Source organism: Notamacropus eugenii, chromosome 1, assembly GCF_028372415.1.
Source record: "Notamacropus eugenii isolate mMacEug1 chromosome 1, mMacEug1.pri_v2, whole genome shotgun sequence".
Lineage (NCBI taxonomy): Eukaryota > Metazoa > Chordata > Mammalia > Diprotodontia > Macropodidae > Notamacropus > Notamacropus eugenii.
In genome coordinates this window covers 744,513,565-744,768,486 of record NC_092872.1, presented here as the reverse complement: position 1 = coordinate 744,768,486, position 254,922 = coordinate 744,513,565, and the positions used below count along the sequence as shown (strand labels likewise).

General features: G+C 40.4%; 1 protein-coding gene, 1 long non-coding RNA gene and 1 pseudogene across 9 annotated transcripts; 2 read left to right on the top strand and 1 right to left on the bottom strand.

Annotated features, from left to right (window-relative positions):
* Nucleotides 1-39,304: 39,304 nt before the first annotated feature.
* On the top strand, nt 39,305-40,600 carry LOC140524112 (adenosylhomocysteinase pseudogene; annotated as a pseudogene).
* Nucleotides 40,601-104,287: 63,687 nt separating this feature from the next.
* Nucleotides 104,288-228,305, top strand: ADRA1A (adrenoceptor alpha 1A). 8 transcript variants are annotated; one of them, XM_072638423.1, is made up of 4 exons: nt 104,288-104,556; nt 104,963-105,186; nt 107,323-109,064; nt 214,134-228,305. In XM_072638423.1, the coding sequence occupies exons 3-4, from the start codon at nt 108,182-108,184 to the stop codon at nt 214,646-214,648; spliced, it is 1,398 nt and encodes a 465-aa protein (XP_072494524.1). In that variant the 5' UTR covers nt 104,288-104,556; nt 104,963-105,186; nt 107,323-108,181; the 3' UTR covers nt 214,649-228,305. The 8 variants fall into 8 exon arrangements, 5 of the variants coding, with proteins under 5 accessions (XP_072494524.1, XP_072494487.1, XP_072494574.1 ...); XR_011973451.1 differs by lacking the exon at nt 104,288-104,556 and having other exon boundaries at nt 104,627-105,186; nt 214,134-220,360; nt 220,797-228,305; XR_011973474.1 differs by lacking the exon at nt 104,288-104,556 and having other exon boundaries at nt 104,627-105,186; nt 214,134-220,984; nt 227,331-228,305.
* Nucleotides 122,736-185,493, bottom strand: LOC140524039 (uncharacterized). Its single transcript, XR_011973558.1, has 3 exons — nt 185,323-185,493; nt 142,359-142,452; nt 122,736-131,342 (listed from the first exon to the last, which is right to left on the bottom strand). It is a non-coding gene; the product is annotated as an uncharacterized lncRNA (long non-coding RNA).
* Nucleotides 228,306-254,922: the final 26,617 nt, after the last annotated feature.

Here is a 254,922-nt window from a genome sequence, read left to right as displayed (position 1 = left end):
TTTGAGCCTCAATTCCATTTTCTATAAAACGGGAATAATAATGCTTATAAGGGTTGCCATATGGGTTCAGCCCAGTCCAATTCAAATTAACAATAACCTGGAGACACAAGTACTTTAAGAATAGTGTTTAGACACATGTTGGGGATACACTCAGGAGAGATGGATTACTAATGAAATAATCATACTGCTCTGGTCTCTTTGCTAGGTGCTGGGAACGTAAGGCAAAAATGGAAGTTTCTGCCCTCAAAGGGCTTATATTCTACTACAAGGAAACAATATATGCATAGAAAAGTTTCCACAAAATATATAAAGGTAAATATAAAGTACATTTCAGTATATTTTCTAATATATAATGCATATTTAAGTGTAGTTTATATGAGGTAAATTAAAGTATAAGTAGGACAGGAAGCACTAAAATTCAGAGAATGGGGAAAGCCTCCTGTAAGAAGCAATATCTGTACTGTGCCACTAAGTGGGAGAGTAAGAGGCCCAGATCATCAACTCCATTTAGTTCTGACACTCTTATTAGATGAGAACACATCTATTCCATTGAATTAGTCGGAGTTGTGAACTGGGTGCAAACAAGCCTAGAAATCAATCCATCAAAACTCCATGTGACAGGAAGTATGTTTGGATTAACTGAGAGACAATCACATCAAGTGGGTCTTCTATAAAACAGTTGACCAGTTGACTCAAGATATTGGAACATCTAGAAGAGTAATACTTACCTTATGGGTTAAGAAGTCATGACAAGGTGTGGACCTTTGATAAATTTCACATAGTCCATGAACTCAAGTGGGAAAAAAATCACTTTTTCATTCCAATATAATTAGTTTCCCATGCAATCTTTTTTAAAAACATTCTGAGAAGGGATCCATGGGCTTCATCAGATTGCCAAAGGTAAAGGTTAAGAATCCTAGAGTTAAAAACTAAGTGGAGAGAAACCTCTGGCCAAGTCCCTGAAAATGAATCAATGGGGAGGAGGGAAGGAGAAGTAACCAGACTTCCATCTCTTCAATCCCACCCCACACTCAGAGGAGGACCTCAGAAATTCCCACCCCACCCTCAACCATCAGGAAATAAGGAAAGCCTTGATCAGTTGTGTTCTTCCCACCCATTTAGCCAGACAAGATATAAAAAGAAGGCAACAGAGAAAATCAGGTGTTCACTCTTCCTGACTTGGAAGTGCCTTGATTTTACCTTTTAAAAGGGTGTCTCTTTCAGATATTGATTGGTTAATTTCAATGAAGTACAAAGAAATGTTTATACTTCTTTCTTCAGGATATAGGAAGAATTTCCTCAGACAACTTAATGAAATTACAGGTCATTATCTGGCTAAAGGATCAGCCATGTTCTTCAGGGCCTTAAAAAAAGGAAAATGGATGTATCTCTGAAAGCAGAGGATAACGGCAGTTATGGGGGATGATTCAGCTCGTTGCTGAATTACTGAAGGATGGGAAGGGCATTTCTCTCTGCTCCTCACCTCATGTTGTGTGATGTCTGGGAGGGGAATGACTAACCCAGTAGGAATGACACACTAAGTAGAGAGATGATGTACAGAGTACAGCTGGGGAAGCAATTGTTTCAAGTGACTGACTATTAAAGGTTTCTACACCAAGGGGGGATTGTGATCCATAGTTTCAGAAGTATGTCCCAAAGAGTAACTTGTCCCTGAGGTAATTACACTCTAGGAAATCAAACCAGAAGTATAAGATGATAATGGGGTTGCTCTCAGGATATTGCATTTGTATCTTTTGTGATAGATAGATAGACACAGACAGACAGACAGACAGACAGACAGACAGACAGATAGATAGATAGATAGATAGACAGATGACAGAAAGGAAGAAAGAAAGAAAGAAAGAAAAAAATGAAAGAAAGAAAGAGAAGAAATGTAGTTGATGGATAGATGAAATGTTATATATAAAAATGTTTTATATATAGATAGTTACATATATATGAAATGTTATACACACGTGCGCATGTGTGCGCATTTTATCCTCTATGAGAATGTAAGATTCTGGGAGAGAGAGATGATTTCAATTTTGACTTTACCAATGCTTGTCATATAGCAGGTACTTAATAAATGCTTATTGATCAATTAAACGGGGAAAACATTGGTGATAAAGGTCTATCACCCATCCATGCCTCCTTATCCTATGCCACCCCTGCCTATGACTTTTTATGGATAGCACAGGGAAGAGCTATTTCATGTGCTAGATGTTTTCTCCATTTCTTTTGGTATTTCCCAGATTCCAGTTCACAATCTGACCATTTCTTACCCTTTGCTCTCCCTACTTAACCAAGTCAACTTTGGCTCTGATCACATATGGCCTTGATGATGTCTCTGATACTTCTTCTAGTTAAATAATCATTGTCAATGGGCATCAGCCAACTGATAAAGGAGATAATCTCCTGATAAAAGAGATATCTTTTCACTGACCTTTAGGCTACTGGCCTTGTGAATCCTCTTGAGGTTCAGGAGGGGCAGGATTGCTTCTATGATTCACAGCAGTGTCAGTCATGAAGAGAACATTATAATTTTAAAAATAGGCTTTACAGTAGTGTAGAGTACTGATGAGACCTTTTGATATCACCTACTGGTGTGGAGGACTCTGATGTCTTCAAAAGTCAGCCAGGAGAGCATAAGCTCTGTCAATATGTACTAGGTTAAATTAGTTCCTTAATTGGGCTTAAAACTGAAAGCCCAGTTGTCTCCTTCAAACTTGCCCAAGATTGCTATTGCCTTCTTTTGATTGGACTCCTCCTTTGCCATGCAGTCATGTCTGATACAAAGCCCCACAGGGAGAATGGGAGGGGTGGTGGGTAGGATTTGAGGATCCAACAGACATTACCAGAAAAGAGTGTCAGAAAAATGTCATCTAGCATCAAGATTAGCAGGGCACATCATGCCACACCTCAGAACAAAGCTAAAGGTGAAGGGGGAGAATTAAATAAACGATCTAGAAATGTTGAAGTCATGAAATTCAATCCAACTTGGCAAACATATATTAAGCATCTGCTGTGCTCAAGGCATTTCATTAAGCATTGGAGAAAGAGAGAAAAAGGAAGCAGTCTGTGGTCTCAGAGATTCTTCTTTCCTACTGGAGAGAAACAGCACAACCCCTGGGTACACGTTAGTAAATATGAAGTCAAATACAGTCATTTTAAGATAATTCCTAGAGATGGGAGGAAGAGTCTAGTGGCAGGGAAGGAAACTGTAGTCTGAACTGAACTCTAGAGGTAGTTGGGGATTGTGACCCACAGACACAAATGCCTTTCCCTCTGACTATTTTCCATATCTACTGTATATTTCTTGCCTACATAGTTAATGACATGTTCTCTCACCCCTTAGAATGTGAGATCCTTGAGTGATAAAGCTACTTTTTTCCCTTTATACAGTATACCCAAAATTTAGTATTCTATAGTGTGGTGCCTAGAAACTACTTTTAAAAAATGCTTGTTGACTCACTGACTGACAAGGATTAAGTCAGTAAGCAATAGATGGCAGACATGAGGCAGCATCTGTGCATTGGTTTGAAGGATGTCTCTAAAATGCCACATACCTGAAAAGGAGAAGAAGGAATAAACTTTTACTCCAAAATTGAAATATAATTCCAAAATTGAAAGTAAATATGCTTTACTGAAGTCCCTGTTATAGAGTGGAAGCCAATTCAAATTGGCACGCATTTATTAAGCACCTACTTTATGATAAATGCTGGAACTATGAAGAAAGGCAAGACCAGCCAGCTCCTAACCACAAGGAGCTCAAAATCCAAAGGTGGAGAAGTGGGACAATGTTTCAGTGACCCCAAGTCTTTGGAGGTTTGGGTAGCACTGACTCCTACCAAGCTGGAAAATCTCTAACCCAAGCCTGGGGATGGACTCTACACCGGTCATCCAAAGACCAACACAGCTCAGTGCAAAAGGATTCCTCACCAGGTTGGTTGCAAGGAGATAGAGGTTTATAGCCATTTCAGTTACCACAGGTTTTCTTGAAAGTGATAAAGCCTTATGATCCAGCAAGCGAAGGGAGTATGTATACACAATGAAGAAACTTACACAGTGATGAAGCCACAGACTCGATATCTCCAAGAAAGAATTTAAATATATGCAATTTAAAGCCCTCTTTGCAAATCTAACAATCACTTTGCTAGAGTGATAATAATAGCTAACATTTATACAGTGTTTTCTTCACAAAGTTCTATTTGCTTAAAAAAACATGTAGGAGGATGGAAGACAAGTATTCTCTAGCAGCAAAGCAAAGAGCTTTGGAAGGGGAAAGGAGTATGCTCTAAGTTTGGTGTGAGACCCAAACAAAGCCACATCAGCAGAAGAGAACTGATTGATGCAGCTGGAAAGTGAACAACAAATAAATGGACAAGGGAACATATCTGCCAGAGTTATTTCAACTCTCTGTTCCTCATTTTCCTTATCTATAAATTAAGATGTTCAACTACATAACCTCTGAAATCTAAAAAATTGAAATCACTTAACCAAAGTCGCACAACTTAGAAGTGGCTTTGAATCCAATGTTTTTCAATGATGTTCTAATTATCAATATAAATCAAGGCATAGCAAGGGTTGTAGAAGAGAGAAGGGAGAACAAACGTTTGGGGAGCACCTACTATGTGCTGAGCACTTTACAAATATCCCTTCATTTGATTCTCACAACAACCCTAGAAAGTAGGTACTACTATTCTCACACCTTGAAGAAATGCAGGCAGAAAGAGGTTAAGTGACTTGCTCAGGACCACACAGCTAGTAAGTGCCTCAGGCTAGATTGGCACTCATATCTTCCTGACTCCAGGCAGCTAGGTGACTGAGTGGATCTCTAAAGTCAGATGAACGACAACTTCTTGACTCCAGGACTCTATCCACCACACTACCTGGCTGCCTTCAAAGGATAGGCAGCAAATGTAATCATTGCTGTCATGGAAACATGAGCAAACTATGGTGTACAGTTGGATAGGGTTTATCCATTTGAACAGATCTTTCAGAGAGGCCCTAGAAGCAGACAGCCAAGCTGAACCAAATGGATTGTCTGGGGTGAGGAAGGCAGGCAAAACTGCACTCAAGCATTTGCATACCTCTCGCAATCATTCCAAGGTGCTATCCGGCTGACCAAAACCTGTCTTTTTAACACCAAGTTTCTTCTAGTGGTACTCTATGGCTATATATCATGGATCGCCAAAATCAACTTGTGGGTGACCTCAGGTCCTTAGAAGGTACCTGTTGGACTGCCAACATACCAACAATAATACTACTGGACAATCGCATAGGTTATTTAGGGTTTCCAAAGAACCTACCAAAATTATCTCAGCTAATCCATATGAGTACTATGTGAAGCTTGTACTATAGGCCATGGGAATTTACACATGAGGAAACTGAGACCCAGAGAGATTATGTGACTTGCTGAGGACCACAGAGTTCATAAATGTTAATGACAGGATTTAAAACCATGTCTACACTGACCATCTAAAGTTCTATCTACTTCATTATGCTGACATTCAAACACAACCCCAGTGTCTACTACTTTCCACCTGCAGCTTTGCTGAACTGTGATGCCCTACTCAGGGTGAACTGATAACCTAATATCTCATCATTCTCTTAACTCAACTCTGAATACTCAGTACCTTCCCAAATCCCTCAGTCTTCTCTCTTCCCTGACTGGAGGGCTGGAGGTGAAGTACCAAACATTTCCCAAAGCCTTTCTTTATAGAGGGCTAGAATCTGGACATCAGCAACTCTGTTTCTTTGTCTCTTTCTATCTCTGTGTTTCTCTGTGTATCTCTCTGTCTCTGTCTCTCTGCCTGTGTCTGTCTGTCTGTCTGTCTCTGTCTCTAACCCTCTCTCTCTCTGTCTGTCTGTCTGTCTGTCTGTCTCTCTCTCTCTCTCTCACACACACACACACACACACATCATTCTCACCTCCAAGTTTAATATCCTTTATTTATTTGGTGTGAATTTCATGGAAGCCTGACGGCACCTCCTGGAAGACCTTCTCTTTCCAGCTCTTCTTGTGTCTTGCCTTCCCTGATCAGACTGTAGGCTTTTTGTGGACAGGAAAAGTTTTTATTTCTCTTATTTGTATTTCCAAGGCTTAGCACAGTGCCTGACATGTAGTAGACAATTAATAAATGTTTATTGTATGATCTAAGGTAAGATATGGTGTGAAAAATGTCCTTCAGGAAATACACAGTCCAAAAAAGTAGATTGGATGGCCATAGAAGAAGATTAGTAAAGAACAAGTGGGCAGCTCAAATGTTGAACTAAAGCCCACAGACCTAAAGCAAGGAAAGGAACAAGTAGTTATTAAGCACTTACTATGTGCCAGGTAGGGACAGTTGGGTGATCTGGTGGCTTGTAGGATCTGAATTCCAGACTGGCCTCAGACACTTCCTACCTATATGACTCTGGACAAGTCACTTTGTTGTGATTTAGGGGTGCAGGGAACCATGAAATGCAAAGGTAAAAGGGTGTGGGTCTGCCTCGAAAAAATTCTACCACTCAAGCCTTCTTTCAGTCAGACAAGGTTTATTGCATCACCAATAGAAACAGGCGGGATCTTAAGAAGAATCTGAACAATTTAATAGGGGAAAGATAGACATTTTTTTTTATCCAGAAAGACTGTGGGAATATCAGGATGGGATTGAGGAGTGGTGAATAGCCTGAGGTGGGGCCAGGTGCAGACATGGAGGGCCACAGTGAAAGCACAATGGAGAGGATTATTGACTGGGATGGGCAGTGCCTCCAGTGAACCCTTGGTTCAGGGGCTTTGGGATCCACTTCCCAAAGACATGGTCTTGCCTTTTAAGGGTCCAACATAAATCCCATCCCCATCAACTTAACCCTGTTTGCCTCAGTTTTATTCCATGTAAAACAGGCTGGAAAAGGAAGTGGCAAACCACTCCAGGAATTTTGCGAAGAAAACCCCAAATGGGATCATACAGAGTCAGACACCACTGAAGCAACTCAACAATAAAATGTGCCAGGCACAGTGCTAAGTGCTTCACAGATACGTAAAGCCTCCAAAGCATGGGTTGACTTTCTATTCATAATTTTGGGGACAACATGGATGAGAATCACATAAGATGGGCAAGTCTGGAGGGATAGGTTTAGGTACAATTGGAAGACTTGCTTACATCAGTGAAATCATTGATCCACTGACAGTCAAAAGTGGGTGGCATCATCCCAGCTTTACAGATGGGAAAACTGAGGCTCCAAGAATTTCAGTGTCTTACTTAGTGAGACATATAGGAAAGAATGACTGAACCAGGATTGGAACTCAAGCTCCAAATTCCAGCTCCTGACTGTAAGCCCAGTGTATGTTCCACCATAGCACTTCATTTTTTTTGTATCTTTATTCCTAATGATTGATTGATTGATTGATTGATTAAATAAAAGGAGTGTACATAGCAATGATCCAATAATACCAGTTATGGTTCAACACAAGAAAAAAATTCTATTAATTAACAGTGTAAGAGAAGGGAAACATGGAATAGACTTCCTCTTAAGATAATGAGTTCCCAGTCCATGGAGTTCTTCAAGCAAAGCGATGAATCATGTTTCACAGAAAGGACTGGACCAGCTCATGAACAAATTGGAAAGGAAATAGACTGGGAAATAGAAGAACTGTGTTCTAATGCTGATCCTGACACTAATTTGTTGGATAACTTTGGCCAAATAACATCAGCTCTTTTCCTCAGTTTCCTAATCTGTTGGACTAGAAGATCTCTAACATTCCATGATATCTACGAGTCCCTTCCAACTCGGATTTCTATGGACCTAGGCATGCCTTCAAACAAGTTCATATACCCCAGCCTTGTTTTCCAGTCTTTCAAACTTCCTTTTGATCTTGGTCCCTTTTGTTTCATGAACTCCCCACTCCCTCCCTGTCCCAAACTGTGCATGGCTCTGAACTGTGAGCTTTCTATTCAGGAATGCTGAACAAGGAGTAATCCACAGTTTCCAGGACCATCTAAAGTCACAGGCTGCATCAAGCTTGGCAGCTGGGAAAAAAAATATGATGACTGCTCCTGTGAAAATGCATCATTTATAAGACTGTCTGTGTGCTTTGTAAAGCATTTAATCTGCCTGATTCGCTGGCACACACCCGAGAATAACAGCTCCTCCTCCTCCATTTCTTGCTGCCAGTACAGGCCTTGCAGCCAAAGGCATTTATTAAGCAGTTACGTCTGAAAGACGTGCAAAGAAATACTAATGGCTCCTATTTGCACCCAGCTAACGTTTGCAAGGAGTTCTGGATGCATTATTTCATATTAAGCTCCCAACAGCCCCAGAGATAGCTAGTATGGGGATTATCCTCCAGATTTCAGAAATGTTGGAAGTAAGGGTCAGAGACCGTAAGTAACTGCAGCTGGTCACACAGTTAATAAGCAACAGTGTTGGTTTTGGACAACACTGGTCATAAACAGCCATTAGCAAACAAGATCTCTGGCTCCCAATCCAGGGTTCTTTTTCACTGTGTCATGCTGCGTGTTATAGTAACTCATGTAACCTTCAAACAGCTCTGTGGGTACTGTAAGTATTTTAATGCCCATTTTTCAAATGAGTCAGCTGAGGTTCAGAGGTGTTACATTATTTGTCCAGGAATCCTCAGCTAATAGAGGTTAGAGGCAGGATTTAAACCCCAATCTTCCCTACTAGTCAGGCACGCAGAAGTCTATGCCATATCTTTCATTAAATGTATTTAATGTTCTTCTAATGATGTTGTCACTCTATACTAAATGGGAAATTGAAACTTGATGAGAGGCAAATGAAGCTAGTGTTATACTGAGATGAGTTGACCCTAAACTCATTTAAGCTAAAAAATAGAAGACGAATAGCTTGGGTCAGAAGTGTGGAGTTGGAAGGGACCTTAGAAGAAAGGTATGATAGTGAAAAGAAAGACTGTCCAATGCAAAGACTTTGGAGGCAGAAAACTAGGGTTGGAATCCTACCTATACCCCTTGACTAGCTATGTTGGACAGGTCACAATATCTCTGTGTCATTATCTTGAAATTGAAGGGATTGGTTTAAATGTCCTCAGAGTCCCAGTCCAGAGTAAGGGACTGTGATCTGCAAGTCATTTTTAAATTCAATCTCCTCCTTTGCAAATGTGGAAATAGAGAGACCCAACAAAGTTAGATCACTTTCCCAGGGTCACACAGGTATTAATCATGAGAAATATGTGTATCTACTTTAAAAATCACTCATGTTAGTTTATAAATATAATAAAGGAGGCTGATGGCAGCTGCACTGGGTAGTGGATAGAGCACTGGGTCTGGAATAAAGACTTTAGTTTATATCTGGCCTCAGAGATGCACTAGCTGTGTGACCCTGGGCAAGTCACTTCATCCATGGCTGTCTTGGTTTCCCCAACTGTAAAATGGGGATAATAAGAGTACCTACCTTAAAAGGTTGTTGTGAGGATGAAGTACAAATAATATCTGGGAACGGAAGGGAAGCCCTTCCCTTCCCTTTCCTTCCCTTAGCACAATGTCTGGTACATGGTAGGCACAATATAAATGTTTATTCCCTTTCCCCCTTCCCAGGAAAGGTTGTCACTTTCCAGCACACCCATTCAAGAGTTAAATGGTAAAGCATTAGACTGACTTAGACAGCTTATTTTATATGCTAAAACTCTGGACAAAGGGACTCAGAGTTTGTGCCAAGGTTAAGAACAAAGTTCAGAGACCTATTTAACAAGCTGGCAAATGGAATCATACCAAGTTTTTTTTTTGTATTATGTGCAAGAAGATATTCTCTTGGTGAAAGTATGCTGAGTTTGGAGTGAGAAGACAGGTTCAAATTTCAGCTCTGCCACTTCTACCTGAGTCACCTTGGGCAAGTCATTTGACATCTCTTTACCTCAGTTTCCTCCTCCATAGAAGGAAGTGCTGGGACTAGCTGACCTCTAAGGTCCCTTCTGCTCCTAATTCTGTGATTCTATAACATAGGGGAAATGATGTTTCCTCTGAAACTTGGCACAATCCTCAGAAAGGCATCCCCCATTCATTTTGCTGTAGCCCCATCCTTTCAGTTAAGGTAGCCCCAAACCACAGGATCTGAGAGATTCTGGAAAGAAATAATCAGGAATAAAGGAAAACGAGGGAGTTAAACTGTGAGTGGATTCATGTCTCCAGAAAGTGGTGACTCAGCAGGAGGGAAGACTCAATCTTCCTGAGGTTCTCAGCTTCCCTGAGGCCCAGCATGCCAGGGCCTACCTCATCAGGGTGATAAATTGTGCCAGCAAATTCATTAGGCTTGCAATTAATCACCAGTAGTAAAAGAGCTTATTAAAAGTCCTTGAGAGCCCCTTCATAAACCCAAGGCTCATTAAGGCCTAGATTCTTCTCCAGCTCAGGATTTCCACTGAAAAGAATTCAAGCTGTCTCTCAGGAGGCATCCATCATAGAATTTTGAAGTTGGCAGCAACCTCAGAGGCCAACTAGGAAAACCCCCACGGGGACCAGAATCCCTGTAACAAGGTAGCTAGCAAGCTTTTATCCAGCCTTTGTCTAAAGGCCTCCATGAAGGAGAATCTCACCATCTCCCAAATCAACTCACCTAGCGGGGTGGGGAGGTATCACCTCTCATTCCTGGGAAGTTTTTTCCTGATCTCATGCCTAATTAACTTTTTTTGCAATTTCCTCCATTGCTGCTGGTTCTGACACATGAGGCCCTGCAGGATAAGTCTTATCACCCTCTGAATCTATCGCACCTTGGGGACTTCTATAAGGTACCCCCTGAATTTTCTCTTCTCCAATCTAAACACTCAGAGTTGCTTCTGTTGATTCTCATTTTACATAAATTCTACATTCTCCACCATGCTTATAGCACTCCTCTGGGTTCTCTCCAGCATATTAATGGACTTTCAAAACTGTGAGCCCAGAACCAGAAAGAGATTCCAAACATGCTTCCAGAGACAGTTAACTGAATTGATATACAGAAAGCATTTCTGAAACCTTAAAGTTCAGTATAAAAGCTAGCTATTATTGTGTATTATTATCAATATTACCTTCGTATTCCTGGATTTCTCGTTGCTATCTCTGGGAATTTGTGGCTAAGTGAGATAAGTCTCAAAGGGGATATGAAGTTCATAGTATAAACTGGGAAGGGAATTAGTCCGATCTTCACTTTATAAAAACAGAAACTGATCTCTGAGGGAAAGTAAGTGACTTGAACAAGGTTACATCGTTAGAGGAAGAGCTGGTATTAAAGCTCATTTTGGTTGGGCTCGTTGATTTGATGCTCCGTCTAGAGGCACTTTCACTGTGTCATGACTTTCTAATATCTTTCAGAGTCTAATTTTCTTTGGGCTTTTTTCCACATGAAGCAGAATCTCAGCAGCTGTCTTCTATAACAATTACTGACCTTTACAGAGAGCTTTAAAGTTCTCAAGGTGCTTTTCATACACCTGAGCCTCACAAGGACTTTGTGAAGCAAAGCCAACCTCTTCAACTTACAGTTACTACAGCTCTTAGTTTGTATTGTCATTTTTCAAATGAGGAAAATGGAACTCAGAGATCTTAGAACATATGGAGCCAATGGTGAGAGGTGGACTTCTAACACCAATCTTCCTAAAGTTGTATCTGACTCACTGTCCTCTATACCATGCGCTTTGGTTACTAAGGGGGAAAGAAAATATTCTTACGCAACTGAAAAGACAAGTAGGCTTTCAATGCAATCAGACAGAGCCTGACCAAATATGAAGACAGAAGGGTCCTTGCTGTACATGCTCATCCTAGAAATCATTCTGCACTCTGCATTTTCCCTCATACCCTGTATTGAGTCACCAAATCCTCTCCATTCTACATCAATGTCTCTCATATCCATCTACTTCATCCTATTTACACCACAAGCCTTCCTGATGCACAGAGGACTTCATTGCTTCAGACCTGGAGTATTACAACAACTTCCCAATTACTTTCCCTGTCTTCAGTTTCTCTCTTCTCCACATAATTTCCAAACAGATGGAGAAGTGCAAAATCTATCTATGTCAAACCCCAGAATCGTTGACTCCTTATTACCTTTAGGAAATGCTAGAAATTCATTGCTTTGGCATTTAAGATTAGATTGTGAGTTCCATAAGGGTAGAAATTGTCTTTTGTCGCCTTTGGTACACCAAGTTCTTAACACGGTGCCTGACACACAGTAGCTGCGATGTGGCACGGTAAATAGAGTGACTGTCCTGGAGTCAGAAAGACTTGAGATCAAATCTGGCTTCAGATACTTACTAGCTGTGTGACCTTGGGCAAGTCACTTCACCCAGTTTTGCTTCAGTTTCTTTATCTGCAAAATGAGCTGAAAAAGGAACTAGCAAATTGTTCAAGTATCTTTGCAAAGAAAACCCCAAATGGGGTCATAAAGAGGCAGACGAGAATGAAAACAGCTGAACAACAATAATAACAAATGTTTATCAATGGATTCAATTATTGATTTGAAGTCCTTCAATCTAGCTCCACTTTCTCTTTCCAGGGTGATTATATATAACTATAATGTGCAACTGAACCAACTTGACCTTGAACTATTTGTATAGGCAATCAACATTCACAAAGGAAATGGACAATATAAATGACAATGACACCATTATTAATAATTTTGTCCAGAAGTTTTCAGAGAGAGATTGGACCTGTATTTTCATTGTTAGAGAAAATTCTAATGTGAACAAATTCCCTTTCTCAATACAAGCCCATTCCTTTGATGTAATTTGCTGTCTTAGACACTGAGAAGTAAAATGATTTGCCAATGATTATATACATGTCAGAGGTTAGATCTGAACCTAGGTCTTCCTGGTTGTAAGGTCAGCTTTTTAATCCATTAAGCCACAATGTCAAAAGTTTAACCCATGTAAATGAATTCAAAGAGCAAGAAGAGCAAAAGATCTCCAAAGCCCCTTGGTCAGCAAACATCTGATGCACTTGGCAAATGAAGAGAGAAGGCTGCCAAAGGTGACAACAGGTTCAAATATAAACTAATTTGTAAAGTCAGACAAAGAAAGATGATGTACAGTGATGGATAACATCAACTCATAAATCAGAGGGACGCAATGGACGATAAAATCAGCTTGGCAAGATCTAAGTTCAGCAAAGTCATCCCAAGGGCATTAAAGGATGAAATGGAAAGGGAGCAAGAAGTAGAAGAAAAGGGGAATAAATTTGTATTTTTTTCCTTTTCTTTTTTTTAATTTTTTTAATTTATTTATTTAACAATCATGTTAACAAAATTTTGGGTTCCAAATTTTCTACCCTTTTATCCCCTCCCCCACCAAACACCAAGCATTCTAATTGCCTCTATGACCAATCTGCTCTCTCTTCTATCATCCCTCTCTGCCCTTATCTCCATCTTCTCTTTTGTCCTGTAGGGCCAGATAACTTTCTACACCCCTTTACCTGTATTTCTTATTTCCTAGTGGCAAGAACAGTACTCAACAGCTGTTCCTAACACTTTGAGTTCCAACTTCTTTACCTCCCTCCCTCCCCACCCCTTCCCTTTGGAAGGCAAGCAATTCAATATAGGCCAAATCTGTGTAGTTTTGCAAGTGACTTCCACAATAGTCATGTTGTATAAGACTAACAATACTTCCCTCCATCCTATCCTGTCCCCCATTACTTCTATTCTCTTTTTATCCTGTCCCTCCCCATGAGTGTCGACCTCAAATTCCTCCCTCCTCCCCATGCCCTCCCTTCCATCACCCCCACCACCCTGCTTATCCCCTTATCCCCCACTTTCCTGTATTGTAAGATAGGCTTTCATACCAACATGAGTGTGCATTTTATTCCTTCCTTTAGTGGAATGTGATGAGAGTAAACTTCATGTTTTTCTCTCACCTCCCCTCTTTATCCCTCCACTAATAAGTCTTTTGCTTGCCTCTTTTATGAGAGATAATTTGCCCCATTCCATTTCTCCCTTTCTCCTCCCAATATATTTCTCTCTCACTGCTTGATTTCATTTTTTTAAGATATGATCCCATCCTCTTCAATTCACTCTGTGCACTCTGTCTCTATGTGTGTGTGCGTATGTGCATGTGTGTGTGTGTAATCCCACCCAGTACCCAGATACTGAAAAGTTTCAAGAGTTACAAATATTGTCTTTCCACGTAGGAATGTAAACAGTTCAACTTTAGTAAGTCCCTTATGACTTCTCTTTGCTGTTCACCTTTTCATGCTTCTCTTCATTCTTGTGTTTGAAAGTCAAATTTTCTTTTCAGCTCTGGTCTTTTCATCAAGAATGCTTGAAAGTCCTCTATTTCATTGAAAGACCAATATTTCCCCTGAAGTATTATACTCAGTTTTGCTGGGTAGGTGATTCTTGGTTTTAGTCCTAGTTCCTTTGACTTCTGGAATATCCTATTCCATGCCCTTCGATCCCTTAATGTAGAAGCTGCTAGATCTTGTGTTATCCTGATTGTATTTCCACAATACTTGAATTGTTTCTTTCTAGCTGCTTGCAGTATTTTCTCCTTGACCTGGGAACTCTGGAATTTGGCCACAATGTTCCTACGAGTTTCTCTTTTTGGATCTCTTTCAGGCAGTGTTCTGTGGATTCCTTGAATATTTATTTTGCCTTCTGGTTCTAGAATCTCAGGGCAGTTTTCCTTGATAATTTCATGAAAGATGATGTCTAGGCTCTTTTTTTGATCATGGCTTTCAGGTAGTCCCATAATTTTTAAATTGTCTCTCCTGGATCTATTCTCCAGGTCAGTTGTTTATCCAATGAGATATTTCACATTATCTTCCATTTTTTCATTCTTTTGGTTTTGTTTTGTGATTTCTTGGTTTCTCATAAAGTCATTAGCCTCCATCTGTTCCACTCTAATTTTGAAAGAACTATTTTCTTCAGTGAGCTTTTGAATATCCTTTTCCATCTGGCTAATTCTGCTTTTGAAAACATTCTTCTCCTCATTGGCTTTTTGAACTTCTTTTGCCAATTGAGTTAGCCTATTTTTCAAGGTGTTATTTTCTTCAGCATTTTTTTGGGTCTCCTTTAGCAGGGTGCTGACCTGCTGTTCATGCTTTGACTGCATGTCTCTCATTTCTCTTCCCAGCTTTTCCTCCACCTCTCTAACTTGATTTTCAAAATTCTTTTTGAGCTCTTCCATGGCCTGAGCCCATTGGGTGGGCTGGGATACAGAAGCCTTGACTTCTATGTCTTTGCCTGATGGTAAGCATTGTTCTTCCTCATCAGAAAGGAAGGGAGGAAATGCCTGTTCACCAAGAAAGTAACCTTCTATAGTCTTATTTCTTTTCCCTTTTCTGGGCATTTTCCCAGCCAGTGACTTGACTTCTGAATATTCTCTTCACACCCACTTCACCTCCAGATCCTCCCAGCCAGCGCTTGGGGTCTGAGACTCAAATGCGGCTCCCCAGCGTCAGGGCTTTTGGCGGGGGCAGGGCTGCTATTCAGTGTGAGATTAAGTTCAGGTGCTCAGGTGGGGGCAGGGCCACCTCTCAAGCTCAGTTCCCTCAGGGGGTTTATGCAGAGACCTTCAACAGTGGATCCAGGCTCCTGCCTGCTTGGGGAGCCCTGATCTGCCGCTGCCTCAGCTGCTGCCTCCCAAGGGGGCCTGAGTTATGGGGGCACCCCACTCCCCTCTCGACCCGCCAAAGAGACCCTCTCACCAACCCCCATCACCTGTGGGTGGAGGGACCTGCGCGGCTGCTGGAGATCCCATCCCTGAAGCCCGCTCAGATCTGCTCCTCTCAGTGCCACGGGCACAGCAGGGCTATACTCAGCTCCCAGTCCGCGGCGCACAGTCCGCGGAGTGAAGGACCTTTTGCAAGAGGTTTGCAGGTCCCTCTGGAACAGAAATCTCCTTCGCTCCACTGTTCTGTGGCCTCTGTTGCTCCAGAATTTGCCATGAGTTCCTTTTTACAGATGTTGTATGGGTTGTGGGTTCAGAGCTATGCGTATGTGCATCTTTCTACTCCGCCATCTTGGCTCTGCCCCCCAGGGGAATAGATTTGTGACAGAACTTATAATAAACTATTTGAAGTACCACACTTGGAAATGTAACGTGATAGCCCTGCATGTGCTTAAGGAGGGTCACTAAAGAAAACAAAGATGGGGAGAGCAATCAATTAGACTGTGTGTGTGTGTGTGTGTGTGTGTGTGTGTGTGTGTGTGTGTGTGTGTGTGTTTAAGAAGCTGGAGCCCTCGCCTTGGTGAAGGCAACACATTGTAATGTTACAGAGGATCTATAAATAAGGTAACTAAAGTAGGAAAAGCATGGAAAATCTTAGACCTTGAAAAGGGTGATTGAGATCATTAATAACTATAGTTTTCTATGTTTACCATTCTACCTATGAAAAAATGTATGCTATGTCTATGTCCATGTCAAGGGCATCTGAGGTGAGGGTATTAGAGGGCAACAAGTAGGATTTGGTAAGAAGTCTTCAAAAAAGAGATCCATCTTTACCATGGAGCAATCATTTCAAGGATGCAGAGACTACAAGATCCCATTGTGGCTCATCGTTAGTTGATTACAAAAGACACAAGTCAGCAGAGCAGAGAGTTGATGTGTAAGCTTTTTTACAACAAGGTAGCTTCCATCTCTACATCAAAATCTTCCAAAGTTCTTTGGAAGATATAGCAAAGGAAATAACTCTGTTCAATGACCCTGTGATGATAAATGTCAGGTGAGGCACAATACAGGAAGATGAGTAATGACCACAATTATTTGCCATTCAAACAGAGTAGATACTGTACAGAAACAGAAAAATTTGAAGAGCTTCAGTGTAAAGAGGGAAGTTCTCTAGATGTCCCTGTTTGGGGGATGATATTGTACTGATTGCATCTAGTTCCAGAGTACTGTAGAGTCTTTTCTGGAAGAGATTCGTTAACACTCAAAGAAGTTAGGTCAGATCATCCTCACTGGAAACACCAAGTAGATTAAAAATGTCCATTGCCCAGATTTCAACATGCATTTGGATGCACACCAAAAAGAGCTAGTCCATTAACATGTATTTCTGCAATGTATTGGAAAAGTAGACAACCAGTTGGACCCAGAGTTGAACCAGAAGAAGAAAGGGAGCTAGATTGTATTTAGGAAATTGCAAAGTTCCTTTAATGTCTACTAGTTCCATATAAGTTAAGAACCATCTTCTCAATATTAGCCTTCAAAAAAGTGTTCTCCCATGGCAGTGAGCCATATTTAAAGAATTCAATATGAATATCATCCAGAGGACAATGAGGAGTCACATGGTGGTGTGAATCAGCAGACTACAATATAAAAACAAGAAATTCAAAAGAAGAAAAGAAAGATATTATCAAGGAATTATATGATGAGAAGTAGGGCTGCTGATGTGACAAGAGCAATGAATGACAGATGGCCAGCCAAAGAAATTCATTAGTGTCCTAACAGTATGCTATTGATAGCAGGAGGAACCAAAAAAGACCTTCAAGGTGCAATTGTGGGAAGAAATGAATGAGGGTCATATGGGGTGGGAATAAGAGGGAAAAGGGCATCTAGGAGTTATAAACTGCATTGTTCAGGGGAATTCCCAAATCCAAGAGATCCATCAGAGAATCTCCAGCACCTATGAATTGATGGAGAAATGCTACCATGCCTGGAGAAATAATTGTCTTGTCTGAACAAGATCAGGGTCTCCAAACATTTTGTGAAGAAATAATACTAATGATAATGTGCCATCTTCTGCAACTGCAAAGTCTGTAAAGGATTTAATATAAATTATCACATCTAAATTGTCCTGCTACCTTGGGTGATAGGTCATACAGCTATTAATAATGCTAGTAAGCATGATAGATGGGGCTGGAATCCAGATTTTCCTGCCTCCAAGTTTAGCACTCAGGATACTACACCATGCTGTTATCCAGAAATACTTTTCATTTCTAGTCAGATATAAAATCACTTAGTTGAAAGAACTAGGGGAAGGGGCTAACTCATAGGTTCCTGAAGTGGGTGATACCACTCCCTAGGGAGTGCTGGAATTGCCCAGGGGGCTTAGTAACATCAGGTACAATTGGGGGGCATTGGAGAAAAATAAGGGAGCAGTAGAAACATAGGGAAGGAAGAGAAGAGAATTTTGAAAAACTATGTGTACATGTTTCATCTGTTGTGTAACAGAGTTAATATTGTAGTGATTACATTATTCTCCATAAACACACAAAATACAAGTTATAAACAATGGTTGAGTCCACCATCAGGTCTCAACAAGCAAGTGTTGGCAGGCAATGGCATGAATATTTGTGTGTAATGACTTGTTTACGATATGATACAATACATGTACATGACACAATATCACTTCATCAAAATTTCAATGCAGGAAAAAAGACACAAATTTACAATAAATTATTAACTTTAAAATGCATCATTTTTTAAAAAACTATATGTTTTTTGAAATGATGCAAATTGCAAAAAAAAAAAAAATCTGTTAAAGAATTGAAGAAAGATTTCCAAGGGAATGCTGAGTATTTTTTAAAGGAATGATAGGCCAAATAAGTTTATAAACCTCTGTCCTAATTAGCTAACGGCCCTAAGGGCAGTGGTAGAATTATGTACTGCTGTCATGACATATTTCTTGTATGAGGATCCAGAAGAGGTTATTGGGGTTAACAACCCACTTAGATGTGGAGTTAGTAAAGCTTCCATATTCACCAGAAGAATGTGGTCTCTTAGCTATGGATCTTTGACTTAGGAATAATTACTGCTTTTGACTACTATATACATACATGCATACATGCATACATGCATACATATATATATAGTATTTGTATATGTTTATATAGCCATGCTCCATTTATAATATAATAGATATTTATGCATATGTGCATGCATATGTGCATGCAAGATGGCAAGCTCTTTTTGTTTTAGTATGACCAAATGCCTCTGATTGAATCTTGCCTTTATCAACCAAGAGCCTTTATTTGGAGTAAAGTACAGAAAAAAGAGTTTCTTTAACTAGAAATAGCATATGTATTTTTATTGTTAATGTGATTAAATATTTTCCCCACCCATTAATGGTACTACCCATTAAGGGGCGTTTGATTAGGGAATGAGGCCTTTAGTTAATGAGGTACTAGTAATCAAGAGTTGGGATGCTCTCTGGCTCTAAAAAAGGTCTAAAAACTCTGAGGGTGAGGTTTTACTTTGGGGTTTAATGACTGGAAGTGCTTGTTTGATGAGAAAAGGACTCTGGGAAGCCACTAAGGAGCCTCCCCAGCTTTGAAAACCCAGAAGTCAGTGCTTTCCTCTCTGGTAACTATGGTCAGACAGTTGAACCTGTCTGTTGATGGTCAGTCAGAGGAAGCCATGTCTGTTGATCTTTGATTTCTCTGTATTTTCTTTGAAGTTCAGGGTGCTGACTCCCCTGAACTAGGTGAATGATATATATGCTTGGTTAAAGGAATGATATATGTGTTTGGTTAAAGTGATTGTTAACCCCTCAAAAGTTGCTTTTTTCTTTTATGAATGCAGATCTAAGAACCTGTGGTAGCAGGACCCCTGTGTATGTTGGAGTGCTTACTTTTACATCATATATAAACATATATGTGTGTATACTTTTTTCCCAAGTAGAATGTAAATTTCATTTGATTAGCAATTGTTTACAACTCTGTACATCCATTCAGCTTCAAAAGTTATTGTTTAAAACAGCTGGTGTGACTGTCAGCCCACTGTTCAATCATGAACTACAGTGCCGCACTGTTACTTCTATTTGCCCCATGTTTTGCATGTACCTCTTTGCTTATATCTTGTCTCCTTCATTAGAATGTAAGATCCCTAAGGGCACAAGAGTAGAAACCCTCACAAATTCAAGGTGTTTTTTTCTTTCTTTTTTCTTTTTCCTTGTATTCCCATTGCATAGTTCCTAGAACAAAGTAAGTACTTTTAAATGCTCACTGATTGATTGATTGAGCTATAAGCAGCAAGTAACTCATTTAAAAGTCTTCTCATTGCTTTTTTCCATACTAAGTATCTGTGATAAAAATAGATTTGTGAGGGGCTTCTTGCTTGTGGGGATTTTCTTGAGATCTTTAGGGGCTTCTTGCTTGAGGAGATTTTCTTGAGATCTTTTCTTGAGATTCTTGGTTGAAATCCAGAGGCCACAGATAAAAGAATTGCCATAGGAATCTTGAGCATAAAGGATACCTAAGGTATATTGTTCTTGGATAAGATTTAGAAAACGAGAAGAGAATTATTCAAAAGGCCCTTGTATGGGCCTAGTATACCCCCATGGCTTAGCACAGTAACTGGAGCACAGCAAGGAATTAATCAATGCTTTAACTAAAATTATAAGTAAATCAACGAATATTCATTGATCACCTTTTGTACGTCAGGTGCTGTACTAGGTGTTGGGCATACAGACAAAGTCAAAAACAAGTCCTGTCCTCAAGAATCAAAGGTCTAAATAAGAAAGGAAAGATGTACACATGTAAGTATATGGAAAAGAGATGTAAAACAGACAAAAAGTGATTTGGAGAAAGCAGGTATTTGCTGTAGTTCATCCTTCATTCTTGAATAGGATCGATGACATCAGAAGGGTGAAGTTCTGACTAACAACTGAATTGGATTTAAGTTAGGCAGGGCTGTGCAAAGTCAAGAACTTTGATTTGTCCTCCAGAGTCACTGGAGTCCATTGGCAAGACATAGGTCAAGATGACTCGTGATGGCCCAGGGTGCAGTGGCAAGCTTGGCCTTTTGAAGTTATGGTCTTTCCCAGGTCTCAGTTTCTCTGAGACAATATCCACTTAGTAGTTAAAATCTAGATAAGAACTGAGGCAAAAGAAGATCTAATGTGCCTTCAAAAGAGAATCAAGGCAGGAGGAGGCATTGGATGTTGAGGGAATGAGTCACGGAAAAGAAGTTTACATGTGCCAGGCACACCAAACCATCACAAACTACCTCAACCACCACCTCCTCTGAGACCCTGGTGGAAGCAACACCAAAACATTAACTCCACTTGATCCTAAATACACACAGCCATCATCCAGGAGAGCAAACCTTATCAACATGTAACTTGTACTATATACTGACTCATTAACAGCCAAAGCTACTAAAGACTCAGAAAAAAGATATTCTCACCATCTAAGTCTTTAACCCTGTCAAATGATTCATCCACAGAAAAGGATATGGTTTTACCAATGGAAATGATGCTAAAGAAGGTACGTTGCCATCTTTGTTATTACTTCTCCCTGGGTCTTTCCATCTGAACATCAGCTTTTTTAGTTGTATCCCAAATGTATAGCACAGTGCCCAGAAGAAGGTAAGTGCTTTAAAAATATGGAGGTTTTTTTTATTCATTCATTCATGTACAATATGATACTTGAACTAAGCCTGGAAGGAAACTAGATATTTAGAGAGATGAACATGAGGAAGAAATGCATTCCAGGCACAAGGGACAGCTCCATCCTCCTCGGAGCCCTTCTCAACTTATCAATCCCATTCTTAAAATGTGGCATCTAGGAGTAAACACAATATTTGGCAAGAGTTGTCCACTAGAATATGATAAGAAGACCAGTCTGCTCAGTATTAACAAGAGAGTTCCCATTTAGGGATCACTTGTTACATATTTTAGAAAATCACAGAATTACAGAATTCAGAGCTGGAAGTTACAACTTTGGCCTTTTTCTTGCCAATCTGTACTCAAAAAGAAACCTCACATCTAATAACCAAGAATTGACCCACTAGCCTCTACATGTTCCCATTACCTGCCAAGGTAACCCATTCCGCTAATAGGTAGCTCTCATTTAAGCTAGGCCTTCCTTATATCAAGCCTAAATTCGCTTACCTGAAATTTTGACCTTTTACTCCCAGTTCTGTTCTACATAGACAAGTACAAAAAATCATTGCCCACTCTATAGCATAGTCTTTCATATATCCAGGGAGAGTTATCAGGCTCCTTCCCAGGACCTTGTCTTAGATTAGTTGATTAGTCCTAGTTCCATAAGTGACCTTTATGTAATCACATCATGCCAGGCCCTTCTATCCTCCACTGTCTTTGGAAGTCAGTCCAAGTTTTTGTTCATTTGTTTCCATCTCATACTTATTCATCTCATCCTCTGTCAACCCTTTCTCCTTTTGCCTTAAATCTTTCCCAGCATCAGGGTCTTTTGTAATGAATCCTGTCTTCTTGTTGTGCAGCCAAAGTATTTAAGCTTCAGCTTTAGTATCTGGCCTTCCAGTGAATAGTCTGAATTATTTTTTTAAGTATTAATTGATTTGGTCTCCTTGCTGCCCAAGCAACTCTCAAAATATTTCTCTAGCACCAAAATTTGAAAGTGTCAATTCTGTGGCATTCAGCTTTCCATCTCTAATAGTCGTACATTGCTAGTGGAAAAACCATAGATCTGACCACAAGGAACTTTGTGGGCAATGTGACATCTCTGCTTTTTAGTATGATGTCCAGATTTGCCAGAGCTTTCCTTCCAAGAGCAAATGTCTCGTAATTTCATGACTGCAGTCACTTTCTTAGAGCCAAAAACACAAAATCTGACACTATTTCCATTTCTTCTTCCTGTATTTGCTAAGAAACGATGGGACCAGTTGCTAAGATCTTAGCATTTGTTTTGTGTTAAGCTTCAAGCAGCTTTTACACTCTCCTCTTTCACTCTCATCAAGAGGATTCTTAATTCTTCTTCACTTTCTGCCATCAGGGTGGTATTTGGTATGGCTTGCATATCTGAGACTGTTGATATTTCTCCTGGCAGCCTTAACTACAGATTTTCATTCATCCAGCCTAGAATTTAACATAATATACTCAGTATATAAGTTATATAAAGAAGGTGACAATATACAGATGTTGTACTCCTTTTCCAATATTAAACCAATCAGTTGCTCTACGTTCAAATTTAACTTGTTTTTTCACCTACATACATGTTCCTCAGGAGACAAGTAAGATGGTCTAGTACTCCCATCTCTTTGAGGACTTGCCACATTTTGCTGTGATCCACATAAAGGCTGAAATGTAGTCAATTGAAGCAGAAGTAAATTGTTTTTCTGGAACTCTCTTGCTTTCTCCATAATCTGGTGAGTGTTGGCAATTTGAACACATATCATTCTGTTATATTTGAGATTGTACCACAGTCCTGCTTTTCTCTCCTTCCCTACCCTCACATCTTGACTATGAGGACTACTCCATTTCTTGTAAGGGATTCTCATCCACAATAGTATATGTAGTGAACACTTGAATTAAATTCATCCATTCTCATCCATTTAAGTCCACTGATACCTAAGTTATCAGTGTTTAATCTTTTCATCTCCTGTTTGACCACATCTAACTTACCTTGCTTCATAGATCTCACATTCCAGGTTCCTATACAATATAAATCTTTATAACTTCAGACTTTCCTTTTGTCACCGGATATATCTGGAGCTGAGCTTCAGTTTTGAATCAACCATTTAATTCTTTCTGGAGCTATTTGTAGTCCTCTGATCCACATTAGTAGTAATGTATTAGACACCATAAGACCTGAGGGGATCATCTCCTGGTGTCATCTCTTTTGTCATTTTAATAATGTCCATAGGGTATTCTTGGCAAAGATACTAGAACGGTTTGCCATTTCCTTCTCCAGTGGATCATCTTTTGTCAAAACTCTCCATTATGACCTATTCATCTTCAGTAACCCTGCATGGCATAGCTCATAGCTCCAATGAGCTAGGTAAACCCCTCCACCATGACAAAGCAGTGATCCATGAAAAGGAAGTGATCTGTATAGGACACAAATTAAAGTTATTCTATCATTCTGGTTTCCCTCCTTAGGTGATCCCCAGTTTATCAATGGCCATTCTAGACTCTGGCACTCAGAATGGAACACAATTCTCCAGATGTCATCTAACCATGTACTCAGTACCAGGAGTACTGGAGTATTACATCACCTTGTCAAAGCCAACTTCTCTACAAGCCCCTAGATCTCACCCCCACCTGTCTTCTCCAGGAGATTGTTATTACTAACTTTTCCCTTTCTCTTTCTCTCTCCAAGTTCCAATTCTTCTTCTTTATCAGTTACATCATTATAACTTGTAAAAATCATTTATTCAGCACCTAACCTGTTTTCACTAACTACCTCCTAAGTAACTCTCACTTGTAAATCCTTTGTTATCAAGTCATGCTTCTGAGCTGAACCCTCAACTAAAGCTGTGGACTCTAAAGTTACCAAGAATCTCTTAATCTACTGGCCTCTTTTGCAACCCTGCTACTATATGATCTCACTGAATCATTTGGAATAGTTGACTACCTAAATGCTTTCTCTTCTTTTTATGACAGTTCTCTTTTATGGTTCCCCTCCTGTGTCCTAGCCATTCCTTCTCAGTTTCCTCTAATGATTCATTATCCATGTCATAGCTATAAGAACTCCCCAAGGCTCTGTCAGAAGTCAACTTATCTTGTCCCTTCAATACTCTTTCTTGGTGATCCTATAAGCTCCCATGAATTTAGTTATCATCTCTAAAAATTCAGTTCATATATTTATATATCCTAGCCTCTCTTCTGAGCTCTAATTCTATATCACCATCTATTATTGGACATGTGGCCAATGTGCCATAGACATCTCAAATCAACATGTCAGAAAAAAATTCATTAGATTCCCCTTCTAAAACCTCCCCTTTCCCAAATTTCCCTATTGCCACCAGGGGCATCAACATACTTCCAGTCACCCAGGTTTTAAAGTTCAGTGTCATCTTCTAGGACTCACTCTTTTAACAAATTTATAATTTATTTTAAGCATTCTTTTCTTTTTAAATTTTGAATTCCAGATTCTCTCCCTCCCACTAATCCATCACGCACTCACTGGAAAGCCAAACATTATTTCGATTGTACATATGAAGTCATGAAAAATATTTCCATATTAGCCATATCACTAAAAAAGCAAAAAATAAAATGAGATGATTACATTTCAGCTTTCACTGAGCTCATCAGTCTCTCTCTGGACATTAGCTTTTTTTCATCCTGGGTCCTTTGGAATTATCTTGTAAGACTGGAAACATCAGAGTAGACAAATCTTTCACAGCTGATCATCCTTACAACATTGTTGTTACTGTTCACAACAGTCTCCCAGTTTCTCACTTCACTTCACATCAATTCATAGGACTTGCCATTTTTTTCTGAAACCAGAATTTTTTACAACACAGTAGTACTCCCTCACAATCATATGTCACAACTTGTTCAGTCATTCTCCAATTGATAGTCATTCCCTCAATTTCTAGTTTTTTGATAGCAAAAAAAACCTTATATTTGTGTACATACTGGTCCTTTTCTTCCTCCTTTGATCTCTTTGATATATAGACTTAGCAGTTGGTTCAAAGGGCCTGCACAGTTTTATAGCCCTTCAGGTATAGTTCCAGATTATTCTCCAGAATGGCTGGACCAGTTCACTCTTCCACCAATAGTTCGTTAGTGTACCTGTTGTCCTTCATATGCTTCAACATGTGTCATTTCTGGTTGATATGAGGTGATACCTCAGAGTTTTTTTAATGTGCCTTTCTCAAATCAACAATAATTTAGAGCATTCTTTCATATGACTACAGAAAATTTTTATTTCTTCTGAAAACTGCCTGTTCATATCTTTTGACCATTTATCAATTGGGGAATGACTCTTTTTTATAAATTTTACTTTGTTTCTTACATATTTGAGAAATGGGGCCTTTATCGAGAAATTCACCAAAAAAACCACTTTGATAGTTCTTCATCATCTGTGGTACCTTTTAGCAAAATATAGTTTTTCCTTGACTATCTCTTCTAATTAGGTCTATTTTTGCTTTGCTTTGTCTAAGATCATGATTTTTATTCCTGCCTTTTTTACTTTAGTTGAAGTATAATAGATTCTTTTCCTTTATTTTAACTCTGTGTGTGTCCTTTTGTTTCAAGTGTGTCTCTTATATACAACATATTCTTGGGTTCCAGCTTCTAATCTATTCTGTTATCCATTTCTGTTTTATGGGTTAGCTCATCCTATTACATTGAGAGTTAGGATTACTGACTATTTCCCTTCATCCAGGTTTCTTCTGTTTATCCTCTCTCTCTATCCTTTTTCTCCTGTCCCTCCTCAATAGTTTGTTTTATTTCTGACCACTGTGTCCTTTAATCTGACCTCCCTTTCCTCATCCTCCCTCCCATATCTCTTATTCCATTTCCTTCCTGTTTCACTATTGTGAAAGATCAATTTCTATACCCAACTGATTGTGTGTGTGTTTGCTGTTTCATCTCTTCTGTGGGCTAAACACTCTCCATTCTCTCACCACTTCCTTTATATGACATAAATTAGTGGACTTCACAGAGCATAGTGTCTAGAACAAATTAGGTTCTTAATAAGTGATTGGAGGAAGTAATATTACAATATGAATCACGAGGAAACAAATCAAAGCGCACTCCCCCAAAATGCTCGGCATTTGGTTCTGCTTTACTGGTTGGTTAATTGCTTTACTCATCATCCTGCTTGCCCTCCTCTGGATGACACCTAGCTTCAAATCACTGTCAAAATAGCTAGGAGTAAGAGCAAATCCTTCAGATAGAGTGAGAGCAGGACATCTTCAGGGATGGAGGCAGAAAGGTCGAAGAAGCCTTGACTCCTTCAACCATTTGACAACAAGCATCTATTAAGCACCCACCATGTACAGCACTGGGCTAGCCACTGGATAGCATGCCTTGTTGGGTGCTCAGAAGATGACCCTGTAGCTCTAAATATTCCTTGTCAGTCAACAGTTAGGAAACAGGCATTGATTATGTGCCAGGCACTGTGGTAAGTGTTGTGGAAAGAAAATCCTACCCTTCAGGAGCTCATATTCTAATGGGGAAGCCAATAATTATGTTCAAACAAAGTAGGTAAAGGATAAATGGGAAATAATCAACAGAAGGGAGGTGCTGGGGAGAGGTTGGAAAGGCCTCCTGCCCAATGTGGCATTTGAACTGAGCCTTGAAGGAATCCAGGGATTCTCTGATGCAGAGGTGAGTAAGGAGGGCCTTCCACACAGGAGGGACAGGAATCTGAACCGCAAAGAGGACAGGGTACCTGGGTCACAGAATGTGTGGAGGTCAGTGCAGCATAATAAGACTGGAAAGGTAGGAAAATAAAGGGCTTTAAACATCCACCATAGCATTTTCTCTTTGTAATTGGTGGAGCCACTGAAGTTAATTATATAGGGACTGACACAGTCAGATCTGCCTTTAGGAAAGTCCTTGGTGAAAAGACAAGCCTTCTAATACAATGTCAGTTTTCTGAAAGTAGGGTCAGTTTCATTTTTCTCTCTGTATCCCCAGTGCCTAGAGCCGCTCCTGCTATATAGCCGGCCTTTAGTTAAGTTCTTGTGGAACTGACTCACAAATCCTTGTGGAATTGACTTGAATTCAGTCCACTGATTGAACTGATTCCAAATTCTGATGGAATGGTTGGGAGTTCAGAAAGAGAAGGTATGGAAATGGGAAGAAATGTTTCTGTCTCTGCCCGTAAGTCAGGGAAGCAAGAAACCAAGGTTCAGTGGCAGTCTCTGGAGTTTTAGCCCAAGTGGAGCTCATTAGTAACCTTATCCCTGAAACTTTCAGCACCCATCAGTAGAGGTCTCCTCTGCTGGCAGCCCCATCAGCTCCCTTGAGAGAAAAGCCTCACTGCAGCACGGGAGGGATGATGGGAAGACATAGGAGGAGGCTGCTGCAGGAGAATTCTGCCCACATCACTATTCCACTCAGGGCCAGCCTAGCTGTCTACAGTGTGAGAACCCAGAATAAACCTTGATCAGATAAGCATGGCTTTCTGAAGTCAAGAAATGTCAGTAAAGCTACAAGAGTGTAATCCTGGAAAACAAAGCTGCCCTTCTGCCTGAAGCAGCCACATGTTGAAGCCTCTGAGTCACTCTGTGAGGCTATGCATGGGTGATTATGCACAGGCATGCTTATTCATGGATCGCTCTGGGAGAAGAGGACTGAAGACCCCAGCCCACGCCCAGGGAATTCTGTCTTTGACTCTGCCAAACAGCTTCCCCAGCTTAGTGGTGAGACAGGACGAGGAGAGAGATAATTCACTTTTAATTTAACAAGCCTGAAGAAAGACTTGTTAAATAAAATAGATACAGAATTTGTAAGGAAGTTAGAGAGAGCATTTATCAAGGACTTACTAGGTGCCAGGACCTGTACTGACTACTAGAATAGGAATGCAAGTGAGCAAGATGATCCCTACCCTCAAAAACTGACATTCTAGTGGGGAGACAAGAAGCAAAGGGCAGCTGGGAAGACAAAGTTGCAGAGGATCCACAGGGAGAGGGGAGGTGAAAGCGTGGTTCCGGGCATGACCACCATCACTGCATTTCATATAGTAGTGCTTTTCATGTGTTATCTCATTTGATCCTCGTAATAACCTGGGGAGGCAGGTGCTACTGTTATGTCTATTGTATATGTGGGGAAACTGAGGCTGAGGAAGATGAAGGGACTTGCCCTGGGTCATAAACTAATAAGTGTCTGAGGCAGAATTTGAATTCAAGTCTTCATAACTCCAAGTCCAGAACTTTTATGCACTGTGCCACCTAATTGTGTCTAATAAGGTGAACTAACCTATCAGGGCCCAAGGAAACTTCCAGGTAAAGTCCAGATTTTTGGTAGGGAGGAGATGGGGATAATGGTCACACAGTGAATATGTGTCAAAGTTGGGACTTGAATCCAAGTCTTCGTGACTCTGAGGTCAGCTCCCTCTCCTCTAGAGCTAGGTATGCTGCCTACCTGCAAGGTAGCAGTGATAATAACAGATAGGTATTGCAATTATTCTTATTTTACAGATGAGAAGATTAAGGCACTCCTCTAGGCACTGGGAACACAAAAATGAAAAATAAAACTTTCTCCAACTGGAAGGAGCCCACAACTTTCTGCTACCACATGTAAGTCAGGCACACAGGCAAACAAGTAGAAAGGTTATTTGTTCTTGTTCGGTTGTTTCAGTCATGTCCAGCTCTTTGTGGTCTTACTTGGGGTTTTCTTGGCAAGTGTACTAGAGTGCTTTTCCATTTCCTTCTCCAGCAGAGTTTATATTGTAATGGTTAAGAAGCAAGAGACATAGTTTCTGGGTAATTGAATCATTTCATTAATAAGATCAACAGGTTATTAATAAAAGGATGGTCACTTGGCCATCCCTCTTAGATCAAAGACCCCTAATGGTGGTAGAGTCACAGTTTATCTGACCTTCAAAGTAGAGGGATGCCTAATCATCTCTGATTGAGTAGTCAAATGGGAAGTGGGCTATACTGCGGTATTTGACTTAGGTCACTCCAATCTTAGTCAAAGAGACATCAATTTCCATATCACCTGTCTTGAAAAAAGGGAGAATCAGCATTTTCCTTGGACCTGATGAGCAGGAATGCACCCATCAGCCAAATCTTAGAATTTCTTTCACTGCCTGATTAGATCTTGGCCTTGTTAAATCTCTTAAGAGAAATTTCCCACACTGATTGATTTCTGTAGGAATCAGTAGAAAAGGGGGAAAACTTAGTTATTAAATATCAGAGATATTTAATATCTCAGAGAAATAATCATTTCTCACAGTACAGAGTACTATTTAAGTGGGAGAGTAGACTAACATTTGGGGTGTGTGAAAAAGGTGTCAGGTCAGGAAAAACTTCTGTCGGAGGTAGAACTTATGGGGTCTAGGAAGCTAGGATCTCTACCAATCAAAGATGAGGAGGGAGTACAGCCCAGACATGGGGAACCTTTGGGAAAATCTAAGATCATCAAGTGTTGGATGAGGAACAGTTGGCAGTTAAATTTTACCAAAATGAAATGCAAGAAGGGGAGAAATGATGAATAGGTCTGGAAGAGTAGATGAGAGTCAGATTTCTGAGGGCCTTAAGTACTGGGCGGCAGATTTCATCTAAACTAAATGCAAAAGGGAGTCACTGGAGATTTTCAAGTGGTAGAACAATATGATGAAATCTGTATTTTAGGAATCTCACTTTGGCAGTGTGGTGTATGGATTGCACAAGCAGAGAGATCAATTAGGAGACTCTTGCAAAGGTTCAGGGAGGAGACAATGAGGGCTTGAACTGAGCAGAGGCTATGCAGGTGGAGAGATGGAGATGGATGCAAGACGGAGTGCAGAAGTGGAATGAGTAAGACGGTACACAATACAAAAGGTCATAGGTCTTAACAGTTAAGAGATCTCTGGTAACCTTAGAGAGAGTAAGTTCAGCTATACTAGGCTCAGAGGAGCAGCTAAGTGGAACAGTATATAGAATATGGGGCCTGAAGTCAGGAAGACCTGATTTCAGATTTGACCTCAGATCCTTACTAGCTTGTGACCCTGGGCAAGTCATTTAACCCAGTTTGCCTCAGTTTCCTCATCTGGAAAATGAGTTGGAAAAGGAAAGGGCAAACAATTCCAACATCTTCACCAAGAAAACTTCAAATGGGATTACAAAGAGTCAAGCAATGACTAAAATGACTGAACAACAATAAAATAAAACTGAAATGTCTTAAGAATTTAGAAGGAAGAAGTAGTGGTACGGAAGTATAGCAGAAGTAAAAAAAGATGCAGATCTAGGCTTGATATTGAAGGGGGCAGGGGGCAGATTCCTAAAAATTAGTATTCTCCCAATATGAAACAAGAAGCTGGAGGGTGGCTTTTTAGTAGAGGTCTTCAGTACAGTCTAGGTGACCTTTTTTGCATGTGTTGTTACAGAGATTATCATTCTAGCCCAAATTGGAAGGGATAGCCACAGCAGTTCCTAAAAATAATCAGCATATTTCACAGAATCACAAAATCTCAGAATTAGAAGGGACCATGAGAGCTCTCTAGTTGAGCTCATCATTTCCCTATTTAACAAACTCTGGGGGGTTCCTTGCCAATCCAAGAGTCAATGTAAAATATCTTCTTTGTCTTCTACAGCCTTTCATAACATGGAGTCTTTCAACCTTTGCAGTCTTACATTTTATTCCATCCTGCTTTCTTTGTGATCTAGGAACAATGGCCTCCTTTTGTTTCCCCTGGAACAAAACACTCAGTCTCTCTGCTCCATACATTTCACTTGCTGACTCGACATTTGGAATTATCTTCCTTCTTGTCTCTGCATCCTTCCTTCACTGGTGATATTCAAGGTTTAGCTCAAATCGCTTCCCATAGAGACATTTCCCTATTCCCCTCAATACTTGAGATCACCTTAATTTATCCATTGCATAGCTTATATTACATAGCTGTTTGCATATTGTCTCACACATGAACATGTGAGCTCTTTAAGGTGCGTGTTGCCTTTTTCTGTAACCCCAATGCTTAGCACAGTGCCTAATAAGTGCTTGACTCTTCATGCTTCCATATCAACTAAGTAAACATGAAGCTTATCATGATCATAGAGTAGGATTATACGTCCAAAATTTGGGGTCATCTTTGAATGCTCCTGACTACATACCTCTCAGGTCTAATAAATGACCATGTGTATACTGTGCCTCTGTGTAGCATCCCTCCCATTTAACTTCTCCTCTCTACTTCCACTATCATCACCCTAATGGGGCAGCTAGGTGGTACAGTGGATAGAGCACCAGTGCAGGAGTCAGGAGGACCTGAGTTCAAATCTCACCTCAGACACTTGACACTCACTAGCTGTGTGACCTTGCACAAGTCACTTAACCCCAATTGCCTCATCCTGGGTCATCTCCAGTCATCCTGATGAACATGTGGTCACTAGATTCAGATGGCTCTGGAGGAGAAGTGAGGCTGGTGACCTGCATAGCTCTCCCTCACTCAAAACAAAGTCAAGTGCAAGTCATGTTATTATTTCTCTGACAGCATGGTCCTCTTTGGCAACGAAGGATGAACACACACACACACACACACACACACACACACATCACCACCCTAATACAGACCCTTTTATTATGACTAGCCTGGACAATTGGAATGACAGATTATTCTGCCTCTACCTCATCTCCAAATACACCATTTCTTCCTACACACCACTGTCCCCTTAATATGCCTTAAACATGGATCTTTTCCTGTCCCACCTCTACTCAGAAACATTCAGTGATTTCCACCTACCAAAGACAGTTCAAATTCCTTCACATAGCATTGGAAGCCCATCACAACATCACGCCACTTTAACTTTCCATTTCTATTGCATACCACTTGCATCCATGTTCAAGCTAAGTGGGAATGTGCTCTGATTCCCTAACACACCCTGAGCTATCCTGCCTCTTTGCCTTTGATTATTCTTTCTCTTAACCCTGGAATGCTCTCTATAATCCAGTTTGCTCACATTATATCTGGAGGTCTCAAATACCTCCAGGCTAATCAAGCATAACTACAGATAGTTAAAGTCTAAGAAGTGCAGTATGGGCTGGCTCAGAAAGAACATGTCATCATAAGCTTGCCTATAGAAGATGTCTGATACTCCAAGGGAAGATATTAAAGATAAACAAAGCATACAGATTCCCAGACAGAAAGAAATAGTCTACCTAATCCATAACTCCTCTTCCTATCTTACTGCATATCAGTATACTGAGAGAGACAGAAACGTCTGCATAAGAAAGGTCCCAATGATTGTGAAAATGCACCTACGGTGGGAAAACATGCATCACCACACCTTTGTAGCAAATCCTACCAAAGACACATTTATCATTTTAAAAACTGCAGGGAGAACTGTTGAGGCTGGAATTTTTCCTCCTGTCAACCAAGGGACTCTGATTACAAGCAATTTCTAGAATATGTAACCTAAAATGAATCAAATAAAATTAAGTGTAGGTAGGCAGAAACACAAGCTGTTACGAAATACCAGAAATAAATCCATACAAGGAGATCTATGCACAGAGTATAAAGCTCTCAAATATGCTTTAGCAACATCTTTCAATGTGGTACACCACAGTGAAAAGAGGTGTCAATAAGAACATAGGTGATATTTATATGGGATCTGATACAGACTTCTTCCAATCTGTTGTTGTTCAACCATTTTTTCAAGTTGAGTCTGACTCTTCGTGACCCTATTTGGGATTTTCTTGGCAAAGACACTAGAGTGGTTTGCCATTTACTTTTCCAGCTGATTTTACAGATGAGGAAACTGAGGCAAACAAGTTTAAGTGACTTGCCCAGGGTCACACATATTAAGAGTCTGAGGCCAGATTTGAACTCAGGAAGAGAAATCTTTCTTACTCCAGAGTCTATGCTCTAGCCACTGCACCACCTAGCTGTTCCTTTTTCCAATTACATCCTTATAAAAGTAACCTTAAATCTTTATGATGTAATTATGAGTTTCCTTAGGTCTGAAGGCTTCCACGTGTGCCTGTGCTTATTTTTGTCTCAATTGCTATTCACGAAAAGTGAATCTGTCAACATGTTGGTCAATAGTAGGTGATCTAATTAAATATCAACCAAAGGTGTTGCTTTTTGTCTTCTTCCTTAAATTTTCCTGCAAGCAGATGGTGGCATCACAAAAGTCACTTTCTCTAACCATGGTGCTAATGGAAGCTAGCTGTTGCTTGTTCTTTCACTCTGCCTTCATGATGGTATCTCTTATGCCTGAGATAAGACAGTCAGAATATCCTTAAATGCCTCTTATGAAAGTCCCCTTGGGCATATCATCACAACCATGAGCTGTCCTAGGAGTCAAACCCTTCCAATCAATATCATACTATCATTGCCTCTGCTTCTGACCAAAAAGAAAATCCCCCATCTTCTACTCTTATCTCAGTCCTAACTGTTCAGAGGCTGTTTCCATGGAAATTCTGTGATACACAGTTCTGAGGTATAAAATGTTAAAGAGTTTCCATCTTCTAACATTGTAGTAGTCTTTACTCATAAGTCACTGACTGAGTTCAAATAAAATAGTAGTAAAAAGACATGAACATCTGTCATCTAAAGCCTAGGAATTCCTGTCTCCCAGGAAATGCATGCAGTTAGCCAAATCTGACTTCTTGTTTTCCATGAGAGAGTCAGCCCTCTGTCAGTCTCCATATTATACTTCCTGATCCCATACTCACTATGCCACTTCCTAAGAAGCCAGGATCCCCCTTTATAACTGTTATTGCCAGTTCACCAAGCCTAACACTGTCTGCCTGAGCTTCTAGCTTGCCTGACAGACATATCCATAAGGAGAATCCATGAGCCACCTGAAGAGGTGAACTTCTGAAGGTAGAATTTATCGCTTTATTCTTGGCACATCCCATCATTGATGACAACATACATTTTTATTTCTATCCTGGTTGACAAACTCTTTGTCCCCACCACCCTATGGCTGGTAGACTGTGGTGAGCAGTAGCTGAAGCCCTAATCTTTTCTCTAGTTCTTGATTGTCACCTTCAGATGCCTATCCAAGACAATCTGTGTGGGAATCCTATAGAAACAAATGATCTCCTTTGGAAAATATCAACTTTTCTTTTACTAATTGGTAGCTCAGGATATGGAATCGAGTGGCATTTACTTGAGAAATCACCAAAACTTGCCACAAGAATGACAGTGTACCCTTTGAAGGGGATGACTCAGCTAATTGCCTGTTCTGATACCATAAGATGTGACTATTTGCTCCTAGGTCTTCTACTGAGATCTCTTTGTGAGCTGTTTGTGGTTACACCCTCAGATATAATTCTAAATGCTTCACATTATGCTCAACTAGATTCACAAGAGTGCCATTGTGTTAAATTTAAGGTTCTCATCTCCCCTAGATATTCAGCTAATAGGACATTATAGTGAGTCCATAAGTTCCCCTTTAGATAGAGTGATGACACCATTCCTGGGGGAGGGAGGGACTTCACCAGGATCTTGACTATTTCTTTCCACTCAGTGAATATGAGGCAGAAGCAATTCATGTCTCCATCCAGTCATCTTCCTCCCCTAGTTCCAAGTGTCAAGATAGTGTGAAGACACTAAGACTTCTCATTCTGGACACATGAACCATTCAGAGAAGGGAAATATAGAAATAAATATATTTAGGGGCCATGACGTTGCAACAAGAGGAGAATCTTCTTGAAATAGTCTAGGTTCTTGTGGCCCATTAAGACGAAAATTGAACACTTAGTTCTTCCCCAGGGTATGGTCCAAGTTTTCCATGTTCATACATATTTTTGTACCTGTTTTTGCCCCCATTACCTAATTATCTAATCCCCCATTAGATAATGAGCTCCTGGAGAGCACAGACTGTCTTTTGTCTCTTTTTGAATCCTCAACACTTAGCACAATGCCTGGCACATAATAGGCACTGATTCTATGGATGCTGTTGTTCAGTCTGTGGGATCCCCTGAAGCTGTCTTTTTGAGTTGCCATATTTTTCAGAAACACTGAACCCAGAGTATGCAAGGGATCCTGAAGGTATCAAAGATGAGGCCCCACTCCTCTGAGCTGACATAATGGGTTATTTGCACCCCAAACTGGACTTCCCTATGTCCTTGCGAGTCAACAGGCACCAGTCTGTATTAAATGGAGAAACTGTCTCTGCAATCAGGACCCTAGTAGATAAGCAGGCCAAGCTACCTTCATGGTCAAACAGTTCCCAAGGGAATAGAATGCCACTTTCACTATCACCTCACTCCTCCCCTTTGGGAGGGGTTTAGCCCTTTTCCCATCCCTGTTGCACCTTTCCTCCTCTCATGTCACTCCCATCTGAGAGGAGATTTCTGTTTCCCCATCTTTCTTTCCTTTGTTGTACTGTCATAGATATGCAAGCTTCTGTTTAGGTTGGGAACTCTTTGTACTTGCACAGGGTTCCACATACATGTTCATTTCTCTTGTAACAGATTCAGTTTTTCATGAATGTTTTGGGAAGTTGGGGTTTCCTGATGACAAGTCATTCAAACATGTCTGACTCTTCAGGATGCCAAGGACCACAGCATACTAGGCTTTTCTATACCCTACTATCTCCCAAAGTCCGTCCAAGCTCATATTCATTGCTTCCATGATACTATCTATCCATCTCATAATCTGTTCTCCCCTTCTCCTTTAGCCTTCAATCTTTCCCACCATCCAGGTGTTTTTGAATGGCTCCTGTTTTCTCATTATGTGGCCAAAGTGTTGAAGTTTTGGCTTTAGTATTTGGCCTTCCAGTGAGTAGTCTGAATTAATTTCTTTAAATATTAATAGTTTCTACCTCTTTGCTGTCAAAGGGACTCTAAAAAGTCTTCTCCAGCACCACAGTTAGAAAGCATCAGTTCCGAAGTGCTCAGCTTTCCTTATAGTCCAACCCTCACAGTCCAACATTGCTACTTGAAAACACATAGCTTTGAATAAACAAACCTCTGTTGGCAACGTGATGTCTCTGCTTTTTAGTCTGCTGTACAGATTTGCCATGGTTTCCTTCCAAGGAGCAAGTGTCTTTTATTTCCTGACTGCAGTTGTCATCTGCAGTGATGGTTGAACTCAAGAGTATAAAATCTGACACTGCTTTCATTTCTTCTCCCTCTATCTGCCAGGAAGTGAAGGGACCATTGCCATGATCTTAGGGTTTAGGGTGTGGTGTTTTTTTTAATTCTCTTCTCCAGGACATTACCTGTTTTCTGAACTCTCCACTAGGACCTGTCTGTCTTGGGTAACCCTGCATGGCATGGCTTATAGCTTCATTTACCTACACAAGCCTCTCTACAACAAGGCAATAATCCAGGAGGCAGACTCCATAGATACACCATTCTTAATTGCTTCCCAATTTGTTGGTCGATCAACAAGAAAAACAAACATTTATTAAATGTCTCCCATGAACTACGTACTATGCTAAGTACTAGGGTTAAAAAAAAGAAAGAAAAAGTCCATAACGAAGCATTTCCTTTCCTGATTCAACCCCAAAAGTAGTGTGTGATGAGGAGTTTTGACCAGTCCTCCATTTCTGACTATTAGACTGATTAGACTGAGGAGATCATCCCCCTTGAGGATAGGGACTATGTATTTGCCTTTCTTTGTATCCCAAGTGATTAGCACAGTGCCTGGCACACATTGTGCTTAATTAACACAGGTGCTTAATAAATGCATGTTGATGATGTTTGAATTGAGTCCCTTAATAGGCACCTCTAGGACACAAAAAAATTTGACAAGCTACAATTTGAATTTCATGGCCTGGGTATGACCATGCAAACTCTACTGAAGCTCATGATAACCCCTCCCTGCCCAAAACTCCCCATCTGTAGGAAAACTACTTCAACCACCATAAAAGGGTGTTGGGCAGAGCTTCTAGCAGCATCGCCAGGCCAACCATCTATAAAATCCACTATACTTCATGACCTGGACTCTTGCTGGGAGTATCCAGACCTGACCAAAGTCATAGAATCTGATATTCTGAACAAGAAGGAAAACAAGAGACCATCTAGTCTAATGACCTCATTTCACAGAAAAGCAAAGGCTCTTACAGTTTTAAGTGTTTTGTGTGTGTGGCGACGTGTCAGGGGCAGAATCTGAAACTAAGCATTCCTGAGTCCAAAGACAGAGTTCTACTTATAATTATTTATTTACTTATTTAGCTATCTATGTATAATTTCATTTATTTTCGTTTATTTATAATACTGCACTATTTCTCATAAAATACATATGTGCTCTGTATGTGTATCTTTCTCTGTCTCTCTCCTTATCTCTATCTCTCTGTCTCTGTTTCTCTGTCTTTCAGTCTCTATCTCTCTCCCTCTCTCCACATATATATGTATTTATATGTAAACATATAAATATGTGTGTGTATATAATGTACATATATACACACAAATGTATACGCATGTATATACACACATACATATTTTATACATTTTTTATGCACACATTTTTATTTCTATAGGATTCGTAATCCTTCCTAAGCATGAATCTCATGAAGGTTATCTGGTCCTCAGGAAATTCATTTTGGCATAGATTAATCATCTATTCTGCACTTTCCCTCTGTTGATTAGCTCCAATTTATCCTGTAAATAGCATGTTTGTACCTTGTTATTTGCAGGTTCTTCTCTCATTAGACTATGAACTCCTCAAGGGCAGAGACTGTCTGTTGCCCTTGTTTGGATGCCCAAAGTTTATCTCAGTACCTGGAACATAATAGGCTCTTAATAAATATATATTGACCAGCTGATTGCCAGCAAGGTGTTAGGCACTGAGGTGCAAATATAAACATTACTATTAAGGGTACCCTTTACACTCAAGGAGTTCATATTCTATTGAGGAGATTCGCTATGATAAGAGATACCGAGGTACAGAGAATATCCAAACCAAATCCAGTTTGGGAAAGCACTAATAAACTGGGGCATCAGGTCCGGCCTCAGTGAAGAGATGGCTCCCAAACTGTGCTTGGAGGAAGGAATATCCCAAGGTTCACAATATCAATCATGGGGAAGCAAATTAAAGATGACTCCCCCAAAGTGCAGAGTGTTCTGTTCTGAGAGGAAATGGTTGAGGTCCCCCACTAGTATAGTTTTGCTCTGTCTTTCTTCATGTAAGTCACTTAATTTCTACTCTAAGAATTTGGATACTATACCACTTGGTGCATGTATGTTTAGTATTGATATTTCTTCAATGTCTATGATGCCTGTTAGCAGAATCTAGTTTCTTTCCTTATGTCTTTTAATTAGATCTATTTTTGCTTTTACTTTGTCTAAGGTCAGGATTGCTATCCATGATTTTTTTTCTTCAGCTGAAGAATAATAGATTCTGCTCCAGCCCCTTACCTTTACTCTGTGTGTGTTTCTCTGCTCCAACTGTGTTTCTTATAAACAACATATTGTTGGATTCTGGATTTTGATCCACTCTGCTATCCACTTGCATTTTAGAGGAGAGTTCATTCCATTCACATTCACAGCTACAATTACTACCTGTGTATTTCTCTCCTTGCTACTTTTCCTCCTGTCTGTCCTCTCTCTCCTTTCACCCTTTTCTTCCTCACTAGTCTTTTGCTGCTGTCTACAATCTCTCCTGATCTGCCCTCTCTTCCTTCAGTCCCCCTTCCCTTTCCACCTTTTACTTAATCTCTTCCCTTCCTACTTTCCTGTCAGGTAAGATAGATTTTTATTTTCAGCTGATTGTGTGTATTATTCCCTCTTTGAACCAAGACTGACAAGAATGAGGTTCAAGTGATGCCCATCACATACCCTCCCATCTTCCCCTCCACTATAATATGCCTTTCATGACTCTTCATGTGAAATAATTTATCCCATTCTACTTATCCCTTCCTTCTATACCCAGTGTACTCTTCTGTCTCATCTCTTAATTTTTTTATGTCATTCCCTCAAATTCATCTTATATCTATTCCCTGTATCTATGTATCATCCTTCTAGTTTTACTATTAGTAACACAATTTTTAAGAATCATAAAGCATCGCCCCTCCTGGTGCTGCCTGCCACCTGCCTCAACCTTTCTGTGGCCCCATCACTTCCACCCCTGAAGTATCTGGGCAGTGGTCTCTGCTAAGTCATTAAGTAACTGCAGAGGAGGCCACAACATGTCTGACAAATTACCCTACAAAGTCTCTGACATCAGCCTGGCTGCCTGGGGATGCAAGGCCCTGGACATAGCAGAGAATGAGATGCCAGGCCTGATGAAACTTCAAAAGATGTACTCAGCCTCCAAGCCACTGAAGGATGCCTGGATTGCTGCCTGCCTTCACATGACCGTGGAAACAGCTGTTCTTATTGAGACACAGGTGACTCTGAGAACTGAGGTACCGTGGTCCAGTTGTAATATTTTCTCCACCTAAGATCATGTAGCAACTGCCATTGCCAAAACTGACATTCCTGCGTACGCTTGGAAGGGGGAGATCCATGAGGAACACCTCTGGTGCATCGAGCAGACCCTCTATTTCAAGAATGAGCAGCCCCTCCACATGATCCTAGATGATGGTGGGGCCCTTACCAACCTCGTTCACGCCAAATACCCTGAACTCCTAAACGGTATCAGAGGCATCTCAGAGGAAATCACCAAGGGTGTCCATAATCTATATAAGATGAAAATCAATGGAGTTCTGAAAGTGGCAGCTATCAATGTGAATGATTCTGTTACCAAGAGCAAGTCTGACACCCTGTATGGCTGCGTGAGTCCCTAATTGATGGCATCAAATGAGCCACTGGTGTGAGGATTGCAGGCAAGGTGGCTGTGGTGGCAGGTTATGGTAATGTGAGCAAGAACTGTGCTCAGGCCTTTCAGGACTTTGGTGTCCAAGTCATCATCAGAGAGATAGACCCCATCAGTGTACTGAAGGCTTCTACGGAGGGCTATGAGATGATTACCATGGATGAGGCCTGCAAAGAGGGAAAGATCTTTGTTACCACCACAGGATGCATGGACATCATCTTGGGCAGGCACTTTGAACAGATGAAGGACAGTGTCATAGTATATAACACTGACCATTTTGACCTGGAAATAGATGTAAAGTGACTGAATCAAAATTCTGTAGAGAAAGTGAATATGAAGCCTCAGGTAGACTGCTATAAGCTGAAGCATGGGTGGCAGATCATCCTACTAGCAGAAGGCTATCTAGTCAACCTGGGCTGTGCTATGGGCCATCCGCATGATGATGAGTAGCTCCTTCAGTAACCAGGTGCTGACCCATATTAAGCTGTGGACCCACCTGGACAAGTATCCTGTGGGAGTGTACTTCCTTCCCAAGAAGCTGGATGAAGCTGTTGAGGCTCACTTTGGCAAACTCAATGTGAAGCTGACCAAGCTGATGGAAAAACAGTTCCAATTCCTGGTTCTCCCCAGAGAGAGCCCCTTCAAACCTGACTACTACTGGTTCTGAGTCCTGCCCAGCTCAGAAACTCCAGATGGCCAACCACATTTTCTTGCCTTTCCAGCCCTTCCTGCACAGAGTAATAAATGGTATCTAGGTTTGGTTGAGCAAAAAAAAAGAATTATAAAGCATTATCTTACCATGTAGCAATATAAACAGTTTAGCTCTATTGAATCCCTTATATTTCTTCTGCCTTTTTACCTACCTATACTTCTCTTGGGTCTTGATATTGGAGATCAATTTTTTCATTTAATTATTGTCTTCTTATGAAAGCTTAAAATCGTTTTATTTCATTGAATGACCATTTTTTTCCTTTGAAGTATTATGTTTAATTTCACTAGGTGTAGGTGATTTTTGATTACCATGTTCCACAACTTTCACCTTTTTTGATGTTGTAGCTGCTAAGTCCTATGTATTCCTGATTGTGGTTCCCCAAAATTTGATTTTTTTTTCCTTCTGGCCACTTGCATTATTTTTTCCTTGACTGCTTAGTTCTGAAATTTGGCTATAATATTCCTTAGAGTTTTCATTTTGGGATCTCCTTACTGAGGTGATCGGTGGATTTTTTCAATGTCTATTTTTCCCTCTGGTTCCAGGATATCAGGGCAGTTTTCCTTGATTATTTCTTGAAAGATGCTGCTCAGGTCCTCCTGTTTATTGTGTCTTTCAGGTGGGCTATGATTCTGACATTTTCTCTCCTGGATCTATTTTCCAGGTCAGTTGCTTTTCCCTTTAAGTGTTTTATATTGTCTTCTATTTTTCTTGCATTCTTTTGAATGTGTTTAATTGATTTTTGATATCTTATAGAGTCATTAGCTTCCACTTGCCAATTATAACTTTTAAGGAGTTGTTTTCCTCCATTAGCTTTTGTACTTTCTTTTCTATTTGGCCAACTGTACTTCTTCAGGAGTTGTTTTCTTCAGTGGGTTTTACATTCCTTTTCCATTTGGCCAGTTCTACTTTTTTAAGTAGCTGTTTTCTTTTTCAAAACTTTTGGCTCTTATTTTTCATAATTCTCATTTCTTTTCCCAATTTTTCTTCTACCTCTATTATATGATTTTATGCATCTTTTTGAGTTTTTCTATAAGTGCTTTTTGGGCTTGAGAACACTTCACATTTTTCTTTGGGGTTTTGTCCATAAACATTTCAACATTGCTGTGTTCTTCTGTGTTTGTGTCATGATCTTCCCTGTCATTATAATTTCTAAGTTCAGATTTTTTTGTTGTTTATTGCTGTGTTCTTCTATGTTTGTGTCGTGATCTTCCCTGTCATCATTATAATTTCTAAGCTCAGATTTTTTTGTTGTTTATTGCTCATCTTTTGGGGACTTTTTCCTTCCCTTTAAATTTGAGCTCTGCTACTGGAGTAGAAGGGACGTGGTGTCAGGCTTTTTGTACCAGGGGCTGCATGTTCTGGCTGTTTACCTGATATTGCCCCCCTGAGGACCATGAGGGACCCTCATGTCTGGTACTGCATTGAGGAGGTAAAGTGAGGGTGATTGGCACTCCTGGAAGCTCTTGGGGACTGGTAGCTTACCTGGTGCTGAGCCAGCATCCTAGTGCTAGTGTCTGGCATGTGCTGAGGCTGCATCTGTCTGTTTCTCTAGGGTTACACTGAAGCACTTGGCGGTCCTCATTGCCCATTACCTGGTTATTATGGAGTCTACCCATTACCTTGGTTATACTGAGGCACAAGTCAGGTGGAGGGGGGTGAGGTTCCTGGTATTGACATTTGCCTGCTCCACCACATCGGGTTTTGGGATCTACTGGTTTGCTGAGGTGGAGCTTGCTGCTGGCTTGCCGGGATGCTTCCTATCCAGACCTGCATTCACCTTTTACCAGAGTGAAACATGCTTTCTGCTCATCTTCCAAGTTTGTTGGACTCAAAGATTGTGTCACCCCAACATTTTGCTGGTACTGCTATTCCAGGATTTGTTTTGGGGTGCTATTTTATGGTTGTTTGGAGGTGTCTGAACCTAGTCACTATTGACGTTGGACAGATCCATCTTGGTGAGCTTTCAGTACCACAAACTCAACATGTCAAACCAATGTGTTATTATCTTCATCCTCAAACTTTCCCTTCCTTCAAACATTGCAATTTCTATTGAGGACTACACTGGCCTCCTGGTCACTTACATGCTTAACCAGGACCAAGTCACAGATACCCTAATAGCAACTCAGTCATACCTTATCTATTTCCATGGAAGCCAGGCAACCCCTTTACAACATCTCAGAATGAAAGGTTTCCCTCCTCCCTTCTTTCCCAGACATTACCTTCTACTATCATTACCTTCTTGAATATGGCCTTCAGAGAAAGATACATTCCCCATTTTCTGGTCTGACTCAAGGAAATATAGTTTCCGAGGGCTCCAGTATTGAGCAGAACTTGGGTCCTACCATTTGTCCTAGGTAGGTTCTCCAAAATATCTCAACATGCAGGGTCATGATAGCAGGAGTCTGGTCTCTCTCTCCTTCTGCCTTCTTGTGAGGCCTTTCTCTCATTATTGGAAATTTCCACCTCTTTCCTGCATGACTTCATTCCTAAGGTTTTATTGGAGAGGGAAAAAGCTTTGTGAATCCCACTGTTAAGAGACATGATAGAATCCAAGTACTCAGTCCAGAATTTAGCCTGGGAGAAGTGTTATTTCTACTCATCTCCAGTTGCATTGGTTTAAAACTATACCCCACCCCAAGGTAGTACCATGGAAAGAGAATACTCAAATTGAAGTCACAGAATAGGAGTTAAAATCCCAACTCTGTCATTTTCTACCTATGTGACTTTAGCAAGTCACAACACCTCTCTGGGTCTGTTTCCTCATTTATAAAAAGGGATTGGATTATATGGCCTCTAAAACTCATTCACACTCTATGAGACTTTAATTCTTCATATTCTCCTGAATCCTAGTCTACCCTCTTATCATATTTTTAATGTCACCACTGTGGCATTATATTAGCAAGAGGGCTACCCAAATAATTCTATGAACTCACTCTTACAGCACATCTAATTTTACAACAGGAGCCCCTTGTCTCACAATGAGGAACTAATCAATGAAGAGGGACTCTTCATAATTCCTTTATGAGAAAAACTACTTGTCACTGAAGGATGAATGGATGGATGGATAGATGGATGAAGGAATGCAAAAACATTTAGTAAGCACTTTCTATGCACAGTCACTATGCTCAGCACTGGAAATGTACATAGAAAAATCAAATCAGCCCATATCCTTAAGGAATTTATAGCCTAATAAGGGAAATGATGACCAGAAGAGATGTTTTGGTCAGGAGTGTCACAAAGATGGTAAGTGGAGTCACAAAGCAATCGATGTATCTGAGGGAGTGAGGCAAAAGCTTTAAGTCACTTACTTCCAAAGCTCAGTGCATTTCCTCATGATTTCATAAATATGTGCCATGATGGAATCAAAAGTTTGTGTGGGCTTGAAATAGGGTCACATGATCAAAAAGGTGGAAGATTAGACATTTTTTCCAATCATCACAACCTCTCAAACCTTTCCAAGATAAAAACTATGTTCTAGAGATAGAGCAGCTTCATCTGTCTTCATGGTATAGGATGCCAAAAACCCTAACAAGGCAAAAACTCCATGAACTAACACCAGACTTGGACTCCAGTACCCATGTTGCACAGGCCATCCTACAGGCTTTCAACAGAATTAAACTCTGTATCCCCACCCTTGCTCCTAGTACCAGGACAGGATGCATGACTGGGCCTATAATGGAGCTCAGTTCTCACACCCACCCCTCAGTGCTGCACAGATCCAAACTCCAAACTGCAGAAATTTTCTCAGGTCACGGTACTGTGACCGTGTCCTGTGCTACTGGACCAAGGAACCGAGAACAGAGGAAATAGGACAAAATATATGTGCTGGGGGAGTGACAACTAACCCTAAGTTAGTGAAAACTAACTCTAAGGGGAAGAAACCATGATCAGAGGGGAGCAAGTCAGAAAATGAAGAATAGGAGAAAATAAGAGGGGAGAAGAATAAAATTCCCAAAAACCTCAGGAGAAAAAAACTCAAAGATCTTAAATATAAACAGATAAATCAACAGGGATGATATTAGCAGCAGAAGAAAATATGACCTCCATGTCTAGAAAAAAAAATCAGGCCTCTATGAAAAATGCTTTAAAACAAAGGAAAATGATTCAACATTTGATGAGGCATAGGACTCTGTGAACTTTAAGGAGAGTGGAATAACAATAAAATGTTCCTACATGGCTTAAAAGAGAACTGAGAATCATGAGCGTAGAACTTACGACCTGTAGAGAAGAAATAATTGGCAGAAGGGAAAAATTTGAATTCATGGTAGTGTTTCACCAAAGAAACAAAATGGAGGATAACTGATCAGGAATGTAAATACACAGAAATGAAATATAACCTGGAAGAAGAAAAAGAAGTAAAGAAGAAACATGAGGTTGAAGCAGTCACTGGATGAGGCATTGGATTAATATGCAATAACTCTGCACTCACTCATTATCCTTGTGCTTTTTCTGCTTGAAACATCCCATCCTGGCCACCACTCCCCATATGGGTTGTTACAGTGATATGAATGGGCTGAACGAAAGTCACGGGCTACAAATCACGCAAGTTCACTCAGCTATCTTGTGAACAATCTGTCCCAGGTCTTCCAGGTATGTATCCTGAAACACAATGATAATTACCCACCCAGGTCATGGGTGAAAGCACTGGCCTGTTCTTCTAGGCCAATTTTGCAACAAATAGTAAGAACATTCTTTAAGTATTTCTGACAAATGGAGATAATATATACAAACAAACTTCTTAAGAACTAAGTCCATCTGAAAGGATGATTGGTTTCCTCAGGAGGGAGTGATTTCCCTTCATTTTGAGGCTTTGAATAGAGCAAAAAAATTGATGACAATTCTCAAGAATGTTTGAGGAAGTCATTGCACTGACTTATATGCTGATACATGAAAAAGGTGGGTCTAATAAATGTGGGGAGGGGAGAGGAAGAGAGGGAAGCAATAAAAATTTGTAAGATAATATAGGTGGAATAGAATAGTTTTGACTTATCAAAATTGTGGTCTAAGGCTTTTAGTACCAATTAGGGTATGGGTTTGACCAGGTGACCTCTGATGTTCCCTCTGATATTCTGTGAAAAGGAATATAATAAAATGATGTTGAAAACTCTCCAACAACATAATAAGCTACTAATAGCTGACATTTTTACAGAACTTCAAGGTTTGTTCAGCACTAGAGTATGCTATCTTAAATGACCCTTACAACCCAGAAGTAGGTGGTATTATTATCTACATTTTATAGATGAGAAAACAGCCCCAAGGAGGTTAAGGATCACTTGAGGTCACACAGATAGCAAGTGTCTGAAGCAAGATCCAAGCCCAGTTCTTCTTGTCTTTGAATCCAGAAGATCCATGGAATCATGGCTCTCAAGTTGGAAAGGACCTCAGAAGGTCACAAGTCCAACCACAGATTTCACAGACGAAGAAAAACACCTCCAGAGAAGTCAAATGACTTACCAGAAGTCACACAGTTAAGTTCCAGAATCAGGATTTGAGACCAAGTCCTGTAACTATAAAACTAGGGTTTGTTCTACTCTACCATACTGCCTCATACACGAGGCTACCTCAATAGAGATGATTCAGGGTCCATGGTACCTAAGAAGAAATGGAAAAAGGAATCAGAATTATTGTTTCTCAGTTAAAAGAACTCTCAGAGGCCATCCAATCAAATTTATGCTTGAATAGAATTTCCCCAACAAATTGCCTTGCCAAGTAGTCAGAGCCATAACTAGGGATTTGGAAGGATAGAGCAAGCATCACAAATTGTACTTGGGATAAGAAGTTTAGCATTTGATAGCCACTCATTTTAATTAAGTCTCCCTGCCAAATAGTCTGGAGAATTATGAACACTTTCCGTTTATTGCCCTGGGACAATACGCCAAGCAAACCATCCTAATTATGGCTAAGCAAAAGGGAACATCTAGCCTTTACTTGAAGATCTTTAGTGAGACCTCCTTGGGATTCCCTTTCACTTTAGTATAATTGTAATTGTCAGGAAATTTTCTTGCATCAAGCTAAATATGACTCCTTCAAATTTCTCATCCATTATTCTTGTTGTTGTCTGGGTCGAAGAGCAATTTGATTCAATTCAATCCATTTCAATAAATATTTATCAAATTTCTACTAAGTGAATAGGTGCTTAGAAATTTACAAAAAGACCCTGCCCTCAAGGAGTTTATGTTCTATATGAAAGACCTTCAAATACTTGAATCATTCAAGAAATTTACAGAAAAAATCAAAATGTTGCATATACATGCAGATCATAAGGTAATCAATTTTATACCAAGGCATTCTGGCAAGACTGAAGATATCTGGGCCAGATTCAAAAGCAATATGGAAGATCCAGAACATAGAAACTCCACAGACTTATTTCTGCTATCCTAGATGAGTCTGGTGGTATCTGATTTCAATCATGACAGTGCCTGGTAGTGGAAAAGATAAAACATAGAATCGCGAGATTTCTGACAAAGTCCTCTATCTGACAATTACCTATTCTGTGACATGGGCATATGAGTTCATGTCTTTCATCCTGTTTGCCCACCTTGGCAGTGGGGATAATCATTTTATCACCGTCTTCACGAAGTCATTAGGAAAAGAGTATATTGTAATCTTTAATGCTCTGTAGAAAAACAATTATAATTATTAGGGTTATGGGGACAATTTGGAAAGATTGGTGGGATAATGTAGGTGTTTTAAAAAGGCAGCATTTCTGAGGTAAAGCCATTTACTTGGTAATAATAGTTTCAAATAAGAACAGATCAGGTCGCAAGGAAGAAATATGAAAAGACGTATCTCCCTTTTTGCAGAGGTAGGGTGGTCTACATATGGGGAGTATTCTTCTATTGTCCTATATTTATATGTGGGCTGATTTTGCTGTTTTTTTCTGTTTTTCTTCTTTTTTAATTTCTGTTTTTTAAGATGACTCTGTGGCAGGAAAGATACAAAGATATAGGGGAATCTAGGTGATGTAAAAACAAAATATATCAATAAAATTATTTAAATAACTTTAAATTACTATACGTAAGACATAGATAGAGTTCCTTGGAGAAAATGTATTTTCAAAAAATCTGTCTGCTTTAAGTATGTCTAATTAAAAATCTATTTGCACAAATTAGTGTCTTCTCTGATCAGCTACTGAAATATAACCAATGAGCCTGCTAAGATGGAATGAAAATGAAACTGATTTTCCTCTATCATCAATGTCTGGACTCAAAATGAGTGTAATTTTGACACTGAGGTCTTATGGGCAATTTTCTATTTTTTAAAAGATCTAAGTACACCAATTCAAAGGGAGCTGTGATCTTGTCAATCTAGGACTTTTCTGCAACAAGACGGAGCACATATAGCCTATCATCTGTGCTTCTTTTCTGTGTTGTTCTAAAGGTTTACCATGAGGGGGTCATCTCTATTGCTTAATTCCGCCCCCCCCCCCAATATCAAGAGGATATCAGTGGATCCCTTACCCCTCAGTCTCTCCCTGTGCCCAGCCCATCCTCTCTTCCTGACTTATAATTCCTTGATGACATTTTTTGCTCTCTTTTTTTGTCTGATTCCTTTGCTCGTCATGTACCTCACCATCACCTTCTATGTGATATTCCTTTGTAGTACCTTGGAAATAATGGTGCTCAGTGTCTATGTCTTTGATACTAATGCACTGTTGGCAATGTGAACTGAGCCAACCATTCTGGAGAACAATTTGTAACAATGCCTTAAGGTCTATAAAACTTTGATCCAACAATATTACTGCTAGGTTTGCATCCCAAAAAAAGATTTTTAAAACCTATTTGTATAAAAAATTTTATAACCTATTTGTACTAAAATATATACAGCAGCTCTTTTGTGGTGGCTAAGAATTAGAAATTGAGGGGATACCCATCAATTGGGGAATGGCTGAACAAGTCATGGTATATGATGGTGATTAAACATCATTGTGCTTTAATAAAATGCAAGCAAAATGTTTTCATAAAAATCTGGAAAAGCTTACATGAACTGATACAAAGTGAAGTGAGCAGAACCACAACATCGTATACAGTAACAGTCATATTGTATGATGAGGAACTATTAATGATTTAGCTGTTCTTGGCTATACAACGACCAAGAGAATTCCAAAAGAGTCCTGGTGAAAAATGCTATCCATCTCCAAAGAACTGATATTGTCTGAAATCAGACCAAAGAAGACTTTCACTTTTTCTTTTTCTTCCTTCCTTCCTTGCTTTTTGTTCAGGACTTCTTGCACAAAATGATTAACATGGAAATGTTTTACATGATAGCACACATATGACCTATATCGGATTGTTTACCATCTCAGAAAGAGGGAGTGGAGGGAGAGAGGGACAGAATTTGGAGCTAAAAACTCAGCAGAAAAGCAAATGTTGAAGACTGTTTTCACATGTAATTGAGGAAAATTAAATATTAAAAAATCTTAACTATTTTTTAAAGTGTGTGTATAGGTTAGTAAAAATAGAAACATGTATGTGCATGTTTGTTCACCTTATCTATGGGACAAGCTATAAAGTGTTACTAATAAAATAATTAAATGTCAAAAGTGAAATGGAAGATTTTTTCAGAATTTTGACTCATATTTTCACTGCTGGAATTGCTGACTCATAGCCAAGTCCTTTATCAAATCATGGCCGTGGCTTAACTCTGCAAATTTAAAGATGGATTAAGTGACTCCTCTTAGTGGTATAGACTGTCTGGATGGTTCCTGTGCTCTGAATAACCTTGACCCTTAGTCTCTTTATTCATTATTCCCAGAAGTTTTTTTTTAGTAAATTAGAGACTTGAATATCTAAATGCCAGGAAATGATCATGATTATCATTTCATCCAAGTTGGTTTGTTTCTGTTTTCTTTTTTCCTGACAGTCATCATTCTTATTTCAAAATAATTAATATGTGATGGACCTGTTCTATCATTGGTATCATTCTCTCTCCCCAGTTACATTTCACATGCAACACCGGGTCTTCCTGACTATTGGAATCACCCCAAACTAGAACAAGTTGCATTAAGAGGTAATGAGCTCCTCCTCACTAGAGGTTAAGCAGAGATTGGATGGCCAAATGCCCAGGATGCTAAACAAAAGATTCTTGGCCAGGTATGCTTAGGATTAAGTGGCCTCTGAGGTCTCATCCAACTCAAAAATATTAAGATTCCTGCCTGCTTCTGATCAATCAATAAACAAGCATTTAGTAAGTGCCTACTATGTGCCAGGAACTGTGCTAAGGGTTGGGGATGCAGAGACAAGAACAAAACAGTCCTTGCCCTCAAGGAGCTTACATTATAGCAGTAGAGACAAAAGCAGACACGTGGAAGCATATAGAAAACAAAGAAAAGGCAACATTTCTGAGGGGGAATTGACCAAGATGCTTTTTGAAATCTTACCTGGACTTTGTGACCCAAGTTCAAAACTCACTCCCATAAAGAAATCTTCCTTGATGCCCCAGGCAGTACTGATGTGTCTGCACTGCAGACTCCAAACAGCAATTTCTATGAAGTGCTCGTCGCTAAAAATTATTGTTTTATATTAGATTACATCATATTATATTGTGCTGTGTTATGGTAATAGTGTAGTATATTGTTATCTTTCATTATGACAAATTATGTCATATCAAATTATATCATAGTATATTATATTACATTGCAATTAATTATATAATAATATTCTATTATAATTATTATATTGGGTTATTATGTTACTATGAGGTTTTTTACTATAAATATTTGCATATATATGTCATATTGCCCTAGTCAACTGTTCCCATCTTTGAGGTCTTAATGCAAAGACCAGATGACCCATTGAAAGGGATGTTGGAGAGGGGGTCTTGGTCCAGGTATGGGTTGAACTAGTGGGCTCCCCAGATCCCTGCTGAGAATGAACTGCTGTGATTCTGATTATCAGCCTGTAGAATTCCTTTGGGACCTTCAGGGTCTACTAGATGCTCTTTTTCTTGCTGCCATAATATTTGGGGGATGCCATTTTCACATCTGAGCTGTCTAGTATCTCCCATCATTCTTGCTCACTCCTCTCTTTTTCTGGGAATATGTGTCATTGTATATGCCCCATGAGCCATCCCTAATGATGTAATGTACAACACACCCAACTAGAAACTTTCCATTGCCTTCTGGATTCTTCATTTGGATTCTTCATCAGGAGAATTTATGCTTTCATTTTCATGGACCTTAGCAGCAGTGAACAGCTTAATTTCTTTGAAAGTGCTGCATGGATTTGCAAAATAGTTTTTAAAAAATCCATACCTTTTGACCCAGATACTCCACTGAAAAGTGTATACTCTAAGCAGGTCATTGACAGACTCTCTAGGCACCCAAATATTTATAGTAGTACTTTTTGTGGTAGCAAAAATATGGAAAGGAAAGAGATACCCATTGATTGGGATATGGTTAACAGATTGTAGAACCTGACATCAAGTAATATTACTGTGTTATTAGAAATGGCAAACATGATAAGCACAGAGAAATGTGGAAAGACATGTTTTTCAGAACTCTAAGTAATGGAGAGTGATGCAATGTACAGCTTGTCCCCCCAGGCCAGGAACACACTTCCTCCTCATCTCTTGCTCTTCAAATCTCTAGTTCTATTCAAGGTTCAGGTCCAGGGACACCTCCTGCAAATAAGCCTTTCCTGATGTCCCTCAGAAATGGAGAAGTTAAGAAAAGGGATAGATTTGTGAGTGATGATGGATTCCTTTTCTGATAGGCTGAATTTGGAATGCCTGTGGGAGTCAAGGGATGAGAAAATGCAGTTCAGGAGGAAGATGAAGTCTGAATATTTAGATCAAAGAGAAGATGATGACATCTATGGGAGCTTATGTGCTTACCAATGAATCAACCAACCATCATTTATCTAGTCAATATTCTCTCTTGGAGGCAAAAACCTTCTCAGCTTCTGTTCTCTAAACCCAGTGGAGAAAGCCTCAACCAAAACTTCATGTCTATTCTCATCATCCAGTCCAGGAAAAGCTCTGACTCTCATGGAAACCCTATTGTTGATGTCAGTCTCTACACTGAAAAAGTTCTCTTCAGAGATAATGTGCTCCTACCAGCATCTGAAACCCTGGAGCTGCCAGAGAATGATAGGATCCACTACATGGGAGATAATATCTCATGCTTAGAATTTAGTCATGTTTGCCTTTTATCCAGCATTGTGTAATTAACCATGACAAGCTGGAACACAAGAAATTCTTCTGATTCTGCTGCTTAGTTTCATAGCAATTTAAAATAAATTATTTCAAAATTTTCAGAACCACTAAGTTTATTTTTACTTTAATTTGAAGGAAAAAAAGGCTTTCAGTTCAACTTAACTATTTGGGGCAAACAATATGCCAATTTCATGCCATCCACAAGTGTATATTGATTATTTGACAATCTCTTTTGAGAAATGAACATAGGATCTTTGTGCTCCAGAAATCCCATCAACCATCACAATTTATGTGATGCTAAAAATTGTTTAGTTTTGAATCTATTCAGTTGAATTGATCCCATGCAATTTCTTTGAACCCTGGTTCCTCAGCACATATGACCAAGTGTGTTATCAGCAGGAAAATCAGCTGAAGATTTGTTTCCTCAGGATGCAGTGGAATTTGAGGGCCAAACGATATGAATATTTGAGTCATCTTAGCATAACTAAAATTTGTTTCCAGAGTAATTGGAACAATTCGTAGCTCCACTAACATTATATTATTAAATAGCCCTTTGACTTAAAAAAAAAGCATTTTTGAAAGTGCTGTATGAACAGCGGTTGGTTTCACCATTGAATAAATAGAAATGATTTCAAAATCAGGAAGATCTGGATTCAGGTCCTGCCTCTGACACATACTGATTATGTGACCTTGGGCAATTCCTTAGCCTATCAGTGCTCCAGGCAACTTGGTCATATCATCAGTTCAGAACAGTTGGTAGAAGTTATGTTACATGTTGTTCATTTGTTCCAGTCATGTACAACTCTTCACGATCCTGCTTAGGGTTTTCTTGGCAAAGATACTGGAGTGGTTTACCATTTTCTTCTCCAACTCATTTTGCAAATGAGGAAACTGGGGAAAATAGGGTTAAGTGACTTGCCCAGGTCACACTTATATTAAGTGTCTGAGGCCAGATTTGAACTCAGGAAGATGAGTCTTCCTGACTCCAGTGACAGCACTCTGTCCACTGTCCCATATCAATAAAATCAGAAGTTCAACCTCTATCCCTATCATCTTCCTCCTCCTTATCAACATTCTCATCATCATTGTAATCCTCATCATCGTCATCATCATCCTCATCACCATCATCATCACCATCTGCAAATGACAGATTTCAAAAAGAGCCTGGACTACAATCTGTTGTCTCTTATAAGAATTCTGATTTTGTCACATGGGTTTCTGTGAAGAATAACTCACACTTAATCTTTAAAGGTTTTCCAATGACTCTAAATCCATTATGGCACTTGCAAATCACCACAATCCTCTGTGCTTTATGTATTGTTACTATTGGGAAGCTAGATGGTTCAGTGGATAGAGCACCAGTGCAGAAGTCAGGAAGACCTGAGTTCAAATCTTACCTCAGACACTTGACACTCACTAGCTATGCGACCTTGGACAAGTCATTTAACCCCAATTGCCTCATACTGGGTCATCTCCAATCATCCTGATGAATATCTGGTCACTGAATTCAGATGGCTCTAGAGGAGAAGGGAGGCTGGTGACCTGCACAGCCCTCCCTCACTCAAAGTCAAGTGCAAGTCATGTCATTATTTCTCTGATGGCATGGTCTTCTTTGGCAACGAAGAACAAACACATTATTACTATTATCCCCATTTTACAGATGAGGAAACCTAGCCTTAGAGTGGATAAGGGATTTGTCCATGATGTTAGAGGCAAGAATGATTTTGAATGCAAGACCCTTTTTTTTTCCAAGTCTAGAACTCATTCTCCCATACTACCCCACTCTGGAGACGCAATAGCCTCATTCCATCCTATCTCAGTGTAGGAAGTGGAAGATGTCTGGGGTTCTGTTAGCTCCTTGGTGCATGCTCCTGGCCTTCAGATGGCACCTGTGAATTCTGAAACTTGCCAGTTTTCTGATATTTCCCTGCTGGCCTGATTTAGGAAAAAACTAAAATATGATTCCCTTCAGCTCTGAGAAAAGGCAGTTCTACTCCTGCTGTGTGTGATGCTGATAAAATGCAAATGTGTAGCTTCCTATCTGCTTTTCATTTGCCCAAGGAACATCCTCCCTGCTCCTCTAAGCCATGAGAGGAAACAAAAGTCAATAAAAACAGAAAATACTCTGAGAACAATGCTGGATCATCTGATATCTGTATATTTGAATGCATATGATCTAAAGTCTAAGAAAGAGTCCAAGAATGATGACTGACTTCCACACAGCTATTTAATTTCTTTAAGCTTCTGCCTAGATCTAGATTTTTGAATATGTAAAAAGAGACAATGTATCACAGTGAATGGAGACCTAGCCTCAAAGACACATCACCTTGTTTCAAATACTGATTCTGACCATTATCAGCTTTTGGATCCTCTCCATCCCCCACTGCCAAGTTCCATTATTTCCACTCATCTCATCCCAACTGGCCCAATGTCCCAATGTCCCACTCTAAATCTACCTATCCCTTTCACTATAGTCTCTGCAATACCTACTCTATAGATAACGAACTAGCTTTCATTTTAAATGTTTTCCTTTCTTCAGCCATTCTTTCAGCCACTGATACCTGGCTGCCTACAGATGATCCAGACTCCCTGGCTTCTCTTTCCACCTTCTGACTTAATCATTCACTGAAACTGTTGTCCCCAGAGTTACAAGTGATCCTTTAATTGCTAAATCAAATGTTCTTTTACAAATCCTTAAACCTTCTTGACCTGTCTACAGACTTTGATATTGTCAATCACTCCCTTCTCCTGGACATTCTCTGCTGTCTAGGTTTTTGTGACTCCACTCTCACCCAGTTCTCCTCCTACATGTCTGATGACTCCTCAGTATCCTCATACAGCTTTTGCCTTCTAATCATGGGTGTCATCCAAGGCTCTCTCCTTGGTCTTCTCTTTATATTATCTCACTTGGTGTTCTCATCCACTCCCAAGGTTTAGATTATCATCTCTGTACAGATGATTCTCTCTTGCTAGCCCTAAACTCTCTCCTGACCTCCAATCTCCCAACTCCAACTACTTATTGAAAATCTCAAATTATATATCCCCTAGACATCTTAAACTCAATCTGTCTGAAACTGAATTCACTTTCCCCCTATAACCACTCCTCTTCTGCACCTCCTCATTATTGTTGAAGGTACCACTATGTTGCCAGTCACTGAAACTCATAATCTGGATGACATCTTCAGCTACTCACTCTCATCCAATCATTTGTGAACTCTGGTCTTTTCTACCTTCACAATATCTCTCCTATGTATGTGTCCAGGCCTCTCTTTCAACATTGCCACGATCCTGGTGCAGTCCCTTATCACTTTATGCCTAGATTCTTGCAATAACCTGCTGGTTGGTCTACCAATGTCAAATCTCTCCCCATTCTAGACACCCTCAACTCAGATGTAAAACTGATTTTCCTTAAACACAAATGTGACCTTGTCAGTCCCACCTCTTCATAAAATCAGAATCAAATATAAAATCCTTTGATTTGATTTTAACATCCTTCGTAAGTTGGGACCTTCCTACCATGATAGTCATATTATACCTTACTCTTCTCTGGTCTTCTAGTTTTTACTCCCACGGGACACTTCACTAGATCTCTCCTGTCCATGGAACTCTCCCTCCTTGTATCTGCCTCCTGGCTTCCTTCACAGTTTACCTAAACCCTTACCTTTTGCAAGAAGACTTACCCAAGTACTTATTAAATTTTGCACCTTCCCTCCAGTTTATCCCATTTATGTTCTCTCTGTATGGAATTATTTGCATATTGTCTCCCTCATTAGATTGTAAGATCCTTGAGAGGTGGAATCATTTTTCCCTTTCTTTGTATCCCCAGGGCTTAGCCAACATCTGGAATATAGTAGGTACGCTATAAATTCTTACTGAGAAATTGGCACATAGTGAGCACTTGATAACCACTTCTTGACTGACTAAAATGCAGACAAATCAGAAATAAGGGTGTTAATTACTTCCATTAAAAAATACTAAATTCAGGTTAAAACATGAAAGGAGCAATTATTCTCACAGGAATTGGACTAAGTGGGTAGAAATAAGAGGGTGATGGGGCGTGAAGGAATTTAGAGGCAGGCTAGGCTGATGTCTGAAATATTTCTTTGACCAGTTGGACTCACAAAATTCTAAAAACATTCTAAAATTTTTGAACTAGGTGATTCTAATAACATTAGATTAGACTGAAATCATCAGGGTAGAATATGGTTATAATATCCTGTATAAAGTCATCTTTCTTCTTGACTTGTGACCGTTTCAAATTGAAGAACTTACCATCAGCGTGGTAGTTGGCCTTGATGCCATGTTCATCCTCATTGAAAGCATTTGTCAACATGGCTGAAAACATCATGCTAAAAAGCATGGGAGCAAGCACACAGTCCTCCACTGGTGACTGAGAAGGCACAAGAACTTTGTCCATTATCCAGAACTCAAGTTAACATGCCATCATGAAATTGATGTACGATATTGATGAACTTCTCTGTGCAACCAAATTTTGACATAATTTTCCACAAGTTCTCACAATTAACAGTGTCAAAGGCTTTGGTCAGATCCACAAAGGTTGTTTCCAGACCTCTGTTCTGCTCCTGGCATTTCTCCTGGAGTTGTTGGTCAGCAAACACCATATTGACTGTTCCTTGGCCCTTTCTGAAGCCACACTGGCTCTCAGGTATATGTCCATCTTCCAGGTGAAGGATCAGTCTGTTAAGGAGGACTCTAGCAAGAATTTTGCCAGCAAGGACTAAGAGAGAGATCCCCTTGTGATTGTCACAGGACAATCTATTCTCTTTACCCTTATAGAGATGGACAATGGAGGCATCCTTGAATTCCTGGGGTTAACTTCCTCTTGCCATATAACCTGGAAAATTTCAGTCAGCTTTTGTGTGAGCAATGGTCCCCCTATCCTGTAAATCTCAGCTGAAGTAGAATCAGCACCAGGTGCTTTGCCACATGAAAGGAGTCTAATGGCTCTCAAAACCTCTTCTTCAGTTGGAAGGTCAACTAAGGAGGAATTAACTTCAACCTAAGGTAAATGGTCAGTGGCCTCAGCATTGATTGATGATGGTCTGTTGAGAACACTATGGAAGTGTTCAGTCCATCTCTCTAGGATCATGTCCTTATCACTAATCAATGTGGTTCCATCAGCACTAAGCAGTTATGGTGCACCATAGGTTTTTGTTCCATGAATAGCTTTCAGGGAATCATAAAAGCACTTTGGATTGTTACTATCAGCATAAAACTGAATTTCACTTGCCTTCTTACTGAGCCAGGAATCCTTCATCTCTCTAAGTTTTGCTTGTACTTTACTTTTGATGGAACTAAATGCTGCCCTCTAAGGGGTGGATGAACTATCTTGCTGGTAAATCCTGTGGAGTTCTTGTTTTTCATTTAGCAGCTTCTGAATGTGACTTTGACCAAATATTTTATCAAGCCTGGGCCTCAATTTACTCATCTGTAAAACTACATTCTCTTCCAGCTCTGTATTTATGATCCTGTGTGGCTTCAGCAACATGTGGGGCAATTTTTTTATATGGTCTCTTTCTTTTTTAACTATTTTATTTTAAAATTTTAAACAATCTTTTTTTTTAATTTTGAGTTCCAGATTCTCTCTGTTCTTCTTCCTTCCCCCACCCATTGAGAAGATAGGCAATATGTCAATTACACATGTAAAGTTACGCAAAACATACTTCCATATTAGTCATGTTGCCCAGCCATAAAAATGAAAAGTGAAGAATGAATTTTAAAGTCTTTCGATCTGCACTTAGAAGTTCATTACTTTTCTTTCTGGAGGTGGATACCATTTTTCATCATGGGTCTTTTGGAGTAGTCTTGGATGACTGTACTGCTGAGAATAGCTAAGTCTTTCACAGTGGATTGTTACTACAACATTGCTAGTATTGTGTACAATGTTTTTCCGGTTCTGCTCACTTCACTTAGTATCAGTTCATGTAAGTCTTCCCAGGTTTTTCTGAAATCAGACTGCTCATCATTTCTTAAAACACAATAGTATTCCATTACATTTATGTACCAAAAATTGTTCAAGCATTCCCAAGTAGATGGGCATCCCCTCAGTTTCCAATTTTTTGCCACCATAAGAGAGCTGATATAAATGTGTGTGTGTGAGCATGTGTTGTACATATTTACCTTTTTTCTTGGATTTCTTTGGGACATAGACAGAACAGTGTGGAACTTTCACTGATATAGGAAACTCCCAATGAGAAAATTCTCTGCATCAATTCAAATTGATACAGGAAGTCTTAGAGAGCTTCTGGATGCACTGAGAGGTTAAGTGACCTGCTCAGAGTCACACAACTAGTAAATGTCTAGGACTGGATTTGAACCCCTGACTCGAAAGTCAGTGCCATCACTTTAAATTAGAATCTAGCCACTAAACTACCCAGAATATAAATACTGAGAAATGATACTGCTAATCTCTACGGTAGTGTTAGACCCACTAGTATCATAGAGGGTCATTGTAGGTGGGAGTTGACCTAAAGACCCACCATGGGCTTTTCCACAAACAATATGCTCTATCCATGTCTCAACTCTGGACATTTTCTCTGGCTCTTCTTCTGCCTGAAATTCTCTCCCTCTGACCTCTGCCAACTGATTTCCCTGGCTTCCTTTTTGTTGCAACTAAAATCCTCTCTTTTATAAACAGCGTTTTCCAACTCATCTTAATTCTAATGCCTTCTCCATGATAATTATTTTCTATTTATCCTGCATGTAGATTGTTTTTACATATTTATTTGCATGTTGTCTCCTTAATTAGATTGTAAGTTCCTTGAGGACAGGGATTAATTTTCCCTCTTTTTGTATCCCTAGCCCTTTGTGCAGTGTCTGACACATAGTAAGCACTTAAATATTTATTGATTGATTACTGATGAGAAAACTGAGGCTCAGGGAGTTTGTGTGACTTAGCCAAAGTCACACAAGTATCAGAGGTGAAATTTGACCATAAGATCTCTGACTCCAGAGACCGCAATAAAATTTATATAAATGCAGATTTAGAGATAGGTGGTTGTTGTTGTGTTTGTCCTTCATTCTCAAAGAGGACCATGATATCAAAATGATAACATGACTTGCTGCTGACTTTGATTTGAGTGAGGAAGGGCTGTGCGAGGTAACCAGCCTCACTTTCTTCTCCTAAGCCATCTGGGTTCAGTGGCCTCATGTTCATCAAGAGGACTGGAGATGGCCCAGGATGCAATGGGAGACCCTTTCAGACTAAGGTCTTAACACATTCTCACTTTGAGTGAGATACACCCCTTCAGTGAGTTGGCTTCTTTAAGTAGGTACTCAAGGGATGGTCCCTTTAATCAAAAAAAAAACCAAACTGGGAGGAGAAGACCCTCAGGATTCCTGGGTAAAATAGAAACAATTTCTGTTTAGCAGTGTTAGATTTAGATATACGGGTGTATGTGTACAAATATGTATACACATGTGTCTATGCATATATAAATACAATTATGGATGCACAAATATGTATATACATCTAGAGCTCTGGGCCTGGAGTCAGGAATATTTGAGTTAAATCCAGACTCAGACACACACTAGCTGTATGACCTTGGGGAATTTATTCAACTCTGTTTGCCTCAGTTTTCTCATCTGTAAAATGAGATGGAGGAGGAAATGGCAAATTACTCCCATATCTTTACCAAGAAAACCCCAAATGGGGTCACAGAGAGTCAAATATGACTGAAAGTACTGAACAACAACAAACATATATGAGTATACACAAATATACATATGTATACCTATATGTGTATGTATGCACACATGTATGTAAATTATATGTACATATATATATAAAATTTTGAAGAATCTGTTTCCACAGTGCTTCTTCTGTGATTATCCATGTTCAGTGCAATAATCTTTGCCCAACCCAGAATTCACAGCTGATTTGTCAGAGTAGCTCAGTAGCTCAGCTTAGCACTACACAGCTGCCTTCCAAATGACATCCATGAGAATATCTCAGAAGAGATGTAAATAGCAGGCCTGCACTGGTTTGGGTTATTAAAGAGCTTCCTTGCTCCTTGGGTGAAAGCTAACTGGGTTGGCACACAGAGGAGGGGAGAGAGAGATGGGAAGTCTGAATGTTATTTTCATTTTGAAGCAATTGCCCTCCCTCTCTAATCTCCACTGTGTGGAAGCAGTGTTGCATGTCTACCGCTTGCCATTCAAGGGTACAGAAGCGGACACATTAACACAATTACTGGATTTAATGAATTACATGCAAAGCATAGAAAATGCCTATTAACTCATCATGTTCTCTAATATTGTCTGTTCATTCTCAGGATAGAAAATAAGATCCCAGAGACTTGATTCAGAATTATATTCAGTCAGTCAATCAGTCAGCAAACATTTATTAAGCAATTTGCCAGGAACTGTGCAAAATGCTGGTGATACAAAGAAAGGCAAAACTATGCTCCCATGCCCTCAAAGACCTAGTGCCTAATAGGGGAGACCATATGCAAACTACAAAGTAAATACAGGATCTAGACATTCAGTAAATGGAAGTTCATCTCAGAGAAAGGGCACGAGTGGAAGGGGAGTGGGGTAGAAGACCTGCTGAAAAAGACAGAACTTGAGTTGAGTCTTGAAGAAAGACCAGGGTCTCTGGAGTAGAGCTGAGGAACAAGAACATTCCAAGCAGTGAGGTAACCAGGGCAAAGACTTTGAGTCAGGAGACAGAGAAACAAGCGTGAAGGACAACAAAGGGCCAGTGTTACAAGATCACACAGTATGTCCAGGGGAGGTCATTGGAAAAAGACAGGAAAGTAGAAAGTGGCCCCTGCCTATCAGTTTAGGAAGGGCTTTGGAATTCAATTCACTCAAACACTGTGTGCCAGGAACATGCTAGCCACTGAGAATAAAAAGGTCAAATTAAGACAGTCCCTACTGGATGCAAGGATCATCATATAAGAAATATACAAATTAAATACAAAGACTTTCCAGAGGCAAGGTGTGAACACAAGGAATGGGAGGCATCAAGAAAGATCTCATGTCAAAGGGGGCATTCTCAGTAATAAATAATGATAATGATAATTAGCAATACTAATAAGTAGCACATATTAAGGTTTAAAAAGCACTTGTAAATATTATTTAATTTCACCCTCACAACCCTGAGAGATAGGCTTATTATTACCCCCATTCCATAGATGAGAAAACTAAGTGTGAGAGAGATGTAGACTCTTGCCTAGGGTCACATAGCTAGTTAAGTATCTGAAGGTAAACTTGAACTCAGGTGTTCCTGATTCTAGGTCCAAGACCGGATGCACTCTAGCTCCTGGATACCTTAAACAGGTTCCTAAACTTATTTGGCCTACAAATCCCTTTAAAAAATTACTCAAAAAGATGAGTTTTTGTATGGAAAGGCAACTTGGCAGCAATAAAAGTATCATATAATTCTAAATTCAAAAAAAAATTACTCAGCATCCTCCTAGAAATCTACTTTCTTTAACCCCTGAACAGCTTTTTGAAATTTGTCATTTCAATTTTTTTTTAAATGAGGCATCTTAAATTTAGTAATTTATTGGAAATTTGTGGGGCTTTTTCTTGCACTGAAATTTTGATGATGCAATATTGTGTTATGTAACCTTGCAGTATCATATTGTAAACAAACCATTATATGCACATATTGCTTCTGATACATGCTGGACTTGCTGACAATGCACAACAGGCTCACCTGCCAACGCTTGCTTGTTAAGACCTGTTGGCAGACTTGACAACTAATCTGTTATAAGCTGAATTTTGTCTGTTTATTTGGAAAATAATGTAACCACTACAACTTTAGCTCTGTTGCACAACAGATAAAACATGTCTGAATGGTTTTTCGAAATTATCTTCTTTCCTCTTATTTCCTTTTGCTTTCACTGCCCTCTTATTTTATTCAACACTTCATTGCACTCAAGACTACTGCCTGAATCATTCCATTGCTCCCACAGGGGAAATATCACCCACTTTGGGAACCTATGCTAAAGGGAGCTAGTAATTCTAAGAGGCAAAAGTGAGAGAGTGAGGAGCACTTCACACAGGAGTACACTGGTGCAAAGACATAGAGTTGGGAGAAATTCATTTAGTTCAATTCAACAGGCATTTAAGCATCTGTTATGCCCCAGGTATTGTGCCCAGTGATGAGAATACAAAAAGAAAAAATGGAGGAAACCATTCTGGCCCTCAGGGAGATTACATTCTACCAAGGAAATCAATAGGTACATAACTGAATAGAAATACAGATACAAAAGAAATACAATGTAATCACAGAGCAAGGACCAACAGTAAGGATCATAGGCAAGTGATGGAAGATACCCTCCAAAAAGGCCTCCTGTAGAAAGAGTCATTTGAGCAGAGTCTTGAAGGGAATGAAGGATTCAAGAGGCTGAAGAGAGGAAGGAGAGTATTCAAGACACAGAAAGCAAGTTGGACAAAGGCATGGATCAGGAGATGGAATGTCAGGCAGGAAGAGTAAAAGTATGGAAGATCAATTACAATACAGACTATGGAGAAGGAGGGATGTGAAATAAGCCTGAAAGGGGAGACCAGAGTGAGTTGTACTCCATTCAATTTACCATTTAGTGAATGATATATTCAAATGATGTGCCTGGCACATAGTAGGTGTTTAAAAATTATGTGTTGGCTGACCGTATTGACCAGTGGCTATTCCAGCTTCCATTCCTATAGCAATTTAAGATTTACAAGGCTCACCACAACCCCATAAACTAGGTAGTACAAGGTCTATTGTTCCCATTTTATACATAAGGAAAGTAAGATTCAAAAAACTGAAGATGTTTGCTCAAGGTGACTTAGGCAACATCGGAAGAGGGATTTTTATTCCAGTCTTCTGACTCCATATCTAATACACTTTCCATCATCCCATACAGGCTTCAATATGCAAAACTCTGACGTCGGTGAGGGATATGAGAGGTCTATGGCCCCATCTGGTCTCTGTCCTCAAAGATCTCACGTTCTGCTTAGATAAACAAGACTTACAGGCACAAAAGAGCCCAATTCCAATTCATTCATTCAAGAAGCATCAATGACATTCCTACTAGATAGCTAACTGAGCACTGTCCTAGGTACTTGAGGAGCTGAATAATTTATGTAAGATATGGTTCCTGCCCTCATTGAATTTTCAATCTGGGAGCAGGTAAATTTGTGCTTTGAGGTCAGAGGATGTTGAGGTTATTCAGTAATCTCAGATGTATCTGACTCCCCCTGACCCCATTTGGTGTTTTCCTGGCAAAGATAATGGAGTGGTTTGCCATTTCCTTCTCCAGTTCATTTTACAAATGAGGAAATTGAGGAAAACAAAGTGACTTGCTTAGGGTCACACATCTGTCTAAGGTCTAAGTGTCTAAGGCTGAATCTGAACTCAGCTCTTCCTGACTCCAGGCCCAGCACTCTAGCCACTGAGCTACCTCACTTGACGCTAAGAAGCAAAGGATAAGCTTTTATTTGGCAATATGGAATGAGTGCATAGGGAAAGTGAATGTATTCTTATTTAATGACTCATGGATTAAATTGGAATTCAACCTGAAACTAGAGGGAAAGGAGAGAAAGGGAAATAATTGTAAAAGGAAAACTCCAAACACAAGTCTTTCTATAACATCGTGGATATAAAGTATTTGCCATTACCAGTAAAATGTTCTCTAAAATTTACAAACTTTTATATAAAATGTTTATGTTAGCTGTCACCAAAGTTGCTCTAGGCAACTGAAGGATAGTAATTTACAAAACTTGTTGATCTGCATTCCTGGATGGTATTCCTATACTAGGAATCCTCCACACCATTAAAACATAGATCGGGAGAGCCAGTGTGGCTTCAGAAAGGGCTGAGGAACGGTCGATATGGTGTTTGCTGCCCAACAACTCCAGGACAAATGCCAGGAGCAGAACAGAGATTTGTACACCACGTTTGTAAATCTGACCAAGGCCTTTGACACTGTTAGTTGTGAGGGCTTATGGAAGATTATGTCAAAATTTGGTTGCACAGAGAAGTTCATCAATATTGTACATCAATTTCATGATGGCATGTTTACCCGGGTTCTGGATAGTGGACAATGATCTTGTGCCTTCCCAGTTACCAGTGAAGTGAAACAGGGCTGTGTGCTTGCTTCCATGCTTTTCAGCATGATGTTTTCAGCCATGTTGTCAAATGCTTTCCATGAGGATTGAAGGTATGTTACCATACTGATGGTAAATTCTTCAATTTGAAAAGGCTACAAGCCACAATCAAAGTGGAGGGAGTATTGGTGCATGATTTTCTGTTTGCAGATGATTGTGCATGCAATACAGTCTCTGAAGCTGAGATGCAACAAAGTATGGATCATTTCTCTTCTGCCTGTGCTAATTTTGGCCTAATAATTAACACCAAGAAAACACAGGTGCTCCATCAGCCACCACCACACCATCCATACATGGAACCATCAGTTTCAACAAATGGAGAAGCTTTGAATGCTGTGGATAAGTTCACTTACCATGGTAGTATACTTTCTATGGATGTACACATTGACAATGAGGTTGATGCATACCTTGCCAGAGCTAGCTCAGTGTTTGGGAGGCTCTGAAGAAAAGCGTGGGAGAGAAAAGGTATTAGACTGACTACCAGACTGAAGGTCTACAGAGCCATTGTGCTGACCTCATTGTTGTATGACTGTGAAACATGGACAGTCTACCAGCGTCATGCAAGGAACCTGAATTGCTTACATCTGAACTGTTTTAGAAAGAGTCTGAAGATCACCTGGCAGGATAAGATACCAGATGCTGAGGTCCTTACTTGAACTAAATTGCCAAGCATTCAAATTATGCTTCAGAGAGCGCAACTCTGATAGACTGGCCGTGTTGTTTGAATGCAAAATGTATGCTTGCCAAAAAGATGATTTTATGGAGAACTCACATGGGGTGGGCAATCACATGATGATCAGAAGAAGTGATACAAGGACACTCTCAAGGTAAAGAACTTTGAATTTGATTGTGCGACATGGGAGACACTGGCACAGGACCACTCAGCATGGCGTGCCCACATTAGAAAAGATGCTGTGCTCTATGAGGAAAACAGAATTGAGACAGCACAAAGGAAATGTAGGATGTGCAAGTTTGGAGTAACCACCTCATAGGTTCACATGGGCTATCTGTGCCCCATCTGTAGTAGAGCATTCTGAGCTAATATTGTTCTGATTGGCCACAGTCAGACACTGAAACTTGACTTTATCAGGGTGATGTTATTTTGGTCCTCTTTGAGAACGAAGGACAACCACCATCACCTTGCCTTCATAAAGGCATTCATATTCAATCTGGCTCATATTCAGTCTAGTTCAGATTCTGTCTGGCCCACTTATCAATACAAGCACCACAAATGATGAGGCTTCTTAAGAGTCAACCCAATATGGAAAATCTTTAATGAACTTTGTTTTTCTTTGGCTAAAAGAAGGCTTGGGTCAAATTCATTTGGGCAGGACCTGAGGTGTTGGTATTTTGGGGTCCCAAATACCCCAAACCTCAACATATGATTCCCTGACCTCAGCATATTAGGATTTGGCACTCTTACCACCATGGCTCAGGTTCCATTCCCTGTCAGGGAACCATATGTTGAGGTGAGACAACAACAGACAATGGAGGCCTAGGCTAGAGTAAGGGTACTTTCTAGAATCAAGGATAGGAAGCAGCCAGAGGCTACTGGGCAAAGAGATAATGAAAGGTTTATTGTCTCAAGTGAGAAGGAGAGTTCAAGAGGGTTCCCAGATTTTATACCCCATCCATCCCAGAGAGGAGGACCAAAATAGAATGAACTAACTCTCCTAGAAAGCTCAGGCTGATTTCTGAAAGATGGTCTGAGGGCAGGCCATCATTCCAGTTGGAGAAAAAGGAGGGGCAGCAGCAAGGAATGTGGCAACATTCCTTGGATTCTTTTCCTGGAGAATGGCTAAATGAACTAGCAGTCATGACATCCCATTTATAGATCTGATTGCAGATTATATTTGTCTTTCCAGGATCAACCAAACCAAAATGAGAGACACTCATCCATAGACTGACTTGATTTTATGTGATGTCTCCACTGTTAAGGGCTTAGGGGAAGGGAAAGGGGAAAGGACAATGATTTATTAAGGGCCTGCTATGTACCAGGCCCTATGTTAAGTACTTTACAAATCATCTAATCCTCGAAACATTCCTGGGATAGTTAAATCCTCTTATCCCCATTTAACCATTGAGGAAACTAAGGCAGACAAAGCTGAAATCACTTGTCCAAGGTCACATAGCTAATAAGAGTGTATGGCTAGATTTGAACTCAAGCTTTCTTCACTCCAGGTCCGATGCTCTATCTACTGCAACACTTAACTAATTAGGACCAAATTCAGTGTAGGGACAGCTCAGCCCATTGAAGTAAGATGTGTGATATATAGAAATGAATAGCAGTGAGTTTTTGCATTCCTTTCAAACTTATTCTTATTGGTAGAAATATGCCCAGAAGAAAAGTACCTAAGCAAGCAGGAGTCCTGCAGATTTAAATTTTTTTAATGTCACAAGCCAAAGCTGACAAACAATATTGCTCAAATGGAATCATAAGAAGACAAATAATGCAAACCTTGTCTAAGAAGAGGCTGTATTCCAAATGACCTTATCACATTTTTAAGAATGCTTTTGTATTAGTTTCTTTTGCCAAATAAGTTCATCCTCCTCTGACTACATAGTCATTTTAAGCTTTGGTTAAAAATGTCCCCCACACATATCAAGAGTTACAGCCCTTTAATGGAAAAGTAGTAGCTAGAAGTTTTTAAGAATTTCCCCTGGGGATTAAGAATTGATAAACTTATTATCTAATAAAATAGAAATTTTTCCAAAGGATATGAAGAATGTAAAAGTTTTCATTAAATTTATTTTCATTCAACAAAAGACAATGCATAATTGTTTTCTGATCCTTCCCCATCCAATTCACAGCTCTTGACCCCTCAACGTGATCTGACTCCTGATCAGTTGTAACCCTTGAACTCCCCAAAATAGCTTGAAGATCCTGAATCAAAATTGCCTCATCCAAAGATGCTGGCTCTTTCTCTGAGAATGCAGTCCTTGGAAAATGTTTTGGCTGCATGATGGTTAGATGGGTTACCTTCAGCCAGAGGAAGGACACATAGCTGGACTGGTCAATGTCCAAGAGTGCAGGCTCTACCCAAAAACAAAAAAAGAAAGAATTCTGACAACTCTTGTGCTTAAGTTTCTCTATATACCCTAAGACTGATAACATTTCTAAAACAGTACAATTTACTTTGCTAATGTTTGTACAAATTTTCATAACACTTGACATCAAAGGGTCATGTAGAACTAGCCTACAATTGGAACTCATGTTATATGATCTATCTTCTTGTACACATGACTTTGCTTCTCTCATAACCACAAAACATCCTGGTCCGAAGATGTGATACAAGGACACTCACAAGGTCTCTCTGAAGAATTTGGAATTGATTGCATGATATGAGACACTGGCACAGGACCATCCAGCATGGCATGCCCTCATCAAAGAAGGTGCTGTACTCTATGAGCAAAGTAGAATTGAAGTAGCTTGAAAGAAATGTGAAATATACAAATTTGGAAAATCCACCCCAAACATTCAACATGAATTGTTTGTGCCTGAGTTGTGGTAGAGCCTTCTGAGCTTATATTAGTCTGCTCAGTCACAGTCCAGGACACTATAATTAAACTCTAACATAGAGATGTCATTTTGGTCCCCTTTGAGAATGAAGTACAACCAACCAACAGGTTAAAAAATGGACCTAGGATAGTAATGAAGCAGAGAGTTTATATATGAATGAATTTTTTTTAAAAATTTATGGAATGCTTACTATGTGGAAAGCACTATGGTAAATAATGAGAATATATAATGAGAGGACTCTTGCTTAAAGAGATTATGTTTTGATAGGGGGAGACATCCCATATGGAGATTTCAGTTGCTAATCTCTATAAGCATCCTTTTTGTTTGAGTGAGTAGATCCACTAAATCAGATTATATTCTAGTAAAAAAAAAAAAAACTCTCCAGTTGGATCGACTTAGGGAAGGCTTTGGTGTATGTTCCTTGGAATCTCAGAGCCTGATTAGCATAAATACCAATAAAGATCAAGCTTGGGTGATCCCAGGAGTAAGCAGCAGCTTGTCAATTAACAAAGGGAAGGCATTCGAGTTACATATCCTGTTTGCAGGACTTCACCTTCCCTTTAGTAAAAACAACATAGAAAGTAAAGAGATGGGTTCCTGAGTTCTGGCTTGCACATGTGGGGTCTATTCCTGAACCAGGATTTGGGCCTTTTCTGTCCTTTATTATACTCTTTATCTTGTCAGTATCTGCCACCCTCAATACCCCAGTAGGAAGGGAATTAGTCCATCCGCTCTTCACCAATATCCCTAACATACCTCATCTCTCATACCTCCTTGATTCAGGTAATGACAAGGGGTTGAGGGATGAATTTTTTAAATCACTTTGTGCACACAGATGAAGCTAAAACCTTGACCTTCAGCCCTACAGACCCTCATTTCTAATAACTGTCTCTAGGATAGCCCTGGAGGCAATTAGATGACTTTTCAGTGGAGAGAGTACTCTACCTAGAGTCAGGAAGACCTGAATTCAAATCTAACATCAGAACCTCATTAGTTATGTGACCTCGGGCAAGTCATAACCTCTGTACCTAATCCACTAGAGAAGGAAATGATAAACCACTCCAGTTTCTCTGGCAAGAAAACCCTATACAGTCACAAAGAGTCAGACATGATTAAATAGGTTAGTCTGAGGGGTGGGGAACCTGCAGCCTCAAGGTCACATGGTCCTTGGATGTGGCCTTTTTATTGAGTCCAAGTCTTACAGAACAAATCCTTTTTTGGAGGGGACTTGTTCTGGAAAGCTTGGATTCAGTCAAAGAATCACACCTGAGGCGGAGCCAAGATGGCGGAGTAGAAAGATGCACATACATATAGCTCTGAACCCACAACACATAGAACGGCTACAAGGAAGTAACTCACGGCGAATTCTGCACCCAGAAGTAACGGAACATTGGAGCGAGGAAGATTTCTGTTCCGGAGAGACCTGCAAACCTCCCGCAGGGGGTCCTTCGCGCTGCGGACTAGGCGCTGGGACTGGGAGCTGAGTGCAGCCCTGCTGTGGCCCGGCACCGAGAGGAAAAGATCCGAGCGGGCTTCAGGGACGGGATCTCCAGTGGCCGCATAAGTCCCTCCACCCACAGGTGACGGGGGTCTGTGAGAGAGTCTCTTCGGCGGGTCGAGAGAGGAGTGGGGTGCCCCCATAATTCAGGCCCCCCCCGGGAGGTAGAAGCTGAGAGGCAGCGGCAGACTGGGGCTCCCCAAGCGGGCGGGAGCCTGGATCCATTGTGGAAGGTCTGTGCATAAACCCCCTGAGGGAACTGAGCCTGAGAGGCAGCCCTGCCCCGACCTGACCACCTGAACATAATCTCATACTGAATAGCAGCCCTGTTCCCTCCAAAAGCCCCAAGGCTGGAAGCAGCATTTGAATCTCAGACCCCAGACTTTGGCTGGGAGGATCAGGAGGCGAGGTGGGTGTGAGGAGAATATTCAGAGGTCAAGTCACTGGCTGGGAAAATGCCCAGAAAAGGGAAAAGAAATAAGACTATAGAAGGCTACTTTCTTGGAGAACAGGCATTTCCTCCCTTCCTTTCTGATGAGGAAGAACAATGCTTACCATCAGGCAAAGACACAGAAATCAAGGCTTCTGTGTCCCAACCCACCCAATGGGCTCAGGCCATGGAAGAGCTCAAAAATAATTTTGAAAATCAAGTTAGAGAGGTGGAGGAAAAGCTGGGAAGAGAAATGAGAGCGATGAAAGAAAAGCATGAAAAGCAGATCAGTTCCCTGCTAAAGGAGACCCAAAAAAATGTTGAAGAAATTAACACCTTGAAAACTAGCCTAACTCAATTGGCAAAAGAGGTTCAAAAAGCCAATGAGGAGAAGAATGCTTTCAAAAGCAGAATTAGCCAAATGGAAAAGGAGATTCAAAAGCTCACTGAAGAAAATAGTTCTTTCAAAATTAGAATGGCACAGATGGAGGCTAACAACTTTTTTCAAAACCAAGAAATCACAGAACAAAGAGAGAAGAATGGAAAAATGGAAGATAATGTGAAATATCTCATTGGAAAAACAACAGACCTGGAAAATAGATCCAGGAGAGACAATTTAAAAATTATGGGACGACCTGAAAGCCATGATCAAAAGAAGAGCCTAGACATCATCTTTCATGAAATTATCAAGGAAAACTGCCCTGAGATTCTAGAACCAGAGGGCAAAATAAATATTCAAGGAATCCACAGAACACCGCCTGAAAGAGATCCAAAAAGAGAAACTCCTAGGAACATTGTGGCCAAATTCCAGAGTTCCCAGGTCAAGGAGAAAATATTGCAAGCAGCTAGAAAGAAATAATTCAAGTATTGTGGAAATACAATCAGGATTGTTGGGACTGGAAGCTCAATTCCGTGTGGACAGTCTCGGGCAGGTAAAAGTGGGACTTCTAAATCTTAGAGTCTTACGAGGCCCTCCATGAACAGCGGGGGTTCGAGAAGGTCAGACTGAGCTAGCTCGGCTAGCTCGGGTATTTCCGCCTCTCCCCCAGAGATACCTGATGGGTGGAGTCTCCCTGCCCTCGAGGTCATCCCGGATTGGAGCACACCTAGTTACCTAACAGCACGGTATTGAGATGCAAACTGTGTGGCTGAAGATTAAGTAGGATTGAGGAAGCCTAAAAGCTCTCTTAGCACGTGTGGAGCCAAAGAGAAAAGTAGGGCTCCGCTTCTTTTCTTTTCTCTCTCCCCTCCCCCTCTCTCCCCACTTGTACTTCTACTTCCAATCCCTTAAGCTTAGCCTCCTTAGGAAATCTCCCCCTCTTCCTCCTAAGAAAGAAGAGTCCCCTGCTCTTGTAACCGAAACCCTGTAATAAAGCTCAACCCCTGTTTGACTCTGGAACGTCCTTTCTCTCATACGTGCATCCGGCGTGGCCAGCCGAAGACCTCGGGAGGTGAGGTAAGAAAGACTCGGGTAGCCCAATACAGGCCTCTAGGCTTGGCACAGGATAACACAAGATCTAGCAGCCTCTACATTAAGGGATCGAAGGGCATGGAACAGGATATTTCAGAAGTCAAAGGTACTAGGACTAAAACCAAGAATCACCTATCCAGCAAAACTGAGTATAATACTTCAGGGGAAATATTGGTCTTTCAATGAAATAGAGGATTTTCAAGTATTCTTGATGAAAAGACCAGAGCTGAAAAGAAAATTTGACTTTCAAACACAAGAATGAAGAGAAGCATGAAAAGGTGAACAGCAAAGAGAAGTCATAAGGGACTTACTAAAGTTGAACTGTTTACATTCCTACATGGAAAGACAATATTTGTAACTCTTGAAACATTTCAGTATCTGGGTACTGGGTGGGATTACACATGCACACACATGCACACACACACACATACATAGAGACAGAGTGCACAGAGTGAATTGAAGAGGATGGGATCATATCTTAAAATAAAAAATGAAATCAAGCAGTGAGAGAGAAATATATTGAGAGGAGAAAGGGAGAAATTGAATGGAGCAAATTATCTCTCATAAAAGAGGCAAGCAAAAGACTCATTAGTGGAGGGATAAAGAGGGGAGATGAGAGAAAAACATGAAGTCTACTCTCATCACATTCCACTAAAGGAAAGAATAAAATGCGCACTCATTTTGGTATGAAAACCTATCTCACAATACAGGAAAGTGGGGGATAAGGGGATAAGCAGGGTGGGGGGGATGATAGAAGGGAGGGCATGGGGAGGAGAGGCAATTCAAGGTTGACACTCATGTGCCAAGCCTAGAGGCCTGTATTGGGCTACCCGAGTCTTTCCTACCTGTCCCAGGTCTTCGGCTGGCCACGCCGGATGCACATATGAGAGAAAGGACGTTCCAGGGTCGAACAGGGGTTGAGCTTTATTCCAGGGAATCGGTTACAAGTGCAGGGAGAGATCTTCCTTAGGAGGAAGAGGGGGAGATTTCCTAAGGAGGCTAAGCTTAAGGGATTGGAAGTAGAAGTACAAGCGGGGAGAGAGGGGGAGGGGAGAGAGGAAAGAAAAGAAGCGGAGCCCTACTTTTCTCTTTGGCTCCACACGTGCTAAAAGAGAGCTTTCTGGCTTCCTTAATCCTACTTAATCTTCAGCCACACAGTTTGCATCTCAATACCATGCTGTTAGGTAACTAGGTGTGCTCCAATCCGGGATGACCTCGAGGGCAGGGAGACTCCACCCATCAGGTATCTCTGGGGGAGAGGCGGAAATACCCGAGCTAGCCGAGCTAGCTCAGTCTGACCTTCTCGAACCCCCGCTGTTCATGGAGGGCCTCGTAAGACTCTAAGATTTAGAAGTCCCACTTTTACCTGCCCAAGACTGTCCACACGGAATTGAGCTTCCAGTCCCAACACTCATGGGGAGGGATAGGATCAAAAGAGAATAGAAGTAATGGGGGACAGGATAGGATGGAGGGAAATATAGTTAGTCCTATACAACACAACTATTATGGAAGCCATTTGCAAAACTACACAGATTTGGCCTATGTTGAATTGCTTGCCTTCCAAAGGGAAGGGGTGGAGAGGGAGGGAGCTAAAGATGTTGGAACTCAAAGTGTTAGGATCAACTGTCGAATAATGTTCTTGCCACTAGGAAATAAGAAATACAGGTAAAGGGGTATAGAAAGCTATCTGGCCCTACAGGACAAAAGAGAAGACGGAGACAAGGGCAGAGAGGGATGATAGAAGAGAGAGCAGATTGGTCATAGGGGTAATTAGAATGCTTGGAGTTTGGGGGGGGAGGGGATAAAAGGGGAGAAAATTTGTAACCCAAAATTTTGTGAAAATGAATGTTAAAAGTTAAATAAATAAATTTAATTAAAAAAAAAAAGAATCGCACTTGAGGATGTAGAGGGCCACATGTGGCCTCGAGGTCGCAGGTTTCCATCCCCTGGGATAATCCATCTCTAAGTTTCACTGACCCTTCAAATTGAACAAGCCCCATAGTGAGCTTAATAGGATATTTAGAGCTGAAAGGGACCACAAGACACACACACACACACACACACACACACACACACACACACACACACACACACATATGCACACATATACATAAATCTATGTGTAGGCATGTATATATCTATAGATACACATATAGATATAGACATAGATAAAGATATATTCCAAATCTCTCATTTTATAGATAGGGAAACAGAGGCACAAAAGGGTTAAGAGGTTTACCCAAAGAGCAGGATTGCGATAGACACCCAAATTCTCCGACTCCAAATCGAGTGTTCTTCCTATGATTTTCAGCCCAGACTTCTCTCAAGTTTTGTTGTTTCTGTCTATGGCACCAACATTCAATCTCTCCCACATTCACATATTGGAAGTTATTTTTAGCACTTCCGTCTCTCCCCCTATCTACTCACTTGTTGAGTCTTGCCCATTCCACCTCAGTCAAATTAATGGATCAAAAATGTTTAGCAATACTTACTCTACATATTACATCCTTCTCTGTTCTTATAACCTCTGTGACATTGGGAAAGTCTCTTTCCTTCACTTTTTTCTGTAAAATGAATGTATTGGATTAAATGATCTCTAAGATCTTTCCCCCATTAAACATCCTCTGATTTTTTGGTCATGCCATACCTCTCCTCAAAAGAGTTCAGTGACTCCCTACTGCTCCTCAAATAAAGTTCAGACTAATCTGCCTGGCGTTCAGGACCTTAAACAATATGATTCGATCTTATTTTTCCAGGTTTAATTCATTTTCTTCTCTATACTCCAATCAAGCTGAAGAACTCTTGTCCCCCACTCTCATTCCAAATACGTTGCATTCTCACATCTCTTTGCAATAGTTCACAGTATACCACCAATGTCTTTATTAACCTATAGAATGCTTACTCATCTCTTAGGCCCCAAGTCAATTAAGAGCAACTGCAGGATGCTGCTTTTCATCACTTGAAATCAACCTTCCTTCCAAGGTCACCCAAGTAAAAAGTGACAGAGTAGGGATTTGAAACCAGGTCCTCAAAGTATGAATCTTTAGACCACTAGTTAGAAAGTTAGATTTTACAAGCTCTACTGACATACTTTCTGACCTTATAACATCCAGCCCATCTTACATTCCAGGACTATGGACAAGGAAATGGACCACTCTTTCTCAGAGAATGTATGAAAGGACAAATGGGCAGATAACGATATGGAGTGGTTCTAAAGCATAAATTTGAAAATAATAACTAATACATGTTACATGTTTAGAGTTTGCAAAGCATTTTACCTATATGAGATGGTTTGAGCCTCATAATAACTCTTTCAGGTAAGTGCTACAATTATCTCCATTTTACATGTGAGGAAACTGAGGCTTAGAGAGACCATTCAATCTACCTAAAATCACACTGCTGGTCACTTCAGAAACAAGATTCAAATACCAGACTTCAGGTCCTTGCCATGCCATTACACCAGATCGTCTTTCTAAGAATAGGTTTAGGAGGCATGAGGTAGAAGGAAAAAAGGAGATCATGAGAAGAAAAGGGAATGTCAAGAATTTAAGATTTTGGAGGTTATGGTCATGGTGAGAGCTATGTCGTGCTCACCCTGGTGGATTTATTCAGGAACATACTGTAGTGAAAGAAACCAATCACTGTATAAGCATTTAATGACTAAAGACAATAGTTAAATAGTTCCTGCCCTCGAAGAGCTTACATTCTACTACATCACTTGTCTGGAGAATCATGCTGCTAGGACTCTCCTACCCTTCTCCATCAGAAGTCTTGAGATGGAAGATAGTGGAGAAAAGGCAGGAAATTTCCTAAGCTCTCCCCAGTTTCCTTGGAAGGAACTTTAAATCATGCTTCTGAAAGCAAATGAACCCACAAAAGGATGGGGTGAAAAATCTTCTAGTCCAAGATAAGTTAGAAGGACTGCAGGAAAGGTCTGTCTCACTTATGTAAAAGGAGAGCACAGACCAGCAGTGGTGCTTTCTGAGCAAGCCAGTGGGAGTCCTCTAGCTTCAGCACAGTGCAGTAACTGAAACCCTGAAGTCTTGGGTCAGGGCCAAAAGTGAGGGCTCTAGTGCTGACGCATCAGACTAGTGGTCAGGCCTGGCAGGCCCAGGAGTCCTGGGCCCAGTCAGCTAGACAAAGCTGAGTCACCCCAGCACAGCTAGGAGTCACCAGCTTTAGAGGTCCAGCAAAGAAAGCCAGTGACCAGACCTTTCCCACTCTCCTGGAGCAAGAAGCTTTGGACAGTGTCCCCTGTACTCCAGGAACAAAGCTAAGCTTTAAAAGTCACAAAATGGGTTGGACAATGTGCAAACAAGCAAAGCTCTGACAATAGAAATCTACTATGGCAATAAAAAGATCAAAATACAAATTCAGAACAGAACATCAATGTCAAAACATCTACATATGATACCTCAACAAGAAGTATGAATTGGTCTCAGTCCCAAAGAGTCTTCCTGGAAGAGCTCAAAAAAGATTTTCAAAATCAAGTAAGAGAAATAGAAGAAAAATCGGAAAAGAAATCAAAGTTATTCAACAGTATCATGAAAAAAGAGACAACAGTTTGTAAAAAGAAAACAACTCCATAAAAAGTAGATTTGACCAAATGGGGGAAAAGGTACAAAAATCCATTGAAGAAAAAAAAATTTTAAACATAGAATTGGTCAAATGGAAAAGGAGATACAAAAGCTAACTAAAGAAAATAATTCCTTAAAAATTAGAATTAGGCAAGTAGAAGCTAATGACTATGAGACTCGAGAACCAATCAAAATAAAAAGAGTGAAAAAATAGCAGAAAATATAAAATATCTCATTGGGAAAACAACTGACCTGAAAAAAATAGATGAAGGAGAGAGATTTAAGAACTATTGGTCCACCTAAAAGCCATGATCAAAAAAAAAAAAGATCCTGGATAACATCTTTCAAGAAATTACCAAGAAAAACTGCCCTACTATCCTGAAACCAGAGGATAAAATAGTCATGGAAAGAATCCACCAATCACCTCCCAAAGACATCCCAAAATGAAAGTTCCCAGAAATATTATAGCCAAATTCCAGAATTCTTATGTCAAGGAGAAAATACTGCAGGCAGACAAAAAGAAACTATTCAAATATCAAGGAGTTGCAGTCAGGATTAAACAGGATTTAGCAGCTTCTACATTAAAAGATCTGAGGTCTTAGAATTCTAGAAGGCAAAGGAACTTAGAATACAACCAAGAATCAACTACCCAGCAAATCTAAGCATAATATTTCTAGGGAGAAATGGACATTCAATGAAGTAGAGGACTTTCAAACATTTCTAATGAAAAGCCCAAAGCTGAACAGAAAATCCAATGCTTCAAATATAAGACTCAAGAGAAGTATAAAAATGTAAACAGGAAGAAAAAAAGAAAACATATATGCTTGGCACTCTACTCACTGTACCGCCTAATGGTCCCATTTGACTCCAAATCTAATATTTCTTGCATAGCCCCACAAAAACCTCTAATCCTAGGTAACACTTGTCTATTTAATTCTCTCATTCATGCTTCTCCACCATAATCATCACAAGGAGCTAAAGCAGAAATGTTAGTGATGGTGATGGCCATGCCTCCTTTCTCCTTAAGAGTAATGATAGGACCTCCAGTAGTTTTAAGCATAACCCAAACACCTGGTCCCCAGTGACTGAACTTATCCAATAGTAACTGAAGCTTTGTCCCATAAAGACAAATTTGGAGAAACAAAGATACCAACTATTTAGAAAATATAATTAGCTGAAATTACAGGTACTACATGGCAAGCTGGAATAAACTTTGCCTCTACTGTTCCTCACCCCATCTTATTTTTTCCTTCCCCAATGAATCAATGGTACATGTCATGCTTAAATACACCATATAATTTGCCATAATATAGCTTTTAGTACTTGTCTTGATTCATACATTCCTAGTTATAAGTCTGCCAACAACATACAGAATACAACATTGCAAGGAAGCAGAAACATGGAAAGAGTCCCCTGGAAACAGCAAACCCCATTCCTTTCCCCACCCTACCCCTGGACTTTCATTAGGGCAGAAGATACAAAGTTGTCTTCTGTGGCTTTCTCATTCTTCATCGAGCCACTAAAATCAATTCTGTAGTGACAGTATAAGAACTACTATTGAACATCAATTCTAAGGGACCAGATCTCACCATCCTTTTCCCCCCCTATTTTCTACACACAGCTAGAAAGTGGGAGATCAGTGAGGGCCCTTGTTCAGACAGTTGGCTGAAGTTACTGCCTTCCTGCCTCTTCAGCTCAACTACCCACCTCTCAGAGAATGATATATATTTGAGGGTATAAGTAGATTGACTATGGTTTCACCTTCTATTTATTAGAATCAAAGAATTTAGAGGTGGAAGACACCTCAATAGCCATATTATAACATATACCTGAAAGGAAAATAACATTCTAGCCTATACCCAACTATAACAAACCTATCAAACTGTAGGATATGTTGTGAATCTTTTCCCCAAAGTTTTATCTAGTTTTAGAAAGGAGGAATTAAAGCACATTTACATAAGATCACAAGCAAATGAGTAGCAGTCAAAAGAAGTAAATTCATATATCTGGAACAGAACACAATTCCAGCCATCAGTGATCCTGCCTGCAAGTTCATGGGAGATTAGTTTGAGAGACAGCCACTCAAATCATCCCACGTTTCCAATGGATTTTTATGATAACAAGTGGGAAATTTGGGATTTTCCATCACATATACTCTTCTGAATATATATATACATATTATATATAAATATATATATATTTATGTTCAATAAATCCTGTTCCTCTTTAACAGCCTGCTATAAAAATGAGTGGGAATAAATTGAACTCATCGAATCCAATCTTGTACACATGAGAGGAAATCCTTCCATGGAATGTCTCGAAACATTTTTTTAATATTTCCTTAGGGAACATTCCGTCCTAAATGTCCCCATACCTGATGTCATAAATTATCTGTTACTAGATGTAAATGAATAGCTAAGTAAAGGTACAGAAACACTCTTGGCAAAGGGTCACTCTGGGAATTTTAAACCCAGCTGAATTTCTTCCCATAGGATAGTTTTGTGTGTGTGTGTGTGTGTGTGTGTGTGTGTGTGTGTGTGTGTGTGTGTGTGTGTGTGTGCATTCAGCCAACAGAAGTGATGAAATTGGTATATGAAAGGATTAGGCCAATTTCTAATGGCAGCGAAATGCCACAGAAGAATGAAGACTCAAAACTAAGCAGGCTGAATTCAATTCAATGAACTTTTCTTAAGCACCTACTCTGTTCCAAGCCTTGTACTTGGTTGGATAAACAAAGACAGAAATGAAGCAATTGCCAATCCCACCAGATTTATATTTTACAATGGGATAAAGGGTTGGCAAGGGAGTCAGTTCCTTAAAGTAAAAAGAGTGTTGGATATATGTTCAAATCCCAGTTCTTCCACTGGCTACCTATGACCTTGGAACTGTGACCTTCTAGAGGCTCAGTCAATCATCTATAAAATGCAGGCGTTTTTCTATGGTGTCTGACATATTTTTCCATTTCTAAATTGATGATTCTATGAAGTAAATGAAAAGAAATTTCAAGGCAGTTACAGCGTTAATAAATGGGGAGAGGAAGGCACCAGTAAAGGTATCATGTGGAAAGTAGCACCCAGCATAGGCATCGAAGACAGCTGGGATTTTATGGCTTGGAGGGAAGAAGGGAGCCTATTCTCAATAGAGGGAATCCCTTGAGCAAAGGATGAGAAATAAAAAATGGGAATAAGTAACAGCTCGTTAGTCAACAAGCATTTATTAAGCACTTGCCATATGCCAGGTAATGATCTAAACACTGGAAATACAAAATTATAAGTAGAAAAAAAGACAATATGTGCTCTTGAGGATTTTACATTCTAATGAAGGAAAAAACCATAAAAGAAAACAGAAAATGGAAGAAAGGAGGCAAAGATATTGAGCATGGGAAAATTAGGGAGGAAGTCTGGTGTGAACCTGGAAAGGAATGAAACATGGCTGTCCTGATGACCCTCACTTAATGTATTTTATGGAGCCACCCAATCAGAGGAAGGGGCCACAAGAGTCAATGGTACTTCCAGTATGTGAACGCCATGGCAGGAATAAGACTTCAGGATGAGAAGCTAGGGGCACGAAAGAGGAAGGATGGAATACAGGAAAGTTCACTTCCAATTGTAGTCTAGCAGATGGGCAAAGTTGTTCCCTTGTTTGCAGCATCTCAGTATTGGTCCACCACCAGGATGGGTCGAAGAATGACTCAGAATGTTGATCCTCCGAGGGCTCAGTCGCCCACAATCTCCTTCATGAATTCCAATTTCTAGACCTCTTGTATTGTATTGGCCTTTGATAGCTCAGAAGGTCATAGCCTTGTTTGTGTCTAATATTCCTTTACCTAAAATCATATAATATACCCAAAAGTACCTGAAGCAACATCAGGCCTGTATATCCATGGCTTCATCATCTCAGTACCAGGTAGGAGAGGACCTGAGATTTTATTTTTATTTTTTTTAATCAGCAAGAATTTCTTTCCTCTCCCTCTTACCTACCCTTCCTACTGAAAAGAAAAAAAACCTTTTTTTAACAGATTTGCATAGTCAAGTCAAACAAATTGTCATGTTGATCTAGACATGTCATTCTGCATGGTCATTCTGCCAGTTTTCTCTTAGGTGGAGGTTCATACACTTCATGATCCATTCTCTACAATTATAGTGGACCGGTTCTTTGTCTTTCAAAATTATTATTCATCTTTCAAATATTATTATTATTGCATAAATTGTTCTGATTCCACTCACTTCACTCTGCACTAATTCATGAAAGTCTTCCTATATGATAATTTGTTCAGCAACTACCTAATTAAATTAGTTTCCAGTTTTGTTTTGTTATTTCTTAAAGATATGTGGGGAAATGGAAGTAATGAGAGGGAAAGAAAATAGTCCATTAAAAATAGAATTGAAAGCCCCAATACTGAGAAGAAGATTGCCAGACCTAGAGGCCTGTGGGCTACCCGAGTCTTTCTTACCTCACCTCCCGAGGTCTTCGGCTGGCCACGCCGGGTGCGCGTATGAGAGAAAGGACGTTCCAGAGTCGAACAAGGGTTGAGCTTTATTTCAGGGTCTCGGTTACAAGTGCAGGGGATTCTTCCTTAGGAGGGAGAGAGAGAATCTCCCAAGGAGGCAAAGATCTTACAACAAGAGATTGGGAGTAGAAGTGTAAGTGGGGAGAGAGGGGGAGGGGAGAGAAGAGAGAGGAAAATGGGGAGCCTAGTAAGCTCACACATGGCCCTCCGCCCAAAAGGCTTTTTCGGGCTTTCCTGGACCTACTTATGCCCTCTGTCGCGTAGTTTACATATCAATATCGAGCCTGTTAGGAGACAACAGGTGTGTCCAATCCGGGACAGCCTCAAGAGCAGGGAGGCTCCACCCATCACGTATCTCCCGGGAAGAGGCAGAAATACCCGAGCTAGCTGAGCTAGCTCGGTCTGACCTTCTCGATTCCCTGCTGTTTTCCTGGGGGGCCTCGTAAGAACTCTAAGATTTAGAAGCTCCCACCTTTACCCGCCCGAGACCGTCCACACGGAATTGAACTTCCAACCTTCACAAAGATGAGGCTGAGAAGGAATACCAACAGGGTTGGTTTGGAAGGTTTGAGGGTTGAGGAAAAAGGATAATGGAATTAGGGATTAAATTGCTGCTTGGTATGCCCAGGTAGTAGGATAATCCCTAGCAATCAATAACAGGAGGTCTCAGCTCAGTTCACAGTCTGATTCTGCCAAGCAGAATAGCTTTTGAACTGGACATTCCAAACAAAAATGGCCAAGAGAGAATGAATACCCAGGATGAGGGAGACAATACTAAGAGAATATTAAGGCAATATTAAGCTAGGTATTCACCTAGTTGCCCTGGAAGAATTGAAGTCACCTAGTCCAGATGAACTGCATCTTCAGCTACTGAAAGAATGCCATTGCTTGCCCATTGTCAATAATATTTGAAAGATCATGAAAAGGGGTAGCTATGTAGTGGAGTGGACAGAGCACTAGCCCTGGAGTCAGGAGGACCTGACTTCAAATCCAGCCTTGGGCACCTGACCCTTGCAAGCTGTGTGACTCTGGGCAAGTCACTTAACCCCAATTGCCTCAGGGGAGAAAAATCAAGAAGACCAGATGCATCATTGCAGGATTTAAGCAGAGAAAAATATCATGGTTTTCGAAAAGAGGGGAGAGAATTGAGCATGAAAACCATAGACCAGAGCTTAATCTGAATTCCCGAGAAAATTATGAAAAATGCAGGAAAACAACTAGGTGGTTAACATCTAGAACAGAGATTCTTGAAGCAGCTAAGTGACAGTAGAGAGGGCACTGGACCTGCAGTCAGGAAGACCTGAATTCAAATCCCACCTCAGACTAGGACTGTGTGTCCCTGCTCAACTCACTTAATCTTTGTCTGCCTCAATTTCCTCAACTGTAAAATAGAGAGAATAATAGCTGTAACCTTCCAGGGTATTGTGGGGATGAAGTGAGATATTTGTAATGTGCTTAGCATAGTTCCTAACACATTGTAAATACTAAATAAATGTTTGTTCCCTTTCCTCCCCTTTCTCAGTCTGGAGTACATGATTTCAGGGGGTCTTTGAACTCAGGTTACAAAAAAATGCTTATTTCTTTCCACCAAAGTCTAAGTGAAATTTAACATTTTCCTTTTGATTACTTAAAAACATTACTCTAAAGACAGGGTCCATAGACTTCACCAAACTGCAAAAGGGGTCCATTGAGCACACATACACACACACACACACACACACACACACACACACACACGGATGTTAAGAATCTTCTCGTTGGAAAAAATCAAACAGAGCAAGGGAGCTTCATCAGGATGCCATTGGCCTCCTGTCCTGTTTTGACAAGATGACTAAATTAGGAAATTCGAATGCTATAAAGCATTTACCGAGATTGATTCCAATTCTGAGATTCTCTAAGTCTGATCGCTATGATGAATCAACCACAATCATCTTCATCATCATCATCACCGCCATCACCATCATCATCATCAACATTTCTGTTGTCCTTTAAAGTTTGCAAAATACTTTACATGTGTTACTTTCAGGTGATCTTCATAATAACCCTGGGAGGTAACCCCTATCATCATCCCCATTTTATAGATGAACAAACAAAAGCACAAAATGAGTTTTTAGAGATTGGTTAGGTACTAAGTGCTTAATAAGTCCTTGTTGAATTGAAAGCATTGCTTTTGAATTGAGTTGAATTGAATTGAATTGAACCTTGGGTAAGTCATTAAGTCTATTGGCCTCTATTCTCTCCCTCACCTATAAAAATGGGATTAGATTAAATGACTTCTGAGTTTTCTTCCATCTCTAGATCTAATGGTTCTAAGGTTCTTTGGTTTTATTGTAATATTCAGTCACACTCTGGTGCAGAGTTTTACTAAAGGCTCAGGTGGGTGGGGCAGGAGATAGATGTCTGAGTCTGGAGTCAAGAATACCTGAGTTCAAATGTGATCTTAGATACTACCTGTATGAAGCAAGTTACCAAGCCCGTTTGCTTCAGTTTCTTCATCTATAAAATGTGGAAGTTAATAGCATCTCCCTCCCAGAGTTGTTGTGAAAATCAAACGAGATATTTGTCTAGTACTTTTTAGCACAATACCCATCAAATAGTTGGTGTCATATAAATGTTTTTTATTATCATTAGTTCTCAACAAATAGAACATACTCTTTGGACCTGTGATGTCCATTCATTCCCTTATGATACCCAGTGGGCACTCACTGGCTCCTTACATAGCAAGGGTCCAGTTATTGTAGTCTGAAATGGCACAAAGTAACCGAGTTCAGCTTTGATATTAAACATTTCCTTTTGATAAGTGCTCCAGCCTGACCTAGTGCATTTAATTCATTTTAGATGGAGCCCTTGGGACATAAAATTACTATCAGACTGCTGTGGTTTCCAGGGCATTCTGGGCCAACAATGGACTGTGAGAAAAATCCTCACCCCCCAAAAAAAGAAATCTTGGTTTTTATTATCCATTCATATTGTGCTTTAAATTTTGCCTAGAAGATATCATTCAATTTTGTGGGAAATGGTTTGGGCTGAGAAGAAGTGTGGTTTTCTTACTTTCCAAAGTGACAGAATAAAAACCACAGTATTTCTAATATAAAAAAGAGGAGGCGGTTTTTCAACATGCCAAAAAATTGTGTTTGTCTTTAGTTAAAGTAAGTGAAAACCTACTTCTCTGGAGAAAGGAGAATTGTGGTATTTCTGATGAAAATTAATATAATGTACTTTGCAACCAAGTGTTTTTCTAAAGAAAAAATAGTTCATTAAATTAAATGCTGTGGGCTGGCCGGGAGCTGTGTGCTATCTTTATAAATGCATTTAAAATTAAAAGATGCCAAAAATGCATTTCCATCCTTCCCATGGAAGGCAACTCAGCTGGGAAACAGCTTGTTTGGTTTCCTCAATAAGAGGGAGCTGATAGCCAGGCTTGTCAGTCTACGCATAGCTAAAATGTTGATTCTATCAGCAGTCATTGACTAAGCACCTACTATGTTCCAGGCATTATACTAAGCAAATAAAAGCTGTTGCTTTGAACACAACCTCAATCTAAATAGATATGTATTGATCTGAAGCCAATGAGGAGGTTTATTAAACAAAATGCTTACGAACTCCTATATTCTCAATCAAGAGGATTCATTTGCAAACTTCTGTTCTCCTTCTAGCAGTACTCAATATCTCGGTGCCCATGGTTTTTGTTATTGTTCAGTTATATTTGACTCTTCATGATCCCATGGACAATAGAATGGCAGGCCCTTCTGTCTTCTGCTATCTCATGAAACCTGTCCAAGCTTATGTTCTACTGTCCATGGGGTTTACTTGGCAAAGATACTGGAATGGTTTGCCATTTCCTTCTCCAGTGGATCACTTTTTGTCAGAACTCTCCACTATGACCTGTCCACCTTGGGGAACCCTGCATGGCATAGTTCATAGTTTCATTGAGCTCTGCAAGTCCATCTACCACAATAATGTAGTAATCCAGGAGAGGTATCCAAACCTAACAAGGAGTATATAACAGAAATGAGAAAAGTTTTAAATTCTGATCCAATGGTAGAAGTGGCTTATTCTCTGATCTACTTTCATATTATCTTCTGAGTATGACTGAGTTGTCTTGCTAGCTCTCTCTAATATTTTGGACTCTTCATAGACCTATGTGGTACTTATCAGTACCTTTCTGCCTTGGTTGATATCTCTGGACTTGACCCAAAATTGCATAATTTTAGAGTTCAAAAGACCTCAGAGACTCAAATAAAACCCAGAGTCAAACCCATACCTGGAAAAAGGAGGCTGAAAAAATTTCCTCTACATCATACCTAACCACTTGTCATCCCACCTTTGATTAAAGACCTAAATGAGAGAGAAGTCCACTCCCTCCCAAGGCAAAACACCTTCTTTGGGATAGCTTTGCTTCTTCCAACATTTCTCTTTACATTCCATCCTAAATCATCTTTGCATCATCCTCCATGGCAGAGGGGACAAGAAGGATGACAGTCTGCCTTCTGGAGCCAAACAGAACAAGTCTAAAGCTCTTCTACAAGACAACCCTTCAAATACTTGAAGATGTCTTGACTTCTTGGACTTTTGATGACATCAGCTTGCTCTTCTCAAACTGATTTATTTAGCTTCTACCTCTTGATTGCCTATGCCTGAGGTGTCTGCCTATCAGGCAGATACCTTTTGCTTAACTGGATTTCCAGCTGTGTTCCCTTCTGTCTGCCTGAGTACCAGTATTACCTACAAACACATAGAACACATTGACCCACTACTGGAAAACCCAAAACAGAGCTAGGAAAGAAGAAAGAAAACACAAATTCCAGGCTCATTTATAAGAGAAGATATCTCCCTAAAATGATGAGCATCTATTATGCAGTAACTAACACTAATTGGAGCCTTGGGGCCATTGTATTACTTATATAAGCAGAAATCTTTCTCTGATACTTGGAACATCATCATCTTCATTGTACAGATCACTTATATAGTGCTTTGAGGTTCACAAAGTTCTTTACACATTTTAACTCATTCAATCCTTACTTATTTCCCATGACCTACTGCTCCAAGTCCCTTCAGCTATAAGAGAGACTGCCATACCCTTGAACTCGCAATCACCCATAAGTGTTCCATTTCTATGTTTATGAATACTGACATTCTTTTATCCAATCATAGTCTTTTATCTTTTTAACCTTCTCCCTTTCTCCCCGCCTCCATATCTGTTCTTCATCTTTGGCACAACCTCCAATACTCCCACTCCACATTTCCTTCCCAGGCCATCACCCTGGCATTGGCTATACCTCCTCTCTTCCCCTTTGTTATCCCTTGATGAACCAGATCAACACTACCCTACCCCTTCTCTTGAGTCTTTTGCTCTTTATCCTATCAGAGATCTTCTCATGCCAAGCCTCAGCTTTGGTATACTCCCACTGTCTACTGTGTAAGTTTCTATTCATATTCTGCTGAATGAAGCTAGAAAAAATCATGAAAACATGATGGCAGAGTCTGCTACAAATTGATATGACAATCTCAACTGGGCCCTCGCTGCTTCCAGGCAATCCTACTAAACTTCCTTTATCAGTTATCAATTCACTAACTCACTCTCTACAGAAGCTATTCCAAATTTTTTTATTCCTCATCAAAGCTCCCTCAGTTCCCCCTGCCCTAACCTTCTCAAGTAAGAATCTTACCTGGTATTTTGCAGAAAATATGAAGGCCATTTGCTGAGTTTCCTACTGATCAGGGCTTTTTTAAACTTCATTCACTCACAACCCCTCTTCACCTGAGAAATTTTTGCACAATCTCGAATATATAAATATATAAAAGAAGTATATAAATCAAACATCTACTGATAATAAATCATAAATTTATTTGGAAATAATTCTTCGATATGCATATAATTTTGCCATTTATTAAAGACAAAAACAAATTTGCATACTAATGAAATAAATGTGCTTATTTATTTTTACATATAAAATTAAACATTGGCAGAATATTTGATACCTCAAGACATAGAGTATCTTCAGTATTTTTCATATTTGATCACTATTTTGATTTTATAATTGTCAATGCTGAGAACACAGCTGTGTATAAGTCTGTAGTACAAAATGGCAGAAGCATGTTTAGGGCCATTTCAGAAATTGTTGGAAATTTTGTCCTAATCCCAAACCAAAATTCATTTGATGTTTTTGTGTGTACAGTAAAAACACTGTAATTCATAACATACAATAATCTTGAATCTGATCCAAGGTGTTTTCTGGCAGCTGTTCATTGGTGTTGCATAGCATGATGGCATGACAGTACAAAATGCACGTGTGTTCAGAACCAAAGCTGAAGTGAAGCCGCATGATGCAACACAGGTAAGAGCTGCCAGAAATACCTTGGATTCATTATGAATTTGATTTTGAATTAATTTTGGGTTGTTGCACCTTCAGAAACCTTTTACTTATGCCAAATTTTCCATGACTTCCACACTCAGTTGTACAACCCCATATGAAGTAACTACTCATGACTTAAGTAGCTCTGCTATAGATTATAAACTCCTTGAGGGCAGGGACTGTTTTTTGCCTCTTTTTGTATCTCTAATGTTTTGCACAGTGCCTGGCACATAGTAGGTACTTAATCAATTTTTCTGGAATAAATATACTTTTATCTACATCTCACATCACTCTGATGCCTTCCCCCAATATCTTCTACTTCACTCATGCTTCACATCAAGAGGCAACCCTTCTTGCCAAGGCAAATCTCAATCCGCACAAGTGATCCCATTCCATCCTGTCTTCTCCAACAGATTTCCCTCTCACCTATTTCCACTCTGTCACTAATTATCCATCTCTCTCATTTCTAATGGCTCATTTTTAACAGCTGCTTCCTTCCTGCCTACAAATAATCTTGTCTCTCCACTCCCACCCCATCCATCCTCCAAAAAGAGTCCTCACTTGGTGCATCCATTGCTACTTCTGTCATCCTGAATCTCTCTTTTTCATGGCTAAACTCCTTGAGGTCACTGACAATCAATGCCTCCATTTCTTTTCTTCATGCTCTCTTCTTAGTTCTTCAGTTGGGTTTCTGACCTCACCATTCATCTGAAAATAATCCCTCCAAAGTTACTGATTATCTCCTACCTATAGAATCTAATGCTTTTTCTCAGTTTGAAACCTTCTGGAATTTTCTACAATCTTTTTCACATTGCTTATCACTCTCTTCTCCTTGACACTCTATTCTTTAGGTTTTTGTAACACTGGTCTACCCTGATACTTCTGCTACCTATCTGCCCATTCCTCCCCTGTCACATACTCCACGATTTAGCAAGAATGCCCTCCTTGTTATTCCTTGTACTTGACACTTGGTCTTTCAACTCAAGGCATTTTTACTGACTGTCTCTCATGCCTGAAACATTCTCTTTCCTCATCTCTGCTCCCTGGATTCCCTGATTTCCTACAAGTAGCAACTAACATCCCACCTTTTACAAGAAGCCTTCCCTAACCTTCTAACAGCAGTGTCTTCCCTCTCTGATAATTTGCTTATCTTGTATATGTCTTGTTTGTACATAGATATTTACATGTTGTGCCTTCCCAGTCAGATCAGGAACTGGTTTTTGCCTTTCTTTTTCAATCCCAGGGCTTAGTACTGTCCCTGAGACATAGTAGGTGATTCCTAAATGATTGTTGACTTGATTGGTTTTCACAAAAGTCCAGGGTGGTAGGGCCTATCATTATCTTCAGAGGCTGAAACAGGTTTAGTGACTTGCTGAGGATCACACAGCTAAATAAATGTTTGAGACAGGATTTAAACTCAGGTCTTCTTGATGCCAAGTCAAGCATTCAATCTACTACACCACCCAGCTGCTCACTTTGCTACCTAACTGGATGTGTACTTTCCAGGGATGTACACGTTGACAACGAGGTTGACACATGCTTTGCCAGAGCTAGCTCAGTGTTTGGCAGGCTCCAGACAAAATTTTGGGAGAGAAGAGGTATTAGACTGACTACCAAACTGAAGGTCTACAGAGCCATTGTACTGAACTCATTGTATGCCTGCGAAACATGGGCAGTCTGCCAGTGCCATGCCAGGAAACTGAATCACTTCCATTTGAACTGTCTTAGGAAGATTCTGAAGATCAGCAGGCAGGATAAAGTACCAGGTACTGAGGTCCTTACTTGAACCAAACTGACAAGCATTCAAACTATGCTCCAGAGAGCACCACTCCAATGGGCTGGCCACGTTGTTCGAATGCAAAATGTACACTTGCCAAAAAGACAAGTTATGGAGAACTCTCATGGGGCAGGCAATCACGTGGCAGTCAGAAGATGCGATACAAAGACATTCTCAAGGTCTCTCTCAAGAACGTTGGATTTGATTGTGTGACATGGGAGACACTGGCCCAGGACTGCTCAGTATGGTGTGCCCACATCAGAAAAGGTGCTGTGCTGTATGAGCAAAGCAGAATTGAAACAGCGCAAAGGAAATGTAAGATGTGCAAATTTGGAGTAACCACCCCAAATATTCACACGGACTATCTGTGCCCAATCTCCCAATCTGTGGTAGAACATTCTGAGCTTGTATTGGTCTGATTGACCACAGTCATCTATATTGAAACTTCACTTTATTATGGTGATATCATTTTGGTCCTCTTCAAGAATGAAGGAGAACAGCCAAGCCACAGAGGGAATGATGCTGGTATTACATTGCTATAAGATGACAGCTTGATCTCAGACTTGGTCTCAAACATGAGTACTTATTTTACATTGATTTCCTTAGTATATTTGTACTACTGCATATAAATCTATATTTCTCATTTCAAAGATTTTTTAATCTGGTTACTTTTCTGGTATGGACAGAAGGACAAAGAGCCACATGACTTAGGGAGAAGAATGCAAAATCTAAAGAGATATGATGTCCCAGGTCTGAGTCATTCCTTCATTTACTCATAGATGACTATGGAAAAGAAGAAATGAATCTCAAAAACCAAATAAGAACCATTCAGAATAGGAAGAAGCAACTCTAATCTCACTCTATAGCATTATTTCAAAGTAAGCCATGTGGAATCAGGTTGGTCTGACTCAGTCACAGTCATCTAGGCAAAGGAAAGTGACAAGTAGATGAATTAGTCAGCCTGATCAATGTCAACAACCAATCTGAATTCTTCAGAACATTAAACAGGTATATTTCTTTCTGGTAGGCAGTCTGAATGATTCTGCTAATGGCTTCTATTATCTGCTTCTTTGGCAGTGGATACCATCTTAGATTCCATAAAAGTTTATTTCCTGACTCATATTTGTAGACTGTCCTCAACTGAATCAAACTCAACCTGTATTTATTAGTGCTGAGCATGTGAAAGGGAGGAATATGTAAGAAGCCTGCAGAAAAGAAGGCTCTGGGAGAACCTAATATTTATCTTCACATATTTGAAAGATGTTCATATGGAGGAAAGGCTAGACTTATTTTGCCAGGAGCCAGAAGTAGAAGCAATGACTAGATAGCAGTGGCATTGAAGTCAATTCAGGCTTAATATATTCTGATAATATATTCTGATGATCTGAATTACCCAAAATTGGAATAAGTTGTGTTAGGAGGTGATAGGTTTCCCCTTACTTAACGCCCTCAATCCAAAGCTAGATGACCATTTTGGGGGGATTTTGAAGAGTCTCCAGTGTCAGAATTGATGGTCTTGGAGATCCCGTACCTCTCTGGGATTATGAGATTCTGGTTTCACTCCACACATATAGATTTGGTCACATGACCTCTAACAAACCTTGTAGATCTGGGATTCTGGAATTTAATGAGTATTCTTTCTTCTGGTAATACAATTGTTCTTTCCCTTGGTCCAGACAGCAATTGGTGCTGCTGATAGAATCAGGTTGATTTGACTTCTAGTGTTTTTGTATTCCACTGGACTGGATACCATCTCCTTAACTAGGCTCCCCTAGATCACAATAAAAGAATAAGGAGATAAATTACTAAAGGAGTTAAGAAGAATAAAGAGGGAATGCTAAAGGCTGAATTTTTTTTCCCTGATGCCAACAGATGAACAAGTTCCTGTTTTTAATGTACTCCCCAGGGCAGTTAACAAACTGCTCCAAGGATATGGCTGGGTTAAGGAGACTGACAGAAAAGTTGGCATATTGATCCAGAGGCCAAACCTAGCCTTCAGCAGGAGAGAGAAGGAATGCTCTCCCTCTTGGCCTTTCACAAAGCTAGGAATGTGTCAATGTGGGCACTGGAGTTGCCTGTGAAACCACAACAGGGCAGCTTCTCATTTTTAAAATGTGTGTGTGTCCTTGCAGAACTGGAATGAAGGAAATTCATTACTTTTTCTAGAGGTTATATTTTTAGATTCTTACATTTTCTTTTACATTACTTAATTATCAAATAATGTACATGGCAGTCCCCAGTGGCTTGAGGGGTGCGTATATAGGAAGGACAGAGGACAAGAAAACAGGTAGAGTAGGAGGGGAAGTCTGGAGGTGGCTGCTGAGATAGCAGGCTATGTATATATGGTGGCCTGCCCATTCATCAACTGGGAAGCATGAACCAGGACCAGAGTGCCAGATCAGAGAAGGTTAAGTGTCCTATGGAAGGCTTTCTGGTCTGGAGGCTTGCCAGTAGAGAAGACTTGTCAGCAAGTCAACCAGCATTTGTTAATCATCTATAATGTACCGGGAGTAGCTAGATGGCACAGTTGATGGAGCACTGAGCTTAGAATCAGAAAGACTCATCCTGATGAATTCAAATCCAGCCTCAGACATTTATTAGCTGCGTGACTCTAAGAAAGTCACTTAACCCTGTTGGCTTCAGTTTCCTCATCTGTAAAAATGAGCTAGAGAAGGAAATGACAAACCAGTCCAGAATTTTTGCCAAGAAAACACCAAATGGGGTCACAAAGAGTTGGACATGACTGAACAACCAAAAAATGTGCCAGGCTCTGTGTTTAATGCTAGGAATGCAAAAAAATAAATAAATAAAAAGTCATTCCCTTCAAGGAGCTCACAATATGATGGAGGCCACAGCATGCAAACCTCCATGTACAAACAAGCTATTTACAGGATAAATGGGAAGTAATCTCAGAGAAATAGAAATAAGGAGCTCTGGATTTCTTATCAATGTGGATAATTCATTCACCTTTTCAGGGACAATAGTGGTTTTTAGGGGAGGTGGGAGAGTGCTATGAATTAGAGTGAAATTTTCTCAAGGTAGTAGGAAGTTGAATTGACTCAGTTTAAGTTGAACAACAAAGACTTATTAAAGACTCAGGAGATGCGAAGAAGCAGGCTAAATAGTGAATACTACAGAAGGGTGTGAGTAGAAGGCTAAGCTTAGCTAAAATATGACCCCTGCTCTCCTGGCTCTGCTTTCGATTCTCTCACCTTTGTACCCATTCCTCACCTCTATACCTAGGACCTTCTCACGCTGGAACATCCCTCTGCGCCTGAGGCCTTCTCTTCCTAAAATATCCCTCTGTCTTTTTAGTTCCCCTTTCTCATTGGTAAGTTTTTCCTGGGGCCTCCATTTGGGGGAGGGAATAGGTAAGACAGTCATCATTCACCTCCCTTCGTTCAGGACTTTGCCAATATTACCTCACCTCTCCCTCCTCTTCTCCAACCACTGCTTATCATTTTCCTTCTGTGCCCTGTCTTCCTCCATTAAATGGCATCTCTTTCAGAGCAAAGATGGATTGTCATTGTTTTTGCTTCTGTTAGTATTCCTGGTGTTTAGTATGGTGGTTTAATAATTACTAGTGCATAATCATTCATTTTTTTTTCTTGCTTGGCTCATGCAATTTATAGAAGACCTGGCTTCTATTCTAGGCATCATCATTTGATGACTGTGTGACCTTGGATAAGTCACTGAGTCTCCCTAAAGCCTAAGCTTCTCATAAGTAACATGAAGGCAATAATACGAAGGCTGTGTCATTTGAACTTCTCAATTGATTCATTCAGACATAAGAACTAGATATAAACAAGAACTAGACAATGCCAGTGAATCAATTAGCTATCCTACTTAAATTCAGTAAGAATATCTTTTGACGCTATTACTTTAACCAGGTAAGACACCTCTAGTCAATCTACAAATCAACCAAAAGCATACTGGATGGAGGTTTATTTATTTATTTTTAGTTTTCAACATTCATTTCCATAAGATTTTGAGTTCCAAATTTTCTCCCCATCTCTCCCTTCCCCCCACCCCAACACACTGTGCATTCTGCTTACCCCTTCCCCCAATCTACCCTCCCTTCTATCACAGCCCTCCCTTCCCTTATCCCCATCTGCTTTTTTCTTGTAGGGCAAGATAGATTTCTATACCCCTTACCTATATTTCTTCTTTCCCAGTTGCATGTAAAAACAGTTTTTAACATTCATTTTTTTAAATTTTGAGTTCCAACTTCTCTCCTTTCCTCCCTCCCCACCCATCCCCACTGAGAAGGAAAACAATTCAATATAGGTTATACATGTGTAGTTATACAAAAGACTTCCATAAAAGTCATGTTGTGAAAGACTAACTGTTTTCCTCCATGCTATCCTACCCCCCCATTAATTCTATTGCTCTTTTGACCCTGTCCCTCCCCAAAAGTATTTACTTCTAATTACCCCCTCCTCCCATTTGTGCTCCCTTCCATCATCCCCACACACACCCCACTTATCCCCTTCTCCCTTACTTTCCTGTAGTGTAAGATAGAGTTTCATACCAAATTGAGTGTGCATCTTATTCCCTCCTTAAGCCAAATGTGATGAGATTAAGCTTCACTTTTCCCTCTCACCTCTCCCCTTTACCCATTATCACAATTTGGTAGAGTTGTGATTTGATTAATATTTCACAGCTCATTTTATGGTAACAAAAAATAGGAAACTAAGAATACAACCATCAGTTGAGGAATGTCTGAACCAATTATGTTGGATGAATAGAATATTTTTTGTGACTGTTTCATATAAACCTGGGAAGATATGTATGAACTGATACAGAATGGAGTGAGTACAACCAGGAGAACAATTCATAAAATAACAACAACATTGTTAAGAAAAACAATTTTGAAAAATTTAAGAAATTTGATCAATTCAACAACCAACCCTAATTTCAGAAGACTCAGTAGAACATACTATCTGCCTCCCAAAAGAGAGGTGATTGGCTCAAGGTGCCAACTGAGACTTTTTTTTATATGGACAATGCAAAAGCTTGCTTTACTTGAATATGTGTGTGTATGTATTTATATCTGTGTGTGCATGTGTGTGTCTGTTTATTTTCTTTCTTTTTCATTTGAGGAGGAAAGGATAATGGGAGACGAAGAAAGTGATTTTTTTCAATTTAATTAAATTTTTCAACAAAAAGATAACCATTGTATGAAATGGAGAGACAACTCCACAAAATGTACATTAGTATACTTTTTGTTACAGATATACGCATCTATAAGTAGATTTGGTCCCACCCTATAAATCTTTCATAAAACAATAATCCCTAATGTATGTGTTCCTCTGGAATTTCTTCCTTTACAGAAGGTTATGCATACGTGCAAATGAGATAATGCATGTCAAAGGGCACTGAAAGCCATGCAATGCTTTACAACTGTCAACATCCATTCTCAATATGACAATCCATTTAAAAGATTATAACTTGTACCATCTACCTCGGAGGAGTGCTTTAAGATGTAAATGAGATCTATTCAAAGCGCTACGTAAGTATAAGGTACTTGGCAATTTTTATTTCTATTCTTTTAGGTCTCTAAGAGAACTTCGAGGCTATCTCATTCAGCCCCCTCCTTGAACAGCTAAAGAAGCTTGGTGCCAGAGGAACTAAGTAACCTTCTTCATGGGATACACAGTGTAATCCACAGAAATAATAGATAAACATGGATGCTTTGATTCTAGAGCCGGATCTATCCATGGTACTTAGCTGCCTCCTGTGGCTGGGTGGCCCCAAGCCACTTGCTTAACCTCTCAGTGTACTGAGCAACTCCCTGAGATTCTAAGTTGCAGAGAAAGTGCCCACCTGAATTAATTTTTAGTTATTTGTCCATTTATTTTTAGCTTATTTTACTTTAGAACATTCAGTTCCACAAGATTTTGAGTTTTAAATTTTCTTCTCCTCCCTTCTCTCACCTCTTCCCAAGATGGCATGCAATCTGATAAATGTTCTACATACACTTTCATATTAAGCATATTTTCACATTACTCATGTTGTAAAGAAGAATTATAACCAATGGAATGAACCACAAGAAAGAAGAAACAAAACTAAACAGAGAGAGAACAAATAGTATGCTTCCATCTGCATTCAGACTCTGTAATTCTCTAGAAGTGGAGAGCATTTCCCATCATGAGTCTTTGGAGTTGTCTTAGAACCTTACATTGCTGAGAAGAGCCAAGTCTTTCCAAGCTAATCGTTGCGCAATGTGGCTACAGCTATGTACAATGTTCTGATTCTGCTCCCCTCACTCAGCGTCTGTCCACATAAGTCTTTCCAGGTTTTGTTGAAGTCTTCCTGCTCATCATTTCTTATGGCACAATAATATTCTGTTACATTCATATACTACCACTTGTTCAACCATTCCCCAATTGATGGTCATGTCCTCAATTTCCAATTCTTTCCAGCACAAAAAAAGAAGTACTAGAAATATTTTTGTACATGTAGGTCTTTTTCCCACTTGTAAGATCTCTTTGAGATACAGCTCTAGAAGTGGTATTGCTGGGTCAAAGGGTATGCACATTTTTATAGCCCTTTGGGCATAGTTCCAAATTACTCTCCAAAATGATTGATTCCATTCACAACTCCACCAACAATTCATTAGTGTTCCAATTTTCCCACATCTTCTCTAGCATTTATAATTTTCTTATTTTGTCATGTTAGCCAGTCTGATGCCACCTCCATTTCTATAAGGTCCTCACTTGAGAGTTCCCTTAATTCATGAACTTCAGGCTCTCCCTATCCCTATTTTTTTAATAATTATTGTTCCACTGAAATCTGCCTCTAGTTTTAAGGTGTCATAAAGGTGATCTTGGCTCTTAAAGACATGGGTAGAGCAGAACAAGCTTGCAAATGTCCTCCAACCAGCAAAGATGCTGGTTGGACTATTGATGGACTGTATTGATAAAGGGTCAGGCAAGAAAGGAATGTGAACATCTTTTGCCAAAAGACCACTCTCCAGGTGATTACTTGTTTTGTTCCAACGAGTACACACAATGAAGACAGTTTCCTAAGGTATGAGGTGCTGGAATGTGTATTGGTTGAAGGAAGTGCCTCCTCACTCTCATCACAGATCTTGAAAAAGTTCTTCAACTCCTCTTTATTTTTAAAGGTCTTCATTCCATGCAGTTTGGCAATTAAGAGTGTGTAGTACTATTAAATCTATTTTTTAAATGTTGTTCTTGCAGTTTTGTGGATCAATGTTATATATCTGAGCAGCTGTGGAGAACTATTTTGTCTGAGATAAAGCTCTAGTTCCAAAAGAGATAATTTATTCATTTCCCAGAGATATTGTGCAGTTTTTACCTGTAGTATGAGAATTTGGCATCTGTTAGTAAATATAGGATATCCAGCTTTATCCCATCTGATTGTGCCTTTCTAGGTATCTGGTAGACATGAAATTTGTGCAACTTGCGATGATAAACTGCAGTTTCCAACACTTCATTGAATAATCTATTTCAATCACTAAGCCCAGAATCGTTTATTATAGTTGTTGAAAAGGTATTCTCATCTTGTCTGAAAGGGTTCAGACAGAAAGTCAAGGAACAAGTTGCTATACCACTATTATTCTTTCATGTTTAATGTTCTGCAAATGCTTGGATAGGTGGAGAAAATAATCCTTGAACCAAAGTACTGGAATATAAGCTCATTTCTTATACCCTCACTGAAAGCATCCTCCATTCCAGTTCAATAGCCAATGGAACAATGAGGATGAAAATAACTCATCTTGTTCTCCATCACCACCACCCACTTTGATGTCTTTGACCAGGTCTTGATTTTTTAAACACTTTCAGTGCCACATAGATTGAAGGTTGTGAAGACGTGGTATAGTGACATCAATTAAAACATTCCTTTTACATTTTTGTGGATGAATGCAATGGTATGCCTGGGTAACAGGTCAGTCTGTACAGTTTCTCTGCAGGTGATTGATTGAATTTTCCAAGATATTTTCAGGTCAGTATTGGTAGCTTCTGTCGTATAAGTGTAGTCACCAGGTCATCTAGTGCTAATATTCAGTTGGTGCTAAATTTTTGCATCTTATATATTGCACTATTTCCATTGTTTTCTTGCATAATCTTCACTGACACTTAGTCCAGATTCCTTAAATATAAGCCTTCTGTATGTTCACATATCTATGACTTAGTACTGAATTGTCATTATAATCCCTTCTGTTTCCACAAATCCACATGACTCATGACCAGAGGGTTGGGGTTATGTCAATAAGGACAGTATAAAATGAGTCAAAACAACAGAAGTTCATTAAACATTTGCTATTTGCCAGACACTGTACACTGACACTGGGACGCAGAAAAGGAGAAGGGAAGTACCAGCAAGGGCATATGGTGGCAAAGTCCAGGGAGTAGAACATGGCTGCTCTGGTCCCTTTCTCCAGATGAAGGTTCCAGGGGAACTCACCAATGGAGCACAGGGCTTCAGAGGTAGACAACATAGACTTCACCACATGAATGTTTATAATTAGAATTATTATCACCTTTAGAAGCTCTTTAATCACGCTTCTGATCTACCTTTCCAGGATGATTTCACAACTTCCCTTTACAAACTCTCCTTCCCTGATTTGATTTTATCCCTGAAATAAGCATTTGATTTCCCACCTCTTTGCCTTTACATAGACTATCTTCTAGGCCTACAGTGCACCCCACCTTTTCTTTCTGCTCTTAGAATCCTTGCTCTCCTTCAAGTCTCAGTACTCCAATAAGAATGCTTTCTTCATCCTCCAAGTTGTTAATATTTTCACCTAATTCAATTACCATGCATATACTTGAAGAGCAATGGCTTTAGAGTCAACACAAATTTGAATTTCAACCCACCCATTTATTTCCTGTGCAACCACAGGCAAGTCACTTAACATAAGTAAGTCTCAGTGTCCTCATCCACAAAATGAAGACATTGAACTAGATGACTCCTGATGTCCCTTCTGATTCTGTCTATTATTCTATGACCTTATTTTGTTTCTCTTGAGAATATAAGCTGCTTGAGGGCAAGGGATTGTTTTATCTTATATCTTTCTATCCCCAGTCCCTGAGATATGGTAAAAGCTTAATAAATGTTTGTCATGTTGGATTATATTAGGCTAGACTGGAACAGAGGGGATTGGATAAAATTATATTACATTGGATTGGATTGGATACTGATTAATCTGATTTAAAAAGGGACTTGGTCCCGTATTTCCTCCATGATGTCCCTTCTATTAGAACTTGTGATGAGGTGAAACCAGATGACAAGAATTGGCTCTGACAGAGTAAGTTATAGCTTCAAGAGACCTGGGAGTAAGGAGAAGGAATAATTCCGAGGGCAGAATTACTATCTTACTAGTCACTTCCCTGAAGCACAATCCATGAATCACTTTCTCTGTTTGATAAAGGATTAGGACAAATTCCTCATCTAGAGAACTGGGACTCAACTGGCATCAATAGATTTTCAAGTAGATTTTTGTTATTGTTTTTAAGCCTAAGCCCTAGGAGACTTAGTTAAAGGACTAAGCCTTCCTTGAGAGTTTCAAGAACAAGACCCATTCCCCATCATTGTACTTATGATTTATTGTTTTTCAGTAGATTGACTCGGGGGAATTTTGCTTTTTTACTGGAAATTCTATGACTTTCTCAGTAATATTTGCAAAGTAGGTTTCATGAAAGGAATGCAGTACACAGTGATTTTTAGATTCCTGTGGTGTTACAATGAGAATGTTGATGCAGGAAGATCCCTTCCCACCTTCAAATAACCCTTTGAATTTATTATTAATAATTACTAATATTTCTTTGATGCTCAAAAATTACTATTCTCAATTAACAAATAGGGAAACTGAGGCTGAGAGAAACTAAGATATTTGTACTAAGTCACATAGTTATTAATTATCTGAGGCAAAGATTCAAACTCAGGGGTCCCTGACTCCAAGTACAGCACTTTGTCTTTCTTCTATCAGTTATCTGCCCCTAGTTTATGAAGTACTTTTTTCATCGCTACCATCTGAAATAGGTAGTTCAAGTACTGTTATACATGTTTGACAGAAAAAAGAAAAGAAAGATCAGACAGTCAAATTTCTGACCATGTCACTCACCTAATGAAAAAGTTTCAGTGGCTCCCTATTCTTTAAAAAAACAAATACCCTTTCTGTCACATATCTTTCTACTGTCTCTAGTCTATTTTTCCAGGCTGATTTCATAATGTTCCCCATAAACTGTGTTCTATCTAAATGAGACCATTAACCCTTCCCTAAACTCTACATTCCACCTTCCACCTCTGGAAATGACACAAACTTTTCCCATGCCAAGGAGACATGGTCTACTCATCTCTACCTGCTGGTCAGATATCACCTCCCATTGGAAGCTTTTCTTGATTCCGCCAACTAGTAATGCTAACTTCCTCTCTATTTTTCCTTGTAAAGTTCTTATCTGTCTATTAGACAGTAGAAAATAATGACCTTGAAGGCATGGACTGTGTCTTGTTTGTTTATTCTGTCCATGTGTCCCCATGCGACTGCCACAGTACCTTTCCCACAGCAAGTCAACTCAACAAATATTCGTGAAGCACTTACTACATACTGTGCACTGCAGGATCTTAATAAATATTTGTTGAATAAAAATTTTGATGGCTTTGAACCTAGAATATAGGAGTCATTTGTTCTAATCTCCTTGCTGTGCAAAGGTGGAAACTGAGACCCAGAGAGACTGAATGACTACTTACTCAATGTCATAGGGTCATAGATCAAGAGACGGAAGGGACCTTCCAGGCATCTGACTCAACTTCCTCATTCTACAGATGAGCAATTGAGGGGCAAAGAAGTTAAAAAACTGGATACCAAATGCTGTGGTAGCAATTCCTATCCAGTACATGTAATTCCAAAGTCACTGATCTTTCCACAGACAGCCTCTATCACTTCAGAGCATTAAGACAATAGCTCATGGTTATGAAATCTTAAGGTTTAAAAGGGTTTTCTCCCAACAATTCCTGTGAGATAATGTGAGCCTAAAGTCCAACTGGAACTGAGGCTCAAGGAAGAAAACTACCTTGGCTGGGGTCACAGTTATTAAATAATTGAACAAGGACTCAAACTCAGTACCCTTTGAGTCTCTTTTCCCATTGTTCTAGACATGAACCATCATTGCTAAGTTGCCATCCCATGAATAACTGGGAAACAGACTACGCATCATGGGGTCCCTGATCCTTTCTCAAAGGTAAAGAAATTCAAGGCAATGGCTTAATCATCTCCCACATAGCGCCTTAGTCATGGTAAGAGAAATGATAATTTTTCATCCTTAGACAACTGGAACAGCCAGTTTCAAAAGTAGAAGAAGCAATGCATGGACCTTGTTGAACTCACAGAGACAGAGGCAGAGACAGAGGCAGAGACAGAGAGAGAAATGAATAAATACATGAACTGATAAATAAGTGGATAAATGACTAAATGAATGAATGACCCATTAAATAATAAAAAGGTAGATATATACATAGATAAGAAAACAAATAAATGAATTAACTGATTAGTTAACTAATAACAAAACCATCAAATTTTCAGCTGATTTTCCTGCTGATAACACAGATGTCCAGAAGAACCATGGTGGAAAGGAAATCTCAGGGGGAGATTCTCAGCTGCATGAATGAAAAATTCATCATTTTTAAGGAAATACTAATCAGTACAGTTGGTAGAGCTTTGGTAGAGCCAAGGGGAGCTAAAGTAATTCTTTCTCAAAGAGGGTTGTCAAACAATTAGTAGGTCCTTTGTGGTGGGTGTAAAATTAATGTAAATTCCCTCTGCCCCTCACAAATTGACAGGTTGGTCTGAAAGTCTTTTCTTCTTAAAATCATTTCTCTATATTTCAATCAAATATATACATACTTAGAAACACATATTCATAAATAAAAGTCTATTTTGATTTTTTGAAAATAATTCATTATGCTTAAGCAGAACATGTGATTTTCCAGCTTGCACTATCAGGGCTTATTTTATTTGTTGCCATGGATATCATTTAGTGACTGAGTAGTACTAAAGGAGTGAGTAGCAGATCTAACATTTTAAGACAGGGTCATAAAATCCTAGCTGGAGAGTGAGCAAAGACCTCAGAAGGCATCTAGTACAAACTACTCATTTTACAGCTTAGGGAAATGAGACCTCAGGAAGTTAGATAACTTGTCCAATGTCTCACAGGCAGTGTCAGAAGTGGGATTTGAACCTATGCCTTATTGCTCCAAAGTCAGTGTTATGTCAATATTCCAGGAGTTATTATCCTTTTATCTAATGTCATGGACTCCTTTGGTAGTCTGCTGAAGCCTAGAGATTTTTGCTTAAAATCATATTTTTCAATTCCTAAAATGAAATCCACAAGGTTACAAAGGATGCCAGTCACATTTAGATACAATTAACATGTATACGTGTATGTATATGTCTGTATATATTTATTTATTTGGACCTAATTCACTGGATGCAGGTTAAGAGCCCCTGCCTTACATTATGCTTTTTTGTTCCGATTCTGTATCCAGCATTCTGTTGTTCCCATTACACGATGCTCATATCCAATCCCACAGTTGCTAGTATTATATGGTGTATCACCCAGGCAATATTTACAGCACTGAGGACAGCTATGAATATGCTGATGAAGTTCTCAGTTGCAAAGTATAAAAGACTCTCCATATAGAAGGCAGAAGAAAAATATTTATTCAGACACCAGAAAACCAAATCCCAGAACCAAAAAGTCAGATCTGTCATAGTAATCAAGAAATTAATACACATTAGCACTGGTAGGGACAAAGGCATTCCCAAGTCTTCACTTCCCCCACCTCCAAGGCCTTCCCACATGAAAACATTCTAGACACTTTCTGTGCCTGCTGGCCTATTTCCTCTGGTCACTGCCCCAACCTCTCTCACTAACTTCCTCCTGCTTTTGCTCCACCTTTCCTGTTCCACCTGTTCAACAAGCTCCTTCCACCACATGTGACCTAGACTTCCAGGTGATTTAAGCAGGTCATGTGGGCCTGTTAATGAATGGAAAAGATCTTTCCATTTAAATTGCTATTACATATGACATGGGAATTTCATGTCTAGTAATCTAAGGGATTTCACCTTGTAAATGTATGATGAAGAAAGGGAGATGAGTAAGTCATGAAGTTCTGAGTCCAAAGGACATCAAGGGAACACTTTACATGCCTCATTGTTACCCAAGAAATGCTAAAAGATTTTCTTTTTTTTCTTTCTTTCTTTCTTTCCAAGAATGATTCTGCTACTTCTGTGTTATATGAAGTACTTGTGGGAGAGCATGGATAGGATAACCAGATGATGAAAATGAGAGGGGCAAATTCAAAGGAATACTAGCTCTTGGGCAGCAGTGTAGCATATAGTGGAAAAAGGGCTCGATTTAGGATTACTGAGACTTTGGTCCCAATCCAGCCTTTCACACTTACTAGCCACAGAAGCCTGGGCAAATCACTGTTCTGCATGACCTTTCAATTATCCATTCCTCATGTGGCTCCTCATCCACCTCAAATTGAAGCTACCATTGATTATGGTTTTTAGTCTACAGAGTAAAGATGTAATCATTGAGTTCTTATTATTACTTTTCACATTCTCTGTATTGGGTTGTTTCCACTTACTGTTTATGGTACATTTCAGTGTACCATAGTACAACCCATATTTCAGGAAGTGATTAATTTCCTATACAGAAAAATAAAACTTTCATGAGGCAAAGTGCATTGTAACCATTTTTTCTTACACATTAGAAGTTAATAGCTTTTTTACAAAAAAATATATCACAACATCTGTAATCTCTTATCAGTTCAACAGTTTTGTGCTTTTTTTTCCTTTTGTGAAAAGCTTTGTTGTCCAGACTTTCCCTTATCCACCCACCCTTTAAGACACCAATGTCTTCTTTAAAGGCTATTTCCAGCTTCCTATTCTGGAATAACAGAAAGCCAGGACAACTGAATGTGTGTCATCCTTAGGGCAATTATGAGAAACTACACAAGAAGGAATTCAATTTAATGCAATCCAAAACCATTTATTAAACACTGGCTATGCACAAGGTGCTGAAAGAGAGAAAAATGAAAACTACTGTCTTCAAGGGGTTTACCCTGTGCTGGACAGAAGTGTTGATGATCAGGAAATTCCTCTAGGTTTCTCTTAGTTCTACATGATGACTTTGATCAAATTCCTTCACCTCTCAAACCAGGCAGTTAAACTAAATATCACCTTGGAATTGTCCTTCTGTTTTAATAGTCCATTCATTCATCCCTTCATTCCTTTGATAAATATGGCTGCAAGTCATTATATTAAGTGCTTCAAGAGATTGGAAGAAAAATAAGACCAGGCTCTTGGTCTCAAAAAACTTACCACCTAGTGGAGGAGGCAAGGCGTAATTCAAAAGACGTAATTCTAAAGCAGAAGAGGCATTGACAGCATAGAAGAGAGCTAGCTATAAATGAGATGCAATGAGTATTTCCACAAGGCAGTGACTCTTAATAACCCTTTGGGAGCAAGGAAATAAGGAGTCAGGGAAGACTTCCTGAAAGATGGAGCATTTGAGCTGAGCCTTGAATCGAGAGTGTCCAACAGTCAGAGATGTGCAGAGGACATTTTTGGCACAGGAAATGAATGTCAAGAACAAAGACAGGAAGGGGTAATTCTAAAATGATTGAGAGAAATCTCATTCGGTGCCAAATGGAGAGGAGTGTGAGATAGGGTGAATGTGGAACTTTTGCACATCAGGCTGAAGAATCTAGTCTTTGATCAGTAGCAATAAAGAACAACTGGAGACTTTTGAGAAGTGGGCAACATTATTAGAAAAGTGCATTCGGAGAATTTATTGTATTATATTTGGATCCCTCGAAGTAAATACAATGTCTGGCACAGAGCTGATGCTTAATAAATGAGTACTGATTAATTGATAGATAGATCATAGATCCAGAACTCAAAGTGACCTTTAGATCCTCTCATTCAGTAATATCAAACTTAAAATGAAACTGGAACACTAAACCATACATCAGAATCTCTGCTGTGCATGTTAACTTAGACTACCACATATTATTACCTATGTTCTATTATATTTTCATTTATTTTGTTAAACATTTCCCAACTGCACTTTAATCTGGTTTAGGTCTCATTCAGGAGTGTTGTAAGTCACAGTACTCCTGCTACCTTGACTCTTCTGACTAGTCTAATACTTCATTTTACATTTGAGGAAACTGAATTCCTTAAAGGGCATGATTTGCCCCATGTGATGTCACACATGTCAGAGTCAGGATTCCAATCAGGACTCATTAAGTTCAGCAGAAAAATTCAGTGATTTTTCCACTGCATTAATCCATCCCTAGTATGCAAAAAAGATTGGTTAAGACAGTTATGGGATCTTTGAACTAAAAGAAACCATCTGAATCCAGCACCATTTTTTATAGTTGAAGAAACTGAAGCTCTGAGAAGGCATACATCCTACCCAAAATCAGACACTTAATATGTGATAGAGCTCCCTTGGCACAGTAAATAGAATGGGTAGAGAAGACCTGAGTACAAATCCAGTTTCTGATACTTACTAGTGTGCCCTTGGATCAGTCACTCAACTTCTGTCTGATTCAGTCTCCCTGATTGTTGTATGGACATAATATTAGCAGCTCTTTCCCAGTGTTGCTGTGAGGATCAAATGAGATATATCTAAAGCATTTGTCATGGTACCTGGCACACAATGGAATTTTAAGAAATGCTTTTTTCCTTCCTTTTTTCTTTTTTCTTTCCTTCCTTTCTTCCACATCAAACGCACTGACTCCCCAAACTTCTCATTGTCTCCTGCTATGAGCCAACGTAGTTATTCAGACAATGGTCTCAGCTCTCTATTTCAATTGGCCCATGGTGACAGCATTGGAGGAATTCACCAATCCCAAAGACAGTATGAAATCCACAACCTTCTAGCAATGTCCCTTTGTTGGAAATCCTGTACATGGAGTTACTAGAAAAGACATTCTAAATCATGATTTAGGTTTTCACAGGGCAGGCAAATCAGGATTAATGAGACAAAAGTGACTTGGCATGAGACTCCAGGGTTTCAAAAAAATCTCTTGTCATGCAGATAGCAACATATAAACAGAGTGTCACTTTCGAAATAGAGTTTAGAGCATTTAAAGAATGGGGGGTAAGACTGGAAAGGCTGAGATTGTGTTAAGATTATGTTTAAGAAGTCCTCCATAAACTCCTTTTTTCTTCCTGAAAATAGGTTGAGTGCAATCGACTCTATTTACTCAATTACACTTGATTTTTATTTGGGCTTTAAAACCTGCCCTACAAAGATCTCCAAACAACAGAAGACCAGAAATGAAACCTTGGCTCATGGTACAGCTCGCCTCTGTTTTAACAGGACATAATCCAATTTTGTACACCCTTCAAGTCACCAGGACTAGTCCATTACCTGGAATAGCTTTGACCACTTCACACACAGCACAGTAAATCTGGAGAGATCGTCAAAGACATTTCAGATATCCCAAGGTATTTTTTGGGTTTTGTTTCTTAATCCTTAATATAAACCATTTAACAGAAGCATTCGCCCCACGCCCCAGGGTATTTTTCTTTTCTTTTTGACCGAAGGGAAGGCTTTTTCTCAATTCTCAGTGCACGGTGAGCAGAAAGGGGAAACTCCCTGCGCACCAGCTCTGACTGAGCGAAATTGTCCCCTTGATGCAGAGTAATACGGTAAAGGCAGGAAATTACGGTACTAGCAGAGGGTAGCGCCTGTTACATCAGCTGTAGCTGCAAAGTTCCTGCCTGCTTTGGGCTGGTATCTCCCAACTGGGTTTCACAGTATTACAGCGGTTGGGGAGTTCTTGTATGGGCGTCTTGCCTTCTTCCCTTCTATGTTTTCTCTTCCCTTCGCCTCTTCCTTTTCTCTTTCCAGGGGAGCTGACCACGAGCCTGGAGCTCACTAGAGTGAACAGCTGAGTCTTCGCGTTCTGAGGAGCTGGGACTGTTGAGACGGACAGCAGGTTCTCTCTGCCGCCAGAGGGAGGAGGTGGTGGCTGCGGCGGCTGGAGTGGTCCAGGACCAGCCCTGGCAGAGACTCTCCGGCCGGCTGCCTCCCACCCTGAGCGCCTGATGCTGCGCCCCAGGACCACAGGCTAGGTGAGCGGGGATGGATGAAGGCAGGGAACACCAGCGGAGGGGCTGAGGGGCTCCGGGAACCGACGACACGGAGGATTTCTCCATTTCGGGGCCAGACGGACTCCCTGGGAAGGCGACAGCTAGCAGAGAGCTCTTTGCTAACAACAGGCAGGTGAAGGAAAACCATACTAGGACCTTAGCTGTAGAGCAGAAAGGATCCTTTAGCGCCATCATTAGCAACAATCCCCTTATTTTACAGGGGAGGAAACTGAGGCCCGGAGAAGACAAGTCTTTTGTCCAAGGTCACAAATAATAACTTAACCAGCAGAGTGGGAATTCGAATCCAGCTCCTCTGATTCTAAATTAAGTGAGGACAGTGGGTTCAATGGATGGTTTCCGTCCGCTTTCTTTCTCCCCGTCTTTCTTCTGTCTGGCCCTCCGTTTCTGTGCCTGGGTATACCTGTTTTAGTCTGTCTGTCTGTCTGTCTGTCTGTCTGTCTGTCTGTCTCTCTCTCTCTCTCTCTCTCTCTCTCTCTCTCTCTCTCTCTCTCTCTCTCTCTCTCTCTCTCTCTCTCCTACAGTCGTCTACTTCCCCCCACCATACACTTTCCCTGAAGTGATTTCCTATCTGACAAGTGTTTTAACACACACACACACACACACACACACACACACACACACACACACACACACACACACACACACACACACACACCTCTCCACTGTATTTATACCAAAAGGGTGAAGAGGAAAAGATTTGAGAAAATGACCAAGGAGCTCAAGCTGGAAGGGAACTTAGAGATCTAGCAGCTCCAACCGCCCCTTTCACAGATAAGAAAATTGATGCCCAAAGAGTTGAACTGTTTTGCCCAAGGTCAAGATCCTAAACTGCAGAGCTGGGACTGGAACTCCCACTTCATCACTCTCCCCCTGTATCCTCTGCAGCTCCAAGTCGGGACTTCAGTCCTGGGCCCTAAACAAGCCTTCAGAAACTCCCCGAGGTGACGCCCAGGAGCTCCTTCCCTCACAGCTTTGAGAGGTTTCCCAGCGCCTGGGCTTTTTCCCTCTGCCCCGCCCCCAGGCCAGGAAGCCGGGTCTGGACCCCTCTCCCCGCTCCCCTCTGCTCCCTCGCCTAGTGTTTTTCTTCTTGTCTAGCCAGCAGCTTCCCTAGCCTCGGTGAAGGCGCGGGGCTGGGAGGGGGGTGCGGTGGGGGGGGAGGTTCGTTCTGGGGCTTTGTGGGGTCCCGGTCGCCTGCAGGATCGGCTGCATTGTCTAGTGACAGGGTGAGCTAGGTGCATTAGCCTCTGCCTTGTAGACGGAGAGCTCCCCTGTACCTCGCCACGCTTCGCTCACCCCTGCAGCTGCCCGGACCCAGGCAGCCTTGGCGCGGCTTTGCAGCTCCTCAGCTGGCGGCTCAGGCTCAGGGTCCGCCCGGATTCACAGGGTGCTTGGGCTGCCTACGACGCGAGGGCCGGACTCCTCCGAGTCTCCCTCCGAGGCCAGACCCTTTTTTGATCCTAGCGGGTCACGTCAATCCCGCGTTCTCCCTCCCTAAGTAGCTGCATGATTGGGCACCTGTTGGCAGAATCTATCCTTAGCTACTATTAGCTTTTTGGAGAGGTCAAAAATGTGCTGGACCTGGAGAGAGAGAGACCCAGGGCTGCATCCTCGTTTGTCCGTGACCTTGAACTCCTTCTCTCTCTGCTTCCCCTCTCTGGGTCTCGGTTTCCCTCTCTGTAAAATAAGGAGGCAGCATCTCCACAACGTCCCTTCCAGAGAGAACACTCTGCTCATTTCCCAAACAGCGACTTCTCAGAGGTTGTCTCTGTGGGGGACAAGTTCGAGAATATCATGGAGTCCCTGATTTGCCTCATTTCTAATCTGGACTTCCCGACGGAGGCAGGAGAAAACCCGTCAGTGAGCACTCAGGCTGGTGCCTAGGATCCAGAGGATGTGAAGGGGAACAACCCCCGCGCTTAGCTTCCTCCATCCCACGCGTGGGCGGGGGAGGAGGGTAAATAAGAATGGTGGGACTGAGGAAAACCTGCAGGCTAGGCTCCCAAGAAACAGACGCGTCCTCCCGGAAGGCTGACGGGGCGCCCTTGGGAGCCTGTATTTATTCCCACTCACTCTCCCTTGTTCTCTGGTCTTTTCCAGGAGGCTTGGGGAACAGAGCCGAGCCGCGTACAGCCCGGGAATCCCCGCGGCCTTCTCCAGGGTTTCCTCTCCACCTGCTGGTTCAATCCTTGGATCAAGGACATGCCATGAGGCCAGTGTCCTAGGAGGGGCGGCGGGGAATTGGAGGAGCTCCTCCTCCGCCTCTCTTCTCTCCAGATGAGTCCAGGAGTCCTGCTGTCTTTGGGGAGAAAGAACTCGCAAGAACCGCCCTTGACCTTGACCTGGCTCCCTTGAGACTGAGGCTTTGGGATTGTGAAAGGCCCAGCCACTAGCTAACGTGGAAGGGGGGTGGAGGTCAGGGTAGATTTTGTTTATTCGATTTTTAATCTTTTATTTTATGGGATACTGAATCTTCACTCAGAGAGTTAGAAAGGGAAGCACACCAGAATCTCCTTTAGTTCAGTACTCCCCTCCCCCATCCTCATTCCCCATTCCCAATTTCAAAATGCCTTCCCTACGCTAAGGACTTCCTTCAGAAGAGGCAGCTTTTGAACTTACTTGCGGTGGTTAACAGGCTAATTGGCGGTGCCCTCTTGGCCTCAACTGGGTAGAGCCAGGAGTGGAAGGGCCAAACGCTAAGGGTCCTGCGATTTCGACTATGCCTTCCCGAACTGCCTTCCGTTTTTCTCTGCCTCCTGTGGGTTTCCAAGCTAACTTTGGTCTGCTTCTGACAATCCATCGCGTCGGTTTTCTCAGCCAAACCGAGCCCCTGCACTCCTAGGAGATTTAATCTTCTGAGAGGCTCATCACCTGACTAAAGTTCCCACTCTCCAGAGAACTATTCTGTGACCCTTTAGAACAACATTTTGGATTTTGCCCAGGTGGTGACCCGGGGACCATGGTGTTTCTCCCTGAGAATGCCTCAGACAGCACCAACTGCACCCATGCCCAGGAGCCAGTGAATATCTCCAAGGCCATTCTGCTAGGTGTGATCTTGGGAGGCCTTATCCTTTTTGGGGTGCTGGGAAACATCCTGGTGATTTTCTCAGTAGCCTGCCACCGGCACCTGCAGTCTGTAACCCATTACTACATCGTCAACTTAGCTGTTGCTGACCTTCTCCTCACCTCCACAGTGCTGCCCTTCTCGGCCATCTTGGAGATCCTTGGCTACTGGGCCTTCGGCAGGATTTTTTGCAACATCTGGGCAGCTGTGGATGTCCTATGCTGCACTGCCTCCATCATGGGCTTGTGCATCATCTCCATCGACAGGTACATTGGAGTCAGCTACCCCTTACGCTACCCCACTATTGTGACCCAGAAAAGAGGACTCTTGGCCTTGATGTGTGTCTGGGCACTCTCCCTGACCATCTCCATTGGACCTCTCTTTGGCTGGAAAGAGCAGCCCCCAGAAGATGAGACAATTTGCCAGATCACTGAAGAGCCAGGCTACGTGCTCTTCTCAGCACTGGGATCCTTCTACATCCCCTTGACCATCATCCTGGTGATGTATTGCCGAGTGTATGTGGTGGCCAAGAGGGAAAGCAAGGGCCTCAAACATGGCCTGAAGACAGACAAGTCAGACTCAGAGCAGGTGACGCTCAGAATCCATCGAAAAAATGCACCCTCTGCCAGCAGCTCTGGATCCAGCTCAAAGAACAAGACGCACTTCTCTGTGAGGCTTTTAAAGTTTTCCAGAGAGAAGAAAGCAGCAAAAACACTGGGCATTGTGGTGGGCTGCTTCATCCTCTGCTGGCTTCCTTTCTTCTTAGTGATGCCAATTGGTAAGTCCTTGGAAGTGATGAATGAAATCCCTTTACAAATTTGTACTCCTTACTGTTTCCCCTTTCCTCCATATGTTGTCTATTTCAAGTTATTTGTTAATGACAGCTCCATCAACATCTGGGATACAGAATCAGCATAGTGAATAAAAGGTCCATTTAATATGGAGTCAAAAGACTCAAGGGAAAGCAATGTCAGATATTGGGACCTGGGTTTGAATCCTGGCTCTGTTCCCATATTACTTGTATGACCTTGGTCAATTCACTTTGTTTCTCAGCCTCAGTGCCCACCTTTGTTTAATTCAGGGTTTAGACTAGGTAATCCTAAACTCCCTTCCAGCCTTAAGCCTCTGATCCTCTGATCTCAGTTCTGCTGATTCAGAACATCCCTTCCTCTTCTCTGGGTTTCACTTTTCCTGATCTGTGAAGAATGTGAACTCCGTGGTCTAAAAATCCCTTCCACCTCGAAATCTGTGGTCCTCTCATCCTATCCTATCTATACCTTTGTGACCTTGGGCAAGTAATGTCAGCCTCCCAGTGCTTTGGTTTTCTCTGAGTTGAATGTGTGAGATTAAATGATGCCCAGCGTGTCCCTTCCAGCTATAACCAAAGACCCATATTTAAAACATCCATGTTACCAAAGTTCCCTGGAAACGCCAGTCAAAGGTGTGAGTTTTCCCTTCCCTTTGGGATCCAGTCTATATTATAAAGCAGAAGCCAAGCCACTTTCAGAGTGCAATAAAACCTCTTCTGCCTAATGCAGATTAATTGGCCTCCTTAAAGAGAATGTCAGGTTCTTTTTATTAGCCTTAGTGGATATTTAACCTAAACACTCCCAGGCCTTCTTTCAGCAGCCATTTGTTCTGAGAACTGTGAAATGTCTCTTCAGATACTGCAGCTCAATCTTATTGGTGTGTGTGTGTATGTGTGTGTGTGTGTGTGTGTGTGTGTGTTCGTTTGTGTGTGTTCTCATTTTGCATACAGAGCAATCACCAAGCTTGCTCTGGACAATTGCCTGTTACTAGGATGATATTATATTAACAAGTATTCTGTTGAAAAAATAATCTGATTATGCTTCATAACTATGCACTCATTTTCTGGATTCAAGATGAGAGGTAAGTACAGTGAACTGTTAACAGGAAAAATCATTGGAAGCTCAAACCCATTTAAGCCTTAAAGAAAACACCATAAATATTTTTCCCAATGAGTAAATGCTTCATTCTTCAATGTGACAATGTGTGTGTGTTTAAACAAACATGCAGACTGGCAGGCTGGTTGATTTCTTTCTGTCTGGGAGCTGTAGATGAAACAGGGTGGAAAGTGCTCTATGGTTAACAAGTTCGCTTTCTACAGATGTTAAATTAACTCATGTCAAAAGTAATCAGACCACTGCTAACATCAGCAACTGATCCATTCAGAGTGGTTCATGGATGCAAGGAGTGGGGAGGGAACCTTTCAACAAGATCCCAAAATGGTGGTTTGTTATTTTTAGTCTACAAATTCAAATACTGAGGAGTCCTCTCCGTTATTGAGAGAGACTCAGACGGTAACTTGGAAAGTGGTCATGAGAAATGGTTCAAGTTAATGCCTCCAGTACTTTCGGGTCAAATTTTGGCTGCATGCCCTTATTGGAGCTCTAGTTTTGATTTATTTTTCTGTACCACACTTAGAACATTGTAGTGGCTTGTCGTGATGTAAGGAAGTACTTGCATGTAGTGCTGGAGTAAGAATGTTGAAGAATTGCCAGTTCCCTGCTCTGTCACTAAAAAACCTTTATGACCTAAGTCAAAGCATGTCATCTCACTAGTATTTCATTTTATCAAGTGTAAAATGGGGCAGGTATCCTAGATCTAGGGTCCCCCCACCCTAGCCCTGATGTTCTAGGTTCTATTCTAGATTCTAAAGTCACTACTAGTTGTGACATCAAAGGACTAGATGTCATTGCTTTCAGCTTCAGGCTTCTGACTCTTAGGATTCTTATATATTTTGAAATAGTCGAATTTATTGTCTGTTTCTTTTTCATTTATAATTCTGTGATTTTATAATATTTTTCCTTGGAAGAGTTCCTTAGTCCCCTGTCCTACCTACTGACTGGTATGACCTGATAGGCAGCAAGGACGTGCTTGTTCTAGAATATTTGGTGTCTATTTCAACAAGGGAAAGAACCTCACAACTCACCTGCCTTCTCAACCCCTTCTATTTCTGCATCTTTAAAAAAAATCACTCAAAGGAAAAGTGAGATATTGGCAGTGATGAAGTATTGATGATATGATAGCTAACATATATACATGTGTGTGTGTATATATATCAATCTAACAAAATCATTTAAGGACTAGATGCCATTGCTTTCAGCTTCAAGTCTCTGACCCTAAGAATTGACATGTTTTTATACTAGTTTTGAGTTTATTACCTGCTTCTTTTTTATTTGTAATTCTGTGATTCTGATGCCTTACATTGCAAAACTTGAAAGAATTCCCTATTCCTTTACCCTACCGACTGACAACAATGATGATGAGCAGCATACCTGAAAGCTAGCGAGAGAGGCCTTTTTCTAGAATATTTTGTATCTATTTCAACAAAGGAAAGGACCTCACAACCCACCCGTCTTCTCAACCACAGCTCCTTCCACATCTAAAAAAATCACTTCAAGAAAAAGGGATCAACAGTTGGTGATAAAGTATTGATATGATAGCTAGCATGTATATAACACAAAGAACTGTACAAATATTACCTCCTTCTATCCTTACAACCATTCTGTAAGGTGCAGTCATTATCCCCATTTTACAGATGAAGAAACTGAGGCAGACAGAAGTTAAGTGAATTGCCCAGGATCATGCAAAGTGTCTGAGGCTAGTTTTGTACTCAGATCTCCTGACTCCAGGTCCTGTGCTCTATCCACCTGTACTTACCTAGATATATTCTGGAACTGGGATGTGTTGGGCAGGAGGTAGTAATTGGAGAATGCTAGGTAAAATATAGGATGACTTGTATAGGTATAGATAGGTATAGGTATGGATTACCTATCTCTAATTGTAGGAGGCCAATGGACTAATTTCTGCCCCATTCCTGGAGAGAGCTAGAACCCCACTGAAAGTGTGACTCATATGATTCTGTTGTAGTAATCCAGGTGGAGAATGCCACATCATGGTAGAGCAGAAAGGGAAGGTGTTCGGAAAGGAGCATTGTACAGTGTGTAGTGACACAGGGAGAGCACAGACCTTGGAATCAATGAGGCAGGCAGACAGTAAGCAACAAGCATTTACTAAACACTTAATGTGTAGCAAGCACTACACAGGCTAAGCACTAGATATACAAGAAAAAACAAGTCACACTTCTCAAGAAACTTCTATATTAATGAAAGAGACCAGATAGCAATCACTTGATACAATAAGCTGAGTCTTAGAGGAAGGCAGGGAAGAAACCAAGAGGCAGTTGTAAAGAGGGAGAGCATTCCAGGCATCCTCAGGGGATGGGGGAAGGAAGGTATGGCCGGTAAAAAGGTACAAATAGCAGGCAAGTAAGCCAGGCCAGTGTAAGTGAATTGTAGTGTGTCAAGGCAACTAAAATAGAAGCAGACTGGAAAGGTAGTAATGCTCCAGGTTTGGAAGGGCTTAAAATATCCAATCCAGGATTTAATAGTTGAGTTTGGGGGTAAAAGGGAAGCATTAAAGCTTATTGAGTAGTGGGGTAACATAGTCAGATCTTTGTTTCAGAGAATTACTTTAGCAGCTGAAGTGGAAGATGGGTTGGAGAACAGAGAGTCGAGGCAGGGGATCAATAGAAGAAGGTCATTACAATAGTCCTCGGGAGAGAACTGAATGGGAATTCCACTTCTGTCATTTGCTAACTGAGGGACTACAGGCAAGTCATTTATGACTGTTTGTCCTTCCCTCTCAAATAGGACTAGCGACATCAGGGAGGTGATGTCTTGACTTGAAAGTGAGTTGGATTTAACTGAGGGAGGGCTGTGCAAAGTCACCAGCCTCACTTTCTGGTCCAGTGGCAAGATAAAAATCAGGCCAATTGGAGATGGCACCAGATGCTGGCAAGTCTCTTAATCAATCAACAAACCTACTAGGTGACAGGTATAATGCTAGGCACTGTGTATATAATGACAAAAGTCCCTGACTTCAAGAAGCTTCCATTATATTCAGGGATATATAAATGTTTATATGTACATATGCATGTATGTATGCCTATATATGTCCATACATGTATACACAAAAAATATACTAATTTTAAAATGTATACATATATGTATACATAGGTCACATGCAACATGGATACTGGTTGACTCCCATGCCTGGAATGCCCTCACTCCTCATATTCCCCTCCTGGCTTCTCTGGCTTTCTTCAAGTTTCATCTAAAAGCCTACCTTCTGCAGAAATCCTAATCCTAATCCCCCTTAATTCCCATACCCTCCCTCTATTGATTATTTCAAATTAATCCCATGTACAGCTTATTTGTACATTGTTGTAAACGTTCTCTCCCCCACACACTGCAAGCTCCTTGGAACAAGGATTGTCTTTTACACTTCCTTGTGTCCCAAGCATTTAGGATGGTGTCTGGCACATAATAGGAACTTAATAAATGTTTGTTGATCACCTGACTGACTGGGGAAAGGAGGACACTCGTAACTAGAAGGATGAAGGAAGGCTTCCTCTAGAAGCTATTTCTTGACCTTAACCTTGAAGGAAGAAAAGGAATCCAAAGAGTCAAGGAGAAGGAGAGTGCATTCTGGGACTGTGAGTGTAGCTCATACAAAGGCCTGGAGAGGAGAAATCAGCTACACATATGAGGAACAGCATTTGTTGTTCAGTCATTTTCAGTTATCTCCTACTCCTTGTGACCCTGTTTGCGGTTTTCTTGCAAAGATGCTAGGCTGGTTTGCCATTTCCTTTTCCAGCTCATTTTACAGATGAGAAAACTGAAGTAAATAGGGTTAAGTGACTTGCTCAGGGTCACATAGCCAGTAAGTGTCTGAGGCCAGGTTTGAACTCAAGAAAGAGAGTCCTCTTGACTTCAGGCCCTGCAGTCCATCTCCTTTGACACCTAGCTGCCCCATGAGAAACAGTAAGATCGTTTTAGAGTGTACATGAAGGAGAATAATGTGTATTAAAACTGGAAACATTCACCAGATTGCAAAGGGCTCTAAGTGTTAGACAAAGGTCCTTATCTTTGATTCTGTATGTAATTGAGAGCTTCTTGAATTTGTTGAGGAGAGGACAGGCACAATCCAACCTGTGCTTTAGGAAAATCACCTTGTTAACTGAGCTGAGGAAAGATTATTGTTAGGAGAGATTGGAAGCTGGAGATCATTTAGAAAACTAATGACATAGTGCAATCAAGAAGTGATGAGGACTGCAACTTAGAATGGTGGCCATGTAAGTGGAAAGAAGGAGGTAGATGACAAGATTTATCAGATGACTAGATTAGGGAGTGAAGGAGAGTGAGGCTGAAAACTTGTATTGACTGGATGGAGAGAGAATAGTGCTCTGGACAGAAATAGCAAAGTTTAGGAATGAGGTTGGGGGGCTAAGATAGTAGATTGGGGGAGGAATGAATGGGACTCGAAGACTTGGGAAAATAAAGAAAGGCACTACTATGGTAATCTGACTCAAGATCACAGTGGTGGCCATGGAGAAAGCTGAAGCTTCTTGTATCCCATTTGGTCGAAAATCTAACAGAACTTTTATGTTCTATTGAGTGATGCCCCCTTCAAAGTCATCATGAAGCAAGAGTAACTTGGAGTCCAGGAAGATTGTTTCAGTTCACACTTCAGATACCGATTTATTGGGTCACCATGGGCATTTCATAGGATCATAGATCTAGAGTTGCAAAGAATCTTAAAGGTTGAGTTCAACCCCACCCCTCACTTAACAGATAAGGAAACTGAGGCACACAGGGATGAGATGACTCTCCAGTCTCACCCAGCTAGTGTCTGAAGCAGGTACCATGCTGACTTTCAATATAATTATTTTGAAGGATATGAATCTTTTACCCTTTGTGAGTTTCAGTTTCACTTCTAAAATATGAATAATAGTCTTGTCTCCTCCCGCAATCGTTCCAGCAATATTGCTTCTGCCCATAAAATATCTGGAGCTCACTTTTCCTTTGGAGGTGACATCAGAACCAAGGTAAAAACCATAGCAGAAAATGCCCATCCTGGACAATTTTATGCCATACTTTGTTTCTGTTTTGATCCCAAACAGTCTTCTAGCTTGGCCAGTCACTCCAGGGCAGTCTTGACCTCAACAGCTTGTGTCTATTTTCTAAGAAAACAAAAACAAAAAACAAAATCCTACATCCATCTTAGGAGAAAGAAAAATTACTAAGCCTGAGCATATTCCAAAAAATAGACCCCAGTCCCTTAATTTCAAGAGTTTGAAGAAGAGAGATCAGTCTCATTCTGTTTGACCCCAGAAGGCAGAGCTATGAAGCAAAAAACAGGTGATGCTGGAGGGGAACGAATTTAAACTTGATGTTGGCGGGCATCAATAATTAAAGGTATCCAATAGTGGAATGAGATGCAAAGGTTGGGGAGAGGAAGAGATGTTCCCCTTCAAGAAAGGGCTGGATGGACACTTCTCTGAGATGCTGGAGGAGAGATTATTTTTCAAGCATGAGTTGTACTAGATGTTGAGGTCCCTTCGAACTCTGACACCTTTCAGTTTGAGAGACTGTCAGAAAAGGGTTTTTTGCTCTTGTTTTGGCATTGGCTGTAACCACAGTTCCAAGAGAAATGCTTTATTTATTCATTCTTCCATTCACTCATTCATCCATCCATCCATCCATTCGTCCTTTGAATTATCCAATGAGGGGAGATCATTTTATTCTTTCTACTTAAATCTCTAGCACCTAACACAATATGTGGTGTTTCATTCATTTATTCAATAAACATTAAGGGTCTACTATGTACCAGGCACTTTGCTAAGCATTGTTGATATAAAAAGATGAAAGAGACAATCTGATCTCAAGGATCTTGCAACCAAGTGAGCATTAGATTACAATTTAATGCTATCTCCCTTGAAGTACTTGAAAGAGTATCTCACACGGAAGAAAGACTAGATATGTTCTGCTTGATCCCAGAAGAGAGGCCCAGGAGGTCCATTTGAAGGTGTAAAGAGCCCATCTGAGGCTAGATGTCAGGAAAAATTTCCTAGAGTTGTTTCACAGTTGGATGGGCTGCCTGAAAGGTCTTGGGTTTTGCCACACTAGAGGTCTTCACATGGGCTCATGACCTGAACCCTTTGTTGGAGATCTTGTCAAGGTAATTCATGGTCAGTTATAGGTTGGACTAAATGGCTCCTTGAAGACTCTTCCAAGAATCTAAAATGCTGTGATTCTCTGCCTGGCTGACTTCTCAGGCAGCAGCACACTGCTCTGATATTTCATGATTCTGATTTTATCAAAAGGGTGACAGAAAAAGCTTTGGTCTGGATGATCCCAGGCAAAGCCAAGAGGGTTCACAGAAGGCCCCATTGGCTGTCCCCCTCCTGGAATGCTGCTGGAGCCTCAGCCGTTGCCCAAAAAGGGCTGGAGAAAGAATATCGCACACGGATGTTTTTTCATGTTCGACTTGCTTGGAGCTGATTGCCAGGACATTTGGTTTTGTTCAGAAACCTGCTAGTTCAGATGTGAACCGAGGAGCTTTGAACCCTTATAAGGAGAATCATCTCTGAGACCTTCCTCCCTCCCCCCAAACTGCAATCTCAGTGTTTTTCACTGGTTTTCTTTGCCCTTCAGTAGCACCTGGCACTAAATTCTTCAGGCCATGGGCTGAAATGGCCAAGGGAAAAATTGATTGGAAAGCTGCTGGTGTCCACTTGGATGTTTCTGGGACATGTCCCAGAGAGATCTAGTTTCCCAGGACAGTCAAAGCTTGAGTCTCGGGACCTCCCCATGAGGAATTTTCTAGAAGGAATGAGCAAAACCAGCAGAAATGTTCACCTGAACACAAAACCAAGGAGAGAATCCAAAGGTGTCCCACAGGGTCTGAATCTTCCTCTTCCATCTTGTTTCTCACTCCTCATGCCCCAAATAAAGATAAAGAGGAAAGAGGAAATCTCTGCTATCCCAGAACTGACTTTATTTGTCTACCCTCAGCAAAAACTGAAGGAAAACATGTCTGGGGACCCAGCCTCTAGTCCTGTGGGTCTGATGCTTGCAGTCCCTGGGACTGCTTCATATGGATGAAGGAAGTAGAAACCCCCACTTGAATACAGGGAACATACTGTGCTGTTCTGACCTGAGTGGCTTCCCTGATACTGGATTCAAATGCTTTTGAATTACCCTCCCCCATCCGCCCTGTGTAAAGTTACTAGAGCTCAGGATTGGTGCTCAGGTAAAGCACTGAGGCAGTCTGGCTGTCTTCTGATAAGCCCTACCTCCAATTTCTTTAATAATGCCTGACATTTGTAGGATCACAGATCTAGGGCTGCAAGGCACCTGAGAGACCTTCTAGTTCAACCCACTCATTTTACAGAGAAGGAAACTGAGGTCCAGGGAACTTAAGTGATTTTTCCCAAGGGAGGACTGTGCAAGGTCACCAACCTCACTTTCTTCTCCTGAGCCATCTGGGTCCAGTGGCCTGATGTTCATCAGGATGGCTGGAGATGGCCCAGGATACAATGTGAGATCTTGGCCATTTCAGGTTAAGGTCTTATAACATTCTCACTTTGAGTGAGATACACCCATTCGATGAATAGGCTTCTTTAAGTAGTTGCTCAAGGGATGGCCCTTTTAATCAAAAAAAAAAAAAAAATTAAACTGGGAGGAGAAGACCCTCAGGGTTCCTGGGTAAAAGAGAAACAATTATTATTTAGTATTTAAATCCACTCTGTACTAGGTGAGTGGGGACTTGTCCAGTCTATAAGCTCCAGAGTGAATTGCGTTTGAGGCTTGATCTTTGAGCAAGAAATGTGGCCAGTAAACCCAGCGGAAAAAAGGCAGTTTTCCAAAGGAAAAAAATGGGTAGTAAGTGACAGAGGTGGAATTTAGACCTTGTCCTCTGCGATTAAGTCCATCCACCTTTCTTCTCTTGCTTCAGTTTCCTCACATAGGCAGTTGGCCATACAATGGCTAAAGTACGGGGCATAGAACTAGGGAGACCTGAGTTCAAAATCAGCCTTATAGGCAAACTAATTGTGAGACACTGGGCAAATCACTTAATCTCTGCTTGCCTCAGTTTCCTCAACTTGAAAATAGGGATAAGAGCAACTACCTCAAAGGGTTATTGTGAGAATTCATGAAATAATATTTGTAAAAAGTACTTCAAACAGTTCCTGGCAGATATTAAATGCCATATAAGTGCTTATTCTTCTCCTCTATTAAATGATCCCTCATTATTGGATTGGATGACTCCTAAATCCCTTCCAGATATAAACAATAATCTTATAATTTGAGATTTAAATGGAGGTCTTCTAACTCTAATTATAGACTTTTAAATACTGAGCCATGCAAATTGCATTTGTTCTATCCGAATCCTGACCACTGTCTGCCACCTCAAGTCACTGTTACACACACACACACACACACACACACACACACACACACACACACACACCTGCACACCCACATGTACATAATATTCCATGTCCCTACTTATTTTAATATTTATCTCATTTTGTCTTTCTTTTTATTCTTTGTTCTGTGCCTGGCACGTGCTTAACAGGAAATGCTTGTTGACTTAGCGTGACTGTCCAGTTGGCAGAAGGTCCTATTGGTAATTCCTCACAAAAACTAATTCCCACTAAGTATTGGCTTCTTAGTCCCTGCAGTGACTCACTTGCAATCAGTACCTACCTACCTACCTTCCTTCTCTCTTCTCCATATATTCCCATAAGTTCACCAGAGGGATTCAGTCCCCTGAAACTGCTGGAGGGCTTCCTCAATTTGTTGTATAATGGATAGAAAACTGTCCTAGAACCACAAAGACCCGTGTTCAAATTCTGACTGCACATTTTGGCTGAGTGGCTCTGGGTAAGTCATTTAGTCCTTTGATGCTCTGGGCAGCTCTTGAAGAGTTCAAATTGCAGTCAGTGCCTTTCTGTGATTCAGTAGATGGAGTTTCTTCACCTGGGAGTTCCATCCAGTTGTGTCAAACTCAGATAGAAATGGATCCCCATTGGCTGCGTATTGACTTATTAAACATCTCCTTGTTACATTTTAATGTAGTTCTGAACCCACTCAGATGACCTCCAGTGTGATACCTCTGCCTTACATTGATGAAATCACAAGTGCAGCTCCTACCTCCACTTCACTAGAGACCAAGAAGGGTCCTCCACACTCCACCTATAATTGTCTTCCTCTCGCTTTAGGAACATTCCACCTTCTTTTCATTTCATACAATTCCTTGATAACTTTCACCAATGTATAAAGAAATAATGAGTTAGAGACAGAGAAGAGAGGGGGGAGAAAGAGAGGAGGGAGGGAGGGAGGGAGAGACAGATAGACCAACAGAGACAGAGAAAGCAAGAGAGAAAGTGAGGAAAAAAAGGAGGGGAGAAAGAGAAGAAGAGCAAAGGAGAGAGAAAGATAGAAGAAGAGAGAGGAGGGAGAGAGAATGAGAGAGGGGAGGAGAGAGAAAGTGAGAGAAAAGAAAAGGAGATAGAGAAGAGAGAGAGAGAGAGAGAGAGAGAGAGAGAGAGAGAGAGAGAGAGAGAGAGAGAGAAAGAGAAAGGATAGAATCACAATGACTCAAAATCCGTGGTATTTAAGGATGATTAGAGAGAGAGATTTTACAAATGAGGAAACTGAGGGCAAGAAAACCTGACTAACTTCATAGCATCATAACTCTGAAATTAGAATAGACTCTATAGATACCAAGTTCAATTTCATTTTATAGAGGAGGAAACTGAAACCTGCAAAGTTGAAATGACTTGAAATTATTTACCCCAAGTCACACATGGAATAAGTGCTGACATTCCAAGTCAGGATCTCTGACTCTACTTTCAATGTTCTTCCTGCTTTTATCACTGTTTGTATGTAGAGATAATGCGGCATAGTAGCTAAAGACCCGCCCTCCATACCAGGAATAACTGGATTCAATCTTACCTTCAACATATATCTGCCATGTTACCTTTACAAGTCACTTAACATCTCAAACAACAAGGATTTATTAAGTGCTTACTGTATGCCAGACACTGTGATAAGTTCCAGGAATGTAAAGAAAGGCAAATAGGTGGTCCCTGCTTTTAAGTTACATGCCAATAATTATGTTTGTACTAGCTAAGGATTGTACAGATGAACTATTTCAGGTAGAAGATGCTGCAGGAAAGGAGGGAGGGAAGTAGACCAGAAAAGACCTCTTGGAGAAGGTAGAAATTGCTTGTACATGTGAGCTCCTTTAGGCACTATTCTTTGATACAGTTGCAGAAATGCCAGCAATAGTGGTAAGAAAAGAAAGAAATTAAAAACATAAATAGCAGGCAAAGAGGAGAGGGAACCATCTTTATTTGATGATGACATGATGGCTTAATTAGAAAATGCTGGAGAATCACCAAAGAAACAATTGATACAGTTAAAACCTTCAGCAAAGTTGAAGGCTAGAAAATTAACCCACAAAACCAATACTATTTGTACATAAGAACAAAAGACAAGAGGCAACCATAGAAAGGGAAATCCTATTAAAACAACTACAAAATACACGAATATTTGGAAGTCTACCTACAAAAGCATAAAAATATACTTGTATAGATTCAACTGCAAAAATTTTGTTGTTCTTGGGTTGTGTCCGTTGTACCTGTGACACCATTTAGAATTTTTGTTCAGTTATTTCAGTCATATTCACCTCCATATGACTCCATTTGGAGTTTTCTTGGCAAAGATATTGGAATGGTTTTCTATGTCATTCCCCAGCTCATTTAAAGTTGAGGAAATTGAGACAAGCAGGGTTAAGTGACTTGTCCAGGGTCACACAGTTAGTAAGTGTCTGAGGCTGGATTTGAACTCAGGTCTTCCTGACTCCAAACCTAGACCTCTATTCACTGCATGACCTAACTATCAAAATAGTTACAGCAGCATTTTTGTGATAGAAAGCAATTGGAAATGACACAGATGCTCATTGATCAGAGAATGGTTATGTAAATTGAATGAAATATTATTGTCCTGCAAGAAGCAGCACATAGTGAACACAGAAAATCCTGGAAAGATTTACATGTACTGATACAAAGTAAAGTAAGTGCAATCAGGAAAACATACTCAGTAACTGCAACAATGCAATGGAAATGACTACAAAGAGTTTGAAACTGAGTGTGAAAAATTAGAAAGAACAAGTTTGAGATCAAAGAAAAGGAATAAGGAGACCCCTCCCATTACTCCTACTTTTTATAGGAGGTCCATAGGAGTGGAACCTGCCATGTGATAAGGATTTCATTGAATTTTTCTCTTGTTTTATTTTTTTAAATCATGTTTATGACAGATGGATGAGCGAGATACAGCAGGAAATCTAGGCAATGCAGAAGCAAACTAAATCAACCACAATCTATTTTTCAGAAGAAAAGGAGTTTTATTAGAATGATGAGAACAGAAACCAGATTATAGGACTTCAAGAAAGGAAGGGTTGAGGAGAGTGGACACAATGAATACATATCTAAAGTTCAGGAATGGAAAGAAGGGGGGAAATGGACAGTAACTCAAGTGAGTAGTAGGGTCAAATAACATATAATAAATGTAATATATTAAATAAATAAAAATTTAAATAATTAAAATAAAGTGAAACATAATTAAAAATTGAATAATAAAAAGAATATATAATAAATGTTTCCCTCTCAGAGAATGGCATCTCCAATAGGCAAGAATTATTTTATGTATTGCTTTGTATCCTTTAACACCTAACAATTCCTGGAAACATTAAGAAGATGTATTTCTGTTACACCATTGTAGATAGGCAAGATGTGCTCACTAATCAATCAACCAAGAAACATTGTCTATTGCATCTACTGTGCTATGTGTCGGGAGCTTTTGAGATACAAATACGAAAGTAAGACAGTTTAACCTCAAGGAACTTACATTCTACCAGGAGGATACAATGTATTCCTAGATAAGTAAATACAGAATATGTAACAAAATAGTCACTAATTTAGAGCTGAAGGTCTTAATAGTGGGAAGGGATCAGAAAAGGCTTCTTAAGGAGATGACATTGGAATTGAGTTTTTCAAGGAATCAGGGATTTCACGAGAGGGAAGAGATATTGGAAGTGCATTTTGGGTCTGAGAGACCTTCACATGAAGGTAGAGAATGCAATAGAATCACTGGGGAAGTCCAAGGCAGTTCGACTGGAGCAGAGAGTGTGTGAGGGGAAGGAATGTAGACTTAGATTAGAAAGACTGACTGGAGACAGATTGGGAAGGGCAAACAGAGGAGCTGGTATTTTATACTAAGGGTGCTGGGGAGCTACAGTAGCCTCTTGATCAGGAGAGTAGTGATAGTTGGGCTTTACATAGCCATATTAGGGTTTGCAAAGCTCTACATATCTCTTAGTTCATTTGATCTTCACAACAACCCTGTGAAATAGATGTTACTGTTAACTCTGTTTTATAGGAATCAAAACCAAACCAAGTATCAGTTAAGTGACTTACCTAGGATCATACAGCTATAAATCTAAGGCAGGATTTGAATTCAGGCTTTTCTAACTTCAAGTCCAATACTCTATCTATTGAGCAATCCATGTACCATGTATGTGATCAAATTCACATCTGGAGAAATAATTTTACAGAAATAAGGAAAGATGTTGGATGTTAGTCAACAAACATTTATTAAGCTCCTACTGTGTGCTTGGCATTTACTAAGTCCTGGAAATATAAAGAAAGGCAAAACAATAACAAAACTCAGTCCCTGATCTCAAGGAGATCACTATTTAATGGAGCAGACAACATAAACAACTGTACAAACAGGTTGTTATGTACAGGAGAAATTGTAACTGTGGAGAGAAAGCGCCATCATTCAGGAGACTTAGAAAAGACTTTCTCTAGAATTTAGCTATGAATTGAAATGGACCAGGGAAACCTGGGGGCAGAGCTAAGGAGAGGGGGAATTCCAGGTATAAAGGGCAGTCAGAGAAGATGCCTGTGAAGGGAAGGTTTCATTCCAGGAATATGCAGGAGGCCGGAGCCACTGCCTTGTAGCATCCATAGAGAGAAGTAAGGTATAAGCAGACTGGAAAGGTAGGGAAGGGCTTGGTTATGAAGGGCTCTGAACTCCAAACAGAGGACTTTATATTTGATCTTCAAAGTAATAGGGAGCCACTGAAGTTTATTGAATGAGAGAGTGGGGTAATGGAATGTTTGGAACCTGAATTTTAGACAGATCAATTTGACAGCTGAGGGGAGGATGGATTGGAGTGGAATTGTCAATAGCCCAGGTGTGAGGTAAAGAGGGCCTGCACCAGGGTAGTGAAGGTGTCAGAGGAGAAAAGGTGGCCTAGGTATATCTGAGAAATGAACCAAAGGTAGAATAGATGAGACTTGTCAACCTTTTGAGTATGAAGGATGAGAGAGGTAGAGGTTGAGGAGCAGAACCGGGGATAGAGAAGATAGGCACGGAAATAATCTATATTAATTGCTAAGAATTCAGTGGTATTCAAATTAACATACATTTATTAAATATCTAGTACGTTGTGACCCTCTGTGACCCTGTGAAAGTCACTTAACCCTGTTTGCCTCAATTTCTTCATCTACAAAATGATCTGCAGAAGGAATTGGCAAACCACTCCAGTATCTTTGCCAAGAAAACTCCAAATGGACTCACAAAGAGCTGGACATGAGAGAACACTAACAAAACTAGACTAGATGCTGAGGATTCAAAGACAAAATAAAAATATCTGTGCTACCCTCAAGGGGCTAACAGTCTCCTGGGAGTTAACAACATTCATCTAAATAATATGAAACATATACAAGGTTGATACAAAATATGTGGGTGGGGCACAGCACCCTCAGCAAATGCCTCTTGGGGAAGGTGGTGCTTGAGATGGGTCTTGAAGGGGATGGGAGTTTCCAAGGGGCAGAGATAAGAAGAGAAGAGGTCAGAAGAGACATTCCAGGCTTGTGGGCAGAACTTGTCTGAAAGTATGGATGCAGGAGATGGCATATAGTAGATGAGGAAAAAAAACTAAGTGTATTTGGCTGGAATGGACAGTGCATGAAGAGAGAAAGCATGAGAAATCAGACTAGAAGAGATGGTACTGGGAAAAAAAACATTTTATCAGTTTTCTCATCTATAAAATAAGGGGTTGGACCAGATGACCACCACAGCCAGGGGTGTGCTGGTGAATGTTTAACAAGCAGCTCACTAGAGGGAAAATATACAAAAGACATACTTTCAAGTATAACTGCAGTATTAACATTTTCTCCATTACTTCCTATAGTCTAGACAACCAACAAAAGAATCAAACAAGCCCACCGTTGTAGCATTTGCTGATTTCTGGGGTGTAAATTCTGATGGTGAATATTTAACATTAGGCTCTCCTCAGCCAATTCAAGCTGCCTTCAGTCAAGCAAAGCTCCCTGCTCTAAATATATAATCTTACGCTTTGACTAGAAAGGGGATTATATCTTACTTGAACTTCTCCACATTCTGTCATTTTATGCCGATCTAGGGTTGAAAATTCACTTAGCCTCTAGCCCAGCACTGCCAGGTTTGTTGCTGGCAAAACAGCAGCTCCGAAGGAGTCTTTGCACGCATAAAGAGGGGTTTTTTTTCCTGTCTTCTGTGCCAGTGGTTCTATTTTGGCCACCTAGAATCTCACCATTACTAAGATGGAAAAAAGACAACAAAATGGTGGGTATAGACCGAATGTCAAGGACAGGCAAGATGTTCAGCAGATTTTTTTTAAGTATTAAAGGCAAAACTTGACCTTTAAGCAATTTTTCAGCTACCAATGGAACTTGTTTTCTGCAAATATGGTTTGAATGAATCAATCCCCTTCCCTTCCTCTTAAAAAAATGCCATTTAGTGGTGAAGGTAATTTCAGTCTGGTTTAAGACTCTTCTCCTGCCAAGTTCCACAGGGCCCAAAATGTCCAAGATAAAAAAAGAAACACCCCTGGAAGGGCGCTGGTACAGTCCATAGCCAGGGTCATAATTTAGTGGCATTTTTTTGTTTCCACACGAATGACCTAGTGTATCTCTGCAGCTGTGCTCAGCTTCCAGCCCAGCTGCTTTGGATCATGGTAAAGGTACAGGCTCCAGCTCATCATGAACCCAGATATGCCTCAGAATTTACATGCTAGGGTCAAAGGCATGTCTTGGGAAAGAAGCATTGTATAAATTAGCTTCTCCTGCCTGCTTCAAGGTTTGAGGTTTTGCTACTGTGTTGACTGAGCATCTCAAATCTGCCTGACATCCATTCTAAAGCCATCCAACTCTCATTTTGCTATATGTCCAACAGTGTGCCTTTGGAAGCAAATAAGAGACATGTGTTCATAATATCCCTACTGTTAATTCATTGAAATGTTCTTGGATGATTGCCATTGACAAGAGCCATACTGAAAACTCTATGGTCCCAGCCAAGTCTTCATTTGAATAGCTTCATGTAGCAGCCCTAAGATTTTCCCCAGACTTCCTAATGGAAAGGCTCTTCCTAAGTCAATCAATTAACATTTATCATGAGCCTACTAAGTGCCAGGCACCATGCTAAGCACCAGGAATACAAAAAGAGTCAAAAGACAGTCTCTTCCCTGAAGGAGCTCACAATGTAGTGTAGGAGACAGCAAGTAAACAAAAATGAACAAACAAACCATCTACAAAATGGAAAGAAAATAATTCAGAGAAGAAAGACGCTGGAATGAAGAGGGGCAGGGAAGGGCTTCCTATAGAAGGTAAGGTTTGGGTTGGGGATTAAAAGAAACCATGGAAGCCAGGAGATAGGCATGAGGAGGGAGAGGACCCTAAGCAAGGGGAATAGGAGGAGAAAATTCCTAGAGCCAAAAGATAGAGGGTCTGGTTCAAGGAAAAGCAAGGAGGCCAGTGTCACAGGAACAAAAAAGTATATATTGGGGAATAAGGCACAAGAGGACTGGAAAGATAGGACCAGACTAGGCTATGAAGGGCTTTGAATGTCAAACAGAGGAGTCTGTATTTGATCCTGGAGGTGAGAGGGAGCCCCTGGAGCTTATCAAGTGGGGAAGGTGGGGTGATATGGTCAGGCCTGTGTTTAGGAAAATCATTTTGGTGGTTGAGCAGAGGATGGATTGGAGTGGAGAGAGACTTGAGGCAGGCAGATCACGACCCCCAGCATTAATGTAAGTGTGAGGTGATGAGGGCCTGTGTCAGTACGGAGAGAAGGAGGCATATTTGGGAAACATTCCAAAGATTAAATCAATAGACTTTGATTGTTGATTGAATAATAGGGGTGAGAGATAGTGAGGAGTCAAGAATGGTAGCTAGTATGTAAGCCTTAGAGACTGGAGGATGGTGCTATTCTCTATAGTAATAGGGAAGGTGGGAGGGGAGAGGGTTTCAGGGGAAAGATGATGAGTTCAGTTTTGCAAATGTTGAATTTAATGTCCACTGGTCATCCAGTTTGAGATGTGTGAAAAGCGGTTAGAGATGTGAGATTGGAGGTCGCTTGGGAGTGTGGTACAAGGTGTCTTTTTCTGTAATCAAGTAATGGAGCAGAGAATTGCTAGGGGAGGCAGGAAAGTGAGTAGGCCTGAGATCTATGCCCAACCTTATCCCCTACCTTGGGAAAATCCCTTGTCCTTTAGGGGTATTTAATCTGTCCTCTGGAAAATTAGAGGAATGATCTCTCTATCCCACATTCTGTCCCCTTGCCCATCCCTTCCTTTTCTAGATTTGTTAGGAGAACTGATGAGAATATACACCTACTTCCATCCACCCAATCATATCATCTCTATCATTTCAACCATAATTCTAGTTTCAACTTCTCAGTTCTTGGAAGGGTTCCCAAAGGGAACTGTGGTCCCAAGTACCATTAAAGCCAATACATTCCATAGGACTTCAATTCAGAACACTGGCTAAGATTTTTCTATGGTACGCTAAGTTTTCTGTAGTGTTTTGTGATAAGGTGAGTACAACGAGCATCATTGTCTCTAATAGATAAGTAAATGGAGGAAATCATGACATCCCGTGTGAAGGCCACTGGCTTTGGAGTTCGAAGATTAAGGTCCAAATCTGCCCCTATAACTTAATACTTGGGTATTTGAACAAGTTATTTAACCTTCTGTACCTTGGTTTCTGGGCAGCCAGGTGGCCCGGTGGATAGAATGCTGAGCTTGAAATCAGGAAGACCTGAGTTCAAATGTGACCTCAGACACTTACCAGCCGTGTGATCCTGGGCCAAGCGACTTAACCTTATTTGCCTCAGTTTCTTCATCTGTAAAATGAGCTGGAGAAAGAAATGGTAAACTGCTTTTCCAAGAAAACCCCAAATGGGGTCACGATGAGTCATGAAAATGACTGAACAACAACAAATCTCAGTTTTCTCATCTTTGAAATGAGGGTGTCCAAGTAGATGGTCCCCAAATTGCCATACAACTGTAAATCTTGTTCTAACATCCTATGACCACCTGGGTTCAGTTTCCTCAAATGTAAAATGAGAGGATCAGTCTAGATGGCCCCCAAAAGTCCATTCCAACTCTTAATCTATGAACCTAAAATCCAATTATTGGGAGGACCTCAGTTCAACTTCAAAATGAACAGATCAAGCTAGATAGTCTCTCAGGCCCCTTATAGCTTGTAATTCATGATCCTATGAACTTGGACGAAGCACTTTACCTTTCCAAGCCTCAGTTTCTCCACCTCCAAAATGAGAGGGTTGACCTACATGACCTCTAGCTCTTAATTTATACCCCTATAGTCCTGTGTCCTCTCTGGATCTCATCCTTCTCATTTGTAAAATCACTCCTAAAATCCCCAACTCTAATCTATGTTTCTATGATCCTATGTACTTTGTGAGCTAGTTTCCTTATCTATAAGTGAGAGACTTAGACTGGATTAGGTCTTTCTAAGTTCGCTTTCAGTTCAGATCAACACTCCAATAAGCTTATGTTTTGTCCAGTAAAGGCAGAGTCAGGACTTGAACTTGAGTCTTCGTGACTCCATGTGCCGTGTGCTAGCTGCCATACAATGCTGCCTGTATACTGTTTACATGCTTCTTTATCAGGGCAGCTAGGGGGTACAGTGGATAGAGTGCTTCACCTAGTCAGCAAGACTAGTTCAAATCCAGGCTCAGATACTCCCTAACTCTATAATCCTGAGCAAATCCCTTAACCTCCATTTGCCTCAGTTTCCTCAGCTGTGGAATGGGGATAATAACAGAACCTACTCACAGGTGTTGTGAGGATGAAATTAGATAGTATTCATTGAGCCCTTAGTACAATGCCTGGAACAGAGTAGGTGTTTAATAAATGCTTGGCCCCTTCCCTAACTCGTTATTTGTGCATTTGTGCACAGTCAAAGGACCATACATTAGAACCAGATAGGACCTTTGAAATAAGAGATTCCAACCCTCTCATTTTAAAGAAGGAAAATGACAGCGACAGAAGGGTTTACTCAAGTTCAACAGCAGGTAAACTGAGTCCTGGCAAAGTCAGGAGTCTTGCTTTTTCATCAAGTGTGTCTTCCCTCTGGCCCCATAAAGATTTCAGAAAAGTAAAAGAAGCCCAGCCACAAGCGGTGCTGAGGCAGCTGGATTCCAAGAACAGCACAGGGGCAGGAGGAAGGCAGACCAGCTGCCATACAGGAGGAGCCAAGTGCTTCCTCAAGGCAGGGTGCTCCTAGAGGAGTCCTAGGCACCTCACCCACACTGGGGATTATTCACAAACCACAAATTCAAGAGCTCCTGGATCCCCAGCTCCCAGTATATACCAGTGAGTCAAGATCCCCCTTCTGTAAGAGGATCTTCCTTATCTACTGTCAAGTTCCCCCCTGCACCCTGAAATACTTTTCTGCACATTTCATATACATTTTGTTTTATATATAGACCAGTTCCTGCCTTCAAGGAGCTCACATTCCAGTGAAAGACAATATGCAAAGAACTATGTACAAAGAAAATAAGGGAAATCAAAATTGAGGGAAAACTCAGGGGAAGACATTAAGATTAAGGAGGGCAGGGGAGGCAGGACTTAGCTGAGACTCAAAGGTAGGCAGGAAACCAGAAGGCAGAGATGAGGAGCGAGAGAGACTCCTTGGCCAAAGGGAATAGTCAGTGAAAATGCCCAGAGATGAGATATGGAGTGTCAACTTCAAGAAACAACAAAGTCATTACAACAAAGTTCTTTACTTTGATCTTTTAAAATAATCATAATAAAAATAAGTGCCAAAGTCAATACTTGTGTACAAGTCAATTGAATCTAACCCTTGCTCTAAGGAAAAAGCCATGGGACAGAAGATCAAAGGACCAGACCCCGAACTTGGCTGTTGATATATCAAGTGACCCTTTGTAAACCTTTTCTGCTCTCTGGACCTCAGTTTCTTTACCTATAAAAATAGGGCATTGATGTAAATTACCTCCAAGGCACCTTCTGGCTCATAGAGATCATGATTCTTTGGATTCTCCTTCTTCTACTTTCAAATCAGTGTGTCTTTTGGGTTCCAGAAACACCCATACCAGCCTCTCTTTATCCGAGAAGCTGGTTTCATGAGTTTCTTCAGCCAAAAAACAAACAACAAAAAAACATTTTTGGCCAACAGAAATTCTGGTGATGAGTGTCTGTTGGCATAACTGTCCTGGACCTCAGGTGACTGACAGACACAGTTCACCAGACTATACTGAGACACTTGTCAATGAAGTAGGACCTATCATAGCTTCAATTCTGCTCGTGTAGCCTCTGAGAACCCAACGCCACCTCCATTCTCTTTCTTACATGTACTGCATTTTAGACAATATACTATAGGTGACTTGTACCCATCAGACATTCATTGTCATTTGACTTTCTCACATTGTGGATTTTCCTGTGATCATGGTGTTCCATGACTTACAGCCGTATTATTACCAAGAAATTGGGGGAAGTGTGGAGGGGAGAATTACCTGTGATTTTACTGGAAAACTCAGTGTAGAAACTCCCTCCACTGGTGCGGAGGATCAAAGATTTAGTGTTGGAAGGGATATTAGAGGACATTGAGTCCAATCTCCCCATTTGTCTTTACAATGTTGTCATTTTACAAATTCTCAATTCTAATCATTTCACTCTGAGTCAGTTCATAAGTCTTCCCAAACTTCTCTGAAACAATCCTCTTTATCATTTCTTACAGCACAATAGTGTTCCATTACATTCATATACCATAAATTGTTCACCTGTTCTCTGTTCGTTGACCACTCAGTTTTCAGTTCTTTGTCATTATAAAAACTGCTGTTTTTAATATATATGTACCCATAGGTCTTTGTCCTCTTTCACCTCTTTGAGGTATAGACCTACTAATAGTATTGCTTAGTCAAGGAGTTGCTCCTTCAATAATTTTGGAGGCATAATCCCAAACTGCTTTGCAGAAAGGCTGGATCCAATTTTAAATTCCTCATTTTAAAAATTAGGAAACTGCAGCTGAGAGAAGGTATCTATTGCTCAGGGTCAGACAGCTGTAAGTTTCTGAGGCAGGATTTGAACTTAGGTCTCCCTGACTCAAAATCTAGCAGTTTGTCAAAGCAGAGGTACTAAGCTATACCTCTTCTCTCACTTATAATCTTAAAGAGTTGCTCTGGGGACATGATATGGGTAACTTGCTGATGGTCACACAGGTGGTATGTTCACATACCATATGTTCACACACAGATTCTGGTTTTGAGCCTGTGTCTTTGGGGCGTTAAGCCTGGTTTTCATCTCCTATGATAAACTGACTCTCATTGGGACATGATTATTGTTTAAAAGACTTTTGCTCCAAGGAAGTTTATTGACAGCTTTGTGAATTTTTCCAAAACTAGGTCTCATCTCCTGCTCATAGGTAACTAAGTAGCATGGTAGATTGGGTGCCAGACTTGGAATGAAGGAGATCTAAGTTTCAATTCTTCTTCATATGATTACTAGTCATGTGACCCTGGGAAAATCACTTAACCTCTCAGCCTCAATTTCCTCTTTGGTAAATAGGGATCATAATAGTATAATAGCACCTTCCTCACAGGGTTGTTGTATCAGATGAGATTTTATATAATCAAGTATAGTTATATACACATGTGTAAGTATATACATATATGTTTGTATATACATGTATGTATGTATATAAACACAATAGAGTTCTTTAAATTTTAAAAGTAATATAAGTTTAATTATTTATTATTATTAATGATAATGATAACTCTGGGCCCAGTTAGTCATCCACCTGCAACATCTGTGAAATAAACACAGAATTAAGCTTAGATATAGATATGTAAGCAGATAATGTATATGCTCTTAGAGACTAAAATAATAGGCTACCCATCTAATAGCATGCAATAAGGTGAACACTAGGCACTCTTCATCCATTTAGTCTTTTCTGTGTGGATGGCTAGATGAATCTCATAAGTAGCCTTGAATCTCATTGAAGAGGTCTTGTGGTAATGTGGTACTGAAAGCAGTAGACACAGTGTCTTCAACAAATGGGAAAATCTATAGAACCTCACTCTTTATAAGGACTTCTACTTCAATCTGGATTTTATAGAGGATCTCCCCCATGGATTGGCCATAAAAAGCCATTAAACTGGTGAGGATAACCATAGAATTATTACGATCATTAGTAATATAAATCCTATTAAATATTCCTCCAATGTCTTCTACAATATCTCCTACTGGTGTGGAAGTGGCCATATGTATGGGTGTGCATGTGCATGCGTATATTCTTGTGACGCCCAAAGGGAATATGAGTGGCTTGGGATGGAGTGTAACACCAAAGCAAAACCATCCAAAGCAGTCAGATTCAATGTGGAGGAAAGAGTGCTTGCTTCACCACACCTTGGTGAGGCAACCAATATGAGGTGAAGACAAGGAGCAAGCGCATTCAAGGTGTGGGAGAGTTTATGCAAGGGGAGGAAATGGAATAAGTCTACCTGGTCCTTTCCATTTTTCAAAAGCTATTTGCACACAACAACTCTCTGAGGTAGACAATGTCAGTATTATTCACCCAATTAGACAAATGATGAAAGCAGAAACATTAAATGACTCACCCAAAATAATACATCCAAGAAAAAGAAGAGCCAGGATTCCAGCCATGTCTACTTTTGCCAAGTCTGACAGTGTTCTTACAACTAGACTAACTGACTTTCTGGGAACTAGAAGTAACCAACTGTGGTACTTTGCAGCTAAGAAGAAATGAAATGGGTCTCCTTCTTCAAGTTATTATGTGTATGTTTATGAAGGAAGGAAATTTACATGACGTAAATTGCCCAAGTATAGTTCTCAGTTCGAATACAAAGGCAAAACACGCCTTCAAGTTTGCATTCTTATCAGAGGAGATACCTATGGGAGAGCACAGGAGAGCAGAGAATCGAGATAAATGGCAAGGCCAGTGGTTCTTATCTGTTCTAACTTATCTATTTACATATTGTCCCCACCAGGAGAATGTAAGCCCCTTGAGAGCAGGGACATTTTTAAAATTTTTGCTTTGTCTTTTTCTCCCCAGTACCTGGTGCAGTTCCTAACAAAAAGTGTGTGCTTGATAGGGACTTGATGGATTGAGTTGGAATACATCGAATTTTATTCCATTTCCTTTTATTTCAATTCAATTCAATCATAAAAGCGGAAGTAAATCTTGTACTCTCTCCTAGAATATCAGAGCAACTCTGCCTCCTTGCTGCCTTCTACCTTAGACAGCTCCCTGGTATCATTTTTGCCCACAATATTATTGCCATAGACGTCTTACTGATTTCACTGTTTCAGCCTCCTTTGAGGTCCCCATGTGTACAATTAACACACTCTTTTGCTCTTACTATTCACAGGTGTGACCTGGGTTGTCCTTGCCCAGGCCCCCTTGTTATTCAGAGGATTCTTCTCTCAGTCCAGGCTTGCTTCAACAAGTCTCTGCTTCCAGAGATGTGGTGAAGCCCTTGGCTGTCCCATTCCTTTAAAATTCATTCTATCTTGTGATTGTACAGAAAGTGATCAGCAGTCAGAAAAGTGGAGTTATTAAGTGCCTATTACTATTAATCATTACTAAGTGCCTGGCATTGTGTAAGGCATTAGAGATACAAAGATAGAAGATATTCCTCAAGGACTTTACATTCTATTGGGGGATACAGCATGTATATATCCAGTTGGAAACCTGGATGTTTCTAAGCATCTATAGCTTTGGAATCAAAGGCAAAATATCCAGCTTTCAAATTGAATTTCTCATCAGAATATATGCTTTCCTGGGGTGGAGGAGAGGAAGATGGGGAGAAAATTTGAAATTCAAATTTTTGTGAAAGTGAATGTTGCAAATTCAAAATAAATAAATTTTTTTAAAAATTTCCCTTTTCGTTATACTATGGACAGAGATATGCATTTAGAAATTTTTTTCTATGTCCTAGTGCATAGAGTGCTGTATTTTAAGTCAGGAATATTGGGGCTCTTATTCCACCTCTGTCACCCATTTTGCTTTGTGACCTTGGGCAAATTACTCAACCCCTGTCAGTCTCAGTTTCCTCAATTGTCAAATGCAAGGACTAATAGCATTAAGGCTCAAATGAGCTAATGTTTTAATGTAAAATGATTTACATACTTTAACAAACCAAATATTGTAGTCCCTGAAATTATAATAATGACATAGCATTAGAATGTTTACCTTTTAAAAAAAATCATTCCTCTCTATATTATTATATTGGGTCCCTGAGGTCAATTAGATGGCTGCTGTCATCCCTATCTAACAAATGATAAGGGGGAGGTGCCAAGATGGTGGAGTAGCATGGACTTGCTAGTGCTCTCCCCCCAAACCCAACCAAACACATGTAAAAAAAATGACTCTGAACAAATTCTGGAGCTGCAGAACACACAGCATGATGGAGTGAAGCAAATCTCCATCCCAAGACAGCCTGGAAGGTCATCCAGAAGTGTCTAACATGCCACAGTCCAGTGTGGGCCATGCTGGCACAGATAAGACCTGAGCATGGGATCTGTGGGAACTGAATCTTGGGCACCTTTGGTGGTTTCCAGACTTCATGACCCCAAAATGCCAAGGATAAATTGGAAGGTCAGTGGTAAAACCTATGGGACCTAGGTGAGAGAGTAGAGTGGTCTGGCCCCAGCCTCAGGGCAGAAAAGAGGGAAGGAGGCATAGGAACCCACAGGAGTAGCAGGGGCAGCTGCAGTGACTGTTTCTGGAGCTCTAGACCCACAGATCATGGAGGGGTTTGAGTGGCTGACAGTACACCCACCACCCCCACTGGAAGCAGAGAACTACCTTGACAAAGAGTTCAAAAGTCAAGTAAACAGCAGGGAAAATGAGCAAAAACCGAGGGGGAAAAAATGAGACTATATAATCTTACTTTGGTGACAAGGAAGACCAAAGTATATAAACAGAAGACAACAAAGTCAAAGCTCCTCCATCCAAAGTCTCCAAGAAAAGTATGAATTGGTCTCAGGCCATAAAAGAGCTCAAAAAGGATTTTGAAAATCAAGTAAGAGAAGCAGAACAAAAATTGGGAAGAGAAATGAGAGTGATGCAAGAAAATCATGAAAAATGAGTCAACTGCTTAGTAAAGGAGACCTTAAAAAATGCTGAAGAAAATAACGCTTTAAAAAATAGACTAACTCAAATGGCAAAAGAGATCCAAAAAGCCAATGAAAAGAATGCCCCAAAAAGCAGAACTGGTCAGTTGCAAAAGGAGGTCCAAAAGCTCATGGAATAAAATAATTCTTTAAGATTAGAATGGAGCAAATGGAAGCTAATGACTACGAAAAATCAAGAAATTATAAAACAAAGCCAAAGAAATGAAAAAATAGCAGATAATGTGAAATATCTCATTGGAAAAACAACTGATCTGGAAAATAGATGCAAGAAAGACAGTTTAAAAATGACTGGACTACCTGAAAGCCATGATGACAAAATTAGCCTAGATATTGTGTTTCAAGAAATTATCCAGGAAAACTGCCCTTATAGTCGAGAACCAGAGGGTAAAATAGATATTGAAAGAATCCACCAATCACCTTCTGAAAGAGATCCCAAAGGGAAAATGCCTAGGAATATGTAGCCAAATTCCAGAACTCCCAGGCCAAGGAGAAAATATTGCAAGCAGCCATAAAGAAACAATTTGAGTACTGTGGAAATACAATCAGGATAACACAGGATCTGGCAGCTTCTACACTAAGGGATTGAAGGATTTGGAATATGATATTTCAGTTGTCAAAGGAGCTAAGATTAAAACCAAGAATCACCTACCCAGCAAAACTGAGTATAATACTTCAGGGGAAAAAATGGTCATTCAGTGAAATAGAGGATTTCCAAGCATTCTTGATGACCAGAGCTAAATAGAAAATTTGACTTTCCAATACAAGAATCAACAGAAGCATGAAAAAGTAAACAGGAAAGAGGGACTTACTACAGTTGAACTGTTTACATGGAAAAATCATATTTGTAACTCTTGAGACTTTTCTCAGCATTAGAGTAGTTGGAGGGATTATATAGACAGACAGAGGGTAAGGGTAAGTTGAATAGGAAGGGATGATATTTTAAAAAAAATAAAATTAAGGGGTGAGAAAGGAATATATTGGGAGGAGGAAGTGAGAAATAAAATAGGGCAAATTATCTCACATAAAAGAAGCAAGAAAAAGCTTTTTCAATGGAGATGAAGAGGGGGGAGGTGAGAGGGGAAAAGTGAACCTTATTCTCATTGGATTTGGCGTAAGGAGGGAATAACATGCACACTCAATTTGGTATGAAAATCTATCTTACACTAGGGTGGGGAGGGATAATAGAAGGGAGGACAAATGGGAGGAGGGGGTAATTAGAAGTGAACACTTTTGAGGAGAGATAGAGTCAAAAGAGAGAATATAATAAATGGGGGGGGCAGGATAAGATGGAGGAAAATATAGTCTTTCACCACATGACTGTTATGGAAGTGTTTTGCATAACTACACAGGTATAACCTATAGTGAATTGCTTGCCTTCTCAGTGGGGATGGGTGAGGAGGGAGGAAGGGAGAGAAATTGGAACTCAGAGTTTTAAAAACAAATGCAATAATTTGTTTTTACATCCAGCTGGAAAATATGACATACAGGCAATGGGCGATAGAAATCTATCTTGCCCTACAAGCAAATAGAGGGGGTGAGGATAAGAGAAGGAAGGGGTGTGATAGAAAGGAGGGCAGATTGGAGGAAGGGGTAATCAGAATGCATGATGTCTTGGAGTGGGTGGAAGGTAAAGATGGGGAGAAAATTTGGAACTCAAAGTCTTGTGAGAGTGAATGTTGAAACCAAAAAGTAAATAAATAAATTTTTAAAAATTAAAAAAAAAAAAAAGAAACAGCAAGGAAGCTGGTGTCACTGGAACATGAAAAATATGAAAATGAGCAAGGTGTGAGAAATGTTGAAAGGTAGGAGAGGGTCAGAGAAGGAAGTACTTTTAATGCCAAACAGGTTTTATATTTTAGTCTACAGGTGATAAGGGTTTCAAAAAAGTTATCAATCTGCAATGGTAGAGAAATTTCTAGTATGGAGCCCACTAGAAAAAAATGGAAGAAAGTTTCAGGAGATTAGATAGATAGAAAGACAGACAGACAGATAGATAGATAAAATGAAACAAATAAAATTTTAGAGCAAAGGTTTGGTTTTGCTTGCACACCTGCCATTTTGTCTTCTTACTCTACATTTTTCTGAGGCTGGTGAGGACAGCTAAAAAAAAAGTTTTTAAAGCTGTATTGGAAGAAAATGGGAGATCAAAAAATGGTCAGGGGTTTTGTTTCAGGTAGATGAGAAAATTATGATTCAAAATAAAGAGAAGCCTAAAATATTAAAAAGAAAAAACCAAATGATAAAGCAGTCACTGTGAGGATGTAGTTAAAGAACTGAGTCATAGAATATGTGACTTGCTCAAGGTCATATAGGAAGGAACCCAGGTCCTGGTTCTTTCCACTTAACCACCACTTCCACAGCTAAATAATAAAAAACATGGGACTCTGGTTTGATGCCCTCCAAAGAAAACAGATACTTCAAATGTTCTGAGTACCTATGCTGGGTTCTAGGTTTCTGCATCTCCAAGTGACAGCATAGTATGAAACCCCAGCTTAGCTGGAATCTGATTCTCCATCTCCCTCATGGTTAAGTGCAGAGGCTAAGAACTGAAGGAGGTTCTATTTTCCTGCCCAGAGCACCCTCAATGATAAGGCAAAAAGTTGGGGATTTTAATGATAAGGCAAAGCCTTTCTTGCTCCCTTTCTTGATTTTTTCCTTCTCCTCTATTTACTGGCCTCTTCTTTTCTAGCCTTTTGCATCATTATAGTTCCCTTCATTCCTCATCAAAATCCAAAATGATTTAAAACATAGAAGCAGGGAAGGAGTGGTCAGAAATAGAAATGATCTGCCAAGGATTCCACTCTTGTCCTTCACCTCAGCCTCAAGGTGATGACTTTGTAAAGCACCAATATGTGGGACACAGTGGGACGGTCTATTTTGATTTGCCCTGAAAATCCCCACATATAAAGATGTGCAGAATTTCAGAACTGAAAAGGACCTTAGAGACCATCTGACTCAACACATAACCTCCCCTAAAATATCCCAGACAAGTAGTCATGCAGCCTTTCCTTGGAGATGTCCAGTGGAGAGGGGGGAAAGGCAGCCCATTCCACTAAAGAATAACTTGTTTTTAAAGTTGTTGTACACAGAGATACACACACACACACACACACACACACACACACACACACACACACACACACACACACACACACACTGAATTTCTCTCTTCCCATTTTCCACCCATTGTTCCTGGTTCTACCCTTTCCTACCAGTGGCTCATTGATGTTTTCACTCATTCAACATAAAATATCTCTCTCTCTCTCTCTCTCTCTCTCTCTCTCTCTCTCTCTCTCTCTCTCTCTCTCTCTCTCTCTCTCTGTCTCTGTCTCTATCTCTCTCCCTCCCTCCCCCCTCTCTCTCTGTGTTTGTCTTCTTTTTCTCTCTTCTCCTCTCCCTCCCTCTTTTCTTTTCCTCCCCCTCCATCTTTCAAACTCTGTCTTTGTCTCTGTCTCTGTTTCTCTCTCTCTATCTGTCTCTGTTTTTGCCTGTCTCTGTCTCTCTGTGTCTCTCTATGTGTCTCCCTGTCTCTGTCTTTCTGTATTTCCCTCTGTCTCTGTCTCACTTTCTCTCCCTGCCTGCTTTTTCTCTCTTCTCCTTTTTCTCCCTCCCTTTCTCTCTTCTTTCCTCCCCTTCCCTCTCTTATTCTCTGTCTCTATCTCTGTTATCTGTATGTGTCTCTCTGTATGCCTCTCATACATACATACATTTATTTCTTTATTCTTTGCCTCCCAACCTCATCTCCCCTTTTTCTAACCCTCCCTAGACCCTTTGGCCCTTAGGCATACTTGGAGAAGGGGGTTACCTTCTAAACCAAACAATATTTTTATTCCTTCTGAAGCTCATTTAGAAGGCATCACTCCCTTCTTTCCCTTGACATTGTGGGAGCACTATCTTGAAACTTCCATGCCCATTTTGTTCCATATCAATCCATTTTTCCTGGAAATAGAATGGATGTACCCATATTCTAGAGTAGAACCATAGAATTTTAGTGCTAGAAGAGATCTTAAAGGCTGTTGAGTACAACCCGATGATTTGATATCAGAGTCTAGAAATATGAAGGGACCTGCCCCAGATTTCCTGGGAATTAGGGGCAGAGCCAAAACTAGAACCTAGTCTCCAGGTTCTCAGTCCAATCTCCTTCCCACTTAGTCCATTGATGACTTTTTGCTTCTTTTTTTGATACTAACTTGGGAAGGGAAAAGACACACGTCAAAGAAGTTGATATTTCTTTCCCAACTTCTTTGCTGCCTCTTGGCTGAGTCTCCCAGATGGCCAGGGGAACTGATGGTTCATTTTATAAGCCTTGTATCCTGCCTTGATCATTCTTTGATGTCAAATATTTGAAGGGCTGTCACGTGAAAAGAAATATGTTCTGTATAAACCCCGAAGATAGAACCAGAAGCAATGGAGGAAGTTGTCAAGAGGCAGATCTAGACTAAGGTAAGAAAAAGCTAAATAAAAATTGTTGTCATTGAGTTAAATCAGTGGTGCCTAACTCTTTGTCACCTCGTTTGAGGCTTTTGGCAAAGATACTGGAGTGGTTTGCCATTTCCTTCTGCAGAATATTTTATAGATGAGGAAACTGGGGCAAACAGGAATAAGTGACTTGCCCAAGGTCCTAAAGCTAGTTAAGTGTCTGTGTTGACTCCTTTGCCAACATTCTAACACACTACATGTTGTTGTCTCTGATTATTCCATATTTCTTTAATATTACAATGAAACATATTTCCCTGATAGAATATAAACTCCTTGAGGACACTGTATCTTCCATTTTTTGTATCCCAAACACTTAATATAGCACCAAGCACATAGTAGGAGCTTAGCACATCTTTCTCAAATTATAGTGATCACAATCAACTTACCAGCCTGCACCAATAGGTTTATATTCCTTTCTTTCCTAATCCTATTGTCCATGAGTGATAAATTGAAGGATATGTGTTTATCAAGGTCACAATCCCTTAATACTCCCTACTTCACCTATCCCAGAACTGAAGAATTACAGATCTGGAAGACACCTCAAAGGCCACTTAGTCCAATTCATACCTGAAGAAAAATGCCTACATTCCTGCCATGAGCTTCCTTGTCATTCCTTGAACAAGACTATGCTCCAACTCCATGCATTTGCCTTGCTTGTTCCTCATGCCTAGAATGCTCTCTTTTTTCATCTCAGCCTCCCTGCTTCCCTAGCCTGCCTTAAAGTTTGGGCAGTCTTCCTTTCCACAGGAAGCCTTTCCTAGTCCTCATCACCTGCAGAACTGGGGAAATCATTTGTAACAACTGGTGAGAGCCATCATCAGATGATGCATGTGGAGAGCTTTGAAAACCTTACAGAGCTACAGAAATGTCAGCTAACAATGAGTCAGCAAGCATTTCTTAAGAGTGAGTGTGCAAAGGAACCAGGAAGGAGAGAGAGAGATGATAACAGAAGCAGTAATGGAGAGACAGAGAGTAAGAAAGAGAAATAGAATGATGGTGGGTAATGGGAGGAACCTGATGGAAAATTGGTAAGAAATGACATCAAGGATACATCTAAGGTTGGCCTTAGCCATCTCTTCATCAAAGACTGGAGCAAAGGAGGAAATGCAGGTTGATGTCAAGTGGTTGTGAAATGAACAGGAGAGGCAGAGAAAAATAAGCTTGCAGTAAATGGCCTTTATTTCTGTAGTTTAAGTGCGAGATGAGGGTCTTAGCTGAAAGGATGGAGGCAGCTTATTCTGTGAGCCCCTAAGAGTTCCGTTTCCCCATACATAATAAGCTACTTCTCTGGGCAGAGCACTAATGTAAGCGCTAAGGGAAACAAAAAAAAATTAAGTAGGAGATGATCAGTGCCTCCTTGAATCTTACCATCTAGTAGAGTTGTATGACATACACAGCTACTTCAGCACTTAAAAGAATAAGTCATAGGATCATAGACCCAGAGTTGGAAAGGAATGTAGGTGCCATTAAAAGCATCCCTTTCATTTGACAGTTGAAGAAACTGAAGCAAGGGAGGTTAAAATCTTGTGCCCAGGTTCCCATAGTTAGTAAGTGTCTAAGGCAGAATTTGAACTCAGATTTTCCCCACTTCAAAACCAGTCCTCTTATCCACTATGGGAGATGATGCCTGTCATATTCCCACTTTAGATAAAGAAACTGAAGATCAAAGAAGCTGTTCTTTATTCACATGGTCACACAGCTACTTTACACTGTCTTCCTAAGATAAGACTAATATGTGTAAGAATTGTGAACAATTTAGGACAGTATATAATTAAGTGCTTAAATTGTTTGGTAAAAATGAGAAATGCTAGAGAATCTGAGAAGAGAGGGAGATCGATGAAGGCTAGAGTAGTGAGGAAGAACTCCATGGAACAGCCAAGTTCCCCGCTAAAGAATGGATGGGATTGAGATGTATTGAGGGAAAATAGTGAGAGGGGAAAAAATGAGAATTAAGTTATATTGTCAAGATATGGCATGACGCATAAGTGGGACAGCAAGCCCAGTGATTTCATAACAACCAAGGCAGGACTTAGGGGATCACTGAAAAATTAGTTTGAAGAAATGCGATTGGAACCTTGAATATCAGGAAAAGTTTAGAATCAAGGTGGTAAAAAGTGGGGAGCTGTTGAAAGTTTGAAGAAGAAGAAGAGCATCCTATTTAGATAGCCACTTAAAGAGCAGAGATGTGGCAGAAGTTTGCGGAGTGGGTTAGAGAACACAGAGTGAAGAAATGGAGGACAGTTAAGGAAGAGGCTGGAAAGAGAATGCAATTGTTTTTCCTCCATTATTTCTTTAACCATCACACTTGAGACCTCCTCCCTCTGGGTCTCTGAGAGGCTTAAGGGTAACTGTAGCAACTGTAGGTGTCCACTTGTTGTCTCTCATTCTTATTATATGACTGGTCACATGGACTCAGTCAGGCATATTCTAAAATAAGTCATGTCACTTCTCTCTCCCCCAAATCATTGTAGATACCATGCTGTAGCTTTGCCAAAAATGCCATGTACTGTTCTATTTATTTCAACATTTTAAAGCTTCTACTAGATAGTGAGCTAATATGGTACAGTGAATGGAAAACCTGGATTGGAGTCAAGGAGACCTTAGTCCAAGTCCCATCTTTGATACCTAGTAGCAAGATAATCCCTGGACAAATCACTTAAACTTTTGGTTCTCCAGGCAACTCACTGAACTGGAAGTTGGAGAGAAGGGTCCAACATGCTTTGGGAAAGGGAGTTTCCTTACTTGGGAGCTCCTTATATTAAGGAAGGGCAGCTAGGTGGCACTGTGGATAGAGGGATAGGACTGGAGTGAGGAAGACTTATTTTCCTGAGTTCAAATCTGACCTCAGGCACTTACTAGCTGTCACTTAACCCTGTTTACCTCAGTTTCCTCATCTGTAAAATGAGCTAGAGAAGGAAATAGCAAACTTAACCCTGTTTTCTTCAGTTTCCTTATTTATAAAATGAGCTGAAGAAGGAAATAGCAAACAGCTCCAGTGTCTGCCAAGAAAAGCCCAAATGGGATCACAAAGAATCAGATCTGACTGAAAGGACTGAATAAGAGTACACTAAAGAAGTCATAGGTATGTCAAGTCTCTATATAGATAGAGATTAAAAGATCAAAGCTTACATATACAAAGATTAAAAGCTTACATGTCATTCTATATGAACTTGGGCAAGTCATTTACCTCCCTGGTCTTCAGTTAGACTAGATGGCTTCTGCCATACTTTCTGCTTCCAGTGCTATGATCTTCTTATATTTACCCTCAAGGAACTTTCATTCTGTCGGGGGACAAATGACACACAAATAGATACATATAATTCAGGGCAAAATTTGATATCAATGACCACAAAAATAGCTGGCATTTATATAACATTTTAAGGTTTTATTATCTTATTTGATCATCACAATAACCCTGTGAGGTAGGTGTTTTATCACCCCCTTTTTACAGATGAAATAACTGAAGCAGACAGAAGTTAAGTGACTTGTCCAGGGTCACGCATTTGAGGCAGGATTTCAACTGCCTCCCAGCCCAGGACTCTAATCTCCTGCAGCCCTTGGCTGATAAGGACAAAGAACAGCTATGTCCTAGCACTTTCCATGACCCCTAAGGTTATCAGTCCTCTGGATTTTTCCAAATCATGGAGTGCCAGCATTTGAGGCTGATGTAATAAAATGCTGAGTCCTTCTGGTACATTGAGTTACAGACGAGAACTGCATATAAAATGGCGCCAAGTAGAAAAGGGAGGGAGGGCCAAGCTTTGGGCCCCAGTCACGAGGAAACATTTCACAGATGAGGCAGCATTTGAGTGGGATTGGAAGGGGCAGGGAGGAGTGAGGGAGATGACCGTGAACAATGATTATGAGGGGAGTTGGGAGCAGGCACAGTTGGGGAAGTGGGAGACACAGTGAAGTGAGAAGGTTGGCCTGGCTGAAGCCCAAAACAATCCCAGAAGTTTCACCCATCACCCCTCCATCCTTCTGCCAAAGCATTCTGGCCTGCTCTGACTGGGCTAAACTTTCAGCCACAAGGGATATGGGCCACATTAAGACAAGGCCCTGGGGGCCTGTAAAACTGGGTTTCACATGTGTATGTTTGTAAAAACATTGAGTAACAAGCCGCCCCTTTGAAGGACAGACCTTCCACCCAGAGAGCCTCTCCCAGTAAGTCTGGGTCATTCCTGGACAGTTCCATCGGCAGACAGAATAGTACTCCATCTTGTGACATGGCACTATTAAATAGAGTGTTTTTGACCAATGGAGGCCTTAAGAGAATGTGGCTCAAGACTTAGATTTAAGTGGATAGGTGTACCTCTCCAAGGAAAGATTCAAAGGATCCTAAGTGTAGAGCAATCATCTTGTCAAAAATCCTTCGTTTCAAGGGTGAGGAAACTGAGGCACAGAGAGGTTAAGTGATTTCATCCGAGTCACCCAGTAGTAAGTGTCTGAGGTGAGGATATGAACTCAAATCTTCTTGACACTAAACCCAGAGCTTTATCAGCTACAACAGCTCCATTAAGGTTGAGAAATACCAGAGGTTAAGGAGGTTCAGATGTCCTGGAAGTCACTACAATATTAAGGATGGTTTCCTAACCTGGGATCCATGAACTTTTAAAAAATACTTTGATAACTGTATTTCAATATAATTGGTTTTGTGTGCAATCCTTATATTTTATGTTATGCATTTACAAACATTGTTCTGCAAGAGGGACCAGAGGCCTCACCAGACTGATTGCCAAAGGGTGTCCATGACACAAAAAATGGTTAAGAACTCCTGGAACTGGGTGATTCCAGAGGCACTTGAGGGTGATATCATTGAGAGAGCTGGCGGATGAGTTCAGAAAGAAATGGATCCAAATTGGACTACCTGGGGGAAGTTTGATGCCTCGGATGCTCAGTTCCCCCATCTGTAAAATGGGAATATAAATAATGCCTACCTCAAAGGGTTGTTTGGAGGGTCCAATAAGATAATGTATGTAAAGGGCTTTGCAATCTTAAAGTGTTTTCTAAATGTTCGTTATCATAAACGATTCCTCCGTTAGAAATGATGGCTCAGTTCCCAAAGCCTATTGAGTCCAAAATGCACCCAAAAGGTAGTCCTAATAATATTGTACTCTGGAACCAGTTCTATCATGTGTGAGAAAGGATTTATGGGAGAATATATTCTAGCTCTCCAATGGAAGACGCCTGAAATGTACGTAGGATTTGAAGGCAGAGGGCTAGTTTTGAATTCTGACAAAGCTATTTGGGTCTCTAACATCCCTTCAGTCATTGATCCCCTAAGTCAATGAATTTTGACAAGAAAGGAGGTGAAGCTGGGTCTGCATAATCCGGTCAGTAAAGGTCACATGTCCTGATTATGAGTGGGCCTGCCTTCTCATTCTGCCCTGGTCCAATGTGATCTTTTTCTAAGCATCAAAAATCAATCCAGCTTCTCTTCCTTCCAGGGATCCTACATGAGCTTGAGCACACTTCCCTGGGACTCAGTTACCTCATCCATAATATGAGGAGACGGGGCAACATAATCTCTATATTCTCATTCTACCAGGAATACTTTTGTGTCTGTATTTCCAGGGCTTAATAAGGGCTGGGCATATTATAAGCACTTAATTAATTAACACTTTTTCTCGTTTGTTTATCTCCCAATCCATAAACTCTCAGGAGGCTCTATGACTGTACTCACTTGCTAAACCTCTGTCACATGGCTTACTGAGGATTGCTTATTCATGGGACTCTGATCTGCTGGATAATAAAGTAAAAAAAAAATGAAGTGAAAACTGAAATTAGAGTCAGGGCAACAGCCTCTTTAAAATAAAAATCATGGAATGTTAGATCTGAGAAGGAACTTAAAGATGATTCTCCCCATCCTGAACAACCCTCATTCTGCACACCAAGAGAGAAAGGGGTGGGGCTCAAAGCACCCCCCAAAAAAGATAGGGAATACCATCTCCCAGACTCAGGTCTGATTTCATGGCTAACCCTCTCCACAACATACCTTTTGGCTCTCCATAATGACAATCACTTTCCTTTTTAATCTTTGCATGGGTATAAAAGAACACTAGCAGGAAGGTGGTAGCAGGGATGCCTTTTCTTACAGCAGATGGGGCGATGTGATCTCTGAGGTCCCTCCCAATTCTAATTTTAATGATAAAACACTAAGTAACCCCAGCACTTGCTAAAGATGGAGATCTGCAAATGCTTGAATGTTTCAGAGAACCAGCAGTAGACTGGTGTAAGACCTCCTTCCACCCATGTTAACTCTGCAGCGCTTTCTAGAGATAGTGGCTAATGACGTACAGAGAGGGGCATTGGTGGACAGGATCAGAGTTTGCTGCAGCAGTAGTGGGCAGGGAAATAAGGTGGCTAGAGAAAGCTTGATTAGGCGCCAGCTAGCTGCAGTAGGCTCTCATCCATCAGGGCAGCAGCAGTGTCAGGAAGCTGCAAGCTGCAGAGAGACAAATTTTTACTTGATGGCAAAGCTACCAGAAAGTGGAATGGACTTCCCCTGGAAGTGGTGGATTCCCCATCACTAGAGATCTTTAAGCAAAGTTTTCTCATCTGTAAAATGAGCTGGAGAAGGAAATGGCAAACCACTTCAGGATCTTTGCTAAGAAAACATCTAATGGGGTCATGGAGAGTCAGAAACAACTGGACAAAAACAACTAGGAAAGGCATTCTGGCCGATTTTGAAGTGCACAGTAGTGGAGACTAGAAGTATGGATTACATTCGAAGGTGTCTGAAGGGCCTAATTCTGAAATTCTTTGATTCTTTGCTTTCATTTTCTTTTTTAAAATCTAAGCTAAATTTATTATAAAAATTCCTTTCCTCAGTCATATCACCCATAACTGAACATAATCTCCAAGGATAGTCTGACCAGAGCAGAGGATGACCTTTTTTCCAGATGCTCTGCCTCTGTGACACAGAGCACGTTGATTCATTTTCTCTCCAATAGTCTCATGAGATCAGAAATGTAAATAAAGATGAGTAAACTGAGGCTATGGTCAGGTGGCTAGTAAGTGGCAGAGATCAGAGTCAAAACTGGGGTTTCTGTGTCTAAGTACCCTGTTTTGTTGTCCTCTTGTATTTTGAATAGAGAAGAATCACAAAGATGTGCAGATTCAGGGAGCTGTCCTTGGCAGTAATACATATACAATGCACTCTAAATGCTGAACAATAAAAGCTGAGTCATCAAAAGATGTTTTTCCAAGCAGTTTATTTAGGCTAACAGGATCATAAACTGAGAACTGGTAGAGACATGGTTATCAAGTTATTAAAGAAGAACAGAGTGAAAAATATTGATTGGATATGGTGCTAATACTAACCTCACAGAGTCAAACCATTCCATCAAGTGGGCATGAGAACCTGAGAAATGGAATTTCCCTGTCTGAAGAATCCCTGAGTTCCTCCCAGGGTTCTATAAGCATCCTATTCTTCCAGCATCCTCTGGGAGAGCTACTTTCCAGTGGTGTATACAGAGTGGAGTTGGGTAACAGATAATTCATTTCCCCAGATGTCCAACTCCTGGGATTCCTGTACCATTTGTATATGTTAATGGAAAGCTTGCCATGCAAACATTCATATTAAGGAACAAATAAAAAGCTAAAAAAGAAAAGTATAAACAAACAAAGTGAATAAGGAGAAATGGGAATTGGGGAGGATGGCTTTGTGTAAAAGGAACTCGCTGTTTTGGGACTCTTCAGTTCCCATGTGTTTTCTGTTAGTCGGGCGAAAACTGTTGACATTGAGATGGATTCATGGGCATCAGTCACCTTCACAAAACTTCTAACTGGACCAGATTTACCAGCAATGCCTGCAGAAACAACCTATTTCTAGGAACAATGATACTTGCATATGTTGTATTTGAGTATCTATACTGTATGTGAGAGGCAGCTATCTGCAGCATAATGGGAGAGATTCAGTCATATCTGAGTTCAAATCCCACCTCAGACATGTATTAGTTTTGTGAACCTGAACCTCACTATAACTATGTTTCCTCATCTATAAAATGGAGAAATTGGATGTCATGACCTCAAAGGCTATTTCCAATGCACATCTATGATCCTATGACTCTATAAGAACTGGCCTCTAAGTCAGAAAGACCTGAGTCCAAGTCCTGCCCATAAAGCATGTGTGACCCTGTGCATGTCCCTTGCCTTCTCAGTTCCTCAGGCATCTCTAAGACTAAAAGTTACTAAGGAAGTGCCAATATGCATTGGTAAAGGAATTTTTGAACCAGAAGCTCTCTACACAAATGAGATCACAGAGAGGTTCAAATAAAAGCAATTTTTTAAATGAACTGCATATGTTTATACAGACATACATACACTGAACTATGACTTTAGGGGTATCATATATGCATGTACATGTATACAGAGATATGAAATATATGTGTGCACATGTGATTTCATCATCCAAAGCAACATAATGTTGGGGTATATACATGTAGTTCTATAAATGTACCATGTATACCTCTGCACAAGAACTAGGGATAGGAAATTGACCTATGACTGAAGGTCATTCTTCTCTCAAACTTACAACTTTATGAAATGACTTCCCAGGACCACACAATCAGTATGTATCATAAATAGGGCTTGAAGTCAAGTTTCCTGGGCTCCAAGGCTAGCTGTCTAACCACTGATTCAACAATGTCTCTCTCAATATTTGCATATGAGATACAACTTATATATTATTTTATAAATGCATTAAGATATATGTATATACTTGCATACATGCACTATATGTGTATGTGTACATGTTCATGTTTGATTTTCAAAATGTAGTAACACCAGCTGGAGCCTTGTCTTCCTTAAAACAAGAGTATATGATGACTGGTTATTAGGGTCATGTATTTAGGAAATCCAACACCATGAAAGCTACTGTTCATTTTCCAACTATGTTAGAGTTTTTGTAAGGCTTCAGTAAGATAATCTTCCTAAGTGCTTGACAGATCATAAAGTGCTATATAAAAATCAGGAATTATTGTTATTTATTGTTATTAGAACCACCCAGCATTTTGATCAATGTTGTTTCTTTACTACGGACTTTTAATCATGGTGTCATTCATAGGGGCCTGGCAAAACAACACACAAAGAAGCAATCCCTAGCTCAGGAAATCCAAAATAGCTAAAGATTCAAAAGGGAATGGAAAGACACTTAGCTGGCTGAAGTAGGAGACAACGCAGTGATAAAGCTGACTTAGGTTAAGAGGTCCTACAGAGCACGTTATTCAGGAAAAGTTATGGCCATTAAAGTGATGGACTATTCATGCTGGGAGAGTGGGGGACATTGGATGTGTGGGCAAGGGTGGAGCCATGACAGCCATAGAAGATCTAGATGTAGGAAGAGATGACATAGAGATGCACATATATACAATTATAGATATAGACATACACGCACACATATAGATATGGATATGGATATGGATATTGATATACATATACATATACATATGCATGCATGTATAAATAAGGCAGTTGGGTGACACCATGGAAAGAGTTCTAGACCTAGAGTCAAGAAGACTTGAGTTCAAATCTGGCCTCATGCACTTCCTAGGTGTGTGACCCTGGACTTCAACTGTCTGCCTCAGTTTCCTCATCTGTAATAATAATAGCTTCTACCTCCTATGGCTGTAAGGATAAAATGAGATAATATTTATAAGATGTTTTGCAAACTTTAAAATGTTTATATATATCTATAAATATAGACAGATACATGATAGATAAATACAGACAGACAGACAGACAGACAGATAGATAGATAGATAGACAGACAGACAGAAAAGTCAGAAGATTTCCACCAGGACCTCAACTTCCTCCTCTGTAAAATGAGGGGATCAGATTACATGATCTCTAGATATCACAATGGAGGCAGCTAGGTGGTGCAATGCACAGGTACCTAGAGTCAGAAAGACATCTTCCTGAGTTCAAATCTGGCACAGAGACTTACTAACTATATGATCTTGAGCAAGTAACTTAACCCAGTTTGCCTCAGTTTCCTCATCTTAAAAATGAGATGGAGAAAAAATGGTAAACTACTCCAACATCTTTGCCAAGAAAACCCCAAATGGAGTCACAAAGAATTGGATATGACTGAAAAACTACTGAACAATAGGGCATCATAAAACGCTAAATTCTGATGATTCTTCCTTAAGCAGGGTTTCTGGTAATCACATATGGAAATCAAGCAGCATTAAGAAGGTATGGGTGAGTTGTGTGTTCGAGAGAGTCAAGAATTCCAGAAGCTTCTAGTTGGAGGGGTCCTCCAAAATTGCAATCTAACTCCTATCTGAATGACAGTTCCCTTCAAAATGCTGTTTAGATCTAATCATTTGGCTATGAATTTGATTAATCTTACTAGCACAATCAAACCAGCACAACTCTAGCCATCTTTTCCACTGGAGCAGCACTTTATCAAAATCAACTAAAGTCTTAGAACTTGCGAGTTGGAAGTGCCCTTAGTAGCTTTCCAATTCAACTTGAACACAATAACAAACCCAAGCGGTCATCTGGCCTTTGCTCAAAGACCTCCAAGGAGGGAGAACCACTATCTTTTTAAAAATTCCTTCATGTATTTATATAAGCATTTATTATCTCTCCTTTTCACTATTCAATTAAAAGTTAAAAATTAAATTCTCATAACAAATATGCATGGGCTAGCAAAACAAATTCCCTCACTGGCTATATCTAGAAATGTTTGTCTCCTCCTGCAGTTAAGTCCATCAGCACTCTGGCAGGAAGTAAGTGGTCAGTCCTCTGGACTTAAAATGCAATGAAACAAATTCTAAAGTTTTTCAAAGCTGGCTTTCTCAATAATATTGTTGCCACTAGATGGATGTTTCTCCTAGCTCTGCTCACTAATTCTGCATCAGTTCATAGAACTCTTCTAAGTTTCCTCTAAAACCATAAATTCCAGTACTTTTTCAGCACAATTATATTCTATTACATTCAAATAGGAAAATTTGTTTAGCTCTTTCCCAATTGATTGGCTCTCCCTTGGTTCACAGTTCTGAACTACTACGAAAAGAGCTGTTATCCATCTCTTTGGCACATACAGGTCCTTTTTCTCTTCCTCTGATCTCTGGTTTATTGAGCTAGTGGTGGTATAGCTGAGTCAAATGGAATGCCCTGTATCCTAACTTTCTGGGTATCATTCCAAATTCCTTTTCAGAATAGGTGAACCAAGTCACAACTCCACCCAAAGTGTATGCACCCCCTCCAATGTTTGCATTTTCCTCTTTTGTCATATTTTTAGTTTAATAGGCAGGAGCTAGAACTTCAGGGTTCCATTAATCTCCAATGCTCTGATTATTAGTGATTCAAAACTTTAAATCGTATTGTTGATAGCTTGAATTTCTTCCTCTGAAGACTCTCCATTATATCCTTTGACTATTTTTTAGAGAATGGCTTTTTGTCATAAATTTGAATTAGTCCCACATATATATAGATAGATAGATAGATAGATAGATAGATAGATAGATAGATAGATAGATAGATAGATAGATAGATCTATACATATTGGATATGAGACCTTTATTTAAAAAAAAACTTGCTGCAAAGATTTTTTCCCAGTTGCCTCCTTTCCAATTTTAACTGCATTACATGTGTGTGTGTCTGTGTGCATGTGTGTATAAAACCATTTTGATTTCATATAATCAAAATTGTCTATTTTATCTTCTGTGATCCTATCTATCATTTGTTTAGTAATGATCTCTTACTCTTTCCATAGATGTGAAAGGTAATTTCTTTCTTGGTCCTCTATTTTGCTTGTGATGTCACCTTTTTATGTCCAAATCATATATCCACTTGGATTTTATCTTGACATATGATGTGAGATCTTGCTCTATATCTGATTTTGGCCAAACTAACTTCCAGTTTTCCCAGCAGTTCTGTCACAAAATGAGTCTTTGTCCCTCTAACTTGGATCTTTGGGTTAATCAAAAACCAATATTGTATTGATTTCCTTCAGAGTGTTATGTACTTAATCTGATCCACTGATTGACCTTCCTTTTTTTTTAATCAATACCAAATCTTCTTTAATCATTCCTACCTGGTAGTATAGTTTGAGACCTGGAACTAATAGACTCCCTTCCTTTTGTTTTTTTTTTATTACGCTGTCACACAGCACAGGACCAAATATATATCCCCAGGGTACTCCACTGGAAACCTGCTGCCATGTTAACAGTGGACCAATAGCAAGCACCCTTGATCTTAATAAACTATCCAAGACAAACTAGAGCTATAGCAAATGAGTCCAGACATATTACATCTATAGATGTCCCCTGATCTCCCAGTCTGGTAATGTTGTCCTAAAGGAGATAGGGTTAACTGAGTTTGATGGAGCTAAGCTGTCTATAAGTCACAGCTTCCTTTTTCAGATAATCACTGACCATTCCTCTAGTAATACGTTTAAGGATTTTTCCGGGAATTGAAGTCAAACTCACCAGTTTATAATTTAGAGTCTTGGTTCTTATACTTTTTTTGGCAATTCCCCTCCCTTTTCTCCTAGTCCTTCAAAGGTCACTGCCAGCAACTCAACAGTCATATCCTACCATTCCTTGGGGACCTGAAAGCGTAGCTAATCAGGCCAATTGACTTGAATTCCAAGAACAGCTAAGTGCTCACTTACTTATCCAATTGGTTATCTTCATTCCTTCTTTTCTAATTCAAAAATCATTCTCCTTAGGAGAGAAGATAGAAGCAAAATCAAAATTGAGCTGCTTCGGCTTCTCTCATCAGTTGTCACCATCTCATATATCCTAAGCAGAGCTCTGATCCCTTTGATTCTCCTCTTTATAACTATTTTAAAAATTCTGTTTATTGTCCTTGTCTTTTTTCACTAGTTCTGAGCTTTAGCACATTGAAGACCTGAAGTGTGGACATTTACTAAGAGTCCTCATAAGCAAAACTCTCTTATTAGTTGGTTTGTCATTGTACATTGGCTTTTTCCAGCCCAAGATTGGCCAAGCCACAGGAGGTCACCAGGTTTATTGAAAGGAGCCTTAGTACATTTCTTAAAACAATGTCAAACACAAAGGACTTTTTAGTCACTCTAATTTTTAGAATAAATACATGACATTGTGGACGGCAAGTATTTCAAAGATGGTAGAGGAGTCTGATTTCAGAAGTGAACTGAACACATGCTTATCATTTTATTTTCTATGTATACACAAAAGAGATCACATTCAAAATGTGGCAGATTACCACGGTGGACCATCGAAGACCAGTCTTTTCTTTTTAAAAAAAAATTCATGACGCCTTTTGTTTGTACATCACCTTCAGCTTCTAAAACAGTCCCTCCCACTGCCGCCCCTCTTAGAAAACCATCATTTCTATGTTTTTAATAATTCAACAAAGTTTAGTCAAACTAATCAAATTAGACGTGATTTGTAGAGCTCCACACCCATAGGTCCCCAACTATGCAATGAATCATGGAGAAGTCTCTTCACAGCTCTTCCTTGGCTGCAAACTTAGACGTTATAATTATATAGCATTCAGTTTTGAGTTTTCCTCTTCAATTCATTCTACTTTTATTGGTGTTATGTTATTTTTCTGGTGGTACTTATATCTTAGACACAGAGGATTATTAGATCTAGAGTTGAAAGTGACCTCAAAGGCCATCTAGTCCAATGCCCTCATCTGATGGAGGCAGAAACTGAGGCTCAGGGAGATTGTCACTTGCCCAAGGTCACACACATATAGCATAGTCAAAACTGAACTCAGCTAACCCTAATTCTGACTCTTTCCAGTACACCAGTTAAGAGATGTCTCCCCACATTTTTTCTATGCTGTATCAGTCTTCTGGAGTTGCCATTCTGTGGTTCAGGACTATTCCATTACCATCTCATCCCATATTTTTTTAGCCATCTAAAAAGGACATCTACAAAGGTGTTTTTATTAAAATCAAAGATTTAGAGCACCAAGAGATCTTAAGGGTCCATCTAGTCTGCTTTTTGTAATGAAAAAACTGAGGTCCAAGGAGGGAAAAGGACTTGACTAAAGCCACATCCATAAAATTGGAGAGCTAAGATCCACACCCACATCCTCTTGAACTCTATATCCAATGTACTTTCATGGAGGTCCTCCCACTACCATTAATACTTCCACAATTCAGTGTAACTACTATAGTAATGATACTCTCCTTTACCTTCTGCTGTCCCTTTCCTTTTTCATTTTACTTGAGAGTGCTTTGAAGATACCTACAGGCCTGATGCACTGGGGACCCAGGGCTGATCTCCTTAGTCTCCCTAGCTAATATTTTTACACATGTGAAAACAGTTTGGAATGACCATGATAAAAGCCTGGAAGAAGAAAAGCAGCCTACAAAAACATATTTAGCCTGAGGAGTCTAGGAGAGTGAGACAATTCTGACTTCATCTTTGTTGTAGATGATTTTTTATTGGTACTTTTTATTTTTGCACTATAGTCATTTCCCTGTAATCTGCCCTTCTATACTACATCTGGTGATTGAAAAACCTTTAAGCTCAACCAAGAGACTTAGGAACCAGTTTGACAGCAAATTCTCCACATTCATGGCCCCCAGCTCAACACTGAGAGAAGGGAAGACAGTTCTCTAGACTGAGCTTGTCACAATTAATCTGAGTTTGTCAACCATTTGATATTTTTTCATTCCCTTTTAGTCAGTTTATCTGTTGACTGACATTTCTGCTTACTTCCTATGGTACCATCTCTTGTAAGTCTTGTAAGTCTAAACATACATCTTTCAATTCTCATATATGTTAATATATTAAGGCTTATATCACAGTACTATTTTACCTTGTACCTTGTAATTTGTTCAATTGGTATCTGATTTATTAGCACCAATTTTGATTTGGGTTTCTTATTAGTATAAAAAATATTGCCATAAGCATTTTGTTGTATATCAGGGCTACTTTCTATCAGAGGCAGCATGGTGGCGACCAGAAAGTTGGCCTCAGGGCCAGGAAGACCTGGGATCAAATCCTGAATCCAACACATGTAGCTGCGCGAAGCTGGGTAAACCCACTGATGTCTGCATTCTAAGTAACCCCAAGGCTCTAAATTACAGAGAAGACTTGCATTAGTAAAGGAACTTTTATCATCTGGAATTTTCCTATACAATTGAAATCATAAGTTTATTCCCTATACAAGCCCCATAATTTCTGTCATTTAACCTCCTGGTGCAATATGACCAGAAATGAGTGAAATTTGCTAGGTTCAAATGTATGAACAAATTATAGGTAGTTCTGAAGTGGTAAGAATAATGAATCCTGTGAAGTGACAGTATTATTCTAATTCATGCTGCCTGTTTCCATTGGGAAGGAATGAATTGTCATATTTTAGAAAATTTTAACTTTCAATATTCTGAATCCAAATATATGTAGCCACTTCCAGGGATTCATTATTCACACTAAGTGGGACCTGGCTGTAAGGTGTTTCCAAAGGAGTCAGACCAATTTATACTTCCATCAGCAATATATTAGTATGCCTACCTTGCCATCAGCACCTCCAATATCATGTCTTTTATCATCTTTTTGAGACAACATTTAAATTTGCTTTTCTTTTTATTAAAGTCATGGAGAATTATTACTAATGGTTTTCATTATATATTTTATATAGGTGCTGATTATTTGAATTTTTCTTTTTTTGAAAACTGTTCATATCTTGATCTTATATCTTTGTGTCAGTTACCTATTTACCTCTTCCCAGAGATGATTGATCAAAAGGGTTTTTCCCCCATTCCACTGTCTGTCTTTTATGCCATATGCATTGATTTGGTTTGTGCAAAAGTTTTAATTTAATTAATCTAAATGATCTATTCAGAGAGGATATAATTTTCTTAGAGAAGAGAGTATTTCATTTTTGACTTAATATCCAGAGCCAAACAGAGCACTTGGTACAGAGCAGGTGCTTAATAAGTGCTTGTTAATTGATTAATCTTGTTTGATCACCTCTATTGCTTGCTTAGTTAAGGATTTTGTGAATCTATGTATGTAAAAATAAAGAGGGGTGAGGCGAGAAGCTGCTTGACTACTTTATGGACTGGTTGTGTATATAGAAGCCTCAGTTCTTTTTTTAGCAGTAATAGGGGCTTCCACCAACCCTACTCCCCAAACTTACTCCCCCGAATGAATCACTGGTCACATTAGCCAAGGTAGGAGCTGGGAGAAAAGATAAAGAAAGTTATGCCCCCATTCATTGCCCCCGAGGAAGGATTCTAGATACAGGCAGTTCTGCATCTGGCCTAGGATTTTGACTTATAATTCTGTTCCCGGGTCACACAAAGCCAGCGTACCCAGACAAGAAAGGAAAGAAGGAAAAAACCAGCTCTAGGTGCTATTTCCAACCCAGTCAAAAATAGGAGGCAGCCGGAGTTTTCTCTTGAGACCTTATTTGTTCTAATATGAGTTTCAGGATCTGATTTCCATCAAGATAAGAGCAGAGGAAATATCAGATGGCTGTTATTAGCCAAAGTGATAGAATGGAGCAGTCGGCCTTGTGTCTTCCTTGAACCTTAGAAGTGATCTAGTCCTTGAGGATGGCATGGTATGGAATGGTAAGACTTTGGTATAAAAGCTGGTAGTCAAATTACTGAAACAGCCAGTCCATAGCACTGACGAGTTTGAAATTCCAAGCCTCAGAAAACCACTTACACTCCTCACTCATCTTCTGCCTATACTTTAGTGGAAGATATATAAAAAAAAAAAAACCTTTGTGGTTTAAAGAGAAGAACCCATGCAAGAAATATGTAGAGGTCAATGACAAATTCAGAGTAACACCTCATGGATCAATAGATCGATGAATGAACAGTATTTATTTAGTAAGCACCTACTGTGCGTTAGGCATTGGCTTATAGAGTCTGGGAATCCAAATACAAAGAATGAAACTATCTCTAGTGCAAAAGGAGTTAAATTTTAATGGGTACTATAACAAATCCATATAAAACTATATATATATATACATAAAACATGTGGCATAAATATGAAATTAATAAATAGATACGTATATGCAAAATAACCAGTGCTTTTATATTAATAGCATTTGCATAGCATTTTAAGATTTACAAAGTTCTTCACATATGCTATCTCAGTTGGCCCTCACATCAACCTTTCAAAGAGGGTGCAGTTATTAACCTCATTTTACAAATAAGGAAGCATGTTGAGAGAGGTTATAGCTTGCCCAGGATTACATAGCTTTTAAGTGTCTGAGGGGAGATTTGAACTCAAGTCTTCCAACTTCAAGTTCAGCCTATATACATACACACTCATTATTATGGTAGAAGTGGTTGCAGAAATTGGAGGGAGCAGGGAAGGTTGTATCTGGTCATATGACAAATAATATGGAATCTAGCACCAGACGACCTGTCTTTGAATCTTAGCATTTAACACTTGTTACCTGTGTGAATTTCAATGAGTCACCTCACTTCTGGGCCTCAGTTTTCCCATCTGAAAAATGAAAGACTTGGTCTAGATGGTCTCTAAACTCCCTTTGGGTTCAAAATCTATGCTCCTATGACATCTCTAGGCCTCAATTTCCTCATCTGTAAAATGATACCATTGGGCTAGCAAATCTCCAACATCCCTTTGAGCTTGTACAATGGAAAGCACTTTGAGTCAGGAGAAATTTAGGTTCAAATTCTACCTTTGATATTTCTACTATGTGAGCCAGGGCAATTCAGTTTCTCTAAGTCTTGGATATTTCTTGAGTGGACAGGGAGAACATTCTCACATTCAAAGAGAATCAAGTAGAGAAGATTCAGATAGGACAGGAGAACTGTCTTCAAGCATTTGCAAGGCTGCTAGATGGAGGAGGGAGTAGATTGTTCTGATTTGACCCAAAAGAAAAGGCAAAGACAGAAGCAATGGGTAGAAAAAAGCCAATTTCGGGTTGATGTCTAGAAAATCTTCCCACCCATTAGAGCCGTCCCAAAACGACTGGTCTGTCTCTCAGTGGAGCACTTCAAGCAGAGGCTGTCAGAGCATTTGTCTGGTATTCTGTTGTAGAGTTTCCTTTCAGGTATAGCTTGGAGTGAAGGTCTACCAAGGATTCTTCTAATTCTGAGATTCTCAGTTCTGAGAAGCAACCCATTACATGGGAAAGAGTGCTGGTCCTAGAGTCAGGAGAAAACAAAATCAGAACCCAGTCCTTCCAAGCTGTCTTGCCATGAACAAGTCATTGGGTAGTAGAAGGAGCACCAGATTTGGGGTCTGAATAGTTGGCTTCCAACTGAAGCTCTGTCATCTAGGAGCTATGAGACCTTAGACAAGTCACTTCAGTTCTCCAAATCTATTTTCTCATGTATAAAATGAGGGGACTAGACAGCCTCAGAGGTTCGTTCCACTTCTAAATGTATGATCCTACAAGTCAAGTCACTTCCTCTCCCTGGGCCTCCATTTCTTAATTTGTAAAATGATTGAGTTGGACCAAGAAACCTCTATCTTTCCTTCCATTCAAAAATCTGTATTTCTGTAATCTATAAAATTGGAAAAATCATACAATAAGAGCTTATATTTATGTTGCTATTTTGTCCATGCTTGAGGAGGACCAAAATGACATCATGATAGTAAAATAATCAGATGGTAAAATGGTTTGGATGAGTCGCATGTAACTTGGATTTAAGTGAGGCAGACTTGCATGAAGACATCAACCTCTCTCTCTCTCTTCCAAAGTCATCCAAGTCCAATGGCAAGACAAAAGTCAAGCAGCAATGGCTTGGGATGCAATGGATAATGTGGTACTCAGAGGTCTGCATAAGACTTATTGCATATTATCTTATCTGGTCCTCACAAGACCCTTGAGAAGTTGGGCTATTGTCCCCATTTTACTAGTGAGGAAATTGATGCAGACAGAATTTAAGTGACTTACTCAGAGTCACACAGCTAGTGAGTATCTGAGGCCAGATTTGAACTCAGGTCTCCTGACTCCATGTCTTTTACTGTATCTACTACACCATCTATAAGGATGATTATTAGTCAACCTCACAGAGATGCTGGGAACATCAAATAAAATAATATATAAAGGGCTTTGCAATCCTTGTAGTGCCATGTATATGAGCTACAACACAGTGCCACATCCATCATCTAGGAAACAGTGCCACGTACATCATCCACAACACAGTGCCATATCCATCAGTTAGGACAGTGTGCCATGTGCATCAGTCAATCTTAAATAGAAGAAATGTTGTGAACCTTCCATCCTTTGCTTCTCTGTCCCTCTCTGCTCCACCCTTGGTGAGGATAATGGACTTGGTGATCTGCAGCCCTGCAGTTTTTAATATGCAGTCTCCATCATAATCCTTTTTACAGCCTTTCTATAGTGCCAAGTGTTCTCAGCCTTTCCACTTCTCTCAGTTGGATGCATATTATTAGATCCTTCTTCTAAAACATCCTTATGAGGGCTGTACCCAGGATACGAGCTCCCTCAGAAGCTGAGAAATAAAGGTCAAACTGTTTTGTTGGACCCACAGACTCCTCTGACCTGGGGCCAGGCCCACAATCATCTCCAAAGCATGTTCTTCCAGTGTTCCATAAAAGCCCAGGAACAGGAATGTCCTAAAACAGCTGGTCAATGAGAACTCCAAGATTGGAGCTAACATATCTTAGGGGGCCATCAACTGGATTAACCTCAAGAAAACATCTTGATAAGAGGAGAAGGAAAACCCTAACATGCTCCATGCAAAGAAGAATTCCATCCACCTGCCACCCCCAAAAGTGCAACAGGGTTCTCATTGGCTGTTGGACAGAAGCCATTGGCCCAGTTTCCCCACCAAATTAATTATACTACTTCCAGAAAGTCTTCCAGTGAATCTCTTAGGTAACCTTTGCAGAGGTTTCTTGTGTGCCACGAAGGTTTGGGAAGTCTGAGACTGGTTCTTGGTTTCCTCTGAAAAATCAGCACGGAGCAAAAATGAGGCTTAACATACTGGTTTGGGGGCAACTTCACTGCAGGGGGACAAAGTTTAAAGATTATTTTGTGATTTCTTCTTTGCAAAATTCTTTAACTCATTCAGGCAACAAGAGTTTAATATCAGGTAATTAACACTTTTATTAAGCACTGACAAATGTGCCCAACATTATTATAGTCACAATAGGAGATAAGGCATGGCTTCTGCCTTCAAGTCTCTTATAATCAAGGTGAGAAGAAAAAAAACTAATTATCAATGAATTAGAAAAGAATGGAGGATGAACTGTGATACTGACAATCAGCACAAAGGGAATTCAGAGCAGAGAGTTCAGTCCATCTCTCACCTCCAAGCCTTTGTCCTGAATAGCTAGTAAATTCCCATGGTTCCTTAATACTTCTAGAATCAAATACTAATATCTCTCCTTGGCATTTAAAGCCATTTATGATCTGACTCAACCAACTTTTCCTGCTTTAATTATATGTTACTCCTCTTCATGCACTCTACAATGCAGCCAAACAGTTCTTTCCAACTTTTCCTAATGTATGACTTTCCATCTCCTGCCCTCCCACCTTTGCACAATCACTCATCCATATTTGGAGTGAATTCCCTTCTCACCTCTACCTCTTAGAGTGCCTCATTTTTTTTTCAAATCTCAATGTAAGCACCATTGTCTCCACCACCCAAAAGTACCATGAATCTATTTCAGATATACTCATATGTGAACATTTCTCCTATGAAGAATGTAATCTCCTTGAGGGCAAGGATTGTTTCACTTTTGTCTTTGCATATAGTAAGCGCTTTATAAACACTTGTTGATTGGATTAATCAGGGTTCTACTCAAGTGCTTCTCCAATATGAGGTCTTTTCTCAACTCTAGTTTTATATTCTCTCTTTGAATTTCTTTATATTTGCTTTGTGTGCTCTGTGTATTTATACTAATCTATGTGCATGTGGACGGTACAAGCTCCTTATGATCAAGAAGAGGTTCTTTTTTGTTTGTATCCCAATAGGCCCTTAATAAATTCTTTATTTTTAATTTATGGAAGAAAACAAGCATTTCCATTACATATTATGATAAAAAAAGATGATTTCACATAAACCTGCAAATCTTGTTGGATAACTTAATGAGGGCAAGACTAGTCAAGGAAAACTCTGTGGGAAGGGAAAGCTGGAACACCCCTTCAGTCAGCCTGAAGTTATTTTTTATCTACTGTGTGCGAGGCACTGTGATAAATGCTGAAGTTACAAAGAAAAGTCCTTAAGGAGCTACCAGTCTCATGGAGAAGACAACATGTAGATAACTCTGTATAAATAAGCTACATAGAGGATCCATTGAGAATAATTAAAAGAGGGAAGGCATTACCATTCGGGGAGATCAAGAAAGGCTTTCTATAGGTTTAACTTTAACTAAGACTTGAAGGAAGCCAGGGAAGCCAAGACATACAATAAGGAGGAAGAGTCCTCTAGGGATGGGGGACAGCCCATTAAAATGCCTAGAGTCAAAGATATATTGTGGTGTGTGAGGAGGGGCAAGGAGGACAGTGTCATTGGGTTGCAAAGTTGAAGGATGAATGGGACTTAGATGAGCTGAGGAAGTGGAAGAGCTTTACAGACAAGAGGAAAAACAGAGACAAAGAGGCAGCTTTGAGGAGGACAAGATGCCTTGGCTGAATATAGCAAAAGTAGGGGAGGGAGGACAGGAAGTTGTGAAGAAAAAAAAACGTTGAATAAATCTGGTGAAGCCAGATTGTGAATGACCTTGAAAGCCAGACAAAATAGTTCTAGAGGTGATAGGAAAAAGGGAGCCATTGCAGATTTTTAAGCAAAGATGTCACACAATGAAAGTAATGCTTTGGAAAAGTTAGTCTGACAGTTGTATCTAAGTTGGACAGGAAGGGGGAACAAGGCTACATGAGAAGTTGTTTTTTGATTGAAAGATGGCATGATCAGTACCACTGACAGTTGAAATGAATCAGGGCAGGGTGTCTTCTTTCTCCATCAGTTCCTTTGCTGATGTGTCCATCCCTGATACAAAGCCCAGCTATGGTCCTATTGCCAGCTTGAGCCATATGGCGTCCATCTCACCAAACAGTCTTTGGCTTTGCCCTCAAATAACTCTGACCATTTTCATGTTGAAAGAACGTCCTCTGGACTCCAGTGGCTCATTTTTCTTGTTATTTGACATGCTAACCCAGTCATTTTCTGAATATACTCCTAACAGCACAGAAGGAGAGGATATTTTCCCACCAATCCTGGTATGCCATCATGAGATAAAGACAATGGTAGTCTATGATTCTAAGCTGAAGGAAACAGGAGCTTAAAGAAAATATGGCTTCAGGACCAAGCCAGAGTCTACTCTCTTCAGATCAGCTTCATAGAATTAATACAGCAGACATTTACTCTAGAAAACAAGAATCCAGAACCAATTTCCCAGGAGGAGCTAGGTAGCAAATTTGACAGAGTTCTGGGCCTGGAGTCAGGAAAACTTATCTTTGTAAGTTCAAATCTGGCCTTGGACACTACCTGTGTGACCCTGAGCAAGTCACTTAGCCCTGTTTGCCTCAGTTTCTCATCTGTAAAATGAGTTAGAGAAGGAAATGGCAAATCACTTCAGTACCTTTGCCAAGAAAATCCTAAATGGGGTCATGAAGAGGCAGAAATGACTGAAAAACAACAAAAAAAAACCATTTCCCAAGCGAGAAGTGGGACAAGGCTGAAGGAAATGGGAGGGAGGAGCATGAGAGCTGTCTTCATGTTCTTGAAGGGATATCATATAGAATTGAAATGAGATTTGTTCTGCTTAACTCTAGAGGGCAGATATGGAGCAATGGAAGGAGGTGTGGAGAGACGGAAATAGGCAAAGTCAGGCTTGATGTCAGGAAATGCTTCCTAAGAATCATAGTTCTCTGGAAAGTACATTGTGGTGCCTCAGTAGATATCACTCAAGATCTGTTTGCAGGGACTAAATGACCATTTGTTGGGTAGAGGGTAGAAGGAAGTCTTTCTGAAGTGTGAGTGAACTAGATGGAAGCTGAGGTCTAATCCAACGCTGAGATTCTGTGATTTGAGTAGGGTACAGCATGCAGCCTTCGGTGTCTCATAGTCTGGTAGTGTCCCCTGGGATACTGGTTACACTTGCATTTTAGGAAGATCAATTTGACACCTGAGTAGAGGTTAGGTTAGCATGGAGAGAGACATGAGTCAACAATAACAAAGAAAAAGACACTAAAGAAGAGGGAGTTCCCAATCTATGCCTAAAGTTTGGAGAGAAGAAGCATGTGACATGAGCAAGGAAGGGAAGGGGGAAACAGTGGCTAAAGCTGGTGCTGGATAGATGGGTATTAAACTATCATTGGATTGAGTGGAAGTACTCGAGCTATATGACAGCTTTGAAGTCCTTCCTCTTATAACTATAATTAAAGCAAAGAAAATGGGACTATTTCTCACGACACCAAATTTAGAGGATGCTGATAGTACTGGAGGAAGCTCATTGTAGGGGATAGAGCAATGACTTTGGAGCCAAAGAACCTGAGTTCAAATCCTGCCTTTTAACCTTAGAATTGTGTGACCTTCAGCAAGTCCCTTAACCTCTTTGGGCCCCAATCTCAATTTGCTCATCCGCAAAAGGAACAGGTTGTACTAATTGGCATCTGAGTTTCCTTTGAGTGTCAATATGATTCTGTATGTCAACTTGGTGGCATGGGGGATAGAGTTCTGAACATGGAGGCCAAATCCTGACTCAGATAATGACCAGCTATATGACACTAGACAATTTACTTAATCTCTCTGAGCCTCAGTTTCTCCATAAATTATAAAACATTATATAAATGCTAGCTCTTGTTGTAATGGTGATTCTGCTTGAAGACTTCCAGGAACATAGAAACAAGGGAGTATAAAATATAGGCAGCAAGAATTAGTGCTGGAAATTTCCAGATGTAAAGTTGAGTTGAAGTCCATCTCCCTGCCTGCATTGTCCCTCAAAGGCTTGTGTCTGGCTCCCTGAATCACCTCCAGCCATAAGCACCCATGCCACTTGTCCAAGTAATGATTGGGAATATTTGGACTTATTAAGATTCTGTTTTCTGTATGATAGAATTAGATTTTCTAAAAAGAAAGCAATTGCCCATATTGCAGAGAATGTTGGGCAGGGTTCCTACTCACTGAATACGGATGGATGTAAAGACATCCGTTACCGGCCACAGGAAGAAAAAAGCTCCATCCTGCAACTTTTTCTAAGGGAACATAAAGGCAGCTGTCTTTCAATCTTTATTCCTCGCCTTGTCCAAGAGTCATTTTTTATGCATCTACTATATTCCAGGCACTGTGCTACAAAAGCAAAAATTCAAATGGAACTTCTTGTATATTTCCGAAGGGTGGGGAGAACTTGTCATGAGTGGGAGGGAGTCTTCTCTTCTGTCCACCTGGGATGTGAATCTGGAATGCAATTGAAAGTGTCCTGATGCTTGTGAAATCTGATGACCACTGCCCATTCCTTCTGATTTGCATGGGGACAAATGCTGCTGCCAGAAATAAAGCAAAATGTTTTGCTAAGGATTATAGTCTTGGGCTGTAAACTGAAGGCTGTTGGATATCAGCTGGTGTTTTCATCCCAGCTGCTGATTGAAGGTTAGAACATGAGAAAAGAAAGGAGGATGCAGGAAGTTAACGAGGGAAGAGGCCAAGAAGATGATGCTGAAGAATAGGATTTAGGAACCAGATCAGAGCATCATCGATTGACAGCTGTCAAACCCAACCCCAAAAGCCCAAAGAGCTGCAGTGATTCACCCAAGGTCATACAGGAAGTGGCAGAACCAGGCTGTGAATCCGGGTTACTTTACTGCAAATCTGGTTTCCAAAATAGTGGGCTTTGGGTTAGGGATGGACTATGTGGTGAGGAGGCTTAGGAACAATATAGTGGGGAGGAGAGGGAGTTTGTTTAGTGGCTATTTTTTGTTTTTGTTTTTTTAATAATGTGTCATTTTTTCCAATTACATGGAAAGACAATTTTAACATTCACTTTTATAAGATTTTGAGTTCCAGACTTTTCTCCTTCCCCTCCCTCTTCCCTAAGATGGTAAGCAATGTAACATAGGTTATATATGTACAATCATGTAAAACAAATTTCCACATTAGTCATGGTGTAAAATAACAGGAGGAGAAGCAGGAGGTGGAGGATGAAAAGTGGGAGAGAAAAGAGAGAAAGAGAAGAAAGAGAAAAAAGAGAGATGAGAGAAAGAGGAAAAAAGAAAAGAGAGAGAAGAGAAAAGAGAAAGAGGAGAGAGGGGAGAGAGAAAGGAAGAGAAGAGAGAAAAGAGGAGAGAAAGTGAGAAAAGAGAGGAAAAGAGGAGAAAGAAACTTAGAGAGGAGAGAGAAGAAAGAGGAGAGAGAAAAAGAAGAGAGAGAAAAGAGAGAAAGAAAAGAGACACAAAAAAGACAAAGAGAGAGGGGAAGAGAGAGATAAGAGAAAGAAGAGGGAGAGAAAGAGAGAGAGGAAAGAGACAGAAATAGAGAGGGGGGAAGTAGGGAGGGAGGGAGAGCTATGTTATGTTCCAGGAACTAAACTATGGATATATTAAGCACCAACTATGTGCCAAGCACTGTATTTGGCTCTGCAGATTCTAAGGCAAAATGAAATAGAGGAAGGGAGGGAGGGAGGGAGGGAGGAACAGGAAAGGAGGGAAAGAGGAAGTAAAAGAAAAGAAAACAGAAAAAGGAAGGAAGAAAAGAGGAAAGGAAGAAAATGGAAGGGAAGGAGAAAGAAAAGGAAAACAGAAGAGAGAAGGAAAGAAAAGAATCTTGTCTACGCAGACAATGCAGACAAGCAGTCAGTATAGAGTTGGGAGAAAAAGAGATATAAGCACAGATATAGAGCTAGAGATGATGAAGAACAAACTCTGTAGTTTATCCAACTGCATGTGATAGTCTGGATATTAAAGATTTCTCATTCTTTCGACTTTTCTTCCATGAATGGCTCCGTCATCTTCTTTAGCCTCTTATAGGCCTCTTCCTGAAGGCTTGGCAATTTTCTGGATATTGATGCAACCATAGCCATGTCCTCTACAAATCTTGGATTTAGTAGGTGCTTCATATTAATAAATGAACATCGTTATATTATTTAATTGACTTTTTGGATGAAGAAACAAAGCAGTAGAGAGAGTGTAAAGATTTCTCTATTCATGAGGATATTGATAAACTGGAGAGTGGACAGAGGGAGGACTAGAACAGTGAAGGGTTTTGAGTACATGTCATCTGAGAATCAAGTGAAGGACTGGGAACTTTTTACCCTATAGAAGGAAAGATTTCAGGAGGACAGGGGAGTTTTCTTAAAATATTTAAAGAGCTATCAGGTGGAGAAGGCAGTAGACTTGTTATGTTTTAGTCCAGGGGCAGAGAATCAGGAACAATGGGTACAAGTAACAAGATGCCAACGTAAGCTTGATGACAGGAAAAACATGCTAGCAACAAGCACCATTCAAAAGTAGAATGTGCTGCCTTAGGAGGTTGTGGCTTTACCCTCCTGAAGGTCTTCTAGTTCTAGGGTGTCAAACTCAATAGGAAATACATCCCTGCCAGCAGCTATATTGACTTAGAAAAACTCAAATTAACATTATCTTTGGTCAGCTAGGTGGCGCAGTGGATAGAACACCGGCTCTGGAGTCAGGAAGACTGCTCTTCCTGAATTCAAATCTGGCTTCAGACATTTCTAGCTGTGTGACCCTGGGCAAGTCATTTAACCCTGTTTGCCTCAGTTTTTTCATCTGTAAAATTAGCTAGAGAAGGAAATGTCTAATCACTCCAGTATCTTTTCCCAGAAAACCCCAAATGGGGTCACAAAGAGGTGAACACAACTAAAAAATGACTGAATTGAAACATTTTTCATGTCATATTTCATTTATTTTGTTAACCATGCCCTGATTACATTTTAAACTGGTTTGGGCTACCCTTGGGAGTTTTGTAGGATCACTTGTGGCCATTAGCCACTTGTAATTTCAAGTCATGAGTATGACATCTCTGCAGCTGGTACTGGATGATTGCTTTTCAATAATGTTAAAGCAGATATTCCTTTAATATATGGGCTAGACTAGATAGCCACTGAGGTCCCATCCAATTCTCAAATTCTTGGATCCTCAGATCTATTTTCGTGTAGCAAATAGGGGCTGAGAGACTAAGACTCAATCCTAAGAATTCTGTTCTCAAGTCCACAGTTTGTTGGATTCTGACCTGAGGCCACCGCATCTGTTTGTTTAATATAAGAAAGAAATAAAAGTAAAAACAGCTCCACGGCTGGCATCAGATACAGCCTAACTACATTGCCTTTTTCGCTGCAACATTATTTCATGGAAATGTTATACGCTGGATTATAATGTCTACTAGTATTTTGTCTTTATGTGTAAGGTAGCATAAGCTGGATAATAATATAGTTAGGTGAAGTTAGAATTACCAGAAATACTAGACTCAAAGAGTCGTCATTAATAAGTCAATATTAACTTGGAAAGAAAAAACTAGAATGCTGGGCAGGAAGAATTTTATAAGGAAAAAAGTGTAAACTTCAAACTTGGTTTCAAAAAGTCAACGTTAAAATTATAAGGCAGGAGAGATCCAAGTAAGACAAGAATTCCTATAGTTCCTGAAGATTTTCTTAAACCTCCAGGTTAAAAGGAATCAGTAGTATGACATTCCAGACAAGAAAAATACTTGGAGATAGACACCATGTTCCCTCACTTGAGTGTTTTCTTCTCTAAGGCAACCATCCTTAGTTCCTTCAACTACTCCTCATACAATATAGACCATGAACCCTTCATCATTCTAGATGTCAGGCTCAAATTCTCTCCACTTTCTCAAGATATTTCTTATTCCATCCAATGTGTGTTCTGTAGAATTTGCAGAGAAATAGATTTAGGCCTGATGTAAGAGCAAAATTGGACCTAACCCAAAGTTACATAGACTGAGGTAGTGAGTAGTTCCTTGAGTTTGGCCATTTTCCAGCAGAACCTGAATGATCCCTCTTCAGCGTGAGTATTTTCTCAGATACAAGTTGAAACAGATGATCCCTGAGGTCCCTTTGCTCTTGGACATTTTATGCTTCAGTGTTTTTGTTTGAAATCACTGCCCCTCTCCCTGCATTAATCAGCATCTCACTCATCTGCCCTAAATCCCAATAAATAGTTACCAAGCTTCTGCTAGAATGATGGATGCAGAATGCTTTCTTCCTGCTTCAGTTATAGACAAATCCAGGGCCTCCTGGCCAATTGGAACTGACAGGTTCTCATCAAGGACCAGGCTGACTTTTCCTGTCCACTCACTTAAACCCCAGCATCAAAGCAATGAAAATGCAGTATTTGATTGGAAATGAAATTCCCCTGACTTGGGGGATAATATACAGGAAATTCAGGAGAAAGCCTGCTCTCAGGCTGAAAGCTTTGCCTTAATTAATTTTCCAGGAATCAAGATAGGTTTGTCTAACATGACTCCTACCTGCTGATCTGCAGCTTTTATGGGACTGCAGGTCCTCTCTCCATGCCAAATCTATAATATGCATACAGAGGAAATCGAATGTCTATGTAGCCATTAGCTACCCAGGTCTCATTTGCTTCCCTGGGGATTTAACTGCTACTGAAGCATCTTTATATCAACTCCCTGAATGTTCTTTTTAGGCAGCCCCAGAGCTATAACTAGCTGAACCTGCTTCTGGAACATAGGTATATATTATTAGAGGGTGGTAAGGTTATGATAGATAGTGGAAGATTAAGGGTAGCCAGGAGAGAGTTCAACTGAGACTGGACAGTTACTAAAATACTGACAGAGTTAGTTTCACAAGGAACTGACTAAAATGCAGTACAATGTAATGCATAGAATGAAGAACATGGAATCAGAAAGGCCTCGATTCATATCCTACCTCTGACACTTGGAAACCAGGAAACTGGACATATTCCTTTCCCCTCTCTTGGTCTCAGTTTCCTCACCTATAAAATGGGGGAGTTTGACTATGTGGCCTCTGAGGTCTCCAGCTCTAAATCTATGATCTTATGAGTGTTTGATGTTGAAAAAAGTAAGAATTATCTCCACATTGAGTACAATCATGCCAGGAAAGGGGTAGCTCTTGCTGCAGACTCTCTTGGGGGAAGATGTGCCCTATATCTCTTTCAAATCTCAAGATGAGGTATAGGGTCATAAGATCTTATTTCTAAAGCTCAGTGGAATCTTGGGAGCCACTTAACCCAAACTACTTTTTACACAGGTGAGGAAACTGAGTCCAGTGAAAATTATATGACTTGCCCAGTTTCACATAGATAATAAGCATAAGGGAGAGCCAGCTAGAGATCACAGTGGATAGAGCACCAAGCCTGGAGAAAGGAAGGCTCTTCTTCATGAGTTCAAATCTGGCTTCAGACACTTCCTAGCGGGGTGACCCTGGGCAAGTCATTTAACCCTGTTTGCCTCAGTTTCCTCATCTGTGTAATAAGCTAAAGAAGGAAATAGCAAACCACTCCACTATCTTTGCCAAAAAAAAAAAATCCTAATGGGGTCATGAAGAGTCAGATACAATTGAAACAACTGAACAATGAAAGTCGCATCAATGGTTAATGAGGGGGATGTGATCACCCAAGGGGGAGTAGCAAGCATGGGGTGGAAAACAGCATAAGGAGAAGAACAGAATTGTGCTCTCCAGTCTCTGGGGAGGAATCGTTCCCTCGATGCCAGCACCCTGGTACGAAGGCCATGTCTCCTTGTGCTAGTTACGGCTCTGAATATCACACATATTCCCATGCCTGAGGTCCAAGGAGCCAGATGGGTCACTTGGGTTCTCAGGAAGGATTTCCTTCTGCTCCCTCCGCTTCTAGCAAATAACAGGTTCCTAAATTCTGACCCCCCCCCACAGCCCTCCTCCCCCTTCATCTCTTACTCTTCTCTCTCTCTTCTCCCCCTAAAGCTGAGGAGTTTAATGGAAGGACTCAGAGGGACATGGTCAGGTTGCCAGCAGATGGTCAGAACAAGTCTTTCCAGTCCCATCCCCTCAACACTCAACCTTCTAGGAGAGTACTTTTTCCCAAAGAGGGCAGAGGATCAATTGTTTATTATCTCAGAAAACATTGTGGTTTAACACAAAGAGCCAGATTCATGACTGTGTGTCAGGAGACAAGAAGGGATTTGCCCATGCTCCTACCCGAGACAGGGAGGATGAAATCCCATCTCCTCCACTGAGAGGCACAGTCCCACATATGCACCAACTCTTGGTGACCTTGGGTAAGGGATGTACCTTCTGTACCTACTCAGTTGGTTCTCACTCCTCTAAGTTCGTCATGGGATATATTTTTATTTTAATAAAGATCAAATTTCATAGGATCATAGTTTAGAACTGGAAAGGACTTCAGGGCTCATTGAATACTGTCTTTTCATTTTATGGGTAAAGAAGGAGAGTCAGCAAATGATCTGTCCAGGCTTACAGTGTCTCAGACAGTATTTGAACTCATGTCCTCCTGAGTCCAAGTTCATCATTCTATCCACTCCAACAAATAGGTACCTGGTGTGCTGCCTAGATTCCTCTTGTTTCACTGGCATAATATATGCAAAGTTCTTTGGAAATCTAAAGGGCTGTGTGAGTGAAAGATGTAAATTAAATTCAACAAGCATTTTTTAAACACCCACTGTGTATAGGGTATTGAGCTACGTGCTAGAGAAATAGAATCACAGAATACAAGAGTTGGAAAAATCATTAAGACCAACAAGTTCAACCTATTCCTAAAAGCATCCCCACCATGACATATCTGGCGAGTGTTTGTCCAGCCTCTGCTTAAAGACAAAAAACAAATGCAAATGTCTCTTTAAGAAGACCTGGGTTTAAATACTGCTTCTCAGACTTCCTGTGTTACTCTGGACAACCTATTTGATTTCTTTCACTCTCAGTTTATTCTTTGGTCAATATGGAGTGAATACTGGAAACAATCACTTCACAAGATCCCTGGCTGGAAGGTGAATCAGAGAAGGGAGAGACTTGTGGCAAAGTGACAAGTTAGGAGGCTGAAATAACCTGTTTGAGAAATGAGAAGGACCTGACCTAGGTAGTTGGCCTGTGAGTGGAGAGGGTTCAGGTGTGAAAGCTGTTATGGAAATATATTCAACTGGATTTGGTGACTGATTGGATCTTTGGAAAAGAAAATGAGAAGATGAGGGTAACTTTAAGGTTGTGAACCTGGAGGGAAGAAAGAAAGAGAGGGAGGAAGGAAGGGAGGAAGGAAGGAAGAAAGGAAGGAAGGAAGGAAGGAAGGAAGGAAGGAAGGAAGGAAGGAAGGAAGGAAGGAAGGAAGGAAGGAAGGAAGGAAGGAAGGAACAGAGACAGAGAAGGAGGGAGGGAAAAACGGAGGAAGGGAGGGAGAAAGTCAGAAGAAGAGCTGGGGAGAGTGTTGAGAAATGATGATTTTTACTGTGGACACATAGAGTTTGCTTAAGGGGGAGGAGGGTCCATGTTCATATATCCAATAAAGGTTTTGGCAATGTAAGGAGAGAAGGCATCACGATGTCACACAGTATGAAGGATGAAGCTCTGAACTTGGAGACAAGGATGCCCTATTTTGAATTTTGCTTTGCCAGACATGTGACCCTGGACAGGTCAATGAATCTTGACCTGAAATTTGTCTTTGAGGTTGCAGGGAATGTGGCCAGAGAGGAGGGGATGAAAGTGGCGTGGTTGAAGATTTCCTAAAATACTGTTCTAGAAGAGACAGTTACCAATCAGGAGACTGATATGAGATGTGTAGATAAAGAATCATGACCCACATGCTCTTTCTCATCGTTTGGGATTCTTGTCTGGATTCTTTCACAGATGCTCACAAGAGGATCTGCCCAATATAATGGAAGTCATACTCAAAGCCTTCTTAAATTCTGAGGATATCAGTGCAGATCCCAGTTGTGATAATCTATTCTCCCACACTCACTATATGACTAGTCCACTTATTTTCTTATTTTACTTTTTTCCTACTTATAAATGAGATTTATTGATACCTTTTTTTTAACATGGCCATAATTTCTCCAAATATCCATTCTCATTACCTTCTTAAACAGCCACCCCATATAACAAAAGTGGCACAATGAAGTCAGGAAGACTTGAGTTCCAATTTAGCCTCAGATACTTCCTGTGTAACCTTGGACAAGTCATTTAACTTCTTCCTGCCTCAGTTTCCTCATCTGTAAAATAGGAATGATTTAAAAAAAACTTATCTTCCAGAGCTGTTGTGAGAATTAAAAAGATGACATGTGTACAGTGTTTTACAAACCTTAAATCACCAAAAATATTAGCTATTAGTAATAATATTTTATAGACAAAAGTCAATAAAACTAATCAATACATGAAGAATGTAAGATATTGTAGTGCCAATGCCATACCCACAGCAGCCGCTATGGATATACAGGCATATTTCCAGGGTAAATTCGCAAAATATAAACTCTCTTCCTCAAAGATGAAACCAAGATATTTATTCAGATATCAGAAAGTAAATTCTACCATGGTAGCAAGGAAGTTTGTACCCATTGCCAATAGAGGGAGGACTGCCATCCCCAAGTCTTCCCTTCATCAGGCATCCTCACAAACAAGCTGCCTTAGGTAAAATGCTCCTCTCTCACCCAGGCAAGCTGCTCTGCTCTGCTCTTCTCTATTTGCTGCCTCTCTCTCTCAGCTCCACCTCACTCTTTCCTCCTGTTGAACCCATCCTGCTCCACCTATTCAACAAGCTCCTCCCACCATGGGCTTTATGTGACTCAAACTGTGGGCTGGGTCAAAATTTAAAGCAGGTCACATGGGCCTATTAAGGGCCAGGGAAGATCTTCAAATTATCTTAACATTACAGATCTATACAATGTATCACACTCATGGACATCTTATCTCAACCAAAACATGGGCTGGAGATGCCTTCACATATCTTTTGTTTTGAACCATACATGTTCTTTATAATTTTCCAACATTCATTTTCTTTACACATGTGGTTGCTTCTTTCCATTTGCATTTAGGGTTAGCATATATTGTTTTCTTGGTTGTGCTTACTTACTCTGCATCATTTCTTGCAGATCTTTCCATGCATCTTAACATTCACCATGTTCTTTATTTCTTAAAGAACAGTAGTATTCGTTTCATTCATGTGCCACAGCTGGTTTAGTCATTCTTCAGTCAATGGACACCTACTCTGTTTCCAAGTCTTTATTATCTCAAAGATTACTGCTATAAATATTTTCATATGTATGAGGACTTTCTCTTCATTAGTACCCTCTTTGGGGTATAAGCCTAGAGTGGTATCTCTGGGTCAAAGAGTGTGGATTTACTTGCATAATTTAAAATTAATTTCCAGAATAGTTTACCTGCTTCACAGCTCCACAAACAGCATACCAATGTGCATTATCTTCCTATAATACCTCCAACATAGAATATTCCCATCTTTTATCATCTTTTCCAATTTACAGAGAGTGAAGTTAAATCTCAGGGTTGTTTCGATTTGCATTTTGTTCATTATTAGTGATTCAAAGCATTCTTTCAAGTAGGTGTCAATAGTTAGAAATTGTTCTTTGGAGAATTCCTTGTTAGTGTCCTTTGATCATTTATCTATTAAGAAATTATCTGTTGGTTACACATATACACATAATATACATGTATATAGGTATAAGTATATAATAATATGTTAATATGTAGGTGTCATTACACGTATTTATTATATATATGTTATGTGTATATATGATCATATACATGTATATGGCATATGTGTGTGTGGTCTTCCCCATTTGTACATGACCTCAGTGCTGATCACAGTGCTTCACACATAGTTGATATTTAAGAAATTATTCCTTCATATATGTATATGTATATTTATACATATATATACATACAATATGTATACATACACATATACGTAATGTATCAGTAAGCACCCCAATATACACAGGGGGGCTGCTATCACAGGTTCTTAGATCTGGATTCATAAAAGAAAAGGCAACTTTTGAGGAGTTAACAATCATTTTAATCAAGCACATGAATCATTTACCTAGTTCAGTGAAGTCAGTACCCCGAACCCCAAAGTAATCAACAGATATGGCTTCCTCTGTCTGACCATAATTCAACAGACAGGTGCAGCTGTCTGACCAGTTACCAGAGAGGGAAGCACAACATCTGGTTCTCAAAGCTGAGGGGCTCTTTAGAGGCTTCCCAGAGTCCTCATATGGCCCAACAAACACTCTTACCAAAACTAAGCCCCAAAGTAAAACTTCACCCTCAGAGTATTTATACACCTTTTAGAGCCAGAGGGCATAACCCTCTGACCCAGTGCCTCAATAGAAAAAAACAAAAGGTACTTGGGCTACAAAACAACTCCCCCAATCAAACTTCCCTCAATGGGCAGGCCCATCAATGAGTGGGAAAGATCCTCCTCAGTCACATTCAAATAGAAGCATTATAGTTCTTGATTATACGAAAACAAAAACAGCAAAAGATCTTATTTTACTTGTCATTACATGTGTGGATTGTTTGCGTGTGTAATAAAGTCTTAAGAGAAATTTAATGCAAAGTTTTGTTTTTCTTATTCAGTTACTTCCCTTATTGTCCTAAGTGCACTGATTTTGTTTGTTCAGAAGCTTTCCAGTTTCATATAATCAAAGATATCTATTTTATCTTATGTAATTGTTACATCACTCATTTGAATTAGAATACTTCTATGCAGAGGTGTGAAAGACATATGATCTTTCCTTCTAATTGTTTATGCTATGATCTTTAATATCCATTTACATAACATTATGAAATTTGTCACTGTGTTGGTCTAAGTCTAATTTCTGCCAGACCACTTTCTAGTTTTCTCAGCAGCTTTTATCTAACAGGGATAAAAAGGGACACTTTTCTTGAATGATGTCCCTTATACCATTGTTAGTGCATAGGCCACCATTGATAATACACTACATCCCTATGTCTCTGTTGCCTTTTAGCCTCACTTGTAACTTTGCTTCCTTCTATGACTAGATCACAAAGACAAGAGACCAGGATTCAGCCAAACATAGGCTCCTGCAAGGTCAGCACTGCTACATTTTCACCTTTGTTTTCTGAGCATCTGACATAGTGCTTGGCCCCCAGTATATGCTCACTAAGCATTTGTTGTTTTAAATTCAGTTACTCAGAGAATGCTTCAGAAGAAGGGCTGCAGTGACGCCCCTGGCTTAGTCTGTAAGCACAGCATACACAATTTGCAAGCCAGTTTTAGGTACCAACATTGCTTGTGCATTGGAGCCCCTGCCAGATCTCCACACTCTTGTCAGCAGTGACCCAGCACAACTTCAGTTTTGGCAGTTCACAATGGCCATGTTGCCTAGATGCTGTTAAGCAGCACAGTGGATAGAGCATTGGAGCTGAATTCCAATCCAGGCTCAGAGACTATCTGTTTGACCTTGGATAAGTCACTTAACCTCAATTTCCTTATCTGTGAAATAGAGATCATAATAGCATCTACCCCCCAGAGTTGTCATGGGCATCAAATGAGATAATATTGTAAAGCACTTAGCATGGCACCATAGTAGGCACTTGATAAATGCTCATTCTCCTACGACATAAAGTGTCACCAGTGAATGAGTTGCACCTCACAATTCCATTTTGCCATGCTGCTCTTTTGCAGAGGTATATGATCACATGCAACATGGGATCCTGAAACAAATGTGGTACCTGGAAGCTTGTCATGAAATCACAGAAAAAGAGCCCTGACCACAGAGTTTCTGGAGTCCCTCTTGTGACTGGATAGGAATCCTTTCTACAGCAAATGATTCAACCAGATCTGGTTGCAAATCCTCAGTGGTAGGGAATCGATGAGTAGCCTCCCCTTCCATTTGTATATGGCTCCAGTTGTTAAGGAGCTGATACTTAAATAATCCTAAATCTCCCTTTCTGAAGGCAGTAGGTCCTTGTTAATGCTTGTTAATCAATTGATTGATGATCCACCCTTTGTTCCAAGTTCTTCCATGTGGGATCAAGCAACATAAATGGAGTGGCTTAGGGTCATACCTGGCTCCCCTCACTGGGAATCTTCATGTGTCGGATGTGTTCTAGAGAGAATTCTTTCTTTGAGTATGGGTTGATCAAGTAGATTCTGAGTTTCTAGCCAGTTGGAAGATTGTGTAAAGTCTAATTTGTCTTCCACCTGTTAGCATTCCAATACTTTCATTTATTGGAATTTCAAACCTTCCTTTATTTATTCCCTTATGAAAGGAACTCCCCAAAAGTGGACATTGAATCTAAGGAGTCTGGAAGAGAGATTACTAGCAGATGGGAATTGGGGTTCTGAAAGGAGAGGTGGAGAACTGTACCAAAATACATTTGGCCTCTTGGCTGTAAGCCTGACCAGGTCTTCCTCCCCAAAACCAACAGTATATCCTACTTTTTTTCAAACACAGCATAGGTTGGCCACCTCAATTTAATCAGAGCCACTGAACTCTCCTGAAGAAGCCACTCCATTTCAGGAACTAGATTATACTGATACAAAGCAGGTCAAACTGAAAATATGTTCCCCCTGTCCTCCCTTCTGCAGCTTCTATGTGAAAAAAGCAGGCAATGATTCAGTCTCTCCCTTTTTAATAGTACTTGGTAAGAGTCATGTGTTGAGTCGATGTTCACAACTTGTGAATTGTTTATAACTGCAGCCAGGACCTCTAAGTAGAAGCCAAACAACTAGTGACCAATAATGGAATTTTTTTTTTGTGGTCACAGGATGGGACTATTAAAAAATCAGGCATATGTGCAACAAAAAGAAAAATGCAGAGCTGTTCTTTCTATTAAACAGTAAAAAGATGAAAATTCAGAATGAACATGACTTTGAATTCATCCAGACTGACCCCTCTGAAATAGAGATGCCTTCTACAAGATCCCTGAGAAGGAGTTTTCACTTAAGTAGCCAATGAATCAATGAACATTTACTAAGTGCCTACTGTGTGCCAAACACTGTGCTAAGTGCCAGGGATACAAAAAGAGGCAAGACAGACAGTGCCTGTCCTTAAAGGGCTTATAATAGAATGGAGGAGATGACATGCAAACAACTCTATATAACAAAAAAAGGAGTGGGCCCCATGTGTATAGTGAAGCTGTGTGTGTTTGAAGATTGTCACTGTGTGGTTTAGAAACAGTGGCTGAATGGAAGATAGATTGGAGTGGGGAGAGACTTGAGGCAGGCAGACCCTCCAGTAGGCTATTGCAATAATCCAGGCGCAAGGTGATGAGGTCCTTCACCAGAGTGGGGGGCAGCATGACAGGAGAGAAGGGGCAGATTAGAGAGATGGTACAAAGGTGAAATCAACAGGCCTTGGCAACAGCTTGGCCATGGGGAGTGAGAGACAGTGAGGAATTCAAGATGACTCCTAAACTTCAAGTGTGAGGGACGGACTGAGAGGATGGTTTTGTACTCTATAGTAATAGGGAAGGGGAGGAGAGTTTAAGGGGGAAAATAATGAGCTCTTTTTTGAACATATTGATTTTAAAATGTCCACTGGACATTCAGTTCAAGATGTCTAAAAGGCAGTTGGAGATATGAGATTAAAGGTCAACAGGGCAGGATAGGCAGATTTGAGAATCATTAGCATAGAGTTGGTAATTAAATTAAATTAAAAGCTGATGAGATCACCAAATGAAATAGTATAGAGGGAGAAGAGAAGAAGCCCCCAGACAGAAGCCTGAGGAGCACCTACAGTTAGAGGGCATGACCTGGAAGAAGATCCAGCAAAGGTGACAGTACAGATAGATAGGAGGAGAATCAGATGAGAGTACTGTCCTGAAAACTTGTATCAAAGCAGATAGAGTGATGGTGCCAAAGGCAGCAGAGAGGCCAAGGAGAATGAGGGCTGGAAAAAGGAAGTGGCAACTAAGAGATCATTAGTAACTAAAGAGCAGTTTTGGTAGAATGATAAGGTCAAAAGTCAGACTGTAAGGCATTGAGAGAGTAAAAGGAGAGAAAATGAAGGCACCTCCTATTAAAGGAGTTTAGCTGCAAAGGGAAGAAGGGATAGAAGGTAATAGCAAAGTTAGCAAAGATGAAAAGACCAAGGGAGGGTTTGTTTCATAATGGGAGAGACATGGATATGTTTGTAGATAGGGAGAGATGGAAAATTAGTGAAAGAGGGAAAATGACAGAGGGGGTCATCTTCTAGAGGAAATGGGATCTCTTAAAAGTAGAGATGCCAGCATTGGGAAAAGAGAAACATTGCTTTTTCATGTGAGAGTGGGATGAAGAAGGTCCGAGCTACAGAAGATGAGGAGAAGGGGAGAAAAGGGAGCTTATGGGGAATGACCTCGAATTTTTCTATAAAATATTAGGCAGGGTTCTCAGTTGAAAGGGAACAGGGAAGGGGAGCCATAGGAGGTTTGAGGAGAGATGGAAATGTTTGGAAGAGCCACTGTGGAGAGTGGGAGAGTAAGCTGATAAGGGAGACATAGAAGGATTGCCTAGCACCAGTGAGGGCCCAGTTGAGGTTGAACAACATCAGTTCATAATAGACTCAGTCATAACAGTTGCATGCTTTTCTCCAGCTGTTTTTAATAATTATACGTAACATAGAGCACTAACACTGTGCCCATTTGATTCTTACAACAGCCCTGGGAGGTATGTATTCTTATTATCCCCATTTTACAGATGAAAAAACTGAGGCAGAGATTAAGTGAATTGCCCAGGGTTACATAGCTAATAAGAATCTGAGACTGAATTTAAACTCAGGTCTTCCTGACTCCAGGCCTGGTATATTATCCACTGTACCACCTATCTATATGATTTCAAGCATATAGGAAAAGATACCCTGCTTTCCCTACTCCCCAAAAATTCACCTTCCCTACCTCTTCCCCCGGCCTAAAATCCTTCCATCAGAGATCTGTCCCTTTAGTTCCTCTAAACACATCTAGGGAAGCTAAAGACATTACTCTACCTTAGTCTGGGATATAGTGAATAAAGTGCAAGACATGAAAGCAGAGAGAGAGAGTTCACATCTGGCCTAAACATTAACTGTGGGACTTGAGACAAGTTATTTAGCCCCTCTAGGCCTCAGTTTTCTCATCTTTAAAATAAGCATAATAATAGCACCTGTCTGTAAGGACTGTTGTCAGTTTTGAGTGAAATCATGCACACAGGATGTCAGTTCTCATTAGTAGTGGGATCAGATCTTAGTGTGAGGCAGTGTGGCAGCAGGAAGAGAATACAGAAATGAGTCAGCTTTATGTAGGATTTCTGCCCTATCTGTCTATCTCAGACTATATGGTCATGGGAGAGTCTTATCATGTCTCTGTGACAGGATCATAGTGAGGTATAAATTAAAGAGACATAGTCAGAGAGATAGGCAGAGAGATAATATGGGGAGAGAGAAAATAGGCCTTAGTAGAAAACCAGGAGGACCTGGTCTTGCTTCTGATATATACTATGTGACCCTGGACCAGTCACTTATCCTCTAAGTACCCTGAGAAATTCTCTTGAGGGCAGGAACTCATCTCCCAAAGTATTCCAGCCTATTTGTGCCATGTTGCCTGTATGCTTACCGCCTTGTGTGTAGAACCGAATTGCATTTGTCAGCTTTTCCTCCCCTTTCTCCAATTTGACCCCACCATGCCATTCCCCTTCCATCTCCCCTCTCTGTTTTTGTACTGGCTTTCTCCCATATCTGATATGTTCAGTCTTCTAATATAACCCAATTCTAAGCCTAATGCTCATGATCATTCTCAGTCTTGCATATAACCAGAGCTCAGTGAGTGTTTGTTGATTGGTTAAGCTACCAATTAATGGTACAAAGACCTTTCTTTGCAGGGTTCCCTAAATATTCCCATTTTCACTAGAACTCCTGTAGGTCAGTTTCAGACATTAACCAAAGAGAGAGGAGTCAGAGGAAGGCTAGTAGGGAAAATAGTTCAATGAGTAGAATGTTTTGATTTTAATAAGAAAAAAATACACTTTTTAGTGAAATGAGTTTGAGGTTGTGAGTCCTACTGTTTGAGGACAGTAGAAAGAGACTGTTTCTGGCGTCAGAGGACCCGAGTTCAAATCCTACCACTGATGCTGACCTCTTGGGTAACCTTGGACAAATCATTTAACTCCCCTGGGTCTGTTTCCTTCTATATCAAATCAGGAGGGCGGACTAGATGACTGTTAGATAGCTCAGAGTTCTAGATCGGTGTTCCTGCTATATACATAGCCTTGAAGAAGCCATTTAACCTCTCCGGGCTTTACTTTTCTCCACTATAAAATGAAGAGATTGGACTAAAAAACTGCTGAGGTCCCTCAGAGGTCACGATCTATGCTACTACTACTCATGTAACTGGGGAAGTCATTTCACCTCAGCCTCAGTTCCCTCATGTGAAAAGGAGGAGGTTTGGGCCATGGCCTCCAAGGTCTCTTCTAGCTCTAGAATCCAGAATTATTATCTTAAATGACTCCTCTTAATGGAGATAAGAAGACTGATAATTCCTACCTCAATAAATTAAAAAGCATTTATTAAGCACCTATAATATGTTGTACTCTGTGCTTAGTGCTAGGGATACTAATACAATCCTTACTCTTGAGGGATTACTTCATTCCTCCTAGAATAGTTGTGAAGATAATTGATATAATGCATATAAAGCCCTTTGCAAACCTTGAAATCTATTATAAACTTTGTTGCTATTAATATATTTAATAATATTTATTTAATTTAATTTAAATTATCAACAAATTAAAAAATAACTTAATTAATACTATTTATTAATATATTTACTTATAATTAACAATAGCTGACACTGATATAGCACTTTAAGGATGAAATCTCATTTCATCTTCACAACAACTCTAAGAGTGGAGTGCTATTGTTATCCCCATTTTACCTTTTAGGAAACTGAGGCTGGTCCAAAGCAAAACACTTGTCAGGGGGATGGGATAAAAGGAGAGAGAGAAGAATAAACAGGAGCGAAATAGGAAACTGAGGCTGAAAGAGGTTAAGTAATTTGCTCAAGGTCACACAAATAGTAAGCTTTCAAGGTGGGTCATGAACACAGGTCTTCCTGACAGCCCAGTTATTTCCAAATATATTGGAACCAACTAGGGAGAGTGAGCCCTCCCTATACATAAGTAATAATTGTTGATAAGTTAGTTCTACTGTGGGGCAGATGGATAAGCTTAAAGACCAGTTGCCACTCCATGAAAGACTTTATTTCAGGGCTTCATTCTGTTGGGTGGTTCTTCCAGTTGCCTTGTGATCATGTACCCATCATATGAATACCTCAGTCCATCTCTCTCTCTCTCTCTCTCTCTCTCTCTCTCTCTCTCTCTCTCTCTCTCTCTCTTTCACTCTCTTTCTCTCTCAGATTGGCTAATCGGATTTCTTCATCTCAAACTTTAGATGCTGAGTCAATGACCTGTAATTGGTCCAAGCACATTGTTTGGACTGAGATGTATCCGGCCATGTTGAAATCAGAGGAGTGAAATGATATCCCACAACCAAACCACCCTCTTTTTATTCTTTCCATCTAATTATTTAGAAAGACAGATCTGTTGTTTGAAATTTCCCATCAGGTCCGGTTCCACCATCACTGTCAACTTTTCTTTGTCCAGGTCACCTTAGATGCTTCCCACCAGGCCACCCTTGACCATGTGAACAGAAGAACCAGGCATATTGTTTGGTTTACACATGTGCAACTCTCCTCCCTTGTGACATGGAGCAGCCGTTTTAGGCCATGCCAGTTCACAGATTCTCAAAAGGAGGAGGAAAAAAAAAACTCAACCATGCTTGCCTATATTTAATAGGCCCTGAAGGAGGAATTCAGAAAGGGAGCGTAAAATCACACAAATTGGAGTTTTGCTCTGTTGCCAGGACTTGCATGCTGACTCTTGTGAAAACGGTCTTGAGACTTGTCATGAGCATGATGAGGGAGGACCTTCTTGTCAGTGTCTTGCCCTCTAGGTTTAAAGAAAGATCACTGAACGACATCGATATGTACAAGCCCACAGGGCTCTGCCCCAGCAGAGGGTGGGGCCCTTGGCCTTCCCAAAGGAGGGTCTTCAATTCGGAGCCAGATTTCTGCCACTACCAATGAAAGTCACACACACACTTAGGGACAAGTCACAGTAATAAAACCAGAGAATGTCAGGGCTAGAAGAGACCTCAATCCATCTAGTTCAACACATGCTGGAGTAGATTCATAAGATCTCATGCCAAAAGGGATTTCTGAACCAAACTAAGCCCATGTGAAAATGTTCCTTCTCCAGCACACCCAAGGAGTGAAGTACTAATGACCTACAATGACAGAAAGCCTATTATCTCTGTTGGAAGCACATTCTGCTTTTGGATGGTTCTAATTGTCAGAACTCTTTACTAGATGTTTGGCCTAGGTGTGCATTTCTGTAATATCTATCCATTGTTTCTAGTTATGACCTGACTGTTGTGGGGGGGGGGGGAACACAAGCAGAACAAAGTTAATTACCTCCCCCCATAACAACCCTTCCTCATCCCCATCCCCTTCCCCCCAAGTCTTTTCTAATTATTTCAACTCATATGGCATGATCTGGATGAGGAGAATGCTGTGGATACAGTTTACTTACATTTTAGCAAAATGTTTGGCAAAGTATCTCACCATATTCTTGTGGAGAAGACACAGAAATGTGGACTAGACTTTTATTCAATCAGATAGCTTCAGAACTGATAGGATGGCCAGATTCAGAGTAGGTGTTTATGTTGGAATATCAACATGGCAGGAATCAGTCAAGAAATTTTAATACACATAGATTTAAAACACAATATGTACATCCATACACATACATACACACAAACGTATGTCCATACATACATATACTAATAAGTGGACAATGTAAATACGCAGACTGAACCTGATTTCATTAGTATAGAGAATTCTTTGATGAAGGAACTCCCTCTACCAATGACGTTTGTCACTTTCTCTGCAACTGACTCTTGGTTACCACAGAATCTTGACTGCCTAGACCCTAGAGCGCTGAGAGTCTCATTGATGGCCTCTCTGGTCACACATTCAGTTATATCAGAAGCAAGAGAAGTCTAGATTTTTTCCTGGCCCCAAACTCAGTGATCTATCCAATATACCCTCATTTCTCTCAAATGAAATTGAATAAAGTCAACAAACATTTAATAAATACTTACTACGTGCTAGGCACTGGGGGTTCAAAGAAAGGCAAAAACATAGTCCCTACCCTCAAGGAGCTTACTTCCTAATAGGAGAGAATAAAATATAAGCAAAGCAATTCAAGTTGATACAACCCTCAGAGAAAAATATCAGTAGTACCCTCTGGACATGGCTTTATAGTTATGTTATTTCCTATTTTAGCCCCATCAGGGGAAGCAGAGACTGAGAGAAGTTAAGGACTTAAGATCTTATTTCTGGATGATGGTCCAGAACCAATGGCCCATGTGAACAGATGTTATTTGCTAGTATCATCGTCATCATCATGTGAGTTGTTAGTGTTTGTGACATTTGGGAGCACATAAAAACCCCAGCACCCACAAACACACACACTAGCAAAATCACAGAACTGAAAAGCTTTGGAGACGTATGTATGGTTCTCAAAGAGCTTTCACAAACTTCCTTGGACACCTACGGTGAGAACTGCATTGTCTGAGGAACTGAGAGATATTCCATGAGCAGCAAAATGAAGTCTTAGGGAGTAGTAAGGTTCTGACCATCTGAGTCTGGGGAAAGAGCTGGCCCATTCAGCCAGACACCAAACATGAACTCTCCTACATCCCTACCAACAGCTACAAAGCCTAACGTACTTTTTGTAAAGCCCTCAAACTGCCCTTTTCAATTTCTACATTTACCATGCCTGGAATCTACTTCCTCTTCAACTTTTTTGAGTACAAATACCCTTTTTACATTACCCTCCATGTGACCATAATTGCACTGTCATTAGCCACTGAATGAGAAAATGTGTCATGACAAAAAGCTACTGTGTGGAAGGCTTCCTCCCCTCACCCCTATGCACCTGGACATATACCCTGAGAGTCCTATAGCCCTGGAAAAGCTGGGCTGAAATATGTCTTCCCCTTCTACTGTGGTTATGCCAATGTTTCTCACTCTCTTTGCTTTCTCCCAGTTATTTGAAGTTCAGGTCTCAGAGGTTGGGAAGCTATACTATAAGACTGATAAATAAGTTGCCCCTTCCCCCAGTGCAACAGCATCTGTACAAGGATGATATAAGTCCATGATCCTGGTGAAATGCTTGGAATTAAAGGTCTCAGATGATTTGGGAATGGAATGACTGAAGTGGGATTCCAAGGCCTCCCTCTGCACCAAGTGAGCCTTTACCAGCCCCATCTCATTGTGGTCTCTTCCCCTGCAGTGGAGTCATGGGGTCTATACACATAGTGGCTCTTGCTAAGGTCTTTATCTTACCCTACACACCAGTTCTGTACCCACAATCAGGCAGCATCCCAAAGTCTCTCCTGGGGTCTCCCCACCAAACAAATTTTCCTCAAGCATTACTAGTTAAAAATCTGACTAGGCAGCATGTTGTCTGAAAAATATCTTGGGAACTTAGTAGACTATAAGCTCAAACAACTAGAGTATCATGTCACTGTTATTTAGTCATATTGGGCTCTTCATGTCCCCATGGTCCACAGCACATCAATGCTATCCATGGGTTTTCTTGGAAAAGATACTGGAGTGGTTTGCCATTTCCTTCTTCAGTGGATCTTTTTGTCAGGCAGACAGAGGTTAAGTGATTTGCCAAGGGTCACACAGCTAGGAAGTGTCTGAGGCTGGATTTGAACTAGGTCTTCCTGACTCCAAGCCCAGTATTTTATCCACTGAGCCACTGCCTGACTCTTGTTCAGTCATTCAGTCAGTTGATGGTGGGTCTAATTAATTAACTGATAAACATTGAGTTATTTAAGAATTCAACAAGAATTTATTATCACATAATGTAGAATTAGCACAGTGAAAGATATAAAGATGCGTAAGAAATATTCCTTGTCCACAAGGAATTTTTCATCTAGGGAAGGGAATTCTTCAAGTTAAATAACAGATTCAAAGTCAAATGTTTGAGGCAGGGCTCAAGATAGCCATTGAAAAAGTGACTGCAAACATTCATTTACTGCCTCCTGTGTGCAAGACACAATTCTAGATCCTGAGGATCCCTTATTCACAAGGAATTTACATTCCAACAGGAGACAAGTATGTGTATAGGTATATATAAAGTATTTATAAATAGAACAAATACAAATTAATACAAGGTAGTTAATGCAAGACTGTTAAAAGGCAAGGAAGTGGAAGAGGGAAACCCTTAGCAATTGGGGAGGACCAGTAGGAAGTGGTAGCTACACCATATCCTGAAGGAAGAAAGGGATTCTGGGGGATAAAGGTGGGAAGGGAATGTATTCTAAGCCTAGTATGCTGACATGTGATAAGCTTTTAAGCTGGACCTAGAATCAAAATTTGATTGTTATCTGATTTTACCTCTCACAGCCCACCAGCCAGATTCAATTACGCATTGCACTAATGAGAAAAGACATTCCTATAGACTGAGATTTGCAAAGTGCTTTACTCATGCAACAGGGTTTAAGGTCAACTAAACTCATATATAGCCCACAGGGAATGGTTACGGACTGTTAACCCAGTTGTTACCATACTCACTCCCATCACCGTAACTTCTGCAATAACTCAGGAGATGTACTTGGATATTTCTTTATTAAGTACTAAACTTGAGCCACCTATCTTGTCAATCAATTGACACTGAGTCCCTGCTCTTGATGATTAAAATCATTTCATCAACAACCTGGAGAAACTCTATATTCCTATATTCTCCTAGGTTTAAATAAATGTCATTCACAGGAAATGCAATTTTTAACAGTGTGACAAATATTCAAAATCAAAGCATAATCCTTTACAATGTTTCAGTTGTTGGAGTGAATGCTGCCAGAATCGCAGCTAATTCTTGACTTCTCACTTCAGGAACACAGTACCCTATTCAGCTCTCAGGAAATTAGCCAAAATCTCTCAAGGATCTTCTTGATTATTTTCAGGAAAGAGGGTTAAACCCAACCATTGTAGAGGATAGGTTCTTTCTCTCTGTTTTCTCACCGTCTCTGTCCAGCTATGAGAGGTAGCTATCTAACAAAGAATTTTTTAATGCTTTCTGTAACGTGAAATCCTTGGACAATCTAGTACAGTCTTTGGACCCCTTCTCAGAAAAAAACAATACTCTTAAATTCATAGATCAAAATAGGTTAGATTACAAAAGGAATCAATTATGTGGAAATCTACTTATCAAAATATTTGTTTTGAAAGTTCACTGACCTGAATTAAACTCTTAGACTCTTCACAGATAACAGTTCAATTTCAATCCCTTTATAGGTAACAAAACTCTCCATCTCCTCAGAGATATTTCGTAGAAAAAATTCAAGTCAGTTTCCCCACTGACTCTTTAGAGAATGTAGTTTGAACTGTCACTATTCATGATTCCATACCCCCTTAAAGAGACAGTAACAGCAACTGTAGTCTGTGGGAGAATCTATTAAAGTGATTGTCAAGCACGCATTATTTCATTTGAACCTTAAAACAATGCTGAGATAGATATTATTATTCTAAGGAAAATGAGGCTCATAGATGTAGTGACTGTAATCATATAGTTAGTGTCAGTTAGGGTTTGAGCCTAGGTCTTTCTGTACTTCACAACCAGGTCTCTTTCTTCTCTAGGCTTCCTCCCAAGCACAAAGAAACACAGAGGGTAGTCTGATGGCCAAACAAATATTTTTCTGAGCTTATTTTTCAAAATATCAAGCTCTCAAGTGGACCAAAGAACAATTAACCCCCTCTGACTCCCCACCCAACACTTCATTAGGGAAAGTCCTGTAGGCCAAGTAGGGTCTCTCAATAGAACCTCTGAAAGGTTAGAAGAGAAGGTACTACCAATATAGAAGCGGGAGACTGGGTCCAGTGCCCTCTACATTTCACTGACTGACTAACTGACCTGGCTAACAGGACCTCCACTCTCACTGCTCCCCAGGGTCAATCTACTATCATATCCATCTTTTCCCATGACTGCTCCGGGCTCATTCCTACCTTTTCATCTTTCATCATCTCCTCTTCTCGGCCAGTCCAAATCCTACCCTTCAAGACCTATGTATCTCAAGACTTGCTACCTGCCTGACAACTTCCCTGAGAAGTCCTGACCTAGCAATCTTTCCCCCAGTGAATGCATCAGTTTCACTACTAGAAACTGTAAAGGACTATTAGAAAAATCATTAATGAATTTCTGCATCTACTATTTATGACATGTTGATTTGTAAAGCTGGGGGTTTCCTTAATTTATAACTATCTACTTGGCAGGCAGGAGTATGCTTGAATTTCATAAGTAAGTGTGAATAGCACAGGCTTAAATCTCCCAGTGGGGCCCTGGATTCACTCAATACTCTGACTTAATGGCCACTGTAATCAAGGCATGGAGACTCACTTAAGTAGGTTTGTAAAAATGGGATTGCCCTCCACAATAAAGCTACAAAGAGAACCCTAATTAAGGAACATGCTAATTATTCTTCCTGCTTTCTGGGGACAATAGCTCACATTTATACCATATTTCCTGGTGTGCACAGACCTCCCTTCACAAGCGTGCTGTGAGGTAGGTGGGGCCAGAAGGATTATTATCCCTGTGGGATGTGGACATCCCCTAAACACCTCAAATTCCAAAGGTCTAAAACAAGCATTATGGGCAGAGTTGGGGAGGAGAAATCAAATACTGCTTCTTCTGATTTCCAGCTTCTCCCCGTTCTAAACCTTCCATCCACAGAGCTGCCGTAATGATATCCCTAAAGCAGATCAGATGGTCGCAGGAGAAGCCAAGCTCTTTGAGGGCAGGGAGATTTTTTCTTTTTTTCTTGTTCCTTACACCACCCCACTCCACCCCCCCATTCAGTGATCTAGTGACACTGTCCTCGATGTTCCTCAAAGGAGACATTTCATACCCCAGTTCCAGGTAAATGTGTAACAATTGACTGTACAGAAACATAAATATGTGTTTATGTGCAAGTTTAATCTGGATTATTCACATTTTATTCACCTCTTTCTTAAATCTAGACAATCAGCCAAACAATAAATCAAGCTCTGATCCATAGTGTTTGACTGGTTTTAAGGTGTAAATGCCAACCCTGGAAATATAGCCATCAGCTCTACAGAGCTGTAATGAGGCAACTCCAGTGTACCACTATTTGTTTGGCATTGCAAGCCCTATACAATTTAGATCCAACCAACCTTTGTGGCTTTCTCATCTATTACTTCCCCTTCACACGCTCTTCAATATTAGAGGCTTTGCCTCATCCCTTTAGCTATTATTTGTTTGTACGATACCCACTTCCCTCAAAAAAAAATTTACCATGTATTTATTTAGTATTTTGTATGAGATTATATGTGTAACATGTTGTCTCTTCCTGCAGAATGTAAGTTTCTTGATAGCAAGAACTGTTTTATTTTTATGCTTGTGTATCAGGTGCCCAACTTAGAACCTGGCATGTGGTGTGTACTTAATAAACGCTTGTGGCTTGATTGGCTGTTTGTGATAGAGTGAAACCAAAGGTCATGGGCATTGAGACTGCATAATTGGGGCGGGGGGGGGGGGGGGGGGGGGGGGGGGGGGAGGGGAGGGGCGGGGAGGGAGGAAGGTATTCAAAAGTAATTAGAGTTGTGAGTTCGAGAGGAGACTTTGAGCTTATTGGACAGGGAAGGGAAGGCTCAGTGACCTGAAGGTCCATGGATGACACAGATGAGGTGACTGCTGACTGATGATGGTGACAAACAAGGAAGAGTCAGTCTTGTAGATGATGTAGTATCCTCAGAGAAAACTCAATTTCAGTGAACACCAGAGGTGGAAGTAATTCACTTACAGTGGAGAAGGGAGCTGGAGTGAGTAGAAAGGAAAGGCAGAGAGGATAGGGACTATGGAAGGTAAGAGTTGAGTTGTCTATGAACGGGAAGATAGAGACTACTGTTTAGCACTGAATTCCCTGTAGATCCCAGCATCTTCCTGCCAACACATCCCTTGGAGTGACGTCTGGTGGAGATGCAGCACCTGCAACAAAGTTCCAGCTGCACCTACTTTTCATTCCTGATACTGACATTTTGCAATTATATAATTATGAGTAAAGTCACTTTACCTCTCTGAGACTCTGTAACCTCATCTGTAAAATGGGCATCCTAATAGTTAACCCTATAAACCTCATGGGGATATTGTGACTTGGGGGTGGGAGGTTATTTTATTTTTGGAAACCTTAAAATGGAGAGGTGCTGGTGAAGTGGAAGGAGGTAAGGTTTCTGAGTCAGGAAGATTCAGAGATTGTGTTGTAGAGAGTTTTAGATCTGGGATCAAGGACCTAGCTCTGCTACTTATTATCTAGGTGGCCTTAAGCAAGATATTTAACCTCATCCAGAAAACAGTAACCATGATTGCCTGGAGAGGTTGAAGCAAAAAATCTCTAGGTCCCCTTCCAGCTCCAAATCAATGCTCCTATCCTCTCTTACATATAGTGGCTTTGGGTCTCTGGGCAAATCATTTAACTTCTCAGCACTCCTGCTGATGCTCCTTTATGTTCAAGCAGTTGTCAATTGGTGGATGGAATTTCTCTCTGGGAGTTACCGGCACAAAAGAAACCATGAACTGTCATATTTTTCACTGGATATCATCATAGTCTACAGCTGGATGGGACCCCAAAAGTCAGCTAGTTCATTCCCCTCATTTTGCAGGAGGAAAGTGAGATGCACAGCAGCTAGGGTGTCTTCCCCTCCTTCCTACAAAAGAGGAAGTGATATAGAAATGTGTGGGATTTAGTCATTCTTCTTTCCCATCCCGAATCATTCAGTATCTTTTCCCAGAGTCCTCCAGAAGAGGAAAGGTTAACCTTATCCTCCATCCTGGAGAAAAACACTTGTTTGCTGTGGATACTGCTTGAAATCCTTTATGTTTACTGCTCCAGTATAAGACAGGAAATCTCTGCGCATATTAATGGCAACCTTGTTGCTGAAGAGTTATTATTTGGACTCCCATAGACCATCTGGAGACAGGCCTTGACACTGGATAGCTTCTATTTTTGTCAAACTCTGGCTCTCCTCCTGCATTCCATTTTAAAGGGGCCAAAAGTCACAGACTCCGTGAATTATTCCTCTTTTACATTCAGGACTACTGTGGATTTGGTCAACTACTTTTTCTACCCCACCGCTATCCATTATGCTGCAAAGAAAGGGTAAAACAGAAGCCGAATTCCCATTAGCTTAAAAAAAAATCTCAGCTTTATCACTAAGAGCTCCTGGGGCTGAGTCCCATTGTGTCCAGTGGAAAGACCAAAACACACCTAGAAGGTGAAATGAATTGTCGAAGAAAGAATCAAGGATATTATTCTATCCAGTGGCTGATGCATGTAGTAGGGTGTTCTGATTTATATTCTCTCACTTTTGCTGAGTGCTACATGGAAATGACTCAGTTTACCATCATCCAGTCAGACAGATGGGTGGAAATTAGCACTGTCAGACTGACTCCACTGGCTTGTGATTCCTAGACTTCTAGCCACATCTCTCTTTATATCTCAGCTTGAACTTAGCAATTACAGGAATTATAGGAACACTTTTGATGGTCTGGGGAAGAAGGGCATGGATGTTAAGTTCCTTTTTTCTATGGAACAGAGAGTGAAGTATGAGGCAGATTGGCGACGATATCCATGGCCTTGGTTTCCAGTGATCACGTGGACTCATTAAGTGGCATGGTGAATAGAGTACTGGGCCTGGAGTCAGAAAGATTCCTCTTCATGAGTTCAAATCTGGCCTTAGATAATGTAGCTATGTGACCCTGGGCAAGTCACTTAACCCCATTTGCCTCCGTTTCCTCATATATAAAATGAGATGGGAAAGGCAATGTCAAGCTCCTCCAGTATCTTTGCCAAGAAAACCCAAATGGGGTCACAAAGAATTGGACACCACCAAAAACTGATGAAACAACAACATACTGATATTTTCAAGTTTGAGCTTTGGTGATTTGAGGCACTGCACACCAGTAGAATACAAGCTCCTAAGGGCAGGCAGTGTTTCATTGTTTTGTGTCTGTTGTAGCACAGTGCCTGGCACATAGTGGGCACTTAGGTGGTTGCTGAACTGCATTAAATTGAAGTGAAAAAAGACTGGAAAATGTTTAAAGGGCAGTCATTTAGAAGCAAGATGAGTCATGTTCTGCTTGACCCCAGAAGGAAGACAAAGGGGCAGTGGGTGAAACTGGCAAAATTCTGTCTACAGACTAAATATCTTCCGAACTGGGGACTCTGGGCTATTGTGATTGTATTAATAACTGTTTGTCTGATAAAGACTTTTTGTCTGTAAAATAGACAAAGGAACCATGCAGAATGGGGTTAAAAAGGAGCTGATTTTTGTGAAAGGTTGTAGATGATTAAATATCCAGAGAGAAAGAGAGAATTGGACAGGGATAAGTAAACACATTCAAAACCACTCCTTAGGGAGGAGACAGGAAAGACCTGGGAAAGATTCATCTCTGCCTCTACGAAGCAGAAAAAGATGGAGTACTTGCCGGCCAACTCCACACTCCACAGTGACGGCCAATGGTTTTATAAGTGACTAGTTCAAGATCACAAGACAATAACTAGCAGAACTGGAAACTGAAACAATGTCTGCTAGCTCCAAATACGTTCAGTTATACCATGCTCTCTCCATTTAGGAAAAACAATGCTAAGGTATATAATTTGCGGGGATGAGTCATGTACAACTAGGAAGGAGGTATCCCTAAAGACCTCACATAAAAGGTGGCACTTGAACTAAACTATGAAAGGAGTTGGGGATTCTAAGAGAAGGAGGTGAGGATGGAGAGTATTCTGGGTGTGGGGTAAAGGCAAGGAGGAGAGAGATGGAATATTGACAGCAAGTAGCCATTTTGTCTGGAACACAGTGATCATAATAATGTCCTCTGTGTCTCTCACTGAAACTGGATAGTTTATGCCCAGCTCTGAAGAAAAGACAAGGCCAGGCAAGAATTTTAATCATAGAGATTTGGAATTGAATATATTCTTCTCTTGGTGATTTCAAGATATAATACTAATAATGACTAACATTTAGCGATTTTGGGTTTCTAAATCTTTTTGCATAGATTATTTGGTTTTTACAACCACCCCTCTAGGTAGGTCCTATTATCTCTTTCCTATTATGGAGGTAACGAGGAAGTAAAAGGTTTGCCCAATAGGAGTTTAGTTATCACTGTTTTTCAGCTGGATTATAATAATGTGATAAAATATGATAAGATAAAGTTTCCTAGAAGTAGCAAAATGCATGTTGCTTTAGGCCATGTTTTATATACGAATTGTTGCATACAAATAAAATCCTATTTTGAACACAGTGGGGAGCTCATTTGAATTTTTCAAAATGCGAAGAATGGGTTTCCCAATAAAATGGTTGTACTTTTTATTTTATATTCTCCAAGAGGCATTTTCCTTTATTTTTTAGCATTTTTATTTAAAGTTTCAAGTTCCAAATTCTATCCCTCCCTTCCTCCTTCGCCTGCCTCCTCTCTGAGATGATAAGCAATCATATATAGATTGTACATGTGATATTCAACAAAATATTTCCATATTGGTTATTTTGTACAAGAAGACTACATAAAAGAAAAAAATTGAAAAAGTGAAAAATAGCCAGCTTCAGGCTGTTTTCAAACAATAACAGTTCTTTCTCTGGAGGTGCATAGTATGCTTCATCATTAGTCCTTTGGGATTGTCTTGGATCATTACGTTGCTGAGAACAGCTAAGTCAGCAATATTGCTCTTAGTGTGTACAATGTTCTTCTGGTTCTGTTCATTTCACTATGCATCAGTTCATGCAAGTCTTCCCAGGTTTCTCTGAAACTGAGATGCATTTTTGACATACATGATAACACCACTGGATCATGTTCAACAGCAACGAACCTGGAAGTAAGTGGGAAAAGGTATCTGAGCTACTATAATCTCTCATAAAATCCATCAGATTTTCCTCCGTAGGAGGATAAACACTTGTGTTGAGTCTACACAAACAACTGCTTTCATGTTTGTCTATTTGCATCCCCAGCACATAGATTAGGTGTTATTAAAATTCTTGTGGAATGAATAAGTGACTGAATGGGTACTAGAAAGAGCTCTAAACAGCAGGAGTGACTGTGGACAACAGAAGGAAGAGGCAAGCAAGTTATAAAAGGCAGACGGAAAATTCTAAAAGCAAAATAACTATTTGGGTCTGTTTAGTATGTGGTCAAATAGTCCAGTGCATGCCAAGAGTCCTTGATGGCATCACTGTTTTAAGCATAATAATCAGCTGATACTCAATATGGTGACCCTAAGTCACCAAGAAAAAGTTAAATTATCTTCATTGCTTTCTATTTAAGAAGGCAAAGGAGTAATATTGTAAAAGCTTTCCATTAAAATGGAGAGGAGAACAGGGGATGAGAAAAGATGAAAAATAGATAGAAGAGGGAGAACTCAGCTGGGAAGAGTACTCTACCCATTATTATCACCACAAAAGGGGCTATAAAGGTAAGAAAACTGGATTTTCTGAGGAATCATACTATTCCTTTCTAAAACTTTGACACATTTTTGCCACAATTAGCTCAAGCATTTTGGAATTATGCATCCAGATTGAGCAAAGGTCATAGGGCTTTGTTTAGGGAGTAATGAAGATTGAGAAGTAGGGAGTGATCTTTTCCATAAATGCATGTACATTTTCTCTAGCAAGAGAGAGAGAACCCCCAAGAGACCATTCCCTGTTGAGTCATTCTCGCTTTTTGAGTCCTTTGAGTATCAACTCAGCATTCTGGACGTCTTTCATGGTATCTATGATCTTGGACATGTATCTTAACCTCTTTGACCTTCAGTTTCTTCATCTGAAAAAATAATGGAATTAGATTACATGATATCTCCAGTGTCTTCCAGTTCTAAATCTGTGAGCCAAAGTCATTGACCTGCTCTAAGCTTTGCTTGAAAGGCAACGTATAGAATGAGTGGTCATAGCCCTGATTTGGAATTCAAAGGACCTATGTTCAAATCTTACATCTATCAGTTGTTACTTGTGTGACTTGGGGCAAATCAATTAACTTCTCTAAGCCTCACTTTCCTCATTCGAATAATGAGGTAATTGGACTACACAACATGCCAAATCCCTTTTGGGTCTGAATCCTGTGAGCCTATGCCCAATAGGAGCTAAAATCAAATAGCAAATGTATAGGACTTGGCAAGCCTTAAAGTACTCTACGAATGCTTGGTATCGTGACTATTATTACCACTACCATCATCATCACCGGTCATCCATGCAGTTAGTAGCGAAAGCAGGGTTTGGTTCCTGGTCCCCTGTCTCCAAATCAGATGTTCTTTCCATTGTGACACGCACAGTTTCTTGAGCAGATCTCACCTCTAAGACTAGCTACCTCTGTGACCTTCATCAAGTTCCTTAAGGTTTCTTAGTCTCGGTTTCCTTAACTATAAAATGTAAGATTTGTATAAGAGTATCTTTAATATCTCTTCCAGCTCTAAATCCAATGACAGGAGAACCTCAGGACACCCATAGGTCTACTCTGTCTCTGTGGTGCTCAAAATCATTTAAATCCACATTCAGTCATTTTGTAAAGATGCAGCCTACATGGTCAGGTCCCTACTGCATATTTGGCGGCAACACCTTAGTAAACCATCTCAACAGATGGCCTAAACGAGGCTGAGGGTAAACAGTAGACTTTGGACCCATTGGTGCATTAGGGGGCTAACTACCCAAAGCATGTGAAGACTTTGCCACTTGCCAAAGCAAGTGGAGTTCTTAGAACTTGGTGAGACATCAAAGATGCCAAGGTCATCCACTACATCCTGGGCCATCACCAGTCATCTTGACTTTTGTGTTGTCACTGAATTTTGATGACTGTAGAAGAGAGAGTACAGCTTCATGAGTAAAGACATCGCTCATTCATGACGTCATTGGTCTTCTTCAAAAACAAACCATAAACAACAATATAATTTGTAAGAGATCTCCTCAAAAAAAACCATTTGACTTTGTCAACAGATATATCTGCAACTATCAGACTCAAAGCCTCCTTTCCCCTAAATCTACACAGACCCACCCCCCCCCCCCATACACTCTCTAGCTATGGTACTTCTGATACTGCAAGCGAACAGACAGTCTTCTATACTAGAACTATATTATCAAGCCAAGAGAGCAGATGGGCAATCTCTCCTCTCTGTTGATTAGAATGACCTACATTAATATGTGTACCACCATCAGGCATTCGTGCCTTCTTTACCTAGGAAGCACAGTTCTGTGACCTAGTCAAAGTCATGGCCAACCTTTAGGGCACTGCACATGCTCTAGTGAACTAGGGGTGCTTATCCACTCAGTTTATCCACCCAGTTCTCCTGCTCAGTTCTCCTTGGACTGCTAAATTCATGGCCCCTAGAGAAAAGCTATCATTACTGATATTGACCTACAGGAGCTGGTTAGAGATTTTAGCCTCAGAAAGAGAAGGCTAATGGGGGATATGATAGCTGTCTTAAACTCTTTGACAGAATCACAGAATTTTGAGAATTGAAAGGGTCAGTTGGCCAGTTAATTCAGCAAAGACATGAAAGGAATATAACAGCACACCCAACCTGTGGTCATCCAGTCTTTGATGACCTCCAACAAAGGAAAATCTACCACCGTTCAAGGCAGTGCTGTTGTGGAAGAAAGCTGAGGCTTTGCTCTACTTGATTCTAGAGGACAGAACAGGAGCACTGAGGCAGGTGGTGGAAGGGAGAGTATCAAGGAAACAAATACAAGTGTGACAAAAGGAAGAATTTCCTATTGATTGTTACTGTTGTTTCAATCATTTCAGTTGTGTCCAACTCTTTGTGGTGCCATGTTGGGTTTTTTTAATAAAGATATTGGAGTGGTTTGTCATTTCCTTCTCCGGCTCTTTTTACAAATGAGAAAACTGAGGCAAACAGGGTTAAGTGACTTGCCCAGGGTCACAGCTAGTGTCTGAGGTCAGATCCGAACTCAGATCTTCCTGACTCCAGGCCTAGTATACGATCCACTGTGTCACCTAATTGCTTAATAATTAAAACTGTCCTAAAGTGTAATGGGCTGCCTTGGAAGGAGGTAAATTCTCCATTACAGGAGGGCTTGAAGACAAGTCTGGAAGACCACTTGTCAAGTAGAGGTGTGTATGGATTGAAATAGATGGCCTCTTGTTCAAGTGTAGGTAGAAATGGATGACCTCTGGCATTGTGTGATTAGAAAGCAATTAAAAGAGGAACAACAGGAAGATCTCTCCTGGGGAAAAACATCATGGTCCAAGCTGTGATCAGACTGAGCCATAAGGTCATTGTGTAGGACCAAGTCAAAGTTCATGTGGATGACACAATTGAGGGGGCTGTGATGGAGGCAGGAGAAGGAATGTGTGGCCATGATCCATAGCTAGGAAAGTCAGCAGAGTAGGTCAGGGAAAACCTACCTCTTGGGGGATCTGGGGACATTGGCAAAGTGGCAGGCCCCTTCCTGCAAACCCTCTGCCCAAGGCGGCATTCTTTCACTACAGTCACTCGCAGAATGCTGCTCCTACCCCCATTGCTCATGCATCACCATGCATCCAGAGCGATCAAATAATTAGGGTGGAAGCCACATTGGAGGATTTTGGTAGGCTAGAAGTTGGAGTTGGGGAGGCAGAGGCAGAGGGTGGCAACCAAGGATCTTGTTTGACCATGAAAGGAATGAGAAACCCTGGAAAGTAGCTGGATTTCATAGCACAGGTACAAAACAAGCAGAGGTTCTTCTTCATTGAGGACAGACCTATCCAAATTTGGAGGCAGAGGGAAATGACTCTGGAAAGGAAAGAAGAGATGTTAACAAAGGATGATCATCATGACAGCAGTGCCCATAAGGAGGAAGGAAAGGCTAGAATCCACACTACAAGAATCCCAATGGGTCTCCCAGAATCAAGCCTCTCCTGTCTAATCCATCCTCCAAATGCAGACTTATAAAGCACATCTGCCCCTATCACTCCCCTACTCATGAAACTCCAGTGGATCCCTTCCTATTGACTCAAAGATAAAATACAAAGTCCTTTGTTTTGTATTTCAAGCCCTGTCACTCTTCTGCAGCCCAGAATTCCAGGCTGGTTACACATGATGCTCTTTCACACATTCTCTGTTGTAGTCGAATTGGCCCATTTGCTGTTCTTCTATATGGCCTTCCATCTATCACCATCATGCCTTTTTACAGACTGTACCCATGCCTGGAATGCTCTCCTTCTTCACTTTTACCCTTGAAATCTCTGGCTGCCTTCGAACCTTCACTCAAGTGCCAAAGCCTCAGAAGCTTCCTTTCTTTTTCTGTTTTGTTTTTTCTTTGTTTGCCTTTTTAGTTTCCAACATTCACTTTTAGAAGATTTTGAGTTCCAAAGTTTTTTCTTCCTCCCCTCGTTCCTCTTCTTCTCCCCCCACCCAAGGTAGCAAGCAATCTGGTATGGGATATATATGTACAATCATATTAAACACATTTCCATATTAGTCATATTGGGAAAGAAAACTCAGAACAAAAGGGAAAAGCCACATGAAAGGAAAAAACAACAGAAGTGAAAGTAGCGTGCTTCAATCTGCATTCAGACTCAGTTTTTTCTCTGTATGTGGATAACATTTTCCATCATGAGTCTTTTGGAATTGTATTGCTTCAAAGAACCAAGTATATCAAAGCTGACCATCACACAATGGTGCTGTTACTATGTATAATATTCTCCTGGTTCTGCACACTTCACTCAGTGCAAGTTCATGCAAGTCTTTCTAGATTTTTCTGAAATCCACCTACTAATCATCTCATAGCACAACAGTATTCCACTACATTCATATACTGCAACTTGTTCAGCCATTCCCTTTTTATTGTATTAGCACAGACTCTCTTGTGTCTGAGCTAATGGGTGCTGTATTTTATCAAAAGTTTTTCTGCATCTATTAAGATAATCATTATTTCTTATTGTCAATTATGCTTATAATTTTCCTAATATTGAACCAGCCCTACAGTCCTGGTATAAATCCCAACCAGTCATAGTGTATTATTCTGGTGATAAATTGCTGTAATCTCTTTGCTAATATTTTATTTAAAATTTCTGCATCAATATCCATTATGAAAATTGTTCTATAATTTTCTTTCTCTGTTTTGGCTCTTTCTGGTTCAGGTATCAGCACCATATTTGTGTTATAAAAAGAATTTGGTAGAATTCCTTCTTTGCCTATTTTTCCAAATATTTTATATAGCATTAGAATTAATTGTTCTTTAAATGTATTCTAGAATTCACTTGTAAATTCATCTGGCCCTAGAGATTTTTTTCTTAGGGAGTTCATTGATGGCTTGTTCAATTTCTTTTTCTGAAACGGAGTCATTTAAGTATTTTATTTCTTCTTCTGTCAATTTGGGCACTTTATATTTTTGTAAATATTCATCCATTTCACTTAGATTGTCAGATTTATTGGCACAGAGGTGGGCAAAATAGCTCCTAGTTATAATTTTAATTTTCTCTTCATTGTTGATGAATTTACCCTTTTTATTTTTGATGCTAGTAATTTGGTTTTTTATTTCTTTTTTTAACCAAATTAGCCAAAGATTTGTTTTATTTTTTCACAAAACCAACCCCAAGTTTTATATATTAGTTCAATAGTTTTCTTACTTTCAATTCTATTAATCTCTCCTTTGAGTTTCAGAATTCCTAAGTTGGTATTCAATCAAACATTTTTAATTTGTTCCTTTTCTAGCTTGTTTAGTTACATGCCCAATTCGCTGATCTCCTGTTTCTCTATTTTATTAATGTTAGCATTTAGAGATATAAAATTCCCCCTAAGTACTAATTTGGCTGCATCCCATAAGTTTTGACATGTCTCATTATTGTCATTCTCTTGGATGAAATTATTGATTGTTTCTATGATTTGTTGTTTGACCCACTCATTCTTTAGGATTAGACTATTTAGTTTCTAATTGCTTTTTAATCTGTCTGTCCATGGCCCTTTATTATATGTAATTCTTATTATATCATCATCTGAAAAGGATGCATTTAATATGCCTTTCTACATTGAATTGCAAGGTTTTCTATGCCCTACAGCATGGTCAGTTTTTGTGTAGAAGTGATGTACCATTGGGAAGAAGGTATATTCCCCTCTATCCTCATTTTTTCTCCAGAGGTCTACCATATCTACCTTTTCTAAAATTCCATTCACCTACTCAACTTCTTTCTTGTTTATTTTGTGGTCAAATTTATCTACTTCTGAGAGGAGGAGGTTGAGGTCCCCCATTAGTATAGTTTTGCTGTCTCTTTCTGTAATTCACTTCTCCTAAGAATGGATTCTATACCACTTGGTGCATACATGTTCAGTATTGATATTGTTCCATTGTTTGTAGTTTGTTTTCTTTTTTTTTTTTTTTTTAGCAAGACGTGGTTTCCTTCCTTATCTTGTTTAATTAGATCTATTTTTGCTTTTGCTTTATCTGAGATCAGGATTGCTACCCGTGCTTTTTTTTTTTTTACTTCAGTTGAAGCATGATATATTCTGCTCTGCCTTTTACCTTTACTCTGTGTATATCTCTTTGCTTCAAATGTGTTTCTTGTAAACAACAGATGGTAGGCTTGTGGTTCTTAATCTACTCTGCTATCTGCTTCCATTTTATGGGAGAGTTCATCCCTTTAACATTCACAGTTATGCAATTACTAACAGTATAATTCCCTTCATCCTATTTTCCCCCTATTTATACTTTTCTCTCTCCTTTCACCGTCTCCTTACCAGTGTTTTGCTTTGGACCACTGCCTCCCCCAATTTGCCCTCCTTTCTATCCCTTTTCTTTCCCCTTTCTTGTACTACTTCTCTATAGGGTAAGATAAATTTCTATATCCAACTAAGCATGTATATTATTCCCTGTGAGTCAAATCTGATGAGAGCAAAGTTCAAACAATGATTACCCCTTTCCCTTCTTTCCTTCTACTGTAATAGATCTTTGTAAAAGAGGGAGGGGAGCTCCAGCAGGAAGTGAGCAAGCATTTCAAATTGGGACCGTTTTTCACAATGTCAAGATGGAGGAATAGGGATTATATTGACAGAATAAAAACCAAGTGGCTGTAATGCTACCGAGTATACCTCAGGCTTCGTTCTTATTGGTCAACCGGTAAATAAGCCATGATCAAGTAAAGACCATGTGTCTGGCACTATGCTAAATGCTAGGGTTATGAAAAAAGGGAAAATCCCTCCTCCCCTCATAAAATTTACAGTCTAATGATTGCCACTATGACCCTTACCCTAGTGGAAAGAACACAAGGCCTGTCTGACTGGTGCTGGCCTTCTTTTGACAGAGAATTCATGCACTTGGTGAAATGCTGCTTTTCCCCACCACCCTCCCCACCACCCCTTCCTCTCCAAAGAATAGATATTTGACTCCAGAATTTCTGTTCTTTAGAGTTATTTATACACTGGTTAGATTAGTATCAAAGCAGGCCCATACAACATCGAGTAGCCATCCTAATTGTTCCTGGTTGTGTCATTCATTATTCATTAAAAAGGCAAAAAGAAAGGAGGCAGTGAATGACCTGTGGTACCTAGGAAAAAAGAAAGAGAGGTCAAATCCATTTGGTCTGAATGGAAAGAGGTATTTTCTTCACCTTCACTGCCCCCTACCTGAGCACTTGATTCATATGAGAAAATTCTATTATCCGTCCCCCCAGCAGCTCCTGAAGACATGCTCTTGTCTTCAATCATACAGCCAACAGCCTCATTTGGGACCTGATAACTGCTCATCGAGGCTACTCTCATGGCCTCTTTGTTAACTTCCTTCTTCAGGACCCTCCGCAGAGCTCTCTCTAAAGCTCAAATCCAACAATATTATTCCCCAATTCAACAATTCCCTACTGTATCTGACATAAAATATAAATTTCTAAGCTTGGCATTTAAAGTCTGTCAAAGTCTGCTTTCAGCCCAGATTTCCAGGCATATCACACGTTGTACTAATTCTAGCCAAATCTTCTTGACGTTCTCCCTACTCAGTAGCCCATCTCTCCCCTCCATCCCTTTGCACAGGAATGAAACACTCAGCCTCTTGGTCGTCTTAGCTTCCTTCAAGGTTAAGGTCAGGTCAATCAACAAAGCCTAATCTGACTCCACCTTCTCCAGGAGGCTTGCACCCAACTCATCTGCAGTTGCCTGTGCCTTCCCTTTTGAGATTGCCTTCCATTTATTCTATATATAGCTTACATGTGTATAGTTATTTGTCTCCCAATTATCATGTAGGTTTCTTGAAGTCATGGATTATTTTTGTCTTTCTTTGTACCCCCGGCACTTAACACAGTGCCTGACACATGGCATACAAGTTTGGTCATTTCAATCTGTGTGTGACTCTTCATGACCCCACTTGGTGTTTTCTTGGCAAAAATACTGGAGCAGTTTGCCATTTCCTTCTCCACCTCATTTTACAAGTGAGGAAACTTAGGCAAATGGAGTAAAGTGACTTGCCCAGGGTCATGCAGCTAGTAAGTGTCTGAGAACAGATTTGAACTCACAAAAATGAGTCTTTCTGTCTAAGTGTTCTATCCACTGGGCCACCTAACTGACCAGCCTAATATATAATAGATGCTAAACAAATGCTTGTGGATTGAATGACTGACTAGATGTTAGTGCTCTCTCTGACCTCAAATTCTTTTGGATTTACCTATATCTATAAATGTTATCATTCTCAGCCCATTCTTACCCCCACTTAAAGCCCCTGTAGTAAGAAGCACACTGAACTTGGACTCAGAACAGATTGGGTTTAAATCACATCTCTTACACTCACTATCTCCATGATGGTGGGCAAATTGCTTAACCTTTCTGAACCTCAATTTCCTCGTTTGTAAAATAAGAAGAATCAGAAGGCCTCCATATCGGAAGGCCATCTAACACAGTCTGCACCTGACAGAGATTTGCTTTCCAGCATACTAAACAAGTGGTGATCCATCCTCTAGCCTTGGCTTGAAGACCTCCAGTGATGGGGGAAGGGTTCCACCACCTTTGGAGGGAGCCCATTCTGCCTTTAGATGGGTAGACTTGTTGGGATTGGTTTTCTTTGTATCAAACCTAAATCTGTCTCTTGGAAACTTCTCCCCTTTTCTCTTGTCTCTGCCTTCTGGGGCCAAACAGAAATAGTCTTATCCCTCTTCCAATAACAAAACCATGAACAACAATGATGATATTGTACGTACTTTATATATATGATATAGCACTTTGAAGTTTGCAAAATGCTCTACAAGTATAATCTCATTTTATCTTCTCAACAATCCTTCATAGTAGATGCCATCATTATTCCCATTTACAGATGAGGAAACTGAGACCAAAAGAAGTAAAGTGACTTGCTCAGGGTCACATAACTGCTAAGTGTCAGGAGGCAGGATCTGCACACAGGTCACCTGGACTCCAAGGATAATGCTCAATCCACATGATAACCCTTCAAATACTTGAAGGCAATTATCACCTCCCCTGAATCTTCTCTTCTCCCTGCCCCAAGTCTTTCCCATTTCAGTAAACCCTCCACTCAGCTGACAAATTGATCTTCACAAAATATAGATCTGACTGTGCCACACCCATACCCCCTCCTTTAAAATAACTCCAGTGTCTCCCTGTTACCTCCAGAATCAAATATAAAATTCTGTTTGACTTTTAAAACCCTCCATAACCTGGTCCACTCCTGTCTTTGCAGTCATCTCACACCTCACTTCCCTCCCAATACTCTGTGATCCAGTGACATTGTCCTCCTTACTATGTCTTACACAAGACACTCCATCTCCTGATTCCAGGTAATTTCTAGGGTTGTCTCCTATGCCTGCCATTCTTTCCCTCCTCTTTGCTTTCCCTCCTCTTGGCTTCCCTGGCTTTTTTTAAGTCCTGGCTAATATCTCACCTCCTGAAACTGTCCTTTGCAGTTTCTCCTTAATGCTAATGTCTTCCCTCTGAGGCTACCCTCAATTTACCCTGCATCTGTCTTGTTTGTACTTGGTATATTGTCTCCTCCATTAGATCATGAGCTCCTTAAGAGAAAGGAATGTCTCCCCGCCACCCCCTGCTTCTTTTGTTGTCCTTGCCTTTAACACTGTGCCCAGCACACAACAGGCATTTAATAAATGTCTGACTCCTTGTTTTCTCCAGGCCAATTATCCCCAGTTCCTTCAGTCAGTTACCATGGTTCATGATTCAGGCCTTTTTTTTACCAATTAATCAACAAACATTTATTAAATATCTCTTAGGAGTTACCCTCTGGTAGTATCAATGCAGTATTCACAGAGCCGATGACAGACATGAATATCCCAGCATAACTCTGAATCAAAATACAACAGACTCTCCACATGGAAGACAGAATCAAAATATTTATTCAGACACCAGGAAGCCAAATGCATCATAGTAACAAAAATCTATACACCATCCCCAAGCCTTTTCCCTGCTCAGCTTCCCACAAACCAGCTCCATTAAACAAAATCACAAACAAGCTTTTTCGTCCATGCTAGCCAGCAGCCTGCATCCTTCCTAGTTCTGTCTGCTCTCATGACTAACTTCCAAATCTGCTCTAGCTCTACTTCTTCCTGTTCTACCCTTCCTAGTCCACCATTCAGCAAGCTCCTCCCACCACAGGTTTCATGTGACTCAGATTTCCATGTGACCCAGGGAGGTCACATGGGCCTATTAATGAATGGAAAAGAGCTTCCCATTTAAATTACCTTTACATCTCCTTGGAAGCTCTCCAGGTTACACTGACCTGTCTAAATTGCAGTGTGCAGAACTGAACCCAAGACTCCAGATATGATCTGATGTAAGAATACCTGTGTTTCTTACCTTCCAGGGTCAGAGAAGAATATATGTAAAGTATTTTGTAAGCTTCATTCCAACTGAATGCCAATTGCTATTATGATTTAATAGGCATGCTTCATGTGAAAAATGGAGGCATGTAGACAGGAAGTGTAATATGGCTTTGCCTTATGTGATAAATACTCATGTGTAGCAATGACAAGAGGGAAGGGATGGAAGATGCCAGGAATGAAGTGTGGCAAGGCCTCTTCTCTCCCCTTTCATCCCTACAACACAGATTCATAAAAACCAACTTAGCATGGCGTTCTGAATAACTAATCCTCAAATTCTTCTTGTCTTGAGATAGAACCCAGCCAGAATGATCCAGAACAAGAAAGAGACTCAGGAGGGTCAGGAGCTAACAACCCTTTGCTAATTTCCCCCTCCCAAGACTGTAACCCATCAGAACCCACCCCTCAATACATTTCCTCGTTGACCTGAAGCAGTTGGTGGGTAAACAGACCAGGACCTTGGGATCCCTGGACCACTTGCTTGAAACCAAGTGCTGGTACACTTTCTGAAATACTCTCTCTGTGGGAGATCCCTCGGAGATGTTTTGGTTGATCTTGCCTTAGGCCTCTGGTATTTGGCTTTGCTCTTCCATCCCACAATTTTTGATCCTCTGATGAAAGAATGCTGATGGTTATCACTTTTTAATTACATACTTTGCCCTTGCACCAGGACACTATAAAATATCTTTATAAGCACTAGAAGTAATAATTTTATGAAGTGTCTGTAACAGTGATACAGAGGACTCTTTGAAGAAGTATCTTTGTTTTCATATGGAGTCTAAAAAAATAGTGCAGGGAAAAGTTGGAAACAGGACAGGAAGGGGAAAGGTCCAATTCCTGGATTGAAGAGAACAGCTCACACTGGAGAAGAAACAGAATTCACATCTCCTTTAATCAGTCAATCAAGAAATATTCACATTGAGGGTTTCCTTGATGCTGAATAGTAAGAAGGATACAAAAGAAACCTGAGAAATAGCAAATCCAGGTCCTGTCCTTGTGGACCATAGACAAGGTAACACGACACAGGTTTAGAAAACAGGACCATGTAAGGTAAAGTGTCACACAGCAGGTCCATGAAGGCTAGAGGCAACAAGAAAGCCTTCCTAGATAAGAGGGTCCTTCAGCTGGATCCAAGTGATGAACAGAAATTTGACACAGAAGAAAACAAAGACAGAAATAAGAACTCACATTTCTAAAAAGAAAAAAAACACTTTAGAGTTTATAAATCATCAGTCATGCTCAGCCCTGGGAGGAGGATAGGTCAAACAGAGCCATCACATAAGCATGTAGAAGAAGACATATTTTCATTTAGGGCAAAAGGAAGACCTTGCCCCATGGAGAAAAGACAAAGACCCCAGGATACTGCTGGGAGATCACTTGGATCACAGATCTTAGCTGGAAAGGCCTCAGAAGCCATGTGATCCAAGCCAAATCCCTCCATTTAAAGAAGAAAAAAACTATGGTTCTAGAAGAATGACAATTATTATTTCTATTGCTGCTGTTCGGTTAGTTCTTTATTCATTATTAGCATATGTTTGTCGTATGCAATTTGAAAAGCCCTTTATCTCGTCTGATCCTTCCGCACCATGCTAGCTTTCATATAATCCCTTAAGGTTTTGTTGTGAACTTGTTCTTATTATTCACATTTCATAGACACAGAAACTGAGGTCCAGAGAGGGTAAATGATATGCTCAGGTTCCTACTGCCAGTTTCAGAGGCAAGATTTCAGCCCGGTCTGAAGTGACATCAGGTTCAGTGCTCTCTGCTACCTTACTAGGTCTCTCTCCTTTGAGAGTGCTCTGGATCATGCTCCAGTGAAGACTGGAGAAGGCAAACTTAAGAGGTTAGCTTCTGAGCAAAACAGAAGTGCCCCAGGGTTGTTGGCATAGGATGCCCATAGCATATGCCCCCCACATATCCTTGTCAGCGAGGCTACTGAATGAGGGCATTTCTGATCATGCTCTTGGCATCCTCGAGGAGAGAAATCCTTTGAAGGGAATTGCCAGTTTATAAGACATGTATTTAAAGAGCTTTGTCTCTGAGTAATTCGGGCATATCCAAATGTCAAAATCGAATCCCTCTGCATAAAGCTGAGACAGAAGATGAGAAAGCGAACCTCTAAAAGGACATCATTGAGCTCCCATTTGTAAAAAGAATCTCAGCACCTAGGTTCTTAACCTGCCTCTGCCACTTACCACCTGTAGGAAAATGGTTGTCACTACATTGGGCCTCAGTTTCCCCCTCTGAAAAATTGGATCATTAAATGAGATGATCTTTAATCTTCCTTTACATTCCTAAGCTGATATTCTATTGGCCTCACCTCCACCACCCCAGTGCAGACCACTCTCAAGTTCTCTTTTCACTCCCTCCTCCTCTAGAAAAGCATGATTTTAGGAAAAGATAAGAGATAGTAGTCACTCAGGAGGCATGTACTAAGCACCTATCTGTGCTAGTTACTGTACTAAGTTCTGAGTATACTACAAAGAGCCAAATATAGTTCATGCTCTCAAGATGCACCAAGGACCATTAGATGGCACAATGTAGAGCGCCAGGGCTGGAGTCAGGAAGACTCATCTTCCTGAATTCAAATGTGGCCTCAGACATTTAATAGTTGCATGACCCTAGGCAAGTCACTTAACTTTGTTTACCTCAGTTTCCTCTTTGGTAAAATGAGTTAGAGGAAAAAAAATTAGCAAAACACTCCAGTATCTCTGCCAAGATAACCCCAAATGGGATCATGAAGAGTCAGACCCAGTCAAAGCAATTGAACAAAAACAAAAAACTCAAGAATTTCACAATTTAATAGGGGAGACAAGTAGATCAATATGTACAAATAAGCTACACAGGAGATAGAGTTAATATTAAGTGATGGAAGGAACTAGTGTTAAGAGTGGTGGGGGGTCAGCTTCCTGTAGAAAATGGGGTTTGGGTTGGGACTTAAAGCCAGGGAAGGCAGAGATGAAGAGAGAGAACTTTTCAGGCAGGGCTGGGAGAAGGGGAGGGAGGTGAGAGAGGATAGCCAGGAAAAGTTCCCAGAGCCAAGAGAGGGAGTATGTTGTTCAAAGAACAGCAAGGAGACCAGTGTCACTGGATCAAAGTGAAAACAGAGGTAATTAAGGTGAAAGAACACTAGGAAGGTAGTAGGGGCTAGGTTATAACAGGCTTGAACACCAAACAGAAGATTTGGGGTTTGATTCTGGAGGCAATAGGGAGTTACTGGAGTATATGAGGGAGAGGACTGACATGGTGGTGTGACACAGTGGACACTACGCAGTAACAAGCATGCTGGCTTTGTAATGACATGGCTCAGATCCTAGCTTTGTATGACTTTACAAGTTTACTTCATGCTTTGGGTCCTCTGTGTCCTTTTCTGTAAAATGAGACAGGATATTTAGTGTCGCTTCCAGCTATAATGTTTATGAATCCTCTGGGCACCACAGCTTGAGGAAGGATGTAGACAAGCTGGGGGACATCCAGAGGAGGGCAGCCATGATGGGGAAGGATCAGCAATGGGGGAAGTGAGCAGCTGAAAGAACAGGGCTTGTTTAGCTTGGAGAAAAGAGGACTAGGAGGAGGGGTGATAACTGTCTTCAAGTCTTTAAAGAATTGTCTTGTGGGGGAGGATTCGGACTAGTTCTATTTGACCCCAGAGGGCAGAACCAGGTGCAAGAGGACAATCCAGTCCGGATGCTCAGAAAACTGTCCCAGCAATGAGGGTTGTCCCAGAGTGGAGCAGGTGCCCTCTGGAGGCGACAGGTTCCCCTCACTGGAGGCCTTCCAGCAGAAGCTGGATGCCTATGGACTCAGATTCTCATGCAAGTATGGATTGGGCTCCCTGGCCACAGAGACCCCTGCCAACTCTGAGAATCTGTGATTCTGTGAATCTGATTATGCTCATTTCCTCCCTGAGCTAACAGAAAAGTACAGCTTAGCCCTACTTACCAGCATTTTTTACAGCAGATAAAGCCTATTGGACTTAATCAAAAGAATGAGACTCTGTTAGTAGGATTCCAGGCACCATCCAGCTGCACAGGGAAGAACCATTTTTGGAGATAATGAGGGCTTCTTGGAACCCAGGAAGTAACATCACTTGGGCACTGATGGAGTTCGTCCATCTGGTCCTTCTCTACGGGTAATGCTTTAGCCAAGAGATATTAGGTAAACAAAAGGAACTGAACCAAGACTTAAAAGTTCTGTTCAGATGGCTGTGAACCCGGAGCTACTCTAGAGGGCAGATAGGCACTTTGACATTGACATTCCACATTCTTCAGGCTTAAACTAATTAGCTGGGGGCACCTTTGAGCTGGGGGTTCTGAAGGGTGTGGATTAGACAGGGGTGAGGAACCTGCAACCTCGAGGCCACAGGTTCCCCACTCCTGGACTAGCTGGTCTCTACCAGCTCCAGCTCCCAAGCTTTGGCTGATTTTCCCTTGTGCCTGGAATGCACTCCCTCTTTCTCTCCCCCAAGTTGTTTTCAAATCTCACTTGAAGGACTTGTCTTTACTAAAGCTTGTCCTCACCCCTGAGCTGATATTTTACATTTATTTCGTATACATTTTGTCAATTTCTCTGCATTTATATTGGCTCTCCCAATAGAACACAAGCTCTTTGAGAGCATTCCCCCCAAAATTAAATTGTACTGCTTTTGTATGCACTCTGTCTTTCTCTCCCTATAGTGGAATATAAGCTGTTTGAGGGTAGACACTATTTCACCTTTGGATTGTGTGCCAACCCAATGCCTGGCAAGTAGCAGATGCCAAAGTCAATTCAAGGAGCGTTTGCTGAGGTCCTGCTATGTTCCAGGTGCTTGAGATAAAATGTCAAAAGCTATGCAGTCCACGCTTTCGAGAACATTTGTGTCCTACTGAGTGGAAGCAACACTTATGCTAATGAAGAAATACTACAGTCAGATAAAAACACAAAGTCATTTGGGGATGTGACAGGACAGTAACTAGCTGGGGAATAAAGAACACCTCTGGCAGGAGGTAGCCATTGAAATGGCCTTTAAGAAATTCCAAGACAGAAGAGAGGAAATAGAATGATCCAGAAATGAAAGACAGGCAGCCTGTGCAAATGAGCAGAGAAGGGAGATTCCATTACTGAGTGCTCATTAAATTACCAACTGGATAGAGTATAGGACCTAAATATGGCTATATAAAGAAATCCCAGGGGAGCAAACTCCTTCTACCAATGGCAGGGCAGCACCTTCTCTGTGACTTATGTATCCAACTCTTTGCGGACCCATTTGGAGTTTTCTTGGCAAAGATACTGGAATGGTTTGCCATTTCTTTCTCCAGCTCATTTTACAGGTGAGGAAACTGAGGCAAATAGGGTTAAGTGACTTGCTCAAGGTCATATAGGTACTAAGTGTCTGAAGCTAGATTTGAACTCAAGAAGCTGAGACTCCTGACTTCAGACCCAGCACTCTGTGCACTGCAGTGCCACCTAGCTGCCCCATATGTAAAATGTAGCTCCTAATCAGTTTTAATGGGTTAATACACTGATTTTTTTTTACAAGAACTATATAAAGATATGTGGTTTTCTAAGTCAATATGTTACCCACAGGAATCCTTATGTACGGTTTAGTTGTCCCCTTTTCTATTTGAGTTTGACCCCATGACTGTAGAGGGAATTCTTGTTCATGTTCAGATAGGACCAGCTGGTCTGAGACCAGCTTCCACCCCTGATATTCTGGGAAGCAAGGTTCCAAAGGACTCCCTTCCCCCCATTATCCATAAAGCTATGACTTCCTCCTTTAGATGGTTAAGTGTAATCACTAAGTTTAGATTTCAACTCCTGCCTCAGGAACTTAAGAACTATATGACCCTGGACAAGTCATCTAACCACTGCTTGCCTCAGTTTCCCTATCTATAAAAATGGGGATAATAATAGCATCTGCCTCTTGGCTGCTATGTCCCACTGTTGAAGCCAAGATTTGAACACGGATTATCTGACACACGAGCCTGAGCTCTTTTCACTATGACATAATTCCTCTTACCATGACTTCCTATATTCTGACCACATGCCAATCGGGCTCTTTTTGACTCCTCCTGTCTTTGTTATTATTCTTATAAGAACAATTATAGGATCATAGATGGAACCAGAAGGGACTGTAAAGGTTGGATTCAACTCCATTTTACAGGAGAGATGACTGAGGCACAGAGAGTCTAAGTGACTTATCTAAAGTCCCATAACTAGTAAACATAGGAGGTGAGATTTGACCCAGCTATTCCTGACTCCAAGTCCAATGCTCCTACATAAACTTAAATGTCCACAAATTCCAGAATCAGTTTTGTTTGGTGTTTTGATTTCATTCTGGAGTTACCAACATTTTCATTAAAAAGCTAGGACATATGAAGAAAAAATGTTATCTGCAGCGAGAGAAAGAACTGACATATAGAGCAGGTATAGAATAAATTTACATATATGTCTGTATGTATGTGTAATAGTAACCATATCTAGCATGGGAGAGGGAAGAAAAAAATTTATACGATAACTTTATTATATATTTGAAAGGAATAGAAAGTCGTATGTAATGGACTTGCCATTTCATGCATAAACATTTTTTGCTATATTATGTTATGTTATGGAAATGCTTGTCTTATTCCATAAATTAAAAACAGTACAAAATAAAGCTGGCTAGGGAGCCAAGAAACAAGGTTTATGTTTGCTGTTCTGCCATGAACTCTGACTGTTGTAATAGGACAAATCAATTTCCTTTTCTGGACCTCCACCAAGATCTAAAAAGAGAAATTGATTTGCTCTGGTCAGACTTCACCCAGAATACGCCAGTAGTGGCAACAACAATGATAATTAATATAATAATAATCCCATCCAGGTTTTGCCATCTAGATCAGTATTATGCCTAGTTCTAGGCATCACCTCTTTAAAAAGATATTTCCTCTTTTTGTATCTTAGCACAGTGTCTAGCACACAGTAGGTGTTTAATAAATGTTTATTGATGGATATACTCACAGGGTTGTTGTGTTCATCCTTCGTTGTCGTAGAAGACCATGCCATCAGAGAAATGATGACATGACTTGCACTTGACTTTGTTTTGAGTGAGGGAGGACAGTGCAGGTCACCAGCCTCACTTCTCCTCCAAAGCCATCTGAATCCAGTGACCTATAGAGTGTACAGAGAAGAGCACCCTAGTTATTGGAGGGTCTCTAACTACTTCAATCCATATGAGAACTAACTGAAGGGATTCAAGATGGATAGCCTGGAGGAGAGTGGTAGTAACTGTCCTTAAATATTTGAAGGGCTGATCTTCAAAAGATGGACCATCCTACTGGTCATCCACAGAGGGAAGACCTAGAAGTCATGGAAAGAAGGGGATAAGAAGCCAATTTAGGTTTGATATCCAGAAAAACGTCCTAACAATTAGAGCTGTCTAAAAGCGGAAGGAGCTGCCTGGACAGGTGATAGGTTTGCCCTCCTTGAAGTTCTTTGGGTGAAGGCTGGTGGCCCCCTTATCAAGGACAGCTTTTCCATCTTTATTTTTGTCAGTGTTATTTATATCTCCTCTGTAACCACATATGAGACTGTGGTGTTTGAGCCCAAGTGTGGTGGAGTAAGTGTCCTTAATGGTGACATGGGTTTGTTGCTGCAGTCTTCTGCTTGTTAATATCAGGCAAGGTACAAGTGTCCATTGCACTGTGGGATGACTTTCACTGTTGGATACCAAAATCTTTCTCCACAAATAAGCACCCTTATGCTCTTGATTCTACCCTCTGTGACTAAACAGATCAATATTAATCTCTCTTTCACACTGGCAGTTCTTCAAGCCTGGAAATTCACTGAGTGGTGTACTGTAAGAACCATATTCTCACCCCTGCTCTCCCCATTCCCCCTCCCCACACACGCACACTTCCTTCAGTCCATCTGAAATTCAGACAATCGGATATCTTATTTGGGTTGCTAAGAAGACTGCTCAGAAGATTATGGGTTTTAGTCAGTAACATCTTTGTGTGAATTAGTTTGGAAGAAGTTGTCAGAGAAACTGCCACATTCACATTCTGAGTGGCACTGTTGACTCTTAACTGTAGTATACTACCAGTGCAATCATGGGAAAATCATTTCACTTCTTGGGATCTCAGTTTCCTCATCCTCATAATGTTCCAGATGTCTTCCAAAGCCCCTTCCAGCTCTAAATCTATGATCTATGTCTTTTCTAACACATATCTGAGAAATGATAAAATGAGAATTTTGCAACAATCCAAGGGAGGTTAGAAGGATAGAATTTTGACATCGAGGTTATTGTCGAGTAGAAGGGAAGGGGAGCCAAACGAAAGGCTTTCAGCCAGAAGGTAGCATGAAGTCTTGTGTAGAGAGCGGGACAGGAGGAAGGAAGGGGTCATGTAAAAGGAATGGGAAGAGAAATAATGAGAAAGTAAAGAAAAGGAGATTCTAAAATTTTGTACCTCAAGCATACGATCTGAAATATTTTCATTGCTCTTATCATCCCACTCATTCTTGTTTTCTGACACTTAACCTCAAATGATGGCCAATTCAAGAATGTCACCACTTGATGGGATTATGACAAATTTCAGACAGCTTCACAACCACTCATTAGCATGTGGTGTCAGAGCTCAGAAATTTTTTATATTTTTTCTCGACTAAAAATTTCCAAAAAAGGAAAATCTAGCCTCAATCTAATTCCTTCAGAAGAGAGACTGCAGACAGGGTAGTTTTGAAACACCCAGCTCTCCCTAGTAATGATTAGGCACACTCTCTGGCCTTTGCAAAGTACAGGTGATCTTGTTAGTGATGTTAACTGGCTGTGTGGGAGGAGAGAACATTGAGCTATACAGCTATTTCTGTACTTTATTAAAGTTCCCTCTGCAGCTAGCTAGGCATGGTGGCCTTTGGCCCTTCCTTCCCTTCTGTTTGATTAAAGCCATCATCACAGTGTAGCTCACTGCCCACCCTACCTCATTGCTTCTCCACTCATCCACGTCGTCCTTTGATTGATTCACTGTGGACTGGAATACTGGAGAGATGCTTTCGTGTTCACATGAGAGCACTACTGCAGGAAGATCTCAAAACCACTTAGAGGAAGGAGGGGGGAAGGGAGGCAGCTCAACTTTCATACTGACTTTCCTGGCTTCCTTTAAGTTCCTATTAAAATCTCATCTTCTACAGGAAGCCTTTCCCAACCCCTCTTCATTCTAGTATCTTTGCTTTTTTTAATATTTCCTATATATCCTGTATATAGCTTGTGTTAACATATGTGTTTACTTGCTGTCTTCTCCATTTGATTTCAAATTCCTTGAAGCCAGGGACTGTCTTAGAACAGTGCGGAGCACATGGTAGCTACTAATGGTTAGTTGTCCTTCATTCTCAAAGAGGATCAAAATGACTTCATTTTGCTTAATAAATGTTTTTTGACTGACTGATTCAACCAAGTGACAAGGTCCTATTAAGGAGTAACTCTGTGGCCCTATCCTTATATGCGCATTTAGGTCCACTAGGCAGGGGGATGTGTGAATCAGTATCTGCTCCTTTCATAGGATGTATAGCCAAAAGAGACAATGGTGATCAACCCTTCTTACCTCGTGTTACGCAGAAAGTGAAGCCTGGAGTGGCTAAGTGACTTGCCCAAAGTCACTTAGCCTTTAGAACTAGAAAGGACCATAGGGATTACCTGGTATTTGGCATAAGCCTCTAGAGAATGACTACATAGAGAAATAAAAGATTATGAGGTTTATTAAACTAAATATAATTCATTTTTATAAAGATATCTGTTACTAATCCAACTGAAGCTCAGAGAGGCTCCTTCTGTTGCACAACTAGTAATTTGGAAGGTAAAATTCAAACTCAGGTCTTTCTGGCATCCTGATCTAGTGCTTGATAGCATGTGACCACTGGGGTAATGACCATTAACTACCAAAGGAGCTGTCCATGCTGTAAGGATGAAGAGGAAACAAAAGAGAAAATCATTCCTGGAGATGCTTCCTAGAAGAGGTAGCTTCTGGGCTAGACCTTGAAGGATGGTGATTGATTGATTGATTGATTGATTGATTTGAATAGATGAAGATTTTAAGCACCTGCCTGGTGCCAGGCATGGTGCTAAGACCTAGGGATACGTAGAAAGGCCAAAAACAGTTCATGACCTCAAGGAGCTCACAGTGTGTATGGGGGGGGGGGGGGGGGGGAACACAATCCAACAAATATGTACAAACAAGAAACATATGGGGAAAAAAAGAAAACATTAACAGAGGGTGGAAACTAGAATTAAGGGAGGCTTTCTGTAGAAGATGGGATTTTAGCTAGAACTTGAAGGAATCCAGGCAAGTCAGGAGGCAAGGATGAGGAGTGAGAACATTCCAGGCATGGAAGACAGCCATAGAAAATGCCCAGAGCAGAGAGATGGAGTGTCTTCTTCCTAGAACAGTAAGGAGAACATTGCCCCTGGATTGAAGAGTATAGGATTGTTAGGTATAAACAGACTGCAATAAAGGGGGGAGGGAAGGGCCCAGGCTATGAAGGCCCTTGAACACCAAACAGGGGTTTTATATTTGAACCTGGATGCTATAGGGAGCCACTGCAGTTTGCTGAATATTAAGAGTAAAGCAAAGGCCCAGAGGTAAAAATAAACAGAGTGTGTTCAGGAGACACTAAGGATAGCAGCTTGGCTGGAGCCAAAGTTAAGTTCAAAGGCCTTCGCCTTGATTTGGTTTGATGCGTTCTGCTTTATTCTTTTCTAAAGAGTACAAATACATGGCAAACCATTTGCAAACTTTGTAACGGCAGAGATGGTCTTCATTCATCACTTTACCCTTAACAGCACAATTTACAAATAGTTCTCACCCTCTTTTTGCAGCAACCATGTGAGGTAGATACTACAGATATTATTCTCATTTTACAAATGAGGACACTGATGCTCAAAGAAATTGAATAACTTTCCCGTAATTATATATATCATAAATTTTTTTAAAATAGCTCAAATTTCTTTAGCACTTTAAGGGCCCAAAATTGCCTAGTGAAAAAGGTAAAACAAGTATTAGCCTCATCTTACGAATGAAGTGATCAAGGCTTAGAGAAGTTGACTAACATGCCCAGGATCACACCACCTGCCAGTGACCGAGATAGTATTTACAGTCAGTTTTCTCATCCTCTTGTTTATCCCAAGATCTTTGTTTCTGCCCCTGTACAACACTGTGTAGCCTTTTGCATATCACCTTACTCTTCTATGCCAAATAATGCATGTGAATATATTTGTGTTTTATTCTAGGGTCTTTCTTCCCTGAAGCTAAGCCCTCGGATACTGTTTTTAAAATAGTCTTTTGGCTCGGATACTTAAACAGCTGCATCAACCCCATCATCTATCCCTGTTCCAGTCAAGAGTTTAAAAAGGCATTTCAGAATGTCCTGAGAGTCCAGTGTCTCCGAAGAAAACAGTCCACAAAACATGCCATTGGTTATACCCTCAACCCACCCAGCCACGCCATACAAGAGCATAAGGACTTGGTGCGTATCCCAGTGGGATCAGGGGAGACCTTCTATAAGATCTCCAAGTCAGAGGGGGTCTGCGAGTGGAAATTTTTCTCTTCCACATCCAGTGGGCCCACTAAGAATACTGTGTCCCATGACCAGTCTACCTGCACTTCGGCCCGGGTGAGAAGCAAAAGCTTTCTGAGGGTCTGCTGCTGCATGGGGTCCTCAGGCCCAGCCATCCAAGAGAACCGCCAACTGCCCACCATTAAGATCCACACCATCTCCCTCAGTGAGAACGGGGAGGAGGTCTAATGGGCTGGAGCAGTCCCAAGGGAGAGGGATGTCAATAGGTCATTTGTCATTCCATCTCCCACTCATCAAGCTGGATAGTTACTCTTCCTGGAGTAAAGGCAATGGCCTTCCATCAAGGGTAGAGTAGGGAGGAGAAAGGGAGAGGTGAGAGATCATCTCCTAGTTCAGTGACTTAGAATGATGGTCATCATTATTTCCTTGCTGGGAACACTCTCTCTGCGCCTTCCTTTTTGTCTTTGGTCATTCCAACAAAAAATATCATGGGAAACAAAATTTCCTACACAATCCAAAAGACTAAAAATATATGATTATGATTTCATCGGGAATATTTTCAGCACACACTCTAAGTTTGGAGTTATTTCTTGATGGCGTGAGATTTTTTTTTTTCCAGACTGAATTTACTGATGGCCTCAGTCACTATTTTTGTGAATAAGAAAGGAGAAAGAAAGGGAAAGGATTCAAAATGGAGTTCAATATCCCTAAGTATATTTCCCTTCCCTCTGAGGGAAAGTTCTTCCACCTGACCACTGCGGATCCTTCCTGAATCTCTATTGTGGGAAATAGGAGAATAAGGTTTACTTTTCTCTGGATTCTTGCTCTAATGCCAAACCTCAATCTCCAGAGACTAACATGAGATGACATTCATTGAGTTCTTGAATCAAAGAGAAGGGAATTCTTTTTTTGGCGGGGGGGGGGGGGTGGGGGGGTGGGAATGAGATATTGAAAGTGCCAATAAGGTGACTTTAATCCTTTACTGATAAAGTCCCAAAATTCATCATATCCTTATGAATTGCCTTCGATGTACTGGATGTTAGTCATACAAGAAAGAAAAGAGCACAGTCCCTGCTCTCAAGGAGCTCACAGTCTAATAAAGGGATATACCATGCACACAGATAATTAAGATCCAAAGTAAAGGGTTATAGGGTGGAAGGAGGGGTGTAGACAAAGTGCTAAAAGAAGACTGGGGGAAGGAGAGGTCACATTTAGCCAAAAAATTTGATTCCATTCAACAAGCAAGTATTAAGTACCTAATAGGTCCCAAGCATTCTGCTAGACCCTAGTCAATACATAGATAAAAGTGAAACAGTCCCTACCCTCAAGAAGTTTACAGTCTATTGAAGATCAGACTTTGATTTAATTCAATCCAAAAAAAAGAGTACTAAGTACCTCCTACCTTCAGGGGGGGGGGGGGAAGGCAGTATAAAAATGAAAACAAGACAGTTTCTGTCATCAGAAAGCTTAAACACTACTTAGCAATCAGGATGCGAATTTTGTTACCACTCTGCCTCTGACTCCTGCTAGAATCCTGCTTCAGACCCTGAATCTCAGTTTCCTCCTCTGTAAAATGAGGGAAAGAATATCACTTGCTTCACAAAGTTGTTGTGAGACCCAAAGGAGATAATATAGAGCATATAAAGTGCTTTGCAGATCTTAAAAGCACTGCATCAAAGTCACTTGTTACTAAATTTACTTATTTCTATACTACATCCCCCAGTAGAATGGAAACCCTTTAAAAGTGAGAAAGCTTTCATTTTGGGTTGTGTATCCACAGTACCTAGTACAGCACCCAATACCCTAGGGATAATGGAGGGACTAGACCTGATTTCATCGGTATATGGAACTCCCAGCATGGAAACTCCCTCTATCGATGCAGGTCAGCGCCTTGTCTGCAACTTCATTTTAGAGAATTGTCTAATCCTTACAAGTCTCCTTACCCAGGGTCACACAGGCAGTAGGCGTTAGCAACAATTCTCAAAGCCTAGATCTTCAAAACTCTGCAGCCCCATCACAGTCTTACAGCCAATGTGAGTCAGAGGAAAGACTTCCACTGACCTTGAGCATCACTCTTTGTCTCTTCATTAATATCTGTTGGTTTTGCTGAATTGAATTTCATCTTAACTATACAACCAGTTAAGTCATTTTGAGGAGCTGGTGAGCAAAAAATGTCATTTGCAGCATACTGAATGGAAGGGAAAAGAGAGAATGAAAAACCCAGGAGCTCATTGAGACTGCCAAACAACTCCCAGGCCTCCTCAGTTTGGCCAGGGCCAGGAAGACCCTTCTCAACAAATCACCTGCTCTTTCAGGGGCTCATTTATGAGCAAATGAAGGGCTGCTCATCCTTCCAGGCACATCGGGACTTCAATATCCATTACCTGTTATTGCACAATGTGCCAGGCTCCGATTATCCCATACACCTGTGGTGTGTGGGCAGGAGCCAGCTTCATTTCACAAGGGTGTTTTCTTCCCAGATCTGTGATGTCAATGCTTAGCAGATGGCCTGTGGATCATTTCCATGGTACCTTTTTTCCCTTGGTCTAATACCTTTCCTTTAACATTTTCAAAGTGTTTAGCAAGCAGAGACTAACTAGGAATTTGCACCCAGCCAAATGGCATGAAATGACTGTAGTGGACATGATGAGGGTGATACCTTGTACTTTCCCATCCTAAACTATTACTCATGCTGACCAAGTGCTCAACTCAATGATTTCAGCAATCTTAAACGCTCGTGAGTGTTGTCAGCCTTCTCTAAATCAAAGGTGTCAAACACACCCATGTGCAACCCCAACCAAATATAAGTAAAATGTAATTGGGAAATATTTAACAAAATAAATAAACATACAATAGAACAGAAATAATGTTAATATGTGGTTTTTTACTATGTTAATATGCAGCCCACAGGGATCCTTATGTATGTTTTAGTGGCTCCATTTCTACTTCTGTTTACTGTCACTGTTCAAAATTATTGGTCCCTGAGACCCAGCCCCAATCACCTCACCCTAGTTAAGGCCAAAGTTTATCTAGCCCTCCAAACAAGGTCAAACCACACTTGCATTCCCTTTCCTGCATCCTGGCAATGACACTATAGTTTGAGTCGTCACCTCCCACACTGCAATAAAGAATGTTTAATGGGGATCAATCAAGAGTATTTGTGGGTACTTTCTTCACAGTTGGGAAGGGTTGGAGGATATCATCCTATTCCTTTACTGAGAGTGTTCACCAGCTTCTCCAGTGAAAAAGATTTTCCTGAATATGTCCTCTCTCCTATTGGTGTAATGAGCCTTCCACCTTGTACCTAGACAAGGTGTACATGGTGGCAGAACATCATGAATCATAATTTCCCTTATGGGCAAATCCCTTCCTCTCTCTAAATTTCAGTTTCCTGTTCTGTCAAAGAAGTTCTCATTTGAAGGCCTCTGAGGTCCCTTTGCACTCCGGATTTATAGCTCATCTACTATGGTTCTATAACTTTCACTAATTCTACAGTAGTTACACGAGGCAATGGGGATCATTTATGTCTGAGAAGTCTTCCTGAACAGGCACAATTTAGGGGTCAGAACTTAAAGGGCTCAGAATGATTCAGGAGGGGAAAATAAACTGGATTTGAAGCACAAGACTTGGCTTCAAAGAGCAACTACTCCAACTATGATCTGTTTGACCTTGAGCAAGTATCTTAACCTCTCCTTGCTTCAGTTTCCTTCTCTGTAAAATGATGAGGTTGGACTCTGCCTCTAAATCTCTTCCAGCTCTAACTTGATAGTCCTGTGGACTTTTCTGTCATCTTTCACTTAAAGTCTTCATGAGTTTATCTGAATTGGATGGGACCACTTTCATCTAAGTTGAGATGTCTAGACAAGACTCCCCATCTTACCATCACCTACAAGAATATCAGCCGCCTGGGAAGAATAGTAGTTTCTGGTACCCCTGAAGTGGATGATGTCTGTTGAGAGAAGATCTCTAAGCACCTTGAAGTTAAGTATCTCAACCCCTAATTTATGGATAAGAAACCCTTAATAATAATAGTTAGCATTTATATCATGTTTTAAGGTTTGCAAAGCACTTCACATGTTATCTCATCCAATCCTCCCAACAACTTGTGACATGGGTGCTTTTATTAAGTACATTTTACATATTAGGATACTGAAGCTGAGAAAGGTTGAATAGCTTTGCCTAGCATCACCCAACTGGTGACTGGAGCAGGATTCGAATGCAGGTCATTCTGTTTCCAAATCCTCCTTTGCCACCTAGCCCCCTAAAACCAAAACAACACAAAACAAAAAAAACATGGTGGAGGTTTAATCTTAATGTTCTAGTGAAATTAACTAACCAGAAAATTATCCAGTTGTCTGACATCAACCACCATGCAATGTCAAATACTCCCAAATACCTTAGGCCCTACCCCCAGCCCCATTCTCTGGGGATTACATTACATTACATTCTAAGAATTACACTCTGGCACTTTCCCATAGCATGAAATTGGCCATGAAATTACATGCAATTGTCAATTTAAAATTTGACAATATCATCTGAAGTTTAGCATGTTGGGTTAGGAAAAAGAAGATTGGGAACTTCAATTGACTTTTTAACCCATCAACCAAATCAATCCCTGCAACTCAGAGCAGGCCACACTGTGTGCAATCATTATATATTGGCACCAAGCATGGGTGTTTTCTGTTTTAAGTAAATGAGAGTCATGGTTAGACCCTCTTCCTGTCTCATGTTTACTGCATCTATTTTTAGTCTGAAGAATCTGCCCAGAAGGATTGGGATTGAAAAGGCTTCTTGAACGTATTAAAGTAGGAACTTTGAAGTGGCTATATATCCCCAGAAGTCAGCACTACTAATGGGAAGGGGCTTACTCATAGGACTAGGGATCATTTGAGTGTGCAAAACGCTTGTCTCAAATTGGACAGAGACCTATCCTGCTCTGGTGCTAAGGAGGCATGAAGACCCTCAAGAAGTGAGCATTTTGACTTACTGTCAACACTTGAGCTTCCATTGGAAGCTTTTGCTCATTTTCCTATATCTAGGACAACTCCTACCTAAAGACCACATTTGATGTATGTGATTACCCACTTAAAACTTCAAATTACCAAAACTATGCCTTTGGGTGAGCTAAATCCCAGAAGAAATGACAAAATTCTCCCTGGGTTATGATTTTTTCCAGGGCTCTAAATTATCCCCCCAAATCTTTTTTTGTGTTCTTAGAATTATCTTCTAAACAACCTTGGCATCCACAGCACCAGGATTCTATTCTGTGACATTAGAGATGGGAAGAGAGTTGGCTGAGACAGGAAAAAAAGTCAAGATTTCTTCTCCTGGATCTCATTCCATGTTTCTAAGAGTTGATGGACTGGTGGGATGAGATTTGGCGCTGTCTAGGAGGACAAATTCAGTTTTCAGTTGAAATTAATTCAATGAATATTCACTGGGTAACTACTATGAGCTAGACACTGTACTAGTCTCTGAGAATGGGAAGATAAAGTAGCCTCTGCCCTCAGGGAGTTTAGACTATTGAGAGAGGACATGGTACTCACTAGAGATTATGGTCTGTAAAGGAAATTGTTGGAAATGATAACTAATCATTCATTACCATTGGTAACTAGTCACCAGTTACATGGCATTTAGTCATTCTGTTTGGCCCATGAGGGCAATACTAGAGCAATGGTTAAAAATTGCAGACAGAGAGGTTTAGACTTGAAAACCTGCTAACTATTCAAGCTCTCCAAAAATAGAATGGAGGTGGTGGGTTGTTCCTAATTAGATAACACTAGCCAGAAATCTTGTCAAGAAAGTCTTACTCCAGTACAGGTTGGACCAGATGACCTCTAAGGTCCTTTCCAATTCTGGGATTCTATTTTTCAACTCATACTTGCTTCTCTTGAAGTTCCTTGCCTAGATGATGGTGCATTAGCTGAGATCATTTCAGTTGTGAGTACCAAGCACCATTACTTTCCCCCTCTGTATCAAGATTAACATCATACAGCTATTTTGATCCACTGATCTTGGGAGCAGAGGTCCTCCATCAGAGCATGGGAATATTTCACCAGCTGCTGGTTTGAGTCAATGATTTATTTATTCCTCAGTGTCTAATCACATTTACTCTTAATCAGAACTCATCAGATAATCTTCACTTGCTTCTGGGGCTAGTTCTGTTCAAATTCCTTCCTCTTTGTGAAAATGATGTCTCTTTCCCCCATGAAGATTATACTTAATTAGAATTCATTGAAGGGAGTCCCACTGCAGACAGAATACTATGCTATGATAAGCAAAATTCTCCTTTGGAAGTCCCACTGGAGCAACTAAGGAACAAGTGCTGGAGGAGACCTTGGTGCTCACTTATTGTAATCTCTTTTCATACCACTAGGACTTTTAACCCTGAAAACACCTTCAAACAGCTCCAGCCGGAGCCATTGACGACACTCTATGCATCTGTTCCTTGCCCACAAACTTGGTCATGGAGCAAGGCTGATCTCAGCCTGCTTTGATTCCCACCATCTTCATAAACAATGCTGGCCATGAGTCCTATGGCCCTTCAGAGCCTCTGCGAGATGGGTGAGTGGAGATCACAGTTTGAATTTTTGCTGATGGGGGTGGCAAGAACCAGTGGCCACAGAGGGACCTAATAACTGAGTTAAGCTTACTACAGAGGACACTCAAGCTGTCTGCAAATGCCCAGCTCACCTTGCTCCCCTTCGTGTTTCCAGGAGACCAATTGGTAAGGGATGGTCATACAAAAAGCCTTGTCTACACAACCCAAGGAAGCTAATCTTCAATATTCTCCACTACTGAAGCATGGACAACTTGTACTCCATACTAAATTGGGTATTAAAGTGGCCAGCAAAGATAGCTTTTGGTTTTCCCCACACCCACCTCCATCCACCAGAATTTGTTCCAAGTGGGATAGCTTAGTTTTTTCTCTGTCTCTTACATCCAGGACCAGTAGTGACAAGAGTTAGAAAAACAAACAATTCTTTTATTATAACATGGTCAGTCTTTCTGCTGCTTATCTTGTGTAGTTTTGACCAATAATGGGAATTATTACTCAGATAGACAAATAGATAAACAGATAGACAAAGAGTGAAGCACATCAAACAATAGTTTTAAAAAAAGAGTACAGGACTAAATTTAGTCCATATCTGGGAAATGAACGCATGATAGGTTCATAAATTTAGAGTCCAGTGGTCACCTAGGTTAATCTCATTATATGCAATGAGGGAAACTGAGGTCTTCAAAGGTGAAGGGACTTCACTCTGTACAACCCAAGGCTATACATGTAGTAAGAGACGGAACCAGGATTTGCACCTAGACACCATGAAACAGAGGAAAGAATGTGAGCTGGGAAGACAGTGTCTCAATTCCACCCCCAGCTTGGCCATTTTCTCTCTGTCTGTCTGTCTGTTTCTTTGGGCAAACTCCCTGAAGACCAGTTTCCTCAACTGTAAGATAAGGACATTGCACTGGAGTACCAATAAGATGTCTTCTAGCTCTAAATCTATGGACCTGTTATCCTAAGGTGCTAGAATATTAATGAGCCATTAAAATTGTTCAGGTCAGTGACAACATAACAACACAGTACAATTCAATTCAATACAATATAATGAAGAAACTAGGTAAATTTGGGTCTGTGAAAGTAGAGGAAAAAGCAGAAAACCTTGATGCCCTGAGCTCATTATTTTAAGGCTTTAGCCATTGTTTTCATGTGCTTCCCTAGTTCATGGGAATACAGATTTACAGTTGTGAGGGATTTCAGAGGAAAGCCATCCAGTTCATTGTTCCTCCTCTTAGAACTGAAGAAACTGAAGTATTAAGTGACTTGAGCAAGGTGTCTATGGTTGAAAGGCAATGGAAACAGAGATTCACAGAAACGCAGTACTTCAGAGCTTAGAAGGACCTCAAAGTTGATACAATATAACCTCCTCATTTTAGGTAGAACAAAACTCAGGCCAAGAGAGGGAGAGACCCTGACCCTCTGGTTAGTGACTGGGCTAGAAGTCTGAAGGATCAACTCCTATTTGTAGGCCAATATCCATACTTCCTTGACAGTAAAACAACCCATTTACTCTGCAGACATTTCCAGTTCCCTCCTCTATCCCCAGTATTGCTGCACGACATACTTGTCAAGAAATGTCTACCATTCAGTGATTGGGCACTCTTTGAGCACATGTTATGGTCTCATGGAATCTTCTGTTTGCCCTGCCTTTTCTTCCCTATTTCCTCCTCTTTACTTCTATCAAAAGAGCAAATCACTCTGGTATATTAACACAATCACCCTCATAACCATTCTTTAATTCATTAAGTTTTATTAATTGCCTACTATCTGCAAAACTTTGTGATAAGCACTAAGGATGGCAAGGGAAAGGAACCAACCTGAACCACAATCATTGGATTGCTGTCTCCCCCATTAGGATGTGATCTCCTCCAGAGCAGGGACCTTCCTGGTTTGGCCTTTTTTCACCAGTGCCTGACCCAGAGTAGATGCTTAATAAATGCTTGTTGATTAACTGAAACACTCCTGCTTTCAAGATGTTTACATTCTGCTGGAGCATGGAAGTAGTATTGCAACATATAGACAGATAAGGAAATAGGAGGCATTTGAGGAATAAGAGGACATCAGGAGGAAATGTTTGGGGAAGGCTTCAGGGACACTCAAGATGAGCCTAGAAGAGAGTTATTGATTCTGAGAGGCAGAGATGAAGATGAGGATCTTGTCTAGCCATGGAGAATCCACAGAGACAAGATGGGAAATATTAGCTTCAAGGAACAGCCAGCAGTCCAATTTTAATAGAAGATGAAGGAGAGAAGTGGGAGGTAAGCCTGAGAATATAGGATGAAATCTAATTTACATAAGTTTGGAATATCAAGTAAAGGAATTCCTATTTATGACATAAGCAATGGAGAGTCATAGAAGGTTTTTGACCCAGAGAGTGATGAGATCAATCATGTACATTAGGAAAATTACTTTAGGCATCATGCAACGTAGAAGGGGGTGAAGACACTATAGTAAGAGGGTTAAGTTTCTAGACCAGGAAAAAGATAATGAGTGCTATAGTAGAATGGTGGCATCAGAAGTGGAGAGGAGGGATTGGAGGACTTTGTGACTGGTCAGACAGAGGCAGGGGAGCAGTGGTGGTGAGGGATCAGAAAGAACCATCATAGTGATTTCAACTGTAATGTATTCATCAAAGTCCCAGAATCACTGAATCTTGAAGTTAGAAAATATTTCAGCGGCATCAGGCCCAATTCATACCTGAAAAGGAATGCCTGACAGATAGTCATTCAGCCCTTGTGCTAAGACTTCCAGGGAGGGAGAACATGCTACACACACACACACACACACATACTATGTATCCAAGAGAGGATTTATGGGATCATAGATCAAGAACTAGAAGACATTTAGAACTTTAAGGCCTTTTATAGATGAGGAGTCTAAGACAGAGAGAGTGACTTTTCCAGGACCACACAACCAGTTAGTAACTGAGGCAGGATTTTAATTCAGGTCTTCTTGATTCTAAGTCCAGAGCTCTATTCAGTATACCACTTAGCTCCAGAATTTATACAAGCAACAGTATGATGTGAGGATTTAGCCCATCATGGTCCAATGTGACTATGGCTATTCAATCACATTCCTAGGCTATATTTACATGCTTGCGATAACCCTTTCCATATAGTCTGTTCCTACCTGTGGATCTTAAACTTGGTTTAAGTGATCCTAAGTAAATTTTGGATATGGAGTTCATGTTCTAATTGAAACTTACTTGAACATATTCCATCCATATCAATCATATTTTGGGTTTCTAGGAAGAAAGCTACTGGCTTATTGCAGGATTTTATTGAGAAATAAGAATATTCAACTTTATAGCAATCCTAGAAATAAAAGAACAAGATTGGGAGCCCAAGAACTTTGAGAAAGTCTTTTCCCCTCTCTGGATCTTAGTTTCTTTGTCTTTAAAGTGAGGAGATTGGACTACATGATCTGTAAAGTCCCGCAGCTCTAAATCTATGATCTGTAATCAGTTATCAGTATTAATACTACAGACTCATAGAAAGTGAAATATGAATGTATTCCATTATGAATTTAAGTCCCTCATGAGTAGGGATTGTCTTATTCTTTCTATTTGTATCCTCAGGACTCTAATGCCTGGCATAGGATAGGCGCTTAATAAATGAGTACTGATGACCTGAACGAATACAGATTTACCTTACATTAGGAAAAACCAATATACTCAGATTGGAACTGACAAACACAGCCAAATTAGAGAGTAGGAGATTTTATGTAATTCTTCTGAAATCATAGTCTTCTATTATTTGTAACCATATGACATCTCCAAAAATAACCTGACATTAAAACAGAGACTTTTGCTTAACATCAAAAGTATTGCAGTTTCCAAGATCTACTCTGTACTTTTGTTGTGGGCCTACATCCTTATCCACATGAAATGACCAGCCAACATAGAATCACTAATGCACTAACTCAATGGGTTGCCCATCCAACTGGATGCTGTGATCTGGTCAATATGCACTTTTCATCCACTTTGTTTGTCCATTATAAATGACTGGGCTGATCTATATCATGTGAATATGAATTGCCTACTTCAAGAAAAGATTCTTCAGTTTCTATAAAGAGACAAATATTTGCTCCACTCAGATTCCCTCTAGTTTACCTCATGGTAAACAAAAGTATAGTTTGGTACCTCATGGTGAACTGAAACATAAAGTGTAAATTTTGAGAGTAATTTGATTTCCCCAACCTCACCAAAAAAAAGTAAAGAAGAATCCTTTTACAGACATTTTTATTTTTACTAGACCTGTAATTTCACTCCCCCAGAGTTGATTAGCACCCCTAGTGCAACCATAGTTCAATTTTCTGGGACATTGTGAGGTCAAGTATAGGCAGAGCTTTACAACTTATGGGCTCAGAGATTTCAGATCAAGAAGAGATATCAGAGGTTATCCTGTCCAACTCTCTCATTTTATAGCTGATGAATTGAAGTTTAGAAAGGTCAAATAACTTTCCCAAAATCTCACAGCTATCATCTCAGAATAAAAGCAACCCACTTCCTCTGTCATGGGGTAAGAAAGAGACAGAAATCTCATTTTGGGCTAAACGATTTCTCAAGCTCATGACAAGAACCTATCCCCATGAAACTGGGTTCATTCACTTGTCAATTTTGAGCAAAAGGGATTCTATGATATTATTTTTCCAGCAAAACTAGTTTTTTTTGCTATTCCCAAAATACATTGCATTTCCTCCCTCTGTGTCTTTGCATCAGCCATTTTCCCACGTCCAGAATCCCTTTCCCTATGCTTTGGAGCAAATAGCTCACAGCAAGGCTCACGTTGAATTGCACCTTGTCCACCCTCCTTCTTCCACCCTCCTCAGTTGGGCTAAACTTGTAGTTATATTGAATTGATTTCTCTGTCTGCTTCCTGTCTTCACCCAGTATGATATAAGCTCCTTGAGGGAAGGGACTATTTCATTTTTGCCTCTGTTACCTCCAGAATTTAGTACAGCACCTGATACATGGTAGGTGTTTAACTGAATTATGTATTCAACCGAACTGAACCCAAACTTGGTATCTCCCCTAGTTTTAGACAGTGTTCTGCATCCAGTAGGTGCTTTAAAAATGCTGGTAAGGGCCATTAAATTGAAGCAAATTGGAACATCAAGAGATACAGTGTGGTAGAGTAAAAAGAAGTGTTTCTTGTCTTGGCTGATCAGTAACTCTGCAACCTGAGACAAGTCATTGAACCTCAAGGAGTCTTGTTCTGCTCAACTCTAAAATGACTGGGCTCAGCTCAATGTCCTCTGTGGTCCCTTCCAGCTCTGAGCCTACGTGCCATCTGACTTTCAAGTGAAGGCTCTCTTTTTAAAAGGAAACTTTGCTTTGGGTCCCATCCCATGTCCATTGTCCTGATTTGCCTTTTGGCCCATGTCTAAGTGAAGGAGTTAATGAGCACTTGCAAAAACAAACACGCAAAAGCCAAGAACAGGTTTCAGGATCTAATTGTTCACATTCTTGGAGACACAACTCAGTCTAACAGTCTTTGTTGTGTTCTCATGGTTACACAACTTTCCTTCCCACCACCCAGATTCTAACTTTGTAATTACCATGCTCCTCAACACCCCTCCACTGCAAACATCTCCAAAGAAAGAAAGAACAAAATTCACAGATACAGGAAATGTAGCCACAGAAACACCAGTACCTGCCAAGGGAAACTACCATGGCAAACGGCTGCCTCTCAGCCCCAGGACCTGGCACAGTAAATTAGCTCTATCATGAGTTCTTCCCCTAAGCACGCACATCTCTCCCTTCTTTTCCCCTTTACCTTTTATCCAAGGCTGAACCTTTAAAGGGCCAATGGATGACAAACCTAGACCCCTCTAGTTTATGCCATTGGAAAAATTGGCCTTCAGAAACCTTTCTTCTTCCGTGGTCTTTACACAGGAAAAAAAAAAGTAAATCAGTTTGTTTGGGTTTTTTTCTGATAACTTATTATGTAAATAAACAAAACTTTCACTGTGTGTGAGGCAACTAATCCACAGCCTTGAGCAAATGCTTTGTGAGGCATTAACAAGTCAGTGTTGTACTCTACAATGCCGTGTTATTTTTAAAACAACAGTAATTGAGAAAGACTTTCCAAAAGAAAGAAATGGGTGGTGTGTTTTTAAATCCATTTTTAAAATGCTGGCTATGGGTAATAATTAAACCTCTGTACTTCTCAAGAAGTGTTTAAACTTTGACACTGAAAGTTGAATGACCAAGGTGAGAAGGATGGTTTAGGAGGTGTAAAAGTAGTCACAAGCCTTGAGTGATACTTCCAAAAACAACCTACGTGAAAAGTTTTTATTAGTATCAGCAAGAAACTAAACTGATGGGCTTTTGCTTACTCCTTCTAGCATGATACATGGCCTACCCCAAGTAAAAGTTCATTACATCCCTGTGAAATTAAGACTTTGGTTCAATAGCATGCCACAGTCCTCCTTGAAGCATGAATCTGAGCACATGTCCCAGTTGGCTGCCCTTCTTCTGCTGCTTCTTTTCTAATGAAAGTTACCCAGGATACGAACTCCATGTAGTAACCCGAACAACTAGGTGAGGGGTGGGGCTGCCCATCAGATAGAGTGGTTTCCCACATAACCCTTAATATGAATGAGCTAAATAAGCCCCACCACCATCCCCATTCTCTGTGAAATTTCCACCACCTTACCAGCCATATGTGATTCAGCCTGACCCTCTTCTAGCTTCGGGTATTTGATCACCTCTGTACACGATATCTTGAGTGGATGGTACCTTTTGATATTTCCATTTTGTGAAATATATATATATAGATGTATATCTTTCCTAAATATTGTGGCCATGTGAGTTGTGTTGTATATGCTATTACAGATGGAATGCTCATACGCCCACTAGATCTGTTCATGAGTTTGAATTGCATCCTGCCTTGCAAAAATGTCTGTATACTTGAATCAACTGCAGTATTTTGTGTTGACACCCAAGCTGAAAATGGCTTCTAAGACACTTTACTTTTGTGGAATGGACTGAGTATCTTTGAACTATGCTGTTTAAATGTTTCTGAATTTTCCACACACCATTTTTATGAATCCATTTCTTTAACACATTGACAAAAATTATGCTGGTCATTTTTCTTGAATTAAATGAATGTATATATTAATTACTAAGCAGACAAATAAATTATTGGGGGGAGGTGTACTTTGTGGACCATGCAATTCATTCATGTTTTAAGGGAATTGTTCTATTGTTTCAATGATGTAGTTCAAATGATGAGTATTTACACTCCTATAAACACAGGCAACGTATTTATGTCTTGTTCAATATTGAAATATGTCCTCTAATAAAATATTTTAAATGTCTTTCTTTAAATTCTATAATGCTTGAGTGAATCACATTGTTGTGAAAATTCAATCTACCCACAAACACTTTTTAAGCACCTACTATGTGTCAGCCATTGTGGTAGATGCTGGCAACAGAAAGACAAAAATGAAACAGTCCCTACTCTCAAGAGCTCACATTTTACTGGTCATGTTCAGAAACAGACTGATTTACCAGGGTGCCAAGGGAAGGAGTCGATCAGTTAGTAAGCATTTATTAAATAACTACAATGTGCCAGGTCACAGCCAGATGGCTAGAGAGGTCTGAGGAGAAAGTCAAAGAACCAACTAATAAGGATGTTGGGCAGTCAAAAAGTTGATGGGGTCAAAGGTACTCAGGGAACATGTGACCAAAAAAAAAATTAGGAATGAAGATAGATTATATAAGGGCCCTTTACCATTTTCTGTCCTATTGATCCTTCTGGTCTCCTTTTAGAAAAAAAGATGGTTTGTTTTTAACTCATAATTGAAAGAAATACTAAATTCTAGGTAGAGGTTACTGAAAATACACATGTATTTTGCCCATCCAAGTACGCAGACTCCCTGAAATCTGCCCATGTATGGTCTGTGCACCTTAGGTTGAGGGTCCATGATCTCTTTACTTCCGAGGATTTAGAGGTAAGGGTAGTCACAGACTGAGGGAACGCCAGAACCATGGATAGCGCCAAAGAGGGAAGTTGCTTTGATGTACGAAACTGACATGATTGGCCTTGGAACGCTCTGGGTATTAAAGGAATCTTGTCCAGTTAAAGTTGATTTTGTATTTCAGGAGTCAAAATAGTATTCTCATCTGAGGATTCACATAATTACAGAGACAGAAGAGACCTTAATGGTCATTTAGTCTAATTCGAGCCAGAAAATAGCTCTCCATAAGAATATATCCATTAATTAATCATCCACTGTTTGCTTGAAAACTTCCACTGAAGGGGACCCACTAATTCCCAAGCCAGCCTTAGGACTTTTAAGACAGCTCTACCTAAATTATCCTCTTTGCATTTCTACCCATTGTCCTTGATTCTACTGACAAAAAGAATACTTTTATGCCTTATTCCAAATGACAACTTCTCCACAGCTATCATTCCCTATTCCCCACCTTCCTAATCTTCTCACCCCCAGACAAGATATGAATCTCCCTGAGTGTATTTACTTGTCTCTAAAATGAACAAAGTTGGATTGGATGGACTCCAAGATCCCTCCCCTCTCTAAATTTATGAGCCTCTAACCCCAAAGCCATTCAATTGATCTTCATATAGTGTGAACTCAGGGCCCCTCACTATCCTAATTATCTAAGCAGGAGTCACCAGTATCTGTAGCAATGGTAGAGCCATACTTTATGCCCTGAATTTTAGAATAAAGATTTCCAAATTTGAAGTCAAGGGCTATGGGTTCAAAGTCCATCTTACTATTTATATAACCCTAGGTCAGTTACTTCAACACTCCAGGTCTCTGCAAAATGAAGGGCTGGTACCAGATGACCTCTGAGATTCCTTCAAGATCTGAAGCTATCATTCCATTAATTATGTTTAGTATGGTCCTGGAACATAGTAAGTGGTGAATAAATACTTTTCCTTTGCCTTACAATTGGAGTTTGTTGGGTAGTTTTATCTTCTCAAAGAATTCGACTTCAGGAAATCGGAGACACAGCAGTCCAGGAGTTCCACCATCACTCATTTTTTTTATCATCTTTAGTTCTTTAGCCTGACCCAATAACAACTCACACATTTGCACAGTAAATTAAGAATTGCAAGGCACTTTAAATACATTATCTCCTTTGGTCCTCACAGCCACCCTGGGAGGAAGGAGTTATTATGTTCTTATTATAAATGAGGAAACTGAAGCTCAGAGAGGTTAAAAGATTTTCTCATGGTCATACTGATGACAAGTATCTTAGGCAGCATTTGAACCCAGACCTTCATAGTTTCAAGTCAACCACTCAATACACTCCCTGGCAATGCTTCTACCAAGGAAAAGAAGGGGCCCAGGTGCCAAGTAGGCACTGGAGCCCTAAAAGATACGAAACATCACAGTGGTTAAGAAATACATTTCTCCAAAAGAATGTGTAACCTTCATGTGGCTTATAAAGTCAGAAAAGCAGCATCTTTGTCTTCCCTCCATCCTATATTACAAACATTGGAAAGCCACCAGCTAGTCAGAAGATATGGATTCAAATACTAGTTCTCACTAACTCATTATCTACAAGACTGGACAACTAAAATACTTGACTACCTACTTAGTGGAGTTATTATAAAGAAAGTGTTCCACAAACTTTCAAGTGTTACATGTGTGGAAATTCCAAATATGTCCAATCTGCAAGAAAAATTGGTAAGGCAGAACTCTGAGCCAATGGTACTTTATTAAAGGATCCATCCCACTCTGATGAAGGGGACTTCAGATCTTCCTCATGATCTGAGATGCCCCCTTCTTCCAGGGCCTTTGTTTTATAGTGCTTGATATACAGACAATACAGATGAAGCAAACTAAAAATACAGAATCTCATGGGTTGATAGGCCTTGCCCTTTTCCCTCTAGGAGGATCTACGCAAAATATAAAATCCAGTTGGTTAACAAACAGATTAATGAGTATACCTTGACAGATCTGTCTTGACCTTTCAGGAGTTCCGGATGAGCACATCAATGGCCCTGTAGAAAGGCAAGTCACAAGCTGACAACCAGGGCCACTTGTTGGTCAAGTGCTTATGGTCATCCATCTCTTTATGTTAGTTGGGGGACTTGCCATCTAATTGAGTAACTTCCACCACTCTGGGCTTAGTCACCACAAAAATAAAACACAAGGGTGGAGGATCTCTAGTTAGCTTCTTATGATTAAGCAAGTGAACTTAGAATATGCAGTTCACAGCTCTGGAGCCTAATATCAGAACTTCAAATCACCACCTCTATGGAATCATATCAAACTGACTAATACTGACTGGAATCAAATAGGGATCCAATTAACCTTCTATACAAGACATGGGTGAGGTAGGATGAAGAGCTGTGTTTCTGTGAAATTTCAGTATGGAAACTCCACCAGTGAAGATTGGCAGCGGTTTGACAATATATAGGCTTAGATAATTGCCTGGGGTCACTGGGAAGTTAAGGTACTTATTCAGACTTAAAGGTCAGACTTGATCCCAGGCCTTCCAGATACTCCATCCATTATGCCATCATGCTACCTCTCAAGGTGAGATATAAATGTGAATCATCATGATTTATTGCTACTTGTTTTTAAAAATGGTCTTAGGGAAGAGAGGGAAGAAGAAGCTGAATCCATTCTCCTCTTCATTTCTCTTTCTAAGAGTGGATGAGGAAGGTCAAGGAGGATCAAAGGGTTTCAGGTAATGTTTTCACTCTTTCTGCCTCCATCAGCATGAATGATCTTGGGATCACTCCATGTTCCTATAAGGCTGGTTCTGGGGAAAACAACAGCCATCTCTAGTATTTACCAAACCCTTTAAGGGTAGCAAAGTACATAGTCTACCTTTTCTCTTTTGACCTTCACAAAACCTTGGGAAGTCAGTACTATAATACAGATAATATTTTCCCCATTTTGTTGATAATAGTACCTTATATTTGTGTTGCCTTTGAGGTCTGCAAAGCCCCTTGTGTGTTCAGTTATTTCTGTCATGTCTGACTCTTCATGACCCCTTTTGGGTTTTCTTGGCAAAGATGTTGGAGTAGTTTGCCATTTCCTTCTCCAACTCATTTTATAGATGAGGGAAGTGAGGCAAACTGGATTAAGTAACTTGTCCAAAGTCATATAGATAATTAATGTCTGAGGCTAGATTTGAACTCAGGATTTTGAATCTCCCTAACTTCAGTCCCATCACTCTATTCACAGCACCATTTCTCATGTGAGTTAGGGCAGCTAGGTGGTGCAGTGGGTAGAGCACCAGTGCAAGAGTCAGGAGGATCTGAATTCAAATCTCACCTCAGACACTTGGCACTCACTAGCTGTGTGACCTTGGGCAAATCACTTAACCCCAATTGTCTCATCCTGGGTCATCTCCAGTCATCCTGATGAATATCTGGTCACTGGATTCACATGGCTCTGGAGGAGAAGTGAGGCTGCTAACCTGTACAGCCCTTCCTCATTCAAAACAAAGTCAAGTGCAAAGTCATGTCATTATTTCTCTGATGGCATGGTCTTCTTTGGCAACGAAGGATGAATACGCACATGTGAGTCTTTCAATGACCTCAAAAGCAACATGCTATTTTTTTTTTATCTGAATCTGTGATATTTGTCAGCATATCAGCAAGTATGGAGATAAACCAAGGTCTTCGTGGCTCCATGACTTGGTCTCTGTTCACTACACCACGCTGCCTCTCACTGAAAATGAGACTGTATACAAACTCTTACATTTGGCAAGAAAAGCCCTTCACAGACTGTGCTCTACCTACCTTTCCAGCATTATTCCTTCTTACTCCTCTCAAAGTCCATGTCCCAGTCAAACTGCTGTCCTTGCCATTCTCCACATGCAACATTCCATCTTCCAACTCCTTGGCTTTTCTCAAACTACCTCTGCTTGGACCACACTCACTCCTCCGAGGTAGCTGGTGGCACAGTCAAAGGAGTGCTTACATTTTGAGAAAGAGAACTACATGTACACATATCCAGTGTAGACAAAAATACAAAGTAAATGCAAAGTGAATGGAAAAGAGGAGTTGGCAGCGGGGCTCTGGAAAGGTTTCATCTAGAATCAGACTTTTCACAGAAACAAGGCCTTCTCAGAGGCAAAGGGTGATGGGAGTACAAAAGTCCAGAGATGTGAGATGCTCAATAGAGTATAAAGAGAGTGTTATCCAGCGAGGCTGGAGAGCTAGACTGGGGCCAGATTATGAAGGACTTTACAAAGTAAACAGATAATTTGGCATTTAATTCTAAAGGCAACAGAAAGTCACTGAAGTGCATTAACTAGGGGCCAGACCTCTAGTTAATTAAAATCATGTTGGCAGTTTTAAGAAGGGTGGTTTAGAGTGGGAAGAAACCTGAGACACGGGAACCAATTAGGCTGTTGTAGAAGTACAAAAAGGGGTGATGTGGTCTTGAATTAAGGCAGTGGCTATTAAAGTGGAGAGAATGGGAGGACATGAGAGATTGTGGATATAGAACCAAAAAGACTCAGCTGATTGACTGTATGGGTTGAGGGAGAGTGAGGAATCATAGATAACACAAAGATTACAAACCTAGGGAACCAGAAAGATAGAGGTATCCTCAATAAAACTAGGGACATTTAGAAGATTTTGAGGGGAAAGATAATGAACTGTTTTCAACATGTTCCTTTTGAGATACCTGTGTGACATCCAGTTTGAAATATACAGTAGGTTGGAGATGTGTGGATCAGTGAAAACTGGTTTGACTGATATATCCCTAACCCCTTCCCCCAGGAGGCAATAATGCCATGGCTAATAATCCCACAGACTGGGAATTAATCCTTTTAGTCTCTTGCTGGACTGGCATCATTAGAGTTAAATTTCCTACGACTCTGCCACTCAGTCCTCACACCTTATTAGGCAATTTAGAAAACACTCTGCCCTTGGGATGATGCTGGCTGTTTGTCTCAAACTATATATAAGTTTGAGCCCTGAAGGGTCTGGGCCTTCCACAAGACCATGAATTCTTGCTATTACTCAGTCAGTTCAGTCATTTCCAACTCTTTGTGACCCCATTTGGGGTTTTCTTGGCAAAGATACTGGAATGGTTTGTTATTTCTTCCTCCAGCTCATTTTACAGATGAGGAAACTAAAGCAAATGAGGCTGTGACTTGCCCAGGGTCACACAGCTAGTAAGTGTCTGAGACCAGATTTGAACTCAGGAAGATAAACCTTCCTGAATCCAGAGCTGGCACTCTGTCCACCTACCTTCCCTTCCACCAGAATGTAATTATAATCCCCTACTACTGGTTGCCCACTCAGGGCACAAAGGTTATATCATGAGGTTGTTCTTCTCCCTTTGTAGTAGCAACACAGTTTGTTGAAAGCTATCTGTATGTGGACTGTCACTTTCCATCTAACTCCCCTACGTTACATTATGAGCCTGAAGTTCAGGGGGGAGACAATGACTGGATATTCATGGCTATAAATCATCTATCTGGGTAGAAATAATAATGAAACTGAACAGGGCTAATGAATGAATGAAGAGAAAAAAAAACATAAGGGCTTCCTATGTTCTAGGCTCAGGTCTGGAGACACAAGTACAGAAAAGCATCATAGTCTCTGCTCTCAAGGCATTTATATTCTTTTTTTTTCAAACTCAATTTCATTTAATTTTCAGCTTTACATCCTTTCCATATTCTAGTGGGGGAATATAACTTATCAAGTGGAGTTAGAAAGGGAGGGCAGGCGGGGGAAGGTCTGTTAGTGGCTGTATCACCTAGGAATGGCCAAGAAGTGAAGTAGAGACTTGTTTCAAGTCAGCATAAGACAATAGTTCACCTGTTTATGATTGGCATCACCAAGAAAGAGAAGGCACATTCAGAGAGAATTCATTCTCTTGGTTAAAGCTGTATGAACATTATTATCCCATTTTACAGAAGCAGAAAGTGTAGATTGGAGAGGTCATCAGGTCAGTCAGTCAACTAGCATTTGTTAAACACTTATCAACCATCCACTAGTTCAAAAAATAAAGAAAAACAATTAGCTCTGCACAAAGATTCTGGCTGTAGAAAAGTCCCCAAAGGCAGGATGGGAACTCTAGACCTGTGTAGAAGATGCAGCCACTAAGCAATATTCAATGGGCTGTCATATGAAGAAGAGATCCACCTTATTCTCTTTGGCCCCAGAGGATAGAAACAGAAGCCATGGGTGGAAGGTACAAAAGAGGCAAACTTGGACTCAACGTAAGGAAAAATTACCCAACAATTTGAGATATTTCCAAGTGGCCCCTTCCACTGGGGAGTGATGGGTTCTCCCTCCTTAAAGGTCTTCAAGCAGTGACTTGGTAACAATATGTCAAGTATGTTATGCTGGAGATTCTTTTCATACAGGAGTTGGAGAAGATGACTGCTGTGATTCCTTCCAGGTCTCAGACTTGGTGATTCTGACATGGTAACTATCTTCAGGTGATACAGGGAGGTTAGATACAGCCCCTTTCAGGCTAAGGTAGGGAAAGGAGTTCACAAGCAAGACAGAAACATCTACAAGAACAAGTGGAGATTGCAATACTTATGACCTCAGGCCCTAATTCCAAAAGAATTCTGTAAAGTCTTATTGGACATTGGGGGGAATTGGTATGTTGGAAGTTCCAGCACTCTCTGTTGTTGCTTGAAGTTATGACTTGCCCAAGATAACATAGGTATGACGTTTCAGAGCAGGGCTTTGAGTCCAGGACATTTAGATGTAAATCCAATCTCCAATTCCCTTTGCCTTGGTTTGTCTTTGGAGTCTAAGGGGGACCTCCTGGCTTAGAGTGAATATCAGTGGTAACTGTTCCTCTTTGGAACAGCAACCCTGATGGTCTTTTCCTCCCAGCTTGATTTTTTTTCTAATTAAAGGGGCCATGTCTTGACTACTTGATGCTCATGCCTCAGTCTCAGAGGACCAGACCTCAGAAGGGTTGTGTCTTAACTTGTGCATGAATTGTATCTAAGTGAGGAAGAGCTATGCAAAGTCATCAGCCCCACTCTCTTCTCCAGAGTCATGGGAGTCCAGCAGCAAAACAAAAGTCAAGATGACTAGTGATGGTCCCATGAGGTCTTTTTTTAAGGATCAAGGACACAGCCTTGGGGGACATAGAGTTTTAATGGATCTGGCTGACCTGGATGAAGATCCAGCAAAGAAGAATGAGAAAGAGTAGCCAGACAAGAAAGGGTAGAAATAAGAAACTGTCACAAAAACCCAGACACAAAAGAATACCCAGGAGGAGGAGGTAGCCAGTAGTAATAAAAGCTGCAGAGAGGTCAAGAAGGATGCAGCCTGAGAGAAGACCTCTAGAATTGATGTTTAAGAGATCATTAATAACTTAGGGGAGAATACTGAATCAATTGTGTGATGAAGTCAGAAGCCAGACTACAGAAAGCCTAGAAAAGAGTGCAAAGAGAGTAAGGAGAAGCACTCAGTGTGAATGGCTTTCTCAAGGAGTATAGCTGATAGCTAGCAGAATTGATCAGATGAATAAGTATTGGGTTGGGATTTTTTTTGTAACAGCTGAGAAGACATGGATATTTTTGTAGTTAATGTGAAAGTAGTCAGTAGAAAGATTAAAACTTAGAGACATAATGTGGGGAGGAGAGTGGGAACAATCTGCTAGACAAGAGGAAAGTGCATGAAATCAAAGGTAAATCTACAGGGTTTGGTCTTGGCAAAGGGAGAGGAAACAGGTTGACTTAGGTGAGATGTGCAGGTTCATGAGGAGAGATAAGAAGGTTTGGAACAACCATTGATTGAACCCTGGTGACCTAGGCGTTAGCCCCTTTGTATCTGTGAAATATCCTGTGGCTTCCCTTGTCTACTGTGTCTTTTATTTCTGAATAAAGAGTCCATCTCACCAAATTCATCTTCAGCAAGTTATTTTCACTCTGACCAAGGCCCAGCTAGAAAACATTTGCAGAAACACGTCTGCTGTCTAGATGCCTTTTACCCCAACACATTCAGGCAGGAGAGGGCATTCAAGGTGGTTAATGTCAAGTTGTGACTTATTCTTTCTATCTGTAGCTTCTCAGACAACCACTGCTGGAAGATCTACACAAGACCTCAGGCCTCATATTCCTACCTTATAGTTTTGCCTATTTTCCAGAGGCTACTCCCTATCTTCCCAATAGGTCCCCTTTAGCTTATTCCTATTGGCTCATTTCTACAAGTTACCAGGATATCAAAGGTGAGGTAGACGATCTAGTCTAAACCGTGTCTCAGCACAACATCCCCGACAAACATGTTGCCAAGCCTGGATTTTACATCCTACACTGAAAAGGAATCCATTGTCTGCCAGTTCCTACCTATATAACCCTCACCAAGTCATCTAACTCCATGAGGCCTCAGTTCCTTCATCTGTAAAATGGGAAGGTTAGATTAGATGGTACTCTGAGGTCCCTTCCAAATCTAGGGCTATGTTCCTATGAAATAATGACCTCCCAAGGCAGCCCAATCCACTTTTGAATAATCCAGTAAGATTTTTTTAGGAAGTTCTTCCTTCCATCAAGTGTAAATTTGCCTCACTGTAATGATCACCCATTGTTCCCAGCTCTGCAAACTGAGGTCAAACAGAAGAGAGCATGCTGGAGTGCACAGTGTCCTGGATGGACTTCTAGCTACCTGACCTTGGGCAAAGCAACTCACTTGGATGAGGCTCAGTTTCCTCATATGTCAAATAAAGGGATTGGACTGGGGAACCTCTAAGATCCCTTCCATTTCTAAGTTCATAATCTTAAGTCTATTCCCTTTTCCAGGGAACAGCTCTTCACAAACTTTGAGATAGCTATGAATCTATTCTGGAGAAATTGACAGTCCTGCTTTTTTTTAACCTAAAATTACTAGGTGGCACCAAAGTGCATAGAGCACTGGGTCTGAAGTCAGGAAGACTCATCATCCTAAGTTTAGATCTAGCCTCAGACACTTATTAGTTGTGTGACCCTAGAAAAGTCACTTCACCCTGTTTACCTATAAATAAGCTGGAGAAGAAAATAGCAAACACTAGTATCTATGCCAAGAAAACCCTAAGTGGAATCATGAAGAGTTGGACACATTTGAAACAACTCAACAAAATTCACTCCAACTTATCTATTCAAAATCAGAACAGATTTCTGTGGCTAATCTTAGCCTTATCTATCCACACAAATCCAGATGCAGTGAGAGAAATCATTATGATTCTAGATCAGAGAATCCTAGGCTTAGAGTAGAAGCATCCAGCCCAGTAGTTCTTAGCCTTGCTTGTGTCTTGGGTTTTTTGGGGAGGCAGAATAGCAAAAATTATGGACCTGTCCTCAGAACATGGCTTTTTTGATGTATAAAATAAAATATTCAGGATTACAAAGGAAACCAAATCCACTTGGCAAAATAAATTTACTAAAACAAGTTTTAGTATAAAAATCTCTGTTAAGCCCAACCCCCTCGCACATACATCTAATATCCAAGAGATCGTGGCACAATAGAAATAATACTAGATTTGACATCAAATGACCTGTGTTCTACTACTGGCTCTGCCCCATGGGACTAAGCAAATCATTTCCTGTCTCTGAGCTTCAGTTCCCTCCTCCCTAAAATGAGTTGGTTGTACCAGATAATGGCTAGGGTCTCTCCAGCTCTCATTTTTTAACTATAAATTCCCCCAGTCACTAAATTGTATCAGCTAACTCATTAAGTCCCATAAGTAATTTAGCAGATACTTAATAGGCAATTCACTGAAGAGTGATGAGGGAGGGAGTGGTTTGGGGTCCTTGGAAATGCAATAATGAATGTATCTCTGTGGAGAAACCACTTGATACCTTGCTTTGTTCTGTTTAAGTGTCTTTTAAGAGATGTTCTACTTCAAATTCAAATTATCCTTTGCCAGGCAAGAGCTGTGATATCTAACCCTGTCTACGCAATTGGTTGCTAGGTGACCAGGTGATAGAAATTTCAATATATTGATGAGAATACATGAGTTAAAAACAAGTTAGGTGGAGATCAAAAAATGACCAATTCTGATTGGAACAGCCATGATTTAGAAATCTGTGCCCACTGGTTGAGAAATTCCAGGAGACTGCTTGGCCAGGGATGTGTTGAATTAAATGCCCTCTGACGTCACTTCCAATTCAGAGGTTTAATCATATCATGGAATTGGACTTTAAAGCAAGTTAGCATGTAACTTTCCTTTCTGTTTCTGTATTGTCACAAGGACAGATGGGTTTTGTGGGGAAAAGAATACAGCAGACGTTTGAGATGGAGGGCTGGATTAAGGCAGATCAATTTCAGTCTAACTAGAGAGATGAAAGACCAGAGTTACTGCTTGCAAGAACTTTTGACACAAAGTTGGTCAGAGATTCCGTATCAATAGGCAAGCTTGAACACCAACAAACTTTGCAAAGTAAACTTGTGTATAAAATATATACAAAGATACCGAAGTGGTTTGCTTTTTTTCCTCCAGCTCATTTTACAGATGAGAAAACTGAGGTAAACATGTTTAAGTGACTTTGCCAGGGTCACACAGCTGGTGAGTATCTGAGGCTGGATTCACATTCAGGAAAATGAGTTTGCTTGATTCCAAGCCCGGAACTCTGTGCACTATGATACCACCTAGCTGCCCAATTAAAGTCATTAACTAAGAGCAAATTAAAGAATTCCAGCAAGAGAGAATCATTTTGACAAACAACAGAATACAAACTCATTGAAGACACAGGTTATTCCAATTTTTGTCTGTCCCAAGTACCTAGTAGAAGGCTGAGCCAAGATGGTGGAGTAGAAGGATGGACCTGCTCTAACTCTCCCCCTATAGCCCTCAAAATATCTGTAAAAAATGACTCCAAACAAATTCTAGAGCAACCAAAGCCACAAAATGACAGAGTAAAATAGATTTTCAGCCCTAGACAGCCTGGAAGGCCAACAGAAAAGGTCTATCACTCCAGGCTCAGAAGAGAGCACAACCTAGCATGAGTTGTGCAGCACAGAGAGGACTGGAGCAGGTGTCAAGGAACTAAATCACTGGTAGCTGCTGCAGTTTTCAAATTTCTCAACCCACAAATACCAAAGACAGCTTCAAGGGTCAGTAAGAAAGCTCTTTCACCTGGGTGAAAGGGGAGCATAGTCCAGCCCCAGTCCTTGTCCCAGGGTAGCAGCAGCCACTGTGGCAGCAGTGTCCACTTTTGGAACCCTCAGCCTAAAGATGCTGGGGGAATTGAGCAGCTGATCTGGGTCTCAGTCCTGAGTGGCAGTTCTGGGGTGAAGAGGAGCACTGGAGTGGTAAAGTTGGTGGCAGCTGTGGAGAGGGAATCCTACTCACAGTTCTGGGGCAGAAAAGAGTGCTTTTGGTTGTTCACAGACCAGAGTACCAGGCAGGAGAGGAATAAACTCATCTCCCTTGATTACGCCACTTTGGAGGAACTGAGACTTTACAGGTCCCTAGAGATATCTCAGAGAACAGCTGCAAAATCCTCTGAAGCTTAGGGTATACCCTCCACTTGACAAACTACTCAAAAGTCGAGTAACTAGTTGGGAAAATGCCCAAAAAGGGGGAAAAATAAGACTACAGATGGTTACTTGCTTGGTGAAAAGGTATTTTCTTCCATCCTTTCAGATGAGGAAGAGCAAAGTATAGCATCAGAGGAAGACAGCAAAGTCAAGGCTTGTACATCCAAAGCCTCCAAAAAATATATGCAATTATCTCAAGCCATGGAAGAGTTCAAAAAGGATTTTGAAAATCAAGTAAGAGAATGGAGGAAAAAATGGGAAGAGAAATGAGAGTGATGCAAGAAAATCATGAAAAGGGAGTCAACTGCTTGCTAAAAGAGACTCAAAAAAATGATGAAGAAAATAACACCTTTAAAAATAGACTAGCCCAAATGGCAAAAGAGATCCAAGAAGCCAATGAGGAGAAGAATGCTTTAAAAAGCAGAATTGGCCAAATGGAAAAGGAAGTTCTAAAGCTCACTGAAGAAAATAGTTCTTTAAAAATTAGAATGGAGCAGATGGAAGCTAATGACTTTATGAGAAATCAAGAAATTATAAAATAAAGCCAGAAGAGTGAAAAAATAGAAGACAATGTGAAATATTTCATTGGAAAAACAACTGACCTGGAAAACAAATCCAGAAGAGATAATTTAAAAATTATTGATCTACCAAGTACCTGGTACAGTACCTGGCACAGTAGGTGCTTTACCAATGCTTGTTGAACTGAACTAAACTGAAATTGGTCTAAATGTTTTCTGCCCTTCTAATCCAAATTCTTAATTGCCAGTGCCTGAAACTGATTAAGAAACATACTTGTAGGAACTACACACATTCAGTGGGGGCATAAGAATTGATGGTTCTATTGGAGGGATACCAAGTTCTATCTCTGACACACAATAAATGTGTGACCCCAGACAAAATCATTCAATCTCTCTGACCCTCAGTTTCCTTATCTGAAAAACGGGCTTAAGGGTAAACTCTATCTCTCAAGGTCATTGGGAAGATCAAGCAAATAGCATATATAAAGTTATTTCAGCTCTTAAATTACTAGAATTTATTTTTATTTACTTTTTACATGTTGAGTTCTGAGTTGTCTCCCTCCCAAACCCAAATTAGAAAAGGCATACATTTGATATAGATCTCATATGATATAGGTCACATGTGGCCTTCTAGGTCCTTAGGTGTGGCCTGTTAACTGAGTCCAAGTTTTGCAGAACAAATCCTTTTAAGGGGATTTGTTCTGTGAAGTTTGAATTCAGTCAAAGGCCTGCACTTGAGGATATAGGGGGCCACATGTGACCTCAAGGCTGCAGTCCCCACCCCAGTAGTCATTCAGTTATTCTATGAATACTGCTGTTACTGTATACAATGCTCTCTTAGTTCTGCTAATTTCACTCTGCATTATTTCATGCAAGTCTTTCCAGGTTTTTCTAAAACCAACCTGTTTGTCATTTCTTGCAGCATGCTTGGATTCCATCACAATCATATGCCACAACATATTTAGCCATTCCCTAACTGATGGACATGTCAGTTTCCAATTCTTTGTCACTGCAAAGAAAGCTATTATAAGTAATTTTTTAAAAAATAAGTTTTGGTTTTTACTTTTTCCCTGATCACCTTGGGAAACAGGTCCCAATAACAGTGATATTGCTGGGTCAAGGCATATACAAAGTCTATACTCTTTGGGCATAATTCCAAATTGCTTTCCAAAATGGTTGGATCAGTTCCCAATTTGATCAACAATGTATTTGGGCCCCAATTTTACCACATTCCCTCCAGTTTTTGTTATTTTCTCCTTTTACCATTTTTGTTAATCTGATAAATATGAAATGATACCTCGAAGTCGTTTTAACTTGCATATCTCTAATCAAGAAAGATTTAGGGCATTTTTTTATATGACTACATATACCTCTTGCTTGCAAAAACTGCCTGTTCATATCCTTTGACCATTCATCAATTGGGGAATGACTGATGTTCTCATAAATTTGACTCAGTTCTCTATAGATGCAAAATATGGGATCTCCATTCAAGAAATTGGCTAGAAAAACTTTATTTCCTAATTTTCTGCTTTTCTTCTAATCTTGGTAACATTGGTTTTATTTGTACAAAATATCAGTGAGATTTTATTTTTCCCAATTACATGTTAAAACAATTTTTAACTTTTTAAAAAAGTTTTGAATTCCAAAATCTCTCTCTTTCTTCCTCCCTCCCTCTTCTCTCCCCTCCCTGAGATGGTAAGCAATCTGATAAAGGTCAAACGTGCAATCTGGTAATATATTTCCATATTAGTTATTTTATTTTAGAAGACTCTGACGAAAAAGAATGGAAGAAATAAAGTGAAAAATAGAATGTTTCGGTCTGTATTCAGACTGAATATCATTTCTTTCTCTGGAGGCACATAGCATGTTTAATCATGAGTGTTTTGGGATTGTCTTGCATCATTATAATGCTGAGAATAGTTGTCCTTCACAGCTAATCATACAAAATTGCTGTTACTGTGAAGAATGTTCTCCTAATTCTGTTCACTTCACTTTGTACAAGTTCAAGTAAGTCTTTCCAGGTATTTTTCTGAAATCACCCTGTCTATCATTTCTTATAGAACAATAATATTCATCACAGTGATACACCACAGCTTATTCAACCATTCCCCAGTTGATGGGCATGCCCTCAATTTCCAATTCTTAGCCACCACAAAAAGAGCTGCTATCAATATTTTTGTACAAGTAGCAAAAATCTCTTTTTAAGTCTCTTTGGGATATAGATCTTGCAGTGGTGATCCAGAGTTTTGCTAGGTCAAAGGATATGCAGTTTTATAGTCCTTTGGGCATAATTCCAAATTGCTCTCCAGCATAGCTGAGTCAGTTCACAACCCAGTTTCCCCATATCCCCTCCAACATTTATCATTTTTCTTTTGTTTTCATGTAAGCCAATCTGATAAGTGTGAGGTGGTACCTTGGGGTTGTCTTAATCTACATTTCTCTAATCAATAGTGATTTGGGGCATTTTTCCATATGACTATAGATAGCTTTGATTTCTTTGTCTGAAAACTACTTGTTCATATCCTTTGACAATTTATCAGTTGAGGAATGATATAAGACTATGTCTGCTGAGACAAATTCAGGAACTATATTGAACACAATTACAAAACACTTTTCACACAAATAAACTCAGATCTAAACAGTTAGGAAAATATTAATTGCTCATGTGTAGGCTGAGCCAATATAATAAAAATGACAATTCTACTCAAATTAATCTATTTAATCAGTGCAATAACAATCAAACTACCAACAAAAAGTTTTATAAAGCTAGAAAAAGTAATAAAAAAATTCATCTGAAAGAATAAAAAAAATCAAAACTCTAAAGGGAATCAATAAAAAAAAAAAATGAAGGGAGGTGGTCTAGCCATACCAGATCCCAGATTGTATTATAAAGTGGTAATTATCAAAGCAGTCTGATACTGGTTAAGTAATAGAATGGTGGATCAGTGGAATAGATTAGGTACACAATGCATCATAGTAAATGACCATGGTAATCTAATACATGATAAATCCAAAAATCCAAGCTTTGGGGACAAAAACTCGTTATTTAACAAAAACTGCTAGTAAAGCTAGAAAACATTATGGCAGAAACTATGTGTACAAAAGCTTTTTATACCCCCAATGCTCTGTCTCTTGTTTACTTGCAAATTATTCCCTTATTTATAAATTCATAAGTAGTATCTTCAATGTTCCTCTAATTTACTTTATGTCTAGATCATATATATGTTTTGACATTATCTTGACAAATGATATAAGATATTAGTCTATATCTAGTTTCTGCCAGGTTGCTTTTTAGTTTTCCCAGCTATTTTCTGCCAAATAATGAGTTCCTATCCCAAAAGCATAGGTCTTTTTATTTATCAAACATGAGGTAACTATAGTTATTTACTTCCATGTATTCTCTGTCTCTCTCTGTCTCTCTGTCTCTCTCTCTCTCTCTGTCTCTCTCTCTGTCTCTCTCTCTCTGTCTCTCTCTGTCTGTCTCTGTCTCTGTCTCTGTCTCTCTGTCTCTGTCTCTGTCTGTGTGTGTGTGTGTGTGCGTGTGTGTGTGTCTCTCTCTTTCTCTCTCTCTCTCTGTCTCTCTCTCTCTCTCTCTCTCTCTCTCTCTCTCTCTCTCTCTCTCTCTCTCTCTCTCTCTCTCTGTCTCTCTGTGTGTCTGTCTCTCTCTCTCTCTGGGTAGCTCTCTCTCTCTCACTCTCACTCTCCCTCTCTCTCTTCCCTATCCCTCCTCTGAAATCTAGTTTACTGCTGACCACTGCCTCCCTTCTCCACACATGGGCTAATGGTCCCTCCCTTGTCCTTTCACCATGCACTTTATTTCTCTGTAAAAAGTTAAGAAGACTTTTATATCCAACTAGATGTATATGTCATTTCCTCTTTAACCCAATTCTGATGAGAATAAGATTTCTGCATTGCCTACCCTACATTCCATCCTCCCTTCCTCTGTAAAAGTTCTTCCATTCATGATTTTTTCAGATGAGATAATTTGCTCCATTTTACCTCTCCTTACCCAATTTTATTTTTTAAAATCATCCCATCATGATCAGCTAAAACCCAAGCCCTCCATCTATATATACTCTTTCTCTCTTTCTTTCTACTACCCTAATAATGATAACATCCTTAAGAGTTACTAATATTATTTTGTCACATAAGACAGTAAAGTTTGAATTTATTATATCTCTTATGATTAGTCTTTCATGTTTACTTCCTTATGTTTCTCCTAATTCTTGTATTCAAAAGTCAAATTTTCCATTAAGTTCTGGTCTTTTCCTTTGCAAGATTATGCTCAGGTAGATTATTCTTTGCAAATCCTTCTCCTTTGACTCTTTGAGATACCACATTCCACATTCTTCAGTCTTCCCTGATGCTCCTCCCAGCTCCTCTGATCAGCCTCCCTACTCCCTCAATCAGCCTCCCGACTGCCCCATGGTCCAAGGAGTTCTCTATACCAAAACCTCCTCTGACACAGCTGCCCTCTAGGACTGCATTTGTACCTCCCAGTCAAACCACCACCCTGTTGTGGTCAGATCTTTAGGCTAGATGACTGATTTACCCCAACATCTTATTCTATCTGCCCCTCTAAAATTCAATTTGAGTCATTGTTTTAAGTTATTTGACAGGAAATTTGGGAGAGCTGGGTAATTTCCTGCCTTGTTCCACCATCTTCCCACAGTCCCTTGATCCCCCAAGATTTCCTGATTTGTGGGTTATCCATTAAAGTGGGGAAAAGGTTTTCTTTCTTTTTTATTTTGTGCCCTACCCCCAACCTAAGTCTCCAAGCCAGGAATTGATGGTGATCTCACATCCTCAGCTGAAAGTATCTGGAGAATGAAGACAGTTGGCATAGCAACATCACTTAGAGCTTGGCTTATCTGAATCCACTTGTTTTCTCTTCCCTCATTCAGGACTCACACTGGCTCCCACAGCCCTATGAGCCAGAGTCAGGTGAGCATTTGGAAGGCAAAACTGGCCATACTTTGAAAGTCAACAGAAGCAGGCAAAATTTCCCCCAGCAAAAGTCTCTGGCCTTCAGATTCCTCCCATAAAATAAGGAGAGTGGGACAAGATGACCCCCAAGGTCACCTCCAGCTCTAATGGAGGACTTTGGGACTGCCCTTTCTGCATATTTTACATTCTGTGATTTTCTCTAACCTTTTAAGTGTTTAATGCTCTGAATTCAGGAGTAATGGGCAAGCCTTCTCAAAGCCTTCCCTCAATCAAGGAACTGATGTTTTAGAGTCTTTGGGTCCCATTGGCTCTGGGTAGGACATTTCTTTTAGATTGCCCAGATTGGAGCTGCAAAAATGTCCAATGATATAAATTTGCGTCAGAATTGAATTGGACCTGAATATATTCTACTCTTATGTTATGTTGGATTCAGAATCAGAAAAACCTATCTGTCCTCAATCACTTACTAGCTGTTTGACCCTAGGCAAGTCATGTAACCTCTCTTTGCCTCAATTTCCTCATGTATCAAATGGGGATCATAATCGCACCTACTTCAAAGGGTTATTGTGATGATCAAATCAAAGCAAATGAGCTAATATATGTAAAGAGTTTTATAAATTATAAAGCACTACCGAAATTTTAGCTACCATGCCTAGCAGGATTCAAGCACCAGCTAAGTACTGAATACAAAGATAAAAGCAAGAAAGGGCTTATCCTCAAGTAATAGGGCAGAGGGAGTATTTTGGCTTGAGTTTTGTGCTCCTAGTTTCTAGACCCACACTTGGCTCATAGGTGCCAAAAAAATGCTTGTTCAATTAAATATTTGAATCAAACGGCACAATGCAAGCCTTTAATCTACATTTTGCCTGTTTCATTTCACTCATCAAGAATTCATTAAACATTTACTATAGTCCAGAAACAGTGCTAAGGGACACAAAGAATGGATGGATGGATGGATGGATGGATGAATGGATGGGCAGATGGATGAATGGATAGATAGGTGGGTGGGTGGGTGGATGAATGGAAGTGTTAGATATTTACTATCTGCAAAAATAGTTTACTATCTGCAAAAGAAAAAGTGCTAAGCCCTGTCCTCAATGAATTTACATCTTAATATGGGGAGACAATAGATATTGGGAGTATATTGGGTAGTCAGGAAAGGGTGAAGACATGGGAAAATTCCTAAATGGTGGTATTAATTTAATTCCCCCAGAGAAGGAGGTAAAAGAAGATGTCCACGTGATGTAGTATGGCAATAAGATGACTGATGTAAGTAGATACAAGGTCGAGTGTGGGAGCTGGAGCTCAGGCTAAGAGGTCAGTCCCAGGAGAAGAATACCATGGTAGAATGGTTAGAAGACAAAAAAAGGCCCTACCCTCAAAGAGCTTATGTTCTACATGGAAAACATGTACCTAGTACATGTTACTAGTAAGTAAATATAAATATATAGTATTTATATAAATATATCATATAATATAAAATATATAATATAATATAAAATATTAAAATATATAATATAATATAAAAATCAATATTTTTGTGGGGGCTGGGGCACTAACAACTAGGGATTGGAATAGACTCCATCTAGGAGCCTAGGTAAAGTTTGATTTAAGCCTTGAAGGAGTTTGATGTTTACCAAGAGGCATCACCAAGGAGAACTCCAGATGCTGGAGATAGAAATCTACTGGTAAGGGTGGAACCCATCCAATAATTCCTCCCCACCACATCCTTCCTCAAGTCCCCAGGAGCTGCTCTGACCTTTGGCTAACAAGAACTAGACTCTGACCAGCTAGTTCCTCCAACCCTAAGAGGTGATGGGCACAGCTGAAGTCATGGAAGAGAGGAGTGAGCATCTGGATGACATGTGGAGGGGAAGAACTCCCATGGCAAGGGAGAAGAGAGAAAGCTTCAAAAAAGGCAACACTGATCTCTGGGCTCCAAAAATGGAACTGGGCAAGGGAGTCAAGCAGGAGACAAATCAGGATGGAGGCTGGGTTACTGAACAACACCATCAGCAGGGTCTGCAGACCCCACACGGAGTAGGAACTATGATTTTCCTTCTCTTTTTTCCTCTCTCTCCCTTTCCAGAGACCACGTGCCTGTTCCCTGAATCTCAAGCTCTTAAGAGTTACTTTACAGGATGACATATCATCCAACTGCCAAAACATATGGTAGACAGGAAGGGCTACAGGGACCCCTTGTGAGCTGGAGAAATCAGAAAAAACCTTAAGTCTGGTTCAATTCCCCAGGCATGACTTCTGTTATCACTGTGCCCCAGGCTCAGAGGGATTATAAGGTCGAGGTCTAGTTTAAGTTCCATTTCCTCCATGACAGATGGGTAAGCAGGACTGCTACAAAGTGGAGGAGGCCAAAGGGAAGGCCCTTTTGTCAAAGGACATGGCACTAGCCATTGAATCTCAGAACCATAGACAGAGCTAAAAGCCATCCAATCCAACAACTTCTTTTTCCCGGTAAGAAATCTATGGAAAACTAAGGAAACAAAGTAATTTGCACACACCAGTGTCAGGGTTGTGATTTGAATCCAGATCTTTGACTACTTCCATTGGTCTGCTCTTTAAGAATTCAAATTAAATGCAATAACTCATCACTGTGCCAGAGAAAAAGTGATGAAACACTATTAGGAGCATGAATTCAAGTGGAATATACCTCAGAGACCAAGTAGTCCAACCTCATCATTTTACAGTTGAAGAAACTGAGACCCAGAGAGGTGAAGGGTCTTCAAAGTCACATTAATAGTGAGGTGTGAAATATAATATCTACTTTCAGATGATGGTGGTGATGGCGAACATTTATATTGAGTTTTAAGATTTGTAAAGCACTTTAAAAGATCATTGTCTCACTATTCACAATAACCTCCTAGGATGGGCTCTATTTTTACAGATGGGGAAACTGAGACTGAGAAGTTAAGTGACTTTCTAGAGCCACACAATATAAAATATAAATATATTGACTCAAGCTCTCATTCTGAAATATGTCCCCCACTGTGAACTACAAGTGATGAACAACACAGTTCCACTTAAGTTACACCAATTAGTTTTTATTGAAGGTTATTTACTTCAAGTACATAGTAAGAACCAAAGTGCCAACATTTCCCCTCAGCACCTAGGGAACACAATCTCCCCTCTACCCCCTCGCTCTTTGGGAAGACTAGGCTCAGGCTGAACAAAGTTCCTGCATAGCTTTGGTCCCACCAGCATCCCCATTCGGCATCTCTGCTGTATGAGCCCTTGGATCAGCTCGCTCTGAGTGGAGTCCCAGAAATTCCTCTTGGGCCTCAATGCTGAACCCCTAGCATGGAGTCCATTCCCGGACCTACCTGTGGTTCAGTCTCCTGACATTTCAAAAGGCACAAAGTTGTATCCTCCAATAACCTTCACTTGAAACAAAAGAAAAGATTCCAGGCAAAGAACAGAGGTCTATATTCAAAGGCCATATGGCAACCTTGAATGGGAAAAGCCTGCATTTTCTGCCCTTACAGCACCGTTTCTTCTGTCTCTGGAACTTTACCCTAAGAAGTCTCTCTAAAAGGGAAGAAATAAGCCTTTATAAACACCTACCATATACCAGGTACTGGTTAAGTGCTTCACAAATATTATTGCATTGGTCCTATAATTATAAGTAACTATGTCATTGATCCTGACAATATAATAATCCTTCCAAAAACCCTTGGATAGTGGATGTTGTTATTATCCCCATTTTACAGATGAGGAAACTGAGGCAGACAGCGGTAAAGTGATTTACCCAGGGTCATACAGCTGGTAAGTGTGTGTGATCACATTTGAACTCAGGCCTTCCTGACTCCATGCCTAGTACTCTATCCACAGCACACTCATCTTAGTGGGACCAGTGCCTTTTAAATGTCCCCAATTCCACCTACTCCGCCAATTAAAAAGACTCCTCTTCATCATGTTACTAGCAGACTGAAGTCAGTCACAATACAGAACATTTCCAAATCTGTGTGAGGACTGCATCCTGTGGATAAGCATTCTGAGCACATTCATATTGCATGCTCATTGGCCAGTTTCTTAGGACACACATATTATATCAGAGACACTTACAAAGCTTACGATGCTAGCTGAATTCCTTGGACTAGACCAGACTCCACCATAACCATCCTCTCAGAAAACTCATTACCAAGAAAGAAACTGATCATCCTTTGAGATTCAATCAGCTGTATAACTCACACTTCATCGGTACCTTTAAAAATAACTAATTTTTTGGCTGTAGAGTTCTGAGTTCAAATTCTGGCTCAACTACTTCCTAACTGTGTGACCCTGGATAGATCATTTCCCTTCTTATTCTCACTTCCTCATCTATAAAATGAAGAATTTAGACAAGATGGCTTCTAAGGTCCTTTTGAACTCTGAATCTAGAATCCTATGTACTTCATAGAGGAGGTGAAGGGGAGGAAGAAATCATTACCATTCTCTCATGCCTTGCCCTAGGGAACTCAGGTTGCTCCCTCAGCATCCCTGGGAAATCATCCAGTTGTTGCTTTCCTCCTTCAGTGTGTGGCATTTTACTGCTACCTTTCTCCGAGGACAGCTGTGTTCGTCTTTTGCAAAAGGAGAAGGAATGAATTTCCGTGGAAGTGTTCTGTGCTTGCTTGGGCCCTGGGCCCAGGCATGCCTTTCACCCCACAATTTTATTTCACTGATTTATTTTTAGATTCTAGCAGCTCACATTTCTTTGAATAATGGAAGGTTTGGCCCTGGTTGGTTGGTTTTCTTCTGAACCAGGCATCCAAGTCACTATCACAGCTGAACAGATGTGCAGGGATTTAAACAGCCCATAGTAACGGCTGGCAGAGATAGGCAGAGTCATTGAAGAATGTCGTGGAAATGATGATGATGGATCCGGGAAGGGGACCTGCTGTATCAGACAGGCATAAGGCAGAGGAATGACCTTCACACTGAATTAATTGAACAGATACTTATTAAATATCAATTGTGAGCAAGTCTTCCTTGTCCATACAGGACCTAGAAGGATGAGTGAAATGAATGAATGAATGAATGAATGAATGAATGAATGAATGAATGATACAGGGAATGAAATGCTAAAGCATTTTTTGCAGTTGATAGAGCACCAGTGCAGGGGTCAGGAGGACCTGAGTTCAAATCTCACCTCAGACACTTGACACTCACTAGATGTGTGACCTTGGGCAAGTCACTTAACCCCCTGTGCCTCCTGGGTCATCTCCAGTCATCCTGATGAATATCTGGTCACTGGATTCACATGGCTCTGGAGGAGAAGTGAGGCTGGTGACCTGCACAGCCCTCCCTCACTCAAAACAAAGTCAAGTGCAAGTCATGTCATCATTTCTCTGATGGCGTGGTCTTCTTTGGCAATGAAGGACACACATACATAAAGCACTTTTTACAAATTATTTCATTTGAGTTTCACAATAATCCTAAGAGGTAGGTGCCATTATCATCTTGATTCTACAATTGAGGAAACTGAGGCAATCAGAGGTTAAGTGACTTGCCCAGAGGCACACAGTTAACAAGTGTCTGAAGCCTGATTTGAACTCAGGCCTTCCTGACTCCAGGCCCAGTGCTCTATCCACTGCACCACCAGCCGTGTCTGGTGTACAATGGATAAAACATTTATTAAGCATTTACTAGAGAAAAAGGACAAAAAGGAAAGCACAGCTGATGTTCTACTAGGAGGGTGAGATTTTACCCAGAGAAGTAAACAGAAAGTCATTTGAAGATGAGAACAGGAAGGAGACCAGGGAGTATCAGAAAAAGCATCTGGCAGAAAGTGGTCTCTGATCACAGCCTTAAAGAGGTGGGGATTCTCATAGTGGGAGCAAAGCAGCGGGAACATGCCAGGCAAGGAGGAATGTCTGGACAAAGCAAAAAAAGAAAGGACTCATTCCCAAAATGTCACATGGGGGAGTTTGGCTGGAATATACAGTAAGTAAAGGTGAGGCATGTGAAATAAGTCTAGGAAGATACCGGGAGCTAGACTGGAGATACCTTCAAAGATCCCTTTGAGGCTTTAGAGAATCACTGAAGGATCTTCAGCAGGGAAGTGATGTGGTTAGACATAGATATCTCTCAGTGGTGTGGTGGTAAATGTTTAACAACCAATTATCCTTCACAAATAAAAATAAAAAGATTTTTAATTTGCATTACTAAAAATTTTCTCTTCTGCTTTCTTAAATATAGACAGTGAATCAGCTGGGGGCACCATAATTCATAGAGCTCTATGTCTAGAGTCAGTCTCAGACGAGTATTGGCTATATGACCCTGACCAAGTCACTTCATCTGTGTTGGCCTCAGTTTTCTCAACTGAAAAATGGGGATAACAATAGCACCCACCTCTCAGGGTTGTTGTAAGGATCAAATGAGACAATTATTGTAAAGTGCTTAGCCTAGTGCCTGACACAGAGAAATATATAAATGTATATATATAGTAAATACGTAAATATTAGCTATTATCATAATTGTGATTAGACAAGCAAGAAAACAGTAAAAAGAGAGTCCTGACTTGTAACCCAAATATCCGGGGTGGAAGTGCTCACACCAGAAATTTAACAATAGGCTCAGAGCCCACCGTGGCTGGTTCCAACACAGCCCTGGGTATCTCCCAGTTCTAAGGTCCCATTTGTTCATATTAGTGCTAACAAAGCTGGGTTTTAGGCTGTTGTTCAGTCATTTTTAATCACTTCAGACTCTTTGAGACTCCATTTGAGGTTTTCTTGGCAAGATACTGGAGTGGTTTGCCATTTCCTTCTCCAGTTCATTTTACAGATAAGGAAACTGAGGCAAGCGATGTGAAGTGACTTGCTGAGGGTTACACAGCTAGTCACCAACTGAGGCCAGACCAGGCCTGGCATTCTACTCACTGCACCCCCTAAGTGCCTCGTTAAGAAAGTACAGAACCTGAAATCTTACAAAAATGACCTGTAGACTGACAAGTTAACTTTTAGCTTGGGTTTGGATTTTTCGCCATTGTGCTATCTCCTTCGATTACCTTTTTCCATTTACATCCTTGGTGTTTAGCATGGTGCTTAGCAAATGCTTTTTTCATTTATTCATTCCAAACAACTCATTAAAATGAGCATCCTAGCTGATTTAAATTCTGGTTTAAATAATTCTCAAGGAGGAGCCTGCATACATTTCTATTGCATTCCTTTCCATTACTGCTTCCATTTCTGTCTGCTCCATTTATCCTTCCAGCCCTGGCCAAAGCCTAGCCCTCCAAGCAATCTTTGCTACAGGATCTCAGCATTTAAGTATAGAAAGGGAACCCAGACACCAAAACGAATCCTCAGCATAAATAATGTTCCCCAGCCTCTGACTGAAGACATTGAATAACAGGAAACATACTCTGTGCAAAGGCAGCCCCTAGATGTTCTCCCCATGACGTTGGGCCTAAATGATGGTCTGCAGCAATTTCCACTCAGTACCCCTCAGCTGGGGACAAGAATATGTCAGATGCCTTTTCTATGTGACAACCCTTCAAATTCTTGAACTTAGGTCTAATGTTCTCTCTGAAGTCTCTCTTCTCCAGGCTAAACATTCCCATTTCTACCAACAAAGCCTTAGATGGAATGGACTCCAGACCCTCTGCCATTCTGTTGGACTGTTTTGGCAACCCTCTACCTTATCTATATTCTTCCTTATCTATGTGTCCAGATGCAACCCTAATCACCCATGTGTGGTCTGCACAGGGCACAATGTAGTGAGACCCTTACCTGCTTGTTCCTGGAAATGATGGTTCTCTCAGTGAAGCCTAGAGAAGGAAACTAAAAGAAGACACGAATGCTTCCAGGTTTGTGGTATATGACTGTATTTTACACCATCCACATGCCAACCAAAATCCTCAATTTACCATTCCCCATCCATGATATCCCATCTCCTACCTCCAAGCCTTTGTACAAGTTGTATCCTATTTCTGTCTCAGGCCCTCTTCACCTCTGCCTCTTAAACTTCCCAAGTCCCTTCAAAGCTCAATTCATGTGTCACTTCCTATGTGAAGCCTTCCCTGATTCCTAGTTATTACTGATCTTGTCCACAAAAAATTGCCATTACTCTATGGTATGTTAGCTTATATGTGTGCATTGTTTTGCAACAATCGAATGTAAGTTGCTCGAGGACAAGAGCTTTCTCATTTGTCTCTCTATTCCCCGTACAAATGGTTCAGCTGTTCAGTCATTTTTCAGTCATGTCCGACTCTTCATGACCCCTTCTGGAGTCTTCTTGACAGAGATACAAAATGGTTTGCCATTTCCTTCTCCAGCTCATTTTACAGATGAGGAAACTGAGGCATGAAGTGACTTGCTCAGGGTCACACAGTTAATAAGTGTCTGAGGACAGATTTGAACTCAGGAAGAGGAGTCTTACTGACTCCAGGTCATGCACCCTATCCAGTGTGCCATCTAGCAGCTCCCTGTGAATGCTGATTGAATGAACAAAGGGATTTAACTGAGGTCAATGCCTAATAAGGGGTAGAGTGAGGTTTGAGGCCAGATCATCCATTTCCAAGTTCAATGCTCCATCTGCTGCTTCTGGTGGAGAAAGGCTCAGGAAATGTTTGTTGGCTCTCTTTGGAAGCTTTGGGGTAATTTGAAATCCCCCACACCCATTATAACAGAGAACAGTGCCTCAGATCCTTAAAAATTAGAACCAGGGAGACATACACTCACCAAATCTTCCAAACAGCCTGATTCTGCTGCAATGCATTGAACAGTTAGCCAGCACTGTTGCTCTCTCCCACTGCCTTCCACCCACGAGAAACAAAGATGGTGGAATAAACTTGCGTGTTTATTGGCCAATCCAGTAACTGTCTCCATGAGCGCTGGCCGCTTGCCCTCTCAACCCATATCCCAGATGCCACCAGCTCTCATGATTTATGTCTGATGGAGACACAGAAAACTGGACTCTGGCTCATAGGCTCCAGAAGGCATCTCCACTTGGCAGAATGCTACAACATTCCCTAGAGAACCAGGAAAGTTATGCCAGTGTACCATATCAGACATTTCTGAAGAGTCCATTTATTCACATTGAAAG

Coding starts and splice junctions, on each gene's coding strand:
- ADRA1A (XM_072638423.1), top strand. CDS start 108,182: ATGGTGTTTCTCCCTGAGAATGCCTCAGACAGCACCAACTGCACCCAT. Junction 109,065..214,133: donor CTTCTTAGTGATGCCAATTG/GTAAGTCCTTGG, acceptor GTTTTATTCTAG/GGTCTTTCTTCCCTGAAGCT.